At 40.3% G+C, this 229607-nt stretch overlaps 1 protein-coding gene across 4 annotated transcripts; it reads left to right on the top strand.

Annotated features, from left to right (window-relative positions):
* Positions 1-41366: 41366 nt before the first annotated feature.
* On the top strand, positions 41367-200292 carry kif26ab (kinesin family member 26Ab). 4 transcript variants are annotated; one of them, XM_052024467.1, is made up of 16 exons: positions 41367-42165; positions 46512-46757; positions 112743-113249; positions 122907-123076; positions 150320-150503; positions 171378-171587; positions 171730-171823; positions 173088-173350; positions 173606-173789; positions 173926-174085; positions 176598-176760; positions 176940-180426; positions 195822-196015; positions 196493-196516; positions 196659-196809; positions 198847-200292. In XM_052024467.1, the coding sequence occupies exons 1-16, from the start codon at positions 42037-42039 to the stop codon at positions 199023-199025; spliced, it is 6345 nt and encodes a 2114-aa protein (XP_051880427.1). In that variant the 5' UTR covers positions 41367-42036; the 3' UTR covers positions 199026-200292. The 4 variants fall into 4 exon arrangements, with proteins under 4 accessions (XP_051880427.1, XP_051880446.1, XP_051880454.1 ...); XM_052024476.1 differs by lacking the exon at positions 41367-42165 and adding an exon at positions 45496-46049; XM_052024486.1 differs by lacking the exons at positions 195822-196015; positions 196493-196516; positions 196659-196809; positions 198847-200292 and adding exons at positions 181749-181985; positions 182189-183973.
* The last annotated feature ends 29315 nt before the right edge of the window (positions 200293-229607 follow it).

Genomic DNA, 229607 nt, shown 5'->3' with positions numbered 1-229607 from the left:
GTCATTAAACAGGATTCAGTTAGTACTGTTCACAAGGGGTTAGATAAGAGGTGGAAACAAGTTATAGCCAAATAGTGAGAGAGTGTGGAGTAGGTCTAATTGGACAGCTCTTTCAAAGATGAGCTTGTTGGCCTCTTGTGCAGTGAAATTCCATGAAACATTAAAGAATAATGTGGCAGCAGTTAATCTTGGTGATATATGTTGTATATCCACATCAGAAGAACTCGAATAACACATACACATGTGTCTCTGAGATGTCTTATCCTGAACTGTGGCTTCCCCTCTGTTACAGTTGACAGGGCCCTTTCTCTTTCTGGGACCTCTTGTCTTTCTCTTCCTCCTCCTCATCCTCCTCCCAGGCAGAGCATGGATAGAGATCACCTGAACCACCCTACCAGCTTCCACATTCAGTTTATGCCATCTTCAACAAGATTTCACCACCGAACACACCTTCCCGTCTCTTCTCAGCATTTCAAAGGGACCCTTCCCTTCAAGTCTCTCTGGTCTACTCTTCCATTTCGTCAACTGCTCCCTGTGGTATGGCACTTTCCCAAACAACTGCAGGAGATGTTCTTTAACATCTTTAGCACCACCCAAGGGTCCAAAGAGTAGTTCCAGGTGAAGCAGAGATTTCACTAGCACTTTTTCCTATCTACTCCACTGCATTCAGTGTTCATAATGTGATCTCTTCGTTGGAGAATCCAATACAGATTAGGTGACCACTTTGCAGATCACCTGCGTTCAGTCTGCAAGAGTAAATCAGAGCTCCCTATTGACTGCCACTTTAATTCTCCATCCCACTCTCCTTCTGACCTTTCTCCCTGTCGTCTCCTGCGCTGTCACAACAAAGCCCAACGTAAGCTGGAAAATCAACACCTCATCTTCCATTTGAACGTGTTGCTGAATTCAATATTGAATTCTCCACATCTAGGTAACTTGCTTTTTCTATCCGTATCATTTCTGCTGTAGGTCATCGACTGTGATATTGTAGGACATGCACTGACATGCAGTGCATGTCCTACAGCCCTACATTCATACCCTTCATATTCTGTATTCTCACTCTCTAACTGCCCTCATCTTACAGCTTTTGTTCCCTTTTTTTTCTCTCCACTGACCCCACTAATCCATCAACCAGATGACTTCTATAAGTTATCCCCATGTCAAACTCTGGTCTCACCCTATCAGAGATATTCCCTTTGTCTTATCCATCCCTCCCCCAGTCTCTCTCTGCACCTTAAAACTAACTAGTTTCCTCTCCCAATTCTGATGAAGGATGTTTGACCTGAAACATTAACTCTGCTTCCCTTTCCCCAGATGCTGCCTGGCTGTTTCCAGCTTTTCTGTTTTCATTTAATGTTAGAAGGTGGAAATAATGAGTGCTAGCAAGGGGAGAGCAGGCAATCACACAACTTGCTTCTTTATCTCAGACTGCAGGTGATGCTGAGAAACTGCTAAAGTTTCTGGGGCACAATTCTTTGTTATTTGAATTAATTTGATTATTCAGTAATGGCACATGGAGTAAAACGACACGGGAGGAGGCCACATGCCCATTGCACATGCACCAGTTCTTTTAAAGAGCTATTGTTTAGTTTCACTTCCTTGTATTTTCCCCACAACCCTGCAAATTTTCTCCTTCAAGTAATTATATAATTCCCTTTTGAAAGTCACCATTGAATCTGCTTCTATTGCTGTTCCAGCCAGTGCTTTCCGGATCATGACAGCTCACTGAGGTGAAAAGTTAATCCTATCTTCCCATGAGTATTTTACAAATGATCTTAACAAAATAACTAAACTCTGCATTGTCTCTGCCCTCACCATTCATCTGGGTGAGTTGACAAGTGCATTCCACATTGGCACTTCCCCCTTCATAACCACTTCTCATTGCAGATCTAACTTTTACCACTTCTCCTTCAAAAGCCACACTAAAAATTATAATTCATCCCCTAAACCTTTCTTTCTGCCCTGGGTTGCCACTCAGTTTCTTCCAAGCCTTTGTGCTATGGTTTGCGCATGTGCTATAAATTCACAGAACTTTCTAGTCAAGACATTTGTGCCGAATTATAAATATATTCAGCCGCCAGGAGATAATATAGAACACCTGATCTTTGTGAGTTTCATGGGACGTACTAATGCATGTGCCGTCATTCTTAATTCACATGGTAAAATAATCTTAAATGATACAACTAAGGTTAGTGGACTTTCAGCACTTTGGTCCTATTTACATTGTAGGAACAAAGGCCATATTCGGGATCTTGGAACACACTAGTCAATGCATGTGGGAAAGACATCCTTATGAGTGATGACACTGTCTTTATATACCAGATCCATTCTCACCCTAACTGGGAATGCAATATAATAAATGACAGCCTCTAGTTTGAGTTTATAGCACAGCTTTTCTGTTTTGCCTGTGCAATTTTAGCAAATTGTCATCAATTATCCATTTGAATTTTCTCTGCCTAATTATCTTGCTATGTGCTCAGATGGCCTCTGAAAATTCCTGGTTACTTTTTTTGTTTCAGACAATAAACAATGATGTTCAGGAGCAATCTTGTAGAAAAAGAATAATTTAAGATTCACACCTTAAAAGCAAGGAATAATCACAAAGCATTTAGCTGCACTTAAGCTGAAGGGGGAATCCAAATCTAAAATTAGACCATTAAGCTTATTGCTTCTGGTTGTTTCTGGTTACCTTGTAGTAGCAGTTATGTTCATACAACTCTAATTCCTATGCTATTTACCAGCTAACGTACAATGTCTTTTCATTTTGTTGCCTTTTAATTTTCATTGCTGAGGATGTGTTGTTTACTCTTCTGCATATAATTTATTGCTCTGTAGAGATATGTGCTCTTATTACTGATGACAGACAGCACCTCATCCATTGCACTATTTATGGTATATGGCAAGTTTTCAATAGGCACTTCCTCTTCTCATCTCGTGCTCCTGAATCTCACCACCAAGTCCCATCAAACTTGACAGTTTATCACCTTTCTTGAAGATACAGCTTCTACCTCAGCAAGGTTAGAAGCCAGAAGAACCAGCTCTAAATTATGAGTAAACAATATTTTATTTGAAGTATTTAGTGTATTCTAACTGAAAAGGCAAGAAGCCCGAGTTGAATTAACTCACTGCTATCAATCTTCCTGGTACTTCTGCTTGACCTTGTGAATCTCCTGTACAGGGTCAATTCTATAAATATTTCAGTTTTACTACATTTCCCATTTATTTCACCTCCTCGTGGTTCATGTCTTTTCCCTTGAATTCTTACCTTTATTTCATTTTCACCTTTAAAGAATATTGGATAGCATGACTTGGATTTTTAGGGCTAATCTATTAAGGTACTGCATTACTACCGTGCATTTCCATACATAAACTGTTGGAAATGAGACACAGTGGGGTCAGTTCTGACTCCTGGGTTACTGGTGTGGAGGAAAATTTCTACTTCAGCTCCTCCAAGCTGAAGGCAACATTTCATTAACCTTTATGCATCTACCCACTGGCTTTTTTTTTTGTAAGTAGCCTTCCCACATCTTTCTCTTGTCTGAGTACTAGGCTCTCACCATTAAGAATGTATTCCACTTTGTCATTTTTGGATCCAAAATGAATGATCTCACAATTCTTCACACTGAATTCCATCTGCTGCAGTGTTTTGTCCACTCATTTGTTTCGGTTTGTATCTTCCTGATCCCATTCTGTAAAACTTAGTATGCCTCCTAACTTAAGCACATCCTGAAAACCTGCATATACAGCCCTTCATTCACTGAAATGCATGATTAATAGTGCAGTGCAGAACATTTTACAAGCAATCAGTTACTTTGACGATTGAGTGTTGTATTTCCCGAAGCAGCTGCTTCTTAAGCAGTCTCTTGGATCAAGGATAACTTGCTTTCTCTTGATTCTTGGGGATTTTGTGAATTCTGAAGTGACCAATGAAGCAAATGTGGGGACTGCAGTGTCTCTCAGGTGGGGCAGGAGGTGGCCAATGGTGTGGGTGGCTGGGTAATATGTGATGTGGTTTGTTCCTTCCACGCTCACACAGGGCTTCAGTGTGCTCACGATGCATGGACTTGAGGTTCTCAATTTCATTCTATTGCTCCTTGTCCACTTTCTGCAACAGATCCTATAAACCAATCAATAAACTACAATGCACCAGGTTTTGCGTACCAAAAAAATGATAGGTACTAAGGTAGAGTACTCCATGGACATGACTTAATGGTATGATATAAATGTTTTCAAGAAGTATGGAAAAAGTTTATGGTTTAAACTGTTCCTTGCTACCAAATGATCAAATATAAGATATTTATTTATTAGTCATGTACATCGAAAAACAGTGAAATACGTCTTTCTGCGTTACTAAGAATGTGCTGGGGGCAAATATGCCAAATATACCAAATAATCCAAAAGTACCAAATGACTGTTTGCAAAATACTGCAATTAATAAAAAATAAATATTACTTTGTCTGCCTTTTCTGCAACTTCAACATAATTTTTTAGAATTCATCCTGAAATTTAGCTAGGGTCTTGCAAACAATCTGTTTGGTTTAATCACAGACTATGGGACCCTATTTCAATGGAGCATTGGCTGCTTGAGGAATCTCTACACCCAAAGCAAATTCACTTCAAAACCATTCACATTTCTGCAATTATAATTATGGTTATAAAATAAATATATAGTCCTACAATTTTATGATTTGTTGCAGGACAATGAAGAGCTTTCATTCCTCTCTATTGCTACCTTGAAGTGCCAGATCACCTTGGATACCACAGTCATGAGTATTGACTTCCAACAATTTTTTGATATATCATGAAGCTGAAGAAATAGAATTCCAAATTATTTTTGGTCTTTTTTACTTTTTTTTAAAGAAGTAACTACATACTGGCACCTTTAAAATGCACAGAAGACAAAGGAGAAGTAGATAGTTTTACCACAACTTGGACCACTGCCACCCTGTGTTCCTTCCACTTCCACTTTGTGTTCAGATCTGCCCAGATCTATCGGCCTGCCAGCTAGCTTGGTCTCCACTTCTTATTCATTTGTTCCATGACTGGAGTCAAAATCCATCAGTAAAGAATTCCAAACATTTTGTTATTTTGCCTTAGAAACTGGTTAAAGTACCAGGGACAGTCAAGTCTTATGGAACAAATGATTTTTTTATCCTGCTCTACTATAAAACAGGGAGAAAAACAAACTCAGAATAACTTACATTACTCCATTAACTTACAGCTAAATGCCGAAGAATCAAGTGTGACGTATTGTCACTATTTAATCAAATGGAATACATTTCCCAAGTAGCTTTAGACAACTATAAAATGTCAGCATAATTTTATCTTGACAATGGAAAAGCTCAGGAGTATATTGGGAAGAAAACCTATGCTATTTTTGGTACATATTCCAGTCGGACTAGAATATTCTGGTAGCCCTGAGATACACTTTTCCCAGTTCATTTGTGCAAAGTATAAACGTGGAGGCTGCCTTTAGTACTAAATCTAGAGAAATGAACCATTCCAATAGCAAATCTGGTCATTGCATACAACGTGCTGCATTCATTTGATAAGAATACAATTCTTTACATTTTTACATTGTTTGGTCCAAGACTGTCATCAATTAAATAAGTTGGTACAGGAAGCCACTTTGGTTACCTTCGACCTGGGTTGTCCTTTAAATCAGGTGATGCCAGAAACAACCAATGTTAAAGTGAGTATGTTTGTTGACATCAAAACTGTAGCTGGTGGCTTTACAGAGAGACTGCAAGGAAGAAAATCATTCTTGGTAGTAAACTTTGACACAGCATGAGAGTTTCAGTCACCAGCTGTATTCGCATCTATATTGGGTTCCAGTGGCTTCCTCTTTTGAAGAATAGTTAGTATAATACTCCCTTGCAAGCTTCCTTGCTCTTTTCAACATTTCCATATCAGAATGGAAGCCTGAGCATTTTATATCAATGAGAAGTTAATCTTGGTAATCTCAAGATCAGCCAAGGTCTTAATGAATGGCAGAGCAGTCTAGAAGGGCTGATGGCCTCCTCTTGCTCCTATTTCTTAAGTTTTTTTATTTTCTTGCATGTTATTAGTTTTAATTTTCTTGCATGTTATTGGTGAAGGTAAGGTTCAATTGAAATATGTCTTCAATTTTACCTAATTCAGCCAAAACACTGTTCTCGTCCAAAATTAATTTTTTATGATGTCTGACGACTGGTTAAACTAAAGAGCAATTCCTTCCATTTTTTTTCCACCGTCTAAGTAAGATCTGGGTACAGCTCACTCATTCTCTTTCCCTTATTCCCTTTTGATGGAAGGTAGCCATTTCACAAGATCTGAAAACATTGAATCCATCTTGCAAATTATGAGAAGCAAAGGATATTTGCAAATCATGCATAAAAATCATAACTGGTCTGAAAAAAGACATTGGCCTGAAAGGCTAACCCTGTGTTTCTCTCTGTTTCCATGCTGCCTAGCCTTCTTATTGATTCCACCACTGTATGTTTCATTTCAGATTTCTAGAAACCATCCTACAATGCTTTTAATTTGGAGAGATTTTGTCCTGTTTGAGTTTTGTTTAGTTGTTTCTGGCCAGTTTAACAAAGCCATCCTTAGAAGGGGCAGTTCTATTGTAAATGGGCCATTGCTCGTTCAAAGAAATAATAGGTTATTATTTCAGAATCAGAAGTCAATCTGCACTAGGCATCACATGGTTGAAGGTCTGGTGCACGGTTCTGTCTTGTCTGTCTGGGAAGCCCAGAAGTATTTACACTCAACGTTCTTGCAGAGTGCAAAGCAGCGCATAATGCAAACACAAATGAACAACTTCATGTAGCCAATAGGCAATTTCTTTGCAACTGGCACAAACCACTAGATGATCGTGAAGCTGTGTTACTATTTGGTAAGAATAATTATTTGCATAATTGAAATCAAATATATTAAAATATTTGACTTCCTTCTTTGCAGGCAACATCCACCTTGATACTTCCCTTTGCCTTCTCTGACTGTAATTGTTCCCAATTCCCTTTCCAGGTTTGCCACCTATCTTGCTGGTTAGTGCTTTTGTGGGTCCCAAGCTATGGCCAAGCCTCAGCACTTTCCAAAGCTGCCCAACAGTAATAACGTCATTCCCACAGGCTGTGGCTGGTATCATTTTTGGGCCATTCAAATGTGAAGAAGGGTCCTGACCCGAAACGTTGACCACCTGTTTTTCTCCATGGATGCTGCCTGGCTTGCTGAGTTCCTCCAGAATCATTGTGTTTTTCATCTAGATTCCAGTATCTGCAGTCCTTTGTTTCTCTCAATTAAAATCAACTGACTTCCACTTCAGAGGTTACCAACATTATAGGCCACCTTTGAGTTAAAATTGATCAGTTTCTTCTAAACACTGTAATGTGTATGTGAATAATAGATGTATTTGAAAGTAGTAAAACTGAAAATATTGAAGAGGCCCAGTGAGACATTTAAAGACTTTTCAAAAATTTGATGTTTGCCCAGGATATGAGCAATTGACAACTACGTGACTAACATTTGTCTGAAACGCATATTCCTACCAGAATGAAGATGGACATTCACTGCCTGCAATTGAGGAAATATCAGTGCCTGGGTTCTGTTCCTCTTCCCAGTGGAACTACAGTGATCTTGGGAGAGTTTAATGTGTCAAGGCATTCTTCCTGCAAGTGACAGCTTCATAGAATGTTTTATTTTTGTAAAGCACACATGTAAAGTTTTTGTTGGCTTCATAACATCTTTATGAATATATATTTATGTGAAGAAGGACTAAATGAAATTTAAAATGTGTATAGTTTCTTGGGAATCATTAAAAATTCAAACCAAAATAAGTAAACAGAATAATCTGAACTGAAGCCAAATTATTGTGGTTACATTCTGTGAATGAGGTGACCTTTTTATTGTTAATATCTATGAACCTATGAAATTGTACTTAGCAAACCCCACACAAAAATAGTTGCCCTTTGCTTTGCACTTGCTTGTACCTCAATCTGTTAGAAGTACACATATTGGGAGAACTCAAACACATTCCAAATTTTGCAAAGAACCTCATTTGAATACAGTGTGCATGTAACTGTTGTAAGCTATACTTTTCATACCAATCTGCTAGAGAAAATCCCATGGATACTGGCCTACATCCCATAAAGGCAATCTGATTTAGTGGCTGACAGTACAAAAACAGAGGGTAGCTAAATGGGGCAATAAACTAAAAACAGAGGGTAGCTAAACAGGGCAATAAACTATCTGCTAGAGGAACTCAGCAGGTCGAGCAGCATCTGTGGGGGTGGTGGGGGGAAGGAATTGTCAAGGTTTCAGGTCAAAACCCTGCATCACGTGCACCTGCTCCAAACTCGTCTACTGCATTCAGTGCTCCCAATGTGGCCCCCACCCCCTACATTGGCGAGACCAAGTGCAGGCTGGATGAGCAATCTGCAGAGCACCTACGCCTCAGAGCTCCCAGCTGTATGCCGTTTCTATTCCCCTCCCCATTCCCACACTGAGCCATCTGTCCTCAGCCTTCTCCATTGCCAAGGTGAGGCCCAATGCAAACTAGAGGAACAACACCTCATATTCCACCTGGGTAGAGTGCGAACCAATGGTATGAACATTGAATTTTCCGATTTCAGGTAACCCTAATCTCCTGATTTCAAACCCCTCCCCCACCTCTCTCTCCTCCCTCTGCAGCCCTCATCACCTATTTTCATCCCCTCCACCTACTTCCCTTGCATTTTACTCTCCCATCTGTTTCCATCTGCCTACCTCTCCTCAAATCCCATTATCACTTCCCTTACTTATTAGATTCCAGTGCTGGTAGTGTCTGTGTTCCTGCTTATCAGCCTCCTACCGCCTCCGGCTTCACCCTCACCTTCGCTCCCCCCACCTGGCTCCATCTGCCTTTTTTTTGGTCTGCCTCCACCTATCATCCACCTGCCTCCCAACACCATCCCTCCACCTCCCCTACCTGGCTCCTTCTGTCTGTTACCCTTCACCCTTCCTTGGTCCACCAATCACCTACTGGCCCCTGTTTCCCCCCCCCCCACCCCGCCCTCCTCTTTATACCAGCTATCTTCCCTCTCCACGCTCAGTCCTGACGCAGGGTTTTGACCCGAAACATCAACAATTCCTTTCCCCCCACATATTCTGCTCGACCCACTGAGTTCCTCCAGCAGACTGTTGGTTGCTTCAGAGCACATGGAATTGGGGTTTGAGAATTGTTAAACAGATAGAAAAAATAGTAATAAACAACAAATTCTTCTGGGGTTGATTGGCAGGGTTACTACAGAGATTGGTGTTTGGGCCCCAGCTATTAACAATCTGTATTGATTTCACTGAGGGACTAAATTTCAAAGTTTGTTGGTGACGTAAAACCAAGTGATTAGTGTTGGGGAGGCAAAGAAAGCTTCACAGAGTTATAGACACACTGAGTAGGCAACAAAGGCAGATGGAATACAATGTAGAAAAATGTGAGTTTATCTACTTTGGTACAAAAAAACTAGAAATACTGAGTACTTTTAAATGGAGAGCAATTGGGAAATGTTGATGTTCAAAGGGACCTGCGTTTCTTGGTAGTAAGTCACTGAAAGTTAATACTCAATGAGGAATCTAAATGATATGTTGGCCTTGGGTTAGGTAAGGGTTGGGGTTAGTGCGACAGAATTTAAGTAAGGATGTCTTACTGCAAATGTACAGAGCTTTGGTTAGACCAAAATATTGTGTACAGTTTTGGTCTGCTTATCTAAAAAGGGACTTACTTGTTATTGAGGGACTGTAGATTGGATCCTGAGGTGGTAGGCCTGTCATATGAGGAAAGATTGAATAGATACAGATATTTATTTATTTATTACTCACATGAAATGCATCTTTTTGCGTTACTGAGAATGTGCTGGGGGCAGCCTGCACGTGTTGCCCTGCTCCTAACCTGTAGGTCTTTGGAATGTGGGAGGAAACCGGAGCACCCAGAGGAAACCCACACAGCAACGGGGAGAATGTACAAACTCCTTACAGACAAGGGCGGGAAATGAACCCGGGTCACTGGCGCTGTAATAGCGTTACACTGACCACTACACTACAGAAGCCTGAGGGCACATACCACCAGGCTCAAGGACACCCCTTCTATCCCACTGTGATAAGACTATTGAACGGTTCCCTTACACAATAAGATGGACTCTTGACCTCACAATCTACCTTGTTGTGATCTTGCACCTTGTCTACCTGCAATGCACTTCCCTGTAGCTGTGACACTTTACTCTGTACTGTTATTGTTTTTACCTGTACTGCCTCAATGCACTCTGTACTAACTCAATGTAACTGCACTGTGTAATGAATTGACCTGTACAATCGATATGCAAGACAAGATATGCAAGAGATGCAACACTGTACCTCAGTACAAGTGACAATAATAAACCAAAACCAATACCAACACTACCGTGCTACCCCTGTTCTCAAGTGTAGCAGATTAAGAGGTGACCTCACCGAAACACACAAAATTCTTAAAGGACACAATAGCTGGATACAGAGCTGATGTTTCCACTGGCTGAGGCGGTCCAGAACTAAAGGGCCACAGTCTTAAAATATGCGGCAGACCATTTGGAACCGAAATGAAGAGAAATGTCTTTGTTTGGATGGTGGTGAAGCCTCGAAGTTCTCTACCCTGAAGGGCTGTGGAGGCTCAGTCACACTGATAGGTGTCCGGATATTGGAGGAATCCAGGGATATGTGGACAGGGCATGAAGTGGGTGCAGAGGTAGAAGATGAGGTCGAGGTTGAATGGCAGAGCGGGCTCGGCGGGTGGGGGTGCGAGAGGCTGGGTGACCTGTCTTTGAATCTCTAACGCCCGGTTAAGCAGGTAGGCGGATGCCTCGGTTTAGTATCGCGCCCGAATCTTGTCTGCACTTCCACTACTGCAGCAACTGGGTACTGCTGTGGAGGATGGGTGGCGAAGGGCTGGGACAGAGACCCACGGTCCCAACTTCCCTGACCCTGAGCTGAACGTACAGCAGCGGCGGCTCCCAATGGCAGCAAACGCACCCCGAGAGACAGAAAGGGTCCCTTCCCCTAACTCCAGCTGCCAACTTGCGAGTGCATACGTACGAATGCAGTTTTGAGAACTATTTAACACTCTGTGAGGTTCTGGTGTGCGCCCTGACTCCACTTGTGCAGATGGGTGGGGTGTTCATTAGTCAGGCCGAGCTGACTCCGCGCTTCCCGAACCAGTTCAGCAGTTGGATGCTGCACGGCCGGGTGCCTGTGACAGGCTTTGGCTTCCCCACACGTTCGCCCCCACCCTTCCCCGGGAGAGGAGCTGCGGAAGGTGATGCAACCTTGAAGAACTGGTCAGTCAGGAGAGGACTTCATTCCAGCGAGTCCTGCGGCTCCCGGTGAGAGCTATAAAACGGAGCGGCGAGCAGCCAAGGCAGCAGAAGGGAAGCCGAAGCCAACAGGGAAATGCGTGCGCCGGCCCCGGGTCTGGGGAAACGGGAACTGGTGCAATAGGTAAATGGGCGCTCAAGCTGAAATAAACTTGCTGCAGTTTATTCCCCGGGATTTTTGCAGCTGCCGACGATTGCTCGCGGCAACTGGAAGCCAGGGATGGCGTTGCAGAGGGCAGGTTGAGTTGCTGGATTTATTTGAGGTAACTCCATCTTCCTCTTAACTTCTGTTAAAGTTATTTTCCTTCTCTCTCTCTCTTTGCCAGCTGTCCACCTTCTACCTCTCGGCCGGACTGAGGTTCAAGAGGAGACTCGCTCTCCGTGAAGGGAAGAGAGTCGGGGGGATGTCCTGGTGAAGTCAGTCTATCGGCAACAAGTCCCCCTGATGCAGTGGTTCTAAGCAGTTCAACAGTTCTCTATCGACATTGTGAAATGTTTAGGACCACTTGATCCGGAGGACACGGACCGCCGAACTGTGGAAATCTGCAGTCAGATGAAAGCTGTGTGGCTGTTGACCCGGAGTCTTGTGTCTGCGTTGCTGGATTTGCATAGTGTAAGCCTGGTTAGAGTTTGTTTAGAAGATGCAGGTGAGCCAGTGGCAGCTACCACAAACACATCATTGTCTCTCTGCTTTGCAAACTTGCTTCCGTGCCGCTGAAGCCCGGTAGCTTCACTGAAGAGGAGCCGCCTTGGTGAATAGAGCGTTTTGCAATCATGTCAATCCTGAACGCAGGAAGCAGCCGTTCAGTCCCTGTGACTGCTGGCATTTTCAAAGAGCATTTGTGCTGGGTCCCGCACGCCCCGCTCTCTGTCCCAAGACTCTGTGTGTTCCTTATCCGTGTAACTATCCACCTTCCTCTAACATGATTGATGGGAGCAACAACTACTGCAGTAACCGGGCACCATCTGGAATTTGCCGGTGCCCGTGTAGCAGATTATCTGATCGATTGGATGTTATCATATCCAAACATACTTTTATTTCACTTTTTTTTACACGCCACACAGCAAGTTAGTAAATACTCCAGTGAACCCGGTGAGTTTGAAAGGAGCGGGGAATACGAGCATTGCGGACCCCTGGTTCAGCCACACCCCTGCCCATGTTCCCGACCCCCGGGGTTCCAGACACCACCCCAGTTCCGGCTGCATACCCGGCTCACCGTCCATATGCCGTCCCCGGCTGGACTGTGGGCCCCTGGCTGTGTGTCCCGCTTGCACTCCGGACACCCGGCTCCCATTCTGGACGAATGAGTGAGCCAAGTGCCGAACCGTCAGGATTTCCGAAATAATCGCACCAGTCTGGATCTCCTCCTCAGATAGAGTGCTCCATGTCCTGACAATTCCTGAGTGGTGAAAATTCTCCCCATCTCCTCTCTGAATCTGTTAATAACGGGTTTAAGTCTCTGAATTCCAGAGACACTTGTCACAGGAAATCCTTTTTAAAATTTCTTTTGCTTTTCCAAACCTCACTTTGTCACCTTGGAAACCTATATCACATAACCTCTGAAAATTCTATTCCAATCTCCCCTCATTCCCGGCAACATGCTGGTAAACTTTCCCAAATTACCTTGCTGAGGCAGGGCCCCACCTGAGTCGAATTATAAATATTTAGCTTCCCCTGCTGTATAAAAATATCATACAAAATACTAATTATGTTGAAATGTTGGTCTGATTACTGAAGTAGCGAGTAGCTGAACATTTAAACAATAGATGTGCATTTACGTAGAGACTTTCATGGAAGAGGTGAGGTTTGCTGGGGGGGGGGGGGTGCTGAACTGGTTGAAGGCAGCAGTGACAGTCGGCGCGCTGTATCGGCCTTCATGCGTTAGGGAGGTTATAAAAATCAGCTGTAGTTCCTGCTCCTAATGGCTAGTGCGAAGCTACAGGCAAGAGGAAGCATATTGTATTAAGACAGAAGCTGGTTGAGGCACTCTTCCAGTTTAAATAGTTTGCTGACAATCGCTGTAGGCTCCCACACATGAATATGAAGTGTTTGAACAAAGAGCCTGATGTTGACCAGAGCAACATCTCAGCTGACTTTTTCAGGAGGAGGGTGTGCAATAATGGCAGCTGAGGTCTATGTAACTGTGGTCATTCCCTCCTCCCACCCCTAAACTAACTTCCTGAGGAGAATCACTTCAAAAAAATTAACATGATTGTAGCAACCTGCACAAGTTGTTTTGATTTTCAAATATGACATTAAACTCATCATAACAAAGAAAAGGATGTTCTGTGAATTATGTTAGAAAACACAAAGCACTGACTCAAGGTCATTCAAAAGCCTAATGCCTTTATCCTAACTCACACTCAGTCCAGTCCTGGTCACCTATCACAGCAACAGCTTCCAATATAGTATTATGCACCATTGTCAAGGAAAGAGAGGCAGAGCAATAGAGGTTAATGAAAGGAGTGGTAGAACATAGCATCTTGTTAATTGAAAGCACAGATGTTACTGGTAGAACAATTAAATTTGGGGAAAATTGCAACACCAGAATGGGAGGGGTGCAGAGGGCGGGGTTCGAAATTGAGGTATTACTTTACTGGATGCCAGTGTAAGTTAGCAAGCACAGATAATGTATAAGTGGGATGGTGCAATTTCAGAGATGCATAACAGAGTTTTGGGGAAGTCATAAGGTCAAACAAGGACCCATAAACTTGGAGAATATTAAAGTCCAGAGGTATCACTGGCATGGTTGAGGGTTTGATTGACAGGCATTGGGAAGTAGTTGCATGATGTTACGGAAGGGGAGAGAGTTATTGTTTCTGCTGGTGTGGATATGTGGTCAGATGAACATTGTGGGGTCAAAAAATACACCAAAAAAGCAAACAGTGATTCAGTTCCTGAGAGATACCAGGGAGAAAATGATGACCAGGAAGCAAAATTTTTGATAAGACAATGCTAAATATCAGACAAGCATTCAGTTAGCTTAAAAATAGGAGGGGAAGGAGAGTGGTGCTGAGGGAAGGTTGGGTCTTGTACATGTGGAAACATTCACTGTGTTTTGGATGAGCAGCATGGAGATGAAGAACAAAGGTTAAGGTGTGGACCCTGCATTTTTTGGTCACAATTGGTTCCTGGACCACCAACACCTTGATTTTAAAATTCTTGTCTGTGCTTTCAGCTCCCTTCCTTGCCCTTTGCCTCCCCTGCCTCTGTAATCTCTAACTCTGCACCCATCTGACATCCCTCCCATCATCCAATTCCAGCCCCTTGCTGATCCCTGATTTCTATTGCTCATTGAATGGTGACGAAATATTGACCAGAACAACCCTATACTCCAGGCTTTGAGAGATGTAAGAATCTGATGAGATATTACAGGGGCGATGTTGAAAGAATGTTTCCCTAGATGGAACAATCCGGAACTAGAAACATGGATAAGCCTTGATTTCTTAAGCATGAGATGAGGAGGGTTGTGAGTCTTTGGAATTCGCAATCCCCGAGACCTGAGGATGCTGCATCATTCAAGACTAAGATAGATTTTTGGGATATGGGGTCATCAAAGGTTGTAGGGAATGGGCAGAAAAGTGGAACTAAGGCCAAAGCTCATGGTCTTAGTGAATAGTGGAGGAGGGCTGGGAGGCCTGCTTGTGTTTCCTATGGACATCCAGGCCCAGGGATCCAGAATTCTCCCTAAACATCTCTTTCTCTGCCCCTTTACCTCTAGCTATTTGCTCAAATGTTTGATCAGTTGCACAAATATCTCTTTATGTCGCTTGGGTTCAAATTGTATTCCAGCTCCCCAGGAACAATATAATCATGTTAAACCCACCAGTACCTGCAAGATATTCTATACCAGGTATGAATTAATGCTTGCACTGCTGCAATACATTTTTTCCTTCCTGATTTTTTTACTGTTATCTATCTCTCACTGTTTGGATTAGACATTAAATTCTGATTTGTCTCTTCACTGGTATGTATTAGGTTTTGCTGTAATCAGGTGTTCTCTGACATCATAACAATGTTAACTTATAATGTCAACATTCCTCCACCAATGGCACTTTGGCCTTCATTGCAGAGGAAATGGAGTTTGAAAATAGGGAGGTTGTGTTGCAATTGTATAGGGTGTTGGCGAGGCCTCACCTGGAAAAATGTATACAGTTTTGATCCCCTTATTTTAAAAAAGATATTGGAGGCAGTACAAAGGAGATTCACCAGGCTAATTCCTTGGATGAGAGGGTTGTCCTACCAAAAGAGATGAAGTAGTTTGGGCCCGTATACCTTGGAGTTCAGAAGAACGAGGGGTGACCTTATTCAAACATACAAGATCCTAAAGGGGCTTGACAGGGCAGACTTTGGGATGTTTCCCCTAGTGGGAGAGTCTTGAACAAGGGAACATAACGACAACCGAAAGGGCCGGTCATTTAAAACAGAAGTATGTGGAAATTTCTCTTTGCAGAGAGTGGTGAGTCTCTGGAACTCCCTGTCCCAGCAGATGGTGGAAGCTGCATCGTTAGAAGTATTTAAGGTGGAAGGGAATAAATATTTGATAAATTGAGGAATAGAGGGGTAGAGGGGTGTGGAGAAATGACACAGAAGAGGGGTTGAGGCCAGCATAGGTCAGTCATTATCATATTAAATGTTAGGCTAGGCTTGAAGGGTCTGATGACCTACTCCTGCTCCAGATTTCTTGTGTTCCTTTCACCTACTCTACCTGCCTATACCTTCACCTCCCTTTCATAGAGTCACACAGCACAGAAGCAGGCCCTTTGGCTCAACATGTTCATGCCAACTAAGACACCCATCTAAGCTAGTTCCATTTGCCTGCATTTGGCCCATATCCCTCTAAACCTTTCCTATCCATGTACCTGTTCAAGTGTCTTTTAAATGTAATGTACATAATGTTAATGTCAACCACTTCCTCTGGCAGCTCATTCCATATATGGACCACCCTCTGGGTGTAAAATTTACCCCTCGGGTTCCTATTAAATCTCTCCCCTCTCACCTGGAACCTATGCCCTCTAGTTCTTGATTCACCAATCCTGGGAAAACAACTGTGCATTCACCCTATCTATGTCCCTCGTGATTTTATACACCTCTATAAGATCTCCCCTCATTCTCTTATGGTCCAATGAACCCCTCTCTATAACTTAGTCCCTTGAGTCTCAGCAACATCCTCATAAATCTCCTCTGCACTCTTTCCAGCTTAATGGCATCTTTCCTAGAGCAGGGTGACCAAAACTGAACACAATGTTCCAAATGTGGCCTCACCAACATCTTGTACAACTGCAACATGACCTCCCAAACTCTATACTCAGTGCCCTGACTGATGAAAGCCAGCATGCCAAAAGCCTTCTTCACCACCCTGTCTACCTGTGACGCCAGGTGCAATCTGTCTGGTTTATATAGGTTTCCTCATTCATTAAGGAATTGCATTATTTGAGGAACCAAGCCCTGATTTCCCCAGCAAAAAGCCTCAGCCGTGCCCTTATCTGACTAAATGTTCTCTTATTTTCACTAACATGTTAGTGAAAAGGGCAGGCATGGTAGTGTAGTGGTTAGCATAATGCTATTATAGCGCCAGCGACCCGGGTTCAATTCCTGCCGCTGTCTGTAAGGAGTTGGTACGTTCTCCCCGTGTCTGCGTGGGTTTCCTCTGGGTGCTCCAGTTTCCTCCCACATTCCAAAGATGTACAGGTTAGGAAGTTGTGGGCATGCTATGTTGGCGCCAGAAGCGTGGCAACACTTGTGGGCTGCACCCAGCATATTCTACACAAAAGATACATTTCACTGTGTGTTTCGATGTATATGTGACTAATAAAAATATCTTATCTGATATTGTATCTAACCACTAACATAGGTGTATCATCAAAAATACCAGGGCTGAAGTCTTTCACTCACTTCCTTTTAGTCCCTTGAATTTAATGAAGATGTCAGATCTATTTCTACCTACATTATCCACTCCCACACAGAAAACAATAATTGGTTCCTCACCTCCTCCCACTGGCATTCAGTCAACTTAAGGCACAACATTCCATTCAATTTTCTGGCTTACACAGAATTCCAATGGTAAACCGAATTATTGAATTCTTTACTGACACAACTTGATTGCTGATATTTCTCTTTCCCCCATCTTCCAGGTGACTGAATTAACTCAGAGGATGATAGATCCTAGCCTGTCACACCCACCTTGTGTGTCTCTACAACATTTCTTCCCAGAAGATAGAAGCCACCATTTATGAAGCTCATATCCCATAAGTCAACCATAACTTTTGCTTTGTGTTCTGACAAATGCCCACCTTGTTCCTATGGCTGTTAGAAATCCACTCTGATCCTTGGCCTGGCCTTCTCTGATATTTCATTTGTAAAGCTTTTCTCTCCTGTACATTTTGAAGAATGGATAATATTGTTTTGTGATGTCGTGAGTAAAAATAATAAAATCCACAGCCAGTCAGTAAAATTCAATGAGTCTTGTCTTTTCTGATTTAAGTAGAACTTAGCATGAAATCTGTACTTTGCAGAATACTTTCTTCTCAGTGCTGCAATGATCAGTCTCATGTTTTATTATTGGGCCAGAAGTCAAAGTGGTTTGAGGGTAGAAGGGCTGTTTACTGAGAAACTTTTAACATTTATAAATATGGCAGATGAAAAGGACATTTTAAGATGCAATAAATTCGAGCTAACAAAATTACAAAACAAATGTTCCATTGTGAGGCTGCATGCTCTAAATATACCACCACAGTTGTTCTGTAAAATTACTAATTCATTCAGACAGTGTTATACAAATAGAAGGGTATTTGGAGTTCAAGATAAAATGACTGAAGTACCTAATAATAGGTACAATAATAGCAATCTTTTAATGTCAGACTTGTTGAAGGTCCATGAATATTAAACATTCAACAGTTTGATAAGAAAACAAAAGAGAGCAACATAACCTTAAGAAGTGAACTTGGGTAAACACTGCCCGGAGGACTAAAGATATCCATACTTCGTGTTTGTTGGCAATTACTGTGTTTAACAGTAGTGAAGTGACAGTGCTTTCTTCTGACCTGGAGAGAAACTGCGCACAATGATTGAGTATTCCCTGTTGCATTCACTTCTCTGATGGCAACTTTGGTAGTCATCCAATGCCAGTTCTATAGGATGCCTGGCACACGCAACTGTGAGGTTATCAAAGTGACTGAACAGCAATTGCTTTGAAGAATTCTCACAGGCAACAAACAAGGAATGAAAAAGAACATTCTTAACTGTTCTTTAAAATATTATTCAGAATGTGAAAATGAGATTATAATTTACACATAAGGAAGAAGCTGAAATATCATAAATTTTAAAAAAGAAAATATTTTTATTATCTTAAAATCCATTATAGTATGAAACATTTACCTTACCAAGTCATAATCCAAAACATAGATTATTAGATTTTTAAGGCCAGCAGGTTGGCTAAGTAGTATTTTTTTCTTATTTATTCACTTATGGCTAGCACAAGGGCTAGGACAAGGCCAGCATTTATTCCCTATTGCTAACTGGCCTTGAGAAGCTGGTGTTCAGGTGTGTTCCAGAACCACTGCGGTCCTTCAGGTGAAGGAACTCTCACAATGCTGTTGAGGAGGGAGTTCCAGACGGTAGACCCAGTGGCAATAATGGAACGCTGAAATGTTTCCCAGTTAGTAAGCTGTGTGCCTTGGAAGGGAACTGCCAGCGGTAGTGTTCCCATGTGTCTGAAGCCCTTGTCCTTCTTGTCTTAATTCTGGCTCAGAACAGCACTAAAAAGTCACTTATACCTCTTGTAAAAGGAGTAGTATTTTCAGAATATTTTACAGTAAAAACGTTCAGGTTACAGAATTCTCTTGATTATATAAAAGATTCCCTGTGGAGGGTCAGGAAAGTACTGACAGCAATGATCTGGATTTCAGAGTTTAAATGTCCACAAGTGCACATCAGGAGTTGCTGAAAAATCAAAACAAAATGCAAGTCATAGAAATCTGAAATAAAAACAGAACATGCCTAAAAGACTCAGCAGGTCAGGCAGCATCTGTTGAAAGAGAAACAGTCAGTTCTTGAAACAACCCCTGCATCAGAATTTGTGGTCAATACATGGGGGGAGATGACGGACACAAGGGGTTTCTCTGTCATTTCAAGTGCAAGATTCAGGGACTTCACTATAGTTCACTGCATTAAATCTCTGAGTAATCACTTCATAAAAGACCCAGGTAATAATTATACTCATTCAGTTTCAGTTTTTCTCATAGTACATATATATTTTATGTTTTGTTTTCAGAATGGTTTGTACAGAGTATCTGAAAGGATTTTTAAAATTCAGATGGTCATTATTCTCAACATATTGTAAGGCTGTGAACATATTTAAACTAAATGATTCTTTTTTTATATGTTAGGATCTTTTATGTTTTCTGTAGAAATGGAAACAATTTATCTGATCCATACTGAATGTGAAACAAATTCAAAACATTGCATTTTTTGCTTTACCTACAAATTTCAATCAATACCCTTAGATTCATTGAAAGCTATTTGACAATTGCTGATAATCCATCTTTACCAGTTTATTTGTATTTCTAATGTTTCTCCAAATGTCTGGATTCATTTTAATATTATATGGCTCCAGACTGTAATCGAAATAAATTGTATGTGTTCTTTCCCAATGTAACACACCTATAGAAATGATAGATTTCTAATTACATTGTTTAGTGATTAGAATACACTGGTACCATAATTTAAAATGAGTCAAATGACACTTACTGTAAATAGTCAAAACAAAATAACAACTGAATTTAACTCTTAAATCTTGCACAGCTTAAATAAACCAATGAAATAATAATATCCTCACAGGTATGGTCAATTGCATTAGAATTAGAGGATGTTCCAAATACTGTTTCATTTGTTCATCTTAGATCTGCTTCCTTTGACAAATTGTTTGTTCCCTGTTAACTGAAATATGATCTTATCCATGAAACAATATAGGATAACATAGTGAACAATTAATACTATTACCATTAACATATGGTCTGGAAGTGGAATGGGATTTATCACAGATGTCTAATGTTGAATATTACTTTAAAAGACCATGTAATAAATTTTCATCTTCTTTATCTGGCAGTAATTTGCTGGAATGTCTTATCTGTCCATTATAGAATCTGCACAATTTTTATTACACTCATTTCAATAGAATGATAATTGGATGGGTTCCACAGAGAACAGGTGGTGTGCTAAACCAGATTACCAGCCATGTTGGAAAGAAAAAAGTTACCACCTTTATCCTATGTACAATTTGTATTTATTAAGAAATAAAATTAAATCAAATCCAACAGATTACAATTAGTTTATAATAGTTCACTTTACTCACAAAATCTAAAGAACAGTAACAAGTCCAAAAGCTCCGATGGTTAATACTGGTGAACTTTTCATCATCCACAGAATTCTTCAACAACCTCTAGCCATTCTATGGTACATTGGGAAGAAAAATTAGTATTAAGTTTCTGTCTTTGGTTTAAAGTATGAACTGTGAGAAAGAATGTTCAAAAATCTTATCTTTAAAATCGTCAAAACTGGCATTAGAGAAGGATTCAAAGATTCAAACAGATTTCAGATTTTCAGCATCTGCAGTTTTTTTTGATTTTCATTCAGAAATTCTAAACTAGAATTGATGGAATTGACCACTGCATATGCCAACAAGACACATTTACATTGAGTTTGTATGAAACTTAATAAAATATGATTGCAAAGAAACATTTGTGTAATATTTGCTTTATTTAAATAAATAGGACACAACGTGTGTACATATCTGACTTACAAAGACATGTTTCTTCTTGTTTTCACTCAGTACTGATCATCATTGGAGCCTTTAAAAGGTAACAATAACTGATCATTGAATTGTCAGAGAGAGCTTGACATTAGGTTTGCTGTGTTCTTTTAGTTTCGTTGATACCCATCCCAGTATTTCAGGTTTTTCCACATTCTTGAGTTTGGTAGCTGTTGTATTAGAACCATAGAACCATACAGCACAAAACAGGCCCTTCGGCCCACTATGTCGTGCCATCCATCAGACCACCCTCACACTACCTAACCCCTTCCTCCCGCATATCCCTCTATCTCATGTTCCTCCATATGCCTATCCAACAAGCTCTTGAACCTGTTCAATGTATCCGCCTCCACCACCACCCCAGGCAGTGCATTCCATGCACCAACCACTCTTTGGGTGAAAAACCTCCCTCTGACATCTCCCCTGAACCTCCCACCCATAACCTTAAAGCCATGACCTCTCGTCTTGAGCATTGGTGCCCTGGGAAAGAGGCGCTGACTGTCTACTCTATCTATTCCTCTCAATATTTTATATACCTCTATCATGTCTCCTCTCGTCCTCCTCCTTTCCAGTGAATAAAGCCCTAGCACCTTAAGCCTCTCCTCATATTCAATACTCTCCAATCCAGGCAGCATCCTGGTAAATCTCCTCTGCACCCTCTCCAACGCCTCCACATCCTTCCTATAATGAGGCGACCAGAACTGAACACAGTACTCTAAGTGTGGCCTAACTAGAGTTTTGTAAAGCTGCATCATAACCTCGCGGCTCTTAAACTCAATCCCGCGACTTATGAAAGCCAACATCCCATTGGCCTTCTTAACTGCTCTTTCCACCTGTGAGGCAACTTTCAATGAACTGTGAATATGAACCCCCAGATCCGTCTGCTCCTCCACACTGCCAAGTACCTTGCCATTTACCCTGTACTCTGCCCTGGAGTTTGTCCTTCCAAAGTGTACCACCTCACACTTCTCCGGATTGAACTCCATCTGCCACTTGTCAGCCCAGCTCTGCATCCTATCAATATCCCTCTGTAAGCTCCGGACAGCCTCCACACTATCCACAAACACCGCCTATCTTTAGTGTTTGTCCGCAAACTTACTAACCCAGTCCTCCACCCCTCATCTAAGTCATCTATAAATATCACAAAAAGTAGAGGTCCCAGAACCGATCCCTGCGGGACACCACTAGTCACTACCTTCCAATCCGAGGGCACTCCTTCCACCACAACTCTCTGCTTTCTACATGCAAGCCAATTCCTAATCCACACAGCCAAGCTCCTTGGATCCCTCGCCTCTGACCTTCTGAAGAAGCCTACTACCATGAGGAACCTTATCAAACGCCTTACTAAAATCCATGTAAACCACATCCACACACTGCCCTCATCAATCTTCCTGGTCACCTCCTCAAAGAACTCTATCAGGCTTGTGAGGCAAGATCTTCCCTTCACAAAGCCATGCTGGCTGTCCCTAATCAGTCCATGATTCTCAAGGTGTTCATAAATCCTATCCCTTAGAATCCTTTCTAACAGCTTACCCACCACAGACGTGAGACTCACCGGTCTATAATTCCCTGGCCTATCCCTATTACCTTTTTTGAACAAGGGGACCACATTCGCAACCCTCCAATCCTCCGGCACCACCCCCGTAGACAACGAGGACTCAAAGATCCTTACCAGTGATTCAGCAATCTCCTCCCTAGCCTCTTGAAGCAGCCTGGGGAAAATCCTGTCAGGCCCCGGAGATTTATCTGTCTTAATATTACTTAACAACTTCAACACATCCTCTCTCTTGATATCAACAACCTCGAGAACATTACCCTTACCAGCACTCCCTTCCGCATCATCAAGACCCCTCTCCCTGGTGAATACCGAAGAGAAGTACTCATTCAGAACTTCTCCCACTTCTGCCGCCTCCAGGCAAATTCTCCCACCTTTGTCCTTAATTGGACCTACCTTCACCCTAGCCATCCTCCTACCCTTCACGTACTTGAAAAAGGCCTTGGGATTTTCCTTAACCCTACTAGCCAAAGCCTTTTCATGTCCCCTTCTAGCTCTCCTCAGCCCTTTCTTAAGTTCCTTCCTCGCTACCCTATATTCCTCACGGGCCCTGTCTGAACCTTGCTGCTTATACCTCATGTATGCTACCTTCTTCTCCCTAACAAGTCGTTCCACCTCTCTCGTCACCCATGGTTCCTTCACCCTGCCATTCCTTCTCTGCCTCACCGGGACATATTTATCCCTAACATCCTGCATAAGATCCCTGAATATCGACCACATCCCCATGGTACATTTTCCTTCAAAAATGACATCCCAATTTACACTCCCAAGTTGTCTCCTTATAGCCTCGTAGTTAGCCCTTCCCCAACTGAAAAACCTCTTGTCCTCTCTGCACCTGTCCATGACAATTTTAAAGGTTATGGAGCAATGATCACTCTCCCCCAAATGCTCACCCGCCAATAGATCCTTCACCTGTCCCGGTTCATTTCCCAAAACTAGATCTAACATGGCATTCCCTCTAGTCGGCCTGTCAACATACTGCGTCAGGAATCCCTCCTGGACACACTTAACAAATTCTGTCCCATCTAAACCTTTGGCACTAAGCAGGTTCCAGTCTATATTTGGGAAGTTGAAGTCTCCCATTACAACAACCCTGTTATTTCTGCTTCTCTCCAAACACTGCCTGCCAATCTGCTCCTCTATATCTCTACTGCTACCGGGGGGCCTATAGAATACTCCTAGTAGAGTAACTGCTCCTTTCTTGTTCCTTAACTCCACCCATACGGACTCTAGAGATGATCCTTCTACAACATCCATCTTTTCCACAGCCATAACAGTGTCCCTGACCAGTATCGCCACCCCTCCCCCTCTTCTCCCCCCTTCCCTATCCCTCTTAAAACACCGAAAACCAGGAATATTCAATATCCACTCCTATCCTGACGTCAGCCACGTCTCAGTAATAGCCACGATATCATAGTCCCCCATACTTATCCAAGCCCTCAGTTCATCCCCCTTATTCCTGACACTTCTTGCATTTAATGTTAATGTGATACCATTGTCTGGTTGGGATGGAACTATGCTGTTAGATGTAAGTATACAATTTAGACAAAGTTGTATCATGTCACTCACTTGTGAGCTATGTTTTAAATACTGAATGTACATTGCACCATTCAGTCAGCACATGGGTTGAAGCTGGACAAATAAACAAATTGTTGAGCTGTAGATCTGAGTCTGGAAATGTAATCAACAAACACTACTCTGGAAAACAAGTCGTAACATGGTGGCACTGGGCAAGTGAGGTGAAAGAAATAAAAATCTAGAGCTTGAGAGATACAAATGCGGAATTTGAAATAAAAGCACCGGCAATGGTGATTGTTTTGTAAAATCGGCAACAATATTTGTATAGTTTCAACCCACAATGGACCAGGAAGCTGATGGTGTTTCAGTGACAGTCAGAAAAATAAAAGTTCAAATTGACAGTAGGTTTCCGAAAAGCGTGAGTGGATGAAGGGAAAATCTTCTGAGTGATGATTTCTTTTTGAAATACAAACCAGGATAAGAAGCAGTGCTTGCAAGAAATGGGAGATCTGGGTGTGAAAGCACAGTACCTAGCAAATGTGACAGTGACACAACTGAGTAAAGTCAGAGAGAGAGGGACTAAGAGTTACAGATGATTTGTCGACAGGTGATTCAGGAATGGCTTGAAAGGATAAAACAAACACGTGCAGAAAGAAGGCATCATTGGTCAAACAACAGTGCTATCTCATATGAAACTGTGTTCAAAAAGATGCTCTCTAATATTGTCATAATCATTTTTGTGGCAGCTTATCAAAGGCCTTCTGAAAGTCCTTTCTTTCTTTTCCCATCTTTTTATTAATTTTCAAATTAATAAACATAACAGTAGTAATTATACACATGATATAAAGAGATCGGGATTACAATAATAACAGTTGACATATACAGACACAAAGAGTAAAATGTGTAATCTGAACATCCCAATCTCTTGATAATTGAGCATGAAAAAGATTTAAAAAGAAATTTGATTATATGAAAAAAAAACCCAAACCCAAAAAAAACCAATAACAAAACAAATAGTAATAATAAACAAAAACTAACCAAAAACTAAACAAAAGCTGGGCTGTCGTATTTCATCGATTAAAAGCATTATTATGTCATTAACTCTGCTCCTCTATATTCGAATAGAAAGTTATTCTGAAAGTCCAAATACACCACATCAACTGGTTCACTCTGATCTATTTTGCTAGTCACCACCACAAGAAATTCGAACAGATTTGTCAAACATTATTTCCCTTTCATAAATTCATGTTGACTCTGCCCATTCCTAGTCTGTTTTTCCAATCGCCCACCACTTAATAATAGTTCCCAACATTTTCCTAATGGCTAATGTTAGGCTACCTGTTTTTCTTTTTCCTTCCTTCCCACCTTCCAATCTGTGGGAACTATTCTAGAATCTATGAAAATTTGGAAGATGACAAGAAGTGTGTTCACTATTTCCATTGCCACCTCCTTCAAAATCCTGGGATGCAGGTGATCAAATCCTTGTGATTTATTGCTTTTCATTCCCATTAATTTCAGCAATTACTGGGGCTGTGGAGAGAACAAGGAGTAAATCTACAAGATTTCACTAGGAAAACCTAGAACCTTGGTAAAGCTATCGACAAAGCTAATACCCAAAGATAGTTCATCATTGAGATTAAGATGGGTCAACAGGCGAGAGGGAATCAAATCCATTCCAGCCTCTACCAGAACTAATGGAGCAGGAAATTTTAACAGCAGCACCAATAGCAGCAGCAATGAGTGTAACATCTGCAGCAACAGGAATAAACAACACTTCATCAAAACATTGTACCAGTTCATTGCAGAAGGAATGTCTACAGCCAAGTCAACACAACTAAGGTGTAATATTGTCTCACCTAAGCAATATTGAAATAGAAGTGTGGCAAGAAAAATATAATTTAAGATAACTTTAAATAGATCACCAAGCCAAAAAATAAGTTTATATTTTATAAAAGAATCAAAGTTACATTATTTTTCATGTAATATTACTGGAAGATTTTGTGAGGAACTACATTGTCAAGTGTAAGTACACCATTTTGCAAGTGTTGCACCACATCACTCACTGGTGCACTACATTCTGTGTACTGAATACACATTGTATCACTCAGCGAACACATGCTCCAGGTTGGATGAATAAACACATTGTTAAGCCTGGAAATCTAATTAACAAGCAGTGATCTGGAAAATAAGACATAACCATGACTTTGAAATGGAACCTAACCGTGGGATATGAGGCTTCTCATGGTTGCCTTTTTTAGTTCATAAATATTTTGTTGGCCTTCTGCCTATAGGGCCCATTTTCCCGGTCAAGATCCATGCTAATTCGTTGTTGTGTATTCATGGTTCAATATTGTAGCATCAACTTCAGAATTGCATTGCATGCTAATGTCACTGCTATGTGCCTTGTGTACACTAGGTGGGCTTGTCAGATGTGCAGAAGCACATCATTCAAATTCCCATAAGGCTCCATGTGTGCTACCATGTTCTGACTACATGTAACAAGCCATTTAAAAATGCATTTCAGTCTCTCAGGACATTAAAGCCCTTTGCTATGTCGTTGAAATTTTTGCCCAATGATTATTGCTAACTGATTTATTCTCTCACAGAACAAAAAAACTCAATTAATTATTGGACTTGACTCATTTATAAGATAGTAAATGTTGGCAGAGGAGTCAATTGTCAAAGTAACAAATACCTTTTCATTCCTTATTTAATGTGATATTCTCAGAGTAGATGTCTAATTACAATTAAGGGATAGAAGGATGTCTGTGGCAGAATCTGAAGCTATTCACTGTCCATAATTTCTTGACAATTGTCAAATGGGTATATTGTGTATGTAAAGGAATGCTTTGCAGAAGGTATCACAAAAGTTATATTTTTGACAATTCATTTGATATGTGTTTCCTGTGTCTTTAGCCACCTGGGGACAAGCTTCAGAGTTCTCTCATAAATCTATTCTGTTTCTGTTTCTTCTTTAAAGATATTCCCCTAAACCTACCTCTTTGATCAAGCTTTTGGTCAGTTGTATTAATTGGAGGAGATCAGATGACCCTGGCCTGTGATTTGTGGCCTCGACCTGGACTAGCCCCATGGCAGAATTAGTTTTTTTTCCGAAACGCATGTCCCAATACACAGCTGGCTTCACTACTACAGTCTGATGCCTTCTGATATCAGAGACCTTTTTACTGTTTCTGAATATCTCTGGTCAACAGATTCATTTTGAAACAGCTGGAAACAAAGAATTTTTTAAAAAGTTATATATATTTAGTTGAAAAGGCATGAATTTGATGTTAATTAATCAAAAACATAAATATACATTAAAGTAAAGTAATACCAAAAAATCTTAGTTAATCATCTTTTAAATGTAGATCTGTCACCTCATTCAAATGAATGGAGCTGTGCCAGATGCACCAGGCTTGGAGCTGAGGGACCAGATGTGAAATGTATCCAGTTCCTTGACTAAGTAACATATGGAATGTGCCAGAGTCAATCTTGAGTCCAGGTGGTGAGCAAGAGGTCAGATGTACCTGCATCTGACCTCCAGTATGCTCCAATCTCTGCACTGTTGTGCGCAGATGGGAAATCCTCAAGGACATCCCACCTGGTGCACAGGTTGTTTGCCAATGGACCTGCCAGCTGGCTATCAGTTCATTCTGATTCATATTTCACATGGCGTGGTAATAATGCTCATGTGATATCTTGGGTGACTTCACTGTTACAGGTGCCATTTAATTGCAAATTGCTCTTATAGGACTGGGGATGCTGAATAAACACCAGCCTGGACTAACTAGACAAACAGCCCCTATTGTTACTTCTATGCCTAATGCATTAAACTTTTGCCTTACAGCACCAAAAAGGCAACAAGACTCTATGCAGATATGGAAGGAGAGACAAACCTCCCTCACAATCCACCCACACCCTTATCCATTTTCAACCTCAGTGATTTTAGAAAGCATTCTGGCCAATTTTTAAAAAATTAACAAAGGCTGAAAATTTATAAAAGCCTTGTTGTATAAACCTCTGAAAACACTCTAGCTCTATGAGTTTTGTAACTTAAGCTGTAGATATGCTCACTGTTCTTTCATTCTTATTGGAGAAACTTCAGGACCATAAAACTATGAAGGAGGAAATCCAAATGTTGAAAGCCCAGAATTGCTGACATATTTCTAGGGCAATGTGGAACCCGTAAAGAGAGACAATTGTAAATTAGAATTGGTGCATTTGATCTCTTACTTCACAGTGGGCACATTTTCAATCCTCTAAAAGAAAAAGTAACAAATGGATTTTCAACAGACTAACTGGAAAATAATTTCACTCAAATGCCTGCAACACCTATACCCAGTTTACGGACATTATGCTCCATCCAATGCCCAACCTGTTCACTAAGACATTTTGCTCTTTCAGTGCGAACAAGGATACTTTATTCCTCCACAATGCAACCTGACAACCCTTTGTCTCCCAGTCCCAAATTGTTAATCACTCACCACTGGTGTCGGCACTCTCTCCCTCCACTCTATTTTCATTAATTCCGGCACTCTTCTTCCTTCTCAAAAGCATCAGTTCACCTTTCGGAGACAGAAGAGATTCTGCAAATGCTGGAATCCGGTGCAACACCCACAGAATGCTGGAGGAACCCAGCAGGCCAGGCAGCATCCATGGACGTTTCGGGTCGAGACCCTCCAGTCCTGGCCTGCTGGGTTCCTCCAGCATTTTGTGTGTGTTGATCAATTCACCTTCTCTTCTTCCCCACTGCTCCTTCTGTCCAGCTCCTTCACCTTCCCCTCCAACTTGACAGCCTTCCATTTCTCTTGCTCTCTTCCCTATTTATTGCTCCAGCCTGACTGTTGGTACCAATGAACCAACATCTTTTTGCCAGCTACTTGACTAGAAGGAATTTCTGTCTTTGCCATCAAGAAGAACTCCTGTTCTCATGAAAGTTCTGGCTGCAGTTTACAAAAATGAGGATCCTTCCCATTAACTTCAGCATTCAGTGAGTGGCACTGGAGGAGAAGGGTCTGATTGATTTACAACGGCACTCAGAACACAACACTCAGGCTAGGAAAATGCTGTCCATCAGTGGCAGCATCTAGGAGTGTCTCTGAGAGTGAAGGAACCCAGACCAGTGTATGGCACCAAGGAGAGAGAGGTCTGGTCCACTAAAGGAAGCATTATTAAATTAGTACTGAGGGCAAGAGGCTAACCCAGTAAACTGAGAGTGTAAAAGAAATCATTCCAGCTGAATAGTGGGAAATTTGCATGTTATTGTACGTACCTAAGAATTAACACCCCTGTCTACGTATAGCAAGATTGGGGTGAAGGAACCATTCATTGGCTAAACTCATATTGTATGAGAAATAGCACGAATTGATGCCTTTTCTGAAAGTTGAATATTATCCTTTTGTAGGTGTTGGATAGTGATCCTGAGCTGAGATCAAATAACCAATCTAATGACAACATATCAGGAATTTTCAGCATAGAAGCAGGTCAACCCACCCAGGTGGTCCGTGTCACTTTATGCTCTAGTGCACTGCGTCTAACCCTTTCAGGAATAATATCCTCTTCCTTTCTTTCTCATGCAGCTATCTACCTTCCTCTTAAATGAATCTATAGGCTGTGCATATGTGGTCCCTGAGTTTCATGTTGCTAATGTTATAAATGATTAATAATTTAGAAATAATTTTTGACTTTTATTTTTTTGGATTAAGAAGACATGGAAAGAACCAGGTAAGTGAAGCATGAATTTTAAATTTAGATGGAAGTTACGGTTGTGAATAAGATTAAAAGTCCAGAAATTAATAGCGAGCAAAAAAGTACATCATAGGTGTGAACCACATGGTCCAGGCTACCCACTCAGGCATCTGTAAAGAAGCCCATGGGATCACTCGATGAGGAGCAGTTGAGTTCTTCAGGTCTCCTGAGCAACATCTAACCTTCAATCAACTGCCACTTATTATCGAGATATTTATCTCATTTCTATTTGTCTGCTGGTTGGCTGTGGCATTTCTCTGTACAGCAGGGACCTCCCTGCAGAGATATTTTGTTGATTGTGAAATGCTTTGCAATGCCCTAAGGTTGTGAATGGTGCTCAATAAATTGATGCTCTTCCTTTTCTTGATCTTCCTTGTTCTCAGTGGGAATGCAGAAAAGCTTAGAGACAAACCCATGCCCTGTGTGTTTATTGGTAGCTACACACTAGTAATAAAAATTGGTGAATAGACTGTTGATTTGTCATTTTGGCCGAGGGAGCTGAAACAGTGGGGATAGCTTTCAAAAGGTGTAACATTCCTAAATTTTATAGACCAATTGGTGGAGCTAATATCAGTGTTGTCAACAGAAATAGTATATGTTCATATGTGCAGAATAAAAATGTTTTACTAACAAGTATGTTCTGTGGTGATCAACTTTGCTTCAGGGAATCACTGATTCAAACATTGTTTTTCCCCTTGTAATGAAATAAGAAACATTCTCACTGCTGTTATGCCACCATCTGGTGGCCAGATTGGTTTTTACAAATGAGTAAATAACAAGCTGTTTTCTATTTTGAGAGTTTCAGATAATGCCATGAAGTTCAACAGCAAAGCTTGGAGCAAGTTAGTAAATAATAATTGAAGTCTTAAAATTGTTTTATAATCATGAAGTCACTGATTGATATTGTCCATTTTGAATCAGAAATCTATTTACTTCTACTGTCTGGAAAATATTAGTGCCTCAGGGCCATTAGATCTGGGATGATTAGAAGAGGCACTCGCAAGAGTCTCCCACCTTTGCAATACTTCAGTATCTTTATCATTTTAAAATCACACTATCTCCATAAAAATATATTTAGAAATATTTGTTTCTCTTTGTAAACATTAATCTCATTGAAGTGCATCAACATGTCACTCAATGTGAACTGAGTTACATCTTTTCCAAAAGAAGAAGAGCACTTCTCATGGAGACAGTGTTCCATGAGAAGGCAAAAACAATGCATGAGAATCTTCCATGAAAAATTATTGCCACTCTGCAGTGGACTATATGATTGTGAAATTACTTGACTGGTACCGTGTTTGCCACGTTCTTCTGGCGATGACTGAGTATGACCTCCAACCTGAAGTTGATTCTTAGCTCAGTAACCTTCTCCTCTGCAGAGCATCTATTTGATAGATCATAATACATATGTGTAAATTAATTACATGCCCTTGATTCAACTCTTCAAATCGTGCTCTCAATTCTGAATATAAAAATGGTTGTTTAAAAAATATTTCTGATCCTGAGATTATAATTCTTTAATGAATATTGGGAGAGTTATATTTTAATCAGATTGAAGGCTTGTTCATTCTGTTATCATACTGATTGTGACTGAAGAGCAAATAGTAGGTTTATATATAATAGCTTTATATCATGACTGAAGATATTCCCCAAAATTTTAAGAGGCCTACATTTTTCCTGGTTATATGGGATAAGGTAATATAGGAATAAATGCAAATTCCTAATACTTTAGAAAGATAATTTTCTGTCTCCATCCATGTATATATGCTAAACTGCATATACTGAATGGCCTTTTTGCTTGAATGAGCAAATACTTTAAAAATTAGGTCACTTCTGCATCTTCAAGATCTGACCTGGAACTACAGATCTGAAGTTTTAGTGATAAATTTGCTGTCTGGGCAGGTGCACTTCCCTGACTCTGTGGGAAGAGAACTTGCCAGGGATATGACAGTAATAAAAACAGAAGATGCAGAGAATACCCAGCTGGTCAGACTGCATCCACGGGACCTAAACCTTCCTAAGAGAAAAGGCTGGCTAAATTTCCCAAACCACTAGCACTACTGTTAGGCAACACAACCAGAGGGTATCAGAATCAGAATCAGGTTTATTATCACTGACATATGTCATGAAAGTTGTTGTTTTGCAGCAGCAGTACAGTGCGAGACATAAAAATTACTATAAGTTACAAAAATAAATTCATAGTGCAAAAGAGGAATAATGAGGTAGTGTTCATGGGTTCATGGACCATTCAGAAATCTGATGGTGGAGGGGAAGAAGCTGTTCTTAAAACATTGTGGCATCATCTGCCCTCAAACCTCTGGCCAGGACTGAACACAATAGCACTTATCTCCCTAACATCGATCTTAGATACATAGAAACAGAACAGTACAGCGCAGGAATAGGCCCTTCAGCCCACCATGTCTGTGCCAACCATGATAGCAAATTAAACTAATTCCATCTGCTTGCACATGGTCTGCATCCCTCCAGTCCCTGCCTGTTAATGTGTCTGTCTAAATACCTCTTAAATATTGCTGTTGCATCTGCCTCTACCTCCTCCCCTGGCAGTGTGTTGCAGACACTTACCAGTTTCTATGTGAAAAATTTGGCTCGCAAATCTCTCACCTTAAACTTACGCAGCGAAGATAGGGGAAGGTGATGGGAAGAACAAGAGGAATTTCTCTGATAGGGAGAAATGATGAGGCAGTTAACATAAGATGAAGCTTCTTTGATTGAGAGGCACTGTATGTACTGTCAAATGGGAGATGTATTGAGAAGTTTACCTTGGTAGGCAAATGTCTTGATTTTCTGTTTATGCTTTATTTGATTTTGCTTTGTTATAAAATACTCTCAAGAGACAATCAATGTTCAAATGTGTTCTCATTTAGCAGACATAATATCCTTTAGCGTGCAGAGATAATTCATTCTAGCGTGGCAGCTTCTGCATAACTGCACACCCCGTATCTCGATAGGTTGCTAATGTCATCCATCTCATGTCAATGTGCTCACGTAAAACCTTGATTGTTGCTAGACAGTGAGGGATGACTTTCCATGAAAAATTATTGCCACTCTGCAGTGGAGTATATGATTGTGAAATTACTTGACTGATGCCGTGGCTGCCAAGTTCTTCTGGCAATGACTGAGTATGACCTCCAACTTGAAGTTGATTCCTAGCTCAGTAACCTTCTCCTCTGCTTGGTCTGCTCTTACAATACTTATAATGGCTTCAAATGGAAGGATCCAATACCTCCCACCACTTTTCAATGGTTCTCTCAAACTATAGCATGTTTAAACTTAGAAAAAATTAGGAGTGGTACTGTTGATCCTTCGCTTAAATTTGAGAAAGTTTGGAATCCGTTTATTCAATATTTCCATATGATATAAGCTGACCTTTTTCAGATCCCTTTCAATAACCCTTGAATACAGAGGAGCGGAGTTGACGACATAATAATGTTTTTTTTAATTGAAGAAATATCAGTCCAGTTTTTTTTTGAAGTTTTTGGTTTCTTTTGGTTTATTATTAATTTTTTTTGAATTGGGGGTTCTTTTCTCATATAATTAAATCTCTTTTCAATTTTCCTTTTGTATTATGTTCACTTAATAAAAGAGCGGGAGGTCTAGATTACTTATATTTTACTCCTTGTGATTATATATATTAACTGTTATGATCGTTATCCTGATCTCTTTGCACCATATGTATAATTATTAATGTTATATATATTAATTTGTACTAATTTGAAAATCAATAGAAAGATTGAAAAGAAAAAGAATACTTATAATGGCAATCTCTGAGGGAGAGATTGCAATGAGAGGCTGAGGATTATCAGGGAGGTCATGTGGTGAAATGAAGCAAATGCTCTATGTTGCCCATTCCCATGGAGTCTCCTTAATGCCTGGGATTGAAAGAGGCAGGAATAGGTGTTAGATTGATCGTCAAAAGTGAATAATTGTACAGAAATGCATGACAGACACTACAGTGATCACATCCAATTGTGAACAGAGGGAAATGTGGTTTGTCTGCTGCTGAAACTTCGTCAGTTCTTCCCTATTGTTTGCCTTGAAATGATCATTTGGTGCAATTGCCTTAAATATATCTCATTTAAAATTCCATGAGGGATTTCTCATCTCTGAATGACAGTGGACTCCGGTGGGTAGAAATCTCAGTCTTTTGATACATTGCATGCCAGTTACTGATCAAAGTATTGTGATGTGCATTACTCTCAGCTACGCTGGCTGCAATGTTGAGTAGCTAGTTCAAATCATTCAACCTCTCGATCAATGTTTACATCTGCAGAATGAAGAACTTTGCATGAAATTATATTCTGTGTAGATGTCAAAGTTATCTAACCAAGGTGCCACTCAGCAGGAAATAGAGAGAGGCTGTAGCAAACTGTGTAAGTAATAGATCAGGGACTCATTCATTTATTTGTTTTTGTCAGTGTGCATGGATTGACAAGTCAGACAGAGAATATTATGTTTCACCTGGGCTTTCTCAATTGGTTCTCTGATTTTTGCAGGTTCCTGAGGAGCAGATAGTGCCCTGCTCCTCCTGCTCATGTTGGTGTTCAGGCTCTGTCTCATGGTTTTCAAGTTCCAATTTTCCTTGCTGCTCTTCCTCCAGTGCCGACCGTCTTTGGTTCATAAGCTTGTGCAGCATGAACACATTATGCTGAAGTCTCTACACCTGTTTGATACACCCTGCAGGGGAGCCCAGGCGAATGCAGGCAATGAAAGTTTATCATTAAGAGATCTATGCCATTTTCCTCTACTATTGTAGTACTTTGTGTCTCCTATTGTATCTGTTCTCAGCTGGTGTATTTGGAGATTGAATGTGAGAGCAGTCAAGGAAGCAGAGTGTAGACTTTGACCCCATGTTCCATCCACCAGTCACTGAAATTTTCTGGCAGTGCAGATTTCTTTGGAATATAGGAGTCATGTGTACCACCTCAAAACATGTCATTCACCATGAAGAATTTTTCTGATGACTCACAATCATCTGTGAATTGAGGCTGTTCATACAAAGGTCGAGTTTATTAAGGGGAGCTTTGTGGGCACACAAATGTAGCCAATGGTTGCTGGCACTTGTGGCAAGCTAATAATTCTAACAAATTGCAGTGCTTGAGAAAACAGTTTCTTCTCATTGTAATGACAGTAGATGGAATCATTGCTTTGCAAGCACAAAGTCTGGGGGACTTCCCTGGTGCTGCAGTAAGCAACAAATTGAAATGCATGGTAGAGATCTGCTGCAGTTGCCTGGAATGATCATAAGCAGTCCGGGAATGAGCATAAGGCCAAAGATCTTTCCACAAAATGTCACTGATCAATGTGTTAATAGACCTGGGGAAACCTCAGCCTATGAATACATTGTTCATTGGAGAGGTCCCGGTATGATGTGGTGTCTCTAAAACCTCTCTGGAATAGGCTCTTCACTGATGGACATGCCTTTGCCTCCTGCCTTGAGTCCTTGACCCACTTGAAGTGATCAGCCACATCCATGCCAGTACATCCCATAATGAGCATCCATTGAATAAGTATCTTAGCAGCTGAACATTGGAGAAAACCATTACATCATTTTAGCACACTGTCTGGACTTCAGGCAGTGTTTGAGCAGTCTGCAGTAAGTTCTAAGACATCTCAGTCAATTCTCCCAATGTCAGCAGAGTATACCTTTAAATAATGAGAAAGAGAAAAACTTAGCATAATATGTTGGCAGTTTGAGTGAAACTCTACAACAGCAGTCGTTGTATGGAGCTTTAAACAGGCATTGTGCAAATTCTGATCGAATTAGTTGCATGCCTGATGCCGGGAAAACATCAGGCACACTAATGTAGATCGTTATGGAAAGTGCCCATTCTGATTTTTCAAATGGCACAATTTAACACAGGAATGATTTCTAACTCAAATTACTTCAGGTAAAATTGAAATTGGATTGGATAGAACTGTTCTTGTTTTCAGAACTAGGTGATCAGATTTCTAGGGATATACTTGGTTTTATTGTTTTATCTACTCTTTATTTCCATCTTTTAAAAATATATTACTCCATTAGCAATTGAATTCTCTGCTTGCTCTCCTGATGCTCCAAACAGTTTGTTAGTGGGGTAATAATGACCCTAATGTTTATCAACACTAAAAAAAATTATCATTCCTGAATTTCTGAAGCTAATTGGCTGAATGAACAGAACAACTAAAACATTACAATTTGCATTGTTCTACTCACTTTATATTTTATCTTCAAAAAGTACATTTTTAGATGGTTTTAGAATGTTCAAAGTCAATTTCTTATCTTTCTTGACTCAATACTATTTAACTTTTTAAATCAATTTCTCTGTTATTTATCTGCCTGCTCAATTGCTTTGTCATATATCTAGAAATTGTACTTTGGTTTCTCTTTGATCTGTACCACTAGAGCTCAAAGATTTATGTGATTTCTGACTGACTGATATTTCCTATTCCATGAAAAGATTTAGTGATAAACATGGCAGTATGTATAGTTTTATATGTGTTAGGATATATAGACATATTTACACCAACTGACGTACAAATGTTCTAATGGTTGAGCACAGTTTACATTGATGATTCTCCATAAACTGTGCTCTGCCATTAGAACATTGGTAGGTCAGTTGGTTTCTCTGGAAAAAGAAATAGAGCTAACATTAGAGGTCTATCACTTTTTGATAGGTCTGGCTGAGCCTAACATGCTGAGTATTTCCATCATTTCCAGTATCTGCACTTTTTTTTTTGCTTTTCAATAGTATATTTCTCCACAATCAGAAAGGACAAATTGTCATCCAATTGGAGAACCTTGTAAGATCACTAGGTGCTTAAACTCAGCTCATCTGGCATCCTCCTGGCCTTGAAAATGTCTCCCACTGGGTACCTAATGTGTAACACTTTCCTGCCTCTCCCTTTCCTAAGTGTAAATTGCTTTATCTCGCATTCCGGTCCATCTCCCCAGCCAAGTAATTACAACGGCAAGCACTCTTGCTAAAACCTTCACACATATTCTAAAACCAGTTAAAGATCAAACCCATTCTGTTCAGTCTGTATTGCCTTTTCAATTATGTATTGAGATTATTGCTTTGCTTCTGGTGATCAAATTCATCATTGGCCTCACTTCTTTCTCAGTTTTACGGGACCTGTTTTAATCTGTTTGAGTTTTACACTTTCCCGAGTCCCTCACACTTATTCCTGAGTTGCTGCACTTCTTTCTCACCATTCTCCCACCATCTAATCGTTCTGGGGCTTTTCTCTGTACTCATTGTAAAATCGCACCTGCCGACTGCTGTCTTCTCCAGCGTCACTTTTTCATCTCTTGACTCTGACATCCTCTATTTTCTCCACCCTTATTCTTATTTCACGATTCTCTACTGGCCTGCTGTCTGTCCTACCATGGCACTTCTAGACCATTTCATTATCGGTACTTCAGGATTCTGTTTTATTTTAATTTTATTCAGTTCATGGCAATGTTCCAATCGAAGCTGGAGGAATCTGACAGTGTGTCTGTAGACATGATAAGGATGAATTGGAATAAACTGAACTGCAATTGGAAGAAATATCCAGGTAGAATAAGGAAAGGTGTCTCCATAAAATGGTTTCAGCACCGTATATAAGCAAACCGCTGCTGGAATCAGCATTGAAGGAGAAGTAGCGTGAAAGGTAATGCACATTTATCACAGAGATATCCCTTGGAATGGAACAGCATTCATTTAAATGATCGTAAACGCAATATTTAAACGCTGTAATTGATTGTTTATAATCGCTTGGATACGGTCGGAGCATCCCGGGTTACGAAGGTCGTATAATTGCTTTAACATTTAATGCTTCAATACTCTATTGAGCACTGGGGGAGGGGAATAGGGAGGGAATTCGGCGCTGGCCATGGTGCTGAATCCAACAGCGCTCAGCCGAGTCGTCAAGCTGTCGCCAGTCCATGTATATTAACCATCAGTGTTCCAACGATCATTCGGCTCATTTTAACGAATACACATTCTAATTATTTTCAAACTTTTTATTAGATCCCGGAAGCTTTCAGGATATTCAAACACACAAAATATCTCTGAGCTCAAGAGACTCGCCAAGTAAACAGAGGTTTACCACATCAAAAGAGAGAGCGTGGCGAGCAAAAATGGTCTGGGCTCAGGCGGGTAATGAGATTAGGAAAACAGTAATGCGCTTCATTCCTGTAAATCCGAAAGGAAAGATGGTTTCTATGTTCATCAAAAAGAGTTTTACGCATATGACAACGCCACCAGTCTTAAAGCAAGGTTAATCTTGCATTGTGGCATCAGGGGTTTTCCAATTCACCATTTAAACCTCAAATATTTTCTATTTCCTTTTTGCAGCTTCATAATCCATTAGCAATTATACCGGAGATTTGGAACAGCAACATCTTTCAGATAGTTAAATCGCGACGAAATTAAAACGTGTTCCCTGTGCTATGGATAACTGCACAAAATCAATTTGGTCAGAGATCGTTTAACTTTTATTAAACCTCAGGCTCACATGAACCGAAACAATACAAGGCGTGATGCTCTCCCCTTTGAAAACAAGTAATGAAAGTTAGGATATTTGTTTTTTAATGATTTATCAGCCCCCCCCCCCCCCCCGCACAACTGAGGCATTGCACGGTCAACCAAACTAGCACGTCAGCTGTGGATGAGAGGAACCTGATTAAACCGACAGGAAATTAAATGGAGGAGCGTGGATTACAAACTGCTTTCGTCGTTCCCTTTATGACTTGCGAATAGAAAATGAAAATTGAAAAAGTCGGTACAAGCAAGGACATGCCAACTGGACGCAAACAGCTGAAAGAGCTGCGTGTAACTGTTGTCCATTAGCAAGTGTCAGTCTTCGGGTTTGTGGCCTGAGCCAATTGTTTATTTTACCTCGAATGAATTTTGGAAGTGAAATAATTGGGGACGTGTGACCTGTGGCTGCCTTATCAGGGTCCCTGTGTGATCAAACTCAACTACCTTATCCAGAAGAACCACATACATACAGCCAGACCAGGAATCAAGATTGATTTTGAGGAACTTTCGGGCCTGCGGGGTTTCTGAATAGCTCATCAAACGTATTCAAAAGCGCTTTTAATGTTTTCACATTTCCTGTTGCTGGGTCTATGTAAATACTGTAAATAATTCATCATATTATTTTGATTGTACCAAATGCAGAGAGGTGTTGGTGAACCCCTTTTGCAGTGTATCTGTGCTTGGATGGCATACTCTTGCTGCACAAAGAAATGTTTTGCTTGACAAAATGTCTACATTTTTATCTCGCTTTAATAAGATGCATGCCCTGGGCTATTTCCTTCCAACCTAGAGGACAGCAGATGCGAGAAGTCTTTAGGGAGCAGATCTTTGGAATTTCATCAGCATTCATCGGTGACCTAGGCTTTTCAACCACGATGATAGACACGATAAATCATCTTTACAACGAATTCTAATTATCGTTTATGTGGCCTGTGTGCTTCTTGAAAAGTGAAATTCTAACACGTCTCTCACACTTCTACCATTTCTGTCTAGGAACGTTGGGAGCGATTTTTACATGCGGGTTGTCGCATATTTACCTGACGTTAAAGCCGAATCAATGTGTAGCCTAAATGTTAAATATATACCATTAATTTACCCAGTGACCAGCTAAATCTGATTCATCTTCACCGAAAGTGTGTTCGGCATCCTATGATAGGATTACAAGCAAGCATTATAGCAATTAATACTATAATGCTTCCATGATTAGTGCATTACATTGAATTTCATGGATTCTTGGGCTCTGTCACATAGATTTCCCCAGAGCCCTCTAGACTACAATCTATTGTATTTTTTAGCAAATTAAATGTAAAATTGTGCAGCAACTACGGAATACTGTAACCTCCCCACGCACTGTACGTCAATGGCTTGCGTTTAGGAGTGGGTTAACTTTATGCACAGGAAGGTTTTTTTCTTACCTTTATACCAATGCTATGACACCATTTATAAATTGCACAAACGTTTAATTAAATATTTAACGTATGTACCGTAAGTGCTTCACGCCTTATGCCATACAGCGTTTCCTGTTTTCATTGAGCGCCCTCTCTCCGCCCTCAAGAAACAGCAGTCAATTACTGCAAGATTTACACGGGCTATCGTTATATTTTTGAAGACTGAAAGCACAGTGAACAGTGGAATGACTGAAAAGGGGCAGGTTTCATTCAACTATTTATGCTAAATTAATACCATCTGCTGTGTTCGGACAGAACTACTAAGTGAGCTCAAAGCTAGAAAGTTCTCTAGTGAGTTGAAAGAGAATGCGTGAGTATCTACCTTAATGGAGGTGACATTTTGCAAATGTCCACTTATAACCCTGTTCACCCCTGACCTAATGAAGATATTTCTCGTGTGAAGCGGAAGCACTGGGTAGTAGCGGAACGAATGGGTTTGTTTTTTCTTAAAATGCTTGGTTTTGCATTAAATCGATAGATAATTCAACTTACGCGGAGGACTTTGTCCTTCTTGCCTCTCACAAGCGCTTTATCATGGTTCCAACGTGAGACAATGCAAGGCTTACAGTGCATAACGCCAACTCACCTTATGAATCTTTTGTTCAACTCTATTTGGAACAATCGCTGTAGAACTCTAATCCAATGATAAGTTACTTAAATGACTGCCATATAAACAATCAGGAAACCAAAACGACATATTTCACCAAGAGCAGGCAAATCCACCCAATGGCAAAAAAAGAGACATTCTTTAAATCACTGACACAAATTTCTTTATTATAAAGGTAATGACTGTCTGGTTATCTATCGACTAGTCCTCTGTGTCCTGGTGATAAGATTTTTATTAACAGACTAATGTTAATGTCTGAGGATCGCTTTCAAAACATATAAATAATGGACTTTATCTACTCTAATAGGCTTTGTGCACAATCGATTCGTTGATGTTTTACTTTATTTGGAACAACAAACGCGGACAGTGTTAATAACTTTGCGATTGCTGTCCTGTTATCATTTTGCCCAGCTTTCCGTCGACTAGACATCCAGCTTTGCGCTAACCCCTATCATTTTTTTCTAAAGAAAGTATGCTGCAGATATTCCACGGTGATAAATAACTGACAGGGCATGGTGCTGCAACAGTGTTAGATTATTTTTCCAACTAAACTCCTACCTTGCATTTTTAAAAGAGGTTCAGTAAATTACTGTAATTGAGTGCAATCAAATGGAATATCCTCATTTCCCTATCATTGTGATTGGAAGTGTTAACCACTGAGGATCAAACTGATAGAATGCAAATTATGTTTACTCTCGTCAGAACATTATTGATTGATCTAAAAACCTAATAAACATACGTCTCTTTCGCAGCAAAGGGGATCGGATCTTTAGGGGTTGGAATTGCTAGTGTCGATGAAAGCATCATAAGAATATGTCATATTCTTGCCCGAGATATAGAGCTAAATCGATTTCATCCTGTCAGTAGTTTATGTCACCTAGCTGCCCACAGTGGGATTGGCTTCTCTGGAGTCACCGGGAGTCCATCACCAGCAGCACATTTCCAGGCTGTCAGCCAACAATTAGCACACTTTAAAGGGATGCAGCTTTTCCTCAAGACACTACTGAATGATGTGATGTGAGGAGAGCTTACCGCCGTCCACAAAAAAAAGATAACTTCACTGCATTCATGCCTCACTTCTCTCGATCCACAGCGGAACATTCAATTCTGCACAGCACACGGGCAGAGATCCAAGGAGCTGTTCCCCACGTTTGGAACACTTCTTCCACGCCGCGGGAAGAAGAAACCGAGGGCCATCCGAAGATTTGCTGATGGATATTGATGATTTTTCACTCAGGGGGACAAGTGGATGCAAGAAGATTCGCTCCTGGATTAGGTTGCTCTGGCGGGACGTTAGTGAGGGGAGTGGTAGAGAGACCGGAGTGTATCTGACTGTGGATTAGCGGGATTTTGTGCAGCGTGCCCGGACATGGAATAAACCGTGGCAGCCAGCATGTCACCGCGGAGTGAATGAGGCTTCTGTTGTACCGGGGGTGAGGCTGGGGGACCAAGCTCGAAGATCGCAGAACATCATGTCTTCCCAGCAAACGCCAGGGTCCCCTCCCAGAAAAGGCACAAACTTACTGGAAATCGGCACCTTTTGCCTGGACTCTGACATTATCTTTGGATTCACCAGTCACCTTTTGAGGAGGAAACACAAGGTGAGTGTTCTCCAGTGTTATGCGGTGACCTCTTTTTAAAACGACAGGTTTCAGTTATCTTCATTTAATAAAACATCATCATAATGAAAATTGTTTAAGTGTGTGCTCTGAAATTATTTACGCCTTTCGGGGTTGACTTTCTGTGGGGTCGCTGATGTTACATTATCGGAAATATTGACAATAACTGCGAACCCCTCATCTCTAACCGATGCCACCTAAACACTTCAGATTCCAGATTACAATCCAGTCAATTTTGCGCCAGAGGCAAAGCGACCGGGGAACAGTTCATATTTTGTTTGAAGATCTTTGCTCTGTTGCTGCCCGGAGTTTGCTTTGAACTTCTCAGCAATTAAGGTGGTTGGAATGGACGTGGCAGCGGAGTGTTGTGTTCGCTGTTTACATGTTCATCAGGTAAGTAGCAGCGACTTCATGTTGCATAGACATTGGGCCGGGCACTGGGAGTAAAACAACTGAAATTCCAGGTCTGTATTAATTTCACAATGTTCTGAGGACTGATATTTTCACGCCTTAAAGAACCGTGCGAAGAAAACAGACTGTGGGGGTAATATCAGGGATGCGGATTTTCATAGGGTAAGAACCACAAAATAGTGTGCAATGTACAGTGAGGATGTGCGCGGGAGCGCGCCTGGAGTAGGACCGGGGTGCACAGGGTGGAGCGGTTTTTTGTGCACGCGCAGCTCCACCACCAGGGCACAAAACAAGCCGGCGTTCTGTCGCACCGAGCGCAGCCGGGTGCGTGCACGGCGAAGCGCCTTCAGGGTGCGCGCAGCGAGCAGCGGCGCCGATTGAAGGCGCGTGGGCGCGCGTGGAAGCAATGCTAGGAGGGCTGATGCACGCGTACTGAAGGGTGCTGGGGGCGCGCAGGGCTGCGGGGATTCAGAAAGGAGGCGGGGGAGCGAGGTGCAGGCGCCAGGTTTGTCCCGGACATTTGTGGACGTTTAAGGGAGGGGGGAACTTCAGGCGCCCCCTCCCCGTGCTCGGACCCCGGCTACTTCAGGCGTCTCCCCCCAGCTCACAGCCCGGGGGCTACAGGGCCACCTATCAGAGAGTCCAGCGATGCACGGGGCGCGCTCATTGCTAGTGCGCGCGCACTCGGCTAGTGCCGAGCGCGCATCTACTGGTGAGCGCGCTTTCCGCGGCATTCATGACGGGAGCGCCGGCGGGGCGGGTTAAACTTCATCCACAGCCCGGCGACCGCCGGCAGCGGCAGCCCGGGGCAGCAGGGAGCGCCCGTGTGGTCTCCTGCTGTGCACGGCGGCGTTGGGCGCAGTGGTTCAGACAAACTTAACGTGGAAACACAACGTTCTGGTTTATATTGTAAGACCAACTCTGCAGTGGAAGTTCACTACAGTGAGTGCAGAAGCAGTCCCGAAGAGGGAAGCAACGTGGATTGGGTCTGACATGTGAAATCGGCGCTTGTGACCCAGTCAGAAGCAGCTTTGTAAATCTGTTGGGCGTTTTGTTCCTTTTTTATTCTTATATTTTAAGCCAACGGTTCCCATTAAAGTTAAAACTTGGAGTAGAGTTCTTGTAGTGCCTGCTTGCATGGAAAATCGTCCTGCAGCGTTAGCCCCAGCACAGAGCCACGTTTTTCTCTACTCCCCGCTCTGGGAACCCATTGTAATTTAACGGGCGATCAGTGGGGGAATGGGTTCTGCTTCACACACAAAACAATGCTGCGAGACGGACGATGCGGCTAAAATGGTGCGTATGTTTAGAAAGACTTGTAACTTGAAATGCATCCTGCACCTATTTTGATCAGGCATCTCATAACTATGTGTTACCCTCAGCACATGTCCATCCATTGCCGCTGTTTCCTGCGGCCGGTCCCGATGTCAACCTCACCATTACCCACAACGTGTTCTCTACCTATACCCCATACATGACGGTTTCCAACCTTCCTGTCTGCTCATTGCAATCCTTTCGGTGAGACGTAGAACTTCCACTATTTTCATGTCCCATGAGCGTGTTAACTGGAGGGCATGTTGAACAATAATGAAATAATCCCACACTCACAGTTTAGGTACAGCCAAGTATGGCTTGACTCCGCGAAACGTCGACTGTTTATTTCCCTCCATAGATGCTGCCTGACCTGCTGAGTTCCTCCAGCACTTTGTGTATGTTGCTGCAGGTTCCAACATCTGCAGAATCTCTTATGGCCCGATTCTGCCGGGTGTTGGAGTAGACAGAAAGGGTAGGCTTTTACACTGGCTGTGAAATAGTTAATGGAATCTGGCATTTGCCTACGTTTATCTAGTATCATCTTTATGGTCTTAACATACTTTACATTTGTGATTATTGTCACCTTTCAATTCAGGATTCCAGTTTAATTTAAACGTTTTGGAATGGATAAACGTTTTATAATCAAAGGTCTTACGTTGAAGATGCACCTTTGCATTTCTGTCTGGTTTTAAATGAAAACTTCTCCCAAATGTTGTAAAATGCTCATGGCATGTAACCTGCAACAACAAGTGCAGTTCAATTTTGCTAACTAACTCACAAATATTCTGTTGCCTTAAAGCGTTTTCTTAAATCGGGGCTGTAGTGTACTGAGAGCCTACCCTTTTCCACGCTGAGCAAATTTTGACCCACATTTTTCTCTGCGAATACTAAGCTTAGTTCCCGCGAAACACGTTGTCTGTCCCTTGGTGAGAATTCGGTCCTGCGCGGCTCTGAGCTACGGCCAACAAGTGGCGCTGTAACTACAGGAACGATCCCTCTCAGCACAGCTTGACACAGGGAGAAATGCTGAATACTGGATCAATTCTCCAGCCCAGATTAGCACAAAAACAAAATGACAGGTCGAGCCTCAGGAGTTTAAGTTGGCTTTCAGGTTAAAAAATACATTTTAAATGTGGAGAATATAATATTGTTGCGTTCTGAAAGATTCTTGGCATTTGGTTGAGTGGGTGAAATCACAGAACGCACCTACCAACATCACTTTGTCAAATTACCACAAAAGGAATCACACACACTGCATCCAACCAGTTTGAATACGCTCAATGCTACCAGCATTGGAAGTAGCGCTGTAAATCGAGCCTAGAGAGACAGTTTAATTCTAAAGTCATTCACAGCCCTGTTTCCAGTAGCTTGTTCATCTGCATAGTTAAATTAACCAAAGCACCACCGCAGGCACCAGTAGGTCACGCCTGTCTTACTATGGCGATCTCTGTCAGGCTCCGCTTTGAATGGCAATTGCAGTAGTCAGTGGCAGATTGGGATAAACCAGGGATTATTGACGCCTTCGCAGATTCTGAAATGAAATTTTCAAAGATGTTTGCACTTGGTTGGAGGACTTGGGTCGTAACGGCTGTTTTATCATTGGAAATAGCGACGTGTGAAATTGCCGAGCTTGTCCGTTTGAAAGTTAACGCTGGCAGTTTAAAGTTATTGCAGGGTTGTGCTATTTGAGCTATTTGTCAGTCACGGGAACTCCTTGGCCGATCAGTGGTTTCCATCTATTTGTGCTCCACCCACTCCAAGGCACGCTGTCGCTTCCCCGTACCCACACAAACTTGAAACTCAAACTTACTCTTGTCCCCTTCAGGACATGGACGGTGGGCGCACGCGGAGGCCCAGAATGATCAAATGCCGGTTTAAACTTTTCAGGCGCAATTGAAAAGTCAGCGTAGTTTAAAAAAAACAATTACCCTCCTCATAATGAGAAGCTGATTGCGTTCAGTGGCATTTGTGCTGTTGATATGAATCCACACTTTCCAGTGGAGAGACGGGACCTGTCACCATTGTAATCCCTCTCACTGTGGCCGCTGCTTGATGTGTTCCTGAAGTAACCGAAAGTGACTTGATTCAGAATGCCAGGGAGCAAATCTCATGCACTGGAGCCAGAGTTCCGCAGACTGGCAGTAAGTATTTAAGGCTGTGGCTGAGAGTTCCTGTACTTGGGTAAGGTTGAGTAAAAGTTTCAGGCTGATGTTACACCGGGGCTACGGAAAGCTGATTTGCCGCGTTGCAAGCGGCTCAACAGTGAGAAGAAGACGGGACATGATTTGCGTACCGATGCTCCCGAGCCTGGAAGAGCCCTTACTTTAATGGTCAACCATTGGTAACACTTAGCATTATGAAGGGTGTCGTGTAACTCAACAACAGGCTCGCTGGCACTAAACAAACGTAACTTACTGGACATATTTGGGCAATGTTTAATGAGTGGCTCCTGTATATTGGGGATATTTTGGAGAGCGGGGCTGGGGGTTAATATGTCAAACTGTTATTCCGTTCGGTTGACCTTCAATTTCACGTCCACGCCATTGCACGGGTTAAAGAGGTCTAGCGCATCTTACGTGCCTTTCCCTCTGCCACGTTCACAGGTGCTGGATGGGAGCCCGAGCAAGGAGACGGCGGTGTCCCCGGAGTGCGGCCTCAGGAAGAGGTTGCAGGCGGAGGAAGATTACTGTGGCAGCCGACCCGCTCCGGAGGGAGCGGGAACCGTCTCCGGGACCGAGTCCTGTCCCTTCGAGAAGGAGGAAAAGGGAGCTTGGTGCAAGAACTGCCAAGTCAAGCTGGCGGAGCTCAGGAGACAAGCAATGAAGCTCGTCGTCCCCGGGGCCACCAAGGTATGAGTTCACTAAATACAATCAGCCCCCAGGCACCGCTCCCAACATCTGCTAGGAACTCCTCTCTTCGGCTGCCTCCAACTCCTGGCATCTGGTGGTAGCCACAGGATGTGTTTTAGTTGGTATTTTGATGGTCAACCATCAGTAACACTTAGCATTATGCGAGGGTGTTGAGTTCTGTTGCACTCTTTTTTTTAATGTGCCTCGAACTCTCTTATTTACTGACAGCCCCACCAAGTCTTCACAGCCCGCAGACCGTAGATCGGGAGTTGGCGCGTCAGTTGTCGCTCAATGTGTGAACCTGACGAGCGAACAAAACGCTGAGTAGTCGCTCAGAGGGCGGTGGATCGGAGCCACGGGCTGATGAGATGTTTCAGCGTGAGCTGAACTGCGCCAGTGGCGTGTTCCAAACAGGAGGGCACTCCCCAGCCCCTACCAGCGAGCACTGAACTGTCTGACAGTCTTCCCTCAGGGTTAGAAGCAGGTATCCACCCCTCTGCAAACAACAAAACAGCCCCTATTATTGAGCCAGTAGGGTTTAATCTAAACATCAAGAATTCCCAATGGGAGAGTCGGGTGACCGTGGCTCGTCAGAAACACGCTAGAAGTGTGGATGGGGTGTGGGGATTATCCTGATAGGACTCCACGGCCAGGGCACTCTGAGAGGCGGTCAGGCAATTCCAAACTCCTTTGGATTAAAAAGAGGACAATTTCCTGCAATCGATTTGCACTAATCGTGTTGATCTCTCGGTTGGTTGGCGCATGTGATTGAAAATCCAGGGACTTGAGGGAGGGCGAAAAATGTTGTTTCCGTTAATAGCACAAGCTCTTTTTGCAGCAGTAGAAATGACGTGTTCAAACACTTCTTACGTAGACGCAATGAACACCGCGCCCCCCCCCCCAACACACACATACACCATAGGTATTAAATAATTCCCTGAAAGCAAATTAAACTCCACCCAATGTTACCTATACAGAAACGGCCTTGTCTAAATGTGTCCTTAAGTTAGGGCTTCAGACGGTTACAATGCAATATTTCACGACACCGGATTAAGGTTTTGATCTGATCTACCCTGAAGGTCTTGTACCAATCTTAAATTTCATTTGTTTTACCTAAATGTCCTGTCTACACTTCTGCCATTAACTGTCAAAGAAGGTTACTTTATTTCATTGTGCAGAATGCAGACTCCATCGACTTCCCTACCTGTGCACAATGAGCAAATTCTTCTGAATTATAATCGAGGCTTTATCTGTTCATGCCACTAAAGGAGGACGTTAGTCATGGGAAAAAGCTTATTCTGGGAGGCAGGTGTTCAGGTGAGGAGACCCTTCTCTCCAGACCACGTTGTGTGGTCCTTTTTGTTTGGTGGTGGAGCGGAGCAGGGTTGAATGATGCATTTGACCTTTTATTTCCAAAACACAGATCACAACATTGTTTTCATCTTCATAATGAATTTGAATCTAAAGTAAAACCTGTGGTTGGATATTTTAATCAAACCTTTTATAAAGATGAATAGATGTCTTCCTGTGTGGTTTCATATCTTCCAATATGACTGGTTTCTGAAAGAAATGAGTAAAATGCATTTCTGTCGATTCCTCAGAAATATGCACCTTGTGTTTTGAGAGTTAAGCACAAATACAGCGTCATTAGACACATTACTCCTTTGAACTGAGTGGCTTATCCTCTGAGTGTACACACAGGCTTCCAGCTGATTCTGCTTTGTTCTTCAGTTTAGTAATCTACAAATAAATACTCTAGTGTTGTGAAGTTCAAAACTATCCATTCAACTTCTCAGTGCAGGCCCAGAGCCCCTAATAACGTATACTTCAATAATGTAGCTACTTCCCCCCAACAAATTAAAGGTTGAATGAATATGCTTTGTTTGCCCTAATAATCATGGGATCTTTCAACAATGGCTTTGAAATCACCTTATACTTGCATTGGAATACTCTTTGGTGTTGGTGGGTGGGTATGTGGGTGGGGTGGTTTGAGGAGAGTCTGCATTCGGCTGTATGACAAGTTACTGAAAAGACACTATTCCTCATTTTTCATTACTGCTACAAGGTTTTCCATTCATTGTCCATCACAAAATAGACTGCGGAGATATATCAAGACATTTTTGTAGGCAACAAGAGTATAAGTATGAAGTGCTGAAGCACTTTTGAAATTAAGCCTATGGGTGTATATTTATTAAGTGGGTAATGCTTACAGCTTCCAATAAAAAAATAAGGGTTTTACATTTTCTTACTTTTTGATATTGCAAAATAGCACAATTTTCACCCACCCTTCTATCAGTCTGCTACTAATGACATAAGCAGTGATGGGATATAAAAGCTTGTTTGGTGCAGCAGCTGATGACAAAAACAGATAGGATGCAGTATTATTAGGGTGATTAAACAGGGAAACAGTTTACACCCAAAAGTTCAACTTTCCAGATCTCCATATAACAGGAAGTAAGTTGTATTTTTCCTGTGTATTACTTATTTTTGTCCACTGATTTATTGTCCTGCACAGAGAGCTAGTAAAATCAGCACATGACAACATCTGTAATGATTTATTGACATTGTCCTTTCAATAAACAGGTTGTTTTCTATTGACCTGATGTAGATGGTATGATTTTGAAGGGATGTAATTAAGATGCAAAGTCTTACATAGGTCAGCTAAATCTCCAGGCAATGATAGTGAAAATCAGTTTCATAAATTATAACTATACGGAGTTATGATATTTTCAGCCTAATTTTGATTGCAGAACGTTACCTGGGAAAAATAATCAGGGACTTGAATGTGAATTAGTGTTTTGGTCAAAACTGCATGAAAATAGTAACAACTATAATTGTGTACAGTATGGAGTTTAAACACAGCTGTGATTACAAGCCATATATTACACCTTTAGTTTTCATTAAAATAATTAACACAATAATATATTTACACACTATTTATTGCCCACACTGGCTCTGCCAATGAATTGGAGGTGGGGTGAAGTGTATGACTCACAGCAAACATTTTATGGTACAGCAAACAAAGTTATATAATTAATGTGCATAATGTCAAACTCAGTCATTTATAGCAATGTGGTCACCAAGCTTGTTTAACAGGGGGTTTACCCGGTCACCTCCACTCTGACTGGCTGTAGAACTGAGGCCATTTGCAGCTTTGAACCTCTTGCTGTTTCTGTCAGATAGATGGGACAGCTAGGTCATGGATTTGTTCTTAATCACTATCAATATTTCTCTGCAGTCTACAAAGATTTGCTTTAATTTGGGATCATATATATTTTGCATGAATTGTTTTCTTTCCTGAGTTGGAGCATTTATAGAGTAATAGAGTTATACAGCATGGAAAGAGGCCCTTCGGTCCAACTCATTCATGCTGACCAAGCTGCATGCCTGAGCAAGTCCTATTTGCCTGCATTTGTCCTATATCCCTGTAAACATTTCCTATCCATGTACCTGTCCAAATGTCTTTTAAACATTGTAATTGGACCTGTCTCTACCCCCTCCTCTGGCAGCTCATTCCATGTACCCACCACTCACCTCTTTCCCCCCTCACCGTAAACCTGTGCCCTCTGGTTTTAGACTCCCTTACCTTGGGAAAAAGACTGCGACCATCCACCTTATCTAAGCTCATCATGATGTTATAAACCACAGTAAGGTCACCCTTCTGAAGCCTTCTTTGCTTCAGGGAAAACAGTCTCAGCCTATCCGGTCTCTCCTCATAACTCATGCCCTCCAGTCCCGGCAACATCCTTGTGAATCTTTTCTGCATCCTCTCGAGCTTAATCACATCCTTCCTATACATGGTGACCAGAACTGCACACAATATTCCAGGTGCAGTCTCGTCAACGTCCTATATAGCTGTAACATGACATCCCAATGCCATGTTTGAGGAGTGCCAAACATCTTCTTCACCACTTTGCCTACCTGTGTCACCAATTTAAGGGATCTATGTAATTATACCCTTGAGTCTTCCAGTTCTACAACACCTTCCAGGGCCCTGTCATTTACTGTGTAAGTCCTGCCCTTGTTTAACTTCCCAAAATGTTTCACTTCACACTTGTCTGAGTTAAATTCCATCTGCCATTCCTTTGTCCACTTTCCCAGTTGATCTAGCTCCCACTGTAACCTTAGACAACCTTCTTTATTGTCCACCACACCACCAATTTTGATATCACCCACAGACTTACTAATCATGCCACCTACCTTCTCATCCAAATCATTAATATACATGACGAACAACAGGGGAGCCAGCACCGATCCCTGCGGCACACCACTGGTCACAGGTCTCCAATCTGAAAAACATTCCTCCACTACCACCCTCTAACTTCACCCACTAAGCTAATTTTGTATCCAATTGCGTAGCTCACCCTGGATCCCATGTAATCTAACTTTTCTGCGAAACTACAACTGGTGGAAGACTGAATATATGTAGCCAAATTATAACATAAATGAATGAATTCAGCAGGATGAATTCAGAAGAATCTAAATTTCAGATGGACTCATCCAAATCTGTTTTACATTAGGCAACAGTTAGTTTGCACCCACCCATTTCAGAATACAGGACAAGTGAGCGGACAGTCAGGAGGTTTCTGGAAGCTGCAAAATGTCATTCTTTTCAGTTATCAGAATGTATTTTAACTGGAGGCTTTCTGCTTAACGCAGCAGCAACCAAGAGGCTCCAAAGCCAATGGCAATTGTGGGTGTTGATGCTTCCACTTCCACTTCATGGTGGGAACCCTCTTGAAGTGGTTTTCCTGAGACAGGGCAGCACTAGGGCTGCAGGGATTGGAAATTATAACATACTGAGTCCATAAATGTGGACAATTTCAGCTCCTACCCACCAGAGCACACACTGAAGGTGATCCATTTGAACTCTGATCTAGCTTGGAGGGAAGGGAGTAGAAAGTCAGTTGTCTTTTGCTTCACCTGTTGTGCAATCCTATAATGGCAGCATTGCAGATGACACCTTTGTGCATTGTGGTGCAAAGTGTGGGATGTTAGCTTCACATCCTAATGACTGACAAAAGACCAGCTTTGCCATGGGCTGGAAGCAAGCCTTACCCCTTATTTTGCTATAAATAATTCTTTACAATGCGATATTGATAGATGAAAGAAAGAAATTATGGGATTCTTCCAACCCTAAAACACCATGTTTGTTGTTGCGGTGGTGGTGGTGGTGGTGGTGGTGGGGGGGGGGGGGGGTGCGTGGGGGGTGGTGCGGGGTTTAGTGGTTGTAGGTGATAATCAGAAAGTGGCTTCCCTGCCCAGTTTTGACCTGGTGCAGTGAGACATCTGGCATTTCAGAGTCAATGTTGAGAGCTTTCAAGGCCATTCCTTTCTGCCTTTACTGTGGAAAGAAAAACAAAGAACTGCAGATAGGGGAATCTAGATGAAAAACTGTGCCACAACTTCTTGATCATCTACTATCAGTAAAACGATCCCTTTAAGGACCAGTTTTGAGTCTATACCCATATTGAGGAGCTCAAGGCATACCTCTATTGGTACAGCATATACCCAAGGATTTTGATGGAGGAGTTCAGTATGATTCTGTGAGTATGACTATGTCAGGCTGTTACTTAACTAGACTGTAGAACAGTTCTTCCAGTTTTAGACACTAGTCCCCAGATGGTCATGGTTGATTGGGCTAAGAGGGACATGGCCATGATTCAATCTGGTGCCTAGGTCAATGTTCAGTTTTCTTATTATTGAGATTTAATCTAGTAGTTTTGATACAACTGATCGTTTTTCTAGACCATTTCAGATTAGAGGCAACAACACTGCTGTGAGTCTGCAACCACATTTGTTCCAGATTGGATAAGGACAACAGGTTTCCTTCCCAGAAGAACATTAGTGAACTAGATGGACTTTTAATAATAACTCAGTAATCTCATGGTCACACTTGTTGAGACTAGAAGTTTTAAAATTTCAGATTATTTAATGAAGTAAACTTAAACTCCCCAGCTGCAGTACTGGGGCATGAATCCACATCTCCAGATCATTCATCTGGGCCTTTCACTTGCTGGGGGTTGTTTTACTTTGGAACAAAACAGACTGAGGGGAAATTTAATCAAGGTACGTAAAATTATGAGGGTCCTAGATATTATGGTTAGGAAAGACCTATTTTCTTTAGCAGAGAGAGGAGCATCAATTGAAAATTATTGATAGAGTTGAGAAGATATTTTTGCCCAGCTGCTGATAGAAGCCTGGTGTTTGCTTCAAGGTAGGATAACAGAGGCAGAAACCACTCTAAAGTACTTGGGTGAGCACTTGATATGCTGTAACCATCAAGCATATGGACCAAGGGGTGGGAAATTGGATAAGACTGATATTTGTTTTCAGTTAAAAGGGGTACAATGGGCTGAATGGCCTCATTCAATGTATAAGTATCTGTGTTTTTGTAATTCTATAAATTATCCCATTAGTACAATCTGAAAATGTCATTTGTATCACTGAACAAACAGTATGGATCCTCTTTGCTGGACAAGTAACACGTTTTGGAGAGAGGATGGGAGAAATCCAAAGCAAAAAATATAAAGATTTTTAAGAAAAAGGAATTTCCCTCTCAGCTGTGGCCAACATATTTTTGCCATCCTATCCTTCCTAATGTAGGAGAGCTACCATCCAAACTATCATGAGGGAAAGGGGAAGAGTTTAATGGCACGGCGCCTTGTTCTGTTTTGGAAATCTGCTGAACAAATGTTCAGCCAAGAGCTCCTCTAAACACAGTGATAAAGGAAAGAGCTATGGCACTGCCAGATGGAACATGGAACCATCCTGGTTCAATTTTGACTCAGTGATGCAAACAACATTTTCACATTGTACTCTTGGGATAATTTAAAGAATCTTAGATGGATAGACATTTATGGGACTGAAGGAGACCATTTTTGCCTTTGACGATTGAGAAAATGATATCTAGTCCAATTCACCCCTTGGTTCATAGATCTGGTCAGTATGGAGACACTGAGCATGCTGATAGGGAAGGGATAATTGCAGATATGTCACTGGATATTGGGCCCAATCATATTCAATCTGGCCCGTTCCTCATGTTCATCACACACACTGGTCCTATAGCCACTCTTCTGGCAACTGTAATGGTCTCTGTGGCTGATCCTGACATTTTTCCTAAGACCATCCTGATGGTCTTTTGACAGCTTGCTGTCATCAAAGAACTTTGCAATTATATTTAAAAATCTCTTGCTATCAACATATTTCAAATACATCTAAATCATTAAAATAAACTTAAAAATAACCTTACTTAAGGACACATTTTAACGACCGAAATTAATTAAAACATTAACATTAAGTAACATCAAGGGAAGAAAAACAAACTACTTACATCCGTGGCTGGTATAAAACTGAGGAGCTGGATAGAAAGTGCTTCTTGGATCAGCACATTTGTGCTCCATCCCTGGACTAGAGGTGGAGGAGGAGATCAGATGTACTGGTATCAAGTGTAGGAGTCAGGAGCGAGCTGACCTGCACAGACTTGCTCGTTGGCAATTCTCTATGGAGTCACTGGCCAGTGAGTATTACGGTCCAGCCCAATGGTTGTACACTCTGGCTGAGGGAATAACAGCAAGTGAGCTACTTTTCTGGGAACTGGCCTCCTGCACTTCCTTTTGATTTGATAATGCTGGTGGGGTGGGTACGTGGAAATAAAGCCCTGAAAGGATGAGTCCTTTTTTGGAGGCTGTGCAAGTGAAGACGGGTAGGGATTAGATTCAAAAGGGGCTTCTTTCCTGAGAGAAGCAGAAGCATGAATGCATTTTCCTGATGGAGTTACCTGGTTGTACAGGTTCTGCCTGTTGCCATTCAGCTTCACTTATTTTCTAATTGAAATTGATTACAAATAAAAACAAATTTGACCAAGTCTGCGCCCTTTCTTGCTCTCTCCTGAATTAAGCACAAACAGTTTTGTTTGGGGTAATTTCCGGATAAGTTGTGTTATCCTTTGTTATGGAACATTTTGCTTTACCTCACATTCGTAGAACAATTCAAGCAACGGCTAAATTATGATGATAAAAATTAGAAATCTATTTAATAGGACTCATAGACATGGTTTCCAATCATATCCTAATCCCTTTACAACAGTTTAGAGAGTGCTTGAGGCCCTTTACATCAAATTTCATGCTGGTGTTCTGCATTTACAAGCTCCAGCAACCTTCAACCTTTTGTATTCTTCTTGGAACCCTGGTGACCTTTCTTAAAGTTGTTTTTGAATTCAAGTATTAGGTTTCAAAACCCTGACCTGAAGCAAAACAGGTGGATGGGAATTTTGTTAGCTGGAGATGGCCATGAGAATGAAGTAACTAAACCATGGCAACGTAACACAGTTGAAGCTATGAAATGTGAGCTCAAAAAGTGAAGCAGATCCAAGCCAAGGTAGTATCTCCTTCTAATGTTAATGGTAATTACTCAACAAACATGCTTACACCAAGAAATATGCATCTGAGGCTGAAGCATATTTGCTCATCTGTGCTGAGTATAACCACGTAAAGTGATTGTACAATTTGTGCACTGTTCAAAGCATTGTTTAAAGTAAAGGGCTGTCTTCTGTTGAAGTCTTCCCTTCTACAGGAAAGAACCTCATTTAGGATCCTATAAAAAAGGGATCTTTAAATAAGTTGAACTAAACAGTTGCAGTTAAAATTACTGAAGCATCTTCTGTTGATAGCAATCTTTCCTATCATTAATTGAGTTCTTCACTCTATCAGACTTAGGAAGACCTCCAGCAGTTTCTCAATGAAGCAATCAGCAATCAGTGTTCATATTAAAATATTTTTCAGCAAAGTTAGCAAGAAACTTTTTAAAATTATGTTACTGTTAAAAAAATTGCATTGAATCATTAAACAGCATTAACAGTAGAAGTCCCTGTTTACTCAGCAGATTTATACAGGTCTGTTTACAGTTTTATTTTCACTGTGCTATGGTCTTCTCCCATTTTTATTATTTGTTCTACTGCATGACCTGCAGAAAAGAGGTGTGCTTCTGCAAGGAATTATTGGTTCCCCTCTTTTATATTTATTTTTGTTTTACTGCTCTGTGTTGCCACAACTTCTTTGGGTAAATGATCACTCTGATATAGTAATTGGGTCTCCAGACAAGATGGCCTAAGTGTTAGTTCCTAGTTTGCATCCAGTTAGCTGACCGCATCTGGAGCTCATTCATTGCTCTTGATGCAATGTGGAAAAAGGGAAAAACAATTCACCAAGGGTTGTTGTTCTCAGATTATTACCCAAGCCATGTGTAAATTGGGAGTGGGTAAATAAAATTAGAGCAGTAAATGCATAGCTCAAAGATTGGTGAGGCAGGAATGGGTTCTGAACAATGGAGCACTGGCCTGCTTTATGTAGCTGATCAGCTGAATTCAATACTCTGCTCCTGCCTTCCCCTCATATCCCTTGATCTCTTTAGCCTTTAGAACTATAGTTAAATCCTTCCTGAATATTTATAGATTTATCTGTAACTATCTTCTGTGGCAGAGAATTTCTATAGGTGAAGAAATTTTTCCTTGTCTCAATCCTAAATGGCATGCTCCATGTCCTTCGAACCTAATTCTGGACTTCTGTTTCAGGACTTCCCTGCCATTAGAAACGTCCTTCCTGCATCTAATCTCTCCTGCTTTTTGTAGGCAGGGCATCCCCGGGGCAATTTTCCACATCACTGGGGAGTTGTCATTGTTGTCTCTGTATTGAAGCAGCCTGGTTAAAAGCACGGCAGGGTCTCGAGAACACCTTCAGGCCTACAACCTGCATTTTGCCATGTCTCATGGCCTTTGCTGTATGCAGTGCTCTCAGCTGCTTTTTAATATCATATGGTGTGAATCAAATTGGCCAAAGACTGGCCTCTGTAATCATGGGGATCTTGGGAGGAAGACTTATCCGTCCATTTGATACTTCTGGCTGAAAATGGCGGAATGGGCTCAGTGGAAAATTTCATCTTTCTCACAATATAATCGGAAGCTGCTTGTCTTTGCCAGTTCTCAGGATGAATCCCATCACACCAAACACTTCCCAGTAAACGATTCTGTCTCACAACTCCATCCTGATTTTCCTACCTACACAGAAGCAGCAATTTACAGTAGCCAATTAACCTACCAAACAGCACATCTGTGGGATGTGGGAGGTAACTGGAGCACCCAAGGGAAACTCACACAGTTACAGGGAGAACATGCAAACTCCACGCAGACAGCTGGAAAGAATTATGGTTATAGTATCTCCATTACTGATGCTCAAGTAAGTGATTCATGTTCATTCAGCAGTAGAAATGCAGCAACTGAGCTTCAGTTTCTAGATACTTGAAAAGGGCTCTCTAATGACTAAGCCAGCTATTTGGTCACTGCCCAAATTCTACAAAGAAAAATATTAAGTGGGAAGTGAGGCAGACATTTGACCCTACACATGGTGATCCTTGCAAACTGCGCAAGGAAATTATTCCGCGGTCTGGGATGCATCACAGGAACTAAACTGACTTATGCGTTTTGAGTGATAGCTAGTTTGTCATGGTAACAGCTCACAAAATGAGTTTTTGCCAAAAAGAGAAGGGTTATATGGTTTTCTCATTATCCGGTGACATGGAATAATTCTTGTGGCTGCCTGCTTGTGAGGCAATGATTCATATTTATGTTGAAGATTAATGCCCTTAATAGTGGTTGAGTTATCAGTCACAACATTATGTATCTGCCAATTATCTCCAAAACCAATGCCAACTGCCAACCTTTCATCTGTAAAATACCATTTGATATTAATACCCACAGATTATCCAGAGAAAAACACGCATTCTGTGTGAGGAAGGCAGTTATACAAAATTAAAATGCTGTTTGACAGAATTTAGAGAAAGGCTCATAAAAGTTTTATCAACAAAACTGCATTATTGCATCATTAAAGAATTGGTGGAGAGGACCATGAGTATAGAAAATAAGAACAAAATTGGAAGAGGGAAATTTTCTTCAGTATGGTTGGGATCAGAAGTCCTCACAACCATATAAAAAAGTGGACTTCTGAGACTGACAATGAGTCACATTCCTGGGGCAAAACAAAATTGTAAATTTTTCCACTACTTTCAAGGATAGTGCTAAATCCTTTAAGCTGTGGATAACTTAAAATAACCACAGACTAAAAAATAAGAGTATTTCGGAGGGATAACTCAGCAGAATCATCTGGAGGACATCTCAGAATCAGAATCAGAATCAGGTTTATTATCACTGACATATGTCCTGAAATTTGTTGTTTTGTGGCAGCAGTACAGTGCAAGACATAAAAGTTACAAAAAACAAATGTTACAAAAATAAATAGTGCAAAAGAGGAATAACAAGGTAGTGTTCATGGGTCCATGGATCGTTCAGAAATCTGATGGCGGAGGGGAAGAAGCTGTCCCTGAAACGTTGAGTTTGGGTCTTCAGGCTCCTGTACCTGATTGTAGTACTGTGAAGAGGGCATGTCCCGGATGGTGAGGGTCTTTAATGATGGATGCCACCTTTTTTGAGGCTCTGCCTCTTGAAGATGTCCTCAATGGCAGGGAGGGGTGTGCCCGTGATAGAGCTGGTTGAGTCTACAACGCTCTGTAGTCTCAATCCTGTGCATTGGAGCCTCCATACCAGGTGGTAATACAACCAGTCAGAATGCTCTCCACCTATAAAACACATCATCTTATGGTTTTTAAGTGTAATCCAAACTGCTTCATTCTGTTACTCCCTTGAATTTATATCCTACCTACACTTTACCTCAGAACTGAGAATTGCATTTTTGTTGGGATGGAGAGTGAGTGAGAGAGAGAGAGAGAGAGAGAGGGGGGGGGGGGGGGAGGAGGAGAGAGAGAGAGAGAGAGAGAGAGAGAGAGAGAGAGAGAGAGAGAGAGAGAGAGAGAGAGAGAGAGAGAGAGAGAGAGAGAGAGAGAGAGAGAGAGAGAGAGAGAGAGAGAGAGAGAGAGAGAGAGAGAGAGAGAGAGAGAGAGAGAGAGAGAGAGAGAGAGAGAGAGAGAGAGAGAGAGAGAGAGAGAGAGAGAGAGAGAGAGAGAGAGAGAGAGAGAGAAATTCAAAATTACAAAGGCCAATTATTAAATACAATGCTTGGCTCTTCATTGGTAATGCATTGAACAGTTCATACTGCTGCCTTTTCCTTGAGGCTGCGATGGTTAAGAAGAACAGGCTAATGTGCCGAAAATGGAAATACAGTTCATCAGAAGGATTTTTCAATTGCAATTAAGATGATGATAAATTGAGTGTCTCTGATGACTCATTGCCAATAAGACTTAAATTAAGATAACTACATTTCAAGAGAAGGGACAAATTAATTGTAATTGATACTGTTCAATTATTCCAACTAATTTCTCTTACTGTGCAGCATTGGAAATGCAATATAACTTATTTTTTTATTATTAAGTAGATCGATGTATGGACATTATGGAAAATATTTGCTTCTTGGTGTTAAATTATACACCATACATTAAAACGAGTAAACAGAAACCCAAGGGCTCAGGATAAGAAAGTTCATGATATACATAACCATCTTGCAGTAGGTGGCCCAAAATTGTTAAGGTGCCTTTTTGTAGGTAGTTTCTGAAATTATAATTTTATTATGTGATTTACAGTCCCATAAGAGCCTACAAATTAATTGAAAAATCTTTATGAACACTTAATTGGATATATTATAACTAGTATGGAGATGTAATTGATTAGCCTTAACACTCATACTAAATCTTCTCATACTTATTATTTTTCTCAAATATATGGTGTGTCAGAAATTAATACTTTTTTTGTTTGCTATGATCCTATTTGGGAAGGTGGTTACTTAGACGTTCAACCCTGGTCAGTGGTTCAAAACATATTATGTTTTGGTGTCAGCACATTGCACTCTGCCATAGAAATTCATTCCATTGATTTTCCTGCCAGGATCAGAGAATCTGATTACATGGAATAAGAAACACATTAGTTTGTTGGGCCTGGAGTATTCAGGCACTGCTATTAAGATACTTACCTCTTCCAGGCAAGATTCTTGTCTCTGAGTTTCCTCTGATCTGGGAAATGAGGCTGGCCAGTATTAAAGCTGAATGTATAATAAAAGGCACTTAGCCACAGTTAAATAACTATTCATTCTGTTTAAGGTTTGCTAATTTGAACAAAAAGTTAGATGTCCAAATACCAGAAGAGAGCAAAAATCTGGGCCAACACTCCAGTACAGAAACAAGGGAGTGCTGCATTGTCAGCAGTGCTGCTTTTATGATGTCAAGTCAAGTATCCTGCTTCCTCAGATGGATATAAAAGGAGAGCAGAAGGGTTATCTCCAATGTTGAGCCCAACATTTATTCCCTGAACAGTTTCACTAAAATACACTATCCAGTGATTTTCAAATTGCTACCTGTGGAATCTTGCTGTGTAAAATTTACTATGTCTTTTCCACATTACAACAATGATTCATAATCCAATAAGTAGTTCATTGGATGTAGAGCAGTTAGGGAGGGTGGGCCATGAAAGCTATGACATAAATGCCAGTCTTTCTCTTTAACATAACTAACTGACTGTTTTGCCTCTTGTGAATGACTAGCCATTTGCTCTTGCCGCTCTGTCTGCCTCCATGAACACAAACTATGGACAGACTTGAGTTAGATTGTGTTCAGTTTTGGGAGCTTTGTTTTATTATCCCACTCAATTCAAACCCAAAATAAAAGTTACTTCTGATGATTCTGAAATTTATATGTTGGATCCTACATATCTAAAGTGCCTTTTCCTGTTTTTTTTAAATTAAGGAACTCTGTTCCTCTTGAAAAGTAAATTAATCTGAAATTGCAAGGAAGAACATAAGGAAGGAAGGTGTCAGAGATCGGAGAGTGGAGCAAACAGCGAATGCTGAATGGATCTTGAGGGGCAAGGACAAATTGCAGGCAGGATAATTGAACAGGGAAAATCGGTGTGGCTTTGTGTGTGTAGTAATGTCTTCTTCATATCTGGAGTTCACAGGAATACTGGTTGTTCTGAACCAGGGTTACAAAGGGGTTCTGTACTGGGTAGAGCTTGAGCTGAAATGAGGATGCTTGCAGGATCTATCAGTGTTCCAACTGCAAGTTTACCAGCTGCTCCTGTCCTTTAAACCTTTTAAGCGGCAGGTTCTTTGCTCAGCTAAAATATTTGTCCCAAAGTCAAGTCAGTCAGCCTGTTTAAAACTTGCACTTGCATTCTGCAGCACCTCCCATGCCTGGAACCTGCAAAACAGGCAATGCAGGAATGGCCTTTCCTCTATATTAGTTCACATTATATCAGTGCTTTTGTTAAAGCCAGCATTTATTCTCTATCTCTAACTCCTCTTGAGCAGATAGACTTGCTAGGCTATTTCTGAAGGTAGTTAAGACTCAACCACATTATGGTGGGTTTGAGTCACATATAGATCAGACCAGGTAAGGGCAGCAGATTTTCTTTACAGAATAGTGAACCAGATGAAGTTTTACAACAGGCTGGTAGTTACATGGCAAAGGACATGATACTCGCTTTTTAGTTCCAGATTTTATTTAGTTTTGCATAACTGGAGTGAAAATAAGGCAAGAAAGAAGGAAGGAAAGGAGAGTTGGAACATTCATAAAGAGGAAAGTAGAGACTAGGATGGAGACAGAATGGGCAAAATGCCCTAGTTAAAGGATTAACAGAGGAAGAGTAGAGATCCTTTTTAATGAATGTATTGTTTCCTGATCTTACATGAGTTGTTGTATTAAGTAACTGGCATGAACAAATATTAGGATCTGATTGATATCCATTTAAGTAAACCCACCAGCAAATTCACTGTGATATTTTAATCTCGTACTGTCGTTACATTTAGAGACAAGGATAGCTTTCATGGTTCCTGCTCCCAGTGAGGAGGTTTGTGCATATTGTTAATATAGGAACAGACAAAATGTAAGGGAATCATGCAGCATCAGGAAACAAATGTAAAGAAATCTCATGGGACGTCTCACATCTGCTTTGAACACACGAATTCATACATGCTACTCATTATAATTACCACTTTGTCTTAGTGGTAGTACTTTCAGCTCTGTATGAGAAGAAGTTAATTATACATAATTTATCCTAATATTGAAGGAGTGTGGCATTGTTAGAGGTTCTGAGTTTTGAAAAAGGCATTAAACTAAAATCCCTGATACATGTTCAAGTGAATGTGAACGATGACATAGCACAGAGCATACAACCCTCAGTTAACGTGGCCAATAACAGATTTATCCCTCTTTAATAGACTAACAAGACAATCTGTTGGGGATAGAGAATAGATGCTGGTCTTACCTGTGACTCCTATATCCCAATAATTAAGGTAAAGGAAGGGCCAATCCTCCCTTCCACATTTCACAGGCTTCCGGCATAGGAGATAAACGGAATTTTTGGATATTAAGGGTTCGAGAGATATGGGGTTAGTGCAGGAAAGTGGTGCTGAGGTAAAAAATCTGCCAAGATCTTTGAGAATGACGGAGGAGACTTTAGGGGCCAAATGGCCTATTCTTGCTTCTATTTTTCGTGTTTTGATCTTATGGTTTTTGTTGTAGCTATTGTTTGTAAAATCATGTTGTGCATCAAGGTAGCTGGTACGTTTGTTCATATGACTCCAATGACTGTGGTGCAAAAATTGATCTGGGATGTTTTGAGGGTAAGCGTAAACAGACCTCTTCCTTTCATTTCGGTTCACGCCCTTCTCCTCCCTTAAAGTTCTACACTTCTTTTCCCCTTGAAGTGTTTATCTAAATTCCTTTTGGATGCTTTTATTGAATTTGCTTCTGCCCCTCTTCAATGCGGTTCTTCAATGATGGACCTGCACATTATTGTTTCATTGAGAGCTTGTGAGCTGAGCTAACTATCATTTACCGGATTTTCAAAATCACTGGTGTTCTATAGGGATTGGAACATTACTGTTTATAATATACATTAATGACTTGGACGTGAATGCAAGCAGTATGATCAGCAAGTTCACGGGTGATGTGAAAATTGTGATAGTTTGGAAGGTAGTCTAGGCTATAGGTAATATAGGGCGACACGGTAGTGTAGCGGTTAGCATCACACTATTACAGCGCCAGTGACCTGGGTTCAATTCCGGCCGCTGTCTGTAAGGAGTTTGTACATTCTCCCTGTGTCTGCGTGGGTTTCCTCCGGGTTCTCTGGTTTCCTCCCACATTCCAAAGACGTACAGGTTAGGAAGTTGTGGGCATGCTATGTTGGCGCCGGAAGAGTGGAGACACTTGCGGGCTGCCCCCAGAACACTCTACACAAAAAGATGTATTTCACTGTGTGTTTCAATGTACATGTGACCAATAAAGATATCTCATCTTGTCTCTTTTATTGATGTTGGTAAAATGGGCATAGCAATGGCAGACATAATTTAATCCTCATATGTGTGAAGTGGTGCATTTCTGGAGGACTGCTAAGAGTAGGACATACACTATGAATGGAAGGGACTTCAGGAGTACTGAGAAACAGAAAGATCTTCATGTTGAAGTTCAAGATCCCTGAAGGTGGCAGCATAGGTAGCTAAGGTGGTTATGAAGACATACAAGATACTTGCTTTCATTACCCTGGCGTAGAATATGAAAGCAGGAAGTTTAATGGTCCAATTTTATAAAACATTGATTAGGTTACAGCTAGATTATTGTGTCCCTTTATTACGCTGGAGAGGGTGCACAGAACATTCACCAGAATGTTGCCTTGGGTGGAGCGTCTCAGTTAGACTAGATAGGCTGGGTTTTTTTCCTTGGAGTGGGGGAGGTTGAGGGGAATGAGCTGATAGAGGTATACAAAATTAGGAGAGTCACGGATAATGTAGATAGTGAGAATCTCCTTTTCCCCGTAACAGAAGTGTATAAAACCAGAAAGCATATGTTTAGGATAAGGAGTAGGAGGTTTTGAGGGAATCTGAGGAGGAATTTTTCCGCCAGACTGTGGATGGAATTCAGAATGCACTGTTGTTGGAGGTGGTAGTGGCAAAGACTCCACAACATTTTAAGATATATCTAGGTTTACACTTGAATGGTCAAGGCATAGAATGCTAGGGGTAAGTGCTTTCAAATGGGATTGGCATGGATGGTTACGTTGTAGTCGGCATGGACACGTTGGGCCAAGGGTCTGTATCTGAGCTCACTCTATGACTATGCCCCTCTCCATCCTAAGAGTCCATGGCATTCTGCTTCAATTTCTAGGCTGTCTTTGTAATCATGTTCATGAGCTTGCACTGCTTTTCCTGCTCATATTTACAATTTATGTCTTATTTAGAATATTTTTTCATAATTCAATATTTTTCTCGGTAAACACTGACCTAAAATCAACTTGGCATAATGTGGAATGTACTGGTTCCACTGCAGGGGCGCATGGTGGGAGAAGAGAATGGTGGTGGGGCTTGGCAACTCTTGGATATTCATCTGACCTGTGGGTGGATGCCAAAGATCAGAAAATCAAAGGCAAATGGATAAACATTCAGAACAGGGAAACTGTCACAAAGCCAAAAGCAAGATATTATAAAGACCTTCCTAAAAGCATAGAAGAGAGAAAAAAAGAAAACAGAATTGTCGTGTGAAAATTATTGTAACTTGAATTGGTTGCATTGTTAAATTTGTAAGGAGAAGCTGCCTCCGGCTGATTATCTCTGCTTCTTGCACTACTTAGCGCATCAAGTCCAACTGTCACTTCTCCATTGCCAACATTCCAGCTGAGCAACTAACAAAACACTGACAACTGATCGTCTTTCTTGTCTGTATGTTCAATATGCAGCATTTGATGTTCTTGTGCACTAAATCGTTTGGGGAACTGAAATTTTATAAGGTAAAGATTTGCAATAAATGTAATGTATAATGTGGCATTAATGGGAGATGAAAATGAAATTTCAGTAGGTTCCCCTCATTTCGTCATGCTAAAAACATCTTGGTTTCACATAATTAATACAGACTGTACATATACAGGTAAATACAGTATATTAAATGCTTCAAAGCTGATAATTATATAAATGGGTATGCAAGCTGTGCACATCTTGTTGTAAATTTCACACAGGCACAATGGGGATTGACAAAGATTTTCTTTAGGTATGTCAGAGGAAAGGGAAGTTGCATTGATAATGAGTGATATCTGTGCACACAGCTGAATAAATGTAATATTTTGCATAACTAAGATCTTAAAATCAGCATCAGAATCAGGTTTATTATCACTGCCATATGTCGTGAAATTTGTTGTTTTGTGGCAGCAGTACAGTGCAAGACATAAAGACATAGCAATTACTATAAGTTACAAAAATAAATAAATAGTGCAAAAGAGGAAAAACGAGGTAGTGTTCATGGGTTCATGGACCATTCAGAAATCTGATGGCGGAGGGGAAGAAGCTGTTCCTGAAACAATGAATGTGGGTCTTCAGGCTGCTGTACCTCCTCCCTGATTGTAGTATCATGAAGAGGGCACGTGCCAGATGGTGAGGGTCCTTAATGATGGATGCCACCTTCTTGAGGCACCACCTCCTGAAGATGTCCTCAATGGCGGGGAGGGTTGTGCCCGTAATGGAGCTGGCTGAGTCTACAACCCTCTGCAGCCTCTTACGATCCTGCACGTTGGAGCCTCCATACCAAGCGGTGATGCAACCAGTCAGAATGCCCTCCACTGTACATATGTAGAAATTTGCAAGAGTCTTTGGAGACATACCAAAGCTCCTTAAACTCCTAATGAAATAGAGCCACAGGCGTGCCTTCTTCATGATCGCATCAATGTGTTGGGCCCAGGATAGATCCTCTGAGACGTTGATGCCCAGGAACTTGAAGTTGCTCACCCTTTCCACCACTGACCCCCTGGTGTGTGTTCTCCTGACTTCCCCTTCCTGAAGTCCACAATCAACTCCTTGGTCCTGCTGACAATTGACTGCACAGTGATTTACCTGTTCAGTATTATCTTTCCTGCATTTGACAACAACGATCAGTGATTTGCAAAAAAAAATGAGCAAAGTGAGTGAGTAGCAAATTCTGACCACAAGGTTTGTTTGTAATCCCATTTGAAACATTTCATTTATTTATCCTTTTATGCACTTTGTAGGATCAGGTGACTTTGAACCTATGGTTCCCAGAGGGCTCTATGATCCCTTACACCTTGTCTGTGGTTGTTGCAGTCTAATTGATATTGATTGCCATGATTAAATCAACAACTGCATCTTCATTGTATTCATGTGAGTACCAGAATGGTAGAAGGCGAACTGATGGACCTTGTTTTTTTTAATCTAGCAATTCTGATCTTCATATATTATTGTTTGGTGCTATACTGCAGCACTGACCATGTGCAGCAAGATAAATTATTGTGATAGGCTGCAGATGACTTTGTGCATCCAATAAATATCTATATCAGATCATGTCAGTACTTTGAATGATAATGTTTGAAAGTTCAAAGAAGAAGAAAATAATATTATGGAAATTGTAAGCAAGAATTTTGAACAATTTTTTTCCTTTGAGGACATTATAAAATCTTTTGAGACACAAGATGCCACAGATGCTGTAAACTGGAGCAAAAAAACAAACTACTGGAGGAACTCAGTAGGATTGGAATTAGAATTGGTTTATTATTGTCACTTATACTGAGGTGCAGTGAAAAGCCTGTCTTGCATACCATTCATACAGATCAATTCATTACACAGTGCATTGAGGTAGCACAAGGTAAAACAATACAGAGTGCAAAGTGTCACAGCTACATAAGGTCATAACGAGGTAGATTGTGAAGTCAAAAGTCCATCTTATTGTACTAGGGGACCATTCAATAGTCTTATAACAGCAGGACCGAAGCTGTCAAGCTTGGTGGTATGTGCTTTCAGGCTTCTATATCTTCTGCCTGATGGGAGAGGGGAGAAGAGAGAATGTCCCAGGTGGGTGGGGTCTTCGATTCTGCTGACTGCTTTACCGAGGCAGTGAGGAGCATAGACAGAGTCCATGGAGGGGAGGCTGGTTTCCGTGATGTACTGAGCTGTGTCCACAACTCTCTGCAGTTTCTTGCAGTCATGGGCAGAACAATTGCCATACCAAGCCATGATGCATCCAGATAGGATGCTTTCTATGGTGCATCAATAAAAAATGGTGAGGGTTAAAGGAGAATGCCAAATTTCTTTAGCCTCCTGAAAATGTAGAGGCGCTGGTGAGATTTCCTGGCTGTGGCGTCTATGTGGTTGGACCAGGACAGGCTATTGATGATGTTCACTCCTAGAAACTTGAAGCTTTCAATCCTCTTGACTTCAGCACCATTGATGTAGACAGGTGCATGTACACCACCCCCTTTCCTGAAGTCAATGACCAGCTCTTTAGTTTTGCTGACTTTAAGGGAAAGCTTGTTGTCATGACACCATATCACTAAGCTCCTATCTCCTTCCTATACTCCGACTCATCATTATTTGAGAGACGGCCTACTACGGTGGTATCATCTGCAAACTTGTAGATGGAGTTAGAGCAGAATCTGGCCACGCAGTCAAGAGTATATAGGGAGTAGAGTAGAGGGCTGAGGATGCAGTCTTGGGGTCGAGTAGCATCCGTGGAGGGAAAGGAATTGTTGACATTTCGGGTTGAGACTCTACATTAGGACAGAGAATGGAGACGGACGATAGCCTGTATAAAGAGGAGAGGGGGAGGGTTGAGACAGGGACTGGTAGGTGATAGGTGGACTGAGGAAGAGTGAGGGATGATAGGGAGATAGAGCCATGGGGGAGGGGAGGGTGAGGGTGGAGACAGGCTGGAGGATAGTGAGTGGCGACACAAAGGCTATAAGTGCTGAAGTCTGATGTAAGGAAGGTGATAATGGGAATCATTCAACAGAGCAATGGACAGACGGAACCAGGATAGGGAGGGGGATGAAAATAGGTGATGGGTGGCTGGACGGGGGCTATGGGAAAGGGAACAAAAATGGGAGGACCTGGCGTGGATCAGGAGGAAATAGAGAGGGGAACACAGGGAGTAAAGGTTACCTGAAATATTCAATGTTCCTACCATTGGGTTGTAGACCACCCTGGCACTGGAGAATGCCGAGGATGACAGGTTAGTGTAGGAACAGGAGGGGGAGTTGAAATGGCACGCAAACCAGGAGCTCAGGATGGCCACTGCAGACAGAGTGGAGGTGGTCCGCAAACCTGTTGCCTGGTCTGTGCTTAAGTCTCGCCAATGTAGAGGAGGCCACATTGGGAGCACTGAACGCAGTAGACGAGGTTGGAGGAGACGCACGTGAATCTTTGCCTCACCTGGAAGGGCTGTTTAGGTCCCTGGATTTTGATGAGGGACGAGGTATAGGAACATTTGTTGCATCTTCTACTGTTGCTGGGGGAAGTGCCAGAGATTAGGGAGGTGTGGGTGGGGAGACACAAGCAGACCAGGGAGTCATGAAGAGAGTAGTCCCCATGGAAAGCAGAAAGAGGTATGGAGAGGTATGACTAGTGGTGAGATTTTGTTACAGCTGGCAGGAATGATGAAAGATGTGGACACTGCTAGGATAAAAGGTGAGGAACTCTATCTCTGTTCTGCTTGGAGGGAGGGGGTTGAGAGGGGAAGTCCAGGAAGTGGGGGAGATGTGACAGAGGGCTCCATCAACCACAGTAGAAGCTATTTCAGATGTCCTGGAACAGAAGGCTTCATCTTGAGTGCAGATACGGCAGAGATGGAGAGACTGGGAGAAAGAGCTGACACCGTTACAAGAGACATAATGGGAAGTATAGTCTCGGCAGCTGTGGGAGTCAGTGGGTTTATAGTGAATGTCAGGGGATAGTTTGTCTCCTGTGATGGAGATAAAGAGATCCAGAAAAGGTTGAAAAGAGTCAGAAATAGTCCAAGTGAATTTTAGGGTGGGGTAGAAGTTAGTAGCAGAGGTGATAAAATTGACGAGTTCAGCATGAGTGCAGAAATCTAAGCCCTGGTGTCCAGTGGCATTTCTTGGAGTGTGAGAACAGGATTTTGAAGGAGAGGCTATCTCCATGGGACCTCTGCCCTTTTCCCACAGTTTGCTACATCCTGTTGAAGATGGGGTGGATGTTTCCTGTATGTACTTCCATTTCACTTGGATACAATTGCAAGAGGTATAGCTGGCAGCATGGTCTCAGAAATTTCACCAAATCCCCCTGCAATATCCCTTTAATATTAATATCAATTGCATTATCAACCCCTGCTTTTGCAATTTCCCCAAACATTGCTTTTGCTGCAACCACTGACTGGCCTTCTGATGCACTGCAAGTTCCTTTGGTTCCAAGATCTTTTTTTCAGAATGGATTGGGTAAATTTTAAAGGGACTGGGGGATGAATAGCCAAAAAGCAGAAAGCAGATTTCTTAGCTGAAATATTATTCATAAATATATCAAAATAATTTAACATTTTTTATCTCAGCTTTTCATAGTTCAGATGAAGGGTCACCATCCTGAAATGTCAGCTTTGTGTCTCTCTCCACAGATGCTGCCTGATCTGCTGAGTGACATTGCAGTACTTTATGTTTCATTTCAGATTTGCAGCATTTTGTTTTTGAACCATTTACTGTTTCTTGGGAAGACGATAGTTTTTGAATATGTCCCTCTTTCACACCGTCAGCTGTGTTCGGCAGAGTAACTGGGCTTGAATGATGCTGCTGTGAAATTCTAGCCCCTTTCAGCTAGAAGTGACACAGATCTTAGCTCCCTGTAGTCAACTGCAGCTTTGCAGCAGGATGTGTGCCACAGCAGGCACTTGCCCAGAAGTCTAACCAGGGCCGAGCAAGGCTTGGGAACCTCACGTTCCAGCTGCTGGTTAATATTTGTTGATATACAAAATTGTTAGGTAGGTTAGTTGTATTAGTCTGTTTTTTTAGAGTATATTCAAACATGGGATTTAGGTGCAATATATGCCATGAAGATAGGAACAGCAATTACAGGAATCATTTCCTGAAGTTTTAAGTAAGAAGCTAATGAGTTTTAGTGTTTCATCACTTTGAATGTCTACCTATGTAACTCTAAGTCCAGATACTGTTCAGTGAGAGGAATGATGCAACATAATGGATAATCCACAATATGATATTGTGTAAGAAATGCTTGTAAATTTGAATGATATTGTGCAGTGATAGATGTTTGAATGCCAGGAGTTCTACCTTGGGGTTCCTATACTCCCTTTAAAATTTATCACTTTAATTTAGGGACAAGATTTTTAGGATCTTAGGACAATAGCCACTTGCAGCATTGAAACTGTTCAGTCAATACATCCTCCTTGTCCCAACTCTATGCTCGGACAATCCTGAACTAATCCCATTGCTCACTCTCTCACCATCTCCATTATACTCTGCTTCAAAGTGCTATCCAATTTCCCCTTAAAATGTGCAGAGGTTTCTGCCTGCACCACTCCCTGTGGCAAAGATCTCTATGCTTCAAATAACTTCCATAAAAAACATTTTCCTAACCCCTCTCATCACTCTCTGACAGACATTTTAAAATAACAATCCTTTGATTGATTACTCAAACCGTGGAATTATTCTATGCTATTTAGCTTAATGACTATTAAAACACTTCACCATTTTAAAAATTGATACAAAATCCTTCACTTGGCCTCTTCTGCTACAGTGGAAATGGCTTCCATGACTATTGTTTCTTCATTATGGAGTCATGCCGATGATTTTGCAGCATGTGGTCTTCAAGGCTTTGAAGTCCTTTCCAGAGTAGGGCACTAAAGATGGTGCACAGTACTTTAACTGTGGTCCATGCAGTATTTGTTTCAATTACTCCTCAGACAGCAATTTCCACTTAATATATAGTATCCCTCCCTAATGCTGCTTTTAGTGACAATAACCAGATTTGGAAACCAAAAGAAGGATATCCTGCTCCCCATGACCTTCTGTCGGACTGGTGGAAAAAGCTGGAATACTGTGGTTTAGATCAGTGAATAAGTCACTGGCAGCAAAGATTACTCATATTGTGCTCTGGACATCATCAAAGTGAAGTAATCTGAAACAGATTTATACACTGTCTGACAGGAAGTAAAGAAGCATAAAGAGAAAACATTGTAGCATGTGTTAATCACAGCAGGCCTTTTTATAATTCTGAAGCTTGAAACAGTTTCAGCTTAGTTCAATGCCAGTTTTCATCTATGCGATTCATTTGGAATTGTAGCAGGAAGACGAAATGCTGCATAGTCTGAGATGTAATCAAATAATACATTTAATCATCTTCTCTTTGTATTGTGGTTATGTCGCCAGAGACAATGACAATCATCACATGAGATAAGCCAGTCTTCTTATCACACTACCACCTGCATTACAGGAAGATCACAGCTTTTAAAGGCTGTTATTAGGAAGACAGAGATCAACAATAAATATAGCAACACAATCATCTTCTGACAAATTGGAGTAAATTAGCAGCCTGTTGCCTGGGCATTAAACTGCTTGCCCTAAAAAAAACAGAATTTCTATTGCTTTCATTGGAATTTAAAATCTGCTGATATATAATGGGTGGGTAACTTGTGCACCTAAGGTCTTTTGGAGAAGTGTGTAACTTTATGTTCTGTTGAAGATATGTATCTAAGTGGTGCAGTTACTTGTTAGCTATAACGAACATAATTAAGACAGACAGCAAGAAATGACAACTTCACTGGTTAGCAATACATTCTCTTTTAAACAAGATGTCACCATTACTGTGGATCAAGAGTAATTTAAGCATTCTGCCATAATCTTTGGATGAAATGATCCTGAAATTATCTGGATATGGGAGGAAAAGGGATAATGATGTTTATTGTTCTGAACAAGCACATTTAGAAAGCTTTCCTTTTGGAATGGACTGTCTGATTTGATTTGAACAATCTCTAGATTATGAAATCTACTGAGTCTTTGCGCCGCGCCAGACTTTGTTAAAATGCTGCTGTCCTTCAACTACCATTCAATTCAGGCCAGGAATGAAATGTGAGACAATGACATGTGAACAAATGTAAGGTGCAAAATTAGGAATTGATTTTATTATAGATTTAATAATTGAGTATCCCTTCACTCACAAGCAGGTTTCACTATGCATGTTGTAATGTACTGTAGTTGTGATCTTTATTGAGAACATTCTCTTTATCACTTTGTCTCATTAGATAAGCACCTCTGAGTTTGTGATGACTGGTAGATTCAAACATATGCCCCATAACATTCTGTTCAGAAATTACATATGGAGTCTGAAAATATACAGTCCCTTCTTCCAGTGGAAATGCACAGGAAAAGCCAGATTTTAATTCAGAATCCTGATACTATTGATCCCAAAGATGTGTTGGCAGTTCATTGGCTACTGCTGATTATCCATTAATGGCTAAAGAATCAAAGGGGAGATGATGAGAATGTGAGAGAGAATAAGTTGCAGGGATACCAGGAAATAAGGAGACAGGGAATGAGACTAATATTATTGCTCTGCTGCAAGCCAGTATGGACCAGGTGGGGCAAATGGCCCCCTTCTGTGTTATAATTAGTAAATAAGTAAGTAAGTTCTTGGCTAAGACTGAATTTGCAATAATAGTGTATTGGTTTCAGAGCCTCTGCCTGCCTACCATCATAGGAAGAGCAGGACCTGGATGGGTCTCCATAAGTCTGGAGTTCCCATGACCTTAAGCCTCTGTGCATGTCCATCGATCTGGCAGTATTTCCGTGGTCCATGTGGTGAAGACTGAGATTGATCGTGGTCCCCTGTGACATGGCTTTGGAAGTATAAAAAAAAACTTAAAAACAAAAGAGCAGCAAGAAGGCAGTGGAGGAACAGTCTCCACTGTTAGGCAGAGATTGGAGGGGATTCCCCTGTCACCTCCCTGACCTGACCATCTAAGTACATTTAGTTGTCTCCAGTACAAGGTCATGTAGTCACACAAGTACCTGCTGAGAGGAAACAAATGTGGTGACTGTGTGTGTTCACTGTGTGTTTCGATGTACATGTGACTAATAAAGAAATCTTATCTTTATGATCCTATATTAACCATGAAGGCTATCAGTGGGTATGGTGCTAGCAGAAGTGTCAAGGTCACTCCCCATGTACTTAACCATTAAGCAGCTGAAATTATGCAATTGTTATGTTCAGTCAGACTTAACCTTTTCAAAATAATTACCCAAGGACAGGAAATCAACTCAGAAAAAAGATCTGCATTTGTACTGTGACATTTGTAAGCTCGGGATGTCCTAATACTGCCAAGGAAATACCTTTGGAGTGTGGTCACTGTAGTGTTGTAGGAAATGGAAAGGGACATCAAGTAGCTCAGGAGTCACAGTGCAGTATTTTTGCTGAATGTATCAATCTTCTGTGTCCCCTTTGGGTCTGAAGGGTTGGCTTCATCACGGGAGCAGATGGCACTGGATACTTTAGGCCGTGCCTCTGCTGCCTTTCTACAGGTGTGGGTCACCTCCACCCAGGGCTCCTGTGACCCTGTCAATGAGGATTTGGATTGGTACAAACCCCTTCAGAAAGGGCAGTTGGAAGTCTTGACTACTGTATTCCCAGTTGCAGAGTGGGCCCTGGGTGTCTTGGGCCACCTGTCCTTTTACTTTAAAATGCCACCTGCTCTGTTGCATCCACAGCTGACTGACATTCATTTATAAATAACTTTCATCTCCCTGAGATCCATGTTCTTTTGATAACTGTGATGAAAACAGGGTGAGTACTTCTTTGCTGTAATAGTTGAACACTCTATGCATGTATTCTGAATGTTCCATGAATTCTGGGAAGAAAAGAGTTGACTGTGAGAGATAAATTATAAAGATTGAACAGCTGAATGAGCTGTTTTACACAACTTGTGAACAGAGCTCACAATTTATTCTATTGCCTGACAGGCCTCATACCACAGTCCAGTTCCAACCATCAATTCATTGTACTGTTGCATAAAGCAGTCTATCCTGACACTTTATCAGTATATTAGCTTTGGTTTCCTATATCCTGGAAGAGAGAATTCTGAGATAAACTAGCTGGTACAGTTCGTTAGACATGCGCCTTTGCTATAGTGTAAGCAGACAATGGTCCATGGTCACATTCTTCTTACGACTGATAAGCAAAGGTTTATTTCATTTCTCAAGCTAGAATCACAATACGGAACAGAAATCTGGTTCTCTTTTTTAATTATACAAACTTTGGATATTGTTGCTTCACCTTTTAATACTGTTTTGCAACTGCCAGTCATTCAGTTAAAGCAGCTTGTAACTGAGCTCGAGGAGCTGAAAAATCTGTGATGTGATTGCTAATCTATCCAGAGTTTGTGATAGCTAGACTGGCAACAAGAAAGTTATAATGGCCCTCATTGCTCTGGGGTAGGAACTCAAAAACTGGCCAAGTTTCCTGGCCCTAACTGCTATCTACTGATTCTCTTGGATAGAGAGGATTGGGCTTGTTGTGCCAGCCATATTTTTCCAGCACAGACCACCTCAGCTCTCCTTAAAATAATGCCAACTTAGCCGTCAAGTACAGCCTGATATTCTTCTTGCTAAAATCAACATTATATGGGGGAAAAAATTCTAATTCTTATACCACAACTTCAAGTTGATGAACCATTGGTCTTTATGAGGTATACTTAATACCATCACTGAGCAATAAACACAATGGTGATTCTTTGGTGAGCTGGATTGAATGGAAAGCAACTCTAATGCTAAATGATTAACCTTTGAAAGTTAATTCTATATTGTTTTGTATTTTAGCTGCTTACATCATAGAAGTACATTATAAAAATATCTGGAGTAAAATTTAAAGCTGCTATTTAATATAACTATCATTTTTGGAGCAGATATATCTTTTCTTATGCTAATTGCATTCAAATACAATTAACAACATCATTTTTCAATATGGTTTCTCTCAACACTTCATAATACAATGTTATCTGTAATGCCAGAGACAGTGTTTATCCTGATGTAAAAATATCAATGCATTATGAATAAGGATTGAAGTATATTCAAATCAATCATGTTTATTAGAAGCTGATACATATGAAGAACATCTAAAAGAAAATGATCAGACAAGCAATACAGATTGTCTGTGTGCCAAAATATTTGCTCTCTTAAAACCTTGACAGCTAGAATTTAGTTTCTCTTTTTTCTTGGGTTCTGGGAACTGTCATCATTTTGTGCGGCAGTGCAGGTCTATGGGAAGCAGCCCACCTAGAAATAAGAATCTGGTCAAATTCACCATTTGATAAAAATAGATGGAATCTCATCCTGACATTAACCACAAGAATGGGTGTCTGATGTGCTTATCAGACTAAAGTAGGAGGTCTGGTCATTACCAGTGTAAAGGCAATATTATCTGCATGCAGGATTAGATAACCAGGAATGAGGGAGGTATGTGTGAGTGATGAACCAAACAAAGGAACTGTCTGATCAGTAGAACAGTTGTCAAATTCATCTGCATCTGTAACTGGAGCTTTCCAAAATGAATGGTTGCAATGTATTGATTAGAGCTTGTCACTGAGAAGGGCTTACATGACTTTGTAGTAAAGACTCGCATGTGTATAAGTAAACAGTTCAGCTGTAACTAAGGTTATTAGAAACAAATATGAGACAAGGAAAACCAATAAGAAGATTTGATGCTCAACTGTAGATTTGTCTATTGGCAGTATTTTGAATTCATGTAGAGGTAGAGTTGTTTCTATCCTGGGGTGAAATGGGACATTTATAAACAAGTAGAATTACTTAGGGTTTGCTTGCTTTAAGATTCATTCTAAAGAAAGAATTGGCAGTTTACCAAAATAGGGAATCTGTCCATTTGAAAATGGCAACCTGGTGGAATTTTGAACATTTCCCTAAAAGAAGATGCTAAAACAATAATGGATTTCACATTGTCCCAGATGTAATAGCTGAATCAATACAGCACTGTCAGTAGATCATGGGTTCATGACAGACAGACAGGTACACATATGTTCTCTAATGTACAGACATACACACCACATAGACACACAATGTGTACATATTATATATGAACATAAATTGGCTCATGTACTTCCTGATGCATTGTTCCCCACTTCAGTATGGAGCAGGACACACATGTCAGTGAACAGATATCGGTGTGCTAACTGCATTGCAATTCCCAGAAAAATTTGGATCACGACACAGATCAAGGCACTGTTAGTGCCACTATGAGTGAAACTTGGTGGCTGGAAATAAGGTGCTATTATTTTAACTTCCTTTTGATTTTGCCTGGGTTCTTACTTCTGCAGCTACAGTGTAACACAAATAGTTGGTGTTATTTGCAGAACATTAAGCATCTACTTTAATGCTGAATGCCTTCTTTATTTCTGAACAGTCTTTATGTGGCCAGGATTTTCTAATGGAGTTACACGGCCCCGAGGAATAACAGAGATAAGGATGGTAGCTTGGTGGGGGACAGTTTCACCAACTCTTCATGCCCCAACCCTCTCACCTCCACCTCACTTAACTGATTTTCACGCAGGAGACTTGGAACGTATCTGCCTGTCAGTTCCTGGATTTCAGTGTTACTACCGTAGATATTAGGTGTTAAAAGTCAAAAGGCTATTTTACCTACAGAATTGACTATAGGTTATGCTGAGAGGTTGGAAAATGTTCAAACCACCTTCAATATGCTTGTGTCAGTGCTGAGCTGAGTGACAAAATTTCTGTTGTATTAAACAGAATAACTATGGTAATGAAAGGCCACTTTATACTGATCTGTTCCAGCATTAAACATACCGCAAAGTTTGTTTTACCAAAGCTGTATTTTTTGTATGCAAGATATTAGGTTGAGGTGAAGAATGATGTGTGTCCAGTTCTAAGTTCTGTCTATTTGATCTTTCCATCCCTTAAACAAACTTATGACAATACTGATAGTGGTTTCTGAAACTTTGTACGATTTTTCAATACTGTTATTGCACATCTTTTAAATAAAACAAAAAAATTGCAGATGCTGGAAATCTGAAATAAAAATATTTTCTGTTTTTAATTACATATTCTAAATATACTGAAATAAAGACAGAAAATGCTGGAAACACTCAGCAGGTCAAGCAGTATCTATGGAAAGAGAAACAATGTTAACGTTTCCAGTTGAAGATTCTCTTTCCACAGTTGCTGCCTGTCCTGCCGTGTGTTTCCAGCATCTTTTGTTTTTAGTTCAGATTTCCAACATCTGCATTTTAATAAAAAACAAATATACTGCATGTAAGAGATGTTGCATTTTTGGTCTTTTACTCTGAAAGGTTCTAATTTCAGAATCCTTAATTAATTCTGTTAGTGAGCCCTGATTCCCTTCCTCTGCCCAGTACTGATCATTTTGAGCCACTTAGAGATCATATTCCTTCCTGTGGCTTTCCATGGAAAGAATAAACAGCCGAAGAAGCTATAGTTCAAGAGGGTGAGCCAGTGACTTCTCCATGTTTGTGGCCAATGTGGTCCTCTGATTGATCAGAGAACCATACTTCTACCCTGAGGTGGTTTTAACCTCCCAAATTGGGTCTTAACCCCTGTTGTGGAACTATCACCCTTTATGTAACTGCCTGATTTTCCTCTCTTAGGAAAGGAAAATTGGTGGAGCGTAAACTGGCCCTGTCAAATAGTAAATTTTATTCCTTATACCTCAGACTTTATATTGAAAGGCTATATTTCATTATAAAACTAAAATAATAAAACTGATATAAGTTGAACATAATGCCAATGGGGAGGTCAAAGCTCAATCTCATTGCCATAAACCTGATCACAATACCAAAGTTTTCCATTGCACTGATCAAAACAATAACTTCTCTGCCACTATGGGATTTTTAGAACACGTAGAATGTAGAGGAACTCTAGACATGTGCAGATTTAGATCAAGCTTTCAGCTTATTGTTTAGAATTGCTATTGTGCCCAACCTAAAGGAAATTACAGAACTGCTTCAGTCAGGCTCAATATTTGCAGTGAGAATGAGCCGTATAGTTTAAAAGGTCTCTGCAACTCACTGAGGTTCTAGATCACCACAGTTTTGTCAGAATATCAGGTCATCCATCTTTGGCCATTTCCTGAAAACTGAAATAGGGATTTCCATAGCTGTGGGAACACAAGAATAAAGTGCAACTTAATAATTCTTAAACAGGAAGCAGCATTTAATGCAGACTGCACAATAACAAGTGGAGTACTGTCGGGAACAACCCTTGCTGAAGGCCATGATGAATGGTAAACTGCTCTCAAACAATTAAGGAGAACACTTATAAACTAATTGCTGGTTTTATGTATATTTTAATTAATATGTCATTTCTGTAAAGGATACAATTAAATTGCTCAATTTTGCATTTTCAGAAAATGTATCACTGGGCACTTGAAGAGACCTATAATTAAAAGCTGGGTATATTTATGGCAAAGTGATGATAACCTAATGGGACATCTGTATTTCTTCAGGATGTGGTGTTGCAGTTCCCACTCAGTGCTATAAAAATCACTGTTTTTACTGTAGGTAGGTAATCACTGCAGTCAAAACAATAGGAAAATAACTCTGCACACATGATGTCTGAGTAGCTTTCCACAAGTGGAGGTACATTTTTAATTTTACCTTTGTGGGCAGGGTTAGGGCAAGTAATAACATTGTGGTCCGTAATCTACGACTCAGGTGTCAGAAATGCTTGTGTTTTCTTTAGGCTAACATTATCCATCCACAAGCATAAGTACCTGAATATTTGCCTGAATAAAAAGAACTTTCCTTTAGTTTCAGTGAACTGTGTTCACATATACAACCAATGAATAGGAAAGAGTTCTCACAGAAAGGGCTGGTACAATATCTTTCAGTTACTTAGCTACAAACAATTTTTTTAATTTAAAAAAGGGCTGCAAATGTAATATTAAATGTCATCATCTTTGATTCCCACTTTGATGCTCCTGTCCTAAAATATGCTTCTTATTTTGATTGGACCCATGGGTACAACAATAATTTTCAATATATCAAGTCCAGGAGATGTTATGTTGAATGTATCTGGTGCACAACTTGATGAGCCAAATCACCAGATTTGGGTGCACATATCGAGCACTAAGGGCTTTGCTCTTTTCTGTCAGATTGTTCTTTGTCCCAGAATCATCCTGGCTTCTTTTTTCCACTATCATTTATCTCCTTTCTATCCCTTTTAGAACTCAAATGGTTTCGCAAGCTTTTGTGATCACACCCATGCATATTTTACCTCTTTGAAATGCCTTGGGACATTTTTTATGTTAATGACAGTACATAGTACAGTAAGAGACCGAAGAAGTGACATATGGTAGAAATAAATCAGGAGCACTTATATGAGGATGTTGGGAGGCATTTCATTGAGGCCATAAGCCCGAGAGTCCTGGAATTGGGGGATCCAGTACAAAGAATGGGAATAAGTGCTTGATGGTTGTCACAGATGCCTGATAGAATGAAGCAATTTGCAGAGATTGTGAACCAAAATCATTAAAACCAGAGATTTTGACAGCAGCTTGTGTTACCTTCCTTCTTCTACTATGCATCTCTGGTTTTATTGTACTGAAGTTCACACATCATTTACTCTGTTGGTCTAGCCATTTGATTGATCTTGGGGTCTCAAATACCAGTGATCCTGCTCCATACTGTCCATACCCCTGTGGACAAGTATTTGTATTTTATGGCCCCTTTGCTTTTCTGCAGAGTTCTTCACCTAAAGCTTTTTACACATCATTTTTTTAACCATTTCACACTGTCAGTTCTTTGTTCTTACCGAACAGGAATCCCTTTGCAAGAGGGTGTCTTCATTTCTATGTATTCATATCATAGCATTGCAAGATGTTAAAACTGCCAGAACAAACACAGTTCATACAGATTTATATGACGGACACAGAGTTTAGAGCACCAAAAGAATCTATTGCTATAAAGTTTCAAAATTTGGCTCTTCTGGTGGTGAAGAACAGTCCACAATGCGTTTGATTCTGACCCACATTGAACTAATTAATTTTGGGTGAATTGTGAGTGAAGGCACTGCAGTAGGTTTCAAATCTTCAGGTAAAATCATCCAGGGTTCTGCTTCCTTATCACTGGTGCTTGTTGCTGGAAATTATGGGTGTGGATGGACATCAAATGAGCATTTGAACAGCAGTGACTATGCTGCTGATGGGCAGTTTGGTAACATTCATCATCAAGCTTCCTGTGTGCGGAATGGCTCCCTGGAGACTTGAAATACAAGTTAGCTGCCAGAAAATCACTATGAATTATGAATAGGAATAGACCACATGGCCCCTCGATCTTGCTCCGTCACTTAATAAGATTGTAACCTTAACTCCGCATTCCCTTCAACTTCCGGTAACCTTTCATCCCTATGCTTACCAAATATCTCTCTACTTCTGCCTTATATTTAAAGACTCTGTTTCACCAGTCTTTGAGGAAAGGAATTCTGAAATCTCGTGACCCTCTGAAGAAGATAAAGATCCTTATTTTGTTCTCAAATGGGTGACCACTTATATTTAACAATGACCCCTAGTTCTAGGTTCTCTGACAAAATGAAACATCCTTTCCACATCCATCCTGCCAAGATCCACCAGTATCATATGGATCTCAGGATTAAGTCCCCTTTCACTTTTATAGACTAAGACATGTGTCTGGACTTGCAGGAGAAGAGGTGGGGTGGAATATTTAGGGAGAAAGAAACAGTTCCATTCTTAAAACAATCAGCTTTCTCACAGCCTTTCATGTAAAATTGGGGGTCACATTGAAGTATTCTAAGCCTCTGGGTGCAAATCTGCAATTAACATTGGTAATGGTATTGGTTTATTATTGTCACTTGTACCGAGGTACAGTGAAAAGCTTGTCTTGCAAACTGATCGTACAGGTCAATTCATTACACAGTGCAGTTACGTTGAGTTAGTACAAAGTGCATAGAGAGCACCAATAAGTTCACAGGCTAGAAATAAGGAAGGATGGAGGGTTTAAAATTCAATTTTATTGTGGCACACAACAGGTAGTGAACATTCCATTGTACATTCCAGCCGATTTGTTTGCCCATTGCATTCAATCTTTGCTCTCCCTGTTCATTCCCAGACACTAAATGATTACTGGCATTACTCAATCCTCCAAATCTTAGGTAAACCTGGTCCTTAAATAAGCCACAAATGACCTCTCTATCTCCTTGAAATATCAAACTTCTTTCTTCAGTCCTTAAAAGTTCAAATATTGTGGCATGCAAGAGTAATGTCAGATAATGTACCACAGAGCTGTGCTGCTATTTACCAAGATTGCTGAGAGTGGCATAAGGTCATGCGAGTTGCTGAAATGCATCATGACACTAACCGATTGCTCTACAATACCCTCAAAATAAAGAAAGGAACATAAATCAAAATACCATTTCAAAAAGCTTCTTCATACTATTCTTGCATTTCTATATATTGTGTCCCAAGGATTTATATTTGTGGTGTCCTATGTTCCTGTGCACCTATGAAGTTGGTGCTAACCCTGGCCTTGGGAATGCCTCCTGCTTCACTATACCCTCCTCTTTTGGTACAGTTTTATGCAACATTACCAAAATTGAGTCTTTTAGAAGTGGAAGTTCCTGGGGCCCTTTTCAAATTGTATGGTAACTCTACCACCTTGCTTATCTGCAATTGTCAGCACACAGAAAAATGCAGTCCTGAACTCCCCTATAGCCCCCAGTGCTCAAAGAACATGCAACATTTGTGTGTCAAGCTTCTTTGCAACTTAATTAATTAATATTTTTAGCTGAAAAACATGCGATGCTGTGGGAACTCAGCAGGCCAGGCACCATCCGTGGAGAAAAGCAGGCAGTAACATTTCGGGTCAGGACCCTTCTTCAGGTGTTTTTCAGTGTTTCATCATGTTTTTCATCTAGATTCCAGCATCTGCAGTCCTTTGTTTCTCTAATATTTTTAGCTATTCTATCCTACTGTTTGACAATAAACATTTTTCATTCCATGGGCTATTTCTGCCATGTTAGGACTAACTACGCAGAAGAAACATTGTCATTTGTACATTCCTGGAAACAGGAATATCAGGGTTTAATTTGTTGCTAAGAATTGGCCAAAAAAAGCTATAGTAACTTATGGTTGACTTCTGAATACGGCAATACCAGAAAATTGTTGTTACGGCGTATCATTGCTACTGAAGTGTAATACAATTTAATAATGTTTAAGGGAGCATAGTCATAACTGTTATAACACTATAAACATTATTGTTAGACTTGAAGGCAGTTATAGCTTCCAGACTCCTGATAATGTGAATCCCTCCCTTCAGTCTTTTCCATTGAATGGGTAATGTCCATCACTGTCCTGCCAGCGAGACTTCATCAAATCAATTCAGCCTTTCTGTACTCCTTACAATTCAGCTAAAATTAGCCCTTATGTTTTGGCCATATGTTTTCTGTATGTCTGATCCCGAGGTGCAGCATTAGTCTTTAGGCATTTTTCATAGTGGGTCTTAAATCAACCTTTGTTTTCTGGCTGTGGGGTGATAAGATCTAATCATCCCAGAATTTCCCCTCCCACCCTGCTCTCCTGCTGCATAGGTGGCTTTCATTTCCTGAATGTGATTTGTTTTTTAGGGTTTTCATTTTAGACTTTGCATCAGTAACAGGAAATGAGCATGGAGCCTTTGAAAGGCAGGATGAAAAAGTGCCTTGCCAAAATTGGTTTACAAGTGCAGTGCATGTGAGCTGTCATTATCAGTTCAAGGGAAAATCACATCATGATTCTGTTTCTTGAAGCAGTTGCATAACTCTTTTCTGTGATGTGCTCCATAAACATAGGGAACACCTTAATAATAAGTTAGTTTGAGATTTATTTTTGCCTTTTAAGAAACACTTTTTTTTATTAAATGGTATGAACCTTTGCCTTCCCACCCCATCCTCCCAATGTAGAAGCTTTGACCGGCCTTGTGTAATTTTTAATACCAAGGAGTTGTAAACTATTTTTATAGCGTTTATTGTGGCTAAAGCAAAAAATAAACTGACATCTGTTATTAAGTTTTGAGAGCCTTTCTTGTTACCAGGGGTGATTGCTTCCTTCCAGTGGCAAATGAGATCTAATCCCAGATCCTCTAACTACCTTGCAGCAAGCCTAATCATTTTGTGCAACATGGTGTAGTGAAGAGGTCAGACTGAGCTTCAAAGAATGCCAAGTTTGTCTAAGAAACGTCCTCCATGATATCATTTCCTTTGTGGGATTTAAGGGCGTGGGGTAGGCTTTTTAAATGGCTCGTACTTGAAAGATATTGCACCATTGTTGTAAGCTGCAATGTACGTTTTCTCCCAAATAAAAACATTTTTTTAAACACAGGGGTGTCAGATTTCTTATGAAGCCTAAATTCACAGTCTGAGTTTTTGCTGTTCTTATTTAAGAACACTGTCACGGGAAACAAAGCGTTAGAGGAAATTCTGTTTCCACTGAGGTCTGGAATTGCAGGGTGCAATTGTTTTGAGCTAGTAGCTTGTTTGAAAAGGAAAGAACTTCCTATAGCTCGTGATAGGTTTTCCTAAGTTTGGCAGAGTTCACTGTGAACTATGCAGCAGACAATTTTCTTTCCTGATCCTATTTTGCAAATCAGGAAAACCACGAGGTCATAACTGGACCCACCCAGACTTGTTTGTGAGAAGATCTTAATTGCCCTTTAGTAAAAAACTGATGGACACTGAGCAAGAGCAAAGTAGTTAAGTGAAATAAGCAGTTAAATAAATAAGTCCTGAGGAGACTTTTGAAAAATGAGAGAGGGAACAAGGTGGAAAGGTTTAGGAAGAGAATGTTAGGGTGAAGGAGATGGTGGCAAAAGGCAAGGAAGGCCAGTATTGATTGTGATGAATGTGAAGCATAATATAGGAGAAGATGCAGAGGTAGATGAAGCAAGGCCATAGAGGAGAAAGATGAAGATGAAGTTTTCAAAGTTGGTGAGCAGGACAAATATGGTCTTCAACTTTCCGGACAACTTGGACCTGGATAGGCCAGGAGGTGTTCATTGAGGGAAATATTGGAGAAATCAAGCCTACAGATGTTGTTGGTATGGATAAGGCTTTTAGTAATGGAGTGAGTGAAAAGATTAAAGGTGCGGAGAGTTCTGAAGCTGAAAGAACACAATCTTAGGGTTAGATCAAAAATGGTCATAAATTAACTGACCCTGCTTATTTCAGCTAGAGATTTCCATCTGTTGACGATTACATGATAAATTCAATGCTACAGGTTCATCAAAAGTATTTGACTTCATAACTGCCCACCTGTGGGGTGAGTATTGGCCTTGAGAAATGTTTATCTGCCCCGTTGTAGCCGAGGAATGATCATGTCAGGATTGAATAAAAAGATGGCTTCGAAATTCTAATGTGCCCTACAGGGTGGTAGATGGTCAAAGAAAATAACCCTGCTGGTTTTGGGCCTGCCAGTAGTGGAGTTTGGAAGATCCTTAGATTAAAGGGTTAGTGGATGGAGGGAGGTCATGCATCAAGTGAAGAAGAGCTTCTGAAAGATAAAAGTTATGTACGGTACTTATAATGTGAGGAGAAAATTATCCCTGGGGTGTCCAAAGATGTTCACTTCTGTGTCAATGGTCTAACTTCCCCAAAACGAGCACTGTAAAGTAAATTACTTCATTTGATATATATCAGACATAGGAGCCACATTAGATCTGAAAGTATGACTTCTGATGTTGGGAAGTGTTTTGTTTAATTTCAAGAATGATGCAAAGCTACTTGGAAATGGTCATTTTTGCAGTAAGTACATTTTCAATTGTTGAAAAAACATGTTATGGTCTCAAGCAGTTACTCTTCAGTTAAAATGTAATTTCAGCTGATTATCAAATAACTAATTTAAGACACAATTCTAGATTATATTATTTTACTTATTGGATATATCTAATCTTTTTCCCATGGATTGTTATTTAGGTGCTTTATAGAAACCAAAACACTGAAATTACTTTTTCAATGAGATAGTACCTCGATCCTTTAGCACTTCTATAATTATTTAATGAAAAATAACTTTCTCAAGCAGTTGAAAAGGCCAGTAGAGATCTTCACTTTGGCAATAAAAATCTTCAGTTTTCCCTCAACTCCTGCAGTAAGAGTGGCCACAAATTAGGAATCCAGGTCATAGTGTTGGAAGTACCTACCATGTCTTGTTTGGGGGCAGGAGTTGTGGGTGCAGAGAGGGAGAGACCCCATCAAAGCAAATAAGAATATGTTTGCCAGAATGGGTGTTCGCAAGAGTTATAAGTGCAGGATGGCCAGCATAATGAGAGAAGGGAAGCTGGCCAGCCCCAATAACTGGGCTCATCTTTAGACCTCCAGCAGATCCAAGAAGATGAATCATTATGGCTCCTTTCTAAATTGGACTGCCATGCTGATCTAGCATTGTTGGAGAGGATGACCCAACTAGTTGGAGCAGAGCAGGCTGATTCTGGGCAGCTTTCCCAGCAATGAGATGGTGGAGTGCCTGGGATATGCCTGTCACTCCATGGACTGCTGTAGGGAGGGTGAAAACAAAGGAATTTTCTCCTGATCCCAGGTATTCAGTAAAGTCAGCAGCAGAGATTTTAAGAAGCATGATTGTGGCATTGGTGTGGGAAGCTTTGATCCCACCCAGCACATTTTGTGGGTTGGTTTAGTTACATGGAGATTGCTTATCCTGTTTCCTAAATGTTTTAAAGGATTAAGGAAACTAAAGTGTTCCACCTAGTTTGTTTAACAAACCTATCTCCTCAGCTTTGTGCAGACGCTACAAAAAAAGCTAAGTTTAGTTTGTTAGTAAGCTTGCATTTTGGAGAGATTTGATTCAAGGGGTAGGGATGAGCCTGGCTTTGTCATGAGGTACTTTGATGAGTAAACAGTATCACGTCTTCAGATTGCTCTGATCTTTGAGTTTCCTAAGGTTTTAGGAAACTGGGCAGGCTGATAAGAGAAATTGCACTCTGGGGTCACTTAGTCCCAGCAAACAATTTATTTGTGCCTTAAAGGCTCGATGAGAGTCACGGTGAAAATTAGCATTGGTTAATCTTAATTAATTGCAATTTTATCCATTGTTGGAATGCATTTCTGTTCTTCAAAAGTAAAATGATATTTTAAGTGAACATCTGCTTTAGATTACACAAAGCTGATATTTTGAAAAATTTACAAAATTGTCTCTTTACATATTCAGATTAGTGTTTGAGCTTTTATCCTGAAACAAAGCATGTAAAGAATTGACATTGAAAGTTGTCTGCAAGGGACAATTTAAAAATAACAATGCCAACAATAGCCTGGAAATTATTATTGTTGAAAACAGCACACAGATGCTCGAAGTATGTTTGTGTGACTTTCCTCTGTGCCCATTGTATCACTGACAATATTTATTCATTGTTACCTGTAGTTTTAACATTTATATCGAAAGGCATATTCTATTTCTGCTCTGGGAGAGAATTAATAAAAAGTATAACGGGTTCATTTTCATACCCTAACTATAGGAGACAGTAGTGTTCTTGTGTCAGAGAGTATTTGTTAAGGTTTGACTCAAGAAGATTGGTTGTTGACTGCTGGATTTTCTGGTCTCAGTGGGCATAGGTTCTGCTACAATAATTAGATCTATGTGGGGCTTCACAAGTGCTCAGCTGGGCTAAGAACCTGATTTTTTTTAATACTTTCAGTAATTTTGCACCTTATTATGGGAACTGACAAGTTTTAGACATTATCTATTCTTCTGGCACCTTGTATAGAAAACAAAGATAAAGAAAGTTTCCATGTTATTACACCAAGGGAAGTTGGAGTGGGTAGTGGAAGTGCTGATGGCAAGAAAGTAGGTGGGGGGCTTCCAGCAAATTGGTGCAATAACACTTAAATTCTAAATTGCAGAGAGGAAGTGGACCTTCTCTTCAGGATGTTGTAACACTGGTGATTTCTTTTCCTGCTTTTAACAAATTTTAGCAAGTCACTTGATATTGTTTTTGTCAGATTCTTGACTAAAATGGAATGCTATCTGCATTGTGGAGTGTCTTTCAACCTGTGCCATATTTTGATGACTACTGCACATTCTGTTATATTATTTTGTAAGTCTTCTCCTCTGTCCAATTTTCTGCCCTTAATCTTGTTGGAAAAATGATGACATGCAGTACTGGAATAGATTTAATGGTCTTACCATTTGCTATCTCATGAGTCTGGTAATTCATAACATGGGAGGCCTGGTTATCCAGTTGACCATAAAACCGTTGCATCAGACCCTAATTCTATCTCTTCCTGAAATCTGCACATGCCATTTTAACTGCTGGTCAATTGTCAGACTCTGGACTGAGGACTTGTTCCGAAAACCTCCCTCTTGACAGCCTGTAAGAATCAGAAAAAAGCAAAGGTTTCTTAGAGAAATTCACCTGGCCTTCCTATTATTCATATCACTTTAAACCTGACTCCCTGGTTTATGAACCATTGCTAATGAGAACATTTCTCTCTTGTTATTCTATCTAACCTATCTTGATCTTATACACGTCCATCAAATCTCTTCTCAACCTATATTTGCATCAACAGCAAATTTAGCAATAATATCTTTGACTTCATCCAAGTTATTTATATAAATAGTTAAAAAGTTGAGGCCCCAACATCAACCCTGTGGCACACTGCTAATTACGTCTTGCCAACCTGGAAATGATCCATTCATGCAGACCATCTGTTTCATGTTAGCCAGCCAATCTTCTACCCATCACAACACGTGGCCTCCTACACCATAAGTTTTTATTTTCTGCAATAACCTCCGATGTGGCATGTTATCAAATGCCTTCTGAAAATCTAAGTATTGTACGTTCACCCATTCCCTCATGTTCACAGCACATGTTACTTCTTCAAAGAACTTCAATAAATCAGTCAAACATGATCTTACTTTCCACCATACGTTCAGACGTACTTCCAGACATACTACCAGAATGTCTCTTGTCTCACCAGGCACCCAAACACCCTTGACCATTGCTACACAACCATCAAAGACACCTACCGAGCCACCACCACCCCCCCCCCCACCCACCACCTGCCCACACTTTGGTAAGTCAGACCACCAGCCTGTGCTCCTTCTCCCTGCACACAAACAGAAGCTGAAATGGGAGAATCCAGTACAGAGAGTCATACAGTGCTGGCCTGAGGAAGTAGGTGAGCTTCTACACGACTGCTTTGAGTTGGTAGATTGGTCCATGTTCAGAGACTCAGCTGCCAGCCTAGATGAGTATACCACCACCATCACTGACTTTATCAGCAAGTGTGTAGAGGACTGTGTACCAAAGAGGACAATCCAGGAGTTCCCAAACCAGAAACCATGGATGAATTGGGAGATCCACTCCCTACTGAAGTCCAGGACTGCAACATTCAAATCAGGTGACCCTGACCTTCACAAGAAATCAAGGTACAACCTCCATAAAGCTACAGAGATGCCAAGAGACAATACCAGTCCAAAATCGAGTCGCAGACCAGTCGTCAGTTGTGCCAGGGCTTACGTTGTACAACGGGCTACAAAACAAAGTCAGGCAACATCGTTGACAACAGTACATCTCTCCCCGGTGAGCTTAATGCACTCTATGCTCATTTTGAACAGAAGGGTATTGGTTTGTCACCACCCACCCCAACAGCCCCCAGTGTACCTGAACCCACAGTCGCCATTGCGGACACGCAGAGCGATTTCACAGAAAGCATCTGGCCCAGATGGTGTCCCTGACTGTATCCTTAGATCCTGTGCAGATCAGCCTGCGGGGGTATTTGCAGACATTTTTAACCTCACCCTGCTTCAATCTGAGGTTCCCACCTGCTTTAAGAAGATCACAATCATCTTGATACCTAAGAAAAACAAAGTAACGTGTCTTAATGACTACTGCCCGGTGGCTCTGGCATCCACCATCATGAAGTGCTTCGAGAGGCTGGTCATGGCACGCATCAACTCCAGCCTCCCAGAAATCCTCGACCCACTGCAATTCACCTACCGTCGAAACAGGTCAACAGTGGATGCCGTCTCCCTGGCCCGACACTCATCTCTGGAGCATCTGGACCTACATTAGACTATTGTTTATTGACTGCAGCTCTGCCTTCAGTACTATAATTCCAAGCAAACTCATCTCCAAACTCCAGGACCTGGGACTCAACACCTTCCTTTGCAAATGGATCCTTGACTTCCTGACCAACAGACCGCAATCAGTGAGGATAGGCAGTGACACCTCCGCCACGATTATTCTCAACACTGGTGCCTCACGAGGATGTGTCCTCAACCTCCTACTCTACTCCCTATACACACACAACTTCATGGCCAGATTCTGCTCTAACTCAATCTACAAGTTTGCAGATGATACCACCATAGTGGGCCATATCTCAAATAATGATGATTTGGAGTACAGGAAGGAGATAGAGAGCCAAGTGACATGGTGTCATGACAACAACCTTTCCCTCAATGTCAACAAAACAAAAGAGCTGGTCATTGACTTCAGGAAAGGGGGTGGTGTACATGCACCTGTCTGCATCAATGGTGTTGATGTTGAGAGGGTTGAGAGCTTCAAGTTCCTAGGAGTGAGCATCACCAATAGCCTGTCCTGGTCCAACCACATTGACGTCATGGCCAAGAATGCTCACCAGCGCCTCTGCTTCTTCAGGAGGTGGAAGAAATTTGGCATGTTCCCTTTGACCCTCACCAATTTCTATTGATGCCCCATGGAAAGCATCCTATCTGGATGTATCACCGCTTGGTATGGCAACTGCTCTGCCCATGACCACAAGTAACTGCAGAGAGTTGTGGACACAGCCCAGCACATCAAGGAAACTAGCCTCCTCACCGTGGACTATATCTATACTTCTCGCTGCCTTGGTGAAGCAGCCAGCATAATAAAAGACCCCACCCACCCTGGACATTCTCTCTTCTCTCCTCTCCCATCAGGCAGAAGATACAAAAGCCTGAAAGCACGTACCACCAGGCTCAACGACAGCTTCTATCCCGCTGTTATAAGACTATTGAACGGTTCCCTAGTACAATAAGATGGACTCTTGACCTCATAATTTACCTTGTTATGGCCTTGCACCTTATTTTCTATCTGCATTACATTTTCTCTGTGGCTGTAACACTCTATTCTGCATTTGTTATTGTCTTACCTTGTGCTACCTCAATGCACTGTGTAATACATTGATCTGTATGAACGGTATGCAAGACAAGTTTATCACTGTAGCTCGGTACATGTGACAATAATAAACCAATTTACCAATTTACTTTCACAAAGCTATGTTGAGTTTACTCGATTACCATACATTTTTCCAAAGTGCCCTGTTATAACATTTTTAATAATCGCTTCTAACATTTTCCCAGTGATAGATGTTATGCTAATTGGACTGCAGATTTCTGCTTTCTGTCTCTCTCCTTTTTTGAATCAAGGATTTGCTTTTGCTATTTTACATTTTAATGGAATATTCTCCATATCTAAGGAATTTTGGACAATTATGAGCTATGCACCAACTATCTCATTAGCCATCATCAGCACCTGAGACCTTGTCAGTCTGTAGCACCAACAGTTTACGCAGTCCCTCTACCCTAGTGTTTGTAATTTTCCTGTTCCTCCTCCATTTCAATTCCCAATTTGTAGCTATATCTGGGATATTGCTTGTACTCTCTGTAGTGAAAACTGGCACAACATACCTGCCATTTCCTCGTTTCCATTATTAATTTCACAGACTCACTTTGAATAGCACCATAATTCACTCTCTTAACTCCTTCCTTTTTTAAATAACTATAAAAACTTTTGCTTTCTGATTTTACATTTCTGGCCAGCTTCATCGCATACTCTATTTTGTCCTTCCTTGCTAATCCCTTGCTGCTTTTTATACTCTGTCCTGCTCTCTCACCTATGCTCTGCTTTTTCATTACGTTTGATAGAATGAACCATGGATGGTAGGTTCACCCCATGGAATTTTTGTTTCTTGTTGGAATATATCTATTCTGTGTATTCTAAAAGATTCCCTTAAATGTCTGCTTCTGCATCTTGACTGACCCTCAATTTAATTTTCTTTCCATTTAACCAGCCAGGTCCAATCTCAGGGCAATAACTTGCCTTGAACAAATCCATGTTGGCGCTCCTCTATTAATGCACTCTTCAAATGCTGGTTAATTGTTTCCCTGGAGAGCTTTCAGATATCCAGTATAGCAGATCAAGCATTCACTGTGTAAAGAAACACAAGTGCAACCTCATGCACTACCACTCTAACAGATCATTACTGCACCAATCCTCTACACTACTTTTTGGAAGAGCATTCTTGAAGTCTATTGCTATCTTCCTTGTTTTTAGCACACCTCCATGTTTGGTGTGGTCTCCAAATTTTGTCCCACACACTACTTCATTAACATTCATCAAATAAAGTGGCATCAGGGTGACATAGCACTTAATGCTGCTACCTCCCAACTGCAAGGACCTGGGGTTTCATCTTGGCTCCGTTGATGTCTATGCAGAGTTAGCATGTTACTTCCGTGACTCCATGGGTTCTGCTGGGTGCTCTGGTTTGCTCCCAAATCCCAAAGATAATTTTCAGCACCCCAAAAGTGGGCTGCTGAGAATTATTCCTTAGTTTGGGTGAGTAGTAAAAGAATTAAAGGGAATTGATGGGCATGCTTATGAAAGAAAAAGTTTCAGTGCTATAGAGAAATAAGGAGAAGGTTAATAGGGTTGATGGGATTGCTCCCTGGGAAGCAGCATGGGCTCGATGGGTTGAATGGCCTCCCTCTGTGTAATTATAAGTAAGTAAACAAAGCAATGTCGCAGAGATATACTCTAAGGAAGTCCATTGGCCACTATCCTCCAGTATGAAAAAGCACATTTACCATGACTGCCCCTTCTCTTACCCTGTCTGCAAAATTTGTGGTTGCTGTGTCACTGCCACTAAAACAAAGAATCAGAATTACTGTCACTGACATATGACATGAAATTTATTGTTTTGCAGCAGCAGTACAGTGCAAAGATGTAAAAATAAATAGCACAACAAAATGGAATAATGAGGTAGGGTTCATGGGTTCATGAACCATTCAGAAATCTGATGGCGGAGGAGAAGAAGCTATTCCTGACTCATTGAGTTTGGGTCTTCAGGCTCCTGTACCTCCTCCCCGATGGTAGTAATGAGAAGAGGGCATGTCCCAGATGGTGAGGGTCCTTAGTGATGGATGCCACCTTCTTGAGTCACCGCCTCTTGAAGATGTGCTCGATGGTGGGGAGGGTTATGTCCGTGATGGAGCTGGCTGAGTCTGTAACTCCCTGCAGTCGCTTGTGATCCTGTGCATGGGAGCCTCCATACCAGGCGGTGACGCAACCAGTCAGATTGCTCTCCGCCGTACATCTATAGAAACTTGTAAGGGTCTTTGGTGACATACCAAGTCTCTCCGAGATTCTACCAGCAACAGTGGTGTCTTCGGCGAATTTATAGATGGTGTTTGAGCTGTGCTTAGCCACACAGTCATGACATGACATGACACAGTCACACATGGGAAATGGGTCAGAATCTGTTCGTGGCAGGGTAAGAGCAAGAGGGTGTCATGGAGAGAAAGGAAAATGCAGATGAGGGCCTGTGCTAATCTCTGCAGTTATAAACTGTTGTAGTCACAAGTAAAGGAAGCAGTATTTTACCACCACAGGTCAGTGATCAGTGATATACAGACAATGGGAGGGCTGAACATCAATGCCTAAGTGTGGACACTTTAATTGATAAATGACTGGTTATATGCATGATTTCTTATGGACTCTGAGTGAAAAAGGCAAGTCACAGGTTGCACTTTACACCAATTTCAGTTGTTGAGGAAAACAGCATCATGCACATTGAAGATGTCATGTGCCTGAACGCTCACAGGTGCTTGGTCCAATATCCTGATGAATGAGACTTCCAACAGCAAATGGACACAATACTTAAAAACTAACGAAAATCAATTTTTATGTAAATCCTTCATATAAAAATTGGTGTAAGTGGCTCCAACTTCTCGGCAACAATTTGCCTTGAATAAATCCTTGTTGTTTCTCCTTTATTAACTGAAACTGAAAGTTCCTGTTAATTGTTTCCCTGAAGAACTTTCAGGCATCCATTGTAGGAGACTAAATGTTCACTATGTAAAGAAACGCAGGTATATATTCACACACCAATGTTGCTGCATCATTCCATTTAACTATCTATGGAAGAACACTCAAATAAAACTAATGTAGTAGTTTTCAACTCCTCTGTGTAGTTGTTTTGCTTTGGCTTTATTTTATCTTCCTTATTTGAAATCAATATATTTCGGCTTAATAAAATAATAGAAAACCCTGGTAAATCTTGTGTAATAATAATTGATTCTCATCTGCTGAGTTTTGATTATTATTGCAAGAACATAATAATTGCGTAAGCAGCAGAAGGAATACCCCAAGTCAAAAACTAAGTACCCACCCACCCCATCAGAAATCTCCTTCCCCATCTGTAGAAGTATGCAGTTCGCATATTAGCCTTGTTAGTCACCTTAGACAAAACCAGAGTGGAAGCAAGTTACCCTCAATCCCAAGGAACTGCCAAAGAAGGGGAAGACTGCAGGCACGCATGTAATGGTTGTAATACCCACTTGTTAAGATTCTAATAAAGATTTTCCTTTAGTTTGTTTCACAAATGTCAAAATAAGCCTGGACATAATGCCAATTTCAACACAAAGAGGTTGCCAGAAAATATTTATTTATCAGCAACTGGTTCTTTCTCAGCAGTAAAAACAGAAGATGCTGGAGATACCGAGGAGGTGAGGCAGCATCTGTGGAAAGAAGAACAGTGATGCTTCATCAGACCTGAAACGTTAACCCTGTTTCTTCTTCCACAGATGCTGCATGACCTACTGAGTGTTTCCAGCATTTACTGTTTTTTTTGAGATTTATAACATCTGCAATTCTTTGATTTTCATTTGCTACTCTTTGTCAACAGATTACTTCAAACTAACGATGAGGTAGTGTAAAGGAAGTGCAATGCAATGTCTTGCTGCAAAAGTTGCATTTAAGGTTTTCAGAATCAGAATCAGAATCAGGTTTATTATCACTGACTTAAATGACGTGAAATTCCTTGTTTTGAGGCAGCAGTACAGTGCAAAGACATAAATGTTGCTATAAATTACAATATAAATAAATAGTGCACAAAAAAAGGAATAACAAGGTAGTGTTCATGGGTTCATGGACTGTTCAGAAATCTGATGGCGGAGGGGAAGAAGCTGTTCCTAAATTGTTGAGTGTGGGTCTTCAGGCTCCTGTCCCTCCTCCCTGATGGTAGTATCAAATGGATGTCCCAGATGGTGAAGTTTCTTAGTGATGAATGCTGCCTTCTTTGAGGCACCGCCTCTTGAAGATGTCCTCAATGGTGGGGAGGGTTGTGCCCGCGATAGAGCTGGCTGAGTCTACAACCTTCTGCAGCATCTTGTGATCCTGTGCATTGGAACCTCCATAACCAGGCTGTGGTATAACCGGTCAGAATGCTCCCCACCGTACATCCATAGAAATCTGCAAGAGTCTTTGGTGACATACCAAATCTCCTCAAACTCCTAATGAAGTAGAGCTGCTGGTGTGCCTTCTCCATGATTGCATCAAAGTGTTGGGGCCAGGCTAGAAAAAATAAATAATTAAAATAATTTTCTTGTACAATAATGAAGGTCAACTGAAAATGGTTCTCTATCCCAGTTGAAAAAAGTGTTAAATATATCTGGAAATTGAAGTTCTGGATCATAAACCAGCTCTGCCTACAGGGTACAAATTTCAGAATGCAAATTATGTATTTGTTCTCTTTTTATGGCAACCGTGTTATTACTTAAATGTATTTCTTTTAATCAAGAAATATAAAAATCAGGTGCAACATTACATCTTCTAAATTGAACAATGTCAGGACTAGGTAAAGAAATAGAGGCAGTCCGTAAATTTTCTGGATAATGCAATTATAGATACCCATGAAATGGATGGAGAAGCTGTTACAAGTCTCCATAAATTAGATTTTAAACTGTACTCATAAAAACAGAAAATCTTGGAAATATTCAGCAGATCAGGCAGCTTCTAGGGAGAGCAGTTCAGGTTCATAAACTTTCATCAGAATTGTTTGCTGAATAGTCTAATGAAGACCCAAAACATTAACTGTCCACAGAAGCTGCTTTGCCTGTTATTATCATCATCTTCCATTTTTATTTCCAACATCTGCAGTACTTTGCTTTTAATTAAGATTTCTCTACTGGGTTTTTCATTTCTAAAAGAAAATAAGAAATGAACATGAGAAGAGAGGATTGAGATAATGCCTCATACTGAGCCCTGTTTTCACAAAGCTACTTTCCCAGCCAACTTCAATTACAACCGGGAGTAAGAAATGTGCTAACCTTTGTTTCAGCACACAGTTCAGTGTGTTTTGCTCAATTGTAATATTTTAACTGACATTTTTGGCTGAATCTGAGAACTACCTATTTTTGCAATGCAGTGTTACACCAACCATTGCCTTAACCCAAAATGTATCCAAAATATAAACCCTATATATTTTGAATTTGAATAAACCCTTTAGTTATTTCCTTCTTGTTATTATTCAGTTACCATCACCTGATGAACTCCATGTCAGCTTATATAGTGCACACCAGGACCGCTGCTTTCAGGACAATGCAGCTGTGTTTTTTCCTGATTGCCCAATTAGAGTCTCACAGCTTCTGTTTGATTGGTGCCACTATAAAGTGTCCTATTAGCTGTAACCAACCAAATTTAAATGTAAATTAAATTTGAGTTTGGACTTTCTTTTTTTGGCTGTAGCTTAGTGGAGCTCCACGTTAGAAGGTTGTGAGTACAAACCACAATCTTTGAAACATGAATGGGAGAATTTCTGGTGTGTACAGTATTGTGATGGAGTGCTGTACAACTGGAAGTGCTGTTAATACATGACATTTGAAATTGATGCCACAAAGTGTTTTCTCAGATGGATATAAAAGCCTTATGGCATTAACGATGAGTGGGCACATTCTTTTGGAGTCTTGGCTAATGGTTACCTCCTGTCAGGGCAGCACCCCTTCAGTACCATGTTGAATCATAGCCTATGGATGGGGTGTTTGAACCTATAACCTTTAACTCATGAAGCAAGAGTGCTACCACTAAATCATTAGAGCACATTCTTGTTGTATAAACTAAATCACGTAAAAATCTCCATGAATTGCTTCCAAACAAGTGGGAAAGCTCGGGCACTCTCATAAAGCACAAAGATTTTTTGATTTGCTTGAAAAGTGTATAGCCCCTTAAAGTAGATGGTTAGATCCATTCTTCAAGGCTAATAACTGCTTTGATGTAGACTTAATGGTTGTTGTTTAATTACAACCAAACTTCAATGCCATTTGGACCTTTCACTGAAGTGCAACATTTATTTGATCAATCTGCAGCTTCAAAGGAAGAGGAAGGAAGTATAATACTGCATCAGAACTTGTGGAAAGTGCTGGATACAGTCTGTAACTGTGGCCAGCTTTTACAAAGAAAGCAATTTAGTTTTCTCATCACTGTAAATATAAATTACATAGATAACGTGCTGCTACCTTTTGAAACTTAATCAGTGAATAATTTCTATGGAACAGATTTTATTCAGAGATTGTATGCAGCAATTGTATTGAATAAAATATAATTTTAGATTATCCATCATAAGAACCTTCAGAACAACTTACTGGAAAGCTGATAATCTTACAATATTACAAAACATTTACACAGGGTACAATTGGATCAAATTCAGTTATATCGTCACATCCAATTAACAAATGCTCAAATACTGACAGTGTAGGAAAAAGAATGATGGGCAAGAACAGTGGAGATCATCTCATACAAAGCTGATGGTGTATATGACGACTTTCAGAAAATTTACATTTTGGAAAATCAGTTTTTTGATAATATTGGAATAATAACTGTACAATCCAACAATTTGGTAAGATCATTATATCTGCTTTCTTTTTAAAAGTAATACATTTTCCAAATTAATTCCCTTGTGAATGATGCTACCTTTTAACCTTTGTAATGTAATAATATTTGGTATCTTTATAAATGTAAGCTGTCTCTGGGGTGAAGTAACTGTTCATTACTATTTCAAAGGTTTAGGTAACCACTTCTGTGCTAAGTTCTATCATTTTTGTTATTGTGTCCCATTTGTTATATTCTCACATAACAGCTCTCATCGAAGAGGCTTAGCTTCCTATGTGCCAGTTAGTATTTTCACATGCTCCGGGACCCGGGCATAACCTGCGGTGTGTTCCTGTGATGAGTTGCCATGCTGATCATCTCAGCTGCTGGTTCTATCTTGTGATTTCATGGTAACTTTGACAGCTGTGGTGAAGCTTGACCACCTGGGCCAGTAGGCAACTGGTCCCGTAACAGGAGGCTACCTGAATCTGCCACAGGCTTTCAGGTGACACTCATCCTCTCAGACCTATGATTTGAATGAGACTTTCTATGAGCATCCTGTCCTGTACCAGCTGTCTTCAGAAAGGCCTATCTGCTGATTGACAATTTGTTGAGGTTACTTAATGCTCTTCATTTTCCAAGTGTTTCTTCAATCAAAGCACAGCACTATCAGTGAACCATTAGACCTTAATCAGGGTGGGTAAGGCAACCTACAAGTGTAACAGGAATACACCAAACACAGCATAACACACATCTCTATGGTCTGAATGCCTCATTAAATTGGTTGCTAGTAAGTCAGTGCCCAAAGCATGGCTTCACTCAATGGGACATCTGTTTCCCATCCAGGGAAATTACATAGAACCTCAGTTGGCATGTGTTCCAGCATACTCCTCAGTCTCCCAAATCAAGGAAGCAGTTAAAATGCCAGCCAGAAGGAATGAAGTAGTAAGTTAAAGAGAGAAATTTTATCAGCATTCATTCCCTCTTCTCGCTTGGCAAGTGGAGTGGGATGAAGGGAATCCGGCTGTTTTAAGATCATTTCAGATGATAGTAATCAAACCTGCAGCATCTTGAAACCAGTGAGGAATTGCAGTGCAGGCAGTTTCACCTGAAATCTGTAGCAGACCAGATCTGTCGAGATGCAGGTTGGAACTAGTTTGAACATTAGACAAAAGATTTAAGTGGTTAAATGGTACTTCAAGAAGCTATCTTGTGACAAACATTGGTTTCAAATGACTATATAATAAAAACCTGTGAACTTTGTTGGCAACGCTGATGTTTGACAGCTGCTCACAATGGAGAGTAATTTGAAGCAATGCTCATCTTTTTGAAGATTTGTTTTTAGGACTGTGAATGATGAATTATGATGCCATTTTGCTAGTAATAACCTATTTGTACATAGAAATTACAATGTCAACTTTGAACCAAACAGAGGTGTACCAGTAGCTTCAGAATAGCTATCAAAGACCCATATGGTTGACAAACTATGGCCACTCCTGATTAAAGCCGACAATCTGTGCAAAATATTTTTACAAAGGATTTTAACTTGCGTACAATTAAAATTTGTATGGGGAGTGGAAGTGACTTACATAGAGGAAAGTATGAACAGGAGAAACAAATGTTCAATAATCAAAGGACATGTTTCTAGAGGGTCCCACATGTGGCCTTCAGGAAAATTTGATCTTTCATTTGATGATAGCAAATTCTAGTCAGTTAAGAAATGGAGAGCTTTAAAATGAGGTGTTCCTTCAGAAAATAAAAGTACAGATTTCCATGGAGTTCCAGTTTTACAAACTGGTGGTCTTCAGTGCATCACACACTAAATGCTGGAGGAACTCAGCAGGTCAAGCAGGGAAATAAACAGTCGACATTTTGGGTCGAGACCCTTCATCAGGACTGATGACGGACGTCGACTGTTTATTTCCCTCCATAGATGCTGCCTGATCTGCTGAGTTCCTCAAGCATTTTGTGTGTGTTTCTCCAGATTCCAGCATCTGCAGAACCTCTTGGGTCCTCAGTGCATTGTGCATAATCAGCCATTCCACATTGACAGAGTTTAGATAGCAGGTGTCAGCATTCCACTCCAACCCTGGGGACGGGCCCAAACCAGTTCAAGCCTAATGTTCATGCATGTGCACTTTGCAACAGGAATCACTGAATCATGTGGTGTGGGTGACCCACATAGGCCAGAGAGACTGTGATCAAATAAAAGTTCCTCAGCTGTTGCCTACCAAGTGGATGGTGCCAATATTCATCGGTGACGATATATTGTGTCTGTATTCCCAAAACTTCTGTTTTATGGAGGTAGATGCAAAGATACCAGCAATCACAGCAATCCACAACAAAACAATGTATAAAGAATGGATCTTCCTAGAAAACATGATTCCTGGCAGCTTTATATTCATATTGTATGCCGTATATACAAAGGTTGGAAGCTTAGTTGCATTGTAATAGACAATGCGTGATATCCAAATCATTCCACGTGCTGTCTTTACTCACAGGAGAATGAGCTTAAGATTTTTAGCATAAATTGCTCTAAAATATAGAAATCAGAATAGGAAAAGTGTCTTAATTTTAAAACATTCTGAACTGAGGGAACATTTCATTGACTGCTTGGATTTTCAGGTCTTTGAATTGTTTCATTGCCTTCATCAACAGTGTTACCTTTTGTTGGTACTTCAACTATAAAATACTTTAGACATCTTTTATGATAACTATGTGTCTGCATGAGTTATTAATCAGCTTTCAGTGCACAGATTACCAGTGTGAGATGTGTACAATAAGCTGGTTTTATCATATAATACACCAAAATAATGAATGCAAGCACTTAAATTTAAAGTTTTATATGTTTGTTTGTGCACAATGCTAGCTATTGGAATCAAATATGTAATTACTATTTAATACTCATGAAAATCATCCCTGGGAGCAGCTAGAGTCGGACAGTAACAATTGTGCTGAAGAAGGAGTTACCTGCATCTCCCCAATCTCCTACTAACCAATTAACCAATTTTTAAGTTTGCATATTACAATCATTGAAGAGCCACAGTGAGTGAGGTAGTGTTAAGAGTTGCCAAGATCAACAGTGTGCAGATAGAAGTGATAACAGAATGATTGATTGGTGATGAATAGGTGCTTTTGGCGATTCAGAGTTAATGGAATATAACCCAAGAACATTAAAACCTTTCCAGAAAAACCTGTTATTTGTCTCATGTTGAACTGAATTCTATTCAGATGTTGTTAGAAGTGATTTACCTAGTGAAAGTATCTCAAATATTCCTTTACACCCAATTAATACAAGCCAGTGATCCATTGTACAATTATTGAGCTGTGTCAGTTGTTCAACAATGACATGTGTTCAAGTTTCTGGACTGTGTCTAAACAAGGTTGTTGCTGGACTCTTTACAAGAGCTATTACTTGTAATTAGCTGTTCTTTTTTTCAAATGTATTTACCAAAGTATGGCTCCTAACAAAGCCAGTGCCTGAAACTTTCATAACTTGACACCTATCTGAAAACAATAATAACAATTTGTAGAGAAGCTTTAACATAATTGAAACATCCCAAACTGCCTTACACTTGAGGAGGATGTGTTCAGACCTGGGCTGGAATAGGAAGAGGAGAAGGTGTCTGAACAGGTGACCAGAGAGGTTTGGAACTAGAATCACAAGTAGGCCTGATAGGGTAGAGTGCAGGGTTCTTTTCCTGAAAGACATTAGTAAATCAATGGGGTTTTTACAACAAATGGTTGTCTGATGCTGGCATCAGTTTATTATTTCATATCTTCTTTTATAAACTGTATTGAAATTCTCACAGTCTGATTTGAAGTAATTTTCTCTGGAATTTTTGACTGGGTCACTGTGCTATCAGGCAAGCAATATGGCCATTTCACAACCATAATCCAGGGCATTGTCACAAACGTTTACAGCTGTGGCTAATGTCATCATTCCCAAACCAAAGGTAATTTTCCTTCTAGTTTAATGACTCTCTGAATGGCGTCAGCTGGCTGTAGTGGCCTTAATATTTACCTTCAGTGTTTAACTGCCTTGTTCATCATTCTTTTCAAACCTTGTTCATGCCCTTTGCTGCTTGTGTTTAACATCTCCTCCTCTCATTGGCATGTTACAGCTCAGTTCACAGTGTGCCTGGTCTGTTCTGGAAGTCTCATGCCCACTGCCTGGGAGGGGTTTAGTCACTCCTCCAGATCTCCCTAACCCAACCTCATTAAAACTGAGAAGAGCCAAGTTTGAATTTGGGACATTTTAGCATCTCACCGAAACAACCCAATCACTTTTGATGGATAAAATGAAGTCAGTGTCCCTGTTGGGATAAGGACTATTGATAGAATTGAACAGGATATGTAAAGATATGTAGATATTAATTATAGTATTGTTGGATTTGACTGTTTTAAGTAGCTTTTTAACATGTATAGTGTTTAATACACCTCAAGTGGCTCTGCAAGGTATAACTGCTTCTTAGCTTATTGGTTCGTCCATCAGGTGAATATGTGTTTTCTTATTGGTTGATTTTGCCACAGGTATTTAATAGGTTTTCTGTTTGGACTATGTTATCTCTGGAGTACCTCTTATCTCAGGTATAAAAGGTGTTGTTTTTTGTTAATCAGCGTCTTGCTCTCTTCCCTCTCCCCCCAGCTCATTTTAGTTCCTTTGTCTCCGTTCATCTCCTAGTAGTAAAGCTAATGCCATGTGCTCTGTGACTGTTTCTTTGTTTTAAACTTTTCCAGTAAAACTTTGTGAAGCACCAAGTTGTCTTCAACTCATTCTTGGACTCCTGAAAGAACTGGTGGATTTGAAAATAGCCAGATCCGACAGTATATATATACTTAATGAAGTAGTTATAATTTTAAATGTAGCATCAGTGGCGCCAGTAACTCTAAAACTCTGTGTCAACATACTTCACATGTCTTACCCTATAATGCTACCTTAGAATCAGCATTTCCCATGTTGAGATATGTTGCAATTATGAATCAGAAGTGGTTAACATACCTTGTACTGATGTCACATTCATGGTGAGAAGAATGTGCTCAGATTTGCTGCAGATACCTTAAGAAATCTCCATATTACTTTCATTACCTTCAATGAGTTCAGAGAGTGAGAAGTTAATGTGGGTGGGCAGGATTCTCACGCCTTCAGCTCATTGAAAATGGAGACCAGGGAGCAATTGTCAAGTTCGTGCTGTGGCAAATTTCCCAGCACCCAAAACTGGGCTGTCAAAATGAGCTCCAGGCCAGGTGTTAAGCCTTTTGAATGTGTGAAGCAGCTCCGATGAAATCTGTAGTTGGACTGAGCTGGGAGGATGGGAACTGGGTGAAAGACAATTCCTTTTATTTCAGTGAGGCTAGGAGGGAAGCCTAGTTTTCCAGCTGCTGAAGCTCTCCCCTTACCAATGCCCAATTCTTTCTTGTCCAATCCTTGCATACATCATACTCACTCTCTCCCCATCTGTTGAACATCTGCCTTCTGTAAACTCAGAGGTTAATGGGAATACCCCTTGTATGACTCCTGCCCAAAGTTCACTCATCTTCACCATGAGACTTCATAGCATAAATTGAGTAGACGTGCAGTGGTTAAATGGCCTGGAGCACCAATCCAGAGGTGTGAATTCACATTCCACTTGGGCAGAAATTGTTGGAATATTTAACTGGCCAGGCCTTATCTGTGGGAAGAGAAACAGAGGTAAAGTTTATGGTCAAAGACCATAAATCAGAACTGGAAAGGACAGAAAAGAAGCACGTTAAACTGCAGGGAGGGTGGAGGGGGAGTGTCTCTGTAAAACTGGGTGACTATGGGCATAAGGTTTAGGAATTTAAACTTAATTAAAAATAAACTATATAAAAAGAACAACAATCTACTAGATTTTATGAAAAGCCATTTGTTTCAGTCATGTTCTTCAGAAGAGGAAATCTGCATTCTTACCTGGTTGGGCCCATGTGTGTCCCCAGACTTTAGAAATGTGGTTAACTCTTAAATGGCCACTAAGTTGTATCATGAAAATGTTCTGGGCATCAGCACTCCACTGGTTCTGAAAGATCTGTCCCTTTCATCCCAATTTCCTATTCTTTTTCACCAACCTTTTGAGAATTGTAATATTTATTATAATATTATATTAATAATAATTATATCAATATTAGTTATTAAATATATTAATGTTTAATAACTTCCTTTTGAAGAGGTGTGGATTTTGGCTGAGTCTGAAAGGACATGCATATCTGAACAAAAATGAATAAAATCTAATCTTTCCCTTTATGCTTTGAACCTCTACAGAACAGTTGTGATACAACTACATAAAAGAGCATTAAGGGTCCAGCTGAGATTTTATGGAAGTTGGCACTCTTGATGAATGACATTGAAGTTCTGATCCTAATATGAAACAGCTCAATTTTAATATGTAAAATATTAAAAATATGTCAGTTGAATCTGGTCAGTGATTTATACTTATTAAATTGGAATGCATGAAGTCACTTTTTCTCATTGATTCAACCATCAGGTTTCATGTGGGAATAAATCACTGCTGTCCAAATGTTTACTGTGTAACTGCATCGATTATTATATCTTTCATTCTGGACACCGCTCGAAGGAAAAATAATCTGAGGAGGAGACCACCCCTTGACAGCAAAACCATGATTTATAAGGCAGCAGCCTGCAATGCATTTATTTGTTTCAAAACCTAGATACTATGACTACAAACTTTTCTTTATTTCCATGTAAACATAAAAGCTATAGTTATTCATCAGAGCATCCAAAGGACATTTGAGACTACATTTTATTGGATTCCCTTCAGACCATTTGATTTGTCTTAAGAAAAATCAATTGCTTTTTTGATTAATCTCCAAAATTCACAACACTAGCACAAAAGGGCCATCTGCAATAGTTACTATTTTCCCGAGAGAATTTAGAATGGGATAGATTGCCGTCTCCCCTTTTTCTTGACCTTTTTTCCCTGCTGTTCCAATGATTTAAGCTGGGTTTCATTGGCACCAGCTGCCGCTCAGTACCCCACTCAATGTCCATTCCTCATGTGAAGGTAGACAATGTCTGTGAGCTGTTTGACAGTGGGGAACATCACTACAAAACTTAATCCTTCCTTTACTGGAATTCACACTCGTCATTTCTTAAGTGATGACACTAAGCTGTGGACAGGTTTGTTGGATGTTTTCTCTGGTCCAGACATTCCTAAGCGTTGGTAACTGCACCTCTGGGGGTTCCCAACATATTGCTGGGGGATTTACAGCAGAAACTGTATCCTGGTGAGTTTATAGTTCTGGGCCTCAGATGGCCCATGTCTAACTTCATGTCCCTAGGTCTCAGTTACATCTTAGGTGACCCATAGCTAATCTCTGGGTTGGACAGGAGTGCTGAGTGATTTGGTGTAGGAAGCTTCTGTTGTTCCAAGGCCAACAGAGAGAGTGGCGATGGAGGCTATCTCTGTGGTGGCTGAGGTGTACACTGATGCCAAAGCCACATTGCACAGTTTCTCCTGCCATGACCTTCTCAGGATAAAGCAGGTGTACAGTCTGTACAGACACTTCACCCTAGGGCCATCCAGCTGCCAGCCGTTTCAGAGCTCACAGCTCACTTGATCACAGTGACGCTGGTTTCAGCCTGTCAGTGTTACAGGTGCTGCCAATCTCCTCACCACCAGATGCCAGTCGGGATACTCCGGCAGCTGGTAGAGCTAGAAAGTTGGGTGCCTTAGAAAAGATTGGAAATGTCTTGACTAGACCAAAGGCAGTTCTAACGTCTTTCAACAGGCTGGGACGGACAGTGCTGGAAAATGGTCTTGAGGTGGAAGATCAGCCACGTTCGGAGGAACGGGTGGCCTATTTCTGCTCTTATTCTTACATTTGTGTGGAAACCTAATTAAAAATTTCCATCCGTTCCCAGTAACTTTGATACTTCCAACGTCGTAGCTGCTGCGCCATATCACCCTGTGCATTAACGTAACATTGCAATAGTGCAGTTTATCTTCATTCCAGGCTAAATCCTCCATGGTGTGCCTAAGGCAGCAAGACAAAAGGAAAGTTTGTATTCTTTCCAGGAGTTGGATATTGCAGTTTTGTTAGTTTTACATGCATTTCATTTCATAAGTGGAACATTTGCTGAATAACATGGTCTTATTCTTACCAATTTCAAATGCGAAAAGACACAAGATTTTGTTAAATGTGCTCTGTGTATTGTAGAATATTTAGCAAATCTTCCTTTTTGTCTCTTGACTCATTATGGGATATAGCTCCACATTGTCCCAACAGGACTTCTTGATATCTCTGTGAGTCTAGAAAGTGAATGTTGGCAGATTTGTTGACAGTGTTGCAGTATGGATGAGACTGATTCTAGGTTCATCCACTATCAACTGTACACATTTTGCAGAAAGAGGTTTTGAAAAGCAATCAAGGCAAGAAATGCTGGCAGATGTATTATTTTCCTCAAGCTCAGACAGATTAACTTCACTTATGAATTCCACGGTCACCTGTGTCAGTTTAACTGACTTCAGTTGAGGCTGTGAGATTCTGGTATACATGGTAACGCTGCAACAAGCGGTCTCTCTCACCACCCACTAACACAAGAAAATAAATTATTGCGCCTCTTCTTGAGCACCAAAGCAAATAATAACAACAATAACTTTCAATTATATTGTCCCTTTAGTGTTGTGAAGTGTTGCTGGATGGCTCACAGGAGCGTTGTCTACTAGTCTTAGACTGTCCGTCAGGATCGAGGTATGTGGCACTGAGTCACATTAGTGGGTTTTAAGATTTATCAGCAAAAGAATGGTTAATGTTATAAAACATCTTGACTGTTTTAAATTTTGATTTTAAAATCTCATATCACTTTCATAGTGTTGGTATTGTGTCACTGAAACCCCTTCATAGACAGAAAATGTACAATGCATTCTAAGAACTTGCAATTCCTCTGATCTTATAAATAACTGATGTGATTGTGCAGATTTTAAAGTGAATGATTTTGTTGTGTATCTTGTTATAATAGATATATTGATCATTTTGAATTGAGACAGCGTCCTGGTGTAATGGATTAAGCAAATAAAAGGGTCAGATGCAATTCTTGTGATGTGGTTTTTCACATTTGATGTGAGCAGGAGGGAAATTCATACAACAGCGGAAAGGCTGAATCAGATAAGGACATGGATTTTAAATGACAAAGAAATTAGTTTCCTGGGTCCTTTGAGTGGTTTTCTATTGAACCCTGTGGAGCCACACTGAAAGTTTCAGTTAATGTGAAGCTGTTATCAACCAACGTAATCAAACACCAGGATGTATCTCAAAGAATTTTGCTCTAAATCAAAACAAGTTTTCTAACCTCGTATAGGTCAGTAGGGGTTTGAAATATTTCCACCTCCATACATTGGCCAGCTTTTCCCTGCCTCGGCTCATCTGCTGCTGAAACCCCCATCCATGCCTTTGTTAGTGCTGGATGTGACTATTCAATGGTTCTCAGCCTCTACCTTCTGTTAATTATGTTGCCTGTATCATAACTCATAGCAAGTCCAGAGATTGCTGACTTAAATTGGCTCCCAGTTAAGCAACACTTTAATTTTAGAATTCACATCTTTGTTTTCAAATGCTTTTCCCCTCACTATCTCTGTAACCTGCCCCAAGTCTCCAACGGTGTGAGGTAACAGTGTTCTTCCAATTCTGGGCTCTTGCTTATCCCCAAAATTAATTGCTCATTGTTGGTGGTTGTGCCTTCAATTCCTGAATTCCTTCCCTAAATTTCTCCATTTTTCTACATTTCTTTCTCATTTAAGACACTGTCTACATTTATCTAATTGACCATGTCTTTGATCATCTTTCTACTTCTAATGATATTTATTTTCATTTGATAATGATCCTGTGAAGTTGCATTAGAAATCTAAGTTGGTGTCATTGTGTGCATTTCATGGAATTTCACATTTTAATGGAGATCAGAGGATGTGAGTTGATTCAAAGAAGAATGAAGTGGTTTCCAAAAATCAATACCTAAGCTATGAAGGGCAAGTCACCAAATTGAGCTTGTTTTCATCAAAGAAGCAAGTAGAGACCTGAAAGCTATTTTCCCCATGCACGTTGATGGCAGACACTTTTAGTGTATTCTCTTGCAGAATGCAGTTAGTAAGACCATCATTAATACCCAACTCTGATTGCCATTGAGAATGGGGTGGTGAGTCATCTTCTTAACCTACTACAGTTCTCCTGTTGAAAATGTGACCTGAGTGCTACCAGATAATGAATTCTAGGGTTTGGACCCAACAGTGATGAAGGTGCATGATAGTTTTCCAAGTCAGATGCTGTGTGACTTGGAAGGGAACTTGCAGGAGTGGTGTTCCCATGAACCTGTGACCTTCTCCTTCTAGATGGTTGAGATTATGTGTTTGGGGGATGATACTGGAATAACCTGGGTGAGTAACTGTCTTGCATTTAGCAGATGGTGTATGCTGCAGCAACAGTGTATTGGTGGTAAAGGGAGTGAATAATCAACAGTCAGCAAAGCTGATTAAAAACAGAGTAAATTTTTAGTGATGAGTGGAAGTTGAGGGGCATTTGGAGAATTTAGAAACTCTATGTGGGTCTCAGAATTATGTTCTGTGTGGGAAATGTTGTGATTAAATTCTGGAAAAATTATAGTCGATGGATATTTAGCATTTTTGCTTGACCGGTTATAATAAGAACTAATTGTAGCTTTAGGGCCTAAAAACTTCTCTGGATTGCCTCTTCTTTGCATCCTACTCTCCTGTCTAGCTTTACATCATCCACAGACTCAAATATATTATGCTCAGTCTGCTCATCTAAGTCACTGATATAGGAAGTAAATAGCCAAAGTCCAAGCACTGATTTTGTGCAGTAACCTCTTCTTTGGCACATTATAGAAGGCTTTTTGAAATTTCAGATCACCATGCCCACTGGTTCCCCCATATTTAGCCTGCATGGTTTTAGACATCTGATCCAGGGGAAACATTATCCCTGCATTGACCTTGTCAAGCCCTGTAGGAATTTTGGATATTTCAGTGAGATCATCTCTTGTTCTTCTAAACTCCAGAGAGAATAGGTCCAGACGGCTTGATCTCTCCTAATAATTCAACCCCCCTCATCCCAGCAATCAATCTGGTGAATGACTGTTGCTCTCCCTCTATCACTAGTATATCCCTTCTGAGGTAAGGAGACCAGAGCAACACACAACACTCCAGATACAGTCTCACTAGTGTTCCATGTCATCACAGTGAGGTATCTTTATTCTTCTACTCAGACCTTTTTCTAATTAGGGCCAAAGTACCATATTCCTTCCTAGTTGCTTGCTGTACTTGCTTGCTAACATTCAGTATAGTTCAGACTTGTGTATAATTTCCATTCTCTTACCATTTAAAACAAAATACTCAACTTTTCTATTTTTGTTATCGAAGTGGAAGATCTCACATCTTTCCAGATTGCATTCCATCCGGCTTGTCCTCGCCCATTCACTCAGTCTTTCTATGACTCCTCGAAGCCTCCCTTCAATATCCTTACAACTCGCACTGTCACCCAGCTTTGCATTATCTCTCAAACTGGATATTCATACCTGGTCTCCTCATCCAAATTATTCTATGGCACTTTATTGAAGGCTTTGTGAAATTCCAGATCACCATGTCCACTGGTTCCCTTGTATTGGTATTGGTTTATTATTGTCACTTGTACCGAGGTACAGTGAAAACCTTGTCTTGCATACCGTTCATACAGATCAATTCATTACACAGTGCATTGAGGTAGTACAGGGTAAAAACAATAACAGAATACAGACTGAAGTGTCACAGATACTTAGTGACATAGAATTTAAATTTAAAAGAGTAGAATGATTACTATAAAAGTAATGAGTAGATCTGCAGAGAGCAGCTTGCAATGAGTCGTCACGCTCCGGTGCCATCTTGCTTTATATTTAGCCTGCACGGTTTTAGACACCTGATCCATGGGAAACATTCATACTCAGTCTCTTCATCCAAATTATTTTTATACATAGTGGATGTTGAGATTTTTTAATGTGCTCTCTTCTGGTTTCTCTAATCGATTCCAACATTTTTTCTTCTACCGATGTCAGGCCAGCTTGCCTATACTTCTGTATCCATTCACCATTCCTTCTTCAATTGTGTTCTTGAAATTTGCCAAAATCCAGAGATGACATTCTAGAATGTAGGAAACTCCAGAGGTCAAGACTAATCTGTCTATGAAATGCTGTATCCTCCTTTCTCAAAACCTTAGCCTGTTGGCTGTCTGGTTCAGGGATTTATTGGCATTTAATCCCACTGATTTCTTCTCTACTGCTTTTCTACTAATCCTAATTTTCAAATAAATTTCTCAGAAAGAATTTATATGGAACTTCTTTTTGTGTTGTTAAATAGGTGGAATAAGGTCCGGAATAGAATGGGTTTTACATGTCAATTGTGTTGAATTTTTAAAAACTTTTTTTGCATTTTTCTCATTTTACAAAAAAGTTAGGTGAGGTTTCTTGAATTCAACCATTTATGAATTAAGAATTACCTCTGCATTTTCTGTTAATTCTGTAGGGCATCAGATACTGGATTATAAACCAATATTTCTGTTAGCAGATTATGTTATTGGACAAATTTCCTGCCTATTGACAATGACTTGGTGATTTCCTTTAAATTAAATTTGATGAAAATAATGTTTTCTTGCTTGATAGATGAACATCACTACAATAACATCTCTTGCTTTGTGGTGCTCCCCATTTGATTTTACCATATTTCTCGTCTCTCCTGTCACACCACATTTTTGTTGTTTCTTTAAAAGCTTTCAGTCACGGAGTGACATGTTCTCATCTTCACAAATGTACAGGGGAGATGACACCCTGCAGTTAATAGATTAAAGTTCTTAGCCCTTCTGAATTTGTAGGTGTAACTTTTTTATGGAAGGTGTGCATATTTTTACATGCCTGTAGTCATAGTGAGTTAAAGCATTTTCACAGGCTTGTAAAGATTAAATAGGTACTTCAGTGATATTTCTCTTGTGAGCTTTAGTTAGCAGAAACCTACTAACAGCTGTGTATGTTTCTGTCATTTCACACCCATTCCTTAAACCAGTTGTTAATCTCCTTCGAAGTGGGAGAAATGTTAAGTGAGTTTACTTCACAGCAGGAAGGCACAGGGAAAAGGCCTGTGAAATGCAGTGTAGAACAGGGCAAAGAGCTTCTCAACTTCTTGTCACAATGTGCCAGACTGCAGTTTGAGTGGAACTGTTACTTTTAGCATCAAATCTTAGTTCAGAGGCAAACCATTAGGTAGCAACTACAGGTCTGCTCAGCTATAAAATTGAAACCTGACCCAACCATGGCCAATTTGAACCCCACCCCAAGTACTTAGTTTTTCCCATACCCGACCCAAGCCAGAGGCATTTGCAGACAAAAAAAGACATGCTGAACTGTGCATCTAGATCAAGAGGACACAGCAGTAAAGGTAAGCAAATCATGCTGATATGGCTAAAGTATTAAGCTGACCTGATCGAAGCCAAAATGTTTCAGCATGTTATACACCTGACACACCATGTATAGCTGGGTCCCACCGGGCTTGGGTTGGGCAGCCATGCTACACCAGCAACAGCCTGCATTAGCATTGTGCTAGAACGTAGACAAATGTCCCAAAGTATCTAAAGCTTAATCAAGAACATGACATTTAAAGACAGAAGGTTTTCGGAGGAGGATTCAAAAAATGAGAAAGGAGTTTAGAATTGAGGGAACCGAATGGTTGCTATCTACCCTCATGGTAAAGAAGTTCATGAGCTTCTCACAGTTGGAAAGTTTAAGGAGATGTTTTGTAGGGTGGGAAACTAGGACATCATCTTTGCTTTCAGTGTAGTGAGCAGCTCAGGGGGAGCAACCTGGATTGAGCCAAAGGTTTTATTGGTGGATCAGGCTGAATGGCCTGAGTGAGATGTAATTGTTTAGAGCAACAAACAATCTGCTGGAGGAACTCAGCATCTGTGGGAGGAAAGGAATTGCCAATGTTTTGGGTTGAAACTTGGGACTACAACATAAAAGTGAAGTTATGGGAATGAGGTAAGATCTAGATGCAGAAGTATTGTAGTGATTGAAGGGCCAAAGGGTAGCCACTTGTAACTTTGAAAGTGCAATTAATATGTGACATGGGAGGACATTTTTCAGGCATAGGAAAGTGGTAGGTGCATATTGGTAGTGGTGGATGTAAGGAGTTGGCTGGAGATAACCACTGAGAGAACAGAGTCCAAGGAGATTGCAAAAGGCAAGAGGATTTATAAATATCTTGCTCAAAGTGCCATTCAAAATGAGCAAGCCTAGAGAGCAAATGTTGACAAGGTGCAATTTATGTAAAAATGTGGAAAATTAAAGTATTTAAGTTAACCAAATATGTAAGAAAAAATCTTAGTAGCAAGAATAGTAATCAGTTTGATATTTGACCTGAGTAAATGTGATGGACGTTAATTTGATGTAACAGAACACCAGCTAAACATTGATTCCAAATTAATGTTCTAAACAAAATATCTACAATAAGCAAATGTAATCATGCGGATTGCTGGATATTATGGAAAACATGAATTTACTAAAAATATTTATTAAATAGGAAGTCTTTGATTTTGTGAAACAAATGGATTACAGATTTATGATTGCAGAGTTAATGCCATAATCCCTCCCGTTTTAAAATGGGAACTTTTACACTATTATTATTTTATCGATTGGAAAATTGAGTTTTGCGTTGCTCATGTCCTCCTGTTTTCTCTTCTGGTATTGCTGACTCATGATGGGCATGTTTTCTCAGAAGCCAAATACCCAAGTGGCCAGACTTCATGTCGTGAGTGTGAGCAGGCTATCGATTATGAAGGTTACTTCACGCTTTCCAGCAGATGTCACTGGCCACTGATCAAGAAGAATCTTGCCTGTTTTCCCCTCCCTAGCTTTGGGTCATGGAGACTCATTGTAATGCCTCAGTAGCTTTTGTGGCTTAGATCAACACATTTTGCCCACACCAAGAATTGAACCCTGGCCTACTTTGTGTGCTCATCTACAACATCTGAGGGGCTCCCAATACTGATAATTATGATGGAATATAAGGTTACTGAGCATGACACTTTTTCAACTACTTACACAGTATTAATCATTTTATTAGGTTTTCTGAATGCATTTGTAACTTAAATGAAAACCCTGCAGACACAATGACCTTTGCTGAGGGAAGATTTGGTCAAGGGTATGCTACTCAGACATCTTCTGTTGTGGATTATTCTTGTTTATTGTTGCTTCTGATGCCCCGTGCATGGTAGAAAATATCCTCAGTTGTACTAGCTATCCCCTCTGTAACCTAGAATTGTCATGGGGCATGATATAAGAGCTTTTAGTTGGTCAGCTTCCATGTGTGGCATTAGTTTCAGTAGCAGCTTTGTATTGTGCAGGATTTAATCTCTTTCTAAAGCATCCACCACTGTACACAGGGGGTTGACTCTTGAGTGTTTTTGCACTGATAGCTGAAATATCTCAGCGCTGTGGAAAAATAATGACAGCACAGGGCTTTGGGACCCTGAAAGCTGAATATCCATGAAACAAGTTTAAAGGGATTGCTTGCAAAAGGAACAAAATAAATTAACCAGCAGCAAAGAAGAGGCATTTGCCTTTGAATCATCTCCTTAGTGGAAACATTTTCACACTTCAGAGGGTGGCTGTGAACTACAGAACTGTGACTGATACGCTTGCAGGTTCACAGGAAAGACCACAACTGTCTAGGTCAAAGCTGTTTAAAATTTGGTCACTCTGCCCTGGCACACCAGGAAACCCAAGTGTATTCTCAAAACAAGAACTTTGTTAATGGACCTGGTGGATTATTCATTGCTAAGGGCAAGGGTTATACTACAGCAATTTATCAGTAGACATTAAGTTGTTCAGGATGCTATGAGGCTTATTTTCCTTCTGATGAGATTTTGCAACAAAAGAGCTCCTTTGCAACATATTAATGTTTTCATTAATAAGGCTCACTAAACAGACTATCCCCTGAGTGTTAAAGACACAGTTACTTTCAACTCTTTGATGCAGAGCTAATTATCAGTGTAAGTAGATGGGTAGTTATCAGGTATGTTATCGGGTATGCAAGCAACATCAGTTTGTTTTTGATCATTATTTTTATTTTTTGCATATGGATATGAGTTAGGAATCAATTATGTTCTGTGAGTCAAAGCTGCACATAGATTTGTAGAGATTTCATGTCATCAGAAATGTGACTGTGGAGCTAATAAGGATGATTTGCAATTAGTCCAAGTTAGCTGATGTTTGTTTCCTGTTTTCAGGACCCAGGATTCTCAGCATTTATTTTTGACAAGCTTCAAGTGCCTGACACTTCAAAACGAGGTCGAAGTGAAAGTGAGAGCAGATGTGAGATTTGTGCAACACACCTGAATCAACTGCGAAAGGAAGCCATTCAGATGGTCCATAATCTCGGCCAAGTATCCAGTCAGGATATACCTGAACTACCGCACTGTTCCAATGCAGTTTCTTCAAGCAATGCTTCCCAAAATGTTGTCACGCTTTCATCACAAAGAGATTGGCCCTTTGTCAAAGGACAAATGAGCAGACAACCTGTAAAATCGGGAAATGTAATATCTGGTACAGAGAGACGGAAAGGACCTGGCTGGTCTCAGGGTGCAGGCAGCCTTTCAAAGTCCAGTGTTCAAGTAACTGTTGGTTCCAGTGGTCTTAGCAGTGCTTTGAACTCGGTCACCATTCAGGCACAGCAATACCTTGAGGGCATGTGGAGTATCTCCAGAGTCAACAACTTCCTTCCTCATGCCTATTTGGTGAGTAATTTGTTGTTTTATTCTGAAGAAAATAATATCTGTAGATCTCAAACTTGTTAATGCAAGGATCTAACATTTCCATAAAAATATAGGAAACTAATGAACACTTGTCTGATATTTTTCAATGTCTAAAACTAAACTGTATCATGTCTACCTCTCAACATCAAGAGTTTCAGTGGAGTGGCAGCTGTGGAGACTGGAATAGGTATTGTGATGCTGAAGTAGATGTGTTTGTGATGGATCTTAGAGCAGGACAAAATGCCGGCACAACATTGTGGACCGAATGGCCTGTACTGTGCTGCAGTGTTCTATGTTCTATGAAAGATTAAGGGAGCAGAAACTCAGTTCAGAATCAAATAGAATCCCAAGGCCATGAACAGACTAGTTTAGCACAAGGCAGCGGCCAGAAGAGAGATGTAAAATCCATGCTAAGAGAGCAGCTGAGGAACCAAAGACGATGGCTTCAGTCATCCTAATACTTAATAAGAGGAAAATGGATGTCAAACAAACAGATTGACCCAGTAAAGGGAGAATAAAATGGATTAGTGTTGGATTCGAGTAAATGGGTGCTTGTTGGTTGGTGCAGACTCGGTGGGCCAAAGGGCCAGTTTCCACGCTGAATGACTGTGACTCATCTAAATAGTTACTGATGTATGAACCTGGGCATCTTTGTCGAGCCTCACATCCACGTGTATGGAGGTAGAAGTAGGTTGCTTATGCTAATTTGTGGATGCGCATGTCACTGGCTGTTCCCTATTGTCTACGTTCTTGAACCAGATGGTGAAGGTATTCCCACATGCTGCTGGGGATGGAATTCTAGGACTTGGAACCAGTACTGATGATGGAACAGGGATATATTTCCCAAGTCAAAATGGTGTATGACATGGGGTGAAACCCAGGGCTGCCCTGTAGAGATCATGGGTTTGGGGGAGTAGCCCTGTTACGTAACTGCAGTGAATTTTGTACATAATGTACACTGCAGCCACTGTATGCTGATAGTAGATGGAGTGAATGTTTAGGGTGGTGAATGGAGTATCATTCAAGCAGGCTCTTGCTCCAAATGAGCAATTATGGTATTGGTTGCACCCTGTACTTCACTTCTGAAGTAACCTCTGTTGAAGTGAAAACCCACCAACATCTGGGGTTGGTTTGGAAGCTGAGCATAATGTACAGCCGCTGCATTGTTCATTTAGCTTGAGTAGCTGGGAATGGTTTTCTATTTCATTAATTTTCACTGGCAGGTATTTAGGATCAACTACCCTGGCTGATTATTGTATCACTGTTTAGCTATCCACAGCCTAACAGGGAACAGTCTTCCTGTTCCACAGGCTCACACCATTTCCCACAAACCCTGCAAGGAAGCTCGTTCTACAAACTAGCTTCAGATAATTCAGATTACTAGTGGAAAGAGGAAAATGATAGATGCAGTGGGGTAACACAACGTTTGGTCCACTATCAGGTTATGATGACTTGTTTGGCCCTTGTTGCCAGGGTGAACCCTCATTGGATCTGGTTTACTGTGGCATTAGTCTGGGGCATTTAGACTGAACTTACTGGCCTCAAAGTTCTGTCCTGCAGTATCATGTCTGTGCCCTAGGTGATAAAAGTTTCATCAAAGAACCCAAAGCCAAGCAACACATATCTGGATTTTGTACAGGTCCCTTGTCTATACGTCAGTGAGACATGTACAGTGATGCTAATGGCATCTAATGCTTGTTCTGAAGTCACATGCACAAAATTGTACAGCACATAGAGAGCTTGCAAACAGCACAGGAGAGTTGAGGTCTGATTTGTAGTTCCTGTCCATATCTGGGCCACTACATTGGTGAGTCCAAAGCATTCATCGTCGTTTCCTCCTCGTCTTCCAAACCCCCTTCGCAACCCCCCCCCCCCCCCCCACCGAATCCCCCTTCAGGCTTCTTCAGTCCTCTCACTGACTGTCTCCCACTCTTCCCTTGATCACCTCCCAAGCCTTCCCTGTAAATGACCACCAAATATCTCTCTAGAATTCTTTCCCTCTCTTTCTTCCTTGTGACTCCACATTACTAGTATGGGCCCCCTACGCAGTGCTGCTTTAATGCAACATATCCAGTGCTTTACAAATTCCACCCACTGAATTTTGGACATTGTGTTTGCCTCATCTGGAGTTTGCCTCACTTTCTGAAGTGCAGTACAACTACGGCATGAATCCACTGTGGAAAACATCCACAAGAGATGATAGAATTTATTAATCTGTGAGTAACAGGAACTTATGAGATAACCAGATGATGTTGGCAAATGGGTAAACCAGATAGCATATGTAGAGTTCTTTTGCAATTGTAGTGTCATTAGTAGACTGTGTTATATCATTAACGCAATAAAGACATTTTGGATTCCCACAGCTTCTACCATCTGTTATCATAAGGGAAGCTGCATGTATAATTTTTTAATCCCTCATTTTTTTCTTGTGTATAATTTTTGATTAGAGTCTTTCTGAATATTGCAGAGTTATTCATTCTGTAAAATAACCAGCTCAATTTAAAAATTCTCACCCTCTATTCGGCCCCCTTATTGCCTTGCTCCTTGCTACCTGCCAACCCTACAACTCTCTGACAACTCTCTCTTCCTCCTTTCTGTTCCTCTTACTTATTGGAGATCACCTGACCCTTGTGCAGCATGAATATTGCTTGCCATGCATCAACCCCAGCCTGAACGTAAGCTGAACCCAAGGAAAGTCCAGCAGGTCCATGGGAATTTTGCCTTCGGCAGGGTCCCCTCCAATTGCACACATTCCTGACTTGGAAATATATTGCTGCTCCTTCACTGTTGCTGGATCTAAATTATGAAACCCTCCCCAACAATACCCAGTGATTCATGCATGGTCATCCCACTGCCACTGACAGTTAGATTTTATACTCATCTGTGCTGTCAATTACCCAGAATGATCTTTGCAATCAAATACCTTGTGTGTCTCAAGGTAAAGAGTTAAATTTCAGTTGGTGAACTTTGGGCAGAGCTGGGAACATGTTCTTGTGATGAAAAGTCATCTATATGAATGATAAATATTTTTTTTCACAAATGCTGCCTAACCTACTGAGTATCTCAGCATTTTCTGTTTTTGTTTGTCTTGTTCATATCCTTCTTGGAGGAAATTTTGAATGTAGTGTTCAGTAACTGTGAACACTACATTATGTTCGGTTGGGTGAAGGCAGAATTTAAACTGTGTCACATGGCAGGGATTTGTGAGTTGTTTAACTGTGCCATTGCACTCTACCCAATCATATTTTAGTTGTACAGTGGTTAACTGGTGATAACTTAATTTATTTTTCAGCCTCCTATTTTTTTAATGAGATGGACTGTCTATTGACTTCATAAATAAAGATAATGTAGAGAATTGAAACTCTTATGTTCAGTGAGATTGAATATGATAGCTACATATATTTTGCACTTCCCATGTTTGTGGCATTGAGGGTTACAGGTAATGAATTTGTCTTGTGAAGACTGTTGATTCATAGTTGATGAACTTAGTATGGTTTTTATGACATTGTCAGAAGTTATTTAGTCTTTGTTTATTGGTGCCCTTGTTTAAATTGGATTTTTGTTTGTTTGCCTATGGCAACAACAATAGGGTACTGTGTATTGTCATGGATAGTCTCAGGAGGAAGTAGTAACCTGTATATATGTTCTCACGCTGGTCTCAAGACCAATCCTATTACCATTATACCCACACACAAGAATAACTCAAAGCATCAAGAAGTCAAAAAAATTGTATCTTTCAAATATTTTATGTTGCAAATGTGGCCCAGTTTCTGTTCAAATGCAATGCAGCAGGCAGTCACCAACAGAAAATTATGGAGACAGTTTGGCTTGTTCACTCTGTGAATTTTTCATGGATTCAATTTAATGTAAATTAAACCTGCATTTGTCTAATGAGGTTTGTGTTTTAAAGTATTTATCAGTTGAAGGAATCATTACTTAGAATTATTTTTGGGACTTTAAAGTCATTTGGGTTGCTTCAATATTGCATTTGTCGAATATAATTTTTTAAAATTTGCTTTGTTGCATTGATTTGAACCTACTGCTCTACCAGTAATTGATATTTAATTCCCATTTGTTTCTGTGACTCAATATGAGACCATTGGTTATATAAAGAGAATTTAATTCAGGGCTGAGGTAATATAAAATGAGCAGATATCATGACATGATGTAAGTATCAGCCAATAGGAACTTGTGAAAATAGTCAGCAACAAACTGTATTGAATGTGTCAAAGCTTTTGGTTCTGCAGAAAATTTTTAATCTTTTGTCCAATGGAATACTTACCTATTGCTCACCAACAATTTACTTAACACTTTTAAGGAGAATAAGTATACCTGTAAACATATTATTAAACACCCAGCACAATGATGACATTATATTGATGCAGGGAATAGCTCAGAATTTCTGAAAATATTCAGCATAACCTACAAGTCATTGTGATCTTGAAGCAAGTTTTTATCTAGAGAAACTAAAGTTGTACTGATTTATATGTGCAAACACTTTTACTCTTGAACTTTTTGATTGTTTGAGTCCTATCCAAGATATAGTATCAAAACTCAATGCTTTTTTACTCAGCGCCCACACTTTGTAAAGTACAGCATGTGTGTTATCGCTGGTGTACATCTATCCCCAGTAATGTCAGCATGGTATGACACTAATTGACCTGATGTGGGAGTACTGAGATCTCTAAAATATAACACTTTTCTTTTCCACCACTGTACTTAACGAACACACTGTCCCAGAATGCTGAATGCATAATGACAGCCAATGCTCGTGTACTGAAAACACTGGCACAGTGACACAATGTGTGTTGTGGAAGTGCCAAAATCTCTCTTGCAAAGAGTTGGTAGATACTGGGACAATTGAGACATCCAAAACTTGACTTTACAAGGTTAGGGCATTGAGGAATGCAGAGCAAAAGCAGAAATGGGGATTTTTAATTGGTCACAGATACTGCCAACGCTGCCTAATTGGTCTGAACAGGGCAGCTATTATGAGTCAATCACAGTAATTCTGGAGCAAGGATTTTGACAAGGTTCCCAATGCCAGTTTGGCCAAAAATGTAGAAGAACATGTGATCCATTGAGAGGTGTAAATTGGATCCCAAACTGGTTCTGTGACAGGAAATGAGGGGTAATTGTTGGTGAATGATTTTGTGACTTGAACCCTTTTACCAGTGGGGTTTTAAAGGTCTCAGTACCTGGTTCGTTGCAATTTATAATATACCTTAATAATTTAGGTCTAATTGTAGGAGGCATGTTAAAAGACTTTTCAGAAGATATAAAAATTGGCCGTGTGATTGACAGTAAGGAGGAAAGGTTCAGAGTGCACAAAGTTATAGGGGGATTTGATAGAAAGTGGCAAAGGAAATATAAGATATTCATTTATTAGTCACATGTACATCAAAACACACAGTGAAATGCGTCTTTTTGCGTTACTGAGAATGTGCTGGGGGCAGCCTACAAGTGTTGCCACTCTTCCGGCACCAACATAGCATGCCCACAACTCCTAATTTGTACCTCTTTGGATTGTGGGAGGAAACTGGAGCACCCGGAAGAAACCCATGCAGACATGGGGAGAACAGACAAACTCCTTACAGACAGCGGCAGGAATTAAACCTGGGTTGCTGGCGCTGTAATAGCGTTATGATTACCGCTACACTACCATGCCACCCCATAATCCAGAGAAGTATGAGGTAATGCATTTGGGAAGGTACAACAAGGCCAGGCAAGGCACAAAAAGTGGGAGGATGTTGAGAATCAAAAAACTGCAGATGCTGGAAATCTGAAATAAAGCAGAAAACACTCAGCTGGTCAGGCAGCACCTGTGGAAAGAGAAACTGATAATGTTTGAGGTCTCGGACCCTTTGTCAGAATGGGAGGATATTGAGTGTTGGGGAAGAAGAAAGGGATCTTGATCCTATGTCCACACATCCTTACTGACGCACGACAGGTCAATAAGGTGAATAAAGAAGAGGATGGGATCCTTTCCAGTGCATGGAATGCAAGGAGTTATGTTAGAACATGTAAATTGCTTCTTAGACCACAGTTTGAATGTTACGTACAGTTGTGGCCTATCACATTATAGGAAAGATGTGATTGCACTTGAGATGGTGCAGAGGAGATTTATGAGGGTGTTACAAATGTTGAAAATATTTAGCTACAAGGAAGGACTGTATTAGCCAGATTTGTTTTCCTCGAAGGCTGAGGGGAGATTTAATTAGCAGGTATAAAATTATGAGGGGTCTAGATAGAGTCAATGGGAAGAACCTGTTTTCTTTAGCTGAGGGACATAGATTTCGTAGAAAGATTAGAGGGAAGATGTGGAAAATCTTTTTTTTCACACAGAGAATGCTAGGGATCTGGAACTTGCTGCATGACTGGGTAGTGGAGGCAGAAACTTTCACCACATTTTAAAAGTAGTTGAATGTGTACTTGAAGAGATGTGATCTGCAGGGCTTCGGACCTAGTGCTAGGCGGTGGGATTAGATCTATGTAGCACTTTCTGGATCAGCACAGACACGATGAACTATATGGACTTCTTCAGAAGGGTAAATATCCTGTGGTTCTCTATAGGCCAGACCTGGTAAAGGTGGCATTTCCCCTCATGAAGTTGAGGTACAGGTCAGCCATGATTAGACTTAATGTTGAAGCAGGCTCCAGGGCTATTTGTCCTCTTTCTATTCCCATGTAAATATGCAGTTGTACTGAGTTCTTGCTAATCAAAAGATTTAAAATTTGTCATTCAACCACACTGACAAACAATATTGTAGCAATTATATTCTATCCTCCACTTCTGAAATTCAGTTCCTTTTGATGTTGATGGAACTGTATTTTAAGAGTTCAATGAGTGACTGTACTGCACTACAAAACAAGAATCACTTGAAAGCAGTTGTTGCCCATTTTTCCTCAGCCTGTAATGGGTAAGTTGGAAAACATTTGCTTGTTCAAACATTACTGAACTTACTGTTTTATTTTATACTATAATGGTTGAGCAACAATGCAAGTTAAGCTTTTGTCCTTGCTTTATGGTTGAGGAGAAGGGCTGTAAAGTGCAGGACCAATCACAATCAGGACGTTAAAGTTATGTACCTATTCTGAGTAAACACCTGAACAAATCCTAAAGAAGGTTGTCATAGACTTGCTAAATTCCTCACCTCTCTAATGTGTACCTTCTGTCAATGCATTCAGATGAGTAAAAATTACAACATAGTAAGTATGTGTCACTTAGTAAATAGTGAAACACTTCCCTTGGTCATTTTGGCCTTCGGGTTAAATGTGACAACAAAAAAATTCATGGTCTATAAGCAAACAGCGTTCAATAGTCCACAGCTTTAATTCTTGTGGCAATATTGTGTATAGTTTGAAATCTTATGCTTAGAGAGAGGGTTAATATAAAAACGTAATATCTTCAGTAAGAATTACAAGCTTATTAAAAGTCACTCATACAATTTAGTATTTAAATGAAGGATCAAAGGAGGTGTTGATTGTGAAACCATGGCACGGTTTGCCAGAATCAGTTGCTTCTATTCTTGCAGTTTGATGATATTGACAAAGAGGTTTGCTGACAGAAATCAGTTTTGCATAATTCAAGAAGAAAATATGAGACAGTCAGACAAAAGAAACCAATGAGCTTTGTGAGCTGACAAAACACTGCCAGTGTACTTTAAAAGGCATGCCGGTTGATTTTTCTTTTTCATAGTTGAGCAAACAAGTGTGTTTTTGTTGTAAGCTTCTCTTTTCAGGGGAAGCCTTATCTAGAAGGCCTGAGGCATCACACTCAACAGTAAATGGAAATTCATTGCTGGAAATTGATATATCTTTAGGCAATTTCAGTGACATTAGACTTTGGGTCTTAGAAACAACAGATGTTTCTCTAGTTTTACCTGCACTACATGGATTTCTGCTGCCCCTCTGCACATTATTAGCAGCAGCTACAGATTATGCTGTTTTCAATGGCAAGGCTTCAGACTGACGGCAGGCTAATGGTTGTACAAATGTGGTGTATCCAATCTACCAAATTAAAAATAAACTTGTGATAGCATTTATTTATTTAGGAACCCCTTTCCAGGAGGTTTCTTTTCATCATTATTATTCGGCATAAGACACAGTTCTTGTACAATGCAGACATGTTTCTGCAGTTGCTTTTGATGGAGTGACTGAGACAGCTTGATGTACAATTTTACTTTACAAATTATTGCCTTTGCACATATGTAGCAATACATTGACATCTTATTTGAAGAGACATAGAAACAGCGATTAATAAATCTGGAAACCTAAATGGGTCAGAGAAATGTGATCTATAAGAGACCAAGCTAAGGATACTGAATAGTCATAATGGTCCAATAAAGATGCTACTATGGGCTGAGTACTTAGATAGTGAAACATTTAGTTGATAGATTGGGAAATATTGTTCAATAGAGGTGAAAGCAAACCTTTTGACTCCTTATTGTAATGTGACCAGCTTCATTCAGCTAATCCCCTCGTACATACTTCCTTTATTTTCACATGTGCTCCTGGATTAATCTCTCTGACCAAATTGATCTAAAGCATAAATCTTATCTAAAACTCAATGTTTGCATTTATTGATTCAACAAATCAAACAAAATATTAAATTAGTATCAAGAATACTGCTGTATCTGAAAATGTTTTGTTCAAGTTTACACGTTAATTCTTTGAAATCAACATGTCTCAGTGCAGCTCGGATGACACACCAGTAGAAACTGGGCATGCTTTCCTCATTAATGCCATATTTCCTCTTTTAACAATGTTACCTTTCGTGCTTTGTTGCAAAATATATTTTTACTTATTCAGTTATTAGATGCATGGAAATATTTTGGATGCAATACCACTTCACTAATCAAGTCCCCTTCCTAAAAGAGTATGTAATGAGCCTGCTTTTTTGATTGAAGAAATCTATTAAAATGGCCATCATTGTGTTTTAGTGTAAGTGATCTTATCTAGGATTTGGAAAGTACAGTATTTCACTTTACTGTACTTAAGTAATTATACTAGATAGTTGTTTTTGATTAATCTATTTTGTGTGTACATGTGTCTTAATTATAAGCTTGGAACTATTCTGTTTGGAAAGGATAAAATGGTATCTGTTCAATGAAGGCACAATACTTAGCATTTTAAAATTAATATTTTAAAAATAGCAGAGTTCAAAGAAAGTGATATTTTTAAAAGAGGGAAGATGAACAACCTTGCAAGGGGTTTGATTCACTACATTTGTATGAGCTGCCACTTAAACAGGTAGTAACCCTAAGTGATAGACTACTGAGAAACCGTGTATGGCAGATATTCATTACAAAAGGCAAGCAACTCTGCAATTGAATGATAAAATGTGTGACAATAATGGAAATCGGTTTATATTTCTCCATTACTTCATGGTTGTCAGGCTGTTTAACTGTGCATTACTCTGACCAAAGCCTCTTAGTTGTATGCTGCTTGTCTAGTGAATTCCTGGTTGTAACCTCTAATGCTGGACATTGTAAGACATGCTTGTCCACATTAATTAATTTTAGTTGTCACGTTGTAACTGGTGCAACGAATGAGAGAGCCAGACAGTGATGATATAAAGCAAGATGCTTCACAAGTCAGTTCGTCACCCATCCTTTACCATTTACTTTTTGTTTTTAGGCACAAACAACAATGACAGAGAGCGGAAAAGAAGGTTTATCTCAAGAAACCATCATCCCGCAGAACAGCAGCAGTCAGACCTGGGTAGCAGGGACACCGGCCTCCCAGAATTCATTATTGCCTGGAAGGATTTCTTCTGGCACTTCAGCTGCAGCTTCTTTCTTCATCAGGTATTAGATTATTTCATTTGTCGATGGGACGCTGTAAATTGGATTAAACGTTTTCAGTCAAGCTTGATTGGCTGATGTGATTTTCACTTAAAAGGTTAAAAATAGCTGAGTTTTAGGAACAGATTTTTAGGTCAATTATTGCATTATTGGGTAATTTGATACATACCATTTATCTTCCTGTCATTTTGTAAGTTGATTTTGTCTTATCATTTTGGGGTAGATTTTGGCATTGAAGTCAATGGCATGAGATGTTGGAAGAGATCTAAAGCGGGCCCTCTTCTTGTACCCAGCAGAGCAGGATCTAACCTCTTATGTCTACCTTTTCTCCTATCATACTCCAAAAGTCAAAGCCGCACATCACCAGTCCTCTATTCAAACTTCTGCTGTGCGTGTAACTGCATCATGGAATCTCTGATTTTCCTTTTCCTCTTCTCTTCTGAATGGATTTTCGGACGGGCTGGAGGAAATCCACCATGGATGTTGGAACTTGGGAATTTTTAGTGCTTTAAAGACCATGATCCATCAAGTTAACCTTCTACCATTCTACTAGTCATATTATACAATGTAACTACTGACGGGAAAAGAATAATAAGGCTTTGGGTTAAGGGCAAGAAGGCTGGATTAATTAGACTCCACTGCATGCTATTAGGGCAAATAGCTACAACTGCTGTGCTTGTATAATGTTATAATTCCATGAACAATAATAGAGTTCCTGACATATCATGGCAATTAACTTTTGTCAGTTTGTCCACAAGACGTGAATGTGAATCCAGGAAGCTCGCCAATGGGCGAGAACTTGGGGATCCATAGATTCAAAGATTTATTTGCTTTCCAAACTTCCAGATGTGTTTTTCCCTGAAATTAATATATTTCTCTGTAAAATAATATTTTTGGAAGAATTCTATGTGTTTTGCATTTGAATAAATCAACATTGTTTACAGATATTTTCCTAGTCAGCCTATTCCATGGATTGAGCACAGTATAAGTGAAAGCACTGAGAGAATTAAAATATTTTTATTGTATGACAAAGCTTTAATTCATGGAAGATCTCAATCACTGAAGTCCAGTGAGGTAAGGAAGATACTACTATTTCTGATTTGCCATAAACTTTCAGTTTATTTTATTTAATCTCTGTTTCAAATATAAATCTTGCAGGGCAAACGGTAGATAGGATAAAGTTGATCTAATCAAAGTGATGTCCATCTGCAGAACTTGAACCCGACTGATATTTCCCCCTTACGCTACAATAAAATTGAAACCTTTTTCAGTTTAGATCCCCGAACAAGCACCAGCCACACTTAATATTATGAACTGAAATAAAATGATACATTGACTCCAGGCATTTGTTACTGTCATGATACAAACTGAATGTCATTGCCATGTGGGTCAGTCAAAACAATTTAGGTATCTCAGTTAATGTCTAATGTCAGAGATAATGGATTCAAACATATATTTTCTAAAAGCTTTTGCTGCAGTATCTAAGCAACCCAATTTGTTTACTTTTAAGTTCATAAAAGGTTATATTCTAGGCATCTGAAGTATTACAGTAGAGCTGTACTGTGGCCTCTTGTATTTTTGTGATAATCCTTTATTTAAAGGAAGAGTTATGCTTCTGTTAAATGCAGGAATACAGTTCCAAGCTGGCTTCGCCCCCGAGTCTACCCTGGTACATTTTTCTTAGTTTTTCTGGCAGGTTATTTTAGTATTGAGGGCTGGCACCAAGATTCTGCTCCCCTGAGCTTACTGCCACAATAAAACACCCATGTTCCGTCTACTATAATGTCAGTATATATCGATAATCACTGCGAAGCTCCTATATTGACAACTTCCTCCATTAACTTTATGGTGGTTGATTGATTCTTTTTCAGTGCTTTTACAGAGTAACTGGTTTTGGAAATTGAATGTTTAATGTAGAAGAGATTCAGTTAATGTTGCAACAGCTTTTTATTTGTATTGAAGAATTTGCAAGTAAACTTTGGAATAAGAGAGATGCAGGGAATTATAAAAACTGAAAATACTGGATGAGCTCAGCCGATCACGTTTGCATCTGTGGTGGAGGGATACTTACTGACTGACTGGGCACCTCCAACATTTTCTGTTTAGGTTGAAGATTTCCAGCATCTGCAGTATTTTGCTTTTGTATCCATGAGACCTGGCTGGAAATATATCTCCACTGCTCCAGGTGTCTGGGTGGGGAGGGGGGGGGGGGGGCGAAACCACAATTGGATCTGCAACACTGAATAGTTTTACTGTTTTCACAGCAGGGATCATGCATTTATTGCACTGCATGAACAGTGTCTCAGAGTACAGACAAGTAGGCTAACTGTGGACGGAATGCACAAAACCAATGCAAGGCCTCTTCATAGAAATGTGGAGGGTGACTTTTGTCAGCAGTGGCACCAGTGTTTGTGGAATTTGTTTTGGGACACAATGTCTGAAGATTTTGTTTAAGCTTTGGATGGTTAAGAGTGTTAGAAGTAACAAATAAAAACACAAAATGCTGGAAACACTCAGGATGTCAGGAAGGATCTGTGGAAAGGGAAACATTTCAGGTCAAAGACCCTTTGTCAGAACTGTTAGTCATCAGATTTGGTACTTGTGCGCTGAGTTCTCTGACCACCCCATTCTCCAACAGCTAACTGCATCCTCCCCTGTGCTCCCCACACAGCCCACACCCCCTCACACCCCCTCGCCTATAAAATGACGTTTTGCAGCCAGATTCTTGACAGTACACTGACTTTTAATTTCTTCTTTATGGTTGACTGCAGTTGTGTTGGGGCAGGTCAAATAGCTTCTGGAGTGGCCCTCACCCACAACATGTTGGGTACAGGCAACTCCACACTCTACAGCTGATATCACAGGTGGAAGCTGGATGGTTGGGAATATATCAGTCTCTAGTATTCTCTGTTGTGTTATCTTGGGTTAATCTTGAGATGAGTCAACCAGATTTAACTCTCATAACTAATTCATATCACAAGGTTAATCAGTTTTAACTGACTTATGAGCTAGTCAGTTTATTGAGATCTAGTAAGCTATCTTTAGTAGTCACATGTATATCAAAACACACAGTGAAATGCATCTTCCGGTGCCAACACCGCATGCCCACAACTTCCTAACCTGTACGTCTTTGGAATGTGGGAGGAAACCGGAGCACCCAGAGGAAACGCACGCAGTCACGGGGATAACGTACAAACTCCTTACAGGCAGCAGCCGGAATTGAACCTGGGTCGCTGGCACTGTAATAGCATTACACTAACCGCTACAGTACTGTGCCTGCTGTAGCCTGCAGTCGCACCACTTACACCATGCACTATGGCACGAGCCACTTGCCATGCTCAGTGATGTCCTTTACAAAGGCTCCACTTGTATTGTATGTGAAATCTGACACTGGTGGATCTGACTAGTTATATTACATAACACACCAACAAAATACATAAGCAACGAGTCTCAGTGTTCAACACATTAAAGATTTTTATGATACCCTGCTGCTTGCAATGTCACTTAGACTAGTTGATGGATTAAAATCTTGCAGACACTTTGGATGAGATTTGTCTGAATAACCAACTGCACCTGGGCAAGGCACATCATTATTAATGTGCAAATTGGCTGGCCACGTATGATGAGGAAGAGTTATCCCATCACTACTGAATCACGCATGTCACTGCTTACTTTGGGCTTCTTTGCCTAAGCTTTGCAAAAAATGCCTTATCACCTTTAACCTCCCAGTGATTTTCATTATGTAGTTGCCTTTACTCATTAGCAGCCCTTTTCGATAGAAATCTAGGTCTAGCAATTAACAACCTAAGCACCCTTTCAGTGACATGATAATTGTTGGTTATTGTCAATTAACCTGTCTTGCCCAGTGTAGTAGGTGTGGAGTCTCATCTCTTCAGAAAGAGAAGTACTTTGGTGCTTTTAAAAATAGTGAATGCATTTTTTCACTTTTTCTTTTTGCCTCTTTCATATCTTTCTTTTAATCTAATATTCTTTCTCCTTCTCTGTTTCTTTTCCCATACCTGCCCGGATATTAATGCACCCACTCTAGTTCACCCTCTTTCTTATATCTTCTTCTGTTTCTTTACTTTTCCCTTTAATCTCATTGGATCTACTATTGGGCCTCCTCTTCATCAAGAACTGTCCTCACCACACTGTTATCAGCTACACTTCCAGTAATAACATAATTAAAGAGCTTTCTACATGCAGACACGTCTAATGAACACTGCAAGAGGCCTCACCTCAGCAATATTTGTGCCTGGATAGAATGCCATCACCAGGCTTTTCCTGAGAGAGATACCACCTGATTCATTGCTGAATCCTCTTTCAGTCTCCGGTTTGTTCTTATCATCTCTCTGCCTTCCAAAATATGAGCCCATGCATGGCTTCCTCCAACTTGCATAGTTTTGGTTTTATAATAACCAGTACAGTTTAGTGGGAAATCATGTCTGCACCAGCAGGGCCAAGGAATGGGAACTCTTTCTCTTTAATCAAATTTTACTTTCTCACAGAAATGGAAATTTTGAAAGTCTCTGATGAAAGTAAAAGCACAGGCTAGTGTTATTTTAATGAGGGCGTTGCAATGCGCAATTTGTAAGTTTGGTAGTAGGAATTTAAAAAGATCAAAGTGGGCATATCAAAGGATTCAGAGACTGATTTTGAAAGAATCTTCTAAATCTTACATTGTACATGTAATTCTCATTTAAGATGCAACAAAAATTAGAGGTACGCAAATTTCAATACCTTTGTGACATTTAGTCATTTGTTGGGTGATGTATATTAATAGCTAATAATGTATATTAGCCATTTGCAAGGTAATGTTGTGAAATAAAGAAGGTGCCTTTTATGTCACTTCACTTCCAGATTTAACACAGAGAAAAATATTGTCAAAATATTTTAAGAAGGTAAAATTAATCTTGTGTAATGTATAGTTCATTAAACTGAAATAATCAAAGTACTAATTAACTCTACTTGATACTGAACGAAAAACTGAACTACATGAGCTTTCAGTATAGACCTGAAATGTTATTTCTTTCTCTCTCTACAGATGCTGTTTGATCTCCTGACTATTTGCAGTGCTTTCTGTTTCTATTTCAGATTTTCAGTTCCACTGTATTTTCTTTTGTGCTATATTAGCTCCACCTGTTTAAAATCCCGGATAGGATGCTAAGCTGCACAAGTGTTGTACTGCACTAATGAATTCTTGCTATGTGAATGAGGGAAACTCCCAGGACAACACTACTCAAATAATGTCATGTGCAAACAGTTGTAAATATTTGCAATTACAAAGAACACTTAACAACCCGGTGAATTTTGTTAGCCTGACCCAGTTGTAGCTTATGATTATTAACCTGAAAGGCTGTGCGATGGATTATTTTAAAGGTTGTGGACAAGATATAATTTTCCTGGCATAGTTTATGTTTAGAAATGAATGGCTGCTAAGTGTGTTCCATCTTGAGCCAGCAGCAGTGATAAGAATGCAGCCTCCATAATGTTAAACCATATGGCAGTCACTGACACTTGATGGGTCAGTGATAAGCATTTCGTTATTAGAATCGGCCGTGAAATGCCTTCTACATAATTGAGGTTACTCAAAAGAACAGGTACCTTATCAGCTTTTAGCTGTGGGGGCACAGCTTGCTGATGTTCAATGTACTGATTGTTCTGTGACTGAGCATATGATTAGTGTATTGAGGCAGTTTGTTTTAATGAAACGGCAGCAAAATGCATATCAGTAACACCAGTGCTGAAAAATGACTAATTTGATGTTCTTTAGTGCATTTCACTGTTTAATTAGTACCTATAAACTCTGTTTGAGGCATCAATTTGTTTTAACTGTAATGATCAGATGGGTTCTAGCTAAACATTGCAGGGAAGGTAATCTTACTGCTTTACTCATTAATTTTTCTCATGCCTCAATTTTATGAAATTCAGTGATTGAACCTTTTGGTGTGCCTTGAATCTGCCTTAATTAGTTTGTTACTGCAGAGAATCCATGTTGTCAGTTCACAGACAATGACCTGGAAAGTCTATCGTGCAGCCGCTTTCCGTGCACTTCCAGATTTTTCAAGTAAGCTCTTTGTGCTTATGCATGTGGCCCGCTGAGCATGTGTACAACAGTGTGCAATACTCATTCTTAAGGTCACATGGACAAAACTGTGGTGCACAGCCTGGGCCTGTGAATGCCAGGGGCCCCTTATTACTGAAGTCGCTCCTACCTGGAAGGTTGGGGTCTGCGTCAGCATAACGTAAAAGGCTCAATCTCACCTGGGCGACTGCCAGGGAGATTGATGGATTTATCCTGATAGATGCTGTGTTTAAGTTTCTTTGCTCCCCCAACAAAGTGCATATCAGTAACACCAGTGTATCAGACATATGCTTTCTTGATTGTCTGTCTAAACATTTCCCTCCCCCCAATAATTTTCTCCTCATTCCTTGCAGTCGCCCACTTTTGCTGCTCCAGATCTTTCCACTCCCAATCTGCTGCCCAAGTCACTTCTTCTTCCTTCTTTATTGGTTGCATGTATATCGAAACACGCAGTGAAATGCATCTTTACGTAGAGCGTTCTGGGGAAGTGGATTTGTCAGATTTTGGATCGGTTCATTGCTGACAGTTTGTGAAATTCGGCAAAGTTTGGGGGTGGGTGGTGGCATAATCTTGCCAGTATAACGTTGCTGTTGCTGATTTAACGACATTGAGTAAACCAGTTTTCTTGTTGATGCTTGTGTTAAATTCTGTAGCTGTTCTGCCAAGTGGATAAAAAGGCTAATGTATTACCAAAAGAACTTAGACCATGCATTTATCCTGAACTCCATTTCTAAAGAAAATGCAGTTTACACTGTATGTATCGTTCATAAAAAATGTAACACCTATGATTTGGCTCAAAGTCCCCTCAAAGCTGTCTGTGATCAGCACTGTTGAAATTTTGAGGAGTAAATTTGTGACTGTCTGTGTTAGGATTCAGACTACTGACATCTGACCTTGAAAGTAACCATAGCAACACATGTATCATAAAAAGGATTATCCATTTCCCTCTATTGCAGTGTGTGGTGTACAGGCCTTAAACTTTGCCCTTGACAGTGAATTGTATGAAGAATCGCTGTGGTCAGTTTGCAAATAAAATGCAGGTTGAGCTACAGTTGTTAAATGTATGGGATGTGAGAGACAGGTTACGTAGATTCTGAAGAAATTCAGTGATAAATATTTGTTTATTTTCCACCCCAGGTTTGCATTTTATACCAAATTATTCACATGAGAAAAAGTGACAGCAGCATAATGTGCCAGACATGTTGTTATGTACATAGTGGTCGACTTTGAAAGCTAAAGGTCACTGATTCGTATTTAAATAAGACAAATGTGAAGTGATAATGGTCTAGCTGATCATAATGAATCCAAATGAATGGGAGTGTCAGTGGGCTGCATGGTCAGAAAGGGTCAGCAACTAATAGCTCAATTCTTCATGGCCAGAATGCTTCCCAAAAGACATAAAAGGAAGGAAGTTTATTCATCTTATGAATGCATTAAAAGACAAAAAGCCTCTTCCATATCAGAGTTATCTCCCACCCTAAATAGGTGTGATGGATTGTGCTAAAAGAAAGAAAAAAATTCAGAAATAGAAATACCCGGTGTAATATTGTGTCCTCCATTAAACACAATGGGGTCAGTAGTACAAAAGAAAGACATTACTAGGAATCTGAAATACAAACAGAACTTGCTGAAAATACTCAGCAAGTTCAGGTGGTGTTTATTGAAAGAGAGACAGAGTTAATTTTATAGGTCAAATATTAACTATGAAATCTGTTTAGTGAATTTTTATCAAGATTTAAAGTATCATGCATGCATGACTGTGAACATAACATACAAAAATCTTTCAGTTGTTCTGAGTGGCAAAGCTAATTGTTGAGATACTTACTTTATGATTATTAAGAATTAGCAGTTTATTTTCCAGTAGGACATGGTATTATTAGGAGTTTCTAAAGTTCCTGCTTCCATCAATATGTTCTCCCAAACTACAGTGTTAAACACCCTTTGACTTACATAAACGGATAGTAGCAGTCTGATTATGAGGTTAGGTCACTTACTGCTCCATTTATGTTGGTAATCTGTCATTTATTAAAGTTGAGAATATGTAGTAAGAGCATTTGCCTTTCTCAGGCAAGAGTCAGCATCCACTTCACCCACTTGTGCTGCTCTGTGATGACCCAACTCCATAGTGCTTGGACTTGCTTTTTGATGCCTAAGGTTTGCTGTTGCAACGTAACTGAGGCTCAGGCCTCAATATAGCTGAGTCTTGTACCAGCAATAACAGGCTTCCACCTGCCTGCCCTCTGGTAGTGGTTATGTGTGAATGTTGCAGAGAACCAAGATTGATGGAGATCAGCTGCCTCTCTGATGGCAGAACCAGTCTAGTCAATGCCAATGCCAGAGTGTCCAACCATCAAGAGCAAAGGAAAGTGGCACATGGCTGGCAGAGTATCCATCTTCCCTGAATGCTGGTGGGTCAAATGACAGCTCAGCCCCATCTTCACACAGCATCCAATCACAAGCAGCTCCAAAAGAAGAGTATTTTGGGAAAAAGTAGGGTTTGGGACGATTTCTGCTGCCTATCACACAGGAGAAGGAACAGTAGATGACCTTCTTTTTCTTTGCCCAAAGATATTTTGGCCACTTGTCCTTTGAACTGCTGCTCCAGCTGAGATCAGCAAACCTGTGCATTAACATTTTTGATAGATCTTGCTGTGTTTTCTCCTGTTCTTAGATTGATTTCCCCACATCCAGATAATCCCTCTTAATATTGTGTACTGTGATTTGTATTAAATTCATTGATAGGCTTTTTGCTTTAATCAATTTTTCATCTTTTTTCACTCAATTTGAAAGGAGAATGCCAGTCGTTTTAGTACAATTAGTCATAATCCAAATGGGGCTTAAATCAGTCATGCAGGCATATTGTGTAGTAATAGATGTGTTAAGATGAGAAACCAGCAAAGGAAAGACGTCAGATTAATTTTGTTCTGGTTGGTTTAGCATGTTCTCTGATCCATTGAAACTTACACCACACTCCACTGTTCGTAAGAATATTATTGCCAATCAGATAATTATGCTGGAAAAACAAAAATAAAAGAAGGGATTAGTCTAAATGTTTCCAAGGTAAGTAATATATCTTTTTGAGAGATGTAGAAATATTGACAATGAGAAAGCTATAGATGTTTAGTTTTAAAAATATGCAACACTTTTAAATTTGTCCATTTCCTTTTGCACAAGAGTATATTTTGTTTTAATCATTACTTTTTTAACTTAACCAATCTTGCATGTTATGTCAGTGAAATTAAATGGGTGTATTTGTTGCACAGGGATATTAGCTGCATCATTTTCTTTTAGCACATAAGTTACTCAGGGGAGAAAGCCATGAACTTTATGAGCAGCTCATTAAACGTAGTCAAGGAAAAGGCTGTTCTGAGCTTTTGAAAAAGAAGTGACATAAACTCTTCCTTGCAAGTATATAGGACTAAACATTTCATAAATGTTTTAAAAATCTATCAGTCGATAGGATCATCTTATGACTTAGTGGGTAGATACATCAATAGGTAGTGTGCCAGGTAACGTGAGCAGTTCTTGAGTTCAAGCTCCTATGCAGATGAGTTAGTTAAGCAGAACTTTCTGCTGCTTGGGTCACCATGATTGGTCTCAGTGACTCAGGGCTTAAATCGAAGCTGCCAGCCAGGGTTTGTACTCCTGATTGCTGCTTGTTGATTGACGTTGAAATGAAGGCAGGAGAGTTGAAGGGGTTAGAACTGACAAAGTCCAATGCTTCCAAGAGCCAGTGGTTGAAGGGAGTTAATTACTAATGCAGAAAGCAGATTTGGTTGAACCTGCAACACACACCAAGTTGTTGCTCATGGTATTGAATTGTTGCTTGTTAAGATTAACAACCCCAACTATCCAGCATGGTTCACTAGGGTGGAGAGAGAGAAGTAAATCAGTGTTTATGATTTGAATCTTCTACTAATGAACATGTTTTGCTTGTCATAATAAAAACCTTGTTAAGCTAATTCACAAAATTGATGAAAAATATGACATGGGCAAGGAAAGAGCATTCTGGATGGTATTGAGAACCTCAAATCCCTGCATCCAGAGCATGTAGATGCCCTACCCAAGCAACAGAAGGATGGTGCCACTTCACAAGGGGCTGGTGCCTGGCCCGTTAGGGACCTCTCACCTCACAACCCACAGAACCAGAGAACAAGCAACTCATCTTCAATTCCAAGATACCACAAAAAGGAAAAAATATATAATTGCATCAGTTTGTTGTATTCTGCCACTATTGACTTAGTTTGGGAAGGATCTGAAGTCCAAGAGACAGTGCAGAAAAGATTGATCAGAATGGCTCATAGGATGAGGGATTTCAAAGTTAGACCTGATAACTGGGGCTGAGAGGCTACTTGAGAGAAGTATACAAGATCATAATGAATTTGGATAGAGGAAATTGAAATAAACTGTTTTTATTTTCAGATGATACAAGGGACAGAGATGCGGATTCAAACTGATAGGTAAATGATACGGGGGGACATGAGGACAGTGTTTGTACGTAGAGAATGGTTTTGATCTGGAATTCACTTTCTCAAAGTGGAGACAGGTAATTAGGGCTTTGTAAAGGGATTAAGGAAATCACTTGAGGGAAAATAATTTGCAGAGCTAAGGGGAAAGAGCTGGGGAATGGGACTGACTGGATTGCTCTACAAAAAGCTGCCATTGACAGTGGGCCAAATTGCTGCCTCCTGTGCCATAAAGATTTTCTGGCAGTGTTTAAACTGTGTTGAGGATAATTACGTTGCAATGAAGGAACTATTAAAGGCAATAATAATAACATGCTGGTGGAAATTATGTATGCTTTGCATTTTTGGGATTAATTCTCTGTTCCGTTTTACAAATTGTACTGTACATTGCGGTTCAGATGTTCAAGTCAAATACCCTGTTTTGCTGGACACAAGAGACTGCAGATGCTAGAAGCTGGAGCAACACACAAGATGCTGGAGGAACTTAGTGGGTCCCTTCCCTCCACCTCTTTATACTGGCTATCTCCTGTCTATCTTTCAATCCAGATGAAGGGTCTCAACCCGAAACATTGACTGTCCATTTCCCTCCATAGGTGCTGCCTGACCCTCTGAGTTCTGCCTGGACCCTGCTTTGCTAACTGACCAGTTACCAATTTGTTTACAATTGGAACCATCTTCACTGTAACTGTGACATCTGGGTTATTTGTACAAAATTCTGCTCCCAGTGCTGGGTCTTGTCTGCCAGTCAATCATTTTAATGAAGAGAAGTTTACCCAGTTTTTTTCTGATATGTGTGACTGGTGGATGAGGGCTTATGCCAGAACTGCAAAATTGAAAAATGGCTCGTTTTATCTTCTCACCTTCATTGTGTCGCAGTCAATAGTATTGTGCAATCTTTTGTTTTCTCATCAGATCTTCAGCAGAACAAATCTGCCAATTTATTATGCTCCCACATAACAAATCCACATCAATGAGTGTAAAATTGAGCTCTGATGTACTGTATTTACGTTTCATGAAATTTAGTTTGAAATTCCATGTGAGTTGTATTTCGGGTTGTATGAGTTACATTAGACAGAAAATGCTCAGACAGCCAGAACATCCTGCATCTGTTTTGTTTCAGAACTGCAGTGAATTTCACTGGTGTGTTTTATTACAGTCTTTATCAATATATCTCTGACCATATAATCAAAAATCTAACAATTCTCTGCCTCATAAATATTGTGGGAAATGAATTGAGTGGAAGCCTCGTCAGTTCATATTACTCATAGGGTTGATATGAAAGGATTTAATGGCTGAGTATGTGGTATCATTCATGATGTGGATTCCTTCTGCCTCATCCTAGCACGCACTAACCAACAGCCTAAAGCGTCCGTTAGACCCCACCTTTAAACTGACGCATGCTGCATAGCAAGTGTTGGATGTTAAAGAAATAAGATTGACATTTTTAAACATCAAATGGAACTGGGACTGGTCTTTCCAGTCTGCAGCATTCTGACAACTATTGTAGTGTCATTACTCCCAGCCTGTTATCCTCCACCATCACCACTAGCCCCCCACCCATCTATCCTTCTCCGCTCTCAGTACCTGTCTGACAGCTTTTGCCATCTGGATGTGACCTGATAATTGGAGGCCTGAAATGGCAAAATACGTTCAAGGTTGGAGGTGAGTATTGGAAATAACAGAAATTGGACCAGAGGACATAGGTGGATACAAGAAAAAGTGACTGGGGATTCAGGCAAAGGAAAATGGGAGGAGAATCTTCAGCCTGGAGGTACATACAAGAGCAGTACTGGCCACATAGACTCATTGGTCAAAGCTTCAATATGTGAGACAATTTTGAGACAATACCAAATAGTGCCTACTTTGGTGTCAACTTTGTATGGTTTTTAAAAAGCATTTTTGTAGTAAGTTACACAAAAGCAGGCATATACATGATCTGGGATCTCCTATTACCTTTGTGCAGGAGGATCTGTGTGGATCCCCAAACAGCTTTGACTTCCGTTTAATGGCACAGTCTGATGACTACAAAACCTGAAATTTACTGGATATGTTGTGCACTCCCTATTGGTGCATCAAAGTCACGTGTGTGGCTTCACATTTCTACCACCAGATGGTGCTTCTTTAGCGCCATGCCTGCTGAGTCTTCAAGCTATGGCGACAACATAATGAATGTGCTCTGAGTGAAATTTATTTCTGAAAAAGCTATGGAAAACCATACGGTTACCCTGGAGATCCATTTATTCACTATGGAAATGTGTGAGGACCATTTGCTCAACGAAATGCAGAGATAACCCCATGGTAGGACTTTGTCACAGTGATAAAATCATCATTGGCAGCAGAGTGGAGCAACGTCCTGAATATGTGCTGGTTGGTTAATTGGCCTCTGTAAATTATCCCTACTGTAGGTAAGTAGCAAAGAATTAATGGGGAGCCGATAGTGCATATGAAAGAGAATAGAAAGGTGCATAGCCATAGCAAGATAAGTAGAGGGGGAATGGGTTTGTGTCAGGAGCTGGCATGGACCCAATGGGTCAACTGGCCTCCTGCTATGTCATAATAAGTAGGTAAGTATGTTGGACATGTGACAGGATTATTTTTCATTGAAAGGTCGGGCTAAATATTGATACTAGATGCATTGATAGGTTTATCTATTTATCTGTTAATTGTATTAATGGAAAGTTAAAGAAACAAGAAGTGGAATTGGTAGTACAATAACTATCATGATGGCATTCCCTTCTACAGCTAATTTGACATTTAAAAATTTGAAATTAGCTATAAATCTTACAGTTAACATATACTGGTGGTTGGTAGAGACAGGATTCAATAAAAGTAACCAGTGATAGTGTAATGTGTTATGAATGAGTTTTGTGTAGGAAGTTGCAAAATTACTTGCTTAATCTGTTTCATTAACTGAATGGGGATATGGTAGCAAGAATATGCAAGGTACAGTGTATAAAAAATCACAATGAAAGGCCGTAAATTGTGTTTCTTCAGTTGTCATTTTCAAATCTGTGTCTCAAAGATTGTATCCAAACATATGCTTTTTGGCAATTAAGTTTTTAGTTGAATAATAAGGATAAAGGTATAAAAAATCTGCTTCTTCAAATGAACATTATACTTTGTAGGAAAATAGGACTTACTTTAAAGTGTTCTGATTTCACCACATTGCCACATGTTTTGAAATCTTTTGACAGATACACTGCTAATGGGAAAACAGCAATCCATACATTCTAGTACCTCGGTGGTCCATTCTTCTTTCAGCAATTGAAGTCACGTATTACTAAAAATCATCTCATCCATCTCATTTCCTTTATTCCTATGACCTCAATGTGTGTTACGCAGTAGCACTAAATTGTGAAGTTGTTCAGTGCCTGGGGGAGCAGGTTAGGGACCCTCCCTTGACACTTGATCTTTGAGTGTTTCTGGATGTGTCGTATATTACTATCCTCAGCCATGTGGCTTGCTGTGAAAAAAGAACTCTCCAGAGCATCTTAAAAGACAGCTCCTATTAACCATAAAGCAGGTTAAGTGAAATCCAACTGCATATTGAAATCAGAAAAAAGAGCAAAGTTTCACAGTGCGGATGTAATTATAAGAAGAAAAAAAGCATAAGCCTTAAAAATAATGTGGAAAGCTTAGCACAAATGCTAGATTCCTTGTTTGTGTACTTAAAAAGACAACACTGTTATCCTTTGGGGATTTCTATTCAATCTGCCCCTTAGCCATATCCTGCAGTTTGACAGGATTTTTGCTGAAAGCAAGAAAAGACAAAAAAAATAAAAGGCATTGCAAATCTCAGTATTTAATCAAGCTTTTGATAACTGTTTCATTTAAAGGATTATGGAAAGTATGCGATTCAAAATTTAAACCATTAAGTTTTGCTATTTCATATCTTCAATGCCTTCAATCCATGAAAGAGCTCTGTAGTAGTTTGAAAAGAACAGTGGAGATTAATGATGTGTATTTTTCTATTTTTAAAATTCTACTTAATCACAAATTGAAAATCATACTTCCTAACTTTTTTGTAATATGTGCTAATCAAGTCAATAGTTCAAACAAGGGAATATTTGACAGCTGAAATCATTTTCCACTTAACTGAAGAAAATTGCCTTCAATTGTCCTCTACAGAATGACAGAATGTATATAAACAATGACATTATAAGTAACATTTCTTTTAACACATTTTAATCAATGGCTTCAGTATACTGCAATTATCATGTGTTAACTGAACAATTGGCCAGAGTGATAAATAGTGATATACTAACAATTGGTCAAACAATAACTAAAAGTGTGCTTTCCAAACAACCACTTCCCCAAACAAAATACAAGTAAATGCTGCTGTAGATTGTGTTCTGGGTAATTTAAAAATGGCAAATATCTGTACTGTTGATATTGGTCTCCTTTAATTCGCAAAAGTAAGCCTTCCTGAAAAACACGTTAAGTGAAATTTCATGAATAAAAAAAGGTTGGGTGAAATGAATTATAGGTACTTTGTGTTGCTATGGGCAGAAAGTGGTGGTCTATATTTGTAGTGGAAATAGATATGTAAATAGAAGTTGTTTACCCCAAAGAAAATTTGTAAATTAAACATTCATAAATCAAGGAATACCTGTTCTTCATGGTAACTGAATCTTCAAAATAATTTTATAAAACACAGTGAAGTGCCATACTTGAATAAAAGTGTTTAAATTAGTTGAGCTTAATTACATGCTATAACAATGCACTTGATAAGTAGAATCTCATTGATAACATGAAACAATTCTGCTGCTTCACTTTTATTTTCGTAAATGATAATGGCCAGTTTAGTATTGTTTCATTTTGAGACTAATGTAGTGACTTCACACCATTAATGTTAACAGGCTTGGAAGAGTATGAGTATAACTTATGTTTGTTTGTATTCCTGATATAAAGTAAATCTCAGGTCATAAAATAATGAAAATATAAACAAAATAGTTCCTTTAAATCCGAGGATAGTTGCACATTGAGAAATTAAAGGGCACAGTTTACACAAAAGATATTCTTCACCACTTGCCACACAGATGTCCTGTGCAAAGTTTGCACAGTACCAGATGGGTCAGATAAGATGATTACAAGCTTCTAGCTCGAGGCATTGTATGCATTGAGCCAGTGGCAGGAACAGCCAGGATGCAGTGCCAAAAGGTCTGTGAAGGTTTAAATCCAAGATCTGCAAACAAAGAACGCAGAAACATTTTTAGTTAAAGTTTTCACAATAGGATCCTGGAACTGCCTTTTGATGGCTACTAATATTATTGAATGGACTGACAACCAATCAGCTAATATAAATAGGGTAATAATATATGATTTCTGCACCCGGACAGAGGCGAGGTTAGAGACCTGAATCCAAAGTGCTAGCATGCTGCACTGCTTTGATCTCATCCTATGCTATTGATGATACCCACATTGTTGTCTCCCTATGGAAGTACTGCCCTTAATCTTGAAGTAGGAAATATTGTAAGCTTTGATTTCATTTCCTAATGATATCCTCTGTTGATTTCTTGTGTTCAGAAAGTATTCTAATTCCATGAAAATTTGGTCTTCATGCCCCACAAAGGTTTTAATTGGGCTCATTCCCAGTTAGCCCCAGATAACTGAATATACCTACAAATGAAAGAACACTAAGGCTCCCACTCAAGCACAGCTGCATAAATCAGTTCCGTGGCTTGCTGCAGGTCATTGTGCGGTTCTGCAAGATGTGACAGTGGGCTCTTAGTAAACGAAGCTTTATCAAATGGCACCAACCATAATATGTGCAAATTAAATGAGGCCTCAAGTACAGTAAAACAATAATCCACTACCCGACTATTCAGAAATCCTAGTGGTTTGGTATCCGGCTCACCAGGTGATGTTTGGCCTTCCCACTTGCCCCAGTTTCTGCACAATTTTTAAACTCACTGGGGTCCTAGTTCCTGCAGTCCCTTGAAATTTATTGGGGCTTTGTTTCCACACTCCCTTTAAAATTACCAGGCCCACTGGAACACTTATTATTCTAATGTGTAACAGTTAAAAGTGAATTAAAAGTGTGTTAGAGTATTAATAGGAATAACATCCAATAGTCTGTAAAATCTGCCAGTCCAGCACTACCAATATCCTGAGTATGCCAGGTTAACAGAGTTTTATTGGATATTTTGTCCTTATTCCTGAACGCTCTGAAGTTTATATGGAGGGAATCTTGAGAGCGTTACAAAGCAGAAATAGGCCATTCAGCCCAACATGTCTACACCACTGGTTTTCTCCACAAAATAGCTAGACCTGATATTTTCAAATGGATGCCAGTGGTCAGGAACCTGATTTGGTGCTTGTTGGAAAACTGCAGATGGGTTGCAAGCAAAATTCCTAGCTGCCGTCCAAAACTGGGAAAATGTAACAGCAATCTCCTGTTTGTTTCCCTTTATTGTTTAATATGCTCTTGACCACGGAATATCTAATTTTCTTTGAAAACAATTTACTGACTGTCTCAACAAAAGGGTGTGGCAGAGAGTTCCATCTTGCTGACTATGGAAACAATCTGTCACTCCATATAAAGTGCAAGTGAATTAATTTAATTGACATGGTGTGTTACATTTTTATGTGGCATAACAATATTTTGCAGGCTTAGGAAGCCAATTACCATTCAATATAAAACAGGTGTGGTTCAATTCCGAGCTGTATGCTCTCCATCTCAGGGTCAAGAGAAAGTGGTGGTTGATAAAATTAACTGGTTCAGATTTGATCCTTTTTTTTTAATGAACATTCATTTAGCAATCAATTTGTTTGACAGTTCAGATACTCTTGTTTACTTGTACCACATTGGCACTTGCTAAATGAATCAAGATGCTTTTGATTAGTTCATATATGTCAATCAGACTTTGGATTAGTAGCTTAATGGGTGAACTCTCATTTTAGACACCTATGTCCACATTTTGGTCCTATATAGAGGTAGGTTCAATAGAAATTTTGAAAAGATGGATATGTAATTAAAAAGGATTTGGCTGAGGGGCAAAACTAAGGGAGTAGAACAAATAAATTTTTCAGAGGGCCAACACCGGCTTACTGAACTGAATGGCCTTTCTCTGTGTTCTATAATTCAATATAAGTGTGACACCTTCAGTTGAAGTGTAATAGTTTTAAGATATGGTGCATTCATGTCCTGTATAGAAATCTTTAATTTTTTACGAAAGCACATGGGTGAAATTCAGTTTAATATTTTAGAGAAAGATTTTGAGATCTATTACGATCTTTGGAATTTATGTTAATTGTTCAGAAATAAAGTCAGAGATTACTATAAGTACGGTGCAGCCTTGATATAATGTGGGTGTCAGGGGACAACTTTAACACCCGTGCTATAAGCAAAATGGATGTTACCTAATTTCCAACATGAGGGATGGGATAAAACCCGTGGTATATCCAAAACCGTCACATAATGAAACGCATTATAATAAGGTTGCACTGTAATCTGTAATGCAGTCAAAAGCATCTTAATTGATCCTGTGGTTTACTTGGCTCACTATAATATGCAAAATAGAGCTGTTGGAATGAGGTTGGGAATTTGTTTAGAGAAATTAGCAAGCACAACTGGAAATGGGCATCAAGTGGGAGAGAGCAACTGAAATCAATAATAAAATTACAATTGAGCAGATGAGAGTATTTTCTAGTGAAATGGGCAACCATAGGGCAGACAATTCAGTGCAGAAAATAGTGAGAAGATTTAAAATGGGAGTCAGTACATACTGAATGATACCTATTACATCTTTAAAGTGAGAGACTAGGGCAGTGGACACATGGTAACATAGTCACTTAGGAATGGGCAATAACTGCTAGCCTTTCAGAAATAGACACATCCCACACATGAATAAATAAAAACAATGTATATAGATAGATTGTAGAATTTGGAATTGTTCTCTCTCAAGCATGGAAGACTTTGAGGAGATTTGAAAGCGGTGCCTAGCATCATGAAGATTGAATACATAAAGGGAAGTGGTTTCAATAGCTCAAAGTCAATCATATGTCCAAATTACTGGTGAGGAGCAGAAAAGCTGCAGATGTCGGAAATCTGAAATAAAAGAAGAAAATACTGAAAGCACTTAGCAGATCAAGCAGCATCCATGGAGAGAGAGTGAGATCCTGTTTAGATGAAGGGTCATTGACCTGAAATGTTGACCCTATTTCTCCCTCCATAGATGCTGCCTAGCCTGCTATATGAATCTGACATTTTTTTTGATTGGTGAAAGAAGCAACAGAGACAAGAGGAAAACAGTTTTATGTAGCAGTGATTAGGATTCCTAGTCTAATAGCGTGGTCTCAACAGAAAAGTAATCTTCAAGAAGGGAATTGCATAAATACTATAAGGAGAAAAACTGCAGTGATGGGGAGAAAAGAGCTGAAGAATGGGATAGGATTAATAGGATTGGTCTTTGAAAGAGACATTGCAGTCTAGATGGGACAAATGGCCTCCTCCAAATGCCACTCAAAGGCATTTAGTAAACTGTGAGTGTAGGATGTTGAGTAAAAACAGAATCAGGACAGTTTTGCAAGGAGATGAAGGAGCCTGGGAGAAGAAGGTGGTAGTGGTAATCCTGGCCTTCTGAGACCCCACCTCCTCTTCTTCAGGTACTATTGAACACCCATGTTGGTAATGGGATAGGCTCACTAGGCCACCAAAGTGCCATTGTGGTTCCATGAATGTCATATTCAATCAGCCCTCTTTAAAAGAAATTGGTTCCTGAGAAAGTGGAGGCAGGTGGGAATTGAGATTAATCTTTGCATGATTGTTTTCAGTAAGTATCTGCCCATGCTCCAATCTGTCCAGGTGGGTTAAAATTCACCCCTATTATATTGATGCAGCTTCATTGTCCTAGACCTCTACCAGGGGAAAGTTTAGGCTTGCATCAGTGTGTGAATTACAAGGCACTGAATCAATTGGAGATTTTATATTGGTATCAGTGTACTGATACAACACCTCTTGATTGGTCCTTTAGGAATTAACTATGTTTAGAAATTTGTGCTTACTTATGGTACTTCTAATGCATCTGTGACAGGAAGGCCTGATATCACTGGACCATTCAATGTTCAATGAGAGGTAGATTATCTGTGGCCTGCTTAGTGACTGCGGTGTCTTTGTAAACTGTAATTTATCCCACATTCTGGCATGAAAAATTTCATTCTGAGAGCTACAATTCAACTGGGTAGTTAACTGAACTTCATGCCTTAGTTCTTAAAATTGCCCTTATTGAGAATAAAGGCAAAGACAAACACACATTTAAAATTCCTCCCTGAAGTGAAATCTAACTTTCTCATGGATCATGAAATTGTCATAATGGTTTTCTTTCTTCTCACATAAACGTAAACTGGAACCTCCAATTATCCCATGTGGATCTGAAGAGAGTTTGTAACATACAAAGTAGTCTGAGAAAGCCCACAATGTGCAATGAAGGCAACCTACTGTTGGGAAGATGATAATTTGTTATTACAAGTCTTACACTGCTGCCAGATTATAGGCAGGAATCTCACTGACAAAATGATAATCATACTTAAGAAGTAGCACCATGAATATTTGTACTGGAAGATATTTGATTCACTTAAAGAAATTGTAATTGGGCAAGAAATCTACTAATTGGTGACTACATTCCTTGGTGACATGTAAGCAAAACTCTGATAATCTAGCACCCTTGGGACTTCGGTAGTGCTGTACTAGCAGATTTTCTGGACTATTGAATGCTACTCCTATTAATAGCATAATGCACTTTTATTTCATTTTTTAAACACTTTACACAGTAGTTTAGTAAATGTTACAGTGAACCTAGTGAGTGTAAACAGAGCAGGAAATATACGAACACTCCAGACCTCTGCTATGGTCACAAACTTACCTGTGTTCCTGATCCCTGGGTTTGGACCCCAACCCTAAATCCAGCTGCACATCCAGCCTATAGTCTGGGCGTTAGCCGCACTCCAGACTCGCAGCTCTGGTCCAAACCCCGCTTGCACTCTGGACCACTGGCTCACACTCCAGACTAATGAGTGAGTGAGTTGCCAAACCATCAGGACTTCTGAACAATCAGATGCTGCATTATCAGAGTTTTACTGTAGATATGGTTCATCCAATTTGGCCCACTGTGAGAACTGCAAAGTGAATTTCTGGACAGACGTTTCATCTTTTAGTTAACATATATGGCTCTCTTTTGTTAGTTTTATTTATTTATGAAATAACAGTGTCTCAGTAGACATCACAATGGGAAACAAGAAATGATAAAGTTGAACAAATGTTAAGTAAATGTGTACTTTTGAGTGCACTGTTATATAAAAAAAATAGAACTACAAGAAACATAAAAGGTGGACTTATCATAATATCAAAAACAACTGCAATTATGAACAGAAACATGAATTACTCTTCCAGTGGAGCAGAGAGGACTAAGAGGAAATTGAATGGAGCAATTTAATATTTTGGGGAATATTTTTTAAGTCAAGGATTTGAAGATGACAGGATCAGTGCCTGATCTAGATCTTTCAAAAAGATTAGCTTTCTTCCAGCTTTATTTTAAGATTGCAGTCAATCAAACTGGAGAGGAAAAAGGTGCAAGTTCTGGCTCTATTTTAACTGCTCCTCTGCCAGATCTCTGCTTGGTGGGGGGAGAGTTAAAATAAACCATTTATAGATGAATAATTAATTAACAATCTCTTTTCATGTTTGAACTTGAACACAAGAGCCACACAAATCTCAGTCTGTTAACTTAGGGAGAGAAGAGGAAAGGGAAAACTAACAATCAAAGATTAAGGGTTAAAGAAATCTCTGAAGCTAGAATCCTTTTCTCATTGTGTTTGGTTGTAAAGAGGTTGCCTGAAGAGCGTGCATTAAGAAAATTCAGATGGGGAGGATAACATAACTATAATAGAAGCTGCCAGATCATTTTTGTCTATTAATTTAAATGAACGGTTATTCAGAAAGGCTCCAGTACACTTGTGCAATCCTCCTGGCCCCAATCAGCCTGGAAGTATGAATTGTGTCCAGGGATCTTTTATTCTCAATTGCAATAGGAGAGAAATCATTCCAATAAAATCTGTGAAATGGATGTTAAAGGAACTGATGCTCTTTGATTTTCAAAGAGCAGGTGAGTAACTACTCCTTTGATCATTGAAAGTGCATCGTTTTTGATCCCTAAAAAAGTGGTGCTTTCTATCTAGCCTTTCTATTTTTCCTGTCTTGGGATGAAAGATGTGGAAAGTCAACTATTCCATTCACAGAAGAATAGGCTCCAATAACACAACGGGAAGGTCATAGTCTTTGTGTATGGCTTCTGCCACAAACTCTATTCCTTGCCAATGATTATCTCCTCCTCCCTTGGCATCTTAGGCTGCATCAAATAATGTGCAAAGTCAGCACTCTGTTTTATCCTGAGCTGAATTTACTTTGTTTTATCCTGTAGCCTCTCTGTCACAAAGACAGCTGCCTTTCACCTCTATGATATTGCCGGTCTCCGCAACTCCCTCAGCTCATCTACAATTAAAACTTTATCCAGGTTTCTGTAAATTACAAACTTGACTGATCCAGAGTTTCGTTGGCCAACATCCCATCTTCCATACTTCATTAATGGAAGCTCACCACTGGGTTTGGCAAACTCTGTCTCCTTTCTTTGGTGGCCATTCCTGCAAGCCTCTGAGCTCCTAAGCTTCAGGACTCCCTTCTAAAACTCACCATCCCTCTGTCCATATTTCTTAAAGCCTACCCCTTTATTTCAGCATTTGGTCATCCACCCTAATGTCTATAAATTTGGTTCACTATCCAGATTTGTCTAATTACTCTCCTCTGAAGCATGCTATGGTGTTTTCCTGCATTAGGAGCAGCTCATGAATGCGCATTATTGTTAGTCATGCAATGTGTATTTATTTTGCTACTTTTTTCCATTTGCTGCTGAAGGTTTTGACACCTTCCTGGAGGAAGGCTCCATTGGCTCCAATAACTCTCCAAATGTCCATTATTGATCCACAAGGCTCTATAGTGAACAATGGCAGGTTACTCGACCAGAACGGGAGGGTGAGGTGTGAGGGGTGGGGGGTGGTTGCTGGTGGTAATGGTTATTGCAGTGCAGGCTGAGACAGTCCTTATTCAACGATCTCTGGGTGTTGATTTGAAATGGGAGTACTGACTGGCTTTTGTGCGAGGAAAGAGGGAGCAGAGGCTGTGAATAGTGCATTAAAAGCAATTGTATTCCTTTACTCTTGTTCTGCCTGAGAACAGCTAATCCAAGGCAAATCACTTCTCTGACCCACGTGGTCTGTATGTCCTCACTCTGCAGTGAAATTTTAAAGAATCAGTTGTAATGCTCTTTATCATTGATAATAAAGTTAGGACAAATCTTGTTATTAAGAAAATTTACAACAACAATAATCATTATGCATTTTATTTTATTTTAATTATTATATGACTTGATTTTCTGACCTGCTGTGCCCAGACAGTAATTGGATTTAATATGTGAAAATGAGATTTTGTAATTGGAAATGCTGAAGCTGGCTTATTGCTATCTGTGATTGTATATTGCGTCCCATATTAAGCCAAATTCCTATCTAACCTATTAATAAGCAACATACATTTGGGAAAGCATTAAACATATTAGCAGTGCTAAATTAAAGGAAAGCAACCAAGACTAGAATACATATATCTTGCAGAATATTACATGTGCATGTGGAGTATGAGAATGGCGTAGTGGTTAGCGCGACCCTATTACAGCGCCAGTAATTGGAGTTCGATTCCTATCACTGTCTGTAAGGAGTTTGTACATTCTAAAGATGTATGGGTAGGTTAACATGGGTTTAAAATGGGCGGTGCAGACTCGTTGGGCTGGAAGGGCCTGTTACCGTGCTGTATAAATAAGGTTTATTATGTTTAGGTTTCTGCTTTTCTGTTGATTCTTAAATGTTCTTCCTATTGATCTACTTTGTTGGGACTCAGAAGGTAATCATATTTGGGTGTCTTTTACTCCTGAGAGAGAAGTGTTAAAATGGATCCTTGTGGACAGAATTGCCTCACAACTGATGAAAAACCATTGGCCTGAAACATTGACTCTGTTTCAATCTCCAAAATACAGCCTGACTTGCTGAGGATTTCTGGCATTTTCTGTTTTCATTTGAGTTTTTCTGCATCTGTGATATTTTGTATTGGAACTGGAAGTTCAGCTCAGAATTAATTAGAATATTGAATATGGAAATCAGCAAGATAATGGCAAGGAAGATGGATGCAATTAGTGATGGGGGAATGGAGATTTGGGCAGGGTCTATCAGCAATGGCTTTTGTCCCATTGCTATATTGGAGCTCATACCATTGTGTGAACTATGTTAGATAGATGTGATTATTATTAATGATCAATTATTAATTGCAATATGTGACATTTTAGTCCGAGAACTGACTGATCATCTCAGTTAAATAAAAGGCATTTGGGATGCTGGACCATTCTAACCAATGTAATATGAATTAGCTCTGGGATAATTTCAGTCAATTCAGTGCATTTGGTAGCATTTCATTCCCGTTATATCTGCCACATCTAGCTATTTATGGCCCAGATATTGCTAATCCCACCATAAGGTGCTATCCTGGCTGTTTAAAAGCTTATCACAAAAATAGGGCATGGAGCTGCTTATTTGAGAACATTTATTGTAATCAAGACAGATTTGGCAATATGAATTCAATATTCTCTGCTACTATACCCATGCAACAATGCTTGAGGCAATAGAGTTGCAGCTAAGCTGAATAAAATAAAGAAGTAACTAAAGCTACAGTATTTATCAATCTATGAATAAAGGTTGTAGCTTCAGTGAAAAACAAAAGAAATTTACATTGGTGCTGCTTTAGAAATGAATAAGTCTTGATCAATGTACAATCACGATTTCCTCAACACACATGTTGCTAAGTAGCAGTTATGTTTAGTCGATGATGCATCCCTTTAGCTCTCAAAGCAGCTCACTGGAAAACAACATTATTACTGGAAATAGATGTGTACTTCTACCAATTGCAGCATTTCTCTATTGAAATGCTTGTTATCCATAACATTTTCAACTTTGCATAAAAATGGGGAATGGTATTGTAGTATTTACTCATGTTTATTTAACACAACGGGCAAGTAATAAATGATTTTAGAACAGTTGGCAAACTAACTGAAATAATTTGTATGAAACAGAGACAGAATCATGTTCCAGCACAGTCTGAGGGCAGAAAGAACTAGAATCTTTTTCTTCTGGCTAATGAAGAATTCATGATAATCCTTGTGACATGAGTGGAAGGTGGAAGGAATCAGAAGTGGTGATCATATAATGTGAATGTATTGCTACCTCAGCTGGCACTGGAGTATGGGAGGGGAGGAGGAGAGGCCAAGGACAGCTGCCAGTTCACTGTCAAAGCAATGGAGAAATTTTAATTTGCATCACGATTAACTGAAAGCTGCTCATTGAAGATATTGACAAGGAGGAGCCTTGGACAAGAGAGGCACGGGACAAATCACGCCTGGGCTTTTGTTTCTTGAGTAAGCACAGATTAGGTTGGATTAGTGTTTAGCTCTCTGGTGAGAATTATAAAGGTGCCAGAGAGAGGCTGAATTGTTCATCCTCTAAGAGTTACTGCAACTTTTGGATACATGGGGGATCAGCCTGAGAGGGAAATTTGAAGCTGAGTCAGAAATCAACAGCTAATGATAAACTTAAACAGGAAGAAAAGCCTGAACATGTAAAAAAAAAGACCCTTTCAAGAAAAAGAGAATGTACAATATGATATTCAAGCTTCTCCTGATGAGCTATCTGATGAGGTATTTATGTATCTTGATGATTTGTGCTCGGCATCACTGCAGTGTCTTTGTTGAGCTCAGCGGTTTATCAGAAGTCACCGTGTAATCATGTGGAAACCTCAATGATTGCTGCTGGACCTAACTGTCCCTACGCATCCTGGATAATGGAATGTCAAAGCAAAATGGATGGGAAAGTTGTGGTTTATTGGCTTCATGTGCTGGTTATAAACCCTAACTAGATGATGGATTGGAGGGAACTGTAAGTAAATTCGAGCATCTTTTCCTGTATTGATTTACAACAGTTGACTCCGGACACCTTCATTATACTAGTTATCAATCATATTTAGTGGATGATTCTTTAAGGAGTTTTGAAAGAATGAAAGAATTTTGGGATTATTTGAGTTTGAATAAGATATGATATTTACTACCTCCTTAATGTACTCATAGAAAATTCCATGTTTTAAAAATGCTATTTAAAGCCTTGCACTGATTTGTAATTGTAATTTTGATCTTTACTATAATACTCTAATTTAGAATTGTTGCTGTTTTTGATGTCAGAGGTGGAATTTGTTCAAATGCAGAGAAGCTGACAGAAAACCCAGTGTGGATTCAGCCAGGGTCAAAGCAACATTTAAGCAATGAGTTTAAATATCCAATTGACTTTGGAGAATCTTTTTACCAAAATAAAAAAATCTGCTGCCACTGCTAATTGAGAAAAGAAATACATTATTTTTTAAATACAAAGAAGCTGAATTAGCTTAAAATAATTCTTTAGAAAGGGACTAGGAGAACAACCATGTGTCTTTTAAAATTGGATTTCCATGTAAGATGTGCTTTCTGCTGTAAGTGTGTTTCATGGAAACTTGCAGTAGCAGCAGGTTAAAGCTTTGTCTGCCTAGATGAATAGTAGATGCACAAATGTAGCTTTTACATCCTGCTTCCTTTCACAGTCTTTCCCAAGGGAAATGCTACACTAGACTTTATTGAAGTAATAATTATTTCATCAGGTCATGTGTATCTCTTGTCTGTATTTGGAGTGGAACCTCCAGAGGCCACAGTTGTCATTTCTTTCCAAGTCTGACCCCTTGCATGATGATATACTGTTTTGCCAAATGTATAATTTTCACAGTTTGAAGGAAAGACATCAGCAGCTTACATCATTCTTTTTGAAAGTTAAAATAAATTGTGGTCATAACAACCTGCTGTTATTGACGTAAGTGCTATGTTGGAAAAGTGAGCTTTTAAATCCACTTTACTGTCAATACTGAAAAAAAAATTGAATGCGTGATTAGTGATGAATTGACAAAATTAATTTTTCATCTGAGATCTGAAAATGCATTAGTGCTTTCATGTTTTGTTTCACTGAACTATGCTGCTTTAACGAGCCACAATGGTGCCAAATTATTTATGGACTGTTGTGTTTGCCTGCTGTTTGCACCTCTTGAGTAAACCAGAATTACGCCTGAAAGTCTAATTAATGGGATGCTGTAAAAGTGACCATTGCTATACATTTTCCAATGTACTATAGGAATGTGAATCCTCTGAAATGCTAATAGTTTGTTAGATCACCATGAACTGTATGTACCAGGGTAGCCCATCTGGCCTGATAGCGACAGGAGGCTGATTTCACCTTTTATGGTGTCGCTGAGATTTCAGCAGCTTTGGACTCAGCTGCTGAACCTGTTCACCAAGTTATAGTTTAATTGAAACTCTGTGAGAGAGAAATTAAGTGAATATTATCTTGGCTGTATTTCTGCCTGAGTCTGCCTATATTAGTCTCTTGATAGAACATTCCTATGGAATTTGATTAGAATTTAGTGAGTTGATTTGGGAAACACCAAATGATGACATTGAACATCTGTTTTGTGAGGCCAAATTGCATTTGGCTCTAAGTAACCCAGCTGTTTTTTTTTGACCCCCTTACATTCCACAGAGCGGCACAGAAGCTGAATCTCTCTTCAAAGCAAAAGAAAAGCCATCCACTTCTCCAGCATTCTCGTGAGCTTTCAAACTGCAGAACAAATTTCAGTGGTATTTTGCAAGTGTCCCCTCCCCCAGCACCACCATGCCTTTTGAGGGCTGTATGTAAAGTCAAGGACAACCCAGGCATCGGAAAGGTATGAATAAAACTATTCTCAGTTGTCTTTGATCTGTATCACTGCTGAAATCTATGTGAATGATAAATACATCAAATGATATGAATTGATATCTAGGTGATTTTTGAATGCTGTTTTTCTGCTGAATGCAACTTTCAATGGTTTATAGGTCCAGATGAAGCAATGCTACTTGTAGATCACTTACTCTATTTTCTGAACAATGTGGAGCATTCAGAAATCTCTCAGCTCTAAGCTGATTTTAGCAGTAGTTATAATCCTTTCATGGTAAAGTTACGGGACTGGTAAATTTGTAATTAAATTGGTAAATTTGTTTATTATTGTCACTTGTACCGAGATACAGTGAAAAACTTATCTTGCATTCCATGCATACAGATCAATTCATTACAACAGTGCATTGAGATATTACAAGGTAAGATAATAACAGAATGCAGAAAAAAGTGTTATAGTTACAGAGAAAGTGCAGGTAGACAATAAGGTGAAAGGTCATAACAAGATAGATTGGAGGTCAAGAGTCCATCTTATCGTACTAGGGAACCGTTCAATAGTCTTATAACAGTGGGATAGAAGCTGTCCTTGAGCCTGGTGGTACATGTTTTCAGGCTTTTGTATCTTCTGCCTGATGGGAGAGGGGAGAAGAGAGAATGTCCAGGGTGGGTGGGGTCTTTGATTGTGTTGGGTGCTTTACCAAGGCAGCAGGAAGTATAGACAGAGTCCATGGAAGGGAGGCTGGTTTCTGTGATGTGCTGGGCTGTGTCCACAACTCTCTGCAGCTTCTTGTAGTCATGGGCAGAACAGTTGCCATACCAAGCCAGGATGCATCCAGATAGGATGCTTTCTATGGTGCATCAATAACAAATGGTGAGGGTTAAAGGAGAATGCCAAATTCCTTTAGCCTCCTGAGGAAGTAGAGGCGCTGGTGAGATTTCTTGGCTGTGGCATCTATGTGGTTGGACCAGGACAGGCTATTGGTGATGTTCACTCCTAGGAACTTGAAGCTCTCAACCCTTTCGATCTCAGCACCGTTGATGTAGACAGGTGCATGTACACCGTCCCCTTTCTGAAGTCAATGTCCAGCTCTTTTGTTGTGCTGACATTGAGGGAAAGGTTGTTGTCATGACACCATGTCACTAAGCTCTCTATCTCCTTCCTGTACTCTGACTCATTGTTATTTGAGATACGGCCCACTATGGTGGTATCATCTGCAAACTTGTAGATGGAATTAGAGCAGAATCTGGCCACGCAGTCATAAGTGTACAGGGAGTAGAGTAGAGGGCTGAGGACGCAGCCTTGTGGGGCACCAGGGTTGAGAATAATCGTGCTGGAGGTGTTTCTGCCTGTCCTTACTGATTGCGGTCTGTTAGTCAGGAAGTCAAGGACCCAATTGCAGAGGGAGGCGTTGAGTCCCAGGTCTCGGAGTTTGGTGATGAATTTGCTTGGAATTGAAGGCGGAGCTGTAGTCAATAAACAATAGTCTAACTGGTGGAGTCACTCCTGTTTATTTCATACTAGCACACAAGTTTTAATTTATTCATTTCTTTTAAAATTTAAAAATTTTTTTATTTACATCGTGGTAGCAGGCCCTTCCCGCCCAATGAGTCCGCGCCGCCCATTTTAAGCCCAAATTAACCTACCCGTACATCTTTGGAATGTGGGAGGAAACCGGAGCACCCGGAGGAAACCCATGCAGACACGGGAGAATGTACAAACTCCTTACAGACAGCAACGGGAATCGAACCCCGATCGCTGATGCTGTAATAGCGTCGCGTTAACCGCTACGCTACCGTGCCACCCAGAATTTCACACGTTGTAAACCAGTATTTATTGCCCGTCCCGAATTACCCTTGAGCAGGTGGCGGTGAGCTGTCATTTTGAATCACTGCGGTCATCTGGTATTGGTATTGGTTTATTGTTGTCACTTGTACCGAGGTACAGTGAAAAGCTTGTCTTACAAACCGATCGTACAGGTCAATTCATTACACTGTGCAGTTACATTGAGTTAGTGCAGAGTGCATTGATGTAGTACAGGTAAAAAAATAACAGTACAGAGTAAAGTGTCACAGCTACAGAGAAAGTGCAGTGCAATAAGGTGCAAGGTCACAACAAGAAGGTGAAGGTACTCCTGCAGTGCTGTTGGGGAGGAGTTCCAGGAATTACAGCCAACAACAATGGGGGAAGAGTAACATATTTCTAAATCAGAGTAGTGTATGTGTAATGCAAAAATGCAGTTGAAGGCACACCATCAATGTAAAAATGCAGTTGATGGTGTGCCTTCGACTTTAATACCTTGAAAATCAAGAAAGTGCAGATGCTGGAAATTTGAAATAAAAACAGAAATAGCTTTAGCCTTTCAGATCAAAGGCCATCAGAAAACAAGGTAGTTTAGAGTTGGAGAGAAGGGGTGGTGGGGATGAATAAGCGCAATGTAATATCTCTGGTAGTATGTAGCCTGGGTTGCTGTGGGACAAGCTGTCGACGAAGCCATCTGGTTGATAAGTTAATGGGGGAAGTTAGAGAGAGAACACAAACAAAGGAACGTTAAAGTTGTAAAATTAAGGGCTGTAGGAAATACCTTAGCTTGTCAGGCAATGGTAGTGAAGAGGAAAAAGTAAGCAAATGTTAGTGATGCATGATATGCAGCAGAACTGGCCAGTTCTGTTACAGAGAAAGCGAGTTACCAAAAGTTGTTGAATTTGATATGGAATCTGGAAAGTTATAACATGCCTTGATGGAGGATGAGGTGCTGTTCCTCAGGCTTATTTTGGTCCTCATTATAACAGTTGCAACTAGGTTAACTAAAACAAGTACATGGGCAAATTAATACAGATGAAATTTAATGCAAAAATTGACAGAAATGCAAATAAATGTTTAAAGAACTCAGGATAGTCAACGTTAGGTGCATAAACATTAACCATAACAACTTTTTTGTTATGAAGTAAACCAGTAATTAATAAAAATCTACCGTTCAGGTCTGAAATTGTTTCGTAATGAACGAATGAAATTGAGGAGTCTATAAAAATAGAAACTCCTTTCACCTTAGCTTGTGAATTAGAGTAGAATTGTTGACCTTTCCAAAGCCTGAAAAAATGCTGATTATCCTCCTTCCTAATAAATCAGAAGTTGTTATCTAATTGTTTGGTGCTCTGTTAAAACCACACATTGAATATTTAATCCAGCTCTGAGCCCTGGGAGTAAAGAGATGCATTTAAATGCTAGAGGCAGTGTGGAGCTAAAAGACTGGTTTGTAGCGGTTGCTACCGTGGAATAAAACAAGACTCTACTCGGAGGATTGCCAAACAGAACTGGTTTATTTTCCCGCCTTGCGCGGGCCCTTTAAGGGAGAAAGTTCCCGCCCAAAACAACCGGCAATGACGTAAGTCCTACGTCATTAGGACTTTCCCGTGTGTGGGTTCTCCCCGTCACTCGGAAAGACGAGGCCCGCCGCCATCTTGGGCCTCGTTGCTCTGACGCCCCGCGACCCGACTGCCGAGCCGGTTCGCCCGACTAGACAGTGAGTCGCCACACAACCCCCCCCAGAACCGGCGAGACAGTCCCCAAGGTCCGTGGGCTGTGCCAGCTGCCGCTTAGGGGGGTGGCCTCTGCGTTGCGGCGTGGCAACCTCGACAGGCTGTTGCAGATCCAAATGGGCCGGTTTGAGGCGGTCCGCCGTGAAAACCTGTTCCCTGCCTCCAATGTCCAAAATAAAAGTGGATCCGTTATTCCGTATGACTCGGAACGGTCCCTCATATGGTCGTTGCAATGGCACCCGAGGTGTGCCCCTGTGAACGAAAACACACTTACAGTCCCGTAGTTCCTTGGGCTGGCAGGATGGGGCTTGACCGTGCCATGAGGTGGGAATCGGGGCCAAGGCACCAAGCTTCTCGTGCAGTCTTTGTAGGACTGCTGGGGGTTGTTCCCCTTGGTCCCGAAGGGCAGGTATGAAATCCCCGGGGACAACTAGTGGCGCCCCGTATACAAGCTCAGCTGACGAAGTGCGGAGGTCTTCTTTGGGGGCAGTGCGTATGCCGAGCAGGACCCAAGGCAGCTCGTCAACCCAGTTAGGACCCTTCAGGCGGGCCATCAAGGCCGATTTTAGATGGCGGTAAAAACGTTCCACCAACCTGTTCGATTGAGGATGGTAGGCCGTGGTGGTGTGCAGCTGAGTCCCTAGCAGGTTCGCTAATGCAGCCCAGAGACTGGAAGTGAATTGGGTGCCTCTGTCTGAAGTGATGTGGGCCGGAACGCCAAAACGTGAGACCCAAGTTGTGAACAGCGCCCGGACGCAGGAATCAGTTGTGATGTCAGTCAGGGGGGTTGCCTCAGGCCACCTCGTGAACCGGTCCACGATGGTAAGGAGGTACCGGGCTCCTCTTGAAACCGGCAGAGGGCCCACGAGGTCGACGTGTATGTGGTCGAACCTCCTACGGGTAGGCTCGAACTGCTGTGGTGGGACCTTGGTGTGTTGCTGGATTTTTGACGTCTGGCAGTGCGGACAAGTCCTGGCCCACTCACTGACCTGTTTGCGCAGGCCATGCCAGACAAACTTGCTGGCGACCAGTCGGACAGTAGATCTGATGGACGGGTGCGCCAACCCATGTACCGAGTCAAAAACGCGTCTCCGCCAGGCTGCGGGGACTATAGGGCGGGGCTGACCAGTCGCAACGTCGCAAAGTAGGGTCCGCTGACCTGGACCAACCAAGAAATCTCGGAGCTGCAGACCCGAGACTGCGGTTCTGTAGCTGGGCAGTTCGTCGGCGGCTTGCTGTGCGTCAGCTAGGGCCGTGTAGTCGACACCCAAGGATAGGTTGTGGATGGTTGGTCTGGAAAGTGCATCAGCAACGACATTATCCTTTCCGGAGACATGTTGGATGTCAGTTGTGAACTCGGAAATGTAGGATAAATGTCTCTGCTGACGAGCTGACCAGGGATCGGAGACTTTGGAGAAGGCAAAGGACAGAGGCTTATGATTGGTGAAAGCGGTGAAAGGCCTGCCTTCTAGAAAGTATCGGAAATGCCGGACTGCCAGATACAGCGCTAGAAGTTCCCGATCAAAAGCGCTGTACTTCAGTTCGGGCGGTCTAAGGTGCTTGCTGAAAAATGCCAAGGGTTGCCAGTGGCCTTCGAGTAGCTGTTCCAGTACCCCACCCACCGCGGTGTTGGACACGTCTACCGTGAGGGCAGTCGGGACGTCAGTCCTGGGGTGTACCAGCATCGTGGCGTCTGCCAGGGCGTCTTTGGCCTTAACGAAAGCAGCCGCAGCCTAGTCAGTCCAGGTGATGTCCTTGCCCTGACCAGCCAGCAGCGAGAACAGAGGGCGCACGATACGGGCTGCTGCAGGGATGAAACGATGGTAAAAGTTGACCATCCCAAGGAATTCCTGTAGGCCTTTGACTGTGTTGGGGCAGGCAAAATGGCGGATAGCATCCACCTTGGCGGGTAGGGGTGTTGCCCCGTCGCTGGTGATTTTGTGGCCGAGGAAATCGATAGAGTCAAGTCCGAATTGGCACTTGGACGGGTTAATCGTGAGGCCGAAATCGCGGAGGCGGGAATACAGCTGGCGGAGGTGGGAAAGGTGTTCCTGGCGGTTACGGCTGGCGATCAGTATGTCGTCCAAGTAAATGAACACCAAGTCCAGGTCTCGGCCTACCGCGTCCATCAGCCGCTGGAAGGTCTGCGCGGCGTTCTTAAGGCCGAACGGCATCCGAAGGAATTCGAACAGGCCGAATGGGGTGATAATCGCAGTTTTGGGGACGTCATCCGGATGGACCGGGATTTGGTGGTATCCCCTAACGAGGTCCACTTTGGAAAAGATGCGGGCCCCATGTAAGTTCGCTGCGAAGTCCTGGATGTGAGGGATTGGATAGCGGTCCGGGGTGGTGGTGTCATTCAGCCTGCGGTAGTCGCCGCAGGGCCTCCACCCTCCGGTGGCTTTGGGGACCATGTGCAGGGGGGAGGCCCAGGGGCTGTCTGACCTGCAAACAATCCCCAGCTCCTCCATGTGACGGAACTCTTCCTTTGCCAGGCGGAGCTTGTCTGGAGGTAATCGTCGTGCTCGGGCATGAAGGGGTGGCCCTGTGGTAATGATGTGGTGTCGTACCCCATGTGTGGGCCTAGAATTTGTGAACAAAGGTGCCAAAATCGATGGGAATTCGGCTAGGAGCTTGGCGAAATCGTTGCCAGAAAGGGAAATGGAGTCCAGGCGCGGGGCTGGTGGGCTGATTTCTCCCAGGGGATAGGTCTGGAGAGTGCTAGAGTGAACTAACTGCTTCCTTCGCAGGTCGACTAACAGGTTGTGGGCCCGAAGGAAATCGGCTCCTAGGAGTGGTCAGGCGATGGTGGCAAGGGTAAAGGTCCAGGTAAAACGGCTGCCGCCAAAGTGTAATTGAAGCGTACGGGTGCCGAAAGACCGTATCGTTGTACCATTGGCGGCATTGAGTAGAGGACCTGGTGGCCTGTCACGAGTGTCGCGGCCTGTCGGGGGCAAAATACTGACCTCCGCTCCAGTATCAACGAGGAAACGCCGTCCAGATTTCTTGTCCTGAACGAAGAGGAGGCTCTGTCGGCGGCCAGCCGCCGTAGCCATCAGCGGCGGCTGGCCCTGGCATTTCCCTGAAACTTGCAGCGTGGGCGGCATTGACGGGCCTCCGCACCCCACCTCTGATGGTAGAAGCACAGCTGGTCACCCATGTCGTCGTCTGCGTTCCTGGGGCGTGGCTGCTCGGTTGCTGGGGCTGGGCGAGGCGGGCGTTGGGCTCGCGGCCTGGTGATTTGACTGACGGACGAACCGCTCTCGCGCTTGGCCCTCCACAGGACATCTGCCCGGGCGGTCACCTCACGGGGGTTGCTGAAGTCGGCGTCAGCTAACAACAAGTGGATGTCATCGGGGAGCTGTTCGAGGAAGGCCTATTCGAACATCAGGCATGGCTTGTGTCCCTCGGCCAATGCCAGCATCTCATTCATTAGGGCGGATGGGGATCTGTCCCCCAGGCCATCCAGATGAAGCAGGCGGGCGGCGCGCTCATGACGGGAGAGGCCGAAGGTCCGGATCAAAAGGTCTTTGAAAGCCGGGTACTTATCTTCCTCCGGAGGCGACTGGATGAAGTCTCCAACCTGGGCGGCTGTCTCCTGGCCCAGAGAGCTAACCACATGGTAGTACTTCGTGGAGTCGGAGGTGATCTGCCGAAGGTGGAATTGCGCTTCGGCCTGGTCAAACCGGACGCTGGGCCGAAGTATCCAAAAGGTGGGCAGCTTGAGGGCCACTGCATTGGCTGCTGCGCTGTCGTCCATTTCGCGGGTCCAAAAGCCGTTTGGATCGTGGGGGTCACCAGTGTAGCGGTTGCTACCGCGGAATGAAACAAGACTCTACTCGGAGGATTGCCAAACAGAACTGGTTTATTTTCCCACCTTGCGGGGGCCCTTTAAGGGAGAAAGTTCCTGCCCAAAACAACAGACAATGACGTAAGTCCTACGTCATCAGGACTTTCCCGCGCGCGGGTTCTCCCCGTCGCTTGGAAAGACGAGGCCCGCCGCCATCTTGGGCCTCGTCGCTCCGACACCGCGCGACCCGACTGCCGAGCCGGTTCGCCCGACTAGATGGTGAGTCGCCACAGGTTCTTATTTTAGAAGTTCCTGAATGAGGATGGGCAAGAGAAATTTGGGATTTTCATTCTAGAAATTGAGGTATGATCTGGTAGTATAGTGATTAAATTACTGGATTACCATCCAAAGGCCTGAACTTTGGTCCAGAGTTACGATTTTTAATTCTACCACAGCAGCTGTGTAATTAAGTAATTAATTAAATTTGGAATAAAGCCGGTTTTCGTAATAGCGTCCATGAAACTGTCGGATTGTTGTAAAAACCTACCTGGTTCACTCATGTCCCTCAGGGAAGGAAATCTGTTGTCTTTACCCTGAATGGCCAAAATGAAACTCCTGACCCACCAAAGTGGTTCACTCTTAACTGCCACCTCAGTTCAGGGCAGGTGGGATGGGACAATAAATATTGGCAATACCAGTGATGTACAAATCGCATGAAAAATTACATAAAAGTTTTATCAGGGAGGCTATCTTCTAGGATTGATAAAATAAAGATACAGAAAAAGTAAATCCAGAATAATATTTTCAGGGGTTATACAGATTGGAATGTATTCAAGCTAGAAGGTAAGTTTCAACAGGTATCTAGAAAATTTTCTTTAAGCAATGTGTGTTTAAGGCATGGAATGGGCACTGCAAGAATGTGTAGAGCAATGACTCCAGAATTTGTTATCATGGAGCAGGTTGCGGCTATTTCCAAATGGTTCTATTATGATTTGTCTCAATAGTGTTTCTCATTCTTAATCATATAATGATTTTGTGAACCCCAGCTAGTGCACTGGGCTAATTGTATTTGCTTAAAAAAGTCTTTTAATTTTCTTTCAGTTATGTGACTTATTGGTCATGTTAGTTTTTAATCAGAGTAAAGTCCCCTGGTAGTGTGGGCAACTGGAAAATGCATGTTTAACTGTGTCATCAAGTATTGGCACCTCCTCTCCATATACTGGTGAGGCATTTATTGCAAATAGTTTCCTGTATGCACTGCTATATGGATGGTACCAGTACTGTACAGCAATTGTATACAGAGCTGTATGATGATAGATTTAAGATCAAATGTACTGACTTTACACCCTGATAATCATGTACATAAAACTACGCCATGGCAGCATCCATAGTTCTCTGTTCATGGTGTTAGGGTTAGATTAATGGTGCCCTCTTCAGTAACTGCAAGAATTATATTGTACAGCGAGGGTGCTCTTTGCAGTGAATGCTAAATGTCAATTTTCACCTCAACTGTAAAAGTGCCATCCTCATCAAATCCATGCCCAGTGAGTGAGATTTTGCGTAAGAAGTTTGTTTTATAATCTTTGTTCAAATGTTGCCCTTTTAGAACTTCCTGGAACTAATCATTGAATACAAAACAACATATTCATTTAAAAATGGCCATAATATTATTAGAATGATCCTTAGGTTTTTCAAGAACAACTTTCATAGGTTTGTGTTATTCATCTGCCATATCATTTAGGTCAGGTTTATATAGAAGAAATCTTAGAGCAGAACCTCAATTACACACCCACTGAAAATGTGAATTCTCAATTTTCAGTGCAATTCTTACCAAGTGAGAGGAGGTCCTTGTGATTCAGCTCTGCCAAATAGTTCCACCCTAATCTGTTTTATACAGCACAATTACCCAGTGCAAGAGCAGTTAATTATCAGTTGATATCACCTAATCTACAGGTTCATGTCCTTCATGTTGTGACCCCACAAACCTATGTTTGTCCATCCTAAATAGGCCTCTCCCATAAACATGTCCAACCTAATAGGCCTCTCCCATTCATTGACTTCTAGCCTTAGGAGAGTGTGAACAGCACAATTCTCATTTATTAGCACTCTTGCCTCAAAGTCATAAAATGCTTAAACTCTGCTCTAGAATATGAGCACATAATTTATTCATTTGATGAAATCCTCAAATTATCCACGTTCATTTCTATAGTGAATGAAGCAAGTGTTGTAGCACTAATTTAAAAAGTAAAGGTAGATTTCCTGGCTAACATTACGTCCTTAACTAAAATTATTAAAATAACATGTGTTTCTTTTTGTAGAATTTTGCTAGGCCCCAAATACTTTAAATTCATAATTGTGATGATAGTCTTATAAAAATATAGATCTTTTTATCATTTCTTATGCAAGCTTCCATTATGATGATCATGGTAGAGGTTAACAACTGTTACAGAAACTCACCATGTGCAGTCCAAAGTCAGTTTTATATTTTAAACAGACACTATGTTGATATTTATATCATATGTTTTTCGTTAGTTGTCTAATCAATGGAATTGTTGGAATTGGGTTCATGCTTGGTTTGGTGTCCATCCTAGCAGGTGCAGATACTTTCTGGTTGGCGTGGGGAGGAGGGTATTTTTGACTGGCAGCTAAAGTCATGTTTAACAAGTAATGCATCTCGTAGACCTAGTCTTTGGCTCCTGGGCAAAGCAGAAAATTATCTACTTTCTCTCTATTTGTCTTGTGTGGAACCCTGTCCATTCCTTTTGAATGGGTCAAGTGAGCCCACATTGACTGATGTCTTTTCTTGTAGGCAATAGATATTGCAAGGTGAAAAATTACATATGACTAAGTGTCATATGGCATAAGTGTGATTGTGTATTTTTGAGTATTTGAAGAACAAAATCAGATCAGAAAATTACTGATGGTCAAACTTGCCATCCAAAATATTGGACAGATTTGTTGTTTTTGACTTGGGAATTCAGTTCACAAAGACGGACTGGTGGTCTCTGTGTCTTTCCAAGAAATATGCCAGATTTTGTTTGATGAATAGCTCGATCCAGTGTATCATGTTTACTTTCACTCTATTTCATTATTATCTTGGTTTCCTTAAACTGTTTACTGTTGCCCAGTACAAAATGAAAGCATGGATTGGGCTCAGCACGGGGCCAGTGCATACACACAACTTGAGGTGGATATGAACGTTACTACTTAAAATGCAGCAACTGAAAATGGCATTTTTGCTGCCTGATTTTTTATTAAGAGTTCTTGGAGGCTTATGTCAAAAGTGCAGGCTGCTTCAGAAATGGTGGTTATCGTTTTCCTCCTTCCAATTCAAACTACACCAAGGGACTCTCTTGTCCAGGGTTGATTTGTTCTCTTGCTTTTGTTTCCATATTATTGTTTGGAGATATCACCAACACTCCCACAGAGTCATCACAGAGACTACATCATAAACCTCTCTGATGAACAGTGTATTTGCAGGCCTGGGCTTCCCAAGACTGTTATCAATGAAATATGTGGAATGTTGTGGGAAGACCTTTGGTGATGTTCCCAAGCCTGGACTGCTCTCTCCATTGAGATCAAGGTTGCTTTGACTCTCAGATTCTTGTGGCAAGATTGTTCAAGAGGCTGTAGAGCTCTTACAAAGAAGTGTGCATAACTTCCAGCATGGAGGACATTTATTTATTCCTTCATTTTCAGGATGTAGGTGTTGCTTGGAAGTACAGCATTTATTGCCCATCCCTGACACTTCTTGAGCAGATGGTGGTCAGCCACATTCTTGAACCAGTTCGGTCTTTCAGGTATAGGTACTCCCATGTTGCTGTTGCATAAGGAATATCCAGGATTTAGACCCAGTGTTGGTGAAGGGACTGCAGCATTTTTCCAGATCAGGATGCTGAAGGGAGACTTCATTGAGGAGCATAATATCATTTGAGGACTGACTAAGGCAAATGTGGGCCTATTGTTCTTATCAGAGAGGACAACAACTAGAGGACATAGATTTAAGGTAATGATTTTACATTGATTTTTTAGTATCTGGGTGCTGTTTGCAAGACTGACATTTACTGTGCATCTCCAGTAGCCCTGGAGAAGGTGGTGGTCATCAGCCTTCTTGAACCACAGTGGTGTTTCTGGTGAAGGTACCATAGACAAAGAACAAGGAAGGAGTATGATGGAATACTCTCCACTTACTTGCGTGAGTGCAGTTCCAATAACACTCAAGGAGCTCGACCCAAAACTCAAACACATCCATCACCCTAAACATTCCCTCCCTACAACTACAGAGTGTACCATTTACAAAATGCATGCAGTTACATGCTGGATATTTTGACAGCATCTTGCCATCTTGCATGCTGGCAATATCTACCATCAAGGAGGACAAGAGCAGTAGGTGCTTAGGACTTAAAGTCTTTATTAAAAACAAGGGTTCTGAAAATATTGAACTCAAGTAATTTATGTCCTGTGGTAGGATTTTCAGAGTAAACACAACTGCTGTACCTAAAATATAGACATTCCTGATTTGTCATGATGTCTTTACCCCATCAAAAGATAGACCTCTGTCCAAAGCTTTACATACAGATCAGCATTAAAACTAGTTTTTGATGGAAAAGGTTAAACACCTGCCACAAAATATCAGTAAATCACGGTCCTGACATAACCACATGTTTATTCTGACATGCTAATGTCCTTCAGAGAAGACCAGCCTGCAGGATTGTAGTTCCAAATTTGCGATAGTTAATTTTGTCCAGGTCCACAGCAAGGAAAAGTGAGATGATTTCCTATGCATAATTATTGCAATGTAAGATGTCTTAAATGATTGACTGAGCAATTATCCTTGCAAGTAATGCAAGGGATCAATAAACCTCACTAATGTAGGTGAATTGTCATCACCTGAAACAAATCTAGTTCTATCTTTTTGCATTTTTTCTTTGTTTACATTTATTAATATGTTAATGAATTCAGGAAAGATTATTGGAGGATATGTGAGAAGAATCCTAATTTATCATTTGCTAGAGCTGTGTTATTCATTTCTAAGATGCATGTGCATACTTTCATAGGGATATTTATGAAATTGTAGCATTGCTGAGGTGTATCTCATTATGCCTCTCCTGGATTACTTTAATGTGGTGGATGGTACCTTTTTTTCAAAACACTCTTCTGAACTCCCTATTCAACAAATGTCTTGAAGTGGTGTTCCACTTCTGTGATCAGTGAGTAAGTGTTTTACAATTACAAAGCTTCTGTCAGTTTTTCTGTCAGAGACCTCTTACGTGAGACACGTGGCAAAAAGAGAGGCAATTAAACTCTCCAGTCTGACACAAAATGTGCTTAAAAGGGTCGATGCCAGTAAGATTTGATGCCTTTTCTTTTTTTTGAGTGCAGTGAGAAGATTTGTGCTGCTGCTTTACAAGGGAAGCACAAAAGGACAAGGATCTTACAGCTATTAAACTTGCAAATGTGACATATATAAACTCTCTCAATAGAACACTAGCTATTGAACAGCATTTTTATAACCTAGCTGGTGTCAGAAATAGTGCACCTGAGATCAGTAAAGAAGTTTATGCAATTTAATGATTTAAACTCAAATGGAAAAAATTACTACTTAAACACTAAAACTTGACCAATAACCTACTTCCACAGAGAAATAGTGTAAATGGAGGATGGGACTTTCTATTTAGATCACAATTACTCAGGATTTTGATTATAACTTAATCACATCTAGGCTATAACTTGACTTGGGAATGGTGGTATCTCCTCTTGTTTGACAGTTACTTTGGTGGGTGGGGGAGGTGGGAAGGAGAATCACTGACTGTTGATAACAATCACAGATCACTCATGACTCGTTTAAGCCTGTAATTTTGTAATAAGATAAATGACAGGGGGGTGAATTTGGAAGTGGTTGATTTCATACTTTTGATATCTATATTGCCAGTCAATTGCTGATGATATGGTCATTCTTTGTGTAACATTTTAGCTGGATAGTTTTTGGAATAAAAATTGGTGCTCAAGGTCTTGTGAGTCAGCTCATGATTGCTGCATTTTACAGTAGAATAATTACATCATCAGAGCTCAGATTACAAACATTCTCGATGTTACTGCTGATGACATTTGTCATTGATTTTATTTATAATCCAAGCAATCAATCAAAGTAAATTAGTTAAAGACACCCATCCTTTAGTCACATTGGTAGAATGTTTTCCATATGTTTTTTTTTACTTTTGGATAGCCAAGAATTGATTGTTTTAGGTCAAATAAAATGCTGGAGGGATATTTGTCTATGTGAAATGCTGATGATGATTGCTTGTTTTTTCAGAAAACATTATTCTATCATAGATTATTGTAACCCAGAAGGAAAAACAAGAAACAACATAAAGGACCTTTAAATGTACATGTAGAAGGGTGTGTGAAGGTGGATCTTCTGAGAGGACAATTTGTTTGAGAATCATATCAGTTAAGTGCAGATACGAGGATTTTGTTTCATCATTGCTTAGCTTAACTATAATTCCATAGATTTAGGATGACTTTACAACATATTATAATGGTGAACAAATAACTTAAATGTATGATGGGGAAGCAGCACTGATGACACCTTTTGTTAATATAATGCCTAGAACTTGGTAAACTGTTTTGAGGTGCCTCACAGGAATGTCATGAACAAAAGTTGACGCTGAGCCATATAAGGAAGTATTGAGACAAATAATCAAATGCTTGATCAAAGACATAGATTTTCATGGCATTCTCGCGGTGGTAGAGGCAGGGAGGTTCATGGAGAGGAAATTCTGGAACTTTAGGCCTGACTAGCTGAGGTTATGGGTGCAGAATGGTGGAATGTTATGGAAATTCAAGAGTGGTAATGAGGGAAAATTTGTAGCTGATATCCCTGATGATTGTAGGACTGGAGTAGGGTATGAAAGGTAGTGAGGTGAGAGGCAATGACAGGGTTTGAAACCAAGGGTAAGAAATTTGAACTCATGGTGTGGTTCATCTGAGAGGTGTTGTAAGTCATCATGCACGTTAACATCTTAAATATGTGTTGCTTTCTTTTGTTTTTATTCTTAGATCTTATTATGCTATTGCAATTTTAATTCTTTGTAATTATCTGAAGTGATTAATTTTTTCCTCATTCAGTTAGCAGAAACTCTGTGCTGCCTTTAAGCTTACCTATCATTCTTAACTATAAAAGAAACACGGTGAGGGGCTTCTATTTATTTATTTTACTGTCTCTGAGTCTCACTTCTTTTCATAGCTGTCAGTCCTAATTTCACCTAAATTGAAAGTCTTAATCCTATCACCAGAGGGGAGATATCCTTTTGATCTGATTTCTGCCCCTATACTGCATATGAGCCAAATAGTTTGGGGAGTTGTAGTGCTTTACAAATCAGCAGACTGGTAAGTAATTTAATGTCTCTCATACAAGTTAAATCTGCAACAAAACTGTGTTGAGTAGTTAGAGAGGATAGTCTCGGGTGAACATGATGATGCACAGCAGAGCTGGGGAGGATGATATACTTTGCCCACAATTTTAAGAGAAATTTGACAGACCTGCAATCTTCGGGCAAAGAAATAATAATTAAGTGAAATGGAACAGAGAGATTGATATACGTGGAAAAGCTGAAGAATGTTAATAAATGAATAATGATAAAATGGAGAAACTTGTTGGGTGTCTAAGGGAGAGACTGAGAAAGTGACAAAATTAGACTTCGGTTACCATGTTCTTTTCACTTTTCTTTGCTTTTTTTTCTCTGTTGAACCCAAAATTATACCTCAGTTGAGACAGGCCACTAACCAAACCTCATTTAAACTATTCTTTTTGTGTGAATTTGCTTAATAAAGGATAAAAAATTCTTTGATCTTCAAAACTGTCATAGTGTTCATCAAAAATTTGTTGTAATTTCCAAACTGGACCATTATATCGTGATTAGGAAAAGGAAATTTTCCTTCCATCCTTAGTCCAGAAGTGGCAGGGCATTTGCAATGGACTCATTATAATCAGGATCATCTTGGGCGAATGGCAAATGCATTTGCGTTCTGAGAGGCCTTTCCTTCGTGGGACCATTGGAGGACTCTCAGAAAATGACCCACAGGTCTTTTGGGAGAATTTTTGTGTGGCTAGAGAAACAGGAACAGACCACTGGGTTTCCCAAAATAACTCTGGTGACTGGTACACACTTGCTCCCTCCTCTACTACTCATACGGATAGTGAAATCCTGAGCCTGCACTTCTCTTTGTGTGAATGAATTTTCCTCAACTGCCTTCTAATGCTTTTATCTACTACCTTAAATCGGCTCACCTTATTTATTGACCTGTCTGAAAAGGGAAATAGGTTCTTCCAAAATCATCCTATCTATGCCTCCCATAACTATACATAATTTGATGAAATTATAAAGCGGAGTTAATCTTTCCTCATGTAGTCTTCTCCAACCCTGGTAACATCCTTGTAAGTCCTCTCTGTAGCTGTGTCAATAGCATCACATGCTTTCTTTAGTTGGGTGATGAGAACTGCATGCAATTCTTCAGCTGTGCAAAACTAGTGTTTTATACATTTGTAGATATATCAAAAAATTGTCTCACTAAATGTCACATTCTATTTTCTGATTCATGCTCAATACATCTGCATGTTTAGCAGAGTTCTTTCGAGAGCAATCAGGATTGTGCACTGGTCATTTGTTTTTCCTGGAGGATATCGAGTTCAGTCTATTCAGCACAGTTGCAAGTTCAAAACTGAGTCTTGTCTGCTGGGTTTGTTATTCAACTTCTACACTACTGGAGAAGGAGAAGGTTCTTTCCTTAAAAAATCATGAATATTTTAATTGATACAATAGTTAAATTCAGCAAATTAGTACGGCACATATTTATGTCTAAAAGCAAAATGCTTTTTCTTTCTTTTTTTAAATAGTAGAATCATAGAGCCATAGAGTTGTACAGCACAGAAACAGTCCCTTCAGCTGAACTTGCCCATGCCAACCATGATACCTATCTGTGCTACTCCCATCTGCCTGCATTAGGCCCTTATTCCTATCCTATCCAGAAACCTGTCCAAATGCTTTCCAAAAGCCCTAATTGTACCTGCCTCTACCACTTCCTCTGGCAGCTCAGTCCAAATAACCATCACCCTCTGTGTGGAAAAAGTCTCCTCTCTCACCTTAAACCTACGCCCTCCAGTTTTAGACACACCCACTGTAGAAAAAACACTCTGACTATCTGCCTTACCTACGCCCCTCATAATTTTATAAACCTCAAAAAGATCAACCCTTTATCTCCTATATTCCAGTGAGAATAAACCCAGCCTATCTAATCTCTGTTTATAATTAAAACCCTCCATTCCAGGCAACACCCTGGTGAATCTCTTCCACACTCTCTCAATTGCTACCACCTCCTTCCTGTAGTGTGGCAACCAGAACTGTACAAAATCGTTTTCCATTTGCTAACATGTGATGATTTTATTCAACAGACCTCTTTTTCTCCTTACTTTTTCCTCTCTCTTGACTAGTCTAATGTTACTGATAAAATTTCCTTGACTGTGGCAAGGAGATTGTCAGAAGTGAAAGGATTAGATGGGAGAAATTAATCTAACCTCCTTGGTTGGAATCTAGGATCTGTCCTTTTCTCTGGTACATTCCCACTGGGAAAGTTTATATTGGTACGCAAGAGGAATAGAGCAGAACATTGGTACTGTGAGTGGAACAGCAGTTCCATGGCTCCAGTGACCTGGTTTCAAAGCTGACCTCCAGTGCTCTTTGTGTGGAATTTACACATTCCCTCTGTGGGCAAATGGGTGTTCCCAGGACGCTCCAAATTCCTCCCCCATCCCAAAAGCATGCAGATTGGTAGGGTAATTGACCACAGTAAATTGCCCTTAAGCAATTAAGTAGGTGAGGGAATCACAGGTTCTTTATGGGCATGCGTGAGAAAATGGGCTGCCGGGAAAGAAGTAGGGAATGTGATTACTCTGAGAGCCAGCATAGACTCGGCAGGCTGAATGTCCTTCTTCTATGCCATAAGGAAATATGAGAAACATAAATTTTACAAAGGTAGTGAAAAGATTAGTATTCAAATTTTAAAAAAATGAAAAAGCCACTTTCATTTCATCATCCTCTGCTAATTATCACCCCTGTCAATGATGCCTTATTTGGTCCTTTTCCTTCATAGGCACCACCATTATATCTCATTTCAGGAGCCCTTATTCATACTTTAGACAAAGCCCAGTGGCTTCTGTGGAGGACAACATGATGGAGGTCAACCCTGCCCTCGCCCTATGTCCACATGTGTGGTCACTGTGGCAATGATCAAGAGATGAAAGTCTGGCCACTTCATCTCACTTCGGGGAACAAGTTTACCTCCACTATCTGCCTTGAGATTTGCATAGCTGGAGTTCGTTATGATCTTGAGCTTTATTTCCAAGATATTAAAGAAGCTCACTAACAGTAAAAAAAATGTGGATCTAAGTACATAGAGTCTGCCAATAAGAAAGTATATTTGGAAAAGGTAGCTACAGATTTATACTATTAGAAAATATTCCTAATACATCCTCGTATTAGTATGTATCCTCATATCCTGCAGTTGGAGAACTGTACTAGTACAGTCAGTAGCCACAAATAGATCATTTCAGTGTCCTTCACTTCAGAAAACATGCAAAGGTAAAATGGTTAGGGCAGAAATTATCAGTCTGTAAATTAATAACCTATATCCACTCCACTATGGCCAGTTGCTAAACCCAATGTTCCTGCAAATTAAATAGAGCTTAATTTTCCATGCCATCACTAAACTCTCAGTATCATGATACAATTATTTATCAGCTTTGCAAAAATTAAAACAGAATCTTGCCCTGCAAGTTTCTCTATACACAAACAATGTATGTGCTAATGAATGAGCTGGAAGACCAATCTAATTTGTAAAGTCATCCACATCTATCAGTTCCAATTAAGAGCACAGTAAAATTGTCTCTGAACTGAGACCTATATAATGTGATTTACACTGCAGTGCAATAATGTTGGATTTCATCAGTGGGATTCACAGCAGTATTAATTTAAGGTTAATTAAATCTGGTACTTTTTATAAAAAGTCCCAGTTTGAAGGTCTGAGAATAACAATGTAACAAGCTAATTGTCTGATTGCAGAATATACAAGAATTTAATCCTTATGAGTACGTACTGGACAAAATGAACCTGTTATCAGAATGGTCAGTGGCTGTTAGCAAGGTGCATGTGGGAGGCATAATAATTATGGTTTCAATATGTTGCTCTTTAGTGTGTAAGATTGAATTTCTTATCACTTTCTAGCAGTCAATGTTGAGTCGTTTGTAGTGACTACATCAGAAATGTACTAGAAGCTAGAGAAATGAAAAACATTAAGTGCAGGGAAACATAAGTTTGCTCATTTGGCTAAGAATGTACCACAGCGCATCAAAATGCAGCAACAAATAAAATGAAGTGTAGATTTAAAACAGACTAAACTGGATGAATTAGTATGGTGTAGACAGATTTTATTTCTGTCTATTCAGCTTGGACAACTGTGGGCTTGTGTGAAATGCTGTGAAATACCACAATGGCCTTATTCCGTTTTTATGAGTAGGGCTAGCCTTGAATCTGCCATTTCCAAGCCTTTTAGTGATTCACAACAGCTGTTTCATTTATTTTAAGGTTTGCTTAGTTTCTAGTACTGGCTTTAACACTGGTGTCAAGCTTTCCATGGGATAAGGCTCAGATGCTGTGTGCAGGTAGTGTTGAAAGCATGGAATGCCTTCAACACTTGGTGCTGTTGACGCCCTTCATCTGCTCTTTGTTTATGCAGTAAATGTAGGTTTTTAGGAATTTATTGCAGGTCTGTTTTCTGAATGGAAAGTCAGGCATATATGGAGGAGATCACTTCCATGCAAAAATGGTGAAAACCACACAAGACTTGCCTCAGAAGTTTCTTTTCTTCATTAAATGAAGGTCAAAATTAAAGCTTTATTAAAAGATCACCAAAACTCGTTCTTACAGAAACAGGCCATTCAGGCCAGACTGACCATTTGTGGTTTCATGTTGGTTCACTTTTGTTGCGAGTTTATAATTAACTAAAAGGGCAATTTAAAATATCAGAGGTGCTGGAGTGACGAGATCAATAGGTTGGAAACAAGTTAATCCAGGGTTGTTAGAGGCAGAGGAGGTTGGAATGTCTGTTGGGAATTAAATTTTATTCAGATTGGTCCAGGAGATCTGTGAGATTGCATGCCTTGCATTGTAGGCCCAGAGTAAGACAAATGCTGGTGAGTTTTCATCGAAAAATAAAGGACAAGACTTCTTGGATTTACTTCTTTTGTCCATTTCCTGACTGTCGCTAACAACCAGGACAGGCACATGCCCTACCAGCTTTGCATCATTTCTAAGGGGTTTTATTTCGAACACCGCTGGATTCCCCATGTATCCTGCTGTTTAGTGCTCCCTGGCCAAGCATTAGAGGCTGAGTTGTTGATATGCACAGTCTATTTTCTTTTTGTATCTGTGCTGCTGGAATGGCAGAAATTTCCTTTGTGATAGATGGAAAATGCTCACTGTACTGGAAAAAGTTACATGATGGCTTAGGACTATGGCTGTCATTGTCTCTCAGCCATTCCTCTGTTTCAGTGAATACACTACTGACAGAGGCTATCTTCACCTCAAGTCGATCATCCATTCAAGTATTTCCTGATGCATGTGGATGCAGTTTTTCAATTATACCCTGCTAACTGCCTGCTCTGTTTAATCGAGTCAAAGTCAGCCTAAGTTGCTTCTTGGATCTTGGATCTTGGATCTTGGGCTTCAAAACACAAACAGCAGCAGTCATGAGAGTGAGCCTTTTTTCTGTGTATATGACCTCTGTAGTTGCTGTGGTGACAGTTGCTTCTGGTGTTACTCCTTTTTAATGTTAGATTGGAGTACAGTGGATATGGATGGAAGTGCTTTTGTATGAAGGTTCTAGCATCCATACTGAAATATGGGTACACTGGAAGTGTGCATTTTGAGGTCATTTCAAGGGGATATCTAGCATTTGTTATTCTGTTCTTCATATGTCCTCAGGAACCACCTTGACTGTGTCCCCTTCATCCTTGAGTTGTCACTTTGTGTTAGTTCATCTACATCACTGCATGATACTTGTCAAGTAAGCACATTCAGCTTCTTGACTGACTTGTATAACTGGTGGTCTGGAGAAAGGTGTTCACCTCTGCTGGAATATTTCTGTACTTTTTCAAGATCTACGAAGGGAACAAATAAGGCACAATTATTAACTGAGCCCACTTATCCAACTACGTAACATTTTTTCATTATGTGAAGTATAAAGCACATGTTGCACATGAAGGAGTTTAAATTGCCTCCCTATTTATTTGGGATTTAATACCATCAACACCAGTGATGCATGACTAGTTAGCTACATACTTGCACCTTATCTGGATTTCAACTTTTCTAATTCTGATTTTACAGGGGAAAATTTGTTGAATCTTTGAAATATTTGCATTTGTTGGATCATCTGCAAAAAATCAGCAAAGTAAATTTATTGCTCAAAGGTGATCTTGAGAACTGATTATCTGTTGCTTCCTTTCAGGTGAAGGTAATGGTACGGATTTGTCCTTCCCAAGGAGCAAATGATACATCAGAGTCAATGTCTTTTCTGAAAGTAGACTCTCGCAAAAAACAAATAACCCTTTACGACCCCTCAGTGAGTGGGCATTTAAGTTCCACCCACAGGCGAACAGTTGTTGCTGCTCCAAAAATGTTTGCATTCGATGCAGTTTTCACCCAAGATGCCTCACAAGTGAGTAGGAGGAAGATAAAGTAAATAGTTAAATTCATCCTCATTTATCAGCTTGCATTAGTCTTGTATTCATTTCTACTTTCAATTAAGTCTACATAGCCATCAACTAACATAATTTATTCTTTTGCCTTAACAATCCTAGGCTGAGGTCTGCTCAGGAACAGTGGCAGAAGTCATTCAGTCTGTTGTGAATGGTGCAGATGGCTGCATATTCTGTTTTGGTCATGTCAAGCTTGGTGAGCTTCCAAATTTTTTGCTGTTAATTACAGTGTTGGACTAGTAATTACATGCTGTCAACTTCTGCAACAATAAACCTGATAGCATGTGACTGGATTAGAATTTTCTTTTCAATTGACTTTGCTGATTTACTGAATTCTGTTTCTAAATTATTTCTTGAAATGCCAATAGGAGAGAAAGTAATAAGCTATAATGTTTAATGTCGTTAAAATTAGATTTTTGATTTTGGCAATGACTATTATAACAAATATATTAATAAAGCCTTTCTTCATGGTCACTAAAATAACTTCCCTGTATTGTTCATCATCCACATACCCTACACCCTTCTAATGCCATTTCCATTCCATCCACTCCTAGGAATGCTTCTTGCCCCAAGTAAAGCACTTCCAATGCTCAACCTTTGAACCTTTAGTTTCCAATGCTTCATAATATTGTTGCAGCTGTCAATTTGTTCAGCCACTCCATCATCTCTACATTTGATGCTCACGTCCACTGTAAAACCATTGTACTCATTCCCAGTTCAGGTATCTCAGCAGGGGGTCTTGCAATTCAGAGGAAATATAAAAGATTCACAGAAACATTACACTTGGAAGGAGGCCTTTCAGCCCGTGAAGTCCATACTGGCTGTATGCTAGAGTAATCCATTAATCTTATTTTTCTATCTTCTCCCCATAGTCCTGCAAATTCTTTACTTTGTATTTATTCAGCCCCCCCATTTGAACGTCATAATTGATTTGCCTCCATTATCACACTCGCAGTGGATTCCAGACCCTAACCCCTTGTTTTGTAAATAGTTTTTCTTCATGTATCTTTTGATTCTTTAACTAATCACCTTCATTCCCAGTCCTCTGGTTTCTGATCCCTCTGGTGATGGGATCAGTTTCTCAGGTCTGCTGACACTATACTAATGCTAGGTACACAAGCTATTAGTAGACTGCCAAGAGGAGTGTGCACTCTGCATGTCTTGGTTTCACCCAGAGGTATAATCTGCCAGTCTAGGTCTCTACTCTCTGTGAGAGGCCTATGCACCTCCTTCCGTCACCACCTCAACCTCACCCTCAGCCCCAGCTGTCGGCTGCCTCACCCTCCAGTTAGAACATGTTGGGGTCTGTTGGGTGCTCACAGCCCACCACTGGCATGTCAATGACGCATGATCCTCAAGAAAAGGAAAGAACACGAAACCTAAATTTATTCCATCTATGTTTATCTAAATCACTAAAGGAACTAAATAGTCGAATTTTCAAATTTACATTTCAATTCCAGGAAAGACGTATACTATGATTGGAAAGGATAATTCAATGCAAAATCTTGGTGTTATTCCCTGTGCGATATCCTGGCTTTTTAAATTAATAAATGAACGCAAGGAGAAAACTGGAACTCGATTCTCGGTCAGGGTTTCTGCTGTGGAGATCTGGGGCAAGGATGAAAACCTTAGGGACTTGTTATCTGAAGTGGCCACTGGCAGCCTCCAGGACGGCCAGTCTCCTGGTGTCTACCTCCGAGAGGATCCAGTCTGTGGGACTCAGGTATTTTTTATTATACTTCATTAATTTTACCGTTTTCAAGTATATTGGCATTGTGACATTTCTGTTGTGCATCAAAGAATGTTTGAAATGTTCTAGCTACGTTTAAAATGTCACTGCCACAGTCTTGGCTTTACTTTTTTTCATCTTTGCTCCCTTGGTATACATAATTTATTACTAATTGCCCCAGAGACCTAATCTGTTGAGCAGAAATGCAACCCTCTTCCAATTAGTAATATCTTTTCTCTTCATATCCAGCTTCAGAATCAAAACGAGCTGAGAGCCCCCACGGCAGAGAAAGCCGCCTACTTCCTTGATGCTGCAATTGCCTCCAGAAGGACCAGTAGGCCAGATTGTGATGAGGAGGAGAGAAGAAACTCCCATATGCTCTTTACACTTCATATTTACCAATATCGAATGGAAAAGAGTGGCAAAGGAGGAAGTACGTTCACTCTTAAAGCCAAAATAGTACTTTTGTGAAATTAATGTATTTTGCTAATAAGGATGTTGCATTCATTACATCTGTTAGTCGATTCAGAGTGACTAATTGGATTTATGTACCTTGCTATTCTCTGCAGTGTCAGGAGGGCGCAGTCGTTTGCACCTGGTTGATTTGGGAAGCTGTGAAAAGGTTCTCAGCAAGAGCCGGGATGGTGGTGGTGGTCTTTGTCTGTCACTTTCAGCTCTGGGCAATGTCATTTTGGCATTAGTCAATGGTGCTAAACATGTTCCATACAAGTAAGTAAAATTCGAGAGTAATTAAGGATGATCTCTGGGCAAAGAATTTTGCTACAGACGTAATTGGTTATGTAAAGAATTTTGCTTAGAAATTCATCAAGTACGTTCATTTGAAACCTCTGAATGTTCCATTCTGCTTCCAAAATTTGGTTCCATTGCAGACAATGAAACCAAACTTCTGAAGTAAAATAGGATTCATAGTTACTATTACACAGCCATTCCTCTATTTATGATAGGCATGACTTCCTGAAAAATGGTTCATGTAAATCAAAATGGCTTGGCAAAATACACTGTGGGTTTTTTGGAACAGTTTGTTCCTATAGGTGGATAATGGTACACTATCCATTATAATAAGAGATAGCTTCGTAACTCAAAGGCGAATAATTAAAAGAGTCAGCGTCATTACAGTGAAGAGTTGTATTATGAACATTTGTGAGTCAAGAAATATCTGTATAATGTGTCCAATAATATTGTCCAGAATGAGTTTGTAGACAAAGAAATTGCCCACAGTTTGGAAAAGGAACAGGTCTCTAAAGGCAAAAATCACATAGCATTTTAAAATCAGATAGTTATTTCTTATTTTTTTTAAATAAAGCTTATAAACTGCAGTTCTCTTTCATTATAACTTAATCAGTTTTCTGCCAGAATGACTAAGAAATAAGTAGTGATCAATTAATTGTTGCAGACTTGCAGCCATGTTTCCAGGTGGTCTGCTGGAGTGAGCCCTATCCCTTCCTTGGACAAGGCCATCAGGGTGTGGTTGGGTGGGTTGGTCTGGGGACTTTAGATGGGATCCTGTGCTTTGGCCTACTTCGATACTCCTTGGCATTGCTGTGTCTGGCCAGATGTGCTGGTCAAACAACCGGAGTTTTAGCGTTTCTTTGCAGCAGCATAAATAACCCTCACTCACTACCTGCACACTTACAGCAGATTTGCTATGATCTTGAATGGAGTAAGTGCACCCCACCACCTACCCCCCAGCCTGAGCCTTGCCACTCAAACTGCACAACCATTCACTGAGAATACCAACCATGGCAAGGCCAGAGGCAGGGATCAGGGTCTGGCACAACTCAGCTCTTAATTTCTTTTTTGTATGACGGTGAGATTATTAACTATCCAGAATTTGTTAGCAAATTGTAAGATGGCAAGAATTTAAACTTTTAATTTGAACTATGGACACAGGAATGTAGGATTGGAAACTGGAGTGGGCTCAATTGACAGCTCTCACAAGGAGACACATTGAGCTGAATTTTATTGGAAAAATGATAGCATGTTAGCAATACACTATTATTAATGCAGAGATCGAGCAGCATATTGAGGGGATTAAGAGATACAACATGAATTATGAATCAACAGAACAATTTACTCTGGTCAATTTACACTTTTTCACTGTTTGCTTCCCAGAAATATCTTTAGTTTTCCCATTATTTTTAATAACTGCTGAATTTGCACATTAATTGACCATTAAGCTTGCTGCAGAAAGTTAAGACTGGTTATTAAGATTCCTCTAAATGTGATAATTGCCAATTGCTATGCCAGTCAAATTCTCTGGCCCAGAAAGGGAACAATTTAAACTGTTCAGTTTCATTTCTCCCTGTAGTATATTCTTCTTAGAAATTCAAAATATTTCAAATTTTAACTTATTGTTTTGATTTCCTTTCTCCTCATCTTAGGGCAATTTCCCTCATTTTATTTTCCTTTCAGTACCTGACCTGATTCTAATTCATCCACTTTGATTCTAATTCACCCTTCTTTTCTGTCATCTTCTGTCTTTGACTCAATCATTAAGTCTCATTGGTTTAGAAGACACTCTGTCAGTCCTGCCATTCCCTGAAATCCCACAAGGCCCATTGCCCTCATCAAACCATGGTCACCTGATGTTTACAGCAAGTTTATCTTTCGATAATTTCATCAAATTTGGTGCTTGTTCATGAATAAAAATTGCATCTTATCACTGTGTCTCTGTCGTATTAATTTAATGTAAACATTATTGAAGATTTGATGAAAGAAAGATAGCTTTTCAAATTTTGGTGCAAATGCTTTGACATCTAATCCCATTGTTCTAAGTTCAATGCCACTGGCCACAAATAGAGAAGCAAAGCCAATGAGTGGATATTTTCATTACATTTGTGCCAACAATAAAAACCTCTGTGGAAAAGGCTTTCTACTTATGCTAAATATGTGATTTTGTAATCATCTTCAGTGACATTTGGCTGTGTTTATATTTGTTTGAAATGACGTAAAATATTCCCCAGGCAAGAAGAATAAAAAGCTATAAAAGTTAATGTTCTGTCCGGGTGAGCTTTTATGACTGAAGGACAGAATTATTCTGTTTTTCTATCCCTGAAATAAAATTCCATATTAAAACCAATTTAATCCTCATTACATGTAGAATGGGAGGAAAGAGCACAAAATGTAAAGCTCTTCCTTGGTGTATAAATTAAATAATAATGAAAATGCATTATCAAATGCTTTCCTTGTACCTAAGTGTATTTGTTCTATTGCACAATAGAGATAGCAAGCTTACTATGCTGTTGAGAGAATCGCTGGGGAATATAAACTGTAGAACAACCATGATCACCCATATTTCTGACTCTCCTGTCAACTATGCAGAAACCCTTACAAGCATTCAGCTTGCAGCACGAATTCATCGAATGAGAAAGAAAAAGTCCAAGGTCAGTCCTGGTTCCAAGTTGAGTTTCAAATGATATTAATTTCAAATATGAGCTTGGAAAATATTTATAATCATTTAATTGTGAATAAGATTAAACCTTGATAGAGTAAAGATTTCTTTCCTGTTAAGTTTGTAGTTTTATTTCCAGTGTAAAAATAAACAATTTTCTTTTTGAACTAGTATGCCTCGAGTTCTTCTGGAGGGGAGAGTTCTTGTGAAGAAGGTCGGATTCGAAGACCACCTCACTTAAGGCCCTTTCATGCAAGAACCACGGCTCTTGATCCAGATCTTCCTGTATTAGGAATATCCAGTGAACCCGACTATTCTTCAAGCAGTGAACAATCATGTGATACAGTTATTTATGTTGGTCCCAATGGTGCAGCACTGTCTGATCGAGAATTGACAGATAACGAAGGCCCGCCAGAGTTTGTACCCATAATCCCTTCCCTCAGCAAGAGGTGTGAGCCCAAGAGGGGCAAGGAAGCTGCCAATGTTGGTAAGAGGAGTGAAAGGGACTATTTCAAATGCAACACGTTTGCTGAATTGCAAGAGAGATTAGAGTGTATTGATGGAAGTGAGGAGCCCATCAAATTTTCTTGTGAACAAGGACTTTTCATTTGCAGTAATAGTGTAGGCCCTCCAAGGGTAGAGAATATGCAATGTATCTCAGTACAGGAAATGACACAATCTGTCATGGCTTCAGAGAAAGTACCTTCTTCACAAATGTATGGAAAACATTCTTTGGTCGAAGAAATGTCCCCTAAAAAGGGGCAGAGTCTGGAGCCTTTGATTCCTGCAAAGCAGCATAGTGGATCACCCATGAGGAGTCCATCTCACTCGTCTCACTCCTTAACAACTGAACATTTAAAACCGCAAACCAAAGGTGAAGGAAGCAAACTGGAATTAAGTGGTGATAGTGAGGCAGAAGGAATCAAGGAGACGATCACAGCTTCCACCAGTGTGCCCAGATCCAACTGCCCTAAGGTGCAAGAGCAGCCACAAGCCACACCAGGACCTGTGGTGAGGGAGAAATTGTTTTTCAATAGGAGACCTTTGCCAAGCCCTGCACCACCACCTCCCCAACTGAAAGACAGGCAAAGCGTTAGTTCAGAATTCAACAGCAGTGGTGGGATTAGAACTCCTCCAGTAGGAATGAGCCATCAGGGGGCAAATAAACCTGAGTCCGCCATAACTGGAAGGGATGTGGCAGATTACAGGAACGGATATAAACAATCTGGTGCATCAGACATAAACTACTTACGATCAGCATTGCGGAGTGGTTGCATTGACCGAGATATGTTGACTACCACTGTGACGTTGCAGCAGCCAGTGGAACTGAATGGAGAAGATGAGTTGGTATTTACTGTTGTGGAGGAGCTGTCATTTGAAGGTATTTTGGAAAGTGGTCGACCAGCTAGCATTATTAGCTTTAATAGCGATTGTTCACTTCAGGCTCTGGCTTCGGGCTCACGGCCTGTCAGCATTATTAGTAGCATCAATGATGACTTTGAAGCTTATACCTCACCAGCAACCAATGCTGGAGCAAATATAGACACTGCTGTGTCACTTACAGATGATTCTTTTTGCAACAGTAGCAGACGTTCATCGATTAGCTCCTGGCTCAGTGAAGTAAGTATCTGTGCCATAGAAAGTGACGGAGCACAGCCATCTGACACTTTTGTCGTACAGTCTTGCTACAGTTATGGTGAGAAGTCACTGGGGCCTTTTAACTTGGATTCACCTGATATGCTGCAAGACATGACTGTACCACTGACACTGGCTCAACAAAGCACCTTGAACGATGGTGCATTCTGTCCTTCTGAACTGGCTAATGAAATTACCAGCTCAAACAGACTTCTTTCCCACACCAACAAAGGTTCTAATGCCTTAAATTTATCCAAAGTGATGACTGGCACTAATAATTCATCAGTAACTAAGACAAGCACCCCAGTCCATCGTCCTGACCCGGCGATTTCTGAAGATGATTCTGTTTGCTCCTCTAGTCTTCCCAGGAAAATAAAGCCTACCTCAGCTGTGAGCCATAGCAGTAGCACAGTACATTGTAGAGAAACACAACAGCAAGAAAGTGAGCTTGAGGACCCTTGGTTACGTCGCACAAACAGCCAATTAGAACCAAAAACAGAGGATCAAGCACTCTCAGTGAAGCAGCCTCCCAAATCTGGTACTAACAGTCAAATAAAACAGCAAATGAAAATGGCCCAGAACACTGGGACCATTCCTAGGCTGAACAAATTTCATACAACAGTTTCCTGTACACAGAGAGTTGTGTATGGATGTGAGATGGCAAATAAATCGACAGTGGTTAATTGTGCCACTAGTGTGAACGCCAGAAAAAATGAAGTGCCAGCTAAAGTGGTGCAGGTCAAAAAAGGAAATGCAATGGTTGCAACAATGCCAATAATGCACACCAGTGCCAATGCTGGAGCTGTACCCAAAGACCAACGAGACACAAGCAGCTTAAAATCAACAGCGAGTAGGAAAACATCAGCAGCCAAGACAAGCATGCTGCCAAGGCTCAATGGGACACCGCCAGCACCCCCCGTCCGTAAGTCTAGTCTTGAACAAAAAAACAGAGCTATGCCGCAAACTAGTGCCCAAAAATGTACAAGTCCAGAGGCAGTCAAGGTATCACCTGCCAAGTTAGAAGATGAAATGGATCGAGCACTAAATATGGCTCCTTGTGCTGTTGAGGGTAACTGTAATAGACCAACAAACATTAAATCTGATCAGTTCTCTGTTAAAAATATTTCAGCTTCAAAATCCAGAATGCCTAAACCTGAAGCTGTGCATCGCTGTGGGAGTCAGATGTCACTCGAGAGATGTGATAGTCTATCGTCAGTGGGATCCAAGAACAGTGTGACCAAAGAAAGTGGTCACCCTGCCAACAGCAACAACAGCAGAACCGGACGATCAGTACCGAGGCTTGGTGTGTCACCGTCAGCTCCAGCAATGTCTACCCCACCTATTCCTGTGGTCCCTGCACCAGTTAAATCCAATCAAACCAAATGTGCTTCCAATAACAAGGCTTTGGTTTCTGGAAATAAGTGTCGGAGCCTCTCCACAAGTGGCGCAAAGGGGTTAAGCACATCTGTTAAATCATTAACTCAGTCAATGGGACGTAGTTCCAGTGTACCATCGAATGGAAAAACAATACCTCGTTCAGCACAGGTAGCCAATTGTAAACCTGGCAAAGGAACAATCATGGGAACAAAACAAGCAGTCAGGGCAGCTAACAGCCGTGTATCTGAATTAGCTTCTGCAGCCTCCTCCAGTAAAGTGAGCCATTTGAGAGGATCTGCTGATTCTGATAGTGGGAATGACAGTGGGGTCAACCTGAGTGATGAAATAACACAGATGCCAGTCTTGCCTTCTCCGTACAGTAAAATAACTGCACCAAGACGGCCTCAGCGTTACAGCAGTGGGCATGGTAGTGACAACAGCAGTGTACTTAGTGGAGAGCTACCTCCGGCCATGGGAAGAACGGCTCTCTTTTATCATAGTGGTGGTAGCAGTGGCTATGAGAGTATGATTCGTGACAGTGAGGCGACAGGGAGTGCGTCATCTGCACATGATTCCATGAGTGAAAGTGGGATGTCTTCATCTGGTCGCAACCGAAGCTCCAAGTCCCCCAAGAAGCGGACAGCAGGTAAGCTTTGTGCATAATTTAATTGTACTATTTGACTCATGTTTCTAGGAATGGGAAATTTTAATAAATCAGCTGGGCAAAGAGTGATTTTTAAATAGATGATAATGGAAGTGGAACTTGTGTCTTCTGTTCATGTATATTTTAAAAGATCTACTTTTTCAAGTGCTCTAAGTTACAAACAAATCTATATGTTTGTGTTAGTAGTTTACTTTATTAATTATTGTGCCACTGAATTATTCAGCTAAGAACGACCCATTATATGATGGCAGTGTTACCATTCCCTAGAAACCAGGCTGTCTAAGAACATTTTGCCAGTTATTTCCTAAATTATCTCCACCATACCCTCATTTTTTTCCTGAAGGGCAGTGATTCCTTGCTGGGCTGTAATTTTCAGTTCACCAGCTGCCCTCCAGTATCTTGTCACTTGTTCATTTTTTGTACTCAAGTCAGCTGGCTGTCGAATGGGAACACAGTTACCACTGTTTCAAATTGAGATGAGTTCAAGTCTATGATTTTTGAGACAATCAAATCTGCAGGTGCTAAACTGTGGTCTGGAAAATGTAAGGGTCTGAAAGTGATCTATAATCTGGGTGGATTAGGAAGTGGTATTTGTTTATTGCTGGGTAATACTGTGTTTCAGTTATGCCCATTGGAAACTGAGATTGAATTGAGCCTGAGGATGTAGTATGATTGCATATACTTGTGTGGGCAGAACTTTTAAAATGAAAAATGTATATCATGTGATGGATTTCTTGTTATTTGCACCAGGCGATGAAGGATGTCTTTGCACCTGCAGCATACAACGTTGTTAAGTGCCTCAGGGCAGATTTAAAATTTAAAAGGTCAATTATTCAAAGAGAATTGGTTGCAGAAAAGCTGATGTTTAAGTGGCTGCAGTGGGACTCTTTTTAACTTTATTGGGTCAGGATGGTAGATAGTTTTGTTAATGGTTTGAGATCCAGCCTACAATATATAAATGGTCCAATCCTAGATCAAGGCCATCTCCACAGGAAGATTATCATATTACCCCAACTATGTCAATGAAAGGGCTTCCCACTGTTTAGATATGTAATATTTCTATTCATACTTCACAAACAACACTGATTCTTGCCTATCAGTCTCTTAATTTACTTGTGGTAGATTAAGGCAACCAATTAGAAACCAGAGGGCATTGTTCAAATCTACACCCCAACAATTTTGTCAATATTATCACATATTGAATACAACCCAAACTGCTTATGATAATTATGCAAAGTGGACTTCAATGGGAACAAAGAGCACTGGACATGTTTCACCAAGAGAGTTATTATTCTCGTCAATAGTTTGCAAATACCAGGATGCTTTCTTTGGAACAGTCACCTCGGTACCAACATGCATTGAAAAGCTGGCTACACCACAACCTTGTCAGAAAAGAATCTGTGACCTGAAAAGGCTTGTGAAAAAAAATTGTTCAAAGGTTGAAAGGACATTGCTGAGGTGCTATGTTACTGAAGAAATGGAAGAGTCACAAAGTTCTTTCTAGCAGGCAAACCATCTACCTTGGAGTCCCAGATAATCTGGTGAGTTTTAAATTAATTCTCTTGCTGTGCAATCTATCATTGTCTGAACTAGACTGAAGCAGAGTGCCAAAAACAATCTGGAATATTGTTTTTAATTTTGCCAAAAGTATTTCCACTATGCCTGAATTTGAATTGTCTGCTTTCAATCCCGCAGCACATCTGCAGGTGATTAACAATGTGTACTTTGTTCCTTTTGTCTCCAGAGGTGCATTCTTTGAGCTGTCCACCATTCAATGCAAAAGGATTTGATTCTCTCTGACAACCTGGATGAGAACCAGAGAACGAGGAATCCACTACTGGAGAGGAATCATTGGGACACAATTACAGCATGCTGCTCAGATGCTTTTCAATGAAAATGAAAATTTGGTGCAGTTTATGGAAGCTGATTGATAGCACTAATTGATATTCCAGTGCTTCTATGCTACTATCTGATTGATATTTCAGATAATCTATGCTATTATCTGCGAGCAAACTTTGTTGGAATAATTCACCAGATTTACAATATTACAACAGTGATTGCATTTCAAAAATCCTTCATTGGCTACACAGTGTTTTGAGAAGTTCTGAAAGGAATATGAAAGCTGCTATATAAATGCAAATCTTTCCTCCTTAATTTAACTTTGAACAGTCCACCATGAGCCTTAACTAGAAGGGTGCGTATTAGATATTTGTGCATTACTGGGTGTGATTTCGCAGTCACTTAATAATAGGAATTCAAGTTACAGGTTATAATTTGCAACCTTTGCTATTGGAGTTAAGAGCTATGGCCACCAGAATGTACACTGAATCTCCAATATACATTCTGGTGGCCAAAGCTCTCAACTCCAATGAGTTGCAAACTATACTTATAGGGAGTGGCAGTTGTCTGTTTTCAATACCTATATCATTGCATTTGATCTGATAACCCCCAGGTCTACATAGCTATAGTCTGACTCTGAGGGGGGTGAAGACACTTTCCTCTTGTCGGATCATATGCGTGGATTCCCTGGAGCCACCTCGAGCATATAGAAGTCCCACACTGAAAACTAAGGGAGAAATAATGAACAAGAGGCAAACATAAACTTTAATTCATTGCCTGGCACCTCAGGGCAGTGTAGAGGTGGAATATCTTTTCCTAGCACTTATAATAGACACATTGATGTTAGGACAATTTGCCCCCTGTAATGTGCTGGATAAGTTAAAGGGATAGTGATATTATTATTGAATAAAGGCTGTAGCAAAGTGCTGTTGAAGCAGTAACACCCCACACCATTTAGAGGGGATTAAATACACCAAGTAATTCTTAACAAGATGCTATTTACTTATTGAACATGCTTGTTATTGCAATCAGTATTGAGCAAGTAACCCCAGTTAGAAGTGATTGAGTGTACAGGGAGTTACAATTTAATGAAGTGTGACCATCTGAGTAAAAACCTGTTACTGCCCAAACTACATGAATGTTGGCAGCGGTAATTCTGGGAAACTAACTTCATGGAAATGATGAATTAGTTAGCAATCTTTGGCTGATTTAAATGGTTACTGGCTTTAAACAGGACCGGATGAATTCGAGGGGAGGTAGGCTGTTTTCAACTGTTGAGTGTGATCTGATAACCCCTGCTCTACAGAGCTGTAGTTCACCTGGCAAATATTGTGTAGTTTGGTTAAATAGAGATAACAGAGTAGTTGAATTCCCACATTAATCTAATGCTATAATATCAGCAGCATTCCTCCATGTTGCACTGAGTATACTGAGCCACTCAGTATTTGAAGAAAACAGAAAACCTTTCCAAGGGACCAAGATTCATTAAATGGTAGAAAATCTGCAATGGACCCGTCATTCAAAAACTGTCTAGCAAATTTTATTTACTTGTAAAATGCAAAAGAGCAGTTATGTGCTAGTTGTTTCAGATAAAACTTAATTGTCAACATTGTTTAGTTATTCAAATATTTTTGCACAGAACTGCAAAGTACTGGTAGAAATTGCACTTACAATATATTTGCAATGTGTTCATATCATCCATTATGTTGTACAATCTATCTAAAGATAGCAGTGCGGATAACCACAATTAAATGTATTCTACTTTTGTACTGAGTAATAACTTATTCATTTGTACTATTTTTCTAGTTATCCAGTAAAGTAGTTCTATTCTCATTTATGGCTGCATCGTCTTTTTTAACATCTCCACTGTCTTCATGTTCTTTCACTAAGTGATTGTTAAAAGTACTTGAGCCATTGTGGAATTATACCAGTTTCTCAATCGTTTTATTCAATTTGGCACCATGTCTCTGAGAGTTCAGATAAAATCATGATATTCGAGTGAAAAGTATCCTATCTGGTATGAGTAGCAGGAACATAGCAATATACATATATGATGTATGTGTGCTTTCTGAATAATACAATACTGTATCATTTGCAGTAGATCTGTACAATGTAGAGCATAATTCAAAAGACGACGGTCAATCATTTCTCTGAATGATGCTCTGCTCACACTTCATTATATCTGAGCTGCTTTCTTTCAATATTTTGCACAATTAGAAATACATTTCATCCCAGTGACTGATGTTAAATTAAGGCTTACTTGAGTGTGACTAAAACACTCAGGTAAAATATAATGATTGCCTCACTGAAGGTAATTGATTCCATTCCCCAATAATTAGGTTAATTATTGCTTTTCATTACTATCCCTAAAATTCCAACTCTATGGTTATAATTATGAATTTGCCTTGCTTCTGCTAAACAATTCTAGTATGCTTGCCTAAACATTAGGTAGGCTTTACAATTATAGCCAGGCAAATTATTGTTCACACCTGCTCCAAACAAAATGATTGCCATTGACCAATCTTCCATTAAATGTAATCTTGGGCTATTTCTGAAGATGGACAGGAAACAGAAACAGATGGAAACTGATTTCTTCGTTAGTGTTGCTGAAATTCTCTCACCCATTTTCACCATCTCCAAGCCTGACCAATCCAAATTTAAATGTTGCAGCATTTATCCTGCCTTTCATTAACTTTTGTTCAGTCATCTGCTTGCTTCCTTTTGAGGTCAGTCACTACCTTTCCCTTCACCCTATCATTGGTAGCAGAGCCTTTGCTTCCAGGCCTATTTACATCCAATTCTCTCTGTTACTCATTCTGCCTCTGCACTCCCCCCACCTCACCCCCCCCACCTTTCTTTATAAACATTCTTAAAACTCATATCATCAGCTTTTGTTATTATATTTAAATTCTGCTTTCCCAGCTCTGTTTACCTTATGCCTGTATTTAAAGTCCTGTGTATTGTTCTTCTTTATGCAGTGAAATTGAAATTTGTCCTTTGACTTTTTCTCTCTCTCTAATGTCTCTGTCGTCTTTCTTTCTCTTTGAAAAACTTCAGCACAAAATGGTTATAGACAATCCTTTTTTTCACAGAGATAAGATCCATCTGTATCTCCCGTGCTCTGTTTGTGGAGAATTGGCTCATTAAGTTACCACTCTGTGTTATCATCTCCCCTACTTGCTGTATGGGCTATCGTAACCACATTCCCACTTTGCTAGGACTCTTGCTGTGCTCAGTGAATTAAATGTTATAGGTACAAGTGCCACTAGCAGATGGTAGATGGTTCCCAATATTTGAAAGTAATTTGTTTCCTGAGTATTCCTGGAAATTGAACCAATGTAAATTGAAGTGAGTGCCAGAGGTCCATCCTAACATAAATGAATGCAAAATCAAGCTTGTGTTAAAAGAGAAAATATTTGAAAATATGTGCATTGTTATTTATGGGAGAGAGATTAGAAAACAAAAATGATAAAAGAGATAAAAGGAATGCACATCTTTGAATGATATGACTCCTATTTATAAAGAGAATTGACAAGATTTTTAAAGGTTGAATTGTACAGGAGAGTTATTCAAAAATAGAAGGGGAATTCCAGAGATCTGGGCCAAAGCAGTTGAGAGCCCTGCTGCTTAGAAAGATGTGAGGACACACAACACGGATAAGCTTCAGCCAGTGTCACTGGGCAACAGAAGGCCCCAGAGCTAAGATGGAGTGAGACCACGAAAGGCTTTGAATGCAATAACATAAACATTGATTTTGATGTGTTGGGAGAGAGTAACTAATGCAAGTGAGGTGAATGGGAATAATGGGAAATTGGGGTTGACGATTGACCAGGGTTCGGAACAGGCTGTTTGTACTGAGAGAAAACATAAGGAAGGCAGAGATTGAAAGTTTTGTGAGAAATAACATAGAACCGGATGATGATGGCACATTCAGGGGCCATGGGGAGCTAAGAGAAGTTCGAGATGTGGTAAATATTTGAAAGGATAAATGTGTGAGGTTATGAAAATCAAAAGAAAACTGTTGATGCTGAAAATCTGAAACCTATACAGAAAATGCCGGAAACAAGTTAGTTTTAAATTGCAGAGAGGATGGATAGGATAAAGGGGATATCTGATAGGGTGAGGCCAGGGTTGGCATGGGGATAACCTGTAGGTGAAGTTATTTGGTTGAGATGTTAATGTGGACAGTTAGAGAGAAAGAAAGGAATATTGACCAATTAGAGAACAGAAGCAAATGAATGCAAGAGCTGCAAAATGCAGAGTTACAGGAAATACCCAACAGGTCGAGCCGTGGTAATAAGTAGATGTATCATATGTAACACTAATTTAGTTTTACTGAAAATGAATTTTAAAACATATGCAAAACTAATTTCTATTTAGTCTGTTATAGTATCCGGTTCATTGATGTCTAAAGAAAACATACATTCAAAAATTTCAAAATGCACAGTTAGGTTTGAGGGTGAGGCTGGCTTCTGGTAGAACTCTTTAAAACTCACAGAAAAGTTCACAGAAACTCAGGCTCTGCACAGGTGATACATTGGCACAATAATTTAAAAATGCTTAATTGTTGTGCTAAAATCCATTTGCTCCTCAGTCAAACTTTTTTTCCAATTGTCGTGCCTAAAATATCAAGTTAAACTTTTAAATAGTCTTTATTTCCAAAAGTCCAGATCCTGCATTCAAGTGACCCTAGAGCTGGAGGTTTGGGAGGGGTTAGGAAGAAAGGAAAAAGATCTGCATTTCTTTCGTGGCTTTGATAACCCCAGGAGTGCAGATACTATTGCATGGTTGTCAACCTGAGTCTCGCAAGGTCCAACAAACCACGATGTGATAATGACAAGACGATGAAAATCAGTAAACTGCAGATGCTGGGCATCTGAAGTAAAAACAGAAGTGGTTGAAACACTCTACAGCTGCTGCCTGACCCACTGAGTCCTTCCAGCCTTTTCTGTTTCTATTGTAAGTAACCAGATTATGTTTTCTTTTAGATATACTGATTGAAAAATAGCTATTGGGCAGGGCACTGTAGATAACTGCACTTTTCAAAAGAGTTCCATGGAATCTTTTACATCCACCTGAGAGAGCAGATGAGGAATCTCATCTGAACATTGGCACCTGTGACAGTGCAGCATTCCTTCAGTACTGTACCGGAGCACCGGTTGAGGTTGATCCACTGAAATCTCAGAAGTGGATCTTGAATGCAGAACTTGGTGATTCGGAGATCAAAGCGTCTTGTAGTCACCTTTGTGATATGATGTTCACAGATCAGAGAATTCTAGTCCAAAATTTTGGCTTTTATGTTCTTTTTATACTTTAGATGGAAAGGAATCTAATTTATCTTCAATCATTGGGCTCTATTAACTTTTCCTGCCTTTGTACTGCCAGGACTTTTCTGCTACTGGTCATGAGAATAGAACTGACAAACATGGTATCAAGACCTATTCTGAACTGGCATTCATTACTGCCAATAAAACAACACTCAGTGATGTGGCATAAATACAATCAGAGCTGAGTTCAGTTATTTTGTACAGTTTGTTCATCCTGCCACAGGACTTTATGATCATGAATACCAGCTTCTCATAGATGGACTTGTTTGAATAGCGATAGAGGTATATGGTTGGGAAGTTCAGAGATGACAGAAAAATTGGTGGTGTTGTTGATAGTGAGGAGGGTAGTCTTGAACGACAGGAGGATGTTGATAAGATGTGCAGAGAGACGGCAGAAGGAATTTAATCCTGATAAGTGATGCATTTTGGGAGGACTACCAAGGCTAAGACATACATACCATATCCTCTTAGTTCTTATGCCCTGGCTAATGAAGGCAAGTATCCCACTTGCCTTCTTAACTACTTTATCTACCTGTACTGCCACTAGTTGGGATCCTTGGAGTTGTATGCCAAGGTCCCTCTGTTCCTCATTAGTCCCCTGGGCCCTACCATACTTTGTGTATGTCATAGCCTTGTTAGTCCTCCAAAAATGCATCCTTAGTTAGGCCACAGCTGGAGCACTGAGTGCAGTCTGGTTCCACATGATTGCATTGGAGAGGGTGCAGAGGAGGTTCACCGGAAAGTTGCCTGGGATGAAATGTTTCATTTATGTGGAGAGATGAGGCAGGCTGGCTTTGTTTTTCTTGGAGTGGAGGAAACCAAGGGTGAACCTGTTCAAGGTATACAGAATTATGAGGGGCATTGATAAGCTAGATACTAAGAACATTTTCCCCAAATTAAAGGTATATAAGAGCAGACTGCATAGGTTTAAGGCCGGGGTGGGAGGTTTAGAAAGGATCTGAGAAATAACTTATTTCTCTCAGATTTTGCTCTGCTGACTTGCTCGTAAACTCCAAACAGTTTAATGTGGTGGTGGGAAACATTTTCACATGGGGAACATTCAATCAGATAGTTAAATTTACTTTATTTGGATGCTCAAACCTATACCATTTAATTATCAGATTTTTCATCTCTACTGGTAAATTCAATTAATGCAGAGTCATAATGTGCTGTAGCTTTGAATATTTGCCCCACCAACTATATTTTGATTTGAATAAAAAAATCTTTTTGTAAGTATTACCAGCCTGCATATGTTATATTGATCTGGCCTGAGAAGGCAGTGATGAACCACCACCTTGAACTGTTGCCATGTGGATGGTAAACATACACCATGCACTGTTCTGTTATAGAAGGGGTTCCAGGATTGTTGTCTCAGTTGCCTTCATATTACCAGTGTAATAACTTGGGTGTAATCAGTCAATAAATGAGTTAATGTGTGGAGCTGATTGTTACATTGTTGGCTCACAAACATTTTAATGATTGTAATTTTATTCATGGTAATCATATTGGAATGTATATATACAAATTTATTATTTGTACACTGTCAATATTGAAAACAGATGAAAGAAGGAAAGGTGCTCCTTTTCATTGGTTTCAATGTATAACACTACAAGAAGGATGCCGCATTATAGGACGGATGTGGTTGCGCAGGAGAGAGTGCAGAGGAGATTCGCCAGGATGTTGCCTGGATTGGAGGACTTTAGTTATGGGGAGACATGGAATAGGCTGGGCTTGTTTTCAACAAAGGAGGCAGAGGGGTGACCTGTTAGAAGTATCTAAGGTTATGAGAGGCATACGTAGGAGAGATGGTCAAAATCTTTTCCCATGGTAGGGGTATTAAAAACAAGAGGACATAGGTTTAAGGTGAGGGGAAGGAGTTTTAAAGGGGCTCTGAGGGGTATGTTTTTTACACAGAAAGTGGTTGATATCTGGACCTCGCTGACAGAGGAGGTGATGGAGTCAGATACAGTAACTATGCTTAAGAGTCATTTAGACTGGCACTTGAATAGGCAAGGTGTAGAACGATACAGTCCTAACGCGGGCAGAGAGGTTTTGTATAAATGGGCAAGGTCAGCAAGGATGTGATGGGCTGAAGGGCCTATTTCCGTTCTGTATGACTCTATAATTTACTAAAGATATGTGCTCTGCCAGTAGCACTTATTTTGGAGACCAAAAATCAAGTTTCAAAGCTGATTCAAATTAAGTTGCACTTTTAAAACTGTACAAATCTCCCATCTGGATGGAGGGAAGGGTAATATTGATTTTTACCTTTGGAACAAGGACTTGGACCAACAGGGAGGTCTAATATTCTTTCTAGTGACTGTTTGCATCCATAAACACGATAGGCTGAATGGTCTCCTGTGTCATAAATTTCCTGTGGTTCTAAGATTTCTATGACTTAAGGATCCCAGGTGACAAGAATATTGATACTAAGTTCAGTTGCCCCAATACGAAATATTACATAATTCAGGACTGAGAGGATTTCATTCACAACAATGGAAGAAATAGCAACTCCCTGGAACATTCTACATGAATGGTGTATAAGTGAAACTGAGGCAAAGGCAGATTAGGATAATTCTGGGAGGGGTAGCAGTGGTGAGGGGGAGTTGCAGACAACCTGTCCAACCCGAGCCATTTGTCCGCTGGGAGGAATATTTCTTTGAACAAACATGAATAAACTTCAGGTAATACCTCACTCCCATGGGAGAAAAGCAGTTGTATGATGTAATTTGGAACTCCTGCAGCTGTACCTGAACATTTTATTACTGAAGGATGGATTGCTGATTTTTGTTGAATTAAATGTGCTGGGTTTGCAATGTTCAACTGCTCTGAGGTTGCGGATACAACTTCAACGTAACCGTGCATCTCACAGTTAATGAAGCTCCTGACTGTGAATCTTTCCTCATGTCAGGGGATGGATGATGTAGGCCAAGGGTGTGGAAATTCTGTAAGACTGCTATTTACAAGAAGGCTGAAGGGGGCCAGATCCAGAAGGTGACCAAATTGCAAATACTATCAGGGTGGACAGTTTATATTTGTCACCGGTGAAACCACAGGAGGATTACGCTGCTTTACATGATGAGAAGGACTGACAAAGTTGGTGCTATGCAATGTTTAAGTTATTGCACAGTTTGTATGTTTAATATTTAGTCATCAAGTTATAAATGTGTGGGCAACATTATGCATTGGAGTAGCTGGGTGACCCTAATGCTGTGGCCTTAGGAGGAAATAATCAAAAGAAAGGTAAAAGCACACAGAGGCAAGAACATGAGTTCATTTTTAATTGAATGGGACATTATTAGGGTGGTCATTGTCTTTAATCAAGTCTTTTGTGGGATCCGGTGACATTGGTTTTTCCCTCATCTTGAATTAGTCTCCTCGTTTTTTACAGCAAGGATGCTGGATATTGAGTGATGGTAGTTGAGAAGAGGCTGGCAAAATGCACACAAGTATTTTGTACAACTATTCACAATTGTATGGGAACATGTTTTCTGGGAAAAGATGGCGAATCCTGATCCATATTTCATGGAGAAATTATTGATCTTTAGTCAAGTGAATGAATTGTGCTGGATTTAAAGAAGTATCCAAGGCCTGGGCTTCATGGTCTCTGACACTGATAACTGGCATGACTCAATTTAGGATAATAACAGAATATGTGGAGCAGTGTGAGAATTTTAAACCCCGTCAGGAAGACAGCATTGTGTGAATTGTTAACCTAGTTCAGTCATCTTTTTCTCACAGATAATAACCTTGGTGACAAACCAAATACATGCACAGTGCCAAACCTTGCCAATGTTTACGGTACTTTATAATGTTGAACAACCAATTCATTACACCTCTTCTTATTAACATTTGTATGGAGTGCAATTATTTGAATTATATTATCTGTAATTGATTGATTGATAATGGATATGTAAAAGCAATTATAGAGCAGCAAGAGGAGATAAATCTCTAAACCTTTATCTTCATGCTTGACAATGATATCTGAATTATTTGATGATTCTAAAATTGCTCACACATCACTGTGACTTTTATTTTCATTTTATACATACTGAAGTTGCAGAAATGGCTGAAAGTACTTGTGTCCTGTGTGGTTGTTTAAAGAGTGGTGTGAATGAGTTGATTGGAGATTTGTTTCCTAAGGCAGACACTGGTACGATGGCCCAAATAACTTTCTGTACTGGGAAGTTCAATTATTCTGTTGCAGTTTATAATGAGTTATACGGAAGTGCAAAGGCTGTTGCTGTGTACAGCTATACGAGAGGTATTGGCAGAGGTGTAAATGCTACAAAAGCACTTGATAATTTTTGACTGGAAACAACAAGGGGCATTCCAGTAATTGAGGCCCATGGAAAGCCTAGATAGACCAAGGGATTTCATCAAAGAGAATAATCTACACAATAATCTGTTGGAGGCTCTGACCTCAATGTCTCTGAGTAATTAGGATCCAAATGTGTTCATTTCACTATAATAGATTTGACCTCCAGCACTTACCTCAAACGAATTTTGCAGAGTTTGTGGGAGGGCAATAAGTGATCTCTGAAACCAGCCATCCTAGGCTACTGTAAACGAATATTCTGTTCTGGCTTTGTTGCTGAGATCTAACACTCCAGACTGACCTAGGTATGATCATGTTAGTCAGCATGGGGTGACAATCTGGTTGCAGTTTTCCCCTTTGAGGGCTGAGCTCACTTTACTTGGCTTGCTCCGAAGGAGGGGTTCTCTTAGAGGTCTATATACCTTCCCTCTGCACAAATCCTAGATCCCACCTGAGAAAGCAGAAGCACCCAGCTCAGATAGTTCTCTCTCCACTCAGGTCTATCAGTTATCACAAGACAGACAGGACTTCCTGGAAAATGGTGGAGTCTGGGAGGTAGAGCAAAAAGTTAATGCAATACTTGTGTACAGAGTGGGAATGAAGTTGGCTAGTTTATAAAATGGACAATTTATCCTTTTCATTACCTTTATAACTAAAGGCTAAATTCAAAATCTTCCCCACTGTGTGCTCTTTAAGGATGGAATTTTTTTTGGCAAAACTTGGATCCTTCTGTTTACTAATCCTTTGATAATCTTAATTAATGTGAACCATGACCATGGCATGTAAATCATGAATATGCCACGAGTATCCCCTAACATTCTGCTTGTAATTTCTCCTTTTACTTATGGTAGTGATGTGGGCATGGCTTGCAAGGTCATCCTTTAATGCCCATCTTTAATCACAAGCTTTTGTTGTTGACATGGATTGCCTTTGCATTAATCTAATTCTTGGCCTTTGCAATGCAAATGCCCTTAAATTTCTGAAGTGAACATCTTGTCTCTTGATTTTTCTGGGATTTTCACTAAACACTGCTCAGAGGATTGTGAAGCCCATAGAAATTCAATAGCAATCACCTATGATAGTAATAAAAGAAGGGTTGCAATGAATGGACTGAATTTATAGGGGGATTCACCACTTTCCATTCAAACTCTGGTGAAAGATCATTGAAAATTCTGGAGTAGGGGGAACTTTGGGGCTCTTCCACTGAAATTACAGTGCGTAGGAGAAGAAAGCCTTAGTTGCAATTTACACCCTGAACCTTTTAAAACATTTATTATAAATTACTTTTGCATTGCATGAATTAATTTTCATGAATATTTGGAATATGCTTAAATATATTGAGGGAGAAAGCTACAAGAATTCTTTCAACTGAACTCACAGCATGCTTTTCTCCTGAACACGGGGGTGATCTGAATAGCAAAGCAAGAAATAAAGGCTGTGAATAGAGGTTTGGTTTATCATTGCAGGCAGGATCAAAAAAGATGAAAGTACGTGGGCTAATTTTAGTATGTGAAATGAAAATATTTATAGGCTTTTGTACATATGAACTAAAATTGCATGTCAGATACCTCAGTATTTTTATGACTTCCATATTTGCATTGTTTCCTGATTGTTTCCAAAGTTTGCAGAAATTTCCTAAAGGTGCTGCCAATCTTTCTAAACATGTCACTGTCCTGTGTATCATCTCAAATACATTTATCTTTTCCCACGGCTGCCTAATTTTTGTCAACATAAATGCAGCTTGAAGTAAATCAGAAATAGCTGGTTTTGCCCCCTGGATGTGGCTTTTGGAAAGCCTATTTCATTGCACAATGTTACTTGTGAATGCATGTAACTGACAGGCAGTTAAAGACCAATTCATCTATCAAGCCACTCCTCATGGTGACTGGAGCATCATGATCAAACCTTTCTACCCCATTCTCCACCTCACTAGGATAAGCACGATGGACTAAGTGACCTGCTTTAGTGCTGTAAATTTCTATGATTCTATGAGTGCCCCCACACTCTTCCTGAGAGAAGTTAAAAAAGCGTGCAAATACAAGACAGAATAAAGGAGCAAGAAAATTCCTCTCCCAAACCCTCAAGCAATCCTAAACAGTATAGAAGATCGCATGGACCATGCTCTATCAATAGAACGTGTTTGAAGCAGTTTTAGTCAGGCATGCAAAGATTGACAGCCATCACACTACTTGGTAAACCTGCAATCACTCCTTACCAAAACTTTGGCATCAAATGCCATTCTATCCAATGTCATGGAAGAAATAGGCATTTGACAATATACATTTTCTGTTGTCCCACAGGAAACTTGCTATCAATCTTACCATGTGGTAGAGATAAATTTCTCATGTTTCCTATTTTCTTTTGAGCCCGTTTATTTCCCTATTTCTCTCACATGCCCATCAACTCTGCCCTCCTCCTCCATCTCCAACACTACTCTTCCCCTTTGACACCCCCTTCTCGCCTTCTACCCTATCTTGATCTTTTCATTTCCAGTTGCTGACGCAACATCAACCACCTTGAGTTCTCCACTTCTCTCACCCATTCCAACCTCCCCCCCCACCCCCGAAGAGTTCAGATGTTGGATCTCGACCCAAAGCTTCAACAATCCATCTGCCTCCACAGATGCTGCCTGACCCATTGAGTTCCTCCAAATGTTTCTAACTCTACCCTTAGCCTCCTATCATCCACCTACACTGGGGATAATTTACAGTAACCATAAGCCTACCAGTTCTGGGAGGAAACCAGAGCACTCGGGAAATTCACCTGGTCACAAGGAGAACATAATCTCTGTACAACACTGGAGGTCAGGGTTGAATCTGGATCGCTGGAGCTGTAAGGCAGCAGCACTACCTCAAGACTTGCCTTGATATAGCATCTCACACAATGTTTGGATGTCCCAAGTTGCTCGAGAACTAGGAATATACTTTTCAAGCTTAATCAGTGTTAGAATGTAGCCAATTTCAACAGCAACATCCCATAAAGAGTACCAAGATTGTGACCATATAATCTCATTTTGTATGCTTGGTTGAGGGGTAGATGCTACCATCTCTCCTTTAAATAGTCACATGGGTCTTTTACATACACCCAAGCAGACAGGCACGTCCTTGGTTTAACGCCTCATTCAAAAAGTAGGACTCTGACCATCCAGCACTCCCTCTAAACCCACAAACTTCAGACACAACAGAGAGAATGCTACCCCTGAGAACAGGCTGACACCTACTTGATTAGATTTCTAGTAATCTTTTCTATATGTCAAGAAAGTTGAAGCAATTTCAAATTGCTGGTTATAGCTCCATAATAAGGCAAGCAATTGGCGTCAAGCTGTTTTCTGTCAAGTTGTTAAGATATTAGTTTTGTTTTCTTGAATACTCTGTAACCTATTAGTTGTATCATTTACAAGGAGTGTCTCTTTGTGTGTCAAATTCCGGATAAAGCTAGGTGTTTTGAATTATACCTGAAAACAAAATATTCTAGCCTGTGGGAGAAGAGTGAGACAGTGGACCTAACTGTGAAGCTCTTTCAAAGAACTGCTGCAGGCATGATGGGCAGAATTACCTCCTGACGTAACAAAGTACCATGTGTATCAGAATTATTGATGCAGCACATAAGATGAATGTTTAAATATATTCATGTTGTGACAACACTGTAGGAATTGCACTGTGGTAGATTTAAAGCTGACCCATAAAATTTGACTTTGGTACAGAGCAAACACTGTCGTAGTTTCAGTGGTCAAGGTGAAGGCATTGTTCTAATGCTGGTGTGTGGATTGGAACAAGCTTTTCCCACTTAATCCCTGCAGTTTTGTTGGGAGATTGTTCCCAGTGTGTAGTAGGTCAAGGGGTGATCTTGCAGCATCTGCTTCAGTAAACAGTGGGCTAATCTTTTCCTTTTAGGTACCCAGCGGCGTCGGCTGATTCCAGCCCCTCTGCCCGATGCCTCTTCCCTGGGACGGAAGCCGACGGGCACCACAGGGCAGTGGGTGGACCTGCCACCTCTGCCGGGCACCCTGAAGGAATCATTTGAAATTAAGGTTTACGAAATTGATGATGTGGAACGGTTACAGAGACGCAGGCAAGAGGAGACTGAGGTCGGTGCATTTAGTGCAACTTTAGACAATCTAAATCATGACAGTAGTGTGGAATGGTTGCTTAAATAGAGATGAAGTACAATTACATACAGGAGATTGACTGCAATTAAATTACTATAATTATTAATTTTATTATGCATATGTTGGAGTGCCCTTACAAAGAGGAGATAAAAATAATTACTATTCACTATTAATCATGCTTAGTCAGGAGAGATTGTGTAAATGAAAAAAAAATCCATGAATATGTTATAAGTGAGTCTTTACAGCCTTTCCTGGTTTATCACACTTTATAGCCATTCTGTGCCAGCATCATTAACTCCTTTGTAGATGGGAAAAGGTGTGCTATTTGAAATTATAATGCATCAGCAGTACTATCATCAGATTTGTTCCCATATTGTTGTATTGTACACAAAAGCCATATTCCTTCTGAAGAATATGTTGGGCTAACTTTATCCTGTCTTGTTTTTAATGCCGTAGGAACCTTTCCAAGATGTCGATGAGGTGAGATCCTCAGATGATTTCTTTCTCTTGATACATTTTTATTTGCTTTTTGAGTTCACAAAAATGCAGAGTAAAAATTTCAAATGATTTGCGCTTGTTTTGCTCGGGCTTTGACATGGAGGATTTTTTTATGTCCTGTCAGGGCCTGACGTACTTCAATTTAAAGCTGAAGGTGTTGGAAAAGAGACAGCAACGCATTAGAGAGTTAAAGGCAAAGCATGAGTTGTTGACAAAGGAGCTGGAGGAAACCAAGGGCAGGCTGATGATGGATCCGAATAAATGGAAGTCAGAGTGTAAGTGCACCACATGGCTTCCACTGTTCTATTAAACAGCAGGATCAGGATGGCAAAGATAGGCATGTATCTTTACATAATTGCCAGGTTGATTTATTTCACATTCCAATCAAAATGCAAATACAACAAGCAGCAAATATGCAATGTTACAGAGTGTTAAATATGCACATAAATACCTAAGCCCAGGAGTAAAACTGAAAAGATGCAAAGGATATACCTAAGCTGCTTTTGAAAAATCAATCATCTTATCCATCAGTGATTCCAGGTGCAAGTCTCTATGAAGTTAGTGTTCACTTTTCAAGGCTTCAGGAGCAAACTGTGGACTTTATGTAAATGCGATCAGTCTGATTCATTTGAAATTGTGGATAGTAGACTGTTTCACATAGGAAGGGCTCCATGCAGACTTCAAGGATGAGCAGCAAAAGAATTAATTAAGCATTGATATTACACATTTAGTGGATTGTGCACAATGCTTATTCCAAGGGATCATTGATAATTCTGATTTATCGGCAGTACCTTACATCTGTGCAAAGGCATTGGTAACCTTTAATGACCGCAAAGAAAAAGTACTTGTGTTCAGAGAAAAGATCAAAATGTAAACTTTGATCCCTGATTCAGTAGTGACAGGAAAGCAACTGTTCAGGAGCATCAACAGTTACCTTGAGCTAACTGTGACAATGAGAACGGTGGAGTTGACTCTGCTGACCCCCAGCCCTGACACTGCCAGAGTATCCAACAACAATTTGTTGCACAATGCTGGCAGGAGTTCTTGTTACAGTGCTAATTCATTCCGGACATCCCTGGTGGGGAAGAGGTGCAGACGAACATGGGTGTTCAGGTCATTAAGAACATTAGCCTGTTCATGCCAATGGGATCCATTTCTGCCCCTCATATGACCTGGAGGCCAGGTTGTTTCAGAGATCCAGTATAACAGGTGTGAAAAGGAGTATTTGGGTTTCCAGTGAGGAAGCAGTCTTGCTTTTTCTGATGTTATTGGTCATGTTTGTGGTGGAAGTCATGATCGATCACTTCAGTGATCATCACATAGTTGCCAGAGACATCCCCTCTGGGTAAATCTGGCTGTTGAGTTGTCTGTTTTGGAGGGATTTCAAAGAAATTAAGGACAATATGTTCACATCATTTATATTGAATTCTGCAAGAATAATAGGCTGTAGCTAGAATGCCACGGGCCATGGGTTTTCTGGTTATTTGGCATGGATATAGCACATGAGTAAAGAATTAAACTGAACAGAAAAAAAACTACATTTTAGCAGAATATAAAAATTCTGCTTTTTCAGTGAGTAATTCTACAATGGATTGACTCTTCCAATATGTTGTTTCAAATGCAAGTCCTGTGATTAAGTAATGATTGCCTGGAATTTCTGTGGGGATTTGAAAAAAACAGCTGTAAGATTGCCAGAATACCCAAAGAGGCAAACATTAATGGTTATAAAAATACTAGTTGAGGCCTTGGTGTCTGGGTTTATACTGATCTCTTGCCAAAATTACACTGGTGAATCATCACATTCCCTCTGGAAATTCTCCCCAGCTAACCTGATTTATGTTGCAGCATTGTTTGTCTAAATTTACAGAGGCCGCTAAATAGTGTTCTCAAATGGTTTATAAGAATAAATATATGAAAATTGTACAATCAAGAGAGAATTGCAACGTTCAGTATCCTGGCTATCTCAGGCATGGGCCAAAGGGGAAACGTCATCACTTCCTCCAACACTGTGTGAGGGTGTTGGCCCAGGGTTTTCCAAAGAATGAATTGCCAGCTTCAGTTGTGCTGCTGATTAGAGGAAAAAAGTAGGGAGGGTGTAACCAAACTCCTACCCTCTTGTTTGTGTTCTTGTGAACCATTTATTGGCTGATCTTTGGGGAGCAATGGTAGAGGTTGCTTTGTCCCAGTTCCCACTGACAGTTAATAGCAGGCCAAATGGGAGTGTTTCACTACCAGTCTTTCACGTATTTGCTCAGAATGCTAAAGACTTTCTATCTGTTTGGTTGATTGATTTATACTATCTCTGCTAACAGTTGAAATTGATGTAGACCTGGATGAAGAGTCTCCGGAGTACCTGGAGGCACTGGAAGAAGTAACTGAGGAGCTTGAGCAGCGTGTCAACCTATGCAAGGCAAGGATAATGATGGTGACTTGTTTTGATATTGGTGTGATCACCGACGTGAATGATGGTCCAAGGGAAGTACAAGTGTAAAGATTACAGCTAATGGGAGAACACGAGAAAGGTTATTCTACCATGAAAGTAGGCAGCATGTGAAGGAAAAGTACTTAAAGGAGTGTGTTTGAGCAAAGTTTGGAGATGCCAAGACAGAAGAAAGTGCAAGAGAATGTTGAGGGTGAGCTGATGTGGTGACAATGAATCTTAATGGTGAGCTGTGTAAATTAATACAGTGCCTCAGAGCTTAAACAGAATGAAAGCTTAAACTGTTCATGCGAACAATTTCCTTTCCCCGAAGGAAGAAAGAAGGCAACATAAACCAAGAAGAACAAAGAACTGAAAAACCTTAAAGTGCCTTTTTGATTCACTTGACTTAATTGCATTGGTGCTAGTAAAGAAACCAGCATACCTAAGTAAACTCTGAAACAAATTGCTTATTTTATAATGTATATTGTATTTATATGATATATGTAAAAACTTTCATTGTAGCAAAGCAATAAGTAAATTATGTTCACATCCTTGACTTTGCCTTCTCGTTGAAAGGAGAGCCATTTTTATCTTTTCAATTTTAATACGTTCTTGTGTATATTAATATTCCATGGTATTCTGTTTTAATAGTGTTTAAAGTTTCATTCATCTAAGCATGTTATGAAATGTAATGAATTTTTGAAAACTTTTTATATGGGATCTTGTCTGTTTTTGGGTCACTTCTTTGTACACATGCTATTGGAGCAGAAGTGCAGAATGAAATTCCTAGTTTTTTAAACCAGTAATAAATATATCAGCAAAGAGCTCACTGTGCCAACTGATCTGAGCTGATGTTATCAGTGATGATCCACTGCAGCCACAGAGTGATTCTGCACAGTGATTCCAATATTGTAAGTTATTAATGATCAAATTTATATACTCTTTTTTAAAACCAAAAACAGGTATACAAAATAATAACAGTATTGATTTATGAAACATTTGATTCTGTCATTGAAAAATACTGCATCTCAGGATTACTTCCAAAAAAAGCAAATTTGATAGAAGAGGTATTTACATGTGAACACACTGCATAAAATTTGTGTAAAGTTTCTTTTTCATTTTAATACTGGCCAAAAGCCACTATTGTTATGAATATTGCCAAACAACAACAATTTTACATGAAGAAATAATAAATATGGGATCACAGTTCATTGCGAATAATATTTTCTGACAATTTTAATTGTAAAGTTTTTTTCAGCATCTTTGTATAAATGTACATTATGGTAGTTGCATTAGTTTTATCTGTGAATAAATGACATGTTGACTGGCAGTAATATTTCTGTTTCAGATTTGTAATTTTGCACAAAAAACATAAAGATATAGATCCAATCTTGCACTATCAGGCAAATATAATGGTCTTTGCGGAAGTTTGTACTTTAGCATTTTCTATTTTGGCATGTGTTGTTCTCAGAGTGACTAACTGCAGAAAAGTCAAATTTTTCAATGTTAAGATAAGAGGTAAGATACCTTTATTAGTCTGTGCTCTGTTGGAAACACACTACATAACATTCAGCAAAATTGAATTTGGAACCAGACAACAACATAATTTCACTAATACAGTGTGCACAGACCAGAAACAAATTTCTCGGCAAATCCTAATTAAAGAAGCCCTGTAGTTCTAAATTATAATATTGTTCTGTCTCAGTCAGACTCTCCGGGGACTATTGTTCCTGTTTGGTTGTGTCTTGGTTACACTTTCTTGGGGCGACTTTTCCCTATTGCAGTGCTGATCGCCTAGATGCTGAAAATTGTTGGACATGGGCAAGATGGGGCCTGATCTGCACAGGATAGCATCAAGGTAAAGGAGTATCCAAATACACAAGAAATGAGCACACTTAGATGAATGATGAGGCTAGTGTGGGATCTGCAGACACTTCTCAAGTGGGGAAGGGGGTGTTTGGCATGGCAGGTGGCTGAGTAGTTTAAGATAAGATTCTTTATTAGTCACACGTACATCGAAACCAACAGTGAAATACATCTTTTGCTTAGAATGTTCTGGTGGCAGCCTGCCAAGAGTCACCACACGTCTGGTGCCAACATAGCATGCCCACAACTTCCTCACCTGTACGTCTTTTGGAATGTGGGAGGAAACCGGAGCACCCAGAGGAAACTCGCGCAGACACAGGGAGAACATACAAACTCCTTACAGACGGTCGCCAGAATTGAACTCGGGTTGCTGGCGCTGTAATAGTGTTACACTAACCGCTACACTACTGTGCTGGGAGACATAATACTGTGGATGCTGGACATCCAAAATAAAAAGTGCTTAAAGTACTCAGTGGTTTGGGCGGGATTGGATGGAGCCAATGTTTCAGGTCAATGATCTTTAATCAGATGTGGGAATGGTTGGAGATAGACAAAGCCTATGATGCAGACAAACAGTTGAAAATGAGAAAACCAGGGTCTTGAGGGGGGTGGAGTGAAGGTGTTGGAGAAAGGATTATCTGTGGATGCGAGAGGTCAGAGAGGGGAGGGGAGTTAGGGTCAGTGAATAGATTGCCCTGGGAAAGTGGTGTTGGAGACAGAATCACCCTGGGTGAGATATCATCCTGGGAGTGAAGGATTGGAGAGAGAGGATCACATCAGCAGGTGGAAGGGAGGGGGATTGGGGGGGAGGGTCAGGGTGAAGGGAGTGGGGGCAGGAGGGTGCTTGGAGAGAGGTTCGGGATGGGGCTTAGGGAGACGTTTACATCAGGGCGGGAGGAGGGTGGGGTTGGGGGGATGACTACCCTGGAGTTGTGATGGAGGGGATGTCTGAAACAGTGTGTAACAGACAGACATCCCAGACAGCCCTTGAATCTTCTTAAACAAAAACTACTGGAAACACTCAGCAGATCAGGCACATCTGTGGAGAGCAAGAGTTAATGTTTTGAGTTCATCAGAACTATTATTTCTGTCCATTTTGCCAGACAAGGATAATTTTCAAAAAGGCCCAGATGTTTAATGAGAGGAAACCACTAAAGATATTTGTTTTGACTTTTAGATTGAACAATGGATTAATCTGGGCATGGATGCAAGTATCCTATTCAGGTTTTTAATTTTCAGTGCCTTTCTTTTATATTATTTTCACAGAATCTTGATTGGACACAGAAAGGCCAAATTAACTATCTTATACCCAATGACAATGATCCATGTGGGGAGTTAAAATTGAGGCTGTGCCCACTCCGCTGAGCTTGCACGGGCTGCCTGTTTAACTGTAGCATCTGAGGCAGGATTTGACACCTCACTGCAGCCAGGAGTAGCCCTCGTATTGGGGTTGTAGTCCTGTGACATGAATGGGATGCCAAAGTAGTTGTAACCTAATGTCATGTAACCCATCTCCAGCTCCATGCTCACCTGAGAAAATGGGCAGAAGCCCAGAAAAGATCCAGCACGTAAACGTCAAAATAGGTTTGAAGTTTGCCTTTGGGATTGGGAGAAGCAGAAACGGTCATCATGGTCACCCTAGAAAACATCTTAACCTGTTTCCTTTCTTATCACCAACTCCAACTTATTAAAGCTTGGATGATTTCTCCCATCATTGAAGCAAGAGGCATGGAGAAGGGGAATTCACAGAGTAAGGGAGGTGTCCAGGCTGTTAGGGGTTGGGTGGAGTTGGGGAGGGGAAGTTTATATTTTCAAAGGAGGACTCAAGCTTCTCTTGGCCTATTACGGACCAGCTGGAAAATAACATTTCAGTGTCTGTTGACATCCCAATCCTCTTACTGACCGGCTTCAGGGCTGAGTTAAAATTGCAGCTGGGTTTTCATAATGTCATCATATCTCAATCTACATACGTAAAGATGGACCCTGCTAACTCCCGGTTAGGCATCTATACAATTTACTCATAGCGGGAGGTTAAAATCCAAATTAGCATGGGGTATGCTGTAAATGGGTGGATAAATCACCTGGCTTCTGGCAAGGTTAGCTTTGTACTTGGAAACCAGCATGTGATTGTCCTGAGAAAGGAATCTTCTAAAAGCGAGTGTTCTGCTGAAATGCATAAAGGAGCTTGGACTTAGTGCCTATTGATGAGAAAATGGCCAAAGAATAGTGAAATGTGAAAGACTGTTCACAATTTCTTCTTATTAAAAATACTAACCACATACTAAAATTTTTGTTTAGGGCACACAAAACAGCCCGCAAAACATGTTTCCTGCTATCAGGAATTTCAATCACACCAATGTCTCAACGTGTGTCATTTCCTATGTCAAAAGTCATTATGTAGTAGCAGATCCCAGTCAATGGATGGCAGCGCGGAGTGAATTTCTTAAGTAATTTCCAATTCCATCAGTCTTGCACCCCGGGAAACTTATCTCATTCATTTGTTGATCCCGAAGGCCCTTCAGTCAGTAGGCTCCAGCTAGCTGAATGAACACCTGGTTCTACTGAAGTTCCAATTACAAGGAAAACCTAGAGATTCTGATTGGATTCTTCAGATGAGCGTGGGCAAAAGCAATTCACCAATGCTTTTAATCCTAGGCCATACATAGAATACACAACACATGAGCATATATGCTTGGCTCAAGTCTACTCTTTACTCATGGTATTGATCTGGGTTAAGGCTGATCTGGGAATATAATAGGTCTCAATATTTCTGGGTTAACCTGGAGGAGTACTGTAGCTGAGCATCATCACTGGTACCAATTGGAAAGTCTACATGTGTGAAGTTGATTGGGACTAGGTTTGGGACTCACTTTAAATGGCTTTCATTTCCTGAAACATGTCATACTGCAGTGAGTTATCAGAAACATTTGCCTGTTGTGTCCATTCCGGCTGAGGATTAATTATATAGGTTAATTCCTCTTCCAAGCCTTCAAGGATCCAACTCTTCAAGTGGTCATCCCAGATATTTTTAAAATGCGGTGAGGGGTTTTGCCTTATCCATCCTTTCAGGCAGTGAGTTCCAGACTCCCACCACTCATCTTCCCTCTAATCCTTCAACAAGGATAGATCTATGTCCTCTGGTGAATCTCCTCTGCCATGGGAAATAGATTCTTCCTACTCACCTTATTTAGGCACCTCATCATTTATATAGTCCAATAAGTCTCTTATTCTCCTCTGTTGCAAAGAAAACAACATCAGTCTAGCCAATTTCTCCTAGTAACCAAACTTTCTCCAGCCCCAGCACTCCTTTTAAATCCCCCCTGAAGCTTCTTGACTACTATTTCATCCTTCTTGTGATGTGCTGATCAGAACTATACACATTACTCCAGCATTGGGCCAACCTATATTTTTCACAGTTCTAGGATGAAACTTGCCTTTGCTAATAAAACCAAATATTTTGCCTCCTGCCTATACCACCTTACCCACCTGCATTCTACTGTGCACTCCAAGATCCCTCTGTTCCTCTACTCTCCTCAGTAGCTTACCTTTTATCATGTATGCCCTCAATTTGTTTGTCCTCTCCAACCTCTACTTGAGACTGAATTTCACTTGTCATTTTTTTTCTGTCCTCCAGCCTGTACCTACAGTGTTCTTGCTGTCAACAGCACTGTCTACTTTTCATCAGCATCTGCTCATCTTTAAAATACTGTATCCATAGGAAAGAGAAGGGGAGAAAATAGGTCATAGAAAAATGTCGGTATTATCAACAGCTATAACATGTTGGCTGTATCGTGGTACTCTTCCAGTGTTAATTCCAGGGTAAGTATGGGTTGCCATATTCCCAACTTCTGCACCTGTGCGTTGCAGTGTGGAAAAATAGAAAGCCCTAGAGGTCAAATGCTGGGATACCTTCCCTCCCAAACTGCATCTGGATTTAGCCCTGAACCTGGGCTTGGAGCTCAGTTGTGCTGAGCTGAGGGCCCAGATGCACCACATCTGATATGTCAGCTTTATGCCAGCCATGGCCAGTGTATCTTAACATGGCCTCATTTATTTGATTGCTGACCTGGATGGGAAAGGTTAGTGAAAATAAGCATTTGGTTTTTTTTTACTGATTTTAATTAATAATAATATTTTAAGTTGTTATATCAGCTAAATGCATTTTTAATTTTATTATTTTAAATTTTTATTCATTAAAATATATTTTTAATTAGTTAAATCTATTTCAACCAGTCTTAACTGTATCTGATTATCTGAGGCATTTAGAAACAGTTGAAAAGGTCTTTGACAGGATACACTGTCAGAATGCCATCAGGGCAGTCTGGGGTAGGGTTCAGAATCTGTCACCTGAAGCTTAGACACAGGCCATTATGCATCATGAGTTGGCTGTGACTGCAATACAATTGGACCCATTGGGCCACAAAGACTAATGTGGCCACAGGGATTATGTGTGGAGCATGGGCTGCATCATGCATAATCTCTCTCATTTTATATGGACACTATTTTAGTTTATTAACCTAATAATAAATAATAAACATTGATTTATAACACACGCTGGCAAAATAACCAGTTTTCAGCCAGTGAGTAAAAACATCCACTACATGGACAAAGCATAGCCAGTTTAATACTAATTAGTTGTAGATGATGTTGGATTGTTTGGATTGAATTTTTTGTTTTCCACTCTATAAAAATTGTTACGGTGAGGTGAAGTGTGGTTCTGCAATATCAACTTGATATCCTACTGGAAGGAACTTCTCACAAAGTTTCTACAAATGATAATAATGTTCCTCGTGGTTAACTTTCATTCCTCTAGAATGACCCAGAAATGAATTGATTATTACTGTTCAGTTTATTTTTAAGAACTTATGATATTCCTCCATAATCACAAGATTAAAACTATCATATTAGGACAAGAAGACCGAGTAGATGGCAGTCTGGACACTCAGTAAGATTGCTTTCTTTAACTTTTTCACCATAAGTCATCAGGGCATGACTCTTTGGTCTTGACAACAATATTGGCATGTTCACAGGATAACAGTTGTTTGCGGGGGATGGGGAACAGGGTGCCTTGGTGGGTGTGGGGGTGGGGGTGGTAGCAGGCCAAATCCAATATTTATTACAATAATTAGAAAATGTCTTGGTACCTCAATTTTTGAAACTCCACCTCATTATATTATAACGTTCAGTTATGGTCAGTTAATATGGTGGAAAGCCATCTGGGGCAAGTTCAAATGAAGTCCCAGACCTAATAGAATGTTTGGAGACAGTGATGGTTGCAGTGAACTGAAAGGCATGCATTGTGATGGATACAGGGTGGTTCAGGGTTGAGCAAAGTAGAACCTGGTTACTCAGCCTGAGCCCAATGGGACCTGATTGTTTGGATCAGGATCAGGACAGGTCAGGTATCAAGAACTACTAAGTCTATGCATCAGATCAGGCCGGGCCAACTCTTTATAGGTAAATTCACTAAGGTCTAGTACTTCATTTAATGCCTGGCTAACCAAATTGAGTTCAATGGTATGTCAAGAAATATATTAAGTCCTGGGTGTGCATCAGGTCGAGATCAGCTTAAGCTGGGTCAGGTTCCGGTCAAATTGTAATTTTACACTCAAACAATTCTCTCTTGCTAAGATTGAGCAATGCAGGGAGGAATGAGAGAGGCTGAGTTCTTCCTTGGAGAGATTGGGCAATCCTGTGGAAATTCAATAAAGGAATCAAATAAATCCATGCCGGTCTTGACTATGACTGTTCAAGCTCTAGATGCCAACCTGTCTCTGTTTGATATAAGGTGATAGATAGCTTACTTGTGGCCCTATAGGACATCACCCATCTGCTCCAAGCTGCTCCCCTGAAGAGAGAGGTGGTGGTGACAGGTGATGTGGAAGTTGGAAGTCCAAGCAAAGCTCTTTCATTTCTCACAGGGTTGCGCCCTTTCAGTCAGTACCTCACACATTGCCCAGCAAGGTTCAGTCCATTATTAAGGCAATGGTAACAGGGCACTTGGTCACAAACCAAGTCATTCATGCTTCCAAAAGGTGTTGACTGGGTAAATGCTGAAAGGCTAATTCCTCCAGCTGAAAGTTCTAGAAACTGGGATAGAAGGATTAGGCCAGAGATGAAGAGAAACTTCTTTATGTAGAGCACTTCAAATAAATGGAATTCACAGCCTCAGAGGGCTGTGGATGCTCAGTTGTTGAAGATGTTCACGAGATTGGTACTTTCTTGGGCAAAGAAGGAATTGGGGTTATGGAGACAAAGCGGGAAAGTGGACAATGTTATTGAATGGCAGATCACACTCATGGGGTCATGTGGCCTTTTCCTATTCTCCACATGTTTTATGAAAGGGAAATTGACTTTGACAAACTGGCTAGCATGCTGGAACAGGGGAAGTAGTATATCTGGACCTTCAGAAGCATTTGATAATATGACACTTAACTTTAGGCTCATAGGAATGAGAGTAATATCATAGGAAAGGATGAGGATCCTGGGCAGAAATAGGGAGTGGGAACGAACTGGCCATTTTCAGGTGGTACGAGTGGTGGAATGCTGCCAAAATTGGTGCTTGGGTTTCAGGTTCTTACCTTCTATACCAATGACTTAGATGGTGTGACCGGTTCTGCTGTATCCAAATTTGTTAACAGCACAAAGGTGAGAAAATAAGTTGTGGGGAGGACACAAAGAGATTGCAAAAGAATGTCAACATGCTAAGTCAGTGGACAAGAGGGTGCCAGGTGGAATATAAAATGAGGAAAAATAAATATTCCCATTTTTGTAGGAATAACTTAAAAGCATAATGGTTTTAAAAGTTGAGAGACATCTTGAAAGCCGGTATAGACAGGAGGGGCCCCCATGGACCCCAGTGCTGTAAACTGCAGAAGATAATCCTTCTAAGATGATCTACTTCTCAACCAATCATTTACCACTCAGGGCTGTACTGCATCTTCCAATTCCCAGCCACTTATCTCTTTTTTCACAATGTGTCAGTATCAAAAGAAGAAAGATTTTCACCTACATTCTTTCCTTGACCTCAGGACATCCCAAGGTGTTTTATAGTCAATTATAGTGTTTTATAGTCAATTTAGAACTTCCTGAAATCCAGTTACTATGGCAGGTAGGAAATGTGGCAGCCAACTTGCACACAGCATGATCCCGCAGACAAGAATGATTTATTTTCCATGACGTTGATCAAGGGTAAATGCTGGTCAGGACACATTATGCTACTACACTATTGACACCAGTCAAATGTTTGAAATGCATCAAAATCTGCCCCATCAGGTAGTTGCTTGGAGGCCAGCCACATTTTGATTCCTCTAAGCAAGCTGTTATTTACACCACCCATTTCCTCTCCAGTCTAGCTGCATTCATCAGTACTGCTTCCTCAGGGAGTGGCTATATCCATTGCCTGATTGATGTTTATATGACCTGCAGTTTACAAAAGCCAATCTTTTTTGTAAGTAAGTGTGACTTTGGAAAAAAACAACAAACCAAAACTGAGAACCAGAACATTGAAAGTGGCACAATGAGCAAAACAGACATGTAGAAGGTAAGAAGCAAATCAGACTTCAAAGGCTGAATAAATGAGGAAGATTTCATTGGCTTAAAAAGTCTGCAGATAGAAAAATGTTATTTATACCCTTCTGATATGTATTCAGTATATTTGCTTTATTTCTCTAAGTGATGACAACTGCTCTCAATCACATTTGTAATGGAGTTAAAAATTTCAGTGCTCTACTCGTTAATGCTAACTGAGCAGTTGCCTGCAAAACAGCAGTCACTACACTCTCAACCCACTGTATAAAGTTCCTTGGGATTTTTCATTTAAGAGAATCAATACCAGGATTCATTTTGATATCAATTCCAATGAATTAATTTTGTTTGTAGGATGAGAGTGTTGTTAGAAAGACCAGCATTCACTGTTCAATTTGATTAATTTTAGTATCTTTTAATTTAATTTCAGCTACTTAATATATTGGAAATACAATCATGAACTCTAAAAATTATTGGCATCAACTGTACACATTCATCCAACTCCTCCAAAGTTTCGGACTTAGTATAATATTCCTCCTGTAATGGTATTGGTGTTGGTTTATTATTGTCACATGTACCGAGATACAGTGAAAAGCTTTTGTTTCCATGCCATTCAGACAGACCATGCCATACACCATTACATCAAGGTAATAAAATGAAAAACAGAATGCAGAATGTCGCATTGCAGTTATAGAGAAAGTGCAGTGCATGTAGACAAATAAAATGCAAGGGCCATGATGAGGTAGGTTGGGAGATCAAGATTTCATCTTTTAGCGTACAAGAGGTCGTTCAAGAGTTTGATAACAGCGGGATAGAAGCTGTCCTTGAGCCCTGTGGTACATACTCTCAAGCTTTTGTATCTTCGGGAGAGGGGAGAACGGAGAATGACCAGGGTGGGAGGGGTTCTTGAATATGTTGGATGCTTTCCTGAGGCAGCGGGAAGTGTAGATGGAGTCAATGGAGGGGAAGCTGGTTTGTGTGATGGATTGCATCTTTAATGTAATCAACGTTTGAGAATAAAGCAGAAGTAGCCAAAAAAATCGGATCTGAGATTAGCAAAAAGTACTAAGAAAATCAGAATATTTGATTCTAGTGTTGGTAACAGAATAAAATTTAGTGGTAAATAAAGGAAAATGAAATGCAGGTGCAATCATTGTTGTCTGTTGGTTGGAAACACCCTGTAATAACCTTATTGTGGCCATTACATTCCTTGGTGCCCATTGGTGCAAGGCTTCTAAACTCTCAGTGATTTGCAGGCAAATTGCAGGATGAATGTAATTGTAATTCCTGAGAACATCAGAAAGAGAAACTATATCCTTGAAAAAGGACAAGAAAGGAGAGGACTCTGGATCACGGAATAACTATGATGCAAATGTGAGGGAATTCTGTAACGAAAACAGTGTAGAAGAAATGATTATTTAAAGTTTGAAGAGGAGCAATTAAAATGAAACCTTTAATCTTCCTTTTAGCCAGTCAGCTTCTTCTGATGCATTCCTTCGAGGTTGAGGATGACCTGGTTCTGTTCCGGTTCTGTGGCTCCTGAGCTGGTTGGAGGGATTCGCAGTCTAAGCTACAGATGGGGCATGTGGTGACAGGGCAAGTGGGTGGCTTGTTGGGGTGCTGTGCTTTTCTTTTGCTGTTTGCAAATGACCTCCACATGTTTCCAGCACAGAGACTTCAGGTTCTCGGTACCTTTCCAAATGCTGCTTCTCCATTTTGAGCAGCCACGGACCAGGATTTTCATGAGTCAATGAGGATGTGACACTTTTTCAATGAGAATTTGAGGACATCCTTCAAACATTTTCTCTTTTGTCCTGGAAAGCTCTTTCATTGATGAAGCTTGTTTTGGAAGGCTGCTGTTGGGCATGCAGACAGTATGGCTGGATGTTGTCAGAGCCTCAGTGTGGGGATGTTGGCGGGGACAGAAGGTTAACGTTGGTCTAACTATCCAGCTAATCAATCTGAAAGAGTTTACAGAGGTAGCATCAGAGTACTGGAGAAAAGCCACATGGAAGTGTCCTGTTCCCACCGGCAAAAAATGCCTGCAGTCCAGCAGCAGCCAACAAATCCATCCCCACCCATCCGGTGGTCTCCCAAATGCTCATTCATATGTACAGGGTGTCCAAAAGTCAGGCATTGGCAACCCAAGGAGGACCTGTAAGGGATCTATGGAGTCCAGAAACTGTGCAGTTATCATCAGATTGAGCAGCTATCAGATTGTTAACTGCTCACAAATGCCAAACCAGGAAGGTAAAAACACAAATTATATTTAACTTGTTAGTTTTACTCATTTTACTCATGTTGCTAAACACTCTGTTACATCTTATTCTACTGGGCTTAACATTTTCATGGCTTTTACAGTGAGAACAGTAGTTAGAAAGTTGAGGTTCATGCTAGATCACTGGTTTGGTGTTAACTATATTGGTGAAGATTTCAACCATACGGTCTGTCGTGGCACAGGTTGTCACTGACTACAACATTTGTATTTCTGCATTTAACTGTGCACGTGTGGATATCACAGCTTCCTGGCTGCTTTATACTATGCTGAGAGCGAGTGCTGACAGTTCTGTCATCATTACTTCCACAAATTCTGGGCCATTGATATCCTTCCAGAATTAGTTCCTCGAAGCAAACACTTGTAAACAGAAATTCTATGCAGCAATAATCATTCAATTAGTGTAATAATTAGCTCATGCAACAAAATGCTGGAAGGCAGTCTATGATTTTTTTTCAAAATTGTTGTTACAAACACAACAACATTTGAATACTCATACAAAAGGCTGGAGGAAGTCAGCAGGTCAGGCAGCATCTATGGAGGGAAATAAATCATCAACGTTTCGGATCCAGACCCTTCATCAGGATGCTGCCTGACCTGCTGAGTTCCTCCAGCACTTTGTGTGTGTTGCTCCAGATTCCAGCATCTGCAGAATCTCTTGTGTCAACGTTTGAATACTTTTGTATCAATTAACCTGAAAAGTATGTAATGAAGTGAGATTAGGTTGAAAGGATGAGCTTTGTGCTTGTATGCTGGCAGAGTCATTCAAGGGGGAAAAAGGAACAAGAAGGTAAATGAATAAAAAGAAAACGAATTTGTTAATAGATTGGATAGAGATCTACATAGGAACAGCAGCAATTTCAGCAGTTACATGGGAATAACATTATTATCAAGATCCTAGCTGCTAAGACACATGATACTGACTGCTCCTGGATTGGGAAGACTTCTAAGCATCCAATCACTTTCAGAGTTGTTTCCACCTTAAAAGATTAGATATAAAAAATTGTGACTAGCAATTCTTGTTTGCTGGAAAATGAGCAGATGCTGGTGCAGCACAGTTGAATCACGTGCTAGCCTGCAAGGATCTACTTCTCTGGTGGACTCCCTGACATCAGCTCAAGAAAGTGCAGGCCTTTTACTTACTCTGGAGCAGGCAATTGTCCTCCCATTAAGAGCTACTCCTGCATTTGAGGCCCACATTCTTCCCCTTGAAAGTTGTAGCTACAATGTCAAAATTATGTTGCATGCCAGTTGATATCTCTCCCATGAGACCGACTGCCTCTGTGCATAAGTATGTCCCTGGAGGACTATCACTGAATTTTCTATCTGTGCACAGAAATGTTGATTATATTTGCCAATGGATTTCCTGATTCCAAACAATTTTGTGCTCCTGAAAACATGAGGGTACACAATAGAGTTTCTAGCCCTTATGTGATAACTTTTGCTATCATTAAGTCCCGATCAACATGAAGTACTGTGTAGTTCCATTACATGTTTGTTTTAACAGTGTATTCATACATTGGAAGGCAATGCTCATTTTGAAGAAGAGATTGACTGTGAATGCCTGAACTCATTGGCAAGTGACACAGCGTGAGACGCCTTCCTCCATACATTTACACTGAAGATGAAATGTTTTTACTTCTGACATTACTGCTTTGAAATTAGATCATTAACCTCTACTTATTTCAGCACTACACAATTGAAAATGTATTTGCCTTAGAGTGAAATGTGATAACAACAATTTCCAGGTCATTTTGTGTCACTCCTGTATTTTGACCAGGAACTCCCTGGCATATGTCATGCTTTTGCATCTGACGGGATTTCCATATCATAACAGGAAAGAGATAATATACTTCCCATGACCAGTGCTGGGTTGGGCCCCTGATGAGTTAAGTCCCATTCTTACATTTTATCCTTTGGTCTTCCATGATCACAATCCCCCCACCCATCAATCTCTGCACACCTCTCTGACTGAGTCAATCCTTGAACACTCCCTCAACCTCCCTTGATCCTAGAGCTCAATGAACTTTCAGCCGATCTCTTGCGATCTCTATTTCAGCCCAGTAACCTCATCCTACCCCTGATCTTGCTCTGATCATCTTATCACCCCAGTGTCCCTCTGATCTCCCTGAGCTTCTTATCACTTTCCAATCTCCCAATATTCTTCTTATCAACTTCCAACATCCCAAAGCCCTGGGCAGAGGCCTTGATATCCAAACTCTTGACTCTCTGGCCATTCACCTGATTGCCATCCTGTCACTTTTGCCCCCACCACCTCCCAAGTTGTTTCTCCTGATCCCAGGCAATAGTTGGGGGAACAACTGTTGGACTCTCCACTACTTCAGTGACATCCCACCAGCCTTAGTCCCAAGCAGCACCACTTTAGCCCTGTAGATGTGCTGTGAGCATTCAGTGTTACCAGAAGCCTTGAGCTTGCTTACTGCTATGACTATTAAGCACCCACTTTAGAGTGCACCAGAATTTCCAGGCCTACTTCTCTGGTGTAAATTCATCCTTCATTTCACATGATACAAAACAGTTCATTAGTAAAATTGAAAAAGCAGCAAAATAATGTGGGATAGCTACAATAAATATTAGCTTTAGTGTGGCTCTCTATAATGCATTGATAGGATTCAGAGAATAGTTTCATTCGAAAAATAATTTGCTTGTTGTTGAGGTGAATAGGGGTAAATCAAAGACCTTACAGAACAGCTCATTAATAGATTGTTTAGGTTGGTGAGATTGATGTTGAGAAAGATGTTACTGGTCCTTAAGTAAACAATGTGTAAGATCAAAGAATTCCAGAAAGTAGGCTGAACACTCATTAAGAGAGCTCTTGGCGTGTAGCTGTTCCTTGCAGAAGCTGAAGGTCACAAAGGAAGGAGGCTGGGGTAATATATTTTCATCCCGCTGTATAATTAAGGTGAGAGGCAACTGAAAGTAACCAGTTCTCCATGGCCTTCCAATAAGCTTTCAGGATTGATTATAAAGGAGGAAATGTTGGCAGTCTGATAATGATTAAAGCTAATTTTAAAATAAACAAGAGTAACATTATTTTCTTCCTTAATTTTGCGCTAACAAAAGTGGTAATGTGCTGAAAAGCTACCAGCTATTACTGTCACACTTCCAAATAGGATTTCCTTGTAAAAAATAACCAGAGGCAAAACTGCTTCACTTGCAGCATTAACTTGAGCTTCATTGATGTACATCAACTGAACTAAGACAAGGCTTAGAACAGCCCAGCTATCCTTAATTTCAGCAGAGTTAATAGAAAATTTAGGAAACCGTAAAGGTAGCATTATAAAATGTGCTGGAGGCAGTTTATGACTCTTAAAAAAAGGCAGGAAAATGTGCTGCTCTCTTTTTGGTTTGATTGCAAAGAGTGTGTTGTAGTTTTACATTTAGCAACCTCCCCATAAAACGTCAACCAAACACTTCACTAAATCCCAGTAATTGAAACAAGCTGGGGTATAATGAAGCAAACTTCCAGGAAATGGATGGATTTTATACCCCTACATTCATGCTGAAGGCCATTGTATTATGATGCCTCTGGGATGGTGGCTGCTGACTTTTAATGAGCCAACAAAAGTGAGATTGGCTTGCCTCAGTGTCACCAACAAAATGAAAGCTCCACAAGTGGCCTCCTCAGAGAGGAACCATTTAAATAATGTAGACATAATCACAAGGATGTTGGTGCCCTGTTGGAAACGCACTACATAACATTCAGCAAAATTGAATTTGGAACCAGACAACAACGTAATTTCAGTAATATAGTGTGCACAGACCAGAAACAAATTTCTCGGCAAATCCTAATTAAAGAAGTCTTGTAGTTCTAAATTATAATATTGTTCTGTCTCAGTCAGACTCTCTGGGGACTATTGTTCCTGTTTGGTTGTGTCTTGGTTACACTTTCTTGGGGCTACTTTTCCCTATTGTAGTGCTGATCGCCTAGATGCTAAAAATAGTTGGACATGGGCAAGATGGGGCCTGATCTGCACAGGATAGCATCAAGGTAATGGAGTATGCAAAAGAAGAGCACACCTGGGTGAATGATAAGGCTAGTGTGTGATCTGCAGATGCTTCTCAGGTAGGGAAGGGGGTGTTTGGTCAGGCAAGTGGCTGAGTAGTTTAAGATATCTTTATTAGTCACATGTACATCGAAACACACAGTGCAATGCATCTTTTGCGTAGAATATGCTGGGTGCAGTCCACAAGTGTCGCCACACTTCCGGTGTCAACATAGCATGCCCACCACTTCCTCACCTGTAAGTCTTTTGAAATGTGAGAGGAAACCAGAGCACCTGGAGGAAACCCACGCAGACACGGGGAGAACGTACAAATTCCTTACAGACAGTGTCTGGAATTGAACCCGGGTCGCTGGTGCTGTAATAGCATTACGCTAACCACTACACTACCATGCCTGCCATGAGTTTTCGAGATGGAGTGTTCCTTCTGCCATTCATGTAGGCATCCATGTGCTCCTGATGAATGGACTTGAGGTTCTCAATGCCATCCTCCTCCAGTTTGAGTGGTCTTGCGCCAAGCATTCCCAGGAGTCAGTAGGGTGCTGCACTTTTTCAAGGAGGATTTGAGAACATTCATGAATCTTTTCCTCTGCCCTCCTGGTAACTCTTCCCGTGACAGAGCTTGGAGTAGGGAGTCTGTTTGGGAGTCTGGCATCAGGCATGTGAAGGATGTGACCTCCCTAATGTCACCATAACTGGGACTTCAGTATTGGGGATGTTGGCCAGGGGAGGATGCTGATGCTTGTTCACCTATCTATCCTGTCAGTGGATTAGAAGGATTAGGAGCATTGTTGGCATCTCTCCAGTGCTTTGAGATGCCTACTGTAAGAAGTTCAAGTCTCAGAAGCATATCAGAGGGCAGCGATTGCTGCTGCGTAGTAGACTTTGAGTTTTGATTTGGAGTTGAGGTCTTTATCTTCAAACACCCCTTCGCTCAGAAAGAAATCTGGATCCTGAGCTATGGGAAGGGGTCCATTTTTTTCCAGGGTCTCACCATGAACCTTTATTATCAGAGAGTTGTTTTATACAGTGGGAGCAGGTTGGTGGAGGATCCTTGCTTTGGGGATGTTGAGTGTAGGGTCCAGCCTCTCATAAGATTTAGTGTTGTGTGTGAACACATGCATCATCTGAGTACTGCAGTTGAACTGCCTCTTTTAGGCTCTACATCAAATCACTATCCAAGGAGGAGTTGAAGCCTTTCAGACCTCTCGTTGTAAGATGGCCCCTTGCACCATGAGAGGTTGGTTTGATAAACTCATCCACTTTCCTCTGGTTCCCAGCCTAACCTTCAAGTTTATGCATCATTCTGGTTTCTGGTTACTGTGGTAACAATTGACAAAGGTATTCTTCCTTGCTTTCCTCTTCCTCTTGGGAGCTAGTTAGATCTTCCCATGAAAGCTGGAAGGTTCCTGGAACCTTCAATGATATCGTAGGAAAGGTAAAGATAACATACCACCTTCAGAGAATGTGTAGGATGAGAACACATGGAGCTTGGGAGTGAGTATAGCTTTGAGGGAATTAGCAACCAGGAACTATTCTAGATATTGGTATTGGAATTGGTTTATTATTGTCACTTGTACCAAAGTAAAGCGAAAAACTTGCCTTGCATACCATTCATACAGATCAATTCATTACACAGTGCATTGAGGTAGTACGGGGTAAAATCAATAACAGAATACAGAGTAAAGTGTCACAGCTACAGGGAAGTGCATTGCAGGTAGACAATAAGGTGCAAGGTTATAACAAGGTAGATTGTGAGGTCAGGAGTCCATCTCATCGTATAAGGGAACCATTCAATAGTCTTATCACAGTGGGATAGAAGCTGTCCTTGAGCCTGGTGGTAGGTACCCTCAGGCTCCTGTATCTTTTGCCTGATGGGAGAGGGGAGAAGAGAGAATGACCCGGGTGGGTGGGGTCTTTGATTATGCTTGCTGCTTCACCAAGGCAGCGAGAAGTATAGACAGACTCCATGGAGGGGAGGCTGGTTTCCATGATGTGCTGGGCTGTGTCCACAACTCTCTGCAGTTTCTTGCGGTCCCAGGCAGAGCAGTTGCTGTAGCAAGCCGTGATGCATCCAGGTAGGATGCTTTCTATAGTGCATTGATAAAAATTGGTAAGTGTCAAAGGGGACATGCCAAATTTCTTTAGCCTCCTGAGGAAGTAGAGGCGCTGGTGAGCTTTCTTGGCCGTGGCATCTACATGGTTGGACCAGGACAAGCTATTGGTGATGTTCACTCCTAGGAACTTGAATCTCTCAACCGTCTCGACCTCAGCACCATCGATGTAGATAGGTACACATACACCACCCTCTTTCCTGAAGTCAATGACCAGCTCTTTTGTTTTGCTGACATTGAGGGAAAGGTTGTTGTCATGACACCATGTCACTAAGATCTCTATCTCCTTCCTGTATTCCGACTCATCTTTATTTGAGATACGGCCTACTACGGTGGTATCACCTGCAAACTTGTAGATGGAGTTAGAGCAGAATCTGGCCACACAGTCATAAGTGTATAGGGAGTAGAGTAGAGGGCTGAGGATGCAGACCTGTGGGACGAAAGGTAGCTGAGGAGCTTGGGAGGCATGTGACAATGTGGAATGTGTGAATGTCACATAGTCCACATTATTGCTGTTGGTGTAAATTTTTTGTGGGATGGGAACTACCTTTAATACTTGTGTCATATCATTAAGATTTTTACATCACTGCTCCTATGTCCTGCAGGCAGCACTCCTATCTGCGACAGCTTTGATGATCTCCTCCTATATCCATCACATCTGTTGCCTCTGCAGTTACAAGACATCCTTCCTCATTACACCTCCTCCACTAGCACTTCCAGTACTGCCTCTGCAGGCATTCTCCCTCAGGCCCTGAACCATCCTGAACAAGCTCCTTCAGTTTCACTGCCAGCATGAAGATTACAGATCTTCAGAGGAAGTGCGTGCATTGAGGCTATAAATACCACCCCTGGTAAATTGCTACTAATCGGTGTTTCGTTGCTAAACCTGCAGGACTCTGTTTAACCACCTCTGGGCACGTTTAACTCATGCTAATCAGCAATTATCCATAACATAACTGGCTACATCCAGACCTTTAAACTGGGACTCTTTATTAGCATGGTGCCCACTTAATGTTAGCTTAAAAGCTTAGTGCAAAATAATTTGCAACATACATTATGGTACTCACAAGTCACAGAAGGTCTCAAGTGCACTGATGGGAAAGTCACTGGAAAAGAGTTGGGAATTCTCCGTGTAGTCTGAGTTCATTCCAGACCTGTGAATGCCTGCTGTGATTAGGGCTATGACTAAACCTAATGCCATAATAATCTCATTTTACAACAATTTGTACATTTAGTTTGTTAAGAATCGGAAGTAACCTTTAGAAAGTAGATTTTTGTGTTATGCAGATAGACCATTAATTCCTACATTTCCCTAATCATTATTGGGTCCCAGTTGAAACTTTGCCAGATTGGATCTGGAGGTGGAGCTCAAGAGACAGGAGTCTCTCTTACTGAACAGTTTTCCTTCCATTCCTTTGGCCTCCTCCCCCCAGATGCTTGAATCCCCAGCATAATATAATTAAGCCCTTAAATTTTTCACAAGTTCCATTCCACTGGTTTGCTAATTACTCTGAAGTGAACCTTTGTTCTCTTCCCTGCCCAATTTCACCATTTTTAAGATGATGGCTAAGCCTTTGAGTAAAGGAGGACTAGTGATTCTGTTTCAGAACAAAAATAATTGGCACAGTTATCGTAATCAAATACATCAAGATGCTCAGTAAAGACACAAGAGGCTGCAGGTGCTGGAGTCTTGAACAACAAACAATCTGCTGGAGGAACTCAGAGGGTTGAGCAGCATCTGTAGGGGGAAAGGAATTGTCAACGTTTCGGGTTGAAACCCATGCTTAATAAAGACTGTTATCAAATTAACATGAAGGGAGATATTTTATGGAACATTTTTAAGGAGGAGAGTGAGGTAGGGAGGTACAGGAAGGGAGTGCCAGAGTTTATGGCCTGAGGAGCACAAGGCAGGGTTGTCACTGATAGAGACAATGAAAATTAAGGTAATGCAAGAGATCAGAATATAGAGGAGATCCAATGCAGTCTAGTATGAAATTTGGTTTAGACTCCTGGAAGAGTCCAGTGTTGGTCACAAGTAATAAACGTGTGTGACAGTATCGGCTGCTGATTGTACTCACCTTCCAAAATGTGGCTCAGTGAAGTCAATATAATTAAATGAGCAGAGGTGAGTGTAATGGGCAGTACTTACTCTGACATACATTTGGTGCTGGTGAGCAAAGGCAAATGTCTCCCTCAGGAGGTCCCAAATTCAATTCCCAGTAAGCAGTAAGAATGTTATCCGGTGCAACTGTATCTTGTCAGCCCAGCTCGCATATCATCTCATTCTGACAAAAATCAGCCCTTGCGCCTTCTTTCCACTCTAATTCGATCTTTAATTAGAGCCAGGATTTTGGCAGTTGCTGACCTGAGAGAGTCAGAAAGGGACTGGGAAACTGGGATGGCAGGAGTCAGGAAGAATACTTTGGAATGTGGGATGACTGGCATCAGCATTAGCAGTTTGGTGTGGGGGAATGGGATGAAATATCAGCAATCATTGAGGGATGTGGGTGAAAGATTTCCTCATAGGGGAAGACTAACTAGTTCCAGTGAACACCTGCATTTGGAGAGGTTGGTGTGACCTTGCTAACTGGAGTGGTGGTTAAAAAATGGTAATTTTTAGGTAAGAAGTTTGTAAAATTTTGTAAGTCACTTTCTTTTCCCTTTTTCAAGATTTAAACTCTTATCAGTAGTAAAGTTTAAAAAGTGCTTAAGATTAAAGAGAAGGCACTATTTTAAATGTAAACATTTATACAAATGTCACAGAGCATAAACCTAGACCTGGCTAGAAATGCATCAATAATTTTATGCCAGACCATGCTTCGAGTTACAAAGCCCATGTTTTAATGTTAACATGACCAAGACCATTCTTGGGTTTTTGAGACCATTGTCAATATATTGGGAGTTGTTTTTCTGTTTTTTTGCATAAGGATGCATAAGCAGCTAATTTCAGGTCTGTCCAATACCTGTTGCATCTACAGTCTATTTTCGAGATAAGGAATGGAGCTTTTTGAGCATTGCCGGTGTTGCTTGGTGCTGGTAGAACTGTACCAAGAATTAGCTCCTATGTTATGACAGTTGCTACTCTTCAGAAGAACTGGATTGGATATGGAGCCCTTTGGACTGCCCTGATATCATCAAAGACTTGTCAATTCTATTGTTTATTCTCAGGAGACGGGGATAAATTAGTAAATAAGAGAAAACCAGAGCAGAAAGTTTAGATTAATTATCATAAAAGTCATTACTGATGGCAGTTTTTTGTGTTGTCTCATCTTTCAAGTCTTTCCTCCTGGATTGTCTATTGGTTTTAACATGGTTACTGAGCCTGTATCCACTGTCATTATCCAACTGTCAAGTGGCAGCAATCAGTATCAGAGTAGGAAGCACAAAGTCTCTCTAATTTTAGAATGTATCAAGTAACTATGAAATACCCAAGAGGGTCAGCTAATAATGATATCATGAGTTATAATAAAAATGTAATAACTTGCACAGTTGTACAAGACATACTCATGTGTTACTGCTGTGGTCACAGTTTGTGTCTCAGTGGTGGTTGACATTGAGTTTTGTTGGCTCCATGCACGATTATCTCTGTCAGTTGTTAGCCAGGTGGTTAGAAAGCACAGTTGATGCAAGCTGAGAAAACGTCCTAAAGGGAATGCTGACATTTGACCCTCCCACTCTTGTAACAAGTGAGCCTCCTGTTAACTTAAAATGTGTCATTGGTGAGAGATGATTTAGAAAAGCCCACATTTGAAAATAATGCTACATTACATTGTTAATCTTTAAAAATGATTTTATAAATTAGATGAAACTAATTGATTACTATTTGAAGGGAAAATAAAAGAGGAATTATTTCAAACTGAACAATTCATTTGAAGCAAACACTTAATTGTAAATGGAGGTTTCAGGGACCTGAAGAGTTATGCAGAGTTAAAGGGAATTTAGACTTTAAACGTAACATAAACTAATGTGTTCAGCCTGTGAATGTCCGTTCTAATCTATTTACTTATCAGGGACCAGTTTTCCAAAATGGTATTCCATAGCACCTTAATCTAATATAATTCCATGATTTGAAAAGCACTGTCCTGCCACTTCATGTCTGATCACAATTCTATCAAGAAGGGAGCACAATAGGTGATACTACGTGGTATGTGATGGATTAAAAATCTAACCTAGATTATTTGTAATGAGGTTAAAAATAATAAAGCCAAAGGTGGATGCACAGTAAGATTTATTTGGTTCTGCAGCTCCCTTAACTGCTTATGATTTTATCATTAATTTTGAAAATAGGTGAAGGTATAGGAATATGATTTTCTTGTCAACATGATAATTTAAAATAGTAAGATAGTCATACATTCAATATATCAGAATTACATTGATCATAGTACTCCAAGAATAAAAAGATTTCTTTTGCTGAAGTTAGTCATCTCATTTATTATAATTACCTCATAGTTTATGCTAATACAGTTCATGAAAAATGGACTACTACAATTCCCATGGATTTTATATGTACCAGGAAAGCTATGTAAAGCAAAATCATGACATATTGAAACATAAGTACAATTTTTGCAATAAATTACATATACACATAGTCAAGGGTTTACTCTGAGCAATCATAAAAGTGCTATCATGCATGTGGATCACAAAAACACTGAACTTACTGACAGGCCAACGGAAGCTGAAAGATAATTTCTGTTGATTCATCTATACTTTCAAACAGTTGAAATGAGTGCAAATCATATAGTCACAGTTTAGCGCAGAGTCAGGAACCACACCATTTTCTGTATAAGAGAGAACAGATAATATTGATCTGATCATCAGAAGTTTGCAAAACATATAAAGTAACAGTTATACTAGGAACATAAATTATGCTTTAGAATTCATTGTAGGAAGACAGCTGATTAGGGAAGTCATCAGCCTTTGCTGAAATACAATAGTTTTATAGGACTTTAGTTGCATTCTTTTTATACCGGCCACGTTCATTCACTTTAACTAGTGCTCAATTCCATCATGTCTCTAGTTTAACAGATGGCACAAACTAATGAAAAGACCTTTTTTAATTAGACCGTCTAAAGATATTTATTCACGTTAGAGGTCCCAATAAAGTTTCAATGACCAGGTTTGGGGCTGTCAGCTTCCAGCAGTCACCATCTGCTTAGTGGCAGAAACTGGCTGTTGGAACAGTCTTTGCATTTCCCACTTCAATGAGCTGGAAACCGGACTGAAGTTGGACGTTTTTCATCATCTTGGAAACCTCTGAATTATGCTCAGGGCAACAATTTTACAAGCGGATATCTTTTATTACTCACTTACACAGAAAATTGAGTGCAATGGTGACACTGCTCCCTTGCTATAACTTCTTCTGGTGAAACCCACATTAACGGACCTTTCTTGTGGATCAGCAGTTAGTAAAAAAATCCTTACAATTAACTTGGAAGTTCACTTCGTTGTGCTTTTTTTGTATAACTTCCACTGTTTTAAGTAGCAGATCAGTTCTAATATGCTTTTATTGTTCACTATTTTGCTAACTAATAAGGAATTATTATGTTTTACAAAACATTGGCAATATATAATTGGCCTGCTAAAGGTTGTAAAGGCAATTTGGATTTATATAATGACTATATCATTGTAAAACTCCCCAGGCACTTCACAGGAACTATATCAGCCTAAATTTGGCACTGAGCCATCAATGGCAAATCAGCACTCGCTAAAAATATACGTAACATTCGCAATAAAGCATATGTGATTTACTCCTCATAATGATCCATTTAAGCTTTATACTGCAAACTATGTTAAAACAATCTTGAATAACTCATAATTCCAAAACCCTTTTCTTCATTTTGGAATGAGTGTTAGTGAGTATCTGCATGATATGTAAAAACTAGCTGGGATCAATAAAAACATGGAGAAAAGTTTATTAAATTCACTTATTAACCATAAGAAATCTTATAATGTAGAAGGACACACACAAAGAGTGAGTGGTTGAAGTACACCTCAATAATTCAACTTCTGTAATTCGCTAACAGTTTTCTGGATGTGGCTGACGAGTGGATTAAATATTTGAATATAAGCCTGGAGTCTATTTGTCTATAGAACTTTATCTGGAGAAATATGAAACTGAATGTGGTACCCAGATGCTTTCAACAAATAAGATTTTTAATATTTTAAAATTCTCTTTGATTCTGTGGCTTTCTTTATCTCCTGCAGTTGCTGACACCTATCAACAGCATGAAGCCAACAAAAGAAGCAATGGATTGCTGCCATGTTCTACTTCTTCGCTGCTCAACAGCATTCAGCAAGAGTCTTACTTCTGTTTCTTATGCTGTTGTTAAACTGCCAACTGAATGCCAGATTTATTCCAGGATCAGCATGAATCCATCAGCACATTGGAAGTATAACAACAGGATAAGCTGATTCCCTCTGAATCAATGTTAACTGTTATGTGTCCTGTCTGTGTCAGGAAACAGAGTTTTGATATACATCTTTGTTATAGTAGCTCCTCTCTAGCAGATGAAATGATCTCTTTGTTGATACACAAGTCAGCCTAGTTTCCAGCACACAACTTCGGCTAGTTGGCCAAAATAGTAACTACATCAAATACACAGTGGAGATTTGTTCACGGTTTGGAAACATGCTCACTTACATCTGTTGGCAAACTTCACCATGTAGATGAGGCAGCTTGCTCACATAGTGTAAATACTTTAATGTTTTTAGATTAACCACAATACAATAGTACCCTTCAGTAATAGATTACTGTATACTGTAGATTCAGTAATAGTAATAGATTAGTACCCTTCAGTTTTGTTGCAGTCCCTTAATTTGTGCCAGGATTTGTGGACTCAGGCATTATGGCATGAGTTGGTACTTTAATTTGAGGACATTTTAGACAGAAGGACTATTTTTTGAAATCTGACCATTGCTCCAAAAATATGGGACTACAATGGAGATCAAAGGCTGTTTATCAACTAATCTGGTTGTGAAATATATTTGTTTGATTATGTGTAATATCATTTCCTATTGGTTCATTCCTGGTTGCTGGAACTGATACCACTGATGATAATTGTGAGAGTTATAATCTGAAGTGCAGTTCAGTTTAATGTAATTACTCCCCTACCGCTGCAGCTCATTTAGCAGCTGAAATACTTCTGTGAAACTGATGCCAATATGATACATCCTCTGCAACTATACAACTATTAGAACTATTTTTAAGCAACAGGGATTAATTTTAAATCTATTAACTCCTTTTATTGAGAACATATAATTCCACCTCTAAAAAGCATGATGTAATTCTTATTTTGGACTATTGGGCTGCAATGCATTTTTAACAGTTGTCCAATGTTAAGGGAATGGATTTTTTGCAGCATTCTTAATGCTGCAAACCACTACATTAAAATTTACATGTAAATTAAGATATATGATTATCAAAGTACAATAATAATCATTCTTAAGTAACCAAATTAGTAGGAAATTAGACCTATAAGCTACGATTTTAGCTCTCAATACCAACTGCAGGAAATAACAACTTTTGTAAGAAAGCCACCTTAGTGAACAGAATTTGAACCTGTTGAGTTGTAAAGAGGGCTACTACCAAAGGATGCAAATATATACCAATAGTTTCAGGTATCCACATCCATTCAAAAGGAGGCAGAACTGCATTCTATCGCAAAGCCTCCAAGCTAAAGAAATCTTGTGTAGAGGCAAAAGATTATTTCACATTATTAAACTTAACTAGGATATTCCTATGCATTTCCATATGGTTTAATCAGGTGTTGGGATTTATTAATGGAAAAGTAAAACTTTATGAATAGATTAAGTTATGTCATGATTCATCAAATTAGTATTATCATTACTGTTTCTGTGATTATCAGGGCAATGTGATTAATTATGAATAAGCATCTTTCTTCTTGTCATAGAATAATTTATACTTGGATCACATTTCTTCACACATTCCACAACACACAAGCTTCACCTCTAGCACAGAGACAGAATCATTTTCATCTACATGTTTGTTATATTACACAGAACTTCCATTTATACGACACTTTTAACAAAGAAGTCAGCGGGTCAAGCAGCATCTGTGGAGGCAAAAGGTGTAAGTTAACATCGCGGGTCAAGCTCCTGCACCTGGTCCTGATGCAGGATCTCGACTCGAAATATTGACTTATACCTTTTGCATCCACAGATGCTGCCTGATCCCTGAGTTCTTCCAGTGTCTGTTTTTTGTTCCAGATTCTAGCATCTGCGGTCTCTTTTGGCTTCATCAATGTGCTGTCAAATAGTAAAGGAGATATTAGGGCAGATGCCCATAGACTTGGCCAAAGGAGTTGGTTTTAAGTAGTGCCTTAAAGGAGGCTTTGGCAGCTGACGGCAAGAGTGGAGGAATTACATTCAGGAAAGCATGAGAGTCCACATTTGTAGGAGTGCAGACATCTTGGTGGGCTACAGGTCTGGAGGAAGTTACAGAGGTAGGGAATAGTTAGATAATGGGTTATGAACACAACATTTATTCACACGGCAATACAAACTGGAAGCACCAGATAAAGGTGACCGCATTCACCTGTAAGGAGGAAACAGGGCAGAGATCAGTTAAAAGTAAGGCTGTGGAAGAGGAAGTGAGTTTGACTCAGTACCGATGATCAATTGCATAATCCCATGGAGTAAAAAAGCTAGAGAGTCTGGAAGGTTACCTCTGTGAAGTGCAGCAGTGTGAGTGAGGAAATCTTGATCCTCAAAATAACCCTGCCTACCCCCTATAGCAGGCAGTCTTGGGACAAAGTGGGTGGCTTCAAACAGGAAATGCAATTATCATTTTAAGCAACTGCATCAGTTTATTTATGCTCCAAACATGGAAATAAATTTTCACTTATGTAGCAACTTTCACTTCCCTTACAAAACACTCTAAAACACTTTGTGGACAATGGATCACTTTCAAAATTAAAACAGAAAATGATGGAAACACGGGTCAGACAGTATCTGTGGAAGTTACAACTTTGGTATTGGTATTGGTTTATTATTCTGATTATTGTCAATAATCACTTATTGTTTATTATTGTAATTTAATGATTATAAAATATTTTACAATATCTTTTAGATGTCATAGACTGGATAAAGGCAAGCTAACTTGGTTTGTTAATCATTAGGTGATGAGGTGTTTATCCTCTAACAGAGGTACAGAGAAAAACTTGTCTTGCATACCGTAAATACAGATCAATCCATTACACAGTGTATTGAGGTAGTACAGGGTAAAAACAATAATAAAATACAGAGTAAAGAGTCACAGCTACAGAGAAAGTGCAGTGCAGGTAGACAAAAAGGTGTAAGGTCATAACAAGTTAGATTGTGAGGTCAAGCGACCATCTCACGACCATTTCACGTCAAAGACCCATCATCAGATCACAAAAAGAGAGAGAACAACTTAGTTTAAAGTGAGGGTAGGGAAGGGATGGATGGGATGAAGGAAGTATCTTTAATAGGATGGGGATAGGATTGCTGCAGTAATAAGCTGCCAATGAAGCCATCTGGTTAATAGGTTAATGAGGGGAGATAAAGCTGCTGCCAGTCCCCAGCAATACCTGCACTTGGTGTAGAAGCCAGGATGCAGCCCTGAGTCACACATCTCAGTGTTGCATGACCATATTGCTGGCCCCAGCCCACCCAACACCTGCTCTGACAGGCAGCCTCTCCATACCGAGCCATGAGCAGTTCTTTGCTGGAGGAAAGGCCAGCAATAGACAGGGGTTCACCGGTACCCAGTTCCTGGCATGGCAATGCATTGTCTAAGCAGCACTAAGTAGGTACCAGTGAACCTTCTCCTTAGGCAGCAGCTTGTGGTCAAGGTTAATTGTTGCCATTCCAGTTCTCTAGGTTTTGTGGTGGCTGATGAGGCCAATATGGAACTTGCAGACCCTGCCACAGGAGGGACGATGATGCTTGGCAGGACGAGTGGGTTGGTTGTTTGGGATGTGGTGTGCTCCTTCCACTGTTCATCTATCACCTCCTGTTGTGAGGCTCAAGGTGCTCAGTTCCTGCCCAAATGCTCTTTCTCCACTTGAGAAACCAGGGTTCAAGGATTTCCAGGTGACATTTTTCATGGAGACTTTGAGAAGGTTCTTGAATAATTTTTCTCTGCCTTCCTGTAAATCTCTGTCTGGGACAAAGCTCAGAGTAAAATGCTTATTTTGGGTGTTATGTGCTTTTGTAAATGATGTGGCCCTCCCAACTGAGTTGGTTGACCACAATCAAAGCCCTGAAATATCCTTCATATCACATTATCGTCACTGGTATGGCAACCTGTTTTATCTTATGATATCATAAATAAATTTAGTGTATTTTGTAAAAGAGCATAGAGGAAAGTATTCTGTCTCTTGGTAAATGTTACCTGTGTAAGGCCCCATCTCTCCCCCCTCTTTCACCAACTCAAAGAGTATAATGGTGGTATTAAACACGAATTATACAACACAACATTTTCTAATTACTTTGGAAGTTTGACCGTATTAGTGAGAAGATGAGTAATTATCAGTGGGATTAAAAAAAAGATGACATCTGGGAAGAACAGCTTTATTTTCTGCATTGTCGGCTCTCTAGGCACCGTGAAGCCTTCAATGTGGATATCAGACTGATAAAAATTCTGATGCCGATAAAGTAATCTGCCTTTGACAGAATCTGTGATGAGTGGCAGATAGCTCAGCATTTCTGAACCGGGAGAAGTACCATTGCTGGCCAAATGTCTTTATAAGATTTCACTTCAGATATATTATTCCCAGTTCCAGCAGAACCTAATTGCAATTTATTTGCATTTAGATATCAAACCAACCCTCTTGTCTAGGACTCAGTCATTGAATAAATGACTTACTTTTGGCAGTGACTTGCAGCAGGAAAGTTGTTTAGGGTATTGCTACATTATGATTGTAATCAAATGGGATTGCTTTTGTAGGTTCATATTCTACCAGAATGTTCTCAATAGATCCAATTCTTTCAAACACAAAGTTCAAACATACAGTACATAAAGCTGAGAGATAGTGGTTTAGCTCATTTTATTCTTAAAATGTGACCCCACAATAGGTTTGTATCTTTTATGGCCAGACATTATGATCCATCAGTTTACTTTGGCTAGAGTTGGAAGTATTACATGCTATCTCTCATTCAGCAACAAACAAAGATTTTAAGTCATTACAGATGATGCTGTGGATGAATAGAATCAATCTGTTATCACCAGGAATTATGGTCACTGTCAGAAAGGCCAACATGTTGATGGTGATAAAGGGACAATGTTACGATCATGGGGACCATTTTACAACATCAGGTTGTGAATAACACCCTGGAGAGCTGCAGAGCAGTCTCTAACATAGTGACATAGTGCAATCCTTTTCATTACTATGCAAAAATTCTACAACTGATAAAACATTAGCTGATTCAATATATAATACAGAAAATATTAAATGAATTGCAACTTTATTTCAATTATGTACCAAAATCTCAGATTAAGGTCGTTTTATATAAAAAAATAAACCACTGGAAATTCTGGGGATACTTGGTAGAGATGATTCTGATCAAAGATCAGGTCAAGTTGACCATGTTATAAAAGAACTGACCTTCAAGATAAAGAAGGCTTCCTGGATTGTAAGTATTATGATTGATGTTAACAATGCTAATCCAATGTACCGGGCAACTACACCAAGTTTTGCTAAGGAAGTTGATTATGAAAGCCCTGTGTGCATGTTGAGGTTGACATGTCCAAAGTTCAGACCATGGAGCACTGTGACAGCAGCACTTTAATTGCCAGTTACAGTCTCACAGTGTTTTAGCATCATTTGGTCTCTATCACTATCAGTAATATAGGAACACCATGAGTCTGATAGTCTTGTGACAGTCACCGTTTAAATCACAGTTAACAAGACAAAAGATTTTTGGCAATATCCTGTATTCTCTGGGTAGGATAGGTGAAACAACGTCAGTGTCCTTACTTAGTATCAAAGCTCTGACCATATTTAACCAGCTCTGGTGGATCAACCTCGTTGCCTGTGCCCCTGACAGATTGTCCCGAAACGGGTACTCTGAAGGTACTTCTTAGGATATTTTCAAGATCTTTTTAAAAAAATGTAACATGTTGACTGATTCCTGGGAATTCCTGGCCTGTGGCTGGTCAAAATGGAGAAGGAATATCTGGGATGACGCTGAGCACCTTGAGTTTCCATGGCAGAGCACTCAGGTGTCAAACACAAACAGCAGGAGTGTCCAACATCCCAAAGAGCCCAGAGCATCAGCTGCCCCTCCTCCGGCAGAGTCTGAGGATCTCTACAGTCACCTCATAGCCTGTACAAGATGGATGGGTTGCACTTGAGCCAGAAAGGGATCAATATCCTTGTAGGGAAGTTTGTTAGTGCTACACGGGAGGATTTACACTAGATTGGCAAGGGGGTGGGACTCTGACCAGGAGCAAGTCATGGGATATAGCAGTAGATAAGATACAAGATAAGATATTTATTTATGAGTCACATGTACAGTGAAACACACAGTGAAATACATCTTTTGTTTACTGAGAATGTGCTCAGGGCAGCCCGCAAATGTTGCCACTCTTCTGGTGCCAACACAGCATGCCCACAACTCCTAACCTGCACGTCTTTGGAATGTGAGAGGAAACCGGAGCACCCAGAGGAAACCCACGCAGACACGGGGAGAATGTTTAAACTCCTTACAGACAGCGGCTGGAGTTGAACCCGGGTTGCTGGCATTGTAATAGCGTTACACTAACCACTACACTAGTAGCCTGCGAGAGCAAGTTTAGTAATCAGGATAGCCAGGGGCACAGTAAAGGGAGGAAAAGGAATACTCATTTAAACCGCATTTA

This window comes from Pristis pectinata, chromosome 1, assembly GCF_009764475.1.
Source record: "Pristis pectinata isolate sPriPec2 chromosome 1, sPriPec2.1.pri, whole genome shotgun sequence".
Taxonomy (NCBI): Eukaryota; Metazoa; Chordata; class Chondrichthyes; order Rhinopristiformes; family Pristidae; genus Pristis; species Pristis pectinata.
This window is presented reverse-complemented; position numbering and strand designations above follow the sequence as displayed.

Coding starts and splice junctions, on each gene's coding strand:
- kif26ab (XM_052024467.1), top strand. CDS start 42,037: ATGTCTTCCCAGCAAACGCCAGGGTCCCCTCCCAGAAAAGGCACAAAC. Junction 150,504..171,377: donor ACAACCCAGGCATCGGAAAG/GTATGAATAAAA, acceptor GCTTCCTTTCAG/GTGAAGGTAATGGTACGGAT. Junction 173,790..173,925: donor AAAGAGTGGCAAAGGAGGAA/GTACGTTCACTC, acceptor TATTCTCTGCAG/TGTCAGGAGGGCGCAGTCGT.